The sequence below is a fragment of the Notamacropus eugenii genome, chromosome 5, assembly GCF_028372415.1.
Source record: "Notamacropus eugenii isolate mMacEug1 chromosome 5, mMacEug1.pri_v2, whole genome shotgun sequence".
Lineage (NCBI taxonomy): Eukaryota > Metazoa > Chordata > Mammalia > Diprotodontia > Macropodidae > Notamacropus > Notamacropus eugenii.
Genome location: NC_092876.1, coordinates 421,323,254 through 421,611,611, shown reverse-complemented (window position 1 = coordinate 421,611,611; position 288,358 = coordinate 421,323,254). Strand labels below are relative to the sequence as shown.

The 288,358-nt window shown below is 34.9% G+C and overlaps 2 protein-coding genes across 11 annotated transcripts; one reads left to right on the top strand and one right to left on the bottom strand.

Annotated features, from left to right (window-relative positions):
• The first annotated feature begins 72,068 nt into the window (after positions 1–72,068).
• ERG (ETS transcription factor ERG) lies at positions 72,069–208,074 on the top strand. Of its 3 annotated transcripts, none has more exons than XM_072614992.1 (10): positions 72,069–72,193; positions 136,713–136,930; positions 172,382–172,533; positions 189,293–189,496; positions 190,824–190,904; positions 192,868–192,939; positions 199,879–199,944; positions 200,599–200,655; positions 201,207–201,254; positions 206,256–208,074. In XM_072614992.1, the coding sequence occupies exons 1-10, from the start codon at positions 72,176–72,178 to the stop codon at positions 206,774–206,776; spliced, it is 1,437 nt and encodes a 478-aa protein (XP_072471093.1). In that variant the 5' UTR covers positions 72,069–72,175; the 3' UTR covers positions 206,777–208,074. The 3 variants fall into 3 exon arrangements, with proteins under 3 accessions (XP_072471093.1, XP_072471094.1, XP_072471091.1); XM_072614993.1 differs by lacking the exon at positions 72,069–72,193 and adding an exon at positions 72,433–72,562; XM_072614990.1 differs by lacking the exon at positions 72,069–72,193 and adding an exon at positions 119,971–120,122.
• A 37,684-nt stretch (positions 208,075–245,758) lies between these two features.
• On the bottom strand, positions 245,759–287,091 carry KCNJ15 (potassium inwardly rectifying channel subfamily J member 15). 8 transcript variants are annotated; one of them, XM_072614985.1, is made up of 4 exons: positions 286,766–287,091; positions 256,384–256,573; positions 255,594–255,664; positions 245,759–249,494 (listed from the first exon to the last, which is right to left on the bottom strand). In XM_072614985.1, the coding sequence occupies exon 4, from the start codon at positions 249,476–249,478 to the stop codon at positions 248,351–248,353; it is 1,128 nt and encodes a 375-aa protein (XP_072471086.1). In that variant the 5' UTR covers positions 249,479–249,494; positions 255,594–255,664; positions 256,384–256,573; positions 286,766–287,091; the 3' UTR covers positions 245,759–248,350. The 8 variants fall into 8 exon arrangements, 7 of the variants coding, with proteins under 7 accessions (XP_072471086.1, XP_072471087.1, XP_072471088.1 ...); XM_072614986.1 differs by lacking the exon at positions 256,384–256,573 and adding an exon at positions 255,344–255,460; XM_072614987.1 differs by lacking the exon at positions 256,384–256,573 and adding an exon at positions 254,795–254,983.
• Between the last annotated feature and the right edge of the window lie 1,267 nt (positions 287,092–288,358).

Genomic DNA, 288,358 nt, shown 5'->3' with positions numbered 1-288,358 from the left:
ATATATATATATATACATGTATGTGTGTGTGTGTATGTACAATCCCTCCACCTACCCAAATACTGAGAAAAGATTCAAGAGTCATAAATATTTTCTTTCCATGTAGAAATGTAAACAGTTCAGCTTTAGAAAGTCTTTCATGATTTTTCTTTCCTGTTTACCTTTTCATGCTTCTCTTGATTCTTGTGTTGGAAAGTCAAATTTTCTATACAGTTCTGGTCTTTTCATCAATATGAATGCTTCAAAGTCCCCTATATCATTGAATGACCATTTATTCCCTTGAAGTATTATACTCAGTTTTGCTGGGTAGGTGATTCTTGGTTTTAATCCCAGTTCCTTTGACTTCTGGAATATCCTATTCCCCCTTTGATCCCTTAATGTTGAAGCTACCAAATCCTGTGTTATCCTGATTGTATTTCCACAGTACTTGAATTGTTTCTTTCTAGCTGCTTGCAGTATTTTCCCCTTGATCTGGGAACTCTGAAATTTGGCCACAACATTCCTAGGAGTTTCTCTCTTCAGGTTCTAGAATATCAGTTTTTCTTGATAATTTCATGGAAGATAATGTCTAGGCTCTTTTTTTGATCATGGCTTTCAGGTAGTCACATAATTTTTAAATTGTTTCTCCTGGATCTATTTTCCAGGTCAGCTGTTTTTCCAATGAGATGTTTCACATTATCTTCTATTTTTTCAAACTTTTGGTTTTGTTTTTTAACTGCTTGGTTTATCTCACAGTCATTCATTTCCCTGAACTCAGTTTTCTCAACCAACTATTTTGTTCAGTGAGCTTTTGAAGCTTCTCCTCCATTTGAATAATTCTGCTTTTTAAAGCCTCCTTCTCCTCATTGGCTTTTTGGACCTCTTTTTCCAGTTGAGTTAGCCTCTTTTTAAAGGTGTTATTTTCCTCAGTATTTTTTTGGTTCTCCTTTAGCAAGCTGCTAACTCATTTTTCAAGCTTTTCTATTGCCTGAGCTTAGTTTAAGTTCCCTTTGGAGGCCCTAGAGTCAGGGGCCTTGACTTCCTCTGACAGTATGCCTTGTTCTTTCTCATCTGAAAGGTTGGGAGGAGATGCTTGTTCACCAAGAAAGTAACCTTGTGTGGTCTTATTTTTTCCCCTTTTTTGGGCATTTTCCCTGCCAGTTACTTGACTTCTGAGTTTCCTCTCCACAACTACCTTGCCTCTAGTTCTGCCAAGCCAGCACTGGGGGCTGAGATTCAGATGACCTGCTCCAATCCCCCAGGGGCTTTAGGCAAGGGCAGGGCTGCTATTCAGTGTGAGATTAAGATCAGCTGCTCAGGTCGGGGCAGGGCCCACATAGGGCTCAGTTCCCTCAACGGCTTTATGATAAGGCCTTCTACAATGGATGTGGGCTGCTTCCTGACTTGAGAGCCCCCATCTGCTGCTTCTTCCACTGTTGCCACCTGAGGAGGCCTGAGTTATGGGGACACCTTGCTTCCTTCTTGGTCAGCTGAAAAAATCCTTTCACTGACCTTTAACACCTGTGGGTTGAGGGATTTGTGCTGCCCTTCGAGATTCTGTCACTGAAGCCTGCTTGGTCCTCCTCCTCTGGGTGCCACATGGCCAAGGCTGGGCTGGTCTCTGCTCCGAGCTGGGTGCAGCAGACCTTTCCCATTGGTCTTTCAGGTCACTCTGGGCCAGAAATCTCCTCCATTCCTTTGTTCTGTGGCTTCTGCTGCTCTAGAATTTGTTGAGAGTCCTTCTTTACAGATATTTTATGGGCTGTGGGGGAAGAGCTAGTGTATGTGTGTGTTTCTACTCTGCTATCTTGGCTCCACCGACACATATTTTCTTTTAGTATTATTTTTTTTGTTTCTCTTCTTATAAGTTGTCCTTCATTTGTGTGTATTTGCATTCTCAATCTATTGTTTTCTTTTGTTTCTTTGCCACTGCAGATTCAAGTTTTTCTATTCTATTCATTTTTGCTTGGCAGTGTAAATTCTTCTCTTATAATTTTCATTTCTCTTTTCAATCACTCAGAAACTATGTTATTATTCCATGTTCTCAAATTCCACAGGCTTCTCTCTCTAATTAAGTGCTGGATCACTTTCCTTCATTTTACAGTATGTATTCACAGATGCATGAACTTGCTTACTAGATTTGGAGGCCATATTTCCTTCCGTTTCATTTTTCCTATTGATTTATCTGTTTATGTTCAAAGTCTTTGAGATTTCTACTTTCTGAAAACTTTGGTATTTTAAGTCTTCTCCTTTGTTTTCCTTATCCTTTGCTTCCTGACTCTTTAGCCTCTCTGGTTTCCTTGGAGTCTGAATCTCAATTAACTGACTGCCTCAATTGACTTTTGGATGGTCAAAAATAGTCCCAGCTGGATGTTGTGCTCTTTTCCTCAGGTTTGGTGGAGTGCTGCATAGCTTCTCACGTTGAGGATGTCTTATCCTCTTGAATTGTCCACTCCTTCTATTCCTAGTTCTCTGGCTTGACACTGGCCTGGGAAAGGGAGGATGGCTGCTGAGTGAGCTCAGGGTCTCTGAATATCAGTTCCTGAGTTTTGACTTGCTTTTATTGTTAACCTTCTTTTGGATTCCTGGTGTCCTAGACAATGGAAACAGCTGCTGTTGCTTTATTTTTGGTGCATAATTTCTCTTTTGGAGAAGTTTGAGAAATAATGGGGATTGGAGATAATGTCTAGTCTGTCATCTCATTGTTCATGTGACTTTAAAGTCCTTGCTTTCATTCTCATTGTCAACTGGGGTGAGAGGGGGAGAAGGTGGATTTTTGCTAACTAAAGAAAATGTAATTTTTTGAAAAAGAAAGAAAGCCTTCCCTCAAGGAACTTACAATTTAGCATGCATAAGATGCATGCATAAATGACTACAATAAAAACAGATTAAGATACATGTATTGTAAATAGAGTAAATTACTCTAACATTGACTCCAACTGAATTTGTCTCCAAAAACAAAACATGCTGTTTTTCTTCCTAACTCGCTTTTATCCCAGAGTTCTCTCTTTTTGTGGAAGGTGCCATCATCCATCTATTTTTTCCTACTTTTAAGCTTTCTAGTCACCTTGGCTTATGATCTTAGGGTCATTTTTCACTCGTTTTTTCCTCTCATGCCTCACATTCATTCAGTTACCTTGTCTCTGTCGATCCTTCTTTGCTAATAGCTCTCAAATTTTTCACCTTCTTTCAACTCATATGGCCAATATCATAGTTCAGGCCCTCTTACAGTTCTTGTTGAACTGTTGCAATAGTATCCTAATTGGTCTCCAATTTTTCTAGTCTTTCCCCTCTACATCATGTAGATGCTAAAATAATCTTCCTATTACACAGGTCTAAATGTCCCATTTACCTGTTCAAATCTCTTTCAATGGCTCCTTATTTCCCCCAGGATAAAGGCCATATACAATCTAGTTGCAAATATTTAGATAAAAATTAGATAAAACATTTATTAATTACTTATTATATGTCTCAGACGTTGTACTAAGCACTGGCAATACAAGTAAAAAAGAATGACAATCCTTGCTCTTAAGCTTCCATTCTAATCAGAAAAGATAACGTGTTAAAGGGACCTAGAAAGAGACAGGTAGATGGGGTAAAGTATCTGCAGGTAGCAGCAAAGTAGAAAAGTAGTATGGAAGTGAGCCAGATTAGAGGGGAACATGGCTATTATAGGTACCTCAAATAGAACTTTTGGAGAGGAACTCACCAGTTGGAGGAAGAGGCAGCTTGAGTGGAGATGTTGCCAGCTGCTGATACAGAAGTAGAAAACTAGGACTGACTGCTCCTGATTCACTTAAAGTTCTAGTCAAATTGGACTACTAGCTGTTTCTTGACCTTATCTTTGATCTTTTACTGCTTTGTGCATTCAGACTTGCTTTTTCCAATGCCAGGAATATATTTCTTTCATAAGCCCAACTGTTGGAATCATTTTGTTCCTTCAAGGCACTCATTTCATGTGGTTCATAAGTGCCACATAAATGCAAGACCGTGATACAGTACAAAGGAAGCTGAATTTGTAATCAGAGAACCTGGTTCATATGCTGGCTCTGCTTCTTTTTATTTATATGACCTATGGCCAATAATTTAACTTCTCCAGGTCTTGATTTTCTCATATGTGAGATGGGATTAGGCTGAATGATGCCTGTAATCTTCTAGCTCTAAATCTATGATTCTTTATGAAGAGAAGCCAAATGTGAGCTCTGTCTCCCCAAATTTTCTCAGGTAGCATTTTTGCCTCCTCCTTTGTCCCTATTACATTGTGCCTTGTAGCTTGCTTATCTGTGTGTTTATCATCTCCTTTTACCTCCCTTCCAGATTTTAAGCTCCTTTAGTAGGGAGATGATATGATTTTGCTGTTTTTCATTGTTGCATCCCAGTGAACAACAGAATACTTTTGCACACATAGTTAGCACTTATTAATTATCTATTGGAAGAGAGAACAGTTAGGGTTAAGTGAAAGGTGAAGTGTATGAAGCCACTTAGTTGCACATCAAGAGACTGAATCTGAGTAGCACCTTTAGGGTAAGACTCAGTGTCACAACAGTGCCAAGTGTATGCCAACCCCAGAATTTGGGGTAGAAGGAATAAAGTATCTTCCAGTACAGGGTAAATCAGGGTTCTCATCCTCAGCAGAAAATGGGGTCCAAGCATCATCCAGCACCCAAGGACCACATCCATGATGGAAATATGGGCCAGACCATTTTCCAGTGCAAAACAAACTAGGGTCTGAGCAATATTCAACATAGGCAAATCCAGGGACCCCACCGGTAGCAGAAGACAGGCCCAATTTAGAATCTAGGTAGCCTTGTTCAATACAATATCCAGGAAGCATGGGCCTAAACTATACTGGGAGACAAAGCCAGACAATTCCTGCGGAAGGCAGGGATTAATCTTAGCCACTGAACTGAGAATAAAGCAATATAAACCTATGCCACCCATAATTCTCTAATTCAGAAATTTAAGCTGCAGATTTGAATAAACAAAAGAAAACACTGAACACAATGATAAACTGTGGACAAAGAGGTAGCCAAGTAGTAAACCCAGAAGAAGAAAATAATTTCCCAATAAATTTCATTTATAGATTTATTATTTATATTTAGAGAAATATTTCAGAGAATTTTCAGAGAAATATATATTTCATTTATTCATATATTCATAGAAATATGGATTTATTATTTATATTCAGAGAAATAAATTCAGATTTATATTTAGAGAAATGAATATCCTTGCCTAAAGGACTATAAGAATACATAGAAGAAATGAAGCAAGAGATAACAAATGGAGTAGCTAGGGAGGAAAAAAATAAAATTGGGAGAATTAATGTCTTAAAATAGGTAATTGCACATCTTATCCCATAACTGAACTTCATTAAAGCTATAATGGTCAAATATAAAACAATGACTCTATGAGAAAACAAAAAATTAAAACAAAAAAATTTTTAAAAAGAGAAGAGAATGTAAAATAAATATTATCAAAAACAACTAACCTGGAAAAGTGGCCAAGGAGAAAGAATTTAACAATCACTAGACTTCAAGAAAATAATGACCTAAAAAAAATGCTTGGATATCATATTTTAAGAACTCATGAAAGAAAACTTGACAGATTTCTTAGAACTAACCAGCCAATAACCATTTATTAAAAGCCTCCTATGTGCCAGAAAGCAAGATTAAAATGGAAAGAATTCACCTGAAAGAAACCTGGCACTGCAAACTCCGAGGAATGTCACAGCTCAAATTCAGAAATGGTGAAAATAGACAAAAAGAAAGAGTTCAAGTGCAAAGGAGCCATGGACAGAATCACACAAAACTCACTAGCTGCACTATGGTAGAAGGGTTTGGAATTTGATTATTTCAAAAAGCAGATAAAGACTTTCAATAAACAATAATCTATCTGGAAAAGTTCAAAATAATGTTACAGAGGGAAAAGCAGATCTTTAATAAAATAAAGGATTTCCAATTATTACTGTTGAAAAGGGCAACTGAGTAGAAATTTTGAAATGGAATTTCAGAAGACAAAGGAAACATAGAAAGGTTCACACATTTGCTCAATTGGAAGACACTATGACATGTTAATAGGAGAAGAATAAATAGGTGTCTTCAAGGGTCATAGAGAAAGTTCAGTAGAAAGGCAGAAGACATAGGTTGTTCTGGATTGATTGTCTTAGGAGAAGAAGGAAATGAGAGAGAAGGGTAAATATAACAAAAAGGAAAAGAAGAAGTGGGGGGAAACCCATAATAAATGAGATGAAGAACATACAAACATGGAAGATGGACTGAGAGGAATAGGCATTGCATGAACCTTACTTTTATCAGAACCATACAAAGGAAGGTAGAGTACTCATGTACAAGCATGCACAGAGAGAAAGATAATGATATAGAAGTGTATTAAACTCAACAGGGAAGGAGTGAAGGTCTGGAAGAAAAAAGAATGGGATTTAAGAGACAAATTCCAGTGTTGGAGAAGAAAATCTGAAGGGAGATTAAAAAGAAATAAAGAATAAAAATTTGTGATCGGAGTAAAGTGTATGGGGGGAATTGGGGCAAAGAATTAGCAACATATCGAGTCATTTATAGAAATCACAAGTGCTAGGCAAACTACTATTTTTGCACTAGTTCCTCTTAATGAGGTGGAGTGTGGCAAAGAGTACAAGAAGACAGGATGGAGGGAAATATACAATGAACAATAATAATCATAAATATGCATTTGATGAACTCAGAAATAAAACAGAAATGGATAACTGAAGATTAGAAAGCAGAGTCCAACAAAACGTTGTTTTAACGAAACAATATAGACTCACATAGAGTTAAAATGAGGAGCTGGAGCATGCTTCAAGTGAATTGAAAAATAACAGCGGTAGTAATCATGATTTCACATAAGATATAGTAAAAATAGATACGATTAAAAAGATATAAGCAGGGAAATCACACATTAAGTACACTATAGACAATGAACAAATAAGATACTTAATATATAACAATACTTAACATGTATACACTAAATAGAATTACATATTAATACCAAAAGGGAAAGTTAATTAAATTGAAGGGACAAACAGTAAAACTAAAATAGTGGGAGACCTCAATATACTCCTTTTAGAGTTAGGGGGAAAATCTAACAAAAAGATAAACAAGGAAGAAGTTCTGGACCTAAATAGAACTTTAGAAGAATTAGTGAAGATAGTTTTCCAAAGAATACTAAATGTTAATATCTCAGTTGGGCATAGCACCTTCACAAAAACTGACAAATTTCAAATGACAAATTATAAAAATATTGGAGCACAAAAAACCCTCAAAAAATAAAAAAAGCACATCTCTATATGATAATAATGCGTTATGTTCCATAAAAATCCTTTGATGAAATATTTTAAAATGAATTGGATACCAAATAAAAATTCTATCACATGGATGAATCAAAGAACAATTTAAAATTCTATCAAAGAAAATAACAAGATAACATACAAAAACTTGTGGGATGCAACTAAAACAGTCCTTAGGGGAAAATGTGCGTCTCTAAAATGTTTTTATCAACATAAAAGAAAAAGCAAATCAGTGTAGTGAGCATATAAATAAAAGAAATCTCGTCAACCCTGTGAGGTAGATATTATTTTTATTCCATTATACATTTGAGCAAACCAAGGTTGAGAAAGGTTAAGTGATGATCTGGAGGTCACAAAGTTAGTAAGAGCAGACATGATGTGAACTTAGGTCTTTGTGTCTCTTAAGTCCAGCACTCTATCTACTACACCACCAGTGTGTAATAGTTTTAATATGCTGTGGCTGTATACCAACAGTTCATTTACTATTTTTGCATTAATGTTCATTAAGGATATTGGAATATATTTGTTTTGTCTCTTCCTGTATATAAAAATATCACATTCCTATTTTAGAAAGAGGTAGAAAAATTTCTCCTTTTTCCTATTTTCTCAAACAGTTCAAATGATATTAGAATTAGTTATTCTTTCACAGATTAAAAAAAGGCAAAATGACAATTTTTGGAGTAATTTTTGAACAAACAGTCACACTCATTTACATTTAGTAGAATCCATGAATTAGTCTAGCCATCCTGGAAAATAATTTGGCACTATCTTAAAAAAAAGTCATTAACTGTGCATACTATTTGATCCAGCAACACTATTAGGCCCATGCTAGGAAAGAGGAAAAAGACCCTTGTATACAATAATAAATCTAACAGCAATTTTGTTAGAGCAAATAACTGGAAATCAAAGGAGTATTATCTACTGAGGAATGGCTCACAAATTATGCTATAAAAATGTAATGACATATTTTCACACCATAAGAAATTATTAAACTGACAGTTTCATAGATATCTGGAACTAATGCAGAGCCAGTATATAGAATCAGCAGAAAAGTTTATACATGAATATCAACATTATAAAGAAAAATACCTTTGTAAGATTTGATAAAGCTGAGCAGTTTAATGAGCAATTATGATTCCAGAGGACTGATGATGAAGCTTTCTATCCACTACCCACATATGTAAAACACACAGACACACACATCCATTTGTTTCAAAGGATCGGTTTTTCTTTTCTCTATTTTTTCCCCAATAGAAGGAGGTGGAAGAGTCAAAAGTGATAGGTAAAATTAAAAAAAAGAAATAAAAAATGATAAAGAAAGAAAAGAGAGTCATTAAAGCAACTTTTAAAAAAAAACTATAGAGGAGAGAATAGAAGTCCAAGAAGAAATATAAATAAGCAGGACAGTTTTAAAGGGTATACACTGAACTTTTTATATGCTTTAAAAGAGAAGTAAGGTATGCACTTGCATTGTCCTATACAGTGAAAATGCTCATTTGAGTTATACTATGGAAATGGAAATGAGCATTTTCTTTGTTAAGTTCCTATTTGTTTTTAAATGGAGAAAAACACCAACTAAATGCTTTCAAGGAAAACCTACTTGTATTGTTTATGCCTAAAAATGCTTGTTTCTCTTTGAAACTCACTAGATGGAAATCATGATTCACCATTAGTCTTATATAGTTGTGGTTGCTCATTGTTTTCTTTGTGTTCTTGTCATTTATAAATAGTTCTGATTTCATTAACTTTATTTCATATAAATTCTCCCAGGTTTCTCTGAATCCTTCCTCTTCATTATTTCTCTTGACACAATAATATTCTGTCACTTTCATACTCTTTAATTTTTTTAACCATTCTTTAATTTATATGAACTCACTCTAGTTTTAATCCTTTACCTTAACAAAAACTGTTGCCTTAAATATTTTTTATGACCCTTTATCTGTCTTTGATCTTTTTATGGCATATGTCCCAGTAGTGTTTTGGCTGAACTAAAGGGTATGTGAAGCTTGTGCTTTGGGGTATCATTCCAAATTTCTTTCCAGAATAGTTAAGATCACTTCCTCACTCCACCAACAGTGGCTTAGTGCCTAGGATGTGCTGGTGAATGTTTAATAACCAGTTGTCTTAAAACACACAAAACACTCTAAAAATTACTCTGTGTTAGTATTTTCTCCATCATTTTCTTAAGTCTAGATAGTCAATTAAGCTTGATTTATTAATCAAATCTTAATTTGTAATGTTTGCTGATTTCTGGGGCACAAATGCTCACGTTGAAAATTTAACAATTGCCTACTCACAAGTAGGCTCTGGCACACTTCCAAAGTGTTTATGGCTAGGATTTGGATAAGCTGAGATGGATAATTTGGTATCCACAGGAAAGGCTAGCAAAAGAGAAGGCTGGGGTAAAAAGATAGGAATTCAATTATGAGGGACTTGGAATGTCCTTCTAAGGAATTTGAACATTTTTTGTAGACAGTTTTAGATAAGAAAAAGCAATTCTATAGAATATTTAATCTAGTTTCACTATGCATTAAGGTGGAACAAATGAGATAAACCATTTGAGAATCAGTTTCTATAATTCCGACATGAGATAATGAAAGTCTAACAGAGAGGTGAAAGAATTAGACAGTTTTGAATGTTGGATTTAGGAGCGAATATTTAAATTAAAACTATCAAGTCATCCATCCTCCATTTTTAACCAATGAGGTGATATTTTTTCTGTCTTCTGTTCAGCTGTTGTTATCAGACAATAAGTAGTCAATCGATAGTCAAAAAAATAGTCAAATCAAAAGTCAATCAGTAAGAATTAAGCACCTACTATTAAACACTTACTATATGCCAGGCATTATGCTGTGTGTTGGAATATTCAAACAAGGGCAAAAAGATAATGTCTGTTCTCAAGGAGCTCACAATCTAACGGGGAAGACAATATGCAAACAACCATGTCTAAATAAGTAACCACAGGATAAATGGGAAATATTAATAGAGGGAAGGCACTCAAATTAATAACAACTAGAAAAAGCTTCTTCTGGAAGTTTATCATCCAAAATGTTGCTGATGAGAAAGAGAAATAGAAATGGAAAATTCAATGCTTAAATTACATTTGTAGTAATAAATATTGATGTCAGTGTGGTATAATGGATAGGAGACCAACCTTAAAGTCAGGAATGCCTCATTCAAATCTTGACTCTGACTCATGTAGATACAATCCTGGGAAAGTCACTTAAACTGTCAACGCTTCAGGAAATACTCTAAGACGGTAAATTACAAGAAGACTATAGGCTAATGGCAGGAGCAGGAGGCAATGTGGTGAGGGCTCCAGGACATAAAGTTTAAGTCCTATGCAGTTTCATGAAGCACACAATGATTAAATAACTAGGCCAAGATCACCCTTCTAATAAATACCAGAGTTTAGTTTTGAATCCATGCTTTCTAAATTCAAGCCCAACACTAGCAACTGCCTCCTATTGCCTTTAATTTTAAGCTGTGGTTTGGGAAATGTATTTAGTTTCTTATGGTCTAGTTTCTGATAGAAAAATTCAACTTTCTAACTGAAAATTCTCATGACTGGTAATTGGTATGATTTTACTGCATTTGTAGAAAATCATGAGCTAAATTATTAGTTAGATTTGTAGTTTTTGCATACAAAATATATCTATAATTTTATTGATCAAAAAGAAATGATAAAACAAACTAATTTTAGGGACATAGGGGAATGCATTTAAAAATGTCTGAAAGAGCCTCATGTGTTAGACTTGTGGTCACATGAAAAATAGTATGAATAGAAAGTATCATTGCAATATGAACATAAAACAAATAAACAAATAACAAAATACCACACTTTTTAACCCAATTTCAGAGTGTCAAAGTCTATAGAGTAGGGTCCCTTTCCCTTTTATTTTAAGAAGAATTGAAATACATAGCAAAGTTTCACTGCAAAGTGACATATAGCCTATGTGATATTTTGGAGTACATAATATGTAGAAATAAGGCTTAATTATGTTTTAAATTTGATTTCTGAGAAACTCGTTGAATTTCATTTCCATCCAAAGCAGAACCTTTATTAAAAATGATCGCCTATTACATTTTCTAATATTAATTTGTTTATTTTAAACCTTATTGCCCCATGTTTTAGGTGATTTTTCCCCCTTATTATACACACATTTTGCTTTGATTGTCATTTGCAGATTTTAAGCTGACTTTGCACCTCTGGTAATAGTTAGTTGTTCTTTAGAAACAGGGCTTACTCTCAAAACCAAGCTAACCAAAATGTGTGTGTTTTTCTTTCAGCATCATTTAAAGTGGTGCAGTTAATTTAATGTTGTTATCATTAACTCAAAGTTAAGGAAGATGGGGATGTTTAACTTAATTGTCATATTGGTTTTTTCTCCAACTGAACGTAGCTACTGGTCTTTCATCACAGCATAATTTACAACTACTATTTGTCTGCTTTGCCATTCAGGAGAAATTTTTAAAAGGGACAATTTGATACTTTGTACAGTTTTGTATGCTTTCAAATTTTGGTCAAATGTTTTATTTTATATAGCTTACATGTGTGCTGTTTGATGCTATGGGAAAAAAATCAATAAATGGAATTCAGTTTTGATGCAAACAAAATTCCATTTTAACATTTAGTAATGTATGTTAGCTTCTACATTCTGTGTTTAGTCACCACTTATTCCCATTAGGAATATAAATTCATTTTATATACTATTGTATTTAAGAAGACTGAACAACATTAGGACTTCTTAAATAATTTACTTGAGGTTGTGTTCAGGAAATTGTGTAAATTTAAGAATGTGTAAAGCAAGCAATATAAACAGAACAAATCTGAAAGCATGGTGATGTAAGCCAAATGTGTTTAAAATCTTTGAGGAAAAGAATATCTCATTTCTGACAACCAAAGCCAATGGTGGCATAGCTATTCAGACTGACATTTTGCTTACATGAATACGCTTTTAAATTTGTTACATAATAAATAATATGCTTTGAGATACACAGGGTCTGAAGATTAAACATAGGGTAATAGACTGAGAAGTGCAATTCTCAATCGTAGATCAAATAAAGGGAAAGAGAAATTGCTGGACCACTTGATTTTGTCTTATGCTAGAAATTCTGTTTATACTTGAATAGCCATATTCTTATCCAACTTCTCAGTCTTTGTGGATGGGGATGTAGTGGAGTAAATGACTAAAACAGCATTTATCATTTTTATTTGGCTTTGCTAATATAAGAAAGAACTGTGACTGAGCAAATTGTTATAGACATATGAATGTGTGGGTGTATTCACTGAAACTAGAAGTGATACCTACAGCCTTCACCCTCGTAGTAACTTGACTATTGCTAAATATTTTTCTTAAAAAAATAATTTAAAGCTTCCATTTTTTTTTGTCATTTTCAGACCAATAGCAGGCTGATTCTAGCCTGTCAAAGATTAAGAAATTCAAAAGAAAGATGCCTCTCTCATGATCAGCTATGAAAATGAATATGTCTATACTCAGTACCTAAAAGAAAAATCAATGGACCTAATGGAAATCATTCTGGAAAGCCAAAAAGACTGTCATACATATATTTTGACTCTCTTTTTTCTGTCTCTAATCTCCCCTCCCCCATCCCTTTTTTTTTTTTTTTGCGTGGATGAATATATCCAGGATTGGTGGTGGACTCTGAGTGTTTTCTATATTCATATTTCTTGCATTCTTTTAACCTATTCACATGGGGAAAAGTAAAGGAAACTCAAAGGCTGGAGAGGAAGAGAGGGTTTTGCATAAATTGAAGTAAGACCATTTTGAGTGCTGTAAGTCAAATAGAAACTTTATAAGAACTAATGATTTTGAAAAATCATCTGCAATGCCACACATACTTTGATACTCTAAGGATATATGAGTTTGATCAAGCTCATCAGTGCCTTCATTGGTATATATTGTGACCCACCCATGTAAACCTTGTTAAATTCTATTGTAAATTCTTGGCTTTATTGTTAGGTTGGTTTTTTTTTGTTTCTTCATTTTTAGTATTCTGAGGAAAAATGTATTGTTCTTAATTATTGTCCATATGTTAGAAGTTGCTATTTGACAAGTTTTCAAAGTTATTTCTATAAACTATAATGTAATATCAGTTTCTGAAATAATGAGCAAAAAGAATCAATTTCCTTGTAAGTTATGGAAATGACTCTTGAATTTTCTTAGAATATGCCATGGAATAATGATATTTTTAATAATAATGATAATAGTGTATATGTGTATATATATACATATATACATATGTGTGTATTTACATAAAATATATAGCACTTCTTACTACGTGTCAGGAACTGTTCTGAGTGCTTTAAAATTAATATCTCATTTGATCTTCATAACACTTCTATTTTACAGATGAAGAAACTGAGGCACAGAGAGGTTAAGTTACTTTCCCAGGGCCACATAGCTAGTAAATGTCTGAGACTAGATTTGAAGTCCGGTCAGGTCTTTCTGACTCCTGGTCTAATACTCTATCCACTGGGCCATCTATCTGCCCTGGTGGTTTCATTTACAAAGTGTATGGAATAGGAATTAGTACTCTACATTGTATTGGGAGATAGAAGAAACAGAAATGGAGCTCAGAACTAGTTACATTGGAGGGGGCAAAAAGTGAAAGATAGAATACTATTTCATGTCCCCTGTTAGTGGAACATAAAAAGAACCAAATAATCAAAATAATATTTTTGTACTTTATTTAAGACTATCATTATATTTTATATACTAACAAAGCATATTACATTTTTTTCTTTGGAAAAATTTGATTTATAATATATTCTCCAACTGGAACTAGAACAACTTTATTCACGTACTTTTTAGATGGAAGGGAAATGTGCCCTGAGTTAAAACTTTGATTTGTAGACTTAAGAATTTTTGCTGTTTGTGAATTAGTACAACTTGCTGTTCTAGGCCGCTGACATAATATTTTTTACCTTGTGCTTAATTACTTACACTAAGAATTATTGGCTTCCTAAATAGAGAACAACATATATAATTACCTGTCCAATATACATAAACAGTTTAGAAAAAGTGAGGCTAGTGATTTTGCACAGCCCTCCCACACTTAAATCCAATTCACTTTCAAGTCATGGTATCACCTTCCTAAAGCCATGGTCCTCTTCAAGAATGAAATCAAACAAGAACACATAAGTGGTTACTTTAAGTTAGAAGTTCTTAACCTTTCTTTTTAGTGGTACCTTTTTTTGGTAACCCTTTTGACAGTCTTGTGAAGTCTTTTTTCAGAATAATGATTTTAAGTGCATAAAACAAAATATAAAGGGTTACAAAGGAAATTGACATTGAAATATAGCTCTTGAAAAAAGTTAATATATGCAAAATTAAGATTTTTGATGCACTTTTAAGCACAGTCTTGAGGGAACAGCTTTAAGAATTCTTAAGTAAATTCTATGTTGTTAAACAGTTTGGACCAATTATACAATTTATTTACTCTGCTTTTATTTTATGGGAAACATTTAATTTTGCCTTATATATTCTCAACTCATCACTGGTACACAAAGCATTTTAAGAAAGGATGTTACCATGCCATGGCAATCCAGTTACACTCAGGTAGAGAAATCCTAGGGATTTACTTCAGGTATAGAAATTAAATAATTTGCCCAGGATTGCACAGCATCAGGCAGGTAGGTGGTTGGTATTGTGGACAGAGTGTTAAATTTGGAGTCAGGAAGTTCCAAGTTCAAATCCATCTTCAGACACAGTAGCTGTGCAACTAGGCAAGACATTTAGCCTCTGTCTGCCTCAATTTCATCAATTGTAAAATGAGGGTAATAATAGCACCTATCTCATAGAGTTGTTATAAGGATGAAACATTTGTAAAGTATTTAGCACAATGCTTGGCAAATAATAAGCACAACATAATTTTAGCTATTATTATTATTAATAACACTTATTTTCAAGAGCTGTGAACATAAAATGAGATAATATATAAAGTGTTTTACAAGTTTTAAGGTGCTATGTAAATGCTAGCTATTATGGTCAGAAGCTGGATTAAAACTGTTCTTCTGGACTCTTCAGGCTATCTGCTATGCCATACTGGATACATAAGTTGAAAAAATTTTGACTATTCAAAGTTGAAATTCCTTATGATCTTTCACAACTCTACTGCAAACCACAAATAGGCAAAGAAGTAAAGAAATAGCAAAGTGAATTATTATACAATAGAATTTAACTATGATCTACTTTCAGAAATGATGACAGAAACAAGATAAAGGAAAGAAATTAAGGGCATAGAGGAGAAAAAATTATCCCCATTTGTTGATGGTCTGATGACATAGTTAGGATATCTTAGGGAATCAGCAAAGAAAATAATTGAGTCTTTGCTGGTCCTAGCTGCTGCTAGTTGTACCTTTCCCCCAAACTTTGTATTCAAAATGTATAAAAGCTCTATATACTAATATAGCTGGGACTGAAGTCTGCAATTTTTTATGGGAGCCCCATATGTGTTAGGGAGTCATCAGATTTTATTTCCTTCATTTTTAACTTCATGTCTTTTTATTGGGTTATTTTGGAACTCTATTTAGACTTCCCTTGCCTTAACTAGAGTTCATTTGGGAAATTTCAAGCTTGCTATGTCACCTGACCTCAGGATTCAGAGGAAATTTTTGTTTCAATTTCCAGTGCAATTGCCTTTGGGTGTATGGATCCCTAGAGAAATTAAGTTTATGTCCTTTGTGTGATAGGGACATGGAAACATTTTGTATGCATTTTCAAGTGGATTGCCTTATGTCCTGAGAGAGTCATAGAAGAATTTTTACCCAGGCCAGTTGGTTTATCACCCGAGGATGACGGGAGGTAATTTATAGTCAATCTAGTTTCCTAATCCTGTATGGAAAGCTCCACATGTTCTGTAAACTCAATCGCGAATAGAGTTTCTCTTAGAGGAAAGGTCCATTTTTTCCTTTTCCTTTTTTGTATTCTCCCATTTTGCCTGTTTTGTTTTATTTTAATTTTCTTTCCCTCCTCTTCTCTAAATGTTTGGGTCCAATTTTGTATTTAAATAGTGATTATACTTTCTAAAGACTGTACTAGATCTGTGCCACCTGGACTTGTTTTGATTCTAATGCATGGCACCCAGGAGACACTTAAAGGCCAATACTTGAATTTCCTCAGGATCCCAGAGAAATCTAGATTAGAGATATGGCCAAAAATGTATAAAATGTGCCATAGCCAATTTATTGAGGATTATGAATGATGAAGGGTGCAACAGTGGGCATCTACAATAGAGACAGTGGCCACCAACAGAAGGATAACAGGTTGGCCATTTTACCAACGGTCAAGTTCAAGGAGCAATTAGATGATGACTTAGTGCCAAGGGGAAATTCTGTTTAGAACTATAGTGTTATCCTCCCAACCAATTATTATCATTGTTCTAACTTAAGTTAAAGAATCCTATTCATTAGGTTAAATGAAGTTGTGATTTTTTCCATGGTTAACTCTGTTTTTCTCTATAGCAATCAACTACATGTTCCATAGCAGATATAAACTTAAACTAAAATGATCAACTACCCCCAGATTTCTGGGGTAGGTATTTGATATTGGGCCAATCACTAAATGTGAGAGTTGGAAGCCTAATCTCTAAAATTAGAGACAGGTTCCCCGTGGGTATAGGACAAGAAGGGGACATGTGTACTCTGTAGTCTAAACAACAGAATTTCTATGTGAGACTTTAATGTGTAGATGCTGTCTCTCCTATTAGAATGTAAGCTCTTTGAGTACAAGGATGGTTTCACTTTGTAACCACTTGCTTAGACAAGTATCTGTCATGAATATAAGCACTAAATTAATACTTCAGTTAAGTAGATAGTTACAAATATACCCATCGATTGGTGGACAAGTTTAAAAATTTGTGGTACATGAATGCAATAGGAAGATGCAATTGATTTGCAATTGATGCAAAACAGAAAGAAGAAAACATTATATGCAAAGATCCAACAATGCATATGGGAAAAAATACTAACATTAGAGTTGGGCAAAGGCATTAAAGTTTCATTCTGATGATGCCACTTCCCGTTTGCCTGTTTACAAAATCAACAACAGCCACAAAGAGCTCTAAGTGTGCTATCAAATGTTTGGGCAAGAAGGCTAGTCTTCCTTTTTTGTTTTTAATTTAAAAATTTTAAAAGATCTGATCTGTGATTCATTTTTTTTTTAGTCATTTTTCAATCATATATAACTCTTTGTGACACTATTTGAGGTTTTCTTGGGAAAGACACTGGAGTGGTTTGCCATTCCCTTCTCCAACTCACTTTGTAGATGAGAAACTGAGGCAAACAGGTTTAAGTGACTTACCCAGGATCACACAACTCATAAGTGTCTGAGACCAGATTTGAACTCAGGAAGATGAATCTTCCTGACTCCGGATCCAGAACTCTAGTCACTGTTCCACCTCCCTGCCGAATGCTAGTGTTTCAAAAGAAAATCTAGGTGCCTTCCTGCACATCCTTGTTGAATAGCCTTCTCCTGCTGACTTAATAAATATTTTATTTTATTAACTACTGAATGACCTATGAATGTCTCCTTTTGTGCTAATATGAAAATTAAACTTTCAAGAGACTGATGTGAATCAGGCCCCTATCTGAACAAATGCAAATCATTCAGGATCCGAACAGAATGCAATGATTCCCTCCTTAGCCTCTTTGATCTGGAAAATCAGTGTAAAACTTTCTGGCCCTCCCTTCATGCCAGAGAAGGTCTGATTTTTTTTCTTTAGCTTTTATGGGCTGTTTATAGGACCTTATTGTAAAATTTGGTTTAAGTGTTTGGTCATAGACTCTGTGTTGTCTGTTGGCTTTCAAGTATTACCTACAGCTTTTGCAAAACTCTCAAAATATTCCCATTTAATTTCTTAAGCCAACAGGCAATATATTGAAACTGTAATGGGGAAAGTCATGATGTGGAGGGAATAACTGTACTATTTTTGATGTGACAGACAAGTAGAGCATAGGAAGGGAAGCTTGGATTGATTGACTTTCGTGATTGTGGCAGTTCTTTTGGCAATATCTCTTAAAATTGTAGTTACTTATTGTGAGGTACCCTTGAACCCTGAGAGATCAGAAAGCAAACTGCTTGTAGCCTTTCAGCAAGGGTGGGGGGAGACTGATGATTAAGGACACACATGCTTTCTGTTCTTAAAGAACTTTTCCTTGAAGATTGTTTTAGTAAACTATCTTTTAGGATAATCAGTTGTATTGTCTCTAGACCTTCCAACCTGGTAATTTAAGCTTCTTCCAAATGCTACAGGAGATCTTCACAGAACTCAATTTACCTTATGGGAAGAATTAAATTTGGAGGGACTGAAAGTGGTTTTATTCTGTTAGGAATGAACAAATTCAGAAGAGTGGATTGTGTTCTGCCCTTGCTAGGTCTGGCTGCCTTTGTGTTCTTTTTAGTTGTCCTTACTTATTTGCCTTAGTGAGGCTTGCTGAAAGAAGGTCCCTTAGAACTTTAAGGGATTCATATATAGGGGTGAATGGGAAAAGAACTGTTTGGTTTTGAATGGCTTTTCTGAAATGACAATGTGGTTGAACAAGTAGCCCTCAGTCTTATAAACAGACACAGACAAACAATTGAGGGGTGGGAAGGATACAGTGACAGCCTGCAAACCAAGGCAGACCTCTGAAATTTTAGGATTATATAAGTACAGTGCTGAAAGGCCCTATTTGAGTTTTGTTTCTTTTTTAATTTGGCATTTAAAAGGGCAATTAGAATTTTACTATGTGGACTTTGTAATTTTTGGGGGGGTACAAACCATTGTGGGAGACATTTGAAAGGACAATACTTAATTGTCCCTGAGAAAATTAAGCCCAGAGAGCAATTGATGCTAATGACTCTTCTGAAATTGCAAATATGGACAAATGTGCCAATTGATTCCTAGTTAACTTGTTGAGGACAACAGCAATTTTAAAAGTTTCCACTTCCACTTGAACTATGACTCTCTCTCTATCTCTCTGTCTCTCTGTCTCTCTCTCTTTCTCTGTCTGTCTCTGTCTCTCTGTCTCTCTCTCTCTTTCTGTCTCTCTCTGACATTTTGTGTGGAGACTCTTGACCCAGTGGACAGTGGAACAGGAACAGCTTGTAACAGTAAATGTCAGGCCCACTGGTTATTTCTATGATTGGCTTCTCTACATCCATTCTAGGACAACACCCAGTGATCATTGCACAACACCTCAGGAAGGGCTTAGAGGACTTCCCATTGCTAGGAGTGAGCTTGCTTTCTGGAAGCAAGGGAAAGGTGAAAGTGACTACCTAGTCTCCACAGAAGAAGAGGATGATCCTTTCCAGAGGTCAAATATTTTTTATTCCTGTTTTCCCTCCCTTCTTGGGGGAACACTAACGAGGTAGTGGTACAAGGAAATTCTTTCTACCTCAAAATGAGAATTGTTAATTATACAGAAAGATTCACCATTTTCCTTGTACATCTGATGTTCCTGGAATTGTACCTGCTTATGGTCACCTCTTTATATTGAAAAAAGACATTGTTGACTTCATATGTGGCATCAACAATGACATGGTAGACATTTACTTCGAGGTAGGGATGGGGTAGGAAACAAAACCTGACATTTCTCATCTTTATATACAATCACTCCATTAAGGAGCCACAAAATTATTTGTTTTGTTTTTGTTGTGTTTCTATTTTACCTTTTTTTTTCTTCCTTTAATGATATCTAAAGTGACTTGGGACAGCTAGGTGCCAGTGGATAGAGTACCAGGCCAGAAATCAGGAAGATATACCTTCCTGAGTTTAAATCCAACTTCAAACATTTATTAGCTGTGTGACCCTGGGCAGGTCTCTCAACCTGTTTGTCTCAGTCCCTCATCTGTAAAATGAGCCAGAGAAGAAAATGGCAAACCACACAAATATCTTTGCCAAAACTCTGGATGGTGTTACAAAGAGGTAGACACAACTGAAATAATAAAATAACAAAGTGGCTTGTTGAATGCCAAAGTTAAAGGTACCCTAGCAATAGCTCTAAAGTGACAAGTGGTGGAAGGTCCTTTAGAATACCTTGCTACCAAGAGGTAGAGACTGATCAGGGAAATATCCTAACCTTTGCCCCCTTGCAATTTAGACCAGTTTTTCCTTGAAAATATTGATATGTTCTGGGAGACTAGGTTGGATAAGGATACTAAAGAGGCAACTGATATGAATTCCTGATCTTTTGAGTACAAACATCCATGAGGAGCATCATAGACCCTTTAGTGCTTAACAGACAAGGATGGGAAAGTTTTTGGTCAACTGAATTGATTCAAAGGTATTCTTACTGTATCTCCTTGAATAAAGGCTTTCTTTTCCCATAACAAAGTAAATTTCCTTTTGTTAATTATTTAATGACCTGTAAATATCTGATTTTGTTCTATTATTGAAGATAAACTATTAAGAAATTGCCTTGCCTAGACCCTGTCCAGAAGAGCAGTGAAGGAGACATTTATAGAAATTAAAGCTATACATACTTAAGTGATCCAACTATCTTGAGTGCAAGAGAGAGCAACAAGAGAGAAAAAGCAAAATTTTCTGATGGGTAAGAAAAAAAATGTACCATGATCAATCAGTTTTGTGTGCATAATATGACATACAATCATATTTGAGACTTATTTCTTACTCAGAAACATACTCATAATTTTTACAGTTATTAATAGTTCTTCATTTATAAAGATCAGTATTATAGATACCATAATCTTAAAATCAAAAGAATAGACAATGAATTGAAGTAATGAAGATAGATTGAATTGCATTTGGAAAACTGTGAAGTACTATTAATGTTCCCAAGTTTTTCTCTGAAATAAAGGTCCTTATTTCTAACATCAATATTTTTCTAGAGAGGAGAAGAATGGTGTAATGCATCAATGGCTGACCTTGGAATCAAGAAGAATCTATTTAAAATTATATCTCACAGGATTTATTTATTTATCGTGGGATGTATGAGATTCTGGGCAACCTACTTAAACTCTCAGTATCCCAGGCAATTCTCTTCATATATGAATTGTAGAAAAGTGGCTAATCTGCTTTTGGAGATGGAATTTTCTCACCAGGAAATACCCTATACTGACAAAATCGCAGGTCCACACCCACTTACTCTCTTCTCCCCCAAATCCATCTGATGATGCTGTGAGGCAGCGTTACCTATTTATTGACTTGAAAACTGTTTGAGGGTTCACAATGAAGGTCCAAAGAGTCTGTGCTTAAATGTCACTTTGAGCCGTAAATAATTGCTTGATTGTATTACAAATCTATTTTTTTCTGTGTGACAAGAATGTGCATATATGAAAGATTTTAGGTTCATTTCTGCAGCAATTTGAAATCACCACGATCATGTGCACAATTTTTGTGTTTCCTTAATGATTACAAGTTCTGACTACTTCTAAGTGCATCACGTTCTTGCAGTTTCTCAATTTGTTATCTAGTTGCTCCAACCCAACACAAGGGTTTGATATTCAAGCATAAACTGATTCCCAAGGATAGTCAGACAATATGTATATCCTCACTTGTGTTCTGTACTCTGTACCAGAGTTGCTTTCTTACTCTCATCTGTTACCTTGTAATTGTACCTCATTAACTATGTAATGTTATCAAGATGTTACAAATGTTTGTTTTATTACAGCACAAATGTCAACCTGTTTGAAAACCATGATCACTGGCCATGAACATTACAAGTCATCTTAAAATCATCATGGACCATCACAAATGTTCTACAGAAACATACCTTATATTGCCTCTTATTGCAGCATCAAGGCAGTTTTCCAATTTAAACTTATCTTCCACTCATGTTATTATTCTTCTATCTGGCGAATTTTCCAATGGACTGGTTGGCAACACTGGTCAATCATTCAATGGAGCTTCTGTGAGAGTATTAGCTGGTGTTCCAATGGTAGAAAAGAAGAAAGTCTTGTCTGAAGAGATGCTTTCCTTACACAGGTTAGTTTATATATAAACATTATTAAAATGAATATATGCAATTGAACTTTAAGTATATCCATCATTTAATACAGCCTGTAGAAACTAGCTGTTCCTTTTCATTGATTGGTTAGGTAGCTAAAAAAAAATCCAGTTCTCAGTAAGAGACCTTGTTGAAGACTCCTAATATTTTCCACCACATTTGCATGAATGAACATTTTCACTTTTTGGTAAATCCAAATACAGAAATAAACTCAGTGTGGGGCCAGATTGAAGACTATCTGTTTGGTGTTGAGCCAAACGTTGCAAAACTTGGTTCAAATGGACATTCCAGCACAAACTGATTCTCAAGAATAGTCAGACTTAGTAATAAGAAATAATACTGAATTGAAGTAATCCATACACTCATTTGTGTTCTCATGTTGAAATTTTAAAAAAGTCTAACTCTGAAATTAAATTTATATATGATTGTTTTATTATGTTAAACATCTTCTAAGATGTAAATCATTTCATTAAAATGCTGTTAATATTCAACAAAATTTGTAAAAGAAATTTAATCTGGAGTCTTGCAGATAATAGTGAGAGGTAGTGGTCTTATATTGTTTTTAATTGCTATAGAATATCTCACTTAAATATTCACAATTTTAATTTTATATTTCTTGTTTTTACAAATATGAGTAAAGTAAAACCTTATATTTTCTAATTATGATTATATAACCTAAAATTTAATTTAGAGTTTTCATTGTAGTTGTCATTGTAGTTATTATAAACACTTAATGAACACATTTAAAAGAATATTAAGATTAGCACAATTAAATTACCCTGGGGATTCACAACACTTTTTTGTTATTGTTGAATGGTTTTTACAAAACAAAAACCACTGGGGACCACTGCTATATAACTATGAATCATGAAAATACTATAGTATCTGAAAACTTAAAGTTTAATGTCATTCAGAAGGCAACAGAGTGTTACATGATGAGTTTGAGCAAGCTACAGCATATTACAAAGAATTCTGCAAGACAATTCTCACAAAGGATAAAGCTGATTATGTAATGATCACAAGAGATAACAGGGATAACTTGCATGAATGAATGAAAACCACTTATGTGCTAAATATATGCTAAGCGCTAAATATAGAAATGCAAAAGTGAGATGAGTGGTGGCAAATGAGAGGAGGAAATTACAATAGACTTAATTGACATGCCCTCTCCAAAGGTTATTGTAGTCTTGTTTTAATGACAATGTTCAGAGAAAAAAGTGAAAAGTGAGAAGTATGGTGGTGGTAATGTTACATGTTTGGCAGCAGGATGGAAAATGTCCCAGTGACAGATGAAGGGGATGCTGAGCCCAATAGTCTACCTCTTCCAAGAAGGAATGTTCCCTTGATATCCAAAAATCATCAAAAGATTTAGCACAAGACTTCTGGCACATTAGATGGATCCTTGTAGAAAAAGTGATTATAGGATGTGGATGAGAATCTCACAAAAATGAGAAAATACAGTTGAATAGTTCTAATCTATTCTATTGTATCCCAGATCCATTGAAGTACGAATCAAAGAATCCATGAGGGCAAGCAACATTGGTATGTTTTTATTATTTTGCTTCATGGCCTAGTACATTTGACTATATTTTCTAGTAATATATTTTTCATATTCAAACAGTAGAAATTTGGCTTGTGTAACGAGTTCTAAACTCAAATAATTAAACGGTTCTCTCATTCAAAGAAAGGTAAGTGCAAATCGAGGTACAAATGCACAGGTCTTATTTGTGATGTTCCTTTAAATAGTATTGTGTTTATGATCTATTCCATACACATGGAATATGAAAAAGTATAATATTTATGATTCTTAGTTTTCTATAGTATTTTAGAAAATGTCTGATTTGATCAAGAAGAGTTAAATGATGGAAGTACTCCCTATTTTATTTCAATTTGGCCCATTTTCTTTTTTCTGTCTTTTTTTCTCATTTATTGTCAGGGCTATTCCTGGGGGGAAAAATCTCAGCAAAACATAGAAGAAACTAAGTTTAGCTCTTATTATCAATGATTTAAAACTTAAATAGCAGAGATGAAGAGACAAAATTTTTGCTACACTGGGTTTCTAGGAACCCTTGCTGTTTTTCCTATGTTCAAAATGGACTATTTTGGTGATTAAATTTTGAAAGTCATGACCCCTAGAAGTTCAAAACTCGATTTGTAGACTGTGCATATCATCAATAAATTAGTAAAATGTTTGATTGACATAAAACAAATATAAATTAAAAAATGGAATTAAATAGTACAAGACAAGTGAGTTTATTTACAAGAATGTAAAATCTCCCACTCCTCCTAGGAATAATACATAGGATTGAAACCTTCCAGAGCACGCTTGCCAACATTGTGAGCAAACTATCTCCCACTTTACTGGTATATAAAGAACTATAATCATTGTCCTCTCAAGGTAGTACTGCAGTTTTATTATTTTGACTCAGTCTGCCCATGATAAATTAATGTTTTTCCAGTTTATTAGATCTGTCTTTACTTCTGCAAAGCTTGAATTCATATAGTTCCCAGATGAATCTTGGTAGAGAGACTCTACCAATGTATAATAGCTTCTATATTTATGTTGACCCCGATTGTATCATTGCCTTTTGGTGGAGGGGCTTGTATAGCACAATGAAACTCTGAGCTATGCCATGCAGGGTTAACCAAGATGGACAGGTCAAAGTAGAAAGTTCTGACAAAAGGTGATCCACTAGAGAAGGAAATGGTAAACCACTCTAGTATCTTGGCCAAGAAAACTCCATATTAAAATGACAAAAGATATGACATCAGAAAATGAGCTCTCCAGGTCTGAAGGTATCCAGCATGGTACTGAGGAAGAACAGAGGGCAGCAACAAACAGTTCCAGAAAGAATGAAGCAGCTGGGCCAAGTTCAAAAGGAAGTTTAGCTATTAATGTGTCTGGAGATTAAAGGAAAGTCTGATGCTGTAAAGATTAATGTTGCATAGGAACTTAAAATGTAAGATCAATGAACCAATGTAAGCTGGATGTTGTCAAACAGGAGTTGGGAAGGTTAAACATCAATATCTTGGATGTAAATGAACTTAAATGGATAGGAATGGGTGACTGTAATTCAGGTGTTCATTACATTTACTACTGTAAGCAATTCCACAAAAAATGGAATAGTTCTCATAGTCAATAAAAGGGAGAGAAAAGCAGTTCTGGGATATGATCTCAAAAATGACAGAACGATACCTGTTGAAATCCAAGACAAACTTATCAACATCAAAGCAATACAAGTCTCTGCTCCAATCACTGATGCCAAAGAAGCAAAGTTGCTCAGTTTTGTGAAGACCTACAATATCTTCTAGAGATAACACTAAAAATGCCATCTATCATAAGTGATTGGAATGTTAAAGTAGGAAATCAAAAGAATAACAGGCAAGTTTGGCCTTGGAGTACAAAATGAAGCAGGGCAGAGGCTGATAGAGTTTTTTCAAGATAACTTGCTGGTAATAGCAAACATTTATTTTCAACAACCCCAAAGGGGACTGTACATACGGACATCATCAGATGGTCAATCTCAAAATCAGATTGATCATATTTTTGCAGCCAAAGGTAGAGATGTTCTAGACAGTCAGTCACAATAAGATCTGGAACTCACTGTGTCTTAGATGATGAGCTTCTTTGCAAAATTCTGATTTAAATTGAAGAGATTGTGGAAAACTATTAGACTATACAGATATGACCTAAACAACATCCCTTATGAATATGAGATAGAAGTGACAGATTTAAGGGATTAAGTTTGGTAGGTAGAGTGCATGAAGAGCTATGGACAGAGGTTCGCAATATTGTATAGGAGGCAGCAACAAAATACATTCCAAAAGAAAAGAAGATCAAAAAAGTAAAATGGCTGTCTGATGGGAATTTGTAAATATGTCACAAAATGAAAGCAAAAGGGAAAGACATACCCAACTGAGTGTAGATTTCCAGAGACTAGCAAAGAGAGAAGAAGCTTTTCTTAAGCAATGTAAAGAAATAGAAGAAAACAATAGAATGCGAAAGACAACATATCTCTTCAAAATAATTAAAGACATGAAGGGAATGTTTCATGCAAAAATGGGCATGATAAAAGACAAAAAATGGTAGGGACCTAATAGAAGTAGAAGAGATTAAGAAGAGGTATCTTCACGAATCTAGAGCCAGACATCTTGAACTATGAAATCAAGTGGGCCCTAGGAAACTTTACTAACAATAAGACTAGTGAAGGTAGTGGAATTCCTGCTGAACTATTTAAAACCCTAAAAGAGGATGCTATTAAAGTGATGCACTCAATATGCTGTCACATTTGGAAAATACAACAGTGACCACTGGATGGAAAAAGGTCAATTTACATCCTAGTACTAAAGAAGGACAAGGCCCAGGGATGTTCAAATTACTGAACAACTGCATTCATTTAACATGTCAGAAAGATTGTGTTTAAAACTCTGTAAATTGGGCTTCAGCAATTTATAAACCAAGAATTATCAGAAGTACAGAATGGTTTTTGAATAGGTAGAGTAACTGGACACCAAATTGCCAACATTTGCTTGATTATGGAGAAAGGAAGAGAGTTCCAGAAAACCATTTAAGGCTTCATTGATTACCTTAAAGTCTTAAACTGTGTGGATCACAACCAAATGTGGCAAACCTTCAAAGATCACCTTACTTTTCTCCTGAGGAACATCTATATGGGTCAAGAAGCAGTTCAGTTAAAACTGACCATGGTGCAACTGATGGGCTTAAGACTGGAAAAGGAGTACAACAAGACTGTATATTGTAACCTTATTTATTTAACTTATGTGTAAAGGGCATCATATGAAATGCAAGGCTGGATGAATCAAAAGCTGGAATTAAGGTTGTTAGGGGAAATATCAACAGTCTCAGATATGTAGACAATACCACTCTGAGAGCAGAAAGTGAAGAAGAATTAAGAAGCCTCTAAGCTGGCTTGAAGTTTAACATTGAAAAAAACTAAGATAATGACAACTGGTTCCATCAACTCCTGGCAAAGAAAAGGAGAAGAAATGGAAGCAATGTGAGATTTTATGTTCTTGGGTTCCAAGATCATGGCAGACAGTGCCTGCAGACATGAAATTAAAAGATGCTTGCTCATTGGAAGAAAAGCTATGACAAATCTGGATAGCCTATAAAAGAGCAGAGGTTTCACTTTTCTGACAAAAGACCATGTAGTCAAAGCTATGGTTTGTAGCTCTGAGAGTTGGACAATCAGAAAAGCTGAGCACCACAGAATTCATGCTTTTGAATCTTGCAGAGAAGACCTTTGAAAGCAAGGAGATCAAATCAGTCAACACTTTAATTCAGGCTATTCATTGGAAGGTCAAATACTGAAGGTTAAATACTTTGGCCACATAAGGAGAAGACAGGACTCACTGGAAAAGACCCTGCTGTTGGGAAATATTGAAGTCAAAAGGAGAAGGAGCCAGCAGAAGATAAGATACATAGAAAGTGTAGTAGAATTGCATATATATAACCTGTATCAGATTGCTTATTATATCAGGGAGGGGGGAGGAGAAGGAGGGATGGATAGAACTTGAAACTCAAAACTTAAAAATAAAACAGCAGATGCTAAAAGTTTTTTTATATGTAATCAGGGAAAAATGAAATATTAAACATTATTAAATGAATTACTAATATTATTAAATATTATTTTAAAAAGCAATGAACATGAGCTTGGACAGACTTCAGGAGACAGTGGAAGACACTTGGTGTGCTATAGTCCATGGGGTCACAGAGTCAAACACAACTAAATGAATGAACAACAACAAAAATTTATTTTGAATGGAGTTTCTTTCTAGTCTATGCTACTATGTTATGCTGATGTTTTATATCTTGTAAATTTGCTAAAGTTATGAATTGCTTAATTAATTTTAGTTGGTTCTTTAAGGTTCTCTATCATCAGCAAAGATCTATCATTTTATCTCTCCTTCACTTATGCTTATTCCTCAAATTTTTTGTAATCTTGTTTTATTGTTATAGCTGATATTTCTAGTATTATGTTCAAAAGAAGTCATAACAATAAATAGGCATCATTGATTTACCCCTGAACTTACTGGAAAAGCCTCTAATATTTTTCTATTGCATGTAATGTTGCTTGGTGGATTTAAATAAACATTATTTATTACATGAAAGAAAAGTCTGTCCCTATGAAGGGTTCTAGATAAAAAAAAAATAAAAATAGATGTCAAATTTTTCCAAAAAATTCAACATATTGATATGGTCTCATAGTGTTTATTATTCATATCATTAATACAGTTCATTATATTTGTAGTCTCGGTGGACAAGATGGTTTTAGGGGAGCAGCAAACTTTGACTGTTTAGAGGAATGGCTTACACTCCTCTTCATCTCATGTCTTCTCCTTTTTTAAAAGTAATGGATGTTAATTGATTTATTAGCCAGATAATAATTGGAGAGTATAAGGGAAATTCTGTTACTGGTGGTGATTAATATTGGGAAGAATGTACCAGAATATTGGCTTGAGCATTAGAAAGACATTCTTACAGATTCTTAGAAGTACAATAGAATCCTGTAAGGAAGATATAAGCCTACTGCACTCTTAAAACATGATGTGTGGGTTGAAAGAATAAATTTAGAGTCTCTCAACAATACATGCAGGTTCATTTTGGAGGAAGGTCTTAGCAGATGCAGTATGGGAGTAGGATGAGGAAGAACCTCACATACAATGTGACATTTGATTTTCAATTTTTTAAAAGGTTTGATTTTTTTTCAAAGAATAAGTTGTTTTAAAAATAAATCTATTCCTCTCACTACCCTCCTTCCCTACAGAGAACATTTTTAAAAAAGATAAATCTCTCGACATGTAGTTACATAGTCTGGCAAAACAAAACAAATTCTCCTGTTGCGTGGCATATGAAATGAACCTTGAAGGAAACTAAGAATTGTAAGAAGTGGAATTGAGGAGCTAGTGTATCCAGGCTTAAAGGATGGCTAGTAAAAAAACCATGGAAAACGGGGACAGTGTCATGTGGAGAAAATAAGCATCTAATTTTGACTTGGTTATTGTATATGTGAAATGGAGTAATTCATATGATAAAGTTAGAAAGAGAGGTTGGGGTCAGATTGTGAAGGATTTTAAATGTCGAAGGAATTTATATTTAATTCTTGAATTAATATGAAGCTATTGGAGTTTATTGAATAGGGGAATGTCATGGTCCGAACTAAATGAGTACAATCATTTTAGTAGCTATGTGGAGAATGGATATGAAAGGGGAGAACCTTGAAGAAGGCAGACCAATGAAGTAGCTATTGTAATAGGCCATGCAACATGAATGAGGTCCTGAACTTGGGTAGTGACTCTTTGAGTGGAAGATGTGAGAGATTTTGTGGAGTTAAATCTAGGGGTGGAGGTTATAACTGTACCCTAGGTCACCTTCCTTCCACCTCACGGTCCTTTTTCAATGTACCATCAGTTTGTTATGTTTTTTTGGATTAGTATGGAAGAACTACTTATGTATTTGTGTAATCTTGAGCCGGAAAAAGGATTCTATATGCTTAGGATACATTATAAATTTCTTGTCATTATAGATTGAGTATGTAGATTCAACAGCAGTTGAAATGGTCTACAAGAATATCTTGAAGATTCCATTTTCTGTATGAAAACAGAGAAACGTATGATGAATTTAAGTGTAAAAATGTCATGGTGAAATATATAGATAATAAACTAAAGTTACATCAACTAGTAGAGGTTGATTTCAAAGTTTCCCCTCTTGGTGGTTTTGGATACATGTTGTTTGTTCTTCATTTCAAAGAGGAGCGATGACATCAGGGAATGATGTCTTGACTCATGTATGAGTTGGATTTAAGTAAATGAGTTTGTGCAAAGTTGTCAGCCTTTCTCTTCTGGAGTCATCAAAGTCCAGTGACAAGACAAAAGTCTAGATAACTTACAATGGCCTGCTTCACAGCATCTGCTTCTGCTGCCTTTGTGGCCATTGGAACAAATTGTTTTCATCTGCCCATTCCACCAATGGAAGTCTTTGCATGTTTGGGGTAGACACCTCCCCACCTCATTTTGAGGTCTATCTGTTGCTGTCAATTTGGTTTAGTCCATCTTCTGAGATAGCTTACCAGGGTCTAGTGGATGAATGTGCTACAGTTTCTTGGAGCCACAGGTGAGAATTTAATGCCAGGTAGATGCCAAAGGTAGAGAAGCTTCCCTAAAAAGTTCTTGGCAAACCCTCATACCAGAGGTACTAATTTTCCTTGAATACTCTATATCCTCCAATGAATACATAACTGATTATTGGATGTCAATATACAGGCAAATTCTAAACATTCACAATACTTGAAGAAAGAAAGAGCTGGAAAATTTCCACTAGAAGTCAGGGAATTTATTTTTAACAGTTGATTACATCCAGTGTTACCACTTATTCTTAAGTGCAGAGGCTCCTCCTTCCATGAGTAGACTCCATGAAGCTAGTCTAAAAGAAAAACCCATCATCTCCTGAGGCAACTCATTTCAGTTTTAGGTATCTCTAATTATTAGGAAGATTTTGTCTTTACATCAGTCTAAATAAACTTCTTTGCACTCCCATTGTACTTACTTCCATTCTGAGGAAAAGCAGGGACAGAAAAGTCTCATCCTTTTCATGTGTATGTTCAGTTTTTGCAATTGAAAAGAATTTGTCTTCTCTCATTTTTTCCCCTCTGAGGAGAGAGAGAGAGAGAGAGAGAGAGAGAGAGAGAGAGAGAGAGAGAGAGAGAGAGAGAGAGAGAGAGAGAAATATAACATAACAAATATGCATAGCCAAGCACAACAAATTCCCACACGTTGGCTTTGTCCAAAAGTCTATGTCCCATTATGTGTCTTGAGTCCATCCCCTTTCTGTCAAAAGATTAGTAGCAACATTCTTCAACATTGGTTCTCTGGAATCATGGTTAGTTATTGCATTGGTCTGAATTCTTAAGTCTTTCAGAACTGTTTATTTTTACAATATAGTGGTTATTATATGCATTCTTCTCCTGGTTTTACACCATGAAAAGAACTTCTATGAATATTTTTGTACATGCAAGTCCTTTTCTTCTTTCTTTAATCTCTGCAGTATAGGCCTTAGCAGTGACACCGTGGGATCAAAGGATGTACACAATTAATTCAACTTGCTATCCAGAATGTCTATTGTCAGTTCCCTTTCAAGATTATAACTCTTCACTGATGATAATCATTCCATCAACAAGCATTTATTAAATGCCTACTATTTGCAAATACTATGCAAAGCAGCGAAGAAATAAAGAAAGGCAAACAAATAAATAAATACCAGTCCTTGCTCTCAAGGAGCACTCAGTCTAAAGGGGAAGATAGCAGGCAAGCAACCATGTATAAGCAAGACATATAGGCTAAATTGGAGATTGTTTCATAGTGGAGGTACTAAAGAGGACTGGGGAAAGTCGTCTTGTGAAGGTGAAACTTCAGTTGAGATTTGAAGGAAGCCAGGGAGACCAGGAGGTGTAGAAATGAGAGTTGTAGGCGTTGGAACAGTCAATGAAAATTCCTATATTTAGGAGATGGAGTGTCTTTCTTTGAAGAGCTACAGGGAGACCAATGAAACTAGATTTTAGAGACTGTGGAGGGGAGTAAGATATAAGAAAAGTGGGTCAGATTATAAAGAACTTTATAAGTAAAATAGAGAAATTTATATTTATATTAATTATCTAGAGGTATTAGGAAGCCACTGGTGTTTATTGAATGGAAAAAGAAGGGTGACATGGTCAGACTTTAATTTTAGGAAGATCGATTTGATAGCTGAGTGACTGATGGATGAGAGTGGAGAGAGACTTGATGCAGGAGAAGGTTAGTGCAACATGTGTGAAACTCTGGAGGATCAGACAAGGATACATATACCCAAGGTGCAACAAAGGTAGAAATAATAGAATTTGACAACTGATTGGACCTGAGGGATGAGAGAGGATGAGGAGTCAAGGATGACACCTAAACTGAGAAGCTGGGTGAATTGGAGGATAATGGTACTCTTGCCAGTAATAGGGAAGTTAGAAAGAGGAGAACTTTGAAGATAAAAGAAAACAAGTTCTATTTTGTATACGTCAAATTTAACTTTGCCTACAGGACAGTCAGTTTGTGATGTACAATAGAAAATTGAAGATTAGTACAGGAGAGAAACTACAGCGGTACAAATGACTCTGAGAACCATTTATACGAAGATAATATTGAATCCATGGAAGTTTATGATGTCACTCAGCAAAATAATATAGATGGAGAAGAGAAAGAGACTTGAGGACATGGGCTGTTGATGGACATGACATCTAAGGAGACTGAGAAGAGGTGTTGTAGGCACTGTACTAGAAGACAGCTAACTGATGACAACTAATTTGCACTCTGCTACTCCTACCCTCTTAGTAGTATCAGAGAAGTCTTCTTTTCTCTAAGCTAAACATACCTAGTTCCTTCAGCTAATCCTCATATGATTTGAAATCCTTCGCTACCCTGAATACCCTCCTCCAAATGTTCTCCAACTTATTAACGTTGTTCTTAAAATATGGCACTCAGAGCTGAATGTAGCATTCTACTTGTAATTTGATCAGGACAGAGTATATAGGACTATTACTTTCTTATTCTTGGATTTCATGTTTTCTGTCATATAGCCCAAGATTGAATTAGCTTTTTTGGCTATTACATAATAGTTGAATCGTACTGAGCTTGCTATCCACTCAGATCTTTTTCAGACAACCTGCTGTCTAGTTATATCTTCCAGTCTTAAGATTATTTCAACTCATGTAAGACTTTGATATTTATCCCTGTTAATTTTCATCTTGTCTAACTAGATTGAGTATTCTAGTCTGTTTTGAATCCAATCTCCATCATTCATTCCAGGTACCTCTCTCAACACTGGATCATATTTTAAGAATGCCATCTGTGATGTTAGTCATTAAAAAAATGTCAAGCAGTGCAGGGTCAAACAGAGATCCCTGATACACTTCATTAGAGACCTCTTTACAAGTTTGCATAAAGTCATTAAATATTATTTTTTTCGGGACTGGTCATTCAACCAGTTCTGAATCCTCCCAATTGTACCATCATTTTGTTCACATCTTTCCCACATTTCCACAAGAATAACAAATGAGACTTTGTGAATACCTAAATAATTACTACAACATTCCTCTTATCAGATTAGTCATCTTGTCAAAAAAAGGGAATTAATCAGCAAATTTTTATTAAGCAGGCACTAAGGATACAAAAACAAAAATGAAATAGCTCTATAATATTAGGCTTTTGTATCGGATTGTGACCTGTTCCCAGACTCTTCCCCAATTCTTTCTATTTCTGTGGTCTATATCATATTCTGAATAAAATATTGCTTTTATTTCCATCTTTTAAAATTTTCATCCAAATATTTCTCCATCATTCTTCTTCTTCTACTAAGGGGGTAAAAATGCTCATAAAGAAGTAAATACACAATAAATAGACCTACATCTATGCACGCTAACACACATACAAAATGTACATGTTATTTTTCCCTTCTCCTCTATACCTTCACCTATCCTGTTTGTTTTGAATAAGTAACATCTTTTCAAAGCCATATTCTAATTGATAGGTCTCATCCCATGTTGTCTTTGAGGTTATCTATGTTATCTATGAAGTTAAATTCACCATCTTGCTTCAGGATCTCTATTTTATTTTTCTTATTATCCCTCCACCCCCTTTTGCATTCATGTATAGAAATCCAAGGCAATCAGTATTATTAGGTAGATATGGTACTGGTCATATAGCTTGAGAAGCCTTGTGAGGCTCTTTGTGGCCCTGGGAAATGTGTTATAGGGAGCCAGCACTCAGTACTTTCTAATTTTCAGATTAAAAAGTACTTGTTATAGTACCACTCTTTTTCTTTAGACTCTTATTGGATGGTTTCTCTGTAAGTACCTATAGATCTAGCTCATTACTTAGAGCAAAAACATCTACTCTTTTTAAAAAATGTGTTTATATGTACATTATCTGCATGTACTTATAATCTGTACCTCCCCATTGAACCAAAAGAAAAAAAAGCAAAACAAAAAAATCAATCGTAACATGCTTAGTCCAGCAAAACAAACTGTCAGATTGGCCGTACTTGAAAATATATGCCTCTCTCTGTATTTTAAGTTCATCAGTTCTGTGGCAGGAGATGAGTAGTATGTTCCACATTCAGTTTTTCTCATCTTGAAGTTTATGAATGCATTGATCAAAATTCTAAAGTCTCTTAAAGTTGTTTTATGTGCAGTGTTGTTGTTATCATATAAATTGTTCCCCTAGCACTGCTCATTTGAATCTACATTAGTTCATAGAGGTCTTCTAAGTTTCCTATGAAACTACTCAATTTGTCATTTCTTAATGGTATTTCAGTATATTTACATACTACAATTTGATTAGCCATACAATTGTTTCTTCCTTACAATGTCTTCCTTCCATTTGTTGGAAGAACTTCATATTTGTTTCTTATCTTTGTTTGGTAGATCCTTCTTCTTTCCCTTCTTCCTTTGTTTTATGAAAAAACTTCTTCTTTATCTCTGTCTCCTCTTCCTCTCTCCGACTCTCTTACTCATATATATATATACATATATACACATACACATATATGTGCATTTACTATATGTATGTAAAATTACATATATGCATGTATCTATCTATCTATCTATCTATTTATCTATATCTATCTATCTATATATCTACTTTCCTCCTCCCCTTTTATGTTTTGATCCCCCCTTTTAAAATGTAAGGTCTCTTTGAAAGTAGGAACCACTCTAGCACTTTGGTTTTTTTAACCCAGTGCTTAGCATGCACTGATAGACACATAGAAGCATTTAATTAGTGCTTTATCTAGCTAACTATTGCTCCAGCTAGCTAACTACCAACCACACCAGGGCATTTTGAAATAGAAAAAAAGAGTAAATATATTTATATAGAAATATGTAACATCCACTACATTATTATTGTTATTATTGCTTTTAGTATATGCTAAATTTAATATTATAACAGTGTAGCAATCCCTGGAGGGCCATTGGTATTCACTTGCAGGAATTGGAGTGGGTCACCAGAGAACAGCTGACTGGTCGTTTGATTGTCCTTCATTCCCGAAGAGGACCAAAATAAATCATTATGTTGGATGAAGGTACATCGTGTCTGACTGTGGCTGACCTGACCAATATGTGCTTGGAAGACTCTACCACATATATAGCACAAATAGTCCACATGAACATCAGGAGTGGAGTTGTCTCTAAATCTGGGCATCTCATGTTTCTTTTGAGCTCCTAGAGCACAGTATCTCCTTGGATGCAGGCATGCTATACTGGGTGGTCATGTGCCAGTGTTTCCCATGGCACACAGTCAATTCCAGACTTTTTCAATGAGATCTCACGAGTGTGACTGTATTGCTTCTTCTGATCTCCATGTGAGCACTTGCCTTGTATGAGTTGTCCCTAAAATAATCTTTTAGGAAAACATGCCTTTGGCATTCAAAAAATGTGGCCAGCTCATCAAAGTTGGGCTCTCTGCAGTAGAGTTTGAATGCTTGGCTTTTCAGCTTGAGAATGGACCTCTGTGTCAGATACCTTATCTTGTCAAGTGATCTTAAGAATCTTCCTAAGAAAATTCAAATGGAAGCAGTTCAGTTTCTTGGCATGGCACTGGTATACTATCAAGATTTTACAGGTATACAACAATGAAGTCAGTACAATGGCTCTATAGACCTTTTTGGTAGGCAGTCTAATACATCTTTTTTCCCACACTTTCCTTAGGAGCCTTCTAAATACTGAGCTAGCTCTGGCAATGTGTGCATCTACCTCCTCATCTATGTGTACATCTCTGGAAGGTATACTGCCAAGGTAAGTGAATTTCTCTACAGCATTTAAAACTTCTCCATTTGCCGTAACCAGTGGTTCCATGGATGGATGGTGTGGTGCTGACTGATGAAGAATCTTCATTTTCTTGGTGTTAATTGTTAGGTCAAAACAGGGAACTGATCTATGCTTTGTATTTCAACTTCAGAGAATATGAGTGCAAAATCATCTGTGAACAAAAGTCAAGCACCAACATTCCCTTCACCTTAGTCATGGCTTGTAGCGTTTTCAAGTTAAATAACTTACCATCAGTGCAATAGCTGGCCTTGTTAACCATTTTCATCCTCTTTGAAGATGTCTGATAACGTTGCTGAAAATATCATGTTAAAAAGCAAGGGAACAATCACACAGACTTGTTTCACTCCATTGGTGCCTGAGAAAGAACGAGAACATCATCCATTATCCAGAACCTGTACAAGCAGCTAGGTGGCATTGTGGATAGACACTGGCTGTTAAGTCAGAAAGACCTGAGTTCTAATCTGACCTCAGATACTTACTAGCTGTGTGACCCTGGGCAAAGTCACTTAACCCCAACTGCTTCTATAAACCTCTCAAAAACAGCAACAAAGAATAAATTGACAAACAATACTAAAGAACTTCTCTGGACAACCAAATTTTGCCATAATTTCTCACAGACCCTGAAAACTGATAGTATCAAAGACCTTGGTCAGATGAATGAACATTGTGTATAGATCTCAGTTCTGCTTGTGGCATTTCTCCTTGAGTTGTTGGGTGGCAAACAAACATTTTCCCTCCTTAGCCCTTTCTGAAGCCACCCTGGCTCCAAGGTAGATGACCATCAGCCTATTAAGGAGGACTCTGGCAATATTCTTGCTAACAATGACTAAGACTTAGACACTCCCTCCACCCACTGGCTCCCCTTCTCATGATTGTCATGGGGAGGACAATCTATTTCCTTTACCTTTAGGTAGGACAATGGAGACATCCTTGAACTCTCTGGGCATAACCTCCTCTTGCTATGTAATCTGGACAAATTCAGGCAGCTTTTGTCTGAGCAGTAGACCACTTGCCTTGTAAATTTCATCTGAAAGAGAATCTGTACCAGGCACTTTGCCACATGAGAGGAGCCTAATGGCATTCAAAACCTCTTCTTTTGGAATTCCGCTAGAGAGGGATTGACTTCAACCTGAGGTATTTGGTTAATAGTTTCAGCATTGATTGAATGGTCTGTCAAGAACATTATGGAAGCGTTCAGGCCATCTCTCTGGTATCATGTCCTTAACACTAATCAATGTGGCTATATCAGCACTGAGTAGCTGAGTTGTGCCACAGGCATTTGGCCCATAAATAGCCTTGAGAGCATCATAAAAGTGCTTAAGCTTCTTATTATCAGTGTAAAATTAAATTTCATCTGCCTTTTTACTGAGCCAAGAGTTCTGCATCTCTCTAAGATTTGTTTGCACTTTACTTTTGATGGAATTAAATGCTGTCTTCTTCTAAACAGATGAACTATCCTGCTGGTAAACCCTGTGGAAGTCTTGTTTTTTGTTTAGCATCTTCTGAATTTCCCCATCATTTCTGTCAAATCCATCTTGATGCTTGGGAGTGTTCTGGCCCAGATGAGTAAATACAAATCTCTGAAGGCTGCCCACTCTTTTCCTGCTCCACTGTTTCCAACTGAGCTTTCCCTCCAACTTAACAATGAACTATTCCTGCTGAGAAAACTGTACCCTTTCTAATCTGTTGACATTGAGTCCTCTGGTACTCATCTTGCCTTGGGGCTTCTGCTTATTTTGAAAGCCAATATTTAGCTTGGAGATGATCTATGATCAGTTCAACACTGTGCTACACATCATCTTAGCTACTCTCACATCCTGTCTGTCTCTTCTACTTACAATGACACAGTCTATTAAATGCCTGTGTTTGCTGTGAGGGTTCATCCATGAAGTTTTATTGCATTTGGGAAAACAGAAAACAGGGCTGTGGATGAGAAAGTCACGAGAAGCTCAAGTCATCAATAGTAATTGACCGTTGCTCTTTCTGACTCCATTTCTCCCAAGGACTCCTTGCCATGTCTGATAGTCTGTACCTACTCTTGCACTAAAATTATCCAGAATTATAAACTTGCTCTCTTTTAACATTGATGATGAGGGTCTCCAGGTGTTCCTAAATTTTTTCTTTGACCTCATCAGGTTCATCATGGTGGGAAGATACGCAATGATGATGGTAGCATGGCACTTTCCTGCAAGTGACAATCTTATTGTCATGAGCCTGTTCATTCCTTTAGGTAGGCATGCAAGTTTGTTGACGAGATCAATTTTGATTGTAAAATCTATGCCACCTTCACAGCACTCCCTTTTTTTGTGTCCATTTCAGAAAGACATGCATCCAGCTCTGACTTCTGTAAGTGGCCTTTATTTGCCAGCCTTGTTTCATTCTTTCTGTCTTTCATTCTTTCTGTCTTGGATCATTGTATTGATCAGAGTTGCTATTTGGATGTGACACCTGCTGAGTTCTGTTCCAACAAGAGCTGTTTGTCTTTCAGGTCTACTGGACTTTATGTTGTCCATAAGTGTGTGCACATTTCATGTACTAATGGTGAGTGGAATCATTTTTGCAAAAGTTTTGTACTTTTTTGGTATGTGTTTCAACTTCAGGTAGGATCCCCACTTGCTGTGGCAAGCAGGTCAGGGTTAGGTGAAGTAGACAATTTTTAGGACCCTTTTTTTTACAATAGAAATTGAGGAGTGCAGTCCTTAAAAAAGGCTGATCAGACACCGGCCTGCAGAAATCCCACTGCTTCTTCAGTCTAGTGAGAAGACAATTCTATGGCCTGGGCTGCCTGTGTGCAGGGTTGGGACTATAGCTCCTAGTGTATCCATACCTGCTGCTTCATCACTTGCCTGTTGCCACAGGACTTTGAGATAGGTAAAAATGGTAAAGCGGTATGAGTGATGCCTTTTGATTGGCACATAGATTTTATTTAAATGAGGCAGAGTTGAGCAAAGTCATTGGCTTCACCCTCTCTTCCAGAGTCATTGGGTTCCAGTGGTTAGACAAAGTCAAGGTTACGGGTGATGGTTCAGGATGCAGTGGATGACTTTGGTGTCTTCGATATCTAAGCAAACTCTAAGCATTCCATAGCATCTGCTTTCATGGACTTCATGGCCATTGGAAGAAACTATTTTCATCTGCCCACTCTGTTGAAGGAAGCCTTCACATGTTTGGGATAGACATCTGTCAAACTCACTGAAGGAGTTGAGACCCCTCAGTTACCCTCAATCTGGTTTAGCCTGTTTGCCAAAACTTCTTACTAGGGTATGGCCACTGTGCATGCTACAGGTTTTTGGAGCCACAGATATGAGTTGGGTGAATCAAGTAGACACCAAATGTAGAAAGTAGCCCTGAAAAGGGCTTGATAGCCCTTACATAGGAACTAGTTTTCCCTGAACATACTCTATATCCCAAACAGCTGAATACTGCTATTTTGAGAAGATAGGGTTAACTCTTAGGGGTTATATGACTCTACTGTCATTCATAAACTCCACACCATTAAAAATTGGGCAACTAAGCTTAATTATCCTTGTAGAAAAGTTATTTTCCAGGAAAGAAGTCAAGAAAGCCAATAGGCAGAGGTAAGAACATTCCAGTCATAGGGGACATCTAGAGAAAATGCCATAGCATGTTTCATATTTCATCATATTTCACCATGAATCTCCTGGAATTATGGAGGGTCCTTGCACTGATCATAATTTCCAAGTTTTTCAAAGTTGATTGTCTTTACGTCATTGTTATTGTATAAACTGCTCTTACAATAGTATTGCACCCATGCTATTTTCTTTATATTACTCTTTAGGTTTTCGTGACACTGATCTCTCCTGGTTGCCTTCCTACTTATCTGACTACTCCTCTATTTTCTTTGTTCACATTATGTCCACTAACACTACAGTTTTTCAAGGAGACTTCTTTTATCCCTCTATATTATTTCTTTTCTTTTAAAAAATTATTTGTTCATTATTTATTTTTAACATTTTTGTCTTACGAAATTTTGAGTTCAAAATTCTCTTCCTCCTTTCCACCCCTTCTCCATGTACTGAGAGGAAATATGATATTATTATAAATGTGAAATCATGCAAAACATGTTTCCATTTGGCCATATCACAAAGCAAAGCAAAAGAAAGAAAGAAAATTATTCAATTTTCAATGAGTTCAACAGTTTTTTCTCTGGAAGTGGACAGCATTTTTTCATCATGAGTTCTTTGGAACTGTCTTGGATCATTGTATTGATCAGAGTTGAAAAGTCTTTCACAGATGATCATCATTACAATAATGCTATGCATAATGATCTCTTAGTTCTTCTTAATGCACTATGCATCAGTTCATATATGCTTTACTCTATTTTTCTGACCCCCCCATCATATTTTATAGCACAACAGTATTCTATTACATTCATATAACACAACTTGTTCAACCATTTTCCAATTGATGAGCATCATATTAATTTGCAATACTTTGCAAAACTCTTTGCAAAAAAGAGCTACTATAAATATTTTTGTATATATCGGTCCTTTTCCTTTGATCCATTTAGGATATAGACTTCAGTGATCTTATTGGATCAAAGGGTTTGTACAGTTTTATGACCTTTGGTCATAGTTCCATATTGTTCTCTAAAATGGTTGGATCAGTTTACTACCCAACCAACAGTTTATTAATGTACCATTTTCTGTCATCTTCTCTAGCATTTGTCATTTTTGATACCTCAGAGGTGTTTTAGTTTGTATTTCTCGAATCAATAGTGATTTTAAAAAAATTATTTATTTTCAGTTTTCAACATTCACTTTCACAAAATTTCGAATTTCAAATTTTCTCCCTGTCTCCTCTTCCCCCCACACCAGGACAATGTGTATTCTGGTTACTCTTTCCTCCAATCTGCCCTCCCTTCTATCAAACCCCCTCACCATTCCTTTCCCTTGTATTTTCCTGTAAGGCAAGATAGATTTCTATACCCCATTGCCTATATGTTGTATTTTCTAGTTGCATGTGAAAACAATTTTTAACATTAGTTTTTAAAACTTTGAGTTCCAGCTTCTCTCCCTTCCTCCCTCCCCATCCACCCTCATTGAGAAGGCAAGCAATTTGATATAGGTTATACATATGTAGTCATTCAAAATACTTCCTTAACAGTCATGTTGCAAAAGACTACCTATATTTCCCTCTATCCTGTCCCATCCTCCATTTATTCTATTCTCTCCTTTGACCTGTCCTTCTACCAAAGTGTTTGCTTTTGATTACCCCTTTCCCCAATATGCCATCCCTTCTATTACCTCCTCTCTCTTATCCTCTTCCCTCCTGCTTTCCTATAGAACAAGATAAACTTGCATACATACATACATATATATAAATATAATTTTCTTCCCTCTATAATTCAATTCTGATAAAGTTCAAACATTGCCTGCTATACCATTATTTGCCCCCTACTATAAAAGCTCTTCCTTACATATCTTTTTTACATGAGAATTTTTTTCCCCATTCAGTCTCTGTCTTCCACCTTCCCTCAGTGCATCCCCCTTTCATTTATCTATCTATCTATCTATCTATCTATCTATCTATCTATCTATCTATCTATCTATCTATCTATCTATCTATCTATCTATCTTTGGAGATCATCTCAATATAATCAATTCATACACATGCCCTCTGTTTATGTAGATGCCTTCTTAGGAGTGACATGTATCATTTTCCTGTATAGGAATATAAACAATTTAGTTCCATTGAGTCCTTTATGATATCTCTTTCATGTTTATCTTTTTTATTATTCTCATGAGTCTTCTATTTGAATGTCAAATTTTCTGTTCAGCTCTGGTCTTTTTATCAGGAATGTTTAAATTCCTCTATTTTATTAAATATTCATTTCCCCTCTTAAAGCTTATACTCAGTTTTATTGGGGAGATTATTCTTGATTGTAGTCATAGCCCCTTTGACTTCTAGAAAATCATATTGAAAGCTCTCTGTTCTTTTAATGTGAATTGTTAAATATTGTGCCATCCTGATTGTGGCTCCATGATGTGTGAATTATTTCTTTTTGGCTAGTTGCAGTAATTGATTAATTTTCTCCTTGACCTGGGAGTTCTGAAATTTGAGTATAATGTTTTTGTGAGTTTTCATTTTGGAATCTCTTTGAAGAAGTAATTGGTTGATTCTTCACTTTCTATTTCACCTTCTGGATCTAAGATCTTGAAATATGATGTCTAGACTTTTTAAAAAACAAAATCCTGGCCTTCAGGTAGTTCAGTAATTCTTAAATTATCTCTGCTCTATCTATTTTCCACATCAGTTGTTTTTCCAATGTGATATTTCATGTTTTTTTCTGTTTTTCTATTCTTCTGACATTTTTTCCTTAATCTCATGGAGTAATGATTTTCTACTTGCCCAATTGTAATTTTTAAGTAATCATTTTCTTTAGTAAATTTTGTCCTCTTTTTCCATGTGCAATTTCAGCTTTTAAGGAATTCTTCAGTGATTTTTTTCTCTTTTTTCATTTGTTCTGCTTTTAAGCAGAATTTTTAAGCAAAATTTTGTGCATCTTTTACCATATGACCTATTCTGTTTTAAGGTATTATTTCTTTCAGTATTTTCGTCATGCCTTTTACCAAACAATTCTTTTTTCATAGTTTTCTTACATCACTCTCATTTCTTTTCTCATCTTTCCTCTATCATTCTTGTAGCTTTCTTTATTTCTTCCAGGAATTCTTGCTTGGTTTGCATACAATTCTCATTTATCTTTGAGGCTTTGCTTTTAGCTGTTTTTATATCATTTATATTTTTATATCATTTATATCAGTGTCTTCTAAGTTTACATCTTGGTCTTCCCTGACACATTAGTTGATTTTTATAGTGAATTTCTTTTGTTGCTGTTGTTTGCTCCTTTTCCCAGCCTATTTATTCATTTTGAACTTTATGTTAAAGTTGAGACTTTTTCATGCTGCTGTTTTTGGAGCTAGTGCTGGGATTCTGCAAGTTTTCAGTGCTTACAATGTGGTACAATCCTGGGAGAGGTATGGTCACTGCTCCCCTGGTGTACACTCTGGTCTTTACCCAGGAAGAACCCCTGTTCCCCTGTAGCCACAAGTATCAGTGCTTCTCTTGACCGTGGAACTGTAACCAGGTACCCTGCTGTCCTGCACCCATAAGTGTTAGTGCTCCTCTCTGCCCTGGAACATCTTATAGACAAGTAAATTGTCAATTATTTCCAGCTACACACAATTCCAGCAAAGGGTTTCCTCTAGTCTCTTTTTGTACTGATATGTGATTCCCTTATTATTTCTGGGCCAAACATTTCCAAAGGTACTACTGCTCAAGGCTATCTCAATGCCCATGTGGTGCCACACTCTGGATCTGCCCCCACTCCATTGTTATAGAGCTCTCTTAAGTTGTTTTAGGCTGGATAAATGTCCCTCTCTGACCTTTTATTGGCTCTACAACTACAAAATTTGATTTGAGATGTTATCTTAAAGTTGCTTGAAGATAGCTGTTGGAAGAGTTTGTTTGGGTCCCAGACTGTATTTCCCTAGGTTGGCTCTCCCACTATGTTATTTCACTTGATGCTTTCATCACCTCTCATGGTTTCAATGATCATCTCTGTGCAAATGACTCTCAGATCTACATTCTAGCCCTAACTTCTCTTCCAAACAACAGCTTCTCATTTGCAATTGACTTTTAGCCAAATTGAGCTAAAAATCATCATAATTTTGAACACTTGTAGACCTCTTACCTCTTTGAAGGGATTGGAGGTAGAGACAGGCATATTTCAGTATGAACATTTACACTTCAGAAATCAGCTAATGCTGAAAATCAGTTTTATTGTTTTGTTGATTATCTAGATGCAAAGTGATGGAGAGAATGTCAATGATGAGATTAAAAATAAACTTGCAGATCAAAAAACATAAGGAAGAATATAATTCCTTGAAAACTAGAGTTGGGAAAGGAGAAGCTAATGATGCTATATACACACCAAGAAATAATAAAACAAAATCAAAAGAATGAAAAAAAATAGAAGATAATGTGAAACATCTCATTAGAAAAACAAGTGATGTGGAGGACAGATCAAGGAGAGACAAAATAAGAATTGTTTGATTACCTGAAAGTTATAATCCAAAAAGGATCTTGATACAATATTATGAGATATTATTAAGGAAAACCATCCTGACATTTTAGAATAAGGAGGTAAAGTAGAAATAGAAAAAAATCCACTAATCTCCACCTGAGAGATCCCAGGATGAAAACTTACAGGAGTATCATAGTCAGGTTTCAAAGCTGCCAAGTTAAGGAGAAAATATTACAAGCAACAAGAAAAAAATAATTTAAATACTGCAGAGTCACAATTAGGATCACACAAGACCTAACGGCTTCTTTATTAAAAGACTGTAGATATTGGAACATTATATTTTGAAGAGCAAAAGAGCTGAGACTGTGGCCCAAAACAATTTACCTAGCAAAGCTGAATATAATCCTGAATGAAAAAAAAGTGGACATTTAACAAATTGAAAGACTTTCAGGTATTTGTGAAAAACAGATGAGAACTCAATGGAAAATTCAACATACAAGATTCAAGAGGAACATAAGGTAAATTATAAGGGACTCGATAAGGTCAAACCATTTCTTTTTATATGTGAAAATGGTGTCAGTACTCTTGAGACTGTCATCAGTACTTGGGTAGTTTGAAAGAACAACTGGGACTGAGTTAAGAAAGATAGGACAATTCTAAAAAATAAAACTGAAAAGGGGAAAGGTAAAAAAGGAACAATTATCTTATACAAGTGAGGTGTGAAAAGGAGAGCTAATATAGAGGAATCTTACTCTCATTAGAACTTGGTTAAAAAGGAACAACATCTAAAAGCGTATAAAAGTCTTCTAAATTTATAAAAAAATAAAAGAGTGAGGGGACAGGATAAGGGAGAGACTTTTAGAAGGGTGTGTAAATTAAGAATTAGGAAAGTGGGGTGAGAGGGTAAAGAATGGACTCTTACTGGTGTGGGTAGATTGAGGAATAGGATGGTAAGGGGAGAGGATAAGGGAGTAATTCTTAAAGAGAGTATGAATTAGAAAGGCAGTGGTTAGAAATTGAAAAAAAGAGAGGCCTAGAAGGATAATAGAGAGGAAAAATAGTTTGGAGGGAAACACCAACTAGTAATTATAACTTTGAATGTGAATGGGATGAACTCAGCCATAAAATGGAAAGGCAACACAATGGAATAAAAATCACAAACTGACAATATACTGTTTACAAGAAACTCGTTTAAAAACAAGAGATATAGAGGTTAAAAATAGAGTTAGAGTAAAATTTATTATGCTTCACCTGATGCAAAAAAAAAAAAGCTGCAGCAAACGATTTCAGAGAAAGCTAAAGCTAAAACAGATTTAATTAAAAGACATAAATTGGGAAACTACATTATGATAAAAGGCACCATGACAATGAAGCAATATTTATACTAAACCTATATGCATATTAAAACCTAAATTTTTAAAGGAAAAGTTTAATGAATTCCAGTTGCAGATAGATAGTAGTACTATAATAGTGGAGGACTTTAATCTTCCCCTGTCAGAATAAGATAAATCTAACTGAAAAATAAATAAGGAAAAAGATAAGGAAGTCAATAGAACTTTAGATAAGCTAGATATGATAGATATCTGGAGAAAACTGAATTGGAATCATAAGAAATAAATCTTTTTCTCAGCAATACATGGTGCCTTTACAAAGACTGACCATATATTAGGACATACACATTTTATACTTAAAAGCAGAAATATTAAGTGCATCCTTTTCAGATCACAATGCAATACAAATTATAATTAATAAAGGACCATGAAAACACAGAATAAAAACTAACAGGAGACTAAACAACCTAATTTTAAAGAATGAGTGGATTAAAAAATAAATCTTAGAAACAATCAATAAATTTAATTAAAGAGAAAGACAAAAATGAGAAAATGTATCAAAACCTATAGGATGCAGCAAAAGTAGTAATCAGAGGAAAATTTATGTCTCTGAATGCTTATATCAATAAAATAGAGAAAGACCAGACCAATGAACTGAGTATGCAATTAAGAAAAATCTAGAAAAACAACGAACTAAAAATCCCCAATTAAACACTAAATAGGAAATCCTCAAAATTAAAGGTGAGATTAATTAAATTGAGTAGAAGAAAACCATTTAATTAGTAAACAAAACTAGGAATTGGTTTTATGAAAAAAATCAATAAAATAAACTATTGGTTAATAAGATTTTTAAAAAGGGAGAAGAAAACCAAATTACTAGTATTAAAAATGAAAAGTAAATATGCCACCAATGACGAAGAAATTAAAGGAATTATAAGGAGCCATTTTGCCCAAGTATATACAAATAAATTTATCAATTTAAGTGAAATGGAGGAATATTTACAAAAATACAAGCCACCTAGATTACTAGCAGGAGAAATACAATATCTGAATAAATCTGTTTTAGAAAAACAAATTGAAATGGCCATAATGAGTTTCCTAAGAAAAAAGCACCAAGACTGGGTGGATTTTCAAGTGAATTTTTTCAAACATTTAAAGAGCAACTAATTCTAATATTAAATAAATTATTTTATTTAATAAAATGGGAACAATAGACAAAGAAGGGGTCCTGCCAAACTCCTTTTATGAAACAAATAGGATATTGATGCCTAAGCCAGGAAGAGAAAAAACAGAAAAAGAAAATTATAGACCAATTTCATCAATGAACTTGGATGCAAAAATCCTGAATAAAATACTAGTTAGGAGATTACAACAATATATTAAAAAAATGGTACATTGTGACCAAGTGGGATTTAGTTCTACCAGGAATACAGGGGTGGTTTAAGAAAAGAAAAACTGTTAGCATAATTACATCAATAATAAAAATTTTAAAGTCATATGCTCATATTAATAGATGCAGAAAAAGTTTTTGATGAAGTACAAGGATCATTCTTATTAAAAATACTTGAAAATACAAGTGTAATGGATTTTTCCTTAAAGTAATAAGAACCATTTACGGAAACTATTGTCAAGTATTATTTATAACGCAGATAAGCTACTAGCTTTCCCAGTAAGATCAGGTATGAAACAGCAATATTTTTCAACATTGTTTTGGAAATCCTAACAAAAACAATGAGAACAAAAATAAATAGAGGGACTCAGAATGGACAATCAGAAGCAAACTATCTCTTTTTGCAGACAATATGATAATATGATGGAAAATCTTAAACACAACTAAAAGGTTGTTGAAACAATTAATAATATTTAAAAAGTAGCAATATAAAAGTAAACCCTGCAAGAGAGATAGTGGGGGATACTCCATTTAAAAATAACAGTAGGCAGTATAAAATTCTTGGGAGTATAACTGCCAAAACAAATCCAGAAGCTATATAAATAAAATTATATAAAAAAATTTTCATACAAATAAAATCAGATTTAAACAATTGGAGAAATATTAATTGTTCATGGGTAGGCAGGGACAATATAATAAAATGACAATTTTACATAAATTAATTTCTTCAATGCTACCCTAATTAAATTACCAAAAATTATTTTGTTGAGTTAGAAAAATAATTAATGAAATTCATTTAGAAGAACAAACATTTGATAATATCAAAGGAACTAATTTAAAATTGTAAAGAAAAGAGGTTTAGCAGTACCAGATCTTAAACTATGTAATAAGGTAGTAGTTATCACAACTTAACTTGTACTGGCTAGGAAATAGAAAGGCTGATAAGTGGAACAGAGCAGGCATACAATTTGCAGCAGTAAATAAATATAGTAACCTCGAATTGGCAAGTATACAGACAAATTTTGGGGATAAGAATTCCTTATTTGGTAAAAAATTGTTTAGAAAGCAGTATGGCAGAAACTGGGCATAAACCAATATCTTACACCATTTATAGGATAAAGTCAAAATGGACATGTGACCTAAATACTAAGGGAGATGTTCCAAGAAAATGATAAGAACTTGGAACATATTATATATCAGACTTAGGAATAGGTGAATAATTTATGAATTAAGAGAGAGAACATTATTAGGTGTAAAATGTATACTTTCAACTGTGTTAAGTTGAAAAAAATTGTATAAATGAAAATAATGTAGCTAAGGTCAGAAGGAAAGCAGAAAATTAGGAAAAAATTTTTATAAACAGTTTTCCAGACAGAGACCTCATATCTCAAATATATAAAGAATTTTGTCAAATTTCTAAGAATATGAGTAATTTCCTAATTGATCAAAAGATAGGATGAAAGGATATGAACAAGACAGTTTTCCAATGAAGAAATCAAAGCAATTCATAGTCACATAAAAATTCTCTAAATCATGATTAATTAGAGAAATGCAAATTTAAAAAAACCCTTGAGATATCATTTTGTACCTACCAGATTAGCTAAAATGATAGACAAGGAAATCGACAAATATTGGAGGGAATATGGAGAAATTGGGACACTAATTCACTGTTGGTTGAACTGTGAACTAATCCAACCATTTTGGAGAGCAATCAGTTATTATGTCCATACAGGTAATAGAACTATGGATACTCTTTGACCCAGCAACATCACTATTTAAGTTTATTTTCCAATATGATTAGGGGAAAATAAAGACAATCTAAATGTTCTAAAATATTTATAGTAGCTCTCTTTATGGTGGCAAAGATTTGGAAATTGCACGGATGCCTGTCAATTGGGGAGTGGTTGAATAAGTTGTGGCATATAATTGTAATGGATACTATTCTGTTACAAAAAATGATGAACTCTGATTTTAGAAAAACATGGAAACACACCTACACACAAAACAATGAAGAGTGAAATAAGCAGAACCAAGAGAACATTGTATACAGTAACAGCTACATTGTTTTAAGAACACCTTTGAGTGGCTAAGTAATTTTGAATATTTATTCAAATTAATTACAAAGGCTGTAAGAAAGAAGATGTTATCTGGTTACAGAAAAAGAACTTACAAATAGAAGTTGTGTAGTATGGTTCTACAAATGTATGTGTGTGACACATGTATATGTATAGACACATACATATATTTGTATCTAATCATGGTCATCTCTAGGGTAGGTGAGGGAGGGAAAAAATATAAAAAGTACCCAGCAGAGAATAAAAGAAAATGTAGAAGAAAGCATGGAAAGTAGAGTAGCGTTGAAAATTAGTAGTATTTCTTATGTAGTTTTCTTTAAAGTGTGAATTGTAAATTCATTGTTTTATAGTGAATTTACTTTTTAGGTTGTGTTACGTGCATGAAAATATTCTTCTTTTGTCTTTATATTTCAAGTTCAAAATGAAAAAATAATTATGTGTGAATTCTCCTCGCCCCAGATACCAGACTGTCAAATTTACTAGCACATTCCTAAATGGAGATGGAGGTGGAGATGTCTTCTCATGTTGCTTCTTTTGGGCTATATTAATTCTTTCAATTTTGCAAAATTCACTTTTGGTTTTCTTTGCATTCTTTTTTGTATGTTTGTTATAGTCATTGAGTATATTGATTTCTTAGCTTTGCTTACTTCAATCTGCATCAATTCAAGTATATCTTTCATGTTTCTTTTGTACTCATCACGTTCATTATTTCCTACATTACACTAATATACCAATTCATAAATGTGCCATAATTTGTTCAGCCATTCCCCAATTGATAATTGTTTACTTAAATTCTTTGGTATCACAAAAATTGCTGCTACAAATATTTTGACTTTTTTTTATCAGTGTCCTACTTGGTCTATAAACCTTGTCATAGAATCTCTCAATAAAGGGTATGAACATTTTAATCACTTTCTTTGCATAATTTCAAATTGCTTTCTTAAATTGTTTTCCCGATTGAAAGATCCACCAATAGACTATTGAACTTTTCATAATTCCTCCAACATTGCTTATTCTCATCTTTTATCATCTTTGCCAGTTTTCAAGGTTTTATGTAAAACATCAGGGTTCTTTTGATTCACATTTCTTTCATATGGCTATTAAAAGTTTACAGTCCTTTTGAGAACTACTTTTTTCATATAAGGTAGCATGTTCCTTCATGAATCCTCTGTAATTGTGGTAGTTATGACATTAGTCAAAATTCTTTCAAACTTTTTGTCTTTATGATAGTTATTGTATAAATTGTTTTCTTTGTTCATCTCAATTCACTCCATCAGTTCATACAAATCTTTTCAGATTTCTCTGTAACCACCTCCTTTAACTTTTTTTAACAGTTCAATAGTATTCCAATACATAGATATTTTTGCACATATTCATGTGTATGTATATGTATTTTTTAAATCAAACCATTAAATATTAGTTTATTCTTTTAAATTATTTTATTTTATTTAAATTATTCTTTTAAGCAATAATGGATAGTTTTGTGAAAGAAGAAACAAAAATTTGTTAATAATAATACTGCTAAGACTTGAATGTAAAAAGACAATTTGAAAACCAGAGAGCTTCCTTAAACTGGTTTTTCTTTTCCTTTCTTTTTTCTCAATGGAAATAACAGTTAAAATTTAATATGGGAAAAAAGTAAAGTGAGGATTTATACATTTGTTGAATGAGTGTAGACATAAATTAGATTAAATATGTTTTGGAAAATGTTGTCAATACAAGCTTTTGCAGGCATATTTTAGATATTGAAGGTATATTTAATTTCTTGTTTTCATTCCAATCTGTCCTTTTGTTTATGTTATAATTTCTCAGTTGAATTAAGGAGGATATCAGTTTTCAACAGGTAAAATATTCATCTGATAAGTCATTTCAGAATCTAATTCAATAGTTCACATTTGCATTCAGATACTTTGATAAGATCTTCAGAAACTTAACCACACTAATTTGTACCACATGATCTTAAATTATAAATATAGATTCATATATACATGCATACATATATGTACAGATATGAAATTTTATATCTATATGGATATTCAAAGATATAATTTATTCCTGAAATTCTTCATTTGGCAAAGTGGGGAAGCAGCTTAGATCTCTGTGTATATCAGTGATTAAAAGAAATACTACTTGCTTAGAAGTTTTGGAATTACATAATTATTTCATTTGTCACTGAAAATATGGAAAGATTATGTTTTTCCTTGTTTCGCAACTGTCTCAGGTCTTAACTTTTGTTGAAGCAACTGAATTGATTAAAAGATATGGTTCAGACTCAATCGATCAATATTTAGGTAAATTGACTGTTTTCTATGAATCCAATCAAACCACCTTGAAGCAAGTTTATGAGCTTCTGCATATTTTAACACCATGTCCATAAATGTACAACCTGATTCTTTCTTTTAAAAATATTTTAGGATTTAGGAGTTGGACTGATTAGTATTTGAATACATTTTGAAGTCTGTGGGTATTGTTGGGGAGAACTTTCAGTCTTAAAGATAACTGAGACATTTTTCAACATGGTCAATGTGGGAATTTGTTTCACTTCACTACATAGTACAATGCATATATGTTGTGTTAAAATTTCCTTCCTTCCTTCCTTCCTTCCTTCCTTCCTTCCTTCCTTCCTTCCTTCCTTCCTTCCTTCCTTCCTTCCTTCCTTCCTTCCTTCCTTCCCTTTCTTCCTTCCTTCCTTCCTTCCTTCCTTCCTTCCTTCCTTCCTTCCTTCCTTCCTTCCTTCCTTCCTTCCTTCCTTCCTTCCTTCCTTTCCTTCTTTCTCTGTCTCTCTCCCTCCCTTCATCTCTTTCTCTCTCTCTGTACTGAGGAATATGAGAGGGTGAGGATATAAATATCTATTAAGTGAAAACAAAAAAAAAACCCCATGAAATTATGTTTTCTTATAAAAGATGCAACAGCAATAGATTTGAGTACCACAATTAAAGCCATAGAGTTAGTTTCTTGTTATTTGAGGAGGAAAGGAGACTATTTTATGTAGCAAACATTATTCTTGTAGTCATAAAATAACAAAATGTGAATGCTATATATGTTGTAGATATAATAACCTTCCTTCAGCTAAATTTAAATCATTATTTAATGTAACTATTCTCTAGAAATCAATTGGGAGACATGTTTCTCTCTTTCTCTCTTTCCAGTTAACACTGTATGGGTAACTACAACTTGCAATTAAAAGTATATGAACTTCAAGTGTTCAGCATATGATAAGTTTAATAATTTAAATATATTCTGAATAACACTTTATCCTTGTTTTTTTAATCAACAGGGAGTGAGGGACAAAATCAATTATTTCAGATTTTAAAATGTTTTCCAATACAATATTTTCTTGATTTTTCAAACAGATTCTTATAATTATGAGATTAAAATAAATGAAAACATACTTTAGGGGAAAGGTTTTGCATTGATTCCAGCAATGAAATGGTTAATGCATGAAGTTTTATTTTAAGTTCTTTGATTTGAAAATTGACCTTTGGGAGGCAGTGTGGCATAGAGGATGAAGTGCTAAGCTTGGAGTCAGGACGACTTAGGTTAAAATCGTAACTGCCAATTATTAGTTGTGTTATATAACTTCTCTAAGTTTCAGTTTCATTGTCTTAAAAAATGTGAATTATTTTTAAGGTCCCTTCTGTCTCTAAATCTATTATCCAATGAAATGTAAAGTGAAGGAAATTCTGAAGAAACTATGTTCTAATATCTTAAAAATTTTTTTACTCAGTTTTCATTTGCAAGCTATGAAGATTTATTGACAAATGAAATTGTGCCTATTACTAGTAAAGGTTTTCAGAGAAAGAAAAGAAAAACTGATTTGAAATAAAGCATTTGTTTCCCAGGAAATTATAATTTAAAATCCCAGATATTGGATTGTAGGTTGTGGAAATTCACAGAATTCCTATTTTGGGGTTATGAGAAATTAGTGTTGATTATCTATTATTGGAAATAGATTTTGCTTCTATTGTCTACCAATAAATCTAGTTTGGGGATATAATGCAACAAAACATATGTTCTGAAATCTCTTACCTTTTTGAGAGTAGGTTTTGTTCCTAGAAGAGGGAGTCCATAAATTGCATTAGAAGAGTGCATTTGATCTATTCCTATAAAGAATGGAAAGTTTTGTCTTCAGATCAGTGCTGCTGAAATGTTCCCTTAAATTTGTAAAGCCAAGGTGTTATTTTGTACCTCATGAAAGAAGGGTCAAACCTGTAGAGGATTTATGCACCATTTGTGTTCATTTTTCATTGAGTGCTCTCAACCTGAAGAATGTACTATTTTGTTTTTCTTCTTTGAAAAACGTACAGTCTGCTATTTAGAACAACTCTTTTTCTAACAAGTTCTGTCTTTAAATAGCTAGGAAATAAAAAATGAAGAATAAAGAAAAGTAAGACGAAGTAAAGTCATAAATTAAGGATTAGAAATTAGTAATCAGGTTTTTCCACTGGAAAAAGTCTGTTTAGAACAATTTTCAAAAGAGAGTTTAGGAATAACTTAAGGAATTCCAGAAGTTTACAATGGCAATATTAACTTTATTATGCTTTCCCATATACCACTTCAGTCTCTGAAGGGAGCAGGTTCATAATTTAGCTTAGTTTCCACTTGGTCCCACCAAGTTTCATGACATGGCTTTTCCCTCTCAATTTCTGTGGTTTGCATTCAGAAAGTTATTCCTGAAGGCTACTCCTTAGACCTCAAGGAATTAATGGTGGGCTGGCTTGGACAATGACTTTTGAATTCCTGTGATTCATCATACTGACCTTTCAAGTTTGGAGTCTTCATTCTCTTTACAATAAAAAAGAACAAATGTAGAAATCAAGGACAGAAGGCATTTATTATTATTATTTGCTTTTAGTGTTCTACAATCACTTCCATATATCTTAGATTTTTCCCCTCCCTCCCCCCTTCTTTCCTACCTCCCCACTGCCTCCCCCATATGACATACAGTTTTATATAGGTTCTACACATATATTCCTATTAAATACACTTTCACCTTAGTCATGTTGCATAGAAAAATTAAAATGAATGGGAGAAATCATAAAACAACCCCAAACATGATAGAAAAGAAAATGATCTGCTTCATTCTGCAATTGAATTCCATAGTTATTTCCCTGGATATGGAAGGCATTTTGCCTTAAGAGATCATTGGGAATTATTTAAGTCTTTGCATTGCAATGAAGTACTAAGTCTACCAGAAAAATTCCTCACTCACTGTGGTTGTTGCTGTGTACAGAGTTCTCCTGGTTCTGCTCCTTTCGCTCACCATCAGTTCATATAAGTTCATATAAGCCTCTCTGAAGTCTTCCTGGTTATGATTTCTTATAGCACAATAGTATTCCATTACATTCATCTACCACAATTTATTCAGCCATTCCCCAATTGATGGGCATCCTCTAGATTTCCAGTTTTTGACCACCACAAAGAGAGTTGTTATAAATATTTTTGCACATGTGAGATTCTTTCCCATTTTTATGATCTCTTTGGGATACAGTCCTAGAAGTGATATTGCTGGGTCAAAGGGTATGCAAATTTTTGTAGCCCTTTGAGCATAGTTCCAAACCACTCTCCAGAATGGTTGGATCAGCTCACAGCTCCACCAACAATGAATTAGTGTTCCAACTCTCCCACATCTTCTCCAGCATTTATCATCTTCCTGTTTTGTCATGTTAGCCAATCTGATAGGTGTGATGTGGTATCTCAGAGTTGTTTTGATTTGCATCTCTCTAATCCATACTGATTTAGAGCATTTTTTCATATGACTATAGATAGCTTTAATTTCTTCCTCTGAGAACAAGTAGGTTTTTTTGAGGCCACTTGGCCTCAAAGGCCTTTCTCCTTTCTTTGTTGTCTTCCACTGTTCTCTGTGTCAACAGAACAGTTAAGTGCATTGATGTTGCCGAGGAACAGTTCAGGTTATGTAACATAAATTTGAAGAAGATTCAGTCAGTTTTGTTTCTTTTTGCAGATTTTTTCAACAGCATGGAAGTAGGGATGAAAGTAGTTAGTGGGGTTGTCCTAGGATGAGCTTTAGAAGAGCAACATCAATGATAAGAGAGAAAAGAACTCAAGAGAAGACAGTGCAGAATTAAATTGGTCATATTGCTCATCATGTTAAGAAGAGTTCTTAATACTTTCAAAATTGTCTTTACAATGTTGTTTTTGTGGTGGTATAAATTATTTGCATGTTTCTTTTCATTGTAGTCTATATCAATTCATGCAAGTCTTCCTAGGTCTCATTAACTCCATCCCTTTTTTCATTTTTCAAGGGACAACAATATATTTATATGCCATAATTTGTTCAGTCATTCTCCAGTTGACAAGCACCAACTTTGTTAGCAATTCCTTGCTATAACACAAAGTGCTACTCTGTGTATTTTTGTACTTATAAGTCCTTTCCTTCTGTCTTTGGTCACTTTGTTATATAAGTCTGCTAGGAAGGTCTCATTATTTGACAAAAAATAGGACAGTGGTCTGTCAGCAATGAGGATAGTTCAGCAATTCATACTGTAAATCAAATTAAACTTCCAAAGTGTACATGTCCTAGAAATAAAAGGTCACACTACCAACAAATTACAGGAACAATGAAAAATAATTTGATCTATTGATAGGGGAAAAGTTGTTGACTAAACAAATAAAGATGATCACACAAAATAAAATGGATAATTTTGAATATATACAATTTTAGGTTTTTTGCCTAAACAAATCTAATGTAAAAATCAGAAGGGAAATGTGTAAGTAGTAAAAAATATCTGCATAACAAGTTTTTCTGAGAAAGGTCTTATTAATAAGATATATATGAGAATGAACTAAAATTTATAAACTAAGTCATTTCCCAAAGATAATTAGTCAAAAGAAATTAACAGGCACTTTTCAAAGGAAGAAATCTGAACTATCAACAATCATACTTTTAAAAAAGTTCTAATTTACTATTAATTAAAGAAATGCAAACTGAGGTTCTACTTCACAGTTATCATACTGGCAGAGATGGCAAAAGAGGAAAATGTCAAAAGTTGAAGGGACTGTGGTAAAACTATTGATGGAGCTGTGAATTCATCCAAATATTTTGGAAAGCAATTTGGAACTATTCCCAGAAAGTTACCAAGCTGTGCATAGCCTTTGATCCAGCTATACCATTATTAGCCTTATATTCTTAAAAAAAAATCAAAGAAATAGAAAAAGATCTTTTTGTACAAAAGTATTTATAGCAGCCTTTTTTATGGTAGCCAAAAATTGGAAGTAAAGGAAATACTCAACTATTGAGGAATGACTAATAGATATAAATGTACTGGAATATTATTGTACCATATGAAATTATTAAGTGGATAATCAGAGGAAAATGGAGTTTATGAATTAATACAGAGAAAAATGAGAATTTAAAGAACAATTTATTCAACAATGACAGCATTATAGAGAAAAAGTATTTTTGAGAGATTTATAACCCTGATCAACTCAATGATTAACCAAAAATCAAAAATGAAGATGAGATAGGTCATTCACCTTCTGACAGAGAGATAATTAACTTAAAATGCAGAAAGACATACATGACCAACACGGGAATTTGTTTTTCCAAATTTTATACCCCCCACATATTGAGGGTTTTGTCTTTTGTGTGTTTCATTAAAAAATTTGCTTATCGAGTAGGAAGGTATTGAGGTCAAATTAATTTTAAAATATGTGTTAATTGAAAAATTTTTAAAAATAAAAAATTTGAATGATCACTTGCTAAGTTTGATGTCATCATAAATATTGTTTTCATGTTTCTCTTTACTTCACTTTGCATAAGTTTATGCCTTCTAGTATCTTTTTTATATTTATCATGTTTCCCATTTCTTACAATGCATTAATATCATGTTCCATTCATTTAACACATTTTCAACCATTGTCCAATTGATAGATATATACTTTGCGGTTCTTTGCTGTTACAAAAAAAAGTGTGGCTAGGAATACTTTGGTGTATATGTACCTTTTTTGTTACTGACCTCATATCTAGCAATATAATTGCTGTACCCAAAGTTCTGGACATTTTAACCTCAGAATTGGTTTGTAAGTCCATCATGTCCAAAGCCTAATCTGAAAGTGAAATATTGATAAAATATTACATATTCAATTTATTACATATAAATTTTTGGTCTCTTCCCTCTATGCCTGTATTAATTCAGACACATGGTATGTGATCATGACAGTGAATTGAATGGAGAATAAATTGATTAGGAAAACAATCCTCCACTAGTCACCAGTAATTATTTCTCCAGAACATGCATATCAGTAGTTTCTAAAGATAGTTGTGGAATGACCAAATGATAGAATTTAATTTGTTTGATTTCATGATATAAACATTTTCCCACAAACAAAATCAATGCAGTTAAAATTAGAAAATCATTAACTAGGCAAAAAAGTCTTTGGAGTAAGTGTCTCTGATAAAGATCTGACATCTCAGACATAGAAGGAACTGCCATTTTCCAGATTCAAGTTATTAACTGAAAAATGTTGTAGTGGGAGCAGTATCCTTCCTCCATGCAATTAGAGTAGTTTTTTTTTCTCTTAAAAGACATTGAAACCAACCTTAAGATTTAATTGGCTGAGGGAATACTTGCTCTGTTGACATCACTTGTTCCTCTCCCAGTGAGAGCTCCAGGCATGTTATGATGTTGAACTAGGGGACACAGTGAACACAATTTATGCAAGGGACTTTCATTCAGATGAATCTGTTTGGGGTATCTTCAATGCATATCCTTGTTGAATAATCTCATGCTATGATTAAGCAAACCTCCCTTGGTTAATTGTTGAATAACATTTGGGTTCTTCATTTTGTTCTACTATCTAATATAAAGTACCAAGGGCTTGGTCTTTGATAGGCTCAGACAAATGCGTATTAAAGCAACTCTGAGTTTCTACTTAATACCTATGAGATTGTTAAAGATGCCAAAAAAGGAAAATGACAATTGCTACAGGGACTTGTGGAAAATAGACAAACTGGGGATACTGTTGGTGGAGTTTAAAATTGGTCTGGCCATTCTGGAAAGCATTTTGGAACTATGTTTCCTAAGTCAATAAGCTTTTCCTGCCCTTTTACTCAGAGATACAGCTACTAGGTATATGCCCCCAAAATATCAAAGAAAGATGAGAAGGATCTGTATTTACAAAGAACACTTTTTATCAACTCTTTTTTTTACAGCAAAGAACTAGAAACAATGGGGCACATGTCAATTGGGGAATGTCTAAACAATTTATTGCTTATGAATGCATATTATTGTTCTATAAAATGATGAAAGGAGCGATTTTAGGGAAACTTGGGAAGGTTCGTATGAACTAATACAGATTAAGATAAGCATAGAAATAGTAGAGCAATTTATATAATAACTAAAGCATTGTAATGAAAAGCAATTTAAAATTTTGAGAGTTAAGAAATTGACCAAGTGCTGTTTCAGAGGACCAATGCTTTAGCATGCTACCCATTTCCTTTGAGAAATGGATCCAAAGTTCTGAATGTGATATACATTTTTGGATGTGGCAAATGTGTGAATTGGTTCTGTTAGACTATGCTTATTTGTTTCAAGGATTGTCTTTATTTTAATTTCAAGAAATTCAAAGTGGGGATGGGAATCAGCGATAGTTTAACCACTATCACCACCACCACTGGCACCACCACCCACAAAAAAGGAAAGAAAAGAAGGATCATTGAAGCAATTTTTAAAACATACAGAAAAGAACAGGTGAGAGCTGAATGAAATGTAGCAAACAGGGCAACTTTGAAAGGAATACGTTGTTTACTATGTATACATGTTTGGGTACTTATATATTTAAAAGCAAGATTATATAGATTACATAATAGAAATTTGCTATTTCTCTCAGTCTATATGTTGTTAGCAAGAATTCTCACACTAGAAGGTCCTTACATAGAAGGAACAACAGATGGTATTAGCTCAGAGATATAAAATAGACCCACAGTTATGTGCCACTCAGAATTATACAGACCTCTGTAGTTGCACAGTCAATAGGTTTTGGACCCAGGTCATCTGGCTCTTTTCAATACATAAATATTCTAACATATGTGATGATTATGAACCTTACTCATCTTTATTATATTTTATAGCCTATTGTCTTACCTGCTTTTGCATCATTTTCTTTAATGATGTCATTAGTGAAGGAGAATGATATAATTATGAAATATATAATGAAAAGTGTTCTCTTAAAACTTACTAATGATATTTTAGTTGCCAAATCTAAAGACCTTTCCTCAATCCTCATTGTCCTCAATCTCTCTGTAGCTTTTGACATTATTGATCTCTCTCTCTTTTTTGGTTTTCAGGACATCAGTCTTTCCTGGTTTTCCTTCTACCTATCTGACCTTCATTGTTGCTTTCTTATATCCTCTTCCATATAATATCCTATTATGATAGGTGTCCCTTAGGGTTCTGTCCTAGGCCCTCTTCTCTTCTCCCTCAGTTCTACTTCACTGGGAGATCACATCAGCTCCCAAGGATTTAATTACCACCACTATGTGATTTCCTACTCTATTTTTGCCTCCTTTTGTATTCCCAGGGCTTAACACAGTGCCTGGCATATAGTAAATGCTTAATAAATGTTTATTGATTGATTTATTATTGTGCAATTCCACCAAAAATTATAGGCATTAGTGAAGAGTATATGCTGAGTGAGCACCTTGAGGATTAGTGATTAATTAGCCTTCTGTACTCTTTATTTCTTAAATTGTTAACTCATTTGGGTTCTTTGTGTCTTAGTCTGGGGAGACAACTGCAATTGCTTTATCTCTTACAAATAATCTTATTTTGGAAGGATTTGAGAGGTCATGAGGATAGTGGAAAATATCTAATACATTTTATTTAATTTCGTTTGTTTTCAAGATAAAAATCCACTTCTATTTCATTATGATTAATATTATTTTTACTATATGTAAACAAATATTAGTTTGATATATAATCAGTATAGTAATTTTTTTCTTGGTATGGAAAAATAACTACCAGAACATTGACTACTTCTTGAGAAGTCATCTTCTAGAAGAACCTCATGCAACCCATAAGGGTCAGACTAGCCCGGAAAGACAATTGGATCAAGTGATGCTAGGTCAACATGGTATTTCATCCTGGAAAGGATCTTAGAGATCTAGTCCAAATCTTTTTATTGTATGAATTAGGAAGCTGAGGCCTAGAAATGCAGAGTTAAAAAGCTAAGATTCAAATCCACTTTTTCTGACTTCAGATTGAATACTCTTCCCTACTCTGTTTCTTTCACATAAAAATTGGCATGATCCATGGAAGTTTATATAGTACTCTCCTAGTACTTTACTTATGCCAAGTACAGTTGATTCATCTCAAATCTAGAAAGGTGCAGAAGGAAAATGTCTTTGAAAAGAAATATGCCCCACATTCCATTTAATTAATAATAAATTCACCAACATATCAATAATATATCAGGCAACTATGAAACTTCTCAGAATTTTTATGAAACTGGAAGGCATGCATGGTCAAAGTAAAGTGAGGAGATTAGTTCAAGTACTGGCTAGAGGTCTAGTACTGGTTATTCTACTTGTATGACCTCAGAAAAGTCATTTCATCTCTCCAAGACTGAGGTTTGATAAACATAAGATTCTAAGTCTGAAATCCCAAGAAGATATAGCCCATTTTTATTTTTGGAATTTGCTCCTAATAAATTAGTGAGATTAAAAGACAAGGAATTCCACTGTTTTACAACAAATTCATGAACTTTTATTTTAAAATTTTCCATTTTGTTACTATGAACTTGATAAGCATCAACAAACATGAACATTTCCATACTCAAAGAACAGAAAAAGAGGCCCACTATGTGAAATTGTGAATCTCCAAAACATATAGCTTTAAACAGATATATATAGTATGTATATGAATTTCAGAGGTAACATGGTAGTTGCAATACTAATCTCTCTGGGTTTCACTCTCAATTTTTTTTGCTTTTATTTGTACTTTTCAATGATTCATCAATGTTCTTTTCTTTCTTTTTTGATATCATTATCATTAATCTCATTTCTCTTCAAAATCCTCCAATTCAACAAGGAACTAATAAATTTAAAAAATAACTTGCATTCCTTTTAGACATCTGGCGCCAGAAACATATATTTTTTTTCCAATGAAATAAATAGAATTTATTTCAAAAGTTCATTCCAGAATAATAATAGCTAACATTTTTATTGCATTTACTATGTGTCAGGTAGTGTGCTTAGCTCTTTCCAAATACTATCTCAATGACCCCACAACGAGACAAGGAGGTAGGTGCTATTATTATCCTCTTTTAGTAGATAAGGAAACAGAAGCAAATAGAGCTTAAGAGCCTTGCCCACAATCTTGCAGATAGTATTTGTCTGATGCCAGATTTGAACTCAGGTTTGCCTGACTTGGGAGGCAGTTTCGTGGTTCAGTGGATATAATGCTGTGCCTGAAGTCAGGAAGACCTGAGTTCAAATATGGCCTTATACACTTACTAACCGCATGACCCTGAGCAAGTCACTTACCAACTGTTTCGCTTAATCCACTGGAGAAGGAAATGGCAAACCACTCCAGTATCTTGTCAAGAAAACCACATGGACGACATTGGCATGTAATGGTCCGTGGGATCATGAAGAGTCAGACATGACTGAACAACAACTTCCTGACTTGAGGTGTAGCACTCTATTTAATGTGCAACCTACCTGGCACACTGTTTTATAATAAAACACTGTTGGATTTAATTTAATTTTCAATGAATTAAAAAAGATACCTCCATAGTTAGAGCATAGCAACAACTGAAAGGATCTTGGTGGTACATTTAACATCCTCTAGTAACAATGGAAGCATAAGTCAAAGATTATTCTAGTTTCCATCTAGGAAAAACCCCTAGCAGATACTTTATTGCTTCATAAAATCAATTCCTCCTAAGCATTTATCACTTGTGGTAGGGTTATTTTTCAATCTGTATGTGGACAAAAAATTTGTATTCATGCAACTTAACCAAAAAACCAGGTGAATATTTACTGCTTATTTTGACACATTATTTGTAATAAATTCCAAAGAAAATGTTTTCCTTTCTTCACTTGAAGTCTTCCAACACAATAAGTTCTAGGAGAAGTATAGTGTTAGGTGGTATTGCTCAGTAATTACCAAAAGGAGTCAAGATTGGTCACATTGAGAGTCCAAAGTTGGAAACGAAGAAGTCGAATAACTGATTAGCTAAAAGTAAGTGTAGCAGATAGAGGGCCAGAATTGTAGGTAAGAACACTTGGCCTCAGGTAGATCTGGCGCATATTAAAGGTTTCAACCGAATCTATTTAATTTGATAATGTGTCAGATAGCTGTTTAAGGTTATAAATTATGGTTGAATTGTTGATCTGCATCAGTACGGGGAAACCAATAAAATCAAATTTGTCTCTTCACTCATATCTTGTGCAGCAAACAAACATAAGTAAATATATGTATGCAATTCATTTAGGAGTATAAAGTCTTTCTAAACTTAGTTAATTCAAAATTACCTTTTTCTTAGTTTAATTTTGGATAGGCATTATTCATAGATTTATAAGCAGTACCTTGCTTTCTTATGTTGACGAGCAGAGCACACCTAAATTTTTTAAATTAATTTATTTTAAAATTCAGCTTTAATTAATTTTCAGTTCTGAATTGTTTTCCTTCTACCTTTCCTCTCGTCACTCCTCGAGAAGCAAAAGAAACAAAATTCATAAATATATATATATTCAGTCGAAACAAATTTTCACATTAGCAATGTTGTATGTGTAAATGCATACATACATACACACATGTGTATGCGTGCATACATACATACACACATGTGTATGCATGTATATATACTTCAGTCTGCACTCTGAGTCCATTAGCTCTTCATTTGGAGGTAGAGAGCATTTTTTATCATGAGTCCTCTCATGCTACTCCATTGTGTTTATCAGTTTCCAAATCTTTCAAAGTTAATTGTTTTTACAGTATCATTGTTATTGTATAAATTGTTCTGCTGGTTCTTCTCATTTCACTTTGTATTAGCTTACATATCTTCCCAGGTTACCATAACTAGTTCTACCATTCAGCACATCTTCAGCATCTTTGCCACTATGAAATGAGATTGTCTAAATATTTTTGTACCCATGGGTTCTTTTCTTCTTTCTTTACTTTCTTTAGCATATAGATTTACTAGTGATATCACTGAGTCAAAGAATATGCACAGTTTATTTGCTTTTGGGACCTAGTTTCAAATTGTATGACTGGATTTTAAAAATATATGAAGTACCATTGTTCAAAGCTGGCATAAATAGAACATATTGATTTGTTCATAAAAGTATATTTATAAAACCTTTGCTGTATTCAGTTTGGTAATTACATCCATTATCAAATTAGAAGAAATATGGATCTGTGAAAAGAAGTTAATATCCTGGGGATATCATTCATTTTGATTTCTTATTCAGCATACAGATATGTACAACTTCCTGAAAATGCTTATATGTATGATTAAATCATATATAATGTGTATACTCTGGCACATATTCCCAGAGCCAAGCTGGCTACATTTGCCTTCAGGTCCTAGGTTACCCTGAGGGATTGGGATAGTTTTCTCTCCACTGCCATAAATTTGATATCCTATCTCAATTCCATTTAACCACGTTTGATTAGATTTTACAAAGTGATATTTGTTTTAAAGATATAGCAAAAATGAACCTACCCCAGAACCTCAGGAACATACTCTCCCTTCACTACTTATGTCTCTGGGAGAGCAGGTTAGAAACTTAGCTCAGTTCCTACATTGGTCCTACCAAGTTCATTTCCACATATGGCATAACTCCTGAATGAGCCCACATCTTAGCTCCTGTTGACCTGAGGTCCAGAAGATAACATGTAAAAGTCATTCCTTGGTACACCAGTGCTATGCCGGCTATAAAATCGAACTTGATTTCTGACTTCCCTATTCTTGTGACTTGTTCTCATAGCTTTACAAAGCCCCTAAAGTCAGCATGATCTCTCACCAGACATCAGGAGCTAAGGAGTTACCAAATAAAACCAAAAAAGAAATATGTAGAAGAGGTAGCTGAAGTTAATAGAACTTTGTGAATCCCTCTGCAGTCAAACAAAGCTTCTCCTCTCCAATAGCCGTTGTTGGCCAGTTTCAAAATGTCTAGACATGCTCTATACTCTCTACAAGGAACTTTTCTTATGCATCATGCCCCCAAGACCAGATTTTCCAAACTCTCCAGATGGAGAGAATCCTTTCAAGGTGCTCTGTACATATTTCCAAGCCTTTATGTATAGTCTACAAAGTTTCAATACTGTTACAAATGAAACAATTCAATAATATCTTCAAAGTATTCTTCTGCCCTAAATACTGATTAAAGATATATTTAATTTTGGATAAACAGAGAAGTGAAGTTTTTTCAGTCAGTTATTTCTTAGTTGTGTCTGACTCTTCATGATACCATTGGAGTTTTCTTGCAAAAATACTAGAGTAGTTTGCTATTTTCTTCTCCAGATCATTTTACAGATGAGGAAACTGAAACAGACATAAGTTTAAGTGACTTGCTCAGGGTCACATAGTAAGTGTGTGAGGCTGGATTTGAACTCAGAAAGATGAGTCTTCCTGACTCCAGGCTCAGCACTCAATCCGTTGCATTATCTAGCTGCCTGAAGTGAAGATTAAGCTATATCAAAGATATGGGGGTAATATTTTTTTCTCAAAATACATTGAAATCATCCTTGATTGGCTCTGAGGATTATAGCCTCAGGATGTTGATACAATTTCTTGGTCACCTGAGTATGAAATAGACATGAAGTGCTTCAGGTGTTGTCAGATGCTTGGTAGGCAGATCACAATGGGGAACTCAGGCAAGGGAGCCTTGTTCAGCTGAATCAACTTCAGATATCTTTAATGCATGGTTTCCTTGAATGTACTCTCATTATGGCTATATAAATCTCCTTTTGTTAATTCTCAACTGGCCCATGAATGTCTTGTTTCATTCTTTTATCAAATATAAATTACCCAAAGATGGGCTTGAGTCGTATTTTCTCAGAACAAAATCAATATCTTATGAATTGTTTTTGTAGGATTAAGAAAATTACCTAACTTCCCATAAAAAAACTCTCTACCAATCTATACAATCTAAAGCTCATAAAGATTAAGTGATTTGTCATGGTTACACAGCTATTAAGTGTCAGAGATAGGATTTGAATACAAGTTTTTTCTGACTCCAAGTCCACAAAGCACTCTGGTTGGTTGACTGTCATCTGTTTTTCTTTAGGAGCGCCAAAATGACATCACTATGTCAGGGTCAAGGTACAATGCGCCTGACAGTGGCTGATCAGACCAATATAGCTTGGAAGGGTCTACCATGAGTCAGGCACAATAGTCCATATGAACATTTGGAGTGGAGCTGGTTCTAAATTTGTACATCTAATGTTTCCTTTGAGTTACTGCAATTTTGATTTTCTCATAGAGCACAGCACCTTCTCTGATATGGGCACACAATGTTGGATGGTCCTGTGCCAGTATCTCCCATGTCTCCCAATAGATTCCAAGGTTATTCAGAGAGACCTTGAGAATGCCCATCAGAGTTGTGCTGTCTGCAGTAGAGTTCAAATTCTTGGCAGTTGAGCTTGAAAAAGGACTTCTGTGTCTGATACCTCATCTTGCCAGGTGATCTTCAGAATCTTCCTAAGACAATTCAAATGGAAATGATTTAGTTTCCTGGCTTGGCAATGGTAGACTGCCAAGGTTTCATAGGTATACAACAATGAGATCAGCACAATGCCTCTGTAGACCTTCAGTTTGGTAGACTGTACAATGCCTCTTCTCTCTCCTATTTCTCTTTGGAACCTCCCAAATATGGAGGCATGTCAACAAGTGCATCAACTTCATCACTATAACCATGATATATACTTCCTGAAAAGTTAAAAATTATTATGTTGTTAAGAGAATTCTTGTTTACAATGAGAAAGTCAATATCAGCCCTAAAGAGTTAGTGTAATTTTCTACTGCATGTCAGCTCCAGCTGGCTAAAAAAATATGGTAATGCTCCCCAAAGATCCAAGCACATCCTTTTCTTAAGACTTTCATGAATGTCTTGTATTCCAAGTATTGTACATTCAAAGAGTTAATGTGTCATCTTGGAGACAATAAATAACATTTATGCTACTACTTAACCTTTAGAAAAATAATTTTTTATAAAGAGGTTTTCAGCCTTTCAGGTTTTTTCTATACTTTTAAAATATTCAGAAAATGTGTGTAAACAGAATGATGCTAGGCAAGTCAGTAGCAGACCTTAGGTATGACTGAATCAGCAGTGGTGGTGGTTCTCAGAACCCTCAGACCACAGACAGAAAGGTTGTGATACAACTGGTCAGAAGATTAGAGTGCCTTTGCTGGCACTGAGTTCAGGACTCTTGCATTGCCTATAGATGGTTCTGAATTAGTCTTAGGACAAGGAGGAGTACTAGCAGGAGTGGGAGCCCTGCATAGTTCTAGGATTGAAAAGAGTTTCTGTGGTCACTTACAGATTAGAGCTCAAGGCCATGAAAGCAGTAACCACTCCTCTCTTTGGATCATACTTCCTTGGAAGAACTGATAGCTTCTAACCTCAGAGTCAGCTCTGAAAACAGCAGTACAAAAACCCTGAAATTTGGGACAGTGCCCCTTCCACTCCAGAAGTGGAACCCAACTTTAACATATAGTTCAAAGCCAAGAAATAAGCTGGAAAATGAACAATGAAAACAAACCTGACCATAGAAAATTACTGTGATTAGAGGGAAGATTAAAATAGAAACTCAGAAGAAGACAGCAAAATCAAAGTAACTACATGTAGAGCCTGAAAGAAAAATGTGAATTTGTCTCAGGTTCCAGAAGAGCTCAAAAATTTTGTTAAAAACCAAATAAGAGAGGTAGAGGAAAATTGGGAAAAGAAATTAGAGTGGCAAAAGAAAATCATGAGAAAAGGGTCAACAGCTTAGAAAAGGAGGCAAAAAAAATACTGGAAACAAAATCAACTTAAAAATAGAACAGGCCAAATGGTAATAGAGACACAAAAATTTACTAAAGGGAAGACCTTCTTAAAAAACAGTTGGTCAAATGAAAAAAATAGATATAAAAATTCAATGAAGAAAAGAACTTAAAAAGTAGAATTGTCCAAGTGAGAAATGAGGTATGAAAGCTGACTGAAGAAAATCATGGCTTAAAAACTAGACTTGGACCGATTCCATGAGACACCAGGAAACAATAAAACAAAATCAAAATAATGAAAAAAATAGAAGAAAATGTGAAATATCTCACTGGAAAAACAACTGACCTGGAAAATATATTGAGGAGAGATCATTTAAGAATTATTAGACTATCTGAAAGCCATGATCCTAGACTTCATATATCAAGAAATCATCAAACTACCTTGATATGCTAGAAGCACAGGGTAAGATAGAAATGGAAAGAATCCATCAATTAACTCCTGAAAGAGAACCCCAAATGAAAACATCAAGGAATATTGTACAAAAATTCCAGAAAAATATTGTAAGCAGCCAGAAAATGTCAATTCTAATGTGGTGGAGCCAAAGGCAGGATAACACAAGATTTAGCAACTTCTACATTTAAGAATTGGAAGCCTTGGAATATGGTTTTCTGGAGGGCAAAGGAGTTAGGATTACAACCAAGAATCACCACCCAGCAAAACTGAGTATGATCCTTTAGAGGGAAAATGGATTTTTAATGAAATTGAGGATTTTCAAACATTCTTGATGAAAAGACCAGAGATAAATAAAATATTTGAACTTCAGATACAAGACTCAAGAGGAACATAAAAAGATAAACAAGAAAGAGAAATCACAAGGAACTTCCTATGACTAAATAATTTACATTCCTATGTGGGGAGATGATATTTGTAACTTAAAAGAACTTTCTCATTATTAGGACAGTTAGAAAGAGTATGCAGAGAATGCCCATAGAATATGATGGAATGATATCTAAAAAATAAAATTAGGGAGTTACAAAGGGGGATGCACTGGGAGAAGGGGGAAGGGAGAGGTAGAATGGGGGTAAATAACACGCAAAAGAGGAGCTTTTACAGTTGAGGGGAAGATGGAGGGGCAAATCTTGAACTTTCCTCTCATCTTGAACCTGGCTCAAAGAAGAATAACATCTGTGCTCAACTGGGAATAGAAATCTATTTTACCCTACAGGAGAGTAGAAAGGGAGGAGTATAAGAGAAGGAGGCTGCTGAGAGAAGGAAGGATGAATTGGGGGAGACACTGGTCAGAAGCAAAACACATCTGAGGAGGTAAAGGGTGAAAGGAGAAAGAGAGAGGATAAACAGGGGGGAAAAGTAGGATGGAGGGAAGTACACAAGTAGTGAATGTGAATGGGAAGAACTCACCCATAAAACAGAATTGGATAGCAATGTGGATTAAAAATCTGAATCATACAATATGTTGCTTACAACAAAGAGACTTGAAACAGAGAGATACACACAATTAAAAACAAAAGGAGACTGGAGCAGAATCTACTATGCTCTGTCTGAAGTAAAAAAAACCCAATAATTATAGCAATCATGCTCTTAGACAAAGCAAAAGAAAAAAATAGATCTAGTTCAAAGAGATAAGCAGGGAAAACGACATTTTGCTAAAAGGTACCATAGACAATGAAGTAATATAAATACTAAACATATGCTCCAAATGGCATAGCATCAGACTTCTTAAAGGAAAGTTGAAGAATTACAGTAGTAAATAAACAGCACAACTATACCAGTGGGGGACCTCAATTTTCTCCTCTCAGAACTAAATAAATCTAACCATAAAATAAATAAGAAATAAGTTAAGGAAGTGAATAGAATTTTAGAAAACTAAATATGATAGATCACTGGAGAAAACTGATTTGGGATAGAAATGCATTTAACTTTTTCTTAGCAGTGCAAAAATTGACCATGCATTAAATCATAAAACCTCACAATTTCTGTAGGAAAACAGAATATTAAATGCATCCTTATCAGATCATAATGTAATAAAAATTACATTCAATAGAAAGCCACGGAAGTACAAATTAAAAATTAATTGAAAGTAAAATAATCTAATCCTAAAGAACAAGTGGGTCAAAGAACAAATCATAGAAACAATAGTTGCATTAAAGAGAATAGCAACAGTAAGACAATGGCAAAACTTATGGGGCACTTAGGGGAAAATGTACCTCTAAAAGCTGACATCAAATATAGACACAGAGAAAGAGATGATCGATGAATTGAGCGTGGACTAAAACAATTAGAAAGAGAACAAATTAAAAGTCTGCAATTAAACACCAAGTTGGAGACCCTGATAATCAAAGGAGAGATCAATAAATTAAAAGTAAGAAAACCATTGAACCAATAAATAAAACTCAAAGTTAGTTTTATGATAAAACCAATAAAATAGATAAGCCATTGGTTAATTTAATTTAAAAGAAAGAAAGAAGAAAACCAAATTACCAGTATCAAAAATGAAAGGGATGAATTCACCACCAATGAAAAGGAAATTAAAGCAATTAATAGGAGTTATTTTGCTCAATTATATGCTAATAAATCTAACAATTTCAGTGAAATGGATGATTATTTACAAAACATAAATTGTCCAGATTAATAGAAAAAGAATATTGAATACTTCAATAACCCTATCTTACTTAGAAAAGGAAATTGAACAAGTCATCAATGAACTCCCTAAGAAAAAAATCCCTACAACCAGGTGGGTTCACAAGTGAATTCTACCAAATACTTAAAGAGCAATTAATTCCAATACTATATAAAATATTTGGGAAAATAGGCAAAAAAGGAGTCCTACCAAATTCCCTTTGTGACATAACTATAATGGGATGCTGACAACTAAACCAGGAAGAGTAAAAACAGAGAAAGAAACATATAGACCAATTTTCCTTGTGAATATTGTTGTAAAAATTTTAAGTAAAATACCAGCAAGAAAATTATAGAAATATATAAAAAAGATCATACACTATGACCAGGTGGGATTTATAGCAGAAATGCAAATTTAAAACAGGAATTGGTTCAGTATTAGGAAAACTATCAATATAATTGGCCACATCAAGAACAAATCCAGCAGAAATCAGACGATTGTCTCAATAGATGCAAAAAAGCTTTTGACAAAATACAACACTCATTCTTATTAAAAATACTAAAATGCATAGGAATAAATTAGGGTTTTTCTATTTTTAAATTTACAAATATTTTAAAGGAAACACATTTTTAGATTTTTCTTTGGTCTAGTGAAGAAAAATTTACATTGACTCAGAAAAAACTTACATGTAGATATTTAATTTTTCAGTACTTTACATTTGAACCAGGAAAAATGAAGAATTACAGCGCTCTATTAGACTAGAACAATTCAATAGAAGTAAAATTCTTGATGCTTTCTAGCACAGAGACAAAGAATATGTTAGGTTATGAAGAAATAGAGAGGAGTCAAACAGTTGTATGAGATCATGAAGAATTTTGTCTATTTTTCCTTATTTCTATATTTTCCTTATTATTGAACCATACTTTAAAAATTGTAGTCAAGTACAACCATAGTAGAGCTCTGTATGCTACAGTGCAATTTTAAACTATGACTTCTAATGAAAGAAGAGAAACTAAAGGACATTGGGTGGAAATTACCCATATAAAACAGCTCCATGTGTTTTGAAAACTTAAGGGAAATGAATTTCTAATCAGCTACTCATCTCACTCATTGTTTGGAGATGAAAGGAGAGGAAATCAACATTCCCACCAAATACAATTGCTATAAACTGGTCAGGTTTTGATTTTCACACAGAAAAGAAAAAAATTTATATAAGTCATCTTTCTTGGCCTGGCACAAAGGTGAAATCAGCTTTTTTTGGCTTGTTTTTTAAGGTAGACAAAAGATAAACGGTCTAGTTTACAAAAATGAGTCCTGTGATCTGTATTGAATTGTGTAGCCTTTATGGCTTCATCAACTTGGCTCCTTGATCAATTAGCTGAAACTCTTAGTTGACTTTGATTCAGGATTTGACTCTATTGTGTTCTCTTCTGTTACATATTTGGGCCACACCTTTTTACTTGTGTAACTTTCCTGTAGCCTGTCTAGGCAAAATGTTACTGCCAGAGTATGTCATTTCCTGAAAATGAGTAATAAAAGTTATGTAGGAAATTCTCTAAGTAATGTGCATGTCTGTATTCATTGTCTAAATGTTAGCAACTATTGTTATTGTTTTTGTTTTTATCAGAAGAAAGAAAAACAAAAAAATGTGACCCTGAACTTATGGATTGAGTTTTGAAAATTTCTTAATTAATCATTTCACATAATGTACAAGCAAAATCCCATGGGTTTCCAAGTTTCTTTGTCTTTGTGGCTTTTGCCAAGTGGCAATATTCCCAGTGGCACTGTGTGATTGTAGTGAACTGAAGACATTTTTGAGTATGTATGTTGATTTTTAGTAAAATGGATAAAAAAATACTTTCTCCCTCTTTTGTTTACTTTGATTCATAAAATTCTAGAATCTTTAAGTTTGTATACATTGAAGGAAAAAAGTAAAAGGGATAATTATGATGCTTTGGGGCTTAGACATTGACAAAAACCTTGAAAATATTAAAAAAACTATTAATAACTATCTCTTCTCTCTGTTAAATGAATTTTACCTGACAACCTCCTTTCATGAGAAAATCATAACACCAGGAAACCTTGATTTATCTGATTCCTTATTAATGATGATGTACAAGGTTTGACAAGACAGAGACTATCAATACCTAGTGACCCTGTTTGGTAGACATATTAAATAGGTGGGTCCCCAGGGACTAGCCTATGTGAAATTGCACAGTACTTGGCCCAGTTGGACCATCACCTGCATCCTGCTTCAGTGCAGAATGGTGCACGCAGTGCACAGCCAAACACACCTGCCCATGCAGCCAGTCACAAGCAATTGACACTTCTTTTTAATTAGGGAAAAAAAACAAATCTTGGCTGTATGTAGTCAAGAAAAACAACATTGTTTTTAGGGTCTCTTATCTCTCTGCTCCCAAATATCCTGTTTCTTCGAGTCATGTAGCCAGGACCAATAGAAACCTCTTCCTGCCATTGGCTGACTTCATTTCCCAGACTTAGCACAATCTCATCCGCTTTAAACAGCCCCATCAAAACTACTTTCTGGTCAGAGAGAAGCAATAATTATTATTATCAATAATTAACGATTAATAAACTTGAATGCACTATGGCCAGCACTATTAAGGTAAGGATGGGTACCTTTTGACTTGATAGGAACTTTTTTCTTGTTACTGTGCTTTTGATTTCCTTTATCAACATAGATAAGTTAGGATTGGGTAACACCCCCACTGCCACAATAGAGGACAACAAGATTTCCTTTGTACTGCCTAGTAAATTTCCTTTTTCCTACTCCAACCATCCGCAAGGTTTAAAAACTTCAAACTGAGAAAAAAAATAGGGTTTTTAAATTAACCACTCAGTACCATGGATTACTTTTGCAAAGCCCTATTTTGCGGCACCTTTGAATTTTCATTTTATTTAATGATCATTTTGTACGACTTGGATGTATATCTGACTAGAAGCTGAACTAACCTGGAAAGCAGTCACAGGCTGAGTAAAAACTGTTCTTACAAATGTTTAATTTTGGGATACTCTTTAATAACATTTTGATACTCAACAATGCAAAGCCTTTCAAATAGAATTGAAGGGGCATCTGGCAAACCACTCCTTTCCATGGAATCTACAGATGTTATTGACTTGATTTTGTGAGATCTGCATTCTGATGGTTACTCTGTATAGAATATACATATGTTCATGTACATATATGTGTAAAATGTTTGTGATTGAGTAGTACTTGTAAGAAAATAGACTATCTTAGTTCTTTGCTAGCAATGTATAAGTTTTATCTAGAGCAAAATATTTGTGAGGTTTCTAGAAATAATGGCTCCATAGCTGATTCTCTAACTGTGGATAAACTTCTGTATTTTCTTTGCATGTATTTCTATAGAGATAGCATGTAGATAACTGTAGTGATAGTTGTAAAGATCAAATTCTAAATGTGGCCTAATTGTTAGGAATCCCATTAATTTTATGTATCCCACAAATAAAAAAACACTAACTCTATTTGAATATTGTCATATATATATATTTTCAGAGACTCCCCATGCCATGGGGAAACTTGTACTCAACCACCAACAAAAAGCAACCAAATGAGACTCTAAATAATGGAGGAGATTGTGTTTATTACATGCTATTGACTTTGCTACAAAATGTTGAAATGAAATTTGTGTTTTTATTTAAGGTTCTGGTTAATGTTAAAACTCAGGCAAATGAAAAAGTTTGTCTAGAACTAGGTATGGAGAAAAAGAAAAAAATTCTCTTTACTTGGGTCTTATTGTAATATGTAAGAATGGTACTTATAAGCGCAATTTTTTTCTAACACTATTCCTGGATAATACCAGAAACATTCATTTTATTTTTTCTGCTACATTACGCTTTTAAAATATGTTTTGTTATGTTATGTTTCAGGGAGCATGATGGGACCCATGGTATTTAAAAATCCATGTACCACTGAGCTATGAACTTTCATTTTATTGAGACTTCTACCAGTTTAATTTAGATAGGTTAGGTACTGGAACTTCCATGTAACTAATTTGAAAAAGGCAAGGAATTTTTGAAAAAAAAGTTTCAGCATATTGTCATTTTTATTTTTCAAAGTCAGGAAAAGTTAAACTGTGCTCATTAAAATGTTGCCTTTTCTTTCCATTTACACAATGGATAATAGCTGTGTTTCATAGAATTAAAATAAATAAATAACATTTTAATATTTCAATGGTTCTGCAATTTCACTGAAGTGGGTACCCTCTCAAAGATGCTGTTTGCAACCTATCCATGCCTTCTTATCATGTAGAATTCTTGCTGATGTTCTATAAATCCTTTCTATATAGAATCTACCATATATATAATATTCTTTGGGAATCTTGAGATATATTGTATATGAATTGATGAATTATGAAGGAGAACTTGGCACAAAACTATCATTTTGTGCAAAGGTACAAAACTCTAGAATGCAACAGGGTATGTATCAAGTCTACTGATAGGTAGGTCTTTTATCTGAGCAAACAGCTTTGCAAAAAGGGTGATGCAAATGTATCACCTTTTTGTTACACTAGAATACATTTAAATATGTACTTTTTGAAGTTAAAATATTTTCAATATTGTTAATAAATTTGCTTTTTCTTACATTTTTACAGAATATGTTATTAATGTGCTAATCATAATGTGTTTATACATTATATATCTTTGTATGTTCATACATGTTCTAAATGAATGCTTAAAACCACCTCTTGGTGGTTTGAATGAATCAATACTTATCACATGGTCAAATAAAAGAATTCAATTCTGCAGATTGGTAGTTTTGATTCAAGTGTCTATTAGACATCCTGAGAAATGAAAAAAAAATATCTTAGACTGATACCTGCAGATTTATTTGGGTTAGTTAAAATTAGCTAGGGTTCAATTATGGATGTTTATTAAAATTGGGAATATAATCTCAATTATCTCAAGATAATATCTGATTTTAAATGCATTCTATTTATTTTTATATCATAGGAAATAGACCAATATTGCTTGATTAAGTATAATATTTATGATAGGTTTCAGTTTCTGTGCTTCAATGTAATATTTTGTAATTAATATATACTTTTGGGTACTCCCTGTTGAAGAACTAAGAATTGATATATCAAGCCCATTGTATGTAGTAATAATAATTCCTTCCCCCCCCATTGGTTGGCAATAAAATTCATACAAGAGAAGAAATGTAAGTTTTTAATTAAACTAAGTGCATTATTGTTCTTTTATATATGAATGTTCTTGGCTTTGAAGATTAGATTGAAAGGTATTTTTTTTTTAAGGTTGTAAACCACAAGAAATGATGATGCTTGTGAGTTTACTCTATTTCTGCAGTATCTGGTTATACTGAAAAAAGCTTTACATCAAACTCATTACAGATTTGCCTGCAAATTTCAGGGAACCTAAATACTTGATTTAAAATTAAGGGGCAAACATACAAATAACTTTATTGAGAGAAAACCTTATCTTTGAATTATAGTTCCAGCAAAGGTTTATTTCATGATCTAAAGATGTATGTACACTTTAATTACTTCATTTTAAACTGTAAATGTTGGCATTCTTGTCTCACAGAAATGTTTATAAAAAGATGCCAACATATATACATGTAGTATTTAAGAGAACAGTTAAATCCATCCTCATTAATTGAGGCTGCTGAAACTTACTGAAGAAACTAGATAGAAAGGGAACCATTACTCTTTCCAAATATTTTTCTAAAATATTTTTTATTTTATTTTCTAAAAATATTTTTACATGCTTCTTTGAAATAAGAGCACAAGTATCATGGACTTAGTTGGTGCTGAAAAATGCTTCTTCATTTTGTAAATTCTTAAGTATTTATTATTTTAAACGTGGAAAAATACCAACAAACATGAGCATTTTAATATACAAAAACATAAAAAGACTATATGAAACCACGAATCTTCATTACATATAGAATACGTATTTTGCGTTATGTAATAAACTCAGTCTAATAGTTCAAAAGCTGTCTTTCTTGTTTCTTTCCCTGTGAAACCCCTGTTCTCTTTTGTGAATTCTAAAAAACATTTTATTTGCACTCTATTGTTTTTCTTCTTAATCTAGAAAATGCTGAATAATGCATACACTCTTAGTAGAATAGAAAAAGAGGATTATATACGAAATTGCCGATTTCTATAACAAGCAATTTGATTTTCTATTTAAGTACAAAAGTTCAACCTTTCAAAGCTGCCTAACTTGTATGTGATTCTTTCTTGTCTTCTTGGAAAATTCTAGTGCTTAAAAACTCTCTTTGTCTCTCTCTGTCTCTCTGTCTCTCTCCCTCCCTCTCTCTCCCTCCCTTCTTTCTCTCTCTCTCTCTCTCTCTCTCTCTCTCTCTCTCTCTCTCTCTCTCTCTTTCTCTCTCTCTCTCTCCCTCTTCCTTTCCCTCTCCCTTTCCTTCTCTCCTCTTCTCTACATCTCCTCCCCTATCTTTATCCTCCCTCATCTTCTCTTCATCCTATTGATGGAAAAAAGAGAGAAAAACAAAGCGGTTGTAACAATTGTGTATAATTGTGCAAAATAAACTGCCCCATCGGCATCGGAAAATGCGTGTTGTATTCTGTATACTGAGTCAACCAACTGTCTGTCAGGAGGAGGGCAATGTGCATCATCATTCATCCTCTTGAATCACATTTGGTGATTGTTTCATTATAATTCTCAAGTCTTTTATATTCATTCTTTGTGTTGTTTTTATATAAATTGTTCTCACTTAACTGTATCAGTTCACATAGGTGAAGACCTTCCTAGGTTTCTCCTAAAGTGTGATAGCATTCCATTATATTAATAGACCATAATTTGTTTAGCCATTCTTTGATTGATGGATGCTTCATGAGTTTATAGTTCTTTGCTACTTCAAAAGATGCTGCTATAGACTTTTGGAGGAATTGTTCAGTTTCCTTTGATCTATTTTTTTGTCAAGTGATTCCTATCTATTTTTAGATTTTCTAGTGTTTTTAAAAAGGAAAAACATTTTAGAAGTTGTCAACATTTTTAACATCTATTCATACAATTGCAATTTTTATTATTTTCATTATCATTATTGTCTATTATGTTTATAATTTTCCTTATATTGAACCAAGCTTATATTTGTGGGATCAATCAATTCTTTTTTATATTTTTTCCATAAAACCTATTTGCTAATATATTATTTAACATTTTTGCATCACTCTTAGAGATACTGGTCTATAGTTATCTTTCTCCCTTTTAAGTCCTGATTTAGATATTAAGACCATGTTTATATAATAGAATTTCAAAGAATCACTTTTCCTATTTTGGCAAATAGCTTATTTAATAATTGTTCTGTGAATCTTTGATAGAATTCCCTCATAATTTCATTTGATCTGAATCTTTTTTTTCTTTGTGAGTTCAATTATGGTGTTTTCTGATACTGGGTTAAATAATATCATTTTTTCTTCCTTTATTTCAGGTGTTCTTTTAGTTCTTGTAGTCAAGACAAGTTTTTTTCTTCCTATGAAGGTCTATTTATAGTTGTGGAGTTACTTTCTTTTGAGTTTTTTCTCTTCTCTTGATCCATAAACATTCATTTTGTTTGGTATTTTCTTCTGCTTGTTAGCATTTTCCAGTCTCCACTTCTGACTTAGTACTTGATTTCAGTGCTAATGTGACTCCCATCCTGCACTCTTGAATGGGTGGCTGGTTCCTGTTTGGTTTTAAACTTGATTTCTGGACTTCTGCCATTGGCACCTAGCTTCTCTCATATGTATGTGCTCAAAGTACTGGAAGGTCTCAATGTTGTTATTCAAAACTGTGGTTCATGGGGATTCCTTGGAATTTCAAGGGAAATTTCAAGGGGAATTTCAAGGGAACTGTTCTAAGCTTTTAGCCTCTTCCCTTGAGCTCATTTTTGCTCTCCAGTCTGAATCCTTCTTCCAGTGTCCACAGATTCTGGTAATCTTTTTGTCAATTCTGTACTTGGTGAAAGAATTTTTCTGTTTCTGTTTGAATTTTTTGATTCTCAACCAAAAATTTGATGCATGGATGGACAGATGGATTAATGAGTGTTTTCTGACAATTGATATTAAGTAATAAGAAATGGTTTTTACTTATTTTTTGAGATTATAATTTGTTGATTTATGGTGTATACACATTTTATATTCAGATGGAAAAGAAATAAATACTAAAATGCAAGCTTAAAATGAAGAAAAATCATTTGCTGATAGGATTTTGGTGAAAATAAAAAAGGAATAGGAATTGATAGTTGCATAATAATTAACTTGATTATGAATTGTTCCACTGAATTTTATTTTTCTACAACTTATTGATCATAAAGGAAATATTAAATATAAAATCCTGTCTTCCAGATAGAGTTTTAATCTTATGTCCTTAGATGGAAAGGCATAATTTGTCTTTTTTTGAGTTAAAACCTTTTCCATACATAATTTATCACTGAGAATTACTTATTGATTTCCCTTTTAGATACTTTCTCAGTTTAATCCACCTGTAAACATATATACATTTGATTACTCTTTTTGGTCCATGTTTTAAGGGATTGTTGATTTGAAAACAAAAATGGGAATAACTTGGTTTCTGGAGGCCATAGATTTCTAAAAAAAGAGAGGAGCATTCTTTTTAAGAAGATGACTTCTCTGAGATATTTCTTTAACTATTTATAATTTTGATAATATTTGTGTAAAAGTTTTGAACATTTATTGACAAAACTAAAGAATTAGAAGAAGAAATTAAGATATTAATATTTTTGGAATCAACATTTCTGGATAGCCTAATGAAAGGTCTTAAATCTGAATATGGAATCCTATTCTGAGTTTCACTCGATGGGTACAAAAGCCAAAAGAAAACACAAACTTTTTGATACGAATATGTTGGAAGTTATTCTGGGTAGATATTGCCAAATTGATAGATATACTGACATGGGAATGAATAGCCAAATCAAAATCTTGAATGTTTGGATTCATGATTTCAACTATATATTTGTTAACTGTGTCACTTAAACATAGCAATATTGATTGAACAATGGGTACAAAATACTATGGGATTTAAAGAATAAGACATGACTCTTACCCTTACAGAATTTATTTTGTATTATGGGAGAGATTATGTATATAAAAAAACATAAGGAAAGTCTCTTATAAAAGTACAATTAGAGTGATATAAAATGGTCACTTCAGTGCTGAAAACTGGTTTCAGAACGTAAGAGATATGTCAGAGAATAAAGGCATTGAAAAAGAATTTAGGAGACTTTTCTTATCCTTCAGGTACATAGAGAACATTTGGCATGATTTTTAAAAATAATTTTTCATATGCCTGAAGATCATTGGTAAATCGGTACAAAAACAAATACAAAATGGCCTTAGTCTTTTATAATCCTCTTCCAGTTCTGCAGTAACTAAGGAAAAGTGATAAGAAACAGGAAGAAAATGATAAGAATCATACAACAGCTACCCTACTCAGCAAGAAATGCCTTTCTGCTATTTGTTATTAAACAAATGTTCCGATTCCTTATGAAAGATATTGGTTCTGGGTTTTCACATCAAAACAAAATGCCAATTGTTATTGACCTCCTAAACACACTTTTTTTTTTAGTAGATCTGCATATACATTTAGAAAACATATTTAGATCAATAATATATATAAATAGTGTGATTAACATAAAAAATGTTAATATATTTATATATTTACAATAATATAAATACATTGTAGAAATGTGTAAATTATATGGATAAGTATGTGTGCATGTTTTATAACATTCTGTTGATCTTAGGATGAAAGTTTCCTTAATGCAAAATTTTCCTTAAGGATACAGAAATAGTTAGTAACTGGGGAATCTGAATGTAGATTGCCTCCCGCAACCATCTTGTTTTTTTCTTTCAATAGTGTCAGTCATTAAACATTTATCAACTCCCTGCTACATGCCAAGCAATGTGCTAAGCACTAGGAATAAAAAAGAAAGGCAAAAACAGCCTCTTTGCTCAAGAAACTGACATTCTAATGAGGGATACAAAATGTAAAGACCTAGCTATATTTAAGTTACAAACATAGTAGATGGGGGCGAAGGTAATGGTAGCTAAAGGAGGCAAGGGACCTAGAAAGACAAATGTCTTTCATAAGAAACTAGGATTTGAACTTGGCCTTTGAAGGAATCAAGGAAACTAAGAAATGAAGGAGAGGGAGTAGAGTGTGGAGGGGACTAAGCATAAAAATGAGTTTAAAGTTTAAACTTTAAAATTTAAAGAACTTTAAATACCACACAGAGAAGTTATATTATTATAATAGGAGTCACTTTGACTCAGTGTGCATAGGGTAGATGAGGTCATACCTAAATAACTTTGACAGCTGAGTGGAAGATGGATTGGAGTGGAAAAAGACATAAAGAAGAATGACCTGTTAAAAGACTATTGGAATCAATAGTCCAGATGAGAGATGATCAGTCTATACTAGGGTTGTGGCTAAGTGAGTGGGGAGAAAGGAATATATCTGAGGATATTTTGGAGTTGGAAACAAGATTTGGCAATAGATCGAATGTGTTGGGGGAAGAGAAGGAGAATGGCACAGACTTATGGACCTGGATGACTTTTGACAGTCATAGAGAAGTTTAGAGGAGTGAGATGTCAAGTCAAGAAAAAAATTTATTAAGCATTTTTTGTGGTTGTTAACTCATTTTTTAGTCATATCTGATTTTTCATGATTTCATTTGGGGTTTTCTGGGCAAAGATACTGGAGTGATTTGTGACTTCCTTTTCCAGCATATTTTACAGGTTAGGAAACTGAAGCAAACAGGGTTAAGTGACTTGCCTAGGTTCACGCAGCTAGTAAGTACCTGAGGCCAAATTTGAACTCAGGTCTTTCTGACTCCAGGCCTAGCATTCTTGCCACCCAGCTGCCCTTTGGTATCTACTATGTGCCATACACTGTATTGTGTTAGGGATACAAAGAAAGGCTAATCCCTTTCCTTTCCCCTCAAAAAAACCCAGTCCCTACTCTCACATTCTAATGTGGGGAGATAATATGGAAACAACCATGTACAAACAAGATATATACAGCTAAATTGAGGGTGATCCCATATGAAGGGATGATGACTAAAGAGAAGGGAAAGGCTTCTTGTGGAGGGTGGGACTTTAGCTGAGACTTGAAGAAAGTCATGGAAGCAGAGATCAAGAGGGAGGGAGTTCTAAGAATGACAATAGCCAATAAAAATGCCCTGAGTTGAGACATTAAATGTCATTCATGAGTACCAGCAGGGTGGTCAGTGTTTGAACTCTGAGTATATAGAGGAGGGTAAGGAATAAGAAGGCTGGAAAAGTATGAAGAGTTAGGTTATGAAGGACTTTAGATGCTAAACAGAGGGATTCATATTTGATACTAAAGGTAAGAAAAAACTAATGGAGTTCATTGGATTTGAGGGGAGGGTGTGTGATTTGATCAAAAATGCACAGTAAGAAGTTCAGTTTCACAGTTGTGTGGAGGATAGACTAAAGAGGGGAGAAAATTGAAGTGGGGAACTTAAGTATAAGGCTATTATTGCAATAATCCAGAGATAAGGTGATGAGAGCCTGCACCAGGACTGTGACAGTCAGAGGGGAGAAGAGAAAGGATATAAGAGGAGTCAAAGATGATATTTAGGTTGCAAACATAGATGACTAGAAGGATGGTGGTACTCTTGACCAAAATAGAGAATTTAGGAAGAGGAGAGATTTTGGGGGAGTGGAGTAGATAATGAGTTCAGTTATGGACATCTTGAACTTAAGATGTCTACGAGATGTCTAGTTCAAGGTATCCAAAATGTGATTGGAGATGCAAAACTGGAGATTAGTAGAGAGTTTAGGACTGGACAACTGTATCTCAGAATCATCTGCATAATTGAATCCATGTGAACTGAGATCTGAAGAATTGGGGAGAAAAGGTAAAGAGTTCTGTTTTGAACATGAACTTGAGATGCTTCTGTTATATGTGTAGCTCATGAAGTAGAAGGAGGCTGGATATATAAATTCTTGATTCTTTTCATAGAGATGATAATTGAATTCATAGGAGCTGATAAGATTACCAGGTGAAAGAATATAAAGTAGAAAGAGAATATGGTGCCATTGCAGGGCATAGAAAGACATCAACACCAGCAAAAGTAGCTAAAAAGGAGTATTTGAACAGATAGAGCCAGGGGAGAGTAATGTCATGAAAACTTAGAAAGGAGGGACTGTCTTAAAGAAGGTGGTCAATACTGTCAAATGCTGCAGAGAAGTCAAGGAGGATGGTGACTGAGAAAGGGCCGTTCAGTTTGTCAATTAAGAGATCATTGGTAACTTTGTAGATGATGACTCTGTTAAAAGATGATGGCAAAAACCTTAAACAACTCAAAAGAAAAAATAGAGACAAATTGGTTATTTGCCTTTCTGCAGAGGGAAGGAAAGAAGGAAGCAGGGAGGTAGGGAAGAAAGAAAGGAATGAAAGGGAGGGGGGAAAAAAGGAAAAAAGGAAGGAAGAAAAAAAGGAGAAAGGAAGAAGAAAAGTTCATCTTCCTTCTCAAATTCAATCCAACATACATGTGTGTAATATTAGGTTTGACTGCTTTAAAATTTGGCAGGATTGATGATAATTTTTAAAATAACCTTCACATGATCTCATCATGCTGTCAAGCTAGACTCAATTTTAAAAACACTAATTAAATTAAACAAAAAAGCACTGTCTATTCAAATGTCTATCAAAGTGTCACTTATTTTTAATATTTTTAATAACCTCTGAATTACACAGATTGTCATTATCAGAAGACATGTTCCTTGCTAGTTTCCACAACTCTCTAAAATCTAAGACATCAAGTAATAGAACAATGAGAATATCCTTACTTATAAATTCTGGCATGTACAGATAGGGACTGGCCCATTTATTTATTTCTTTATTTTACATTAATTTCTAAAAATTTCCACTTTCCAATTCTCTCTGTCCCTGCAGCCCCTTTCCTACCCATCAAGAAGGCATACAATATTATACCCATATGGGAAGTCATGTAAAACATATTTTCATATTGGCCATTAACACCCCCCCCACCCCGACTAAAAAGCCTCCATCAAGAAGGCATACAATATTATACCCATATGGGAAGTCATGTAAAACATATTTTCATATTGGCCATTAACACCCCCCCCCCCCCCGACTAAAAAGCCTCCAAGAAAAAGAAAGTTAAAAAAGTTTCCTCAATGTACACTCAGAATTCATAAGTTCTTTCTCTGGAGGGTGAATAGTATTTTTCCTCAGGAGTCTTTTAGAATTGTAGTGGATCATTCTTGTTCATCTACTTAGCTTTTCACAACTGATTATCATTAAAATGTTGTTAAGGTGTACAATGATCTCCTGTTTCTGCTTGCTTCATTTTATAGCAGTTCATATACCAGGATTTCCTGCAACTATCACCTTCATTATTTTACAGCTCAATAGTATTCCATCAATTTCATGTAACATAACTTCACTGAGCCATCCCTCAACTGATAGAAATTATTTCAGTTTTTAAGTCTTTGCCACAAAGAAGAACAACTATAAAAATTTTTGTACTTATGGGTCCTTTTCCTTTTTCTTTGATTTCTCTGGGATATAGATCTAGTAGCAGTATTCCTGGTTGAAAAGGTATGCACATACCTTTAGACATAGCTCCAAATTGTTCTCCACAATGGTTGGGCCAGTCTACAATTCCACCAACAGTGCATTCAGCATCCCAAACACCCCCTCACAACATTTGTAATTCTCCTTTCCTGTCATGTTACCCAATCTAGCAGGTTTCATGTGGTACCTTAGAATTGTTTTAATTTTCATTTATCTAATTATTAATGGTTTAGAGCATTTTTTCCCATATGGCTTTGGTTTCTTCTTTTGACAATTGCCTGTTTATATTTTTTGTTGTTGCTGTTTAGTCGTCTCACCTTTCATGACCTTATTTGAGATTTTCTTGGCAAAGGTTCTTAAGTGGTTTGCCATTTCCTTCCCCAGATCGTTTTACATATGGAGAGATTGAGGCAGACAGGGTTAAGTGACTTTCCCAGGGTCACACAGCCAACAAGTGTTTTAGTCTAGATTTTAACTCACAAAGATGAGCCTTCCTTGCTCCTGGTCTGACACTTGATCCACTGTGCAACCTAAATGCCTTTGATTGTACATCAGTTGGGATGTGGCTCTTATTTCTATAATTTTGTCTCAGTTCTCTGTATATTTGAGAAATGAGACCTTTATCAGAGAAATTTGCTGTAAATATTCCCCCATTTCCTACTTTCTTTCTATTTTTGGTTGCTTGGTATTGATCCTCTCTCATGGTTTTCTTCGTCCCTTATTTAGCCATAAGTTCAAACTCTTATCCATAGATCAAACAGGCAATTTTTTCCCCATGCTCCTCTAATTTGCTTACAATGTCACCCTTTATGTCTAAATCATGTACCCATTTTTGACTTTATCTTGATATGATATGAGGTATTGGTCTATGTCTAGTGACTACAAGACTGCTTTACAATTTTCCCAAGTTTGTTAAGTAGTGAATTCTTGTCCTAACAGCAGGTATCTTTGGTTTATCAAAGAGGTTACTGCAGTCACTGATTTCTATAAATTTTATATTTAATCTCTTTCACTGACAAGCCCCTCTATTTTTTATCCAATACCAGATTGTTTTGATAATTGCCATTTTATAGTGCAGATTGAGATCTAGTGTTGCTAGGGCTTTCTTCACTCCCCCTCATCCCTATTTCCCTTGATATTCTTGACATATTGTTTTTATAGATGAATTTTGTCATTGTTAATATATTGGCTTCCCCATCAGTAATTAATATTTCTCCAGTTCTTTAGATCTGTCTTTATTTGTGTGAAAAGAATTTTGTAACTGTATTCATATAGTTCCTGTGTGTTTTGGTAGGTAAAGTAGAAAATATTTTATACTTTTTGCAGTTATTTTAAATGGAATTTCTTTTTCTATCTCTTCTTACTGTGTTTGTTGGTAATATATAGAAATGTTGATTTATATGAATTTGTTTTATATTTTGGAACTTTGCTAAAATTGTTAATTATTTTGATTAGTTTTTACTTGATTCTCTAGGGTTCTCTCATGTTATCTTCAAAAAGTGAGGGTTTTGTCTTTTCATTGCCTATTCATATTCAATTTCTTTTTCTTGCCTTATTTTTATAATTAGCATTTATAGTAGAATATTGAATAATAATGATGATATTTGACACCTTTGCTTCACCCATGATCTCATTTGGAAGGCTTCTAGTTTATTCCCATTGAAGATAATGCTTCCTCTTGGTTTTGGATAGATACTGAGGAAAGTTCCATTTATTCCTATGCTTTTTCATGTTTTTAATAGGAATGGATGCTATATTTTGTCATGAGCTTTTTTTCTATTGAAATACCATTTTTGTTGTTTTTGTTATTGACATGGTCAATTATGCTTATAGTTTTCCTTAAGTTGGGAATTGTTTCGTTTATACTTTCTGTACAACTGCTAATGTTAAAGAATGACCTAGGGCACTAAGAGGTTGACTTTCTCAAGCTCACATAACTTGGTAGGACTAGAATTTGCAATTCTGTCTTCAGAGTTGATTCCCTGTTCCTTAACATAGCCTACCTCTGATTGTTTGTATTATTCCTACAAATTAAAGATGACTCACCAATGAGTCAAAAAAGTCTTTGTTGGAGTAGTTCATCAGAATTTTCTAAATATTAATATTTTGTCTCTCAAGGTAATCTATATTTTTAAAGACAGTGTCCCAAATTAAAACAAACATATTAGGTTTCATCCTCTAGTTAAAACAATATGCCCTAAAGTTAGTAGTTATTTCTTAATCACCAAATCTCATGACCTTTTCTTAGTCTTCATCTTTCACCTACCAGTTTCATTTCACATCACTGATTGATTTCTCTTTATGGATTTTTGTGACATTACTAATACTTCTTCCATTCCCTACCTATTTGATTCCTCCTTTAAGTTTCCTTTGATGGTTCATCACCAATCTGACCCATCTTAATATCCCAAATCTATATATCAATCCCTGGTCTCTTCCATGAACTTCAGTCTCACATCATTAACTGATTATTAGATGTTTTCAACTTGATGTACCAGAAACATCTAAAAATCATGTTCAAAGTTTAATTCATTATCTTCATCTTCAAATCTACTTTTTTTTTAATTTAAAAAATGACCAGCCCTCTAGTCTTCAATGTTTGTAATATTCACCTTATTCTTACTCTCCCCCACTTCATATTCAATTACCTGTCAAAACATGTTAACATGCACTCATATATACACACATGATGTGCTTCATTAGAATGCAATCTCTTTGATAATGGAAAATGATTCATTTATTATATTGTATCCCTAGTACTTCACACACTGCCTTGCACAAAATAGAAACTTAATAAATACTTGTTGACCTTGTGTCCTTGATCTTTTGAGGTCATCCAAATGAAGTATATGCTGTATCCTTAGGTTTTTCTCAGTAAATCATTATGCCACCAGAAAATATAGTTTTATCTCCTCTTTGCCTGGATTTACACTTTTAATTTCATTTGTCTTATTGTGATTGCTAGTATTTTTGGAACCATGTCAAATAATAATGGAGAATGTGGGCATCCCTGCTTTATTCCTGTATATATTGGGGACAGCTTCTGTTACATTCCCATTTCTTATGACTATAGATAGATGTTTTTATGATGTTAAAAAGTCCCTCTATGTTTATATTTTGTAGATTTATAAAGCATAAGCTTATGTTGTACTTTGTCAAAGTTTTTTCTTCATTGATTGAAATAATTGTGGTTTTGGATACTTTTGTTTTTAATGTGATTAGGTAGATAGTTTTCCTAATGGTGAATCATCTTTGCATCTCAATTTGGTTGTAACAAATGATTTCTTGGATGAGCTATTTTAGTCTGTGAGGATTTTATTTAAACTTTTGAAATGTTATTCATTAATTATATCAAATATTATTACAACATAATGTAACATATAGGCATATAATCATATGCCTATAGTTCTTTGTTTAATCTATCCTTGGTTTAGATATTAAGAATATATTTGTCTCACAACAGGCTTCTAATAGAGACCTGTATAGTTTTGGAGAATAATTTGTGTGTCATTGGTACTAATTGTCTTTAAAAATTTAGATAGAATCTACCAGGAAGAGAAGTTTTTTGTTTGGTAGTTTGTTTGGCAGCTACTTTGGTGTTAGCTAGCACTATTTCTTTTTTCTGAGATTGGATTAATAAATGGGAAAGATCTTCCCATTTAAATTACCATCACATATAGTCACATATTACAGCTTGTTCAGTCATTCTCTAATTGATGGACATCCCCTCAATTTCCATTTTTTTTTTGCCACCACAAAAATATCAATTCAAAATATTTTTGTACATATATGTCCTTTCCCCTTTCTTTGATCTCTTTGGAATACTGACCTAGTAGTGGTATTGCTGAGTCAAAGGGTATGCACAGTTTTATAACCCTTTGGGCATAATTCCAATTTGTTCTTCAGATTGAGTGAATCAGTTCACAGCTCCACCATCTCCTTTAATTTTCAATTTCTCATCTTTTATACTTGTTTTGAATTGGTTTATTTGTAAACTTTCCAATTTTTAATGTATGTTTCATTCATTAATCCTCTCTTCTTCCATTTTTTTATTCTTTTAGGCATGTAATTTCCCCCTCAAATTGCTTTAGCTTCATCCCAGAAATTTATATTGTTTGTAATTTTCTTTCATATAATTGTTTCTACGATTTGTTATATGACTCATTAATGCCTTAAAATTTCATTCTTATGACTTCATTCAGGACTGTGTCTTTTGTTTGTACTTTTTGAACTGATTAATATTTTTTAATTTTTGCGACCCATAAATGATATATTTATCATCTAAATTTTTGCATTAATTTGCAGTATCTCTGGATTCTAATGCACAATTAAATTCTGTAAAAATTCCATATGGTGCTGATAAATATGTATATTCTTTGTTATTCCCATCTAGCAGATGTAATATCTTTTTTTGTTTGAGTTCTCCAAAAATTTGTTAAATTCCATGTCCAAAATTGAGAGGGGACATGAAAGTCTCTTGCTAATATCATATTTGGTGTTATCATTCAGTCATTTCACTCATCTCTGACCCTTCATGACCCCATTTGGGGTTTTCTTGGCCAAGATACTAGAGTGGTTTGCTATTTCCTACTCTAGCTCATTTTACAGATAAGAAATCTGAGCTAATCAGGGTTAAGTGACTTGCTCAGGGTAAAAGAACTAGTAAATGCCAGAGGCTGGATTTGAAATCAGGTCTTCCTGACTCCAGACTTGGTGCTCTATCCACTGAGCCACCTAGGAATATTACTATATCTTTTTTGCAGTTTAGTTAATTTTTCCTTTATGACTTTAGAAACTAAGATATTTGGAGAACATAAGTTAATATTAATTCTGGTCTGTTTTTTATTCTTCCTTTGAACATATCATTTTCTTTTTCTCCTTTAATGTAGTTTTATTTTGGGCTTTTCTTTGTCTGATACCATAACTTTAACTCCTACTTTTCTGGATTCACCTGATAATCCAGCCCTTCTTTTTTTATTCTGTGCATATTTTTGCTTTTGATCTGTCTCTTGTGAGCAACAGATTGTGGGGTTTTTTTTGTTTCTTACTAATCTGACTCCCTCTTTTGTAGTAGTAGATTGCTTAATTTGTCAAAGTTATGAGAGGTTTACATTTTGTTCCATTTGTCTCTACTGTTTTGTTTTGTTTTGTTTTTTTTTTACTGAATTAGGAATGTTGTTATTGTTGTTCCTTTTCCTCTGTAAAGACAGCATTTGTCTCTGCAGCTATTTTTGTTTAAAGTAATCTTTTCCTGCAGGATCTATTCCTTCACCTTCGCCACTCTGCCCCTATCTTGAATCCATTTTTCACATGTTTTTCCAGATTAGGAGTTTTATTCCCATTTCCTTTTATCTAATTATCTGATTTGTCACCTCTCACTCAACTAAAGTAGTCCACCTCCCACCCCACCCCACCTCCACCCCCACAAGTCTTTTTCATCTTCTTTTGTTTATTTACCAATGGGAACTTTGTGCAAACTTAATGACTAGATGGTTCAGTACATAGAGCACTAGACCTGAAGTTAGGAAGAAATGATTCAAAGTCCTGCCCCATAGGTTTACTACCTGTGGGATCCTGGGCAAGTTACTTAACTTCCAGGAGAACAACTCATGTGACTACCAAAATTATAATGTATGAGGAAACAACATTGAAAGAAGTCGCAATTCTGATCAAAGCAGAGACCAGTCTTTAGTATAAAAGATGTATAATGAAGTATGTCTCTCACCTGTTGCTGAAGAACTTCAGAGTTGAGACATACTTTTTTCAGACTTGGTCATTGTGTTGACTTGTTTTGCTTGAATATACATTTTTTAAATAAAAGAGAGCTTATATGTGATTGAGGGTTAGTAGGTGGTAATACTGTATTTTAAAAGAGCATCAATAAAGCTTCTTTTTAATGTAAAAATAATAATGGTACTCTTCATAGAAAAAGGGAAGTTGTGAGGAATGGAGAAGCTTTTCTGGAGGATAGTGTTGTGTTCTGCATTGGGTATGTTGAGTTTGATATGCCTGTAGGACATCCAGGTGGAAGTGATGAAAAGGTAAATTGGAAAGGCAGAAGTGAAACTCAGAAGAGATTGAAGGTTGGATGTGTGTCATTAGCATTGGTTAGTTAAAAACAACAGGGCTAGAATTCTCCAAAAGAGAGTGTAGAAAGAAAACAAAGAGGTCCTATGAGAAAACTCAGGGGATACACTCATGTCTAAGGGGTGGGCAATAGATTGGTGAATTTGCAAAGAAGACTGAAAAGAATCAGTCTGACAGTTAAGAGAATGAGGACAGAATAATGTTCTGAAATTTTTTGGGGGGCGGGGAAGGAGTGGGTGGTTAACAATATCAAATATTACAGAGAAGCCAAGAAGGACAAAGCCTGAGAAATAAGCAGTTATTAAAAGATAACTTTGTTCTATGCATGGAACTGACACTAAGGATACAAAGATAAAAATAAAATAGTCCCTGCCTTCAAGAAGCTAACATTCTGGGTGAATACAACATATACACAGAGAAGTAAATATATAATAATTTCAGGGGGCAGAGTATCAATAATTGTGAAAGTAAGAAAAGGCTTCCCAGAGGAGATATCATTTCACTTGAACTTTGAAGTAAGGACACTAAGAGAGAGGCAAGAAGAATGTATACTTTAGGCACTGATTATAGCCTGTGCAAAATAAGAAATGGAAGATGATATGTTAAAGTTGGGGAATAGCTAGTGGACCAATTTGACTGGAATGGAAAGATAGAGAGGATTAAGATGAGATACATTTGACAAGTGAGATGTTGATCAAATGGTGTCCTTCAAATACCACACCAAGGAGTTTTATTTTATTTTAGAGGAAAGAGAAAGTCCCTGAAAATTCTCAAGGACAACATTCTTGTGTTGTAAGACAATAGGTGTCATGAAGATAGTCTTATACCTGAGTTCTTTGTATTTTAGGTGCTATGGAAAACAGATAGAGAACTGAGAGCTACCACATCTTTTGGTTCATAGTAGATGGTGTTATCATTGTGTAGAACCAAGTTTGATTATAATTTTTATATTTAAAACTGAACACATGAAATATCTTGAAGGATCCTCTTATTCTAGTTCTCAAGGTCATTAATTTTTTCTTTTTAAACTCAATTTTGCAGTTACATGGCAATGAAATAAAATGTACCTATTTCCTACAAAATGAGCTTAATCATTCTATACTACATATATAGTATATATAGTCCTATACTAGCAGGTTAGGTTAGAGTCCTATACTAACAGGTTAGGTTCCAGGAAGAGTGTGGAGGTGGTACTACTTCCCTGTTCCAGCTTCTAGGAGTAAACTTAAAGAGTTCTGACATAGCCTCTAAGCCCCCATCCTGTATATGCTTCTCAGTATTAATAATGCAATAGAACCTTGTTAGCTATTAGAAAAGAAAATGTAGGAATAATAGACCTTCCCATAACACAAATAGCATGTAAACCAAGAGTCTGCATTATATTTAAAGAGATAAACTAGATCACTTTGGAAAGCAAGGATGTATACTATCTCCTTTATTATAATTTTAACGTTAGAAATCCTAGTTATAGCAATGACAAGAAGAAGAAACTGAGAAAAAAAGCAAAAAAACCCATAACTAATTTTTTGTAGATGACATGATGGTTTATTTACAGAAGTTTAGAAAGTCAATCAACATTAATTTAAACAAAATTGCAATACATAAAATAAATATACATTAATTAGCATTTAGTGTATGTTACCAATAAAATACAGTAGGAAGAGGGAATATGGTTTATTTTAAAATTAACCACAGCCTCTTTTCTCAAAAGTCAAACTGAATAAGTCTAATTCCTCATTTGTACAATAACCTAAATAATCGAAGAGAAATATTTTGTCCCCTAAGTCTTCTCTTCTCCACATAAAACATCAGTTCCTTCCTCATATATCATGAACATGAGGCCCTTCCTTAAAGGAATCTCACATCACATTAATATTTTTGCTGACCATATTTCACTGTTGACACACATTAAGATTTCTTCAAATTGTTTTCCAACTATACTTTTCCTACCTTGTCCTTAAAAAATGATTTTTGAATGCAAGTATAGATTTTTATATCTATCCCTATTAAATTTCACCTTATTTCATTTTTTTATCTTGTAAAAATCTTTTTGGATTTTCATTCTAACACTTGTATTAGTCATTCCTCCAAACTTTGTGACCTCTACTATGATTTTCATAGTGTATTGAATGGTGGTAATCACAATAACAGCCAACAGGTTTTTTTTGGGAGCCCATATCTGGGATTTCACTTATGGAGGGAGTGCTTGGTATGGAACTCACTTATCCAATGTAGAAAAATAACTTTGTAACTTAATTTTAAGGAGTTATTGGGGGAGGGGTACCGAGAGGTTAAGTGGCTTTTCCATGTTTCCATAGATAGTGTGCTTCAGAGACAGGCTAGGGATCCAGGCATTCCTCATTCCAAGACTAATCCTCTATACATAACAATACACTGCTTGTCTAGGAAGCATGTAAATAGTTCTTTAAGCTTCTAATCAATTTCATATAGATATATATGTAACATATGTAATCTATATATATGATGCATGACATGTATAGGATATATAATGTGTACATAATGCACACACACATATATATATAATCTAACTGAAATATATATGACATATTCTCTTCTCTGATCTTCAAAATATCTCTCAAAATATTACAGCTATTATTATTTCCATGAAGAAACCAAGTTCCAGACAACAATGCAAAATAAAACAATCATAGGATTTAGAGTTGGTAGGAACTTCAGGATCATAGATTTAGAGTTGGAAGTGTATTTAAATGGTATAGCATTCAACCACATTATTTTCTAGACAAAACGCAGGAGGATTATGCAGTTTACTTAAAGTCACACAATTAGTGAATTAAAGAGTCAAGGTTTGAACTCAAGTCTTCCAGCTCTACATCCAACAGTCTTTCCAATAGAGTAATTGGAGAATAAGTTTTTTGGGAATGAATAGATGAATGATAAATGAGCAGTTAAGTACAGTGCAAACATGGTTCAGAAGAGGGATGGAGGAATATTGATTTGAATTAGTCAGGAAAGGTTTCACTCAGGAAAGAAAATAGAGTCTATGCTTTGTCGGATTTAGCAAGATGGAGAGCTGAAATCAAGACATTTAAGGCAGAAAAATGGACTTGAGCCAAAAAGTTAAAAATTCATCAAGAATTGTTTAAAATGAGTATTTTAATTTGATTAGAGAAGAGGGTCAATGTAAGAGATACTGTAGTGGGACAACCTTAAGTGTGAATAATGAAATACTGTGCAAAGTGGTATTTTAGCAAAGCTAATTTGGCAGTAAAGACTAAGAAGAATGGAAAGGAAAGAGACTGGAGACCGGAAGATCAATTAAGTAGTCTAGATTTAAGAAGTTAAGGCATGATATCAGTAGTAATGGAAGAGTGCAGAATGTAACTGACAAAGATATGGCTGTTGGTATGTTCTTTTAAAATAATTAAATAATATTTTCTCCCCATAACATGCAAAAACCATTTTTAATTTTAATTTTTTCCTTAAAGTTTTGAATTCCAAATTCTAATTCCTTCCTCCTCTCCTCCCTCCCCAAGATGGTGAGTAATCTGATATGGATGATATACATTCAATCATGTAAAACATTTCCATCTTAGTCGTTTTGTGCAAAAACATTTGAAAAATGAATGAAATGAATGAAAAAAGATAAAGGTAGAATGTGTCAGCCTGTATTTGGATACCATCAGTTCTTCCTCTGGAAGGGGATAGCATTTTTCATCATGAATCCTTTGGAATTGTTCTGGATCATTGTATTGCTGAAAATATCAATACAATAGTTCTACATCAAACAATATTGCTCTTACCATGTACAATGTTCTCCAGGTTTGGCTCACTTCACTTTGCATCAGTTTGTGGAAGTCTTTCCAGGTTTTTCTGAAATAATCCTGCTTGTCATTTCTTATAGCATAATAAAATTTCATTTTAATTATATACCACAACTTGTTTAGCCATTCCCCAATTGATGGACATCCTTAATGTCCAAATCTTAGCTACCACAAAAAGAAGTTTTAAATATTTTTGTACAAATAGGTTCTTTTCTCTTTTAAAAATTTTATTTGGGATACAGACCTAACAGTGGCATTGCTGGATCAAAGGACATAAACTGTTCCAAATTGCTCTCCAGAATGGTTGAATCAGTTCTTAGCTCCACTAACAGTGCATTAGTATCTCAATTTTCCCACAGCCCCTCAAACATTTATTATTTTTCTTTTTTTGTCATATTAGCCAATCTGATAGGTATGAAGTGGTGCCTCAGAGTTTTTTAAATTTGCATCTATCTAATCAGTATTGATGTAGAACATTTTTTATATGATTATAGATGGCTTTGATTTCCGTCTGAAAAAATATCCTTTGACCATTTATCAATATGACTTATATTTTTATAAATTTGATTCAGTTCTCCATATATTTGAGAAATGAGACCTTTATCAAAGATAATTGCTATAAATTCCTCCCCCTCAAGTTTTCTGCTTTCCTTCTAATTTTGGTGGCATTGGTTGTGTTTGTGCAAAACCTTTTAAACTTTATATAGTCAAAATTATGCATCTTACATTTTGCAATGCTCTATAACTTGTTTGGTCCTAAAATCTTCCCTTATCCACAGATCTGAGAGGCAAACTCTTCCATGTTCTCCTACTTTGCTTTTGGTATAATCCTTTATGTGTAAATCATGTAACCGTTTTGACCTTGTTGTTTGGAGGGGAATTTGGGAAGTCCTCAGGGAATTCCTCCCTAACTGACATCTTGACACTGGAAGTCCAAATATAATCAGAAAATACTGACAATAAGATTGAGAAAGGTTAAATAAGGTATCAGAAAAAAAAAACTAGTCCTAGTTTTCCATGGAAATACACACACACACACACACACACACACACACACACGTATATACACACACAACCACAACCCATGGTGTAGTGGGAAAAGTAATAGATTGATACATTTACGACCAAAGCTGTCATCTTGTCCTTTTTACTAACTCAGTGTGTGGCCTTTATTAAGTCACTTCAGCTTTCTGGTTATTATTTTCTTCATTTTTAAAATCAAGGTTCTGAATTATATGAATTTTTTGTGTTTCCTCCTCTGACTGACAAATGCAGAACAGAAAAGAACTTTTGGGAAAGAGCTTTTAGTTCTAAAAATTAATGCTTTAACTTACAATTAATTTCATATTAAAACTCTCTTGCCTAGAAATCTGTATTTTTAGAGGTCTAGCTCCCTTTAGAAAAAAATATAGAAAATAAAACCACAAATTAGAAGATAGGAAGCTGCTATTGAAATCATTCCTATATGGCTCCTCCCATAATTTGGCTGGTTATCTTCGTAGGAAATGAACAGAGGAAGTATCTGTCTACAAACTCCTTATCATCAAGGTTACTGCTGTAGTAGCATTTCAGTGTTTGCCAAAGAAGTAAACATGTAAGCTAAAAAAAAATTATTTTCATCTTCAAGTAGCAATACTTCAAAAATTAAATCCAAATTAATTCAACAAATGTTAAGCAACCAATGAAACACTGGACTAGACATTAAAGAAATGAAGACACATATAAAACATTCCTTGCCATTAATGGGCATGCATTCTATTTAGGGGTTGGATTGACCTGAACTTTGAAGAAAGATAAGGATTCTGTATCCAGGTGGGAGGGAATACATTCTAAGCATTTTAGGTTGTGATAATGTACAGAAGTGGAAGACATAGTGTTAAATTGAGAGGATAGCAATTAAGTTATCTTGGTTGAAATGCAGACTGTCTGGAAGTATAGTAGAAAAATGACTAAAAAGTAAGCTGATTCCACATAGCTGAGGTGGGACAGGGCTGGAGATAGGAAGAAAGACTTGAATGTCAGGTAAAAAAGTTTTCATTTCACTCTAGATATGTTGAGGAGCCATTGAGTGCTTTTGAGCAGGGGAATTACAGATTGCAATGGGAAAATTAGTTTGGCAACTTTCTGAAAGCTGGTTTGGAGACATATAGTCAGACAATATAATATTAGCTATCACATCTATCACTTTGAAAAATCAGTTCCTTATGATCTAATTTGAGCCTCCTAGCAACTCTGTGAGTTTAAATTAATTGTGAGTACTAAATTAATTATGAGACTATGCTAATAGTTTAGGGGACAGATGGTTAGGATAGTGACCATGTGAGACAGGGGTGGGGGCAGTACCTGGTACATAGGAAGAATTTAGCAACTTTTATATATCCAGCTTGGGAAAATAAGTTAGATATTTTCTATAATCAGTTATGGGATATAGGTAAACTAATCTAGCATCATGAAGAATCTAGCATCATGTTTATAGGCCCTAATTTGAAGGTCATTTTCCAAAAATGGCGTGAGACTTTTGTCTAAACACATAAATGCAAACAGATATGTCATTGAGCTCTGGCTATGATTATGACTAGTATTTGTATGGAACCTTACTTGATTTGAATCTCACAATAAGCCTGTGAGAGAGCTGCCACATGTACTATTTTCCAAAATTTACAGATGAGGTAATTGTAGTTAAAATATCTCTCCATGGGTGCTCCACTAATAAATGTTAGAAGCAGGAACTGATCACAAGTTTTCTTGATGTAAAGTTCAGCCCTCTTTATAGTATATTATCTTTACAAGTAAAGGAGAGAAAGGGGCAGAGACTCCATTCTGGATTTTCAGAATGGTGTGTTCAAATTCTTGGAGCCTGAAAAGTAAAGGATTTGCCTGGAGAAGAAAATGGGTGATAGAAGGTCACACACACACACACACACACACACACACACACACACACACACACTCCCACACAAAGCTGGAATAGTAGATTAGCACAAGACCTTGAATGGCAAGAGTCTGTATTTTTATTAGGTAGGCAACAGGAAGTCACTGAAGATTTTTTTTTTTAGCAGGGGAGTGATATGGTAAGTGCTGTGTATTAAGAAAAATGTTTTGGCAGTTGTTGGAGAAAGAAAAAAAAAACTAGAGGAATGGAGACCAGAGCTTTACAATAGTTTAGAGGATAAATACCAAAAAAAAAAAAAAAATCAAACTTGTTATGATTGATGATCCTTTTGGGATTGGAAAGAAGGGAATGAATATGAGAGATATTACATAAAAAGAAGTGACAGTATTTGACAACCAGGTGGATGTGTGTGTTGAGGATGAGAAAAGAATTACTGATTGGGGATTAGAAAAAAGTAGAAATGTTTCTTTAAAGAAAAGCAATCCACTAATAAGTCACAGAAACACAATTTTGATAGATGTCACTGGACATATCTAATAACCTCCATAAAAACAAAAAATGAAAAACTTTAGGCAGATGTTATTTATCCCCTGAAGGAAGGAATATCCACAGTGTCTCTATTTTTAATTGAGTTTTTTATTTGAATTTCTCTTACTTCAGGGAGAGCCCAATTTTAATTAATAAAACTGTATACTTAAAATTTCAAGCGTAAAAATTCTATTAAAGAGTATGTACATTATGAAATGACTTTACAAAAATATTCATAGCAAGGTGACTTCAGGTAGTGAATATTACAAGTTTTTTAAAAAAATTATTTGATGTACACAAATTTGATTTACATGCAATTTTTCTAGAATGCCTCTTTTAAGTAAATAACACATATTTACCTATTGCTTCCAAGTCCACAAAGCACTTTTTTTGTTTCCTTCTCTTTTCACTTTTTATTATAAACTTAAAAAAATCAGTGAGAATTAACATTTCAATATACAAGGAAAAATAGAAGATTATATATGAAACCATAAATTTAATTATGTACAGTTTTAAATGTTCCATGATGAAACCAAATGATTCATAATGATACCAAACCTGTACTGCTTGGGAATATTCCCTTCTGAATTTCCTTCTCTTCTCTGTTTTGAATTTAAAAAAAAATTTCATTGACACTCCTTTCTTTGACAAATAATTTTCATCATAAAAATTCTGTGAGATGCATAGTGAATGCGTTATTACACTTATTGAATCTTAGAAATTGGTTATGTGACTTATACAAGGTCACAAAGCTAATAAATAGTAAAGATGGGACATATACTCAGTTTAGATTCCAAGTGCAGTGATTACCTGATTTACATATATCTATATATGTGCGTGTGTGTGTGTGTGTATACACACATATATAATATATACACACAAACACATATATGTATGTATATATGTACAGATACACACATAATATACATATATGTAGTATGTATATTATATATGTACAGACACATATACAATATACATATATGTAGTATGTATCTGCATTATATTCTATAAAATTTTGTAAAGGTTCTTAAGTTTTTTTGGGGTGGGTGGGAGACTAAAGGAGGAGGATTATATTAAGTTTTCTAAATTATTTAGTAAGCCCTTTAGTAAGAACCTTTTGCTTCATATGATAGATATTGTGTTATAAGTGGAAAGAGCAGCAAATTTGGACTTAGAGCACATAAAATATTTCATTTTTTCTGGCCGTGTGAGCTTGGGCAGGTCATTTAAGCTCTCTGAAACTTTCTTCCTCTAAAACAAAACAAAACAAAACAGAAAGGGAATTTTGACTGGATTTCCTCTAACCCTAAAGCCGTGCTACTCTTCCTAGCATAGTTAGTGCTCAGTATTTGTCATCTGATAAATATTATTGACCTGAGGATTTTTATTTACTTACTTTCATGGAGATCATATACAAACAGTTCATATTAAGTATGGACTAGTTAACTCAGTGCAAAGGAAAAGGTTGTTAGGTCTGTCCCCCAAGGGTCAAGTTACCGTTTACTATTTGAAAACAAAATACATTTTTGCTTTGGGGTCACAAACTCTGTCCCTAAAATAAATGCATGTCATTGGTCACTCAGAGATCTGAGGAAAGGTAAATACTTGACTTAAGGCAACAGTTGGATGGCAATCATGTAGAAGACAATATAAAGCATGCATTCCTCTGACAACTGATCTGTTTATGTATTAATTTGTATAAAATGATCACTTAAAATTCTTTTATGCTAACAGTGTGATTGAGATAGTTAAAAGTATTTTCTTTTTGAAAACCATTTTAATTCATTCAAAAAGAGCAGTCATGTAATGTAGCAGTAGTTCCTGTTACTGTTTCTTTGTTTTCCCCTGCAACCCCAGGAATTTGGCATCAGTATACATCTGCCAAAAGCATATAGTTCACATGGAATTAAACTCTGATTATTTAGTCTTTATGGGAAAGACTTCTGTCCGTTTGATGCTTAAAACGGTTAGACAGAGTCTGTCAGGTGAAGGTTAATTGTTCTTGAGTTAAAGCAGTTCTGTGCACAGATGGGTTATCAGGGCTGAACACTCGTTACAAGATTAATCTTATTTCCGACAAGACTTCCTTTTCCTTCAACTGATTTTTGCTTAGCCATTGGACCTGTCATCAGCCGTTAAATGAAGGGTGGATTACTTCTGGGATATTAATGCTTATGTTCAGTGAAACAATACTAAATATGTGTCCTATCAGAAGGACCATCTTTAGGACTATCTCCTAAAGATACATATTTCACTGTCCTACAGAGGACTGAGATTCATAAACAACTAGGACAAGCATTGGATGGCCAACCCTATCGAAAAGGCAATATAAACAGTTTCATCTCAGTTTCCCTTTTTTGCATATTCATGACTTTTAAAGTGCATCATGAAAATTCTTTTATCATAAAATCCTTCATTAATGTTTGAAAGCTCTAGTACTGTGAGCAAATCTTCTTTCTTACTGGCACATCACTGAAAGAATTGGTATTTTCATTTGTTGCCTTAGTGAGTGCAATTTGTATTCAATGTCACTAAAATAAAAGCAATGTCATAGGTAGTTTCCCCACTCAACTTCCTGGAGTATTTGCACTTAATCATATTTTTCAAAAAGCCAAATATTCAAATTCTGGGATATTGTGTCTATAGGCTTTTGCTATGTTACTCTATTATAGATATTAATTTTTTCTTAAACCATCCATTTCTTTAAGTGTGTCTTATGCAGCCATATTCAATTATTTTCAAGAAATCGGTCTAAGAAAATAGTTGAAAAGTGATATAAGTATGTAGCTAAAATATTTCCATTTCTGTCATCTCACAGTTTAATTCACTTATGCTAAAATGTTACTTCACAGAGTACACAGGTTTGGAGAAAGTAACAGAATTCAAGCAGACGCCAGTGAACTTTCTTTCAATCAGCCAATACTCAAGTCTGTTAGGATTTCAGATTTTTCCTTTCAATGTAGTGGGCATAAAGTAACTAAAGAAATATGAAATGCATCCTTGGCCAGATTTTTATGAAATTCCTATTGATAAGCAAGTCAGATGTGTAAAGAAAGATCTTATTAAACTTCCTAGATTGATTTCTCCTCCTCCTAGGTTTCTCCTCTAGAGAAAATTTTCCTTTGGACTCATTGCCTAATTCCATTTCACAGTTTAATGCATTCATATATACTGGTGGTACAATCTCTGTCTTGAGTTAGGCCTGTTCTATAATCTGATAGTATAGTTTTTGCATTGCTAGGTGCATCCCACTGCTCTGAGTCATAAAGGCACACCTTGCTTAGTGAGAAGTAGGAATAAATAGGAACAATGACTGAGATTAATATTTTCAATAGCTGAACCTTGGTTGCCATATTCTTTAATAGTTCAACCTTCATTAAAAAGGTGATGAAATTCCAACCCAAAGTCAACAAAAACACACACCCAAATGTAGCTATCCAGGGAAAATCTCTTATTTATGGACATAGCTGATTCATGCCTCAGATCATCTTTTCCACAGAGACATTGCCATGGAGACTTGGTGGAGGCAGAATTGTCTTTGCACTGGCAAGTTAGGATTACCCAGAGTTGCTCAATTTTATTGGACTTTAGACCTTGAAGGAACTTGGTTCTTGGAGAAGTTAAGCTATACAGAAAGACAGATGAGTCCATCATGCTCCATTTTTCTTCTGTCAGGCTTGACTAAGAATTTGGGATGGGTAAGCTGGCCTTCCTGACAACAAAAGCCAGAAACAGTGGAAATGATGCCAAAATGAAAGTAAGGTGCTAACCAGACCAAAAGTACAGAGAACTGACCAGTGACTTGTAGCTGCGGTGGTTGGTGAGAGTGATGTCCAGTCCATAGCTCATTGATCCCTCTACTTGTTTCCCTGGATTGCTGCCTGAGAAAACATCTATCTGACCATTTTTCTTCCTATTACCCTCTCTCAGAAGTGTAGAAGAGGAGAGAACAGGTTCCGTTCCCTGGCTCCAAGTATTTTGTTTTGATTCTTATTTGTTTTTAAGCAATTTAATAAATGTATTGAACTACATGGCTGTGATTTTATCCATGTCTATAAGCATATTTTTTTTTTATTGAAACAGGAAAAGCTACCCAAATTGAGAAAAGGTTTTCTCCAGTCAAACTAGGATGGAGGTGAGCCAATTAGAGAAAGAGCTTCAGCAGTTTTTGGCAATTTCTGAAGCTATTCAGAACATATCCTAGATTATCTTTTTGACCTAAAATAGACACTCAACAAAGAAATGAGCACGTAAGCAAAGAGGTATAGGGGGAGGCTGATTAAATTGAATCCAAGTTATCCTTTTTGACACATACTTAGCGTTGTCTGGCACAAGAAAACTCCCTGTTGATAAGTGTAAGGACCACTCTCCCCTTATGCAAGAATATGCATAATTATATATAATGAAATTTTATTGGGAAGCTTTAATACCCTGTGGGAGATCAGAAAAAGTCTCATGCATTCGCTGGCATTTGTGCTGATTTTCACATAATATATTTTGTCCTTCCAAAAACCCCTTTTTGTTAGTAATTATTGTCTCCATTTTAAGAATGAGAAAATTGAAAATCACAGAATATAAGTAGATTGCTCACGATCACATAGTTAACAAATGACAGATTAGAATCCATTTTTCATATGACCCCAAGGCCAGTGCTCACTCCACTGTACCATATTGTCTCTTATGGGAGATGAAACACAAAAAGCTGTTCTTACAGTGAACATATCTGAAGCAGGTAAGAGGAACAAAGATCTTCAAGGAAGCAAAGATACTCAGTCTTTGCTATTTAGTTTTACTTGAATATATACCTTGCATCTTTTATTTAAAAATATTCTTCAATTATTTGAATCTGAAGACATGGTCTGGACCTCTTCTTTCATCAGTATAAGAAATTCCTCATGAAGGAATTACTAATTCAGACCAGCAAGTGCTCTACAAAGTTGCCTGGGGCACACAACATCACAGTTATTACATGTCATAGGTGTGACCTCAATTTTAATCTCTCTGGCTCTTAGGGCAGCTCTTTAAAGCATGAGGATAGATAGGTTCAAGTTAAATAGTTATAAAGACCTGAGGAATGCTGAGGTAGCAGATGATGTTTTCTTAGCAAGTCAGGAATAAAGTTTAAAATGTTAGAATTTTCCTAATTAATAAGTCATTAATCTACCTTTCAAAAGGTATTCAGTTCCCAAAAACAAAAATCATGTCTCAAAGATTCAATTCTTGCCAATGTATGAGTCATTAAAAAATGACTTTCGGGTATGAGATTCATCGTTGCTCACTAATAAAAGTGTTCATGACTCAAGTTCCCAGAAGTCTCCATCACTCCATCCACCAAAGAACGTTCACCAGTTTTGTAGGCTTAAGAACAAACCTTTTACAGCAAACAGCAAATTCTTTAGTAGTAGGGATAAAAAGAAAGGTATTTATGTATGCATAGGCATTTTTCCTATTATGTACATTTCTACTGGTAATCAGTTAATTGAAAAGAGATGCATTTGGCTTAGGTCTTCCAAAGCACAGCAACCCTGCCCAAATCAGAACCAGATCCTTAATCAATTTTTCTCCCTGTCTTCTTTTATTACTGCCATCTTCACAATGGCTAGTAAACCAAAGGAGCACATAGACCCAAGATCTCCATGAGAAGCAATGCCTTCTGACCCCACCACCAATTTTGATACTAGGCTCACAGATATCATTCCTTTGTTTGTTAAAACCCTGGAGAATGTATATAAAAGGAGGGATTAAAAAGAAAAAAACTGAAAAAAGCACACAACAAAAAAACCCTCCAAAACAAAACAATGAATGAGATATGGAATGCATGAAGAAAAGAACGGAAATGTGGGATACCACTAATTAGCAGATTACTAGTGATGCTGAAAAATGTACAAGAGATTATGATAGAGGGAAAACCATAATTACTGATTGTAATCATGAATAAAATGTGATGAACTAACTAATAAAAATGTAACAGAGTAGCAGAACAGATTAAAGCAAAATCCAGAATTACATTGTTTATAAGAAAAAAGCTTAAAACATAAAGATTTACAGTGAGTTAAAAAAGAACAGAATTTACTATGACTCAATAAAATTTAAAAAAGCAAGGGTAGTAACAAGAGAAAGAAAAAATAAAATTTGACACAATTGAAAGAGATAAGAAACTACAGGTGATAGAAGGGAGGGCAAATGGGAGGAGGGGGTAAGTAGAAGTAAACACTTTTGAGGAGGGACAGGGTCAAAAGAGAGAGGAGAATAAATGGCAGGGCAGGATAGGATGGAGGGAATATTTAGTTAGTTTTTCACAACATGACTGTATGAAAGTGTTTTACATTGCCTTCTTAAAGGGGATGACTGGGGTGGGGGAAGGGAGAGAAGTTGGAATTCAAAGTTTTTAAAACGAATGTTAAAAATTGTTTTTACATGCAATTTACAGTCAATGGGGTATAGAAATCTAGATTGCCCTACAAGAAAATAGAGGGGAAGGGGATAAGAGAAGGGAGGGATGTGATAGAAGGAAGGGCAGATTGGGGGAAGGGGTAATCAGAATGCATGTTGTCTTGGGGTGGGAGGAGGGGAGAGAAGGGGAGAAAATTTGGAACTCAAAATCTTGTGGAAGGGAATGTTGAAAACTAAACATTAATTAATTAATAAAAAAAGAAGCTACATTACATTAGGCTACTCTGCCTTTTTTAAGGTTTGGTTTCTAGATTTCCCATATACCCAGTGACAACATTTCTTATATAAAGATTGGCTTCCAGAGGCCACATAATACCACCAGGATTTTCTCATATGTGCTTCAAGGTAACAATGTCTTTATGTCACTTAACCTCTGAGGAAAAGCTTTTGATCTGATATATATTTGTTCTAGTTCTGATTTGACTTGAATATCAGTCCCTTATCAGAGTTATTTGATACAGTGATTTTTTCCATTCAACTTTTTTCCTTATTGAAGTTACATTAATTTTATTCTGGTGAAAGTGTCAATTTTATGTAATAAAAAAACCTATTACCTTTTGTTTATTATTTATTTTAAAAATTTAATTTTGTTTATTTTTGGTCATATTGTAAGTGCCAACTTGTCTCCTTCCCTCCTTTTATTCCCAGCCTGCACTGAGAAGGTCACCATTTCACACACACATGTGATAGACATATATATATATACACACACACGTGCACAGATATGTGCGTGTGTGTATACATATATATGTAAGGCCATATTATGCAGACTTCTATTGATCAGTTCTTTCTCTGGAGGTGGATAGCATCTTCTTTAGCTCCTTTGTAGTTGATTTTAATATTAATGATAATCAGAATAGCTTAGCTGTTCAATTTTTCTTTGATCTATATTGCTGTAATGGTATCCAACATTCTTTTGGTACTGTTCATTTTACTCATTTCATGCAAGTCTTTCCATGTTTTTCTAAAATCAGCTTGCTGATCATTTCTTACAGCATAGCAGTAATCCATCACAATCATATACCACCACTTATTCAGCCATTTCCCAATTGATTGGCATAGCCTCAGTTTCCAGTTCTTTTTCACGACAAGGATAGCTGCTGTCAATGTTTTAGAACATATTGGTTCTTTCTCTTTCTCCCTGATCATCTTGGGAAACAGACCTAATAGTACTATTTCTGGAAAGGGGTATACATCATTTATAACTCTTTGAGCATAATTCCAGATTGCCCTCCAAAACGGGTGAATCAGTTCACAGTTTCACCAACAATGTATTAATGTCCCATTTTTTCATATCCCCTTCAGCATTTGGCATTTCCTACCTCTGTCATTTTAGCCCATCTGATATTTATGAGATGATATGTCAAAGTCATTTTAATTTGCATTTATCTAATCAAGAGTGATTTAGAGTACTTTTTCACACAAGTACATATAGCTTTGATTTCTTCACCCAAAAACTGCCTTCTCATAAACTTTGACCATTTATCAATTGGAAAATGACTCATATTCTTACAAATCTGACAAAATTCTCTAGCTATTTGAGATATGACCTTTATCTGAGAAACTGCCCATTAAAAATATTCCCCAATTTCTTACTTTCTTTCTGATTGTGGCTACATTGGTTTAATTTGTACAAAACCTTTCTCACGATGCCCTGTATCTCTTTTTTATTCATAAATTCTTCTCATATTCTTAAGTCTGATGGGTAATATACTCCATTTTCTAGGTCATATATCCATTTTCACCTTATCTTGGAAAATGGTGTAATCTGTACCTAATTTCTGCCAAACTTATTTCCAGTTTCCCCAACAATATATGTGTGTGTGTGTGTGTGTGTGTATGTACCAAATACTGAATTCTTTCTCCAAAAGCTTAATTTTTTTGCATTTGTCAAACACAAGGTTGTTATAATCATTTAGTACTATGCATTACATGTCTATTCTCTTCCACTGTTCCATCTTTCTATTTCTTAGCCAGTATTAGATAGTTTTGATAATTACTGCCTTGTAATTCAGTTCACGACCTGGTGCTGCTAGACTTCCTTCCTTTATATTTTTTTCATTAATTCCTTTACATTCTTGACCTTTCCAAATCAACTTTGTTACTTTTTTCTAGGTCAATGAAATAATTTTTGGTCATTTAATTGGAATAGCATTGAATACACAAAAGAGTTTAGTTAGAATTATCATTTTTCTTATATTGGTTCTATACCCTCACAAACAACTAATGTTTCTTCAACTATTTTATTCTGACTGTATTTGTATAAGAAGTGTTTTATAATTATGTTCATATGATTTCTGGGTTTCTATTGGCAGGTATACTCACAGATATTTTATGCTGTCTATGGTTAGTTTAAATGAGATGTCTCGTTCTACCTTTTCTTGCAGGGTTTTGTTGGTGATAAATAGAAATCTGATGATATTTGTGAGTTTATTTTATATCCTGCTATTTTGCTAAAATTATGTTTCAGCTGGTTTGTTAGTTAAATCTGTAGGATTTTCTAAGGATATCATCATATTGTCTGCAAAAAGAGAGGTTTGTTTTTTTTTTTTTACCACATTATCCATTCTGATTTCTTCAACTTCTTTTTCTTCTCTTATTGCTAGCATTTCTAATACAGTATTGAATAATATTGGTGATAATGGGCATACTTGTTTCACACCTGATCTCATTTGAAAGGCTTCTAGCTTATCCACAATACAAAAAATGCTTACTGATAGTTTTAGGTAGATACTTCTCATTTTAAGGAAAAAATCCATTTATACCCATGCTTTTGAATGTTTTTTTTTTTGTAAAAATAGGAATGATCATTGTATTTTTTCTAAAGCTTTTTCTGCATCCATTGATATAATCATATGATTTTTGTTACTTTGTTATTGATATAATTAATTGTGTTATGTGAAACAATTCCTGGTATAATTTCCAGTTGATCACAGTGTATATAGTCTTTGTGTTACCTATCACTTTTGCACTTTTCTCCACCACTCTTTGTCTCCCCCAATCCATAAATGCAAAAAAGTAACTTGATAAATTTTGTGAATGACATGACTTTTTATACAAGTTGCGTGCTTATTGAGATATACAATATAAAATATTGCACTAAACCAAACTGCTGCCAAACTGCTTTCCAGTTTTCCCAGTAATTAAGTAGTGTTCAATACTAAGCAATTTGTATTCTCAAATTTACTTTATCAATAACTTCAGTTTTTTCTTCCTCCATTTCTTCCTTATCTATTGTGATCCACTAATTCACTTTTCTTCTTTTAAAACAGTAGCAAATAGATTTGATGATTACTATTATGTAGTATAATTTGAGGTGTTAGAAGTGCTATATCCCTTTCATTTCTACTTTTTTTTATTGCTTCCCTTAGGATTCTAGATCTTCTTGTTCTTTCAAATGAATTTTAAAAATTACATCATCTAGTTCTTTAAACAATCTTCTTACTGATTTACTTCAAGCAGTATCATAATTATTATTATATTGGGATGGTTTAGGCCTGACCACTGAATACCTTTTTGAGTTGAGTGGTTCTTTATAGAAGGGTTTTTCCCTCCTATATTTATATAGATTGAAAGATTGACTCTAAGATATGGACTTTATACTTATTTTGAATGTCTTTCCTTTCTATTATTTCCTCTTGAATTATGTTATTTCCATATAAAATGATATTCATTTTTATGACTTTATTTTGTATTTTGCTACTCTACTGAAACATTTAACTGGTTTTTTTTGGTTGTTTCTTTAGAATTTTCTAAACAGACCATCATGTAGTAAGCAAATGTAAATTTTTTTGCCTTTATTGCCTATCACTATGCCCCAACTTTTTTCTCTTATCTATTGCTACTGCTAGCATTTCTGAAAATAAATCTAACGGTAGAGAAAACAGTTATCCTTGCTTTCCTTGTGTATTTTCAGGGAAAACTTCTAGTGTTTTTATTGCATATGGTATTAGCTTTTTATTTGAATATGTGTTTTTTATTATATTAAAATGTACTTTTATGCTTCTGATTGTAGGATTTGAGCATAAATAAAAGTTGTACTTTGTTAAAGGCTATTTATCTATGGAATAATTGTGTTTTAGGTGCTTTCTTTTTTTTTTTTTTTTTAATAAGATTAACTATGTTATTTGCTTTCCTGTGCTGGAACACTCATCTTCACGAGTTTCAATCTGACCTGAGACATTTACTAACTGTGTGACTCTGAGCAATTTACTTAAACCTATTTACCTCAGTTTCCTCGTCTGAAAAATGAATCAGAGAAGGAAATGGCAAACCACTTCAGTATTTTTGCCAAGAAAACGTCAGATAAAGAGTCAGACACAACTGAACAGCAGAAACATGGGCCACTTTTTCACATAAGACAAGGGTAAAGGAGAACTTAGTGGCAAAGGACGTGTAAGTTATTTGAGGTTAGGAGAAAGGGAAAAGAGAGTTCGTAATAAATAGTCTCAATTTTTTTCCTGTAAAATATGAGGCAAGGCTTTCAGTGGAGATGTTAGTGGGAGGAGGAATCATGGGAAATTTGTAGAAGGCTAAAATGGCTAGATAGAGCCATTGTAGAGAGTGAGACATATTGATCATAGCTTTAAAAGGCTTTCCTAGCTACAATAAATACCCACTTGGTGGGTCTTATTGTTTTTTGTTATATAAATTTGTAGTGGACCCTTTCCGAAAAGTGGAATGGTTTTCTTCACCTTTCTTCAGCAGCAAATATATAGGAGCAAAGGTGGTAGATGGTGAGAATAATACAAGACTGAAGCATTGGCGAGGCATAATTGGGGCCTGTGATAAGGGAAATAGAGATTCAAGAGAAGTGGGTAGATACTGTAGAATTGAACTGGTTTGCCAAGGGGTTAGGATGGAGAAAAGAGAAGAGAATGGCAGGTTCAGGAGAGATGGCCTGGGTATTTTGTCTCATAAAAGATGTTGGTGGTTTTTTGTTTCCTTCAGTTTTTGAGAAAATTTTTTTGTAGTATAATAGTAATTTTCTTGGAAAACTTTATCAAATTATCCCATAACTCCTCATGAGATAGAGGGCTTTTCCCCCTTTGATATTTTCTTTACTAGTAGTCCAATTTCCTTTTCTGAAATTGATTGTTTAGGATCTCTACGATAATGATCTACTAATCTGAGTATTTTATAGTTTTATATTTCATTTCTTTTAAATTATTGATTTTCTTGGTATATTGCTATACTAAGTAGCTGGGGCAGGGGTGATGACCTATGATAGAACTGAGGGTTCAAGGGATTGGAAGTCATATTGTGAACAGAGAACAGTATTTGAGGTTGAAAGGCAGAGGGAGAGGCGGAAAAACAATAAATATGATCAGATAAAGGAGTTTCAAAGTTCATGAACATAAAAATGGACATTTGTTTGTGACAGCAAGACCAAGAATATGACCATCTTTTTGTGTAAATGAGGTGGGATAGAGAAGCAGGTCATGGGAAATAAATAAGTTGAAGAATGGTGAGGCTGCAGTATTTGAGGGAGTATATCAGTATGTATTTTGAAGTCCCCTAGTATAAAGGCAAGAATTGTGGAGGAGAGAACTCTTGTGAGTCAAGCTCTGTGCCCTTTATTTCACTGCATCTCATTCTTAAATGTATTACTTCATGAGAAAAGCAATGTAAGATAGAAGCAACGCTTCTTGGTAGAAGCCAGGAGGCAGAGATGAGGAGTGAGAACCTGATTCCAAATTTTGCAGCTCAGTGATATGTCTCCTTCCCAAAAGCAGTGAATGCTATCTCATCTCCGAGTCTATGTCCTCCTCATTCTGGGTGACAACTACCTCTAGGAAATCAATCACATATCCATTCTAAAGGGGTACTGGCCATGGAGACAAAATATTCTCTCAAGAGAAATTGATCTTTCTTCCTCCCTCACTTAATAGTATTTTATTTTTCCAAATCACATGTACAGAGAGTTGTCAACATTCACTTTTATAAGATTTTGAGTTCTAAATTTTTTTCTCCCCCACCAAAGATGGCAAGCAATCTGACATAGGCTATACATGTACGATTATATTAAACATATTTCCACATTAATCATATTGTGAAAGAAGACAGAACAAAAGGGAAGAACCATGGGAAAGAAGCAAACAAATGCAAAAAGAAAATAGTATGCTTCAATCTGCATTCAGATTCTATAGTTCTTTCTCTGGTTGTGGATAGCATTTTCCATCATGAGTCTTTTGGAATTGTCTTAGATCATTGGATTGCTGAGAAGAGCTGTCTAACAAAGTTGGTCATCATACAATGTTACTGTTAGTGTATACAATGTTCTCTTGGCTCTGCTCACTTCACTCAGCCTCAGTTCATGTAAGTCTTTCCAAGTTTTTCTGAAATCTGCCTAAAAATTGATCTTTTGAAGCAAAAATTCCCCCTACACTAAACCTACTATGATGTCAAAAATTATCCTATACATACTACTGGATGAGACTTCTACTTCTAGTTCTCCAAACTCAGTATTTTGCATCTACTTTCCTCTCTCCTTAATTTCCTCTCTATATATTCAGTTTCCCATTGTGCAATTCTATCCATTTATATTTTTGACTTGCTTAGAGAGAATTCAAAGTAGCTTGTCCATGGTACTTTATTTCACCTTTTCCACCTCCATTTCTCCTGCTTCTTAAAATTCTGCTTACATTGTTATCCTTGGCTTCTTTCCTTTATATAATGATTCCTCTTTTTATTTTTCTCTTTTTTAGTCCAATAAATCTTTCTTTTTTAAAAAAAAAATTACCTTGAAACATGAAATATTTCTTTTCATCACATTATTTCCTTGATAGTTGTGATATATTTTAACAGCTAATATTTATATACCATCTACAGTGCCAGGCACCGTGCTAAGCCTTTTAAAAACATTATCTCATTTGATTCTCTCAAGAAGCCTAAGGATAGGTGCTATTATTGTCCACATTTTACAAATGAGGAAACTCAGAGTAAGTAATTTGTGTAGGGTCACACAACTGCTAAGTGTCTGAGGCTGGATCTGAACTCAGATCTTCCTGACTCTAGACCCAGAATTCTATCCACTGTACTACTTTTTTCTAAAGGTTGGATATTTTCATCATGCCATTAAATTTTTTTTTGTTTGCAGGAATGCATAAAATATTTCTATTTTGTTCAATGCCCATCTTTTTTAGTGCTTAGATTTAAATTTGCATTTTTTAATTCAACTTCATCTCTTACTTTTTAGTACATATTTTCATTCCCTTCTGAAATTTGAATTTGTTTTTGTTTATATTTAAAGATTTTTCAACTAACTATCTGCAAAATTTATTTTTTATCACTGGAATTGTTAAATTTGGCAATTACAAGTCAGGTCCAATGAAGTCACTCTTGCTAGCACCCCACCTTTTATTCCTTCCTTTCAATTCTAACAGCACAGATGTTTGTTCCATCTTTCAGGGTTGGGGAAGGAAAGAGGGGTGCTATGGAAGTCATTTCAGTCTATGGGGTTCCCTGGTAATGATTGGGCCCCATAAAAAGGCAGTAAACTCTCAGCCTACATGATTCCAACTCCGTAGGCTAGGTAAATACATGTTGATCTCTTCTTTTGAGATTGGGGAGAAGGGGTTAGCATGAGAATGTTTGGGTAGAGTCACTGCAGTACAGGCTGTCTCTATATGGGACCCTTCACAAACCTCAAGTTTTTGTTCTCATAGTGAGCATGTGGAGATTGATGGGGAAAAAACACTGAGAAAGTACTCTAAATGTTAACGTTCTCAAGTGTTAATGTATAAGAAATTTATCTTGGCATTATGCTATTGATTTGACTTCAGTTAATCTAGTGGGTTTTTCTTTTTGGTGGACTGGATGATTGAATTGTTTTGGAAAGTAACAAATCATCATTGGTCATATTACCCAGATTGGACAAGTATAAAATCCTTAATTTATGACAAAGAAAAATAGCTACTGAAAAATGCATACTTTAATCCATAAACCAAATTGATTGAATAGATGAAGGCAAGACTTTCAAATATCTTGGTTACCACCAGACATATTGAGCACAAAGCAATCAAGGCAAAGCCTTGACTGTGTACATTAAAGGATTTACTAGCATCCTAAAATCAATGCTCAATGTGAAGAACATATTCAAAACGATTTGTATCGATGCAGTATTTTTATTCATGTACGTTTTCTGTATTGTAAAGTGGACCATTAACAGATTTGGAAAATACTGAGACAAAAATTAGTGAAACAGAGAACCTATCATCCATCTATGAGTCTATGAAAAGATTGACACTTCCTCATTAAAAGGAGGAAGAGGATTGATAGCTATTACCAGACTGTATAATAACAGGTCAAAAACTTACAAATCATAATTTATTTTGTTTTTCAAGTAAGTCAAACCACTCATTAAGCTTTTAGATATTAGTAAATTTACACTTAGGAGAAAGTTAATAAGAACTACAATTATTTTTCAAGTAAGAACAGAACAAAATATTTTTCTTTTCAGAGGCACTGATTAACTTTGTACTGCTTCTGCTTTTAATAAAACATTACTTATTTTAATCTTGATTTCTTAATATATATTTCACCTTTCCTTCTTATCTGAAAATTTCCACAACTTCATTGTTCTGGGACTGAGGCATTTCTTTGCCTTGGTCAAAAGTTATGAGTGTTTGCTATGAAATTCCCTTGTTTTATACTGAACCTATGCTGGATTTAACTGGATTTAATTTTTTAAATTATCTGTAGTTGCTTGAGGTTATAGCAGATGTTTGTAGAGAAGAACTTCTCTCTTTCAGCTCATTAATTCCAAATGAAATCTTATGAATCAAATTGTCCTCCTTCCCAGACAATTCCATGTCTTTTCCCCAAACAGAAAGGATATAGTATTTATCTATCATAAGATACATGACGCAAGCGAGTCACTCTTCCTCTACTCTAACCTGTTCACACACAGATACACTTTGGGCCAAGCAGACATCACTTCATCAAGCTATGATAAAGGCTGATAACAGTGGCATGCCATTGTATTTTTTGAATGTAAACAAAAGTGGTTACTTTTGCCTAGAGGCTAAAAATTACTAAGATCCAAATATGTAATTAAAAGACTTTCCAATGTGACATCTATAAGAACTCAGGCAATAATATGTTGACAAAGAAGCTTAAAATACATGATTGAATCATATGGATTTGTTTATGGAAACAGAAAAACATGTTATAGCAATTTAGGATTAATGACCTGATTTACCAAAATTTACAGAAGTGTTATTCTTAAAGGAATCTGAACTTAATGATTAAAGAATTGTAGAAACTGTATAACATATCGCTTTAAACTAGAAAATTTTAACACCTATCAAATATCTAGCAAGATATGACATTATTTCAGAAGCTTATCTTCTTTCACAGAGTAACAGATGACAAATCTTCATATTATTTTACAAAAATAAACCCCAAAATATCCTGTCAAATTCAATCTTTGAACCATATTGTATAGTTTTGGATAAGTGTACCAGAATATTGACACAGACCAAACTGTTTCCCACGATCACTGAGACACAATATTTGACCCATAAAAACTTAAGAACAATGTTTTAGATGGATGTCACTGCAGCAGATATTCATAAACTTCAAGTTACAGGAAATGAAGATGTATCAAAATATAGAGAGCCAGCAAAAGATATCAAAATCATGTGCAGATAAGATCAGGAATAAATTATCCCTATCACCCTGCCTACTACTATCATGGATCCTTTCAGTGACCCTACAAAAAATGAGCTAACAGCATCATGCTTTTATTCAAATATAAAAAAGCATTTAATGTACTTGTTCTAGTACCATTTTTATCTGAATATCATTAAGCAAAATTGAAAGAGCAAAATAACAATAACAGAATGAAAGCAATAATGATAATTAATATTATTTAGAGCAAGGTGGGGAATCTGTGGCCTCAAGGCCACCTGTGGACAAATCAATTTGTTCTGTGAAGTTTGGATTCAGTTAAAGTGCTCCACTTGAGGACCTAGAGGTCCATGTGTGGCCTTCAAGGCCACGGGTTCCCTACCCCTGATTTAGAGCTTTAAGTTTTGCAAAGAGCTTTCTAAATATTATTTCCTTTGGCCAAAGGTTAATTTACTATGTCAGATAGAGTCATTTTATTTCAGTTCTGGTTTTGGTCATTAACTTATTTGCCCTTTCGCCATTTCATAAACATTTACTATATGCAGGGCACTCTGGTAGGTATTAGGGAGGAACTGGAAGGTAATTAGGACACTGTTTCTGTCCACATGGAGTTAATAGTATAACAGGGGGATATGGCACTTACAAATACCTAAAATTTGTACAATTGTTATATAGTACAGAATTTGATGAAAACATAAGAGAAGTGTATGTAAATTGAGGTGAAAGGAATGAAAATTTCCAAAAGAGATGCATAGCCTTGTTCTAGAAAATATGATAAGATATTGTTCCTTAAATAATTCCTAAATGCATGATTAAGCAACAGATAGGATGGGAGAGGAGGACAGAAGATAAGACCACTGCTGGTGGGATTAGAAATCACTATCATTTCCAAAACTAAGAATTATACAAATTCAATGACTTTGTCCTCTTCAGAACATAATTATCAAAGACACAGAACATATTTGCATCTCTATTCAGTTATTGAATGCCTATATAGAGTTTGTTTTCTAATCTTTCCCCAACTAACCCACCGGGGCTATAGGGAATGTCTATCACAAGTGGCAAGCATTGAGCCACATGAGTATCACCATTCTTTCTCCACTTCAACAAGGTCATTCTGAAGCAATCCTGAACAGCTACATCAAATGTGGTAGTCCAGTATTGTCCTAGTCAATCTAACATCTCAGGTTTAAAAATGGAAAGGAAATGAGACACTCTTAGAAGATCTGAAAATGAACCAAAAAAGTTATTCAATGTTCAGTCATGTCTCACTATTTGTGATGGAATTTGGGGTTTTCTTGGCAAAGATGCTGGAGTGGTTTGCCATTTCCTTCTCCAGCTCTTTTTACAGATGAGAAAACTAAGTCAAACAAGGTTCTGTGGTCACATGGTAAGTATCTGAGATTGGATTTGAACTCAGGTCTTCCTGACTAGAGCCAGTGCTGTACCTACTGTGCTACCTAACTGTATTAAGGGAAAGGATGTTTTGAGCAGATGGTCAATAAAGATGCAACACTGATTTATTTGAGCCCAACTTACCTAATTAGCCCTGTGTTGCTCAGAGTGGTCTATTAGGCAAGTTTGAAGGAACAGATAGAGTTCTTATTTTCCTCTATTTTTTGTACTTATGCCACATCAACAACCTGAATCATTAGTTCTCAAAAAAATTAAGTCTTAACTAGGGTTGGGAATTTATGATATTGTTCCCACACCAAAGGGTAGGGATAATGGCCCCCAAATTATGATATGTTTGCAAGTCTTAAAGCTCTGGAAGAGGAGGTACTGCTGTGTATAAGAAGAGAGGGTACATAGTAGTACGAAGGAGGTGGCATCTTGGATGCACCTTGAAGGAAGGCAATTTTGGCCTGACAATTAATAGTAAGAAAATAAAGTTTCTTTACCAATACCATGTCATTTCTATATAGAACCATCAATTACAGCAAATGGAGAAATTTTAAATGTTGTGGATAAGACAGTTACTTTGGCAATATGCTTTCCAGGGATATTCACACAGGTGATGCAGTTGACATACACATTGCCAGAGCTAGCTCAGTGTTTGGGAGGCTCCAAAGGAAAGTGTGGGAAAGAAGAGGTACTAGACTGCCTACCAAACAGAAGTCTACAGAACCACTGTGATGATCTTATTGTTTTATTCCTGTGAAACCTGCATAGTCTATCTGTGCCATGACAGGAAACCAAATTGCTTCTACTTAAACTGTCTTAGGAAGACTCTGAAGGTCACCTGTCAGGATAAAGTACTGAACAATGAGGTTCTTCCATGAGCTGAACTGCCAAGCATTTCCAATTCTACTGTACAGTGTGCAACTCCGATGGACTAGCCACATTATTGAAATGCCAAACATATGTATGCTCAAAATAATATTTTGTGGAGAACTCATATGGAGGTCAGAAGAAGTATACAAAAACACTCTTAAGATCTCTTGAAGAACTTTGGAATCAGTTGTGAGACATGGAAGACACTAGCATGGGACTACCCAGCATGATGTGTGCCCTCATCAAAGAAGATACTGTGCAATAGCTCAAAGGCAATGTGAGATGCACAAATTTAGAACCATCTCCACTCCAAATATTCATATAAACTATCTGTGCCTGACCCGTGATAGAGCCTTCTAAGCTACAGTTGGACACACTATACCTTGATCCAACATAGTGAAGTTATTTTGGTTCTTTTTGAGAATGAACAATAGCAAATAAACCAATCATGAAGAAAGGTAGTTGGAGACTATGCAGGGGTAATATATTTTAAAAGATGGAGATCTTAGGATGGGTAATGGCATGGTAAAAGGAACAGAGATGAATGAGGACAGGATGAGAATAAGATAGAAATATAGTGGAAAGGTATGGTGGTGTCTAAATTACCCAGGACAAACTAAAATAATTGAATGTATTGACTTACAGCACAGCAAGAGCCTCACATCCAGGAAGACACTTATGTCTAAAATGTACTGGCACTGTGACACTGAGCAAGTTTCTTAACCTCATTCTTTACGAATCTCATTAAGAATATAAACTTCAAAGAATATGTTAACCTGAATTGGTAGGGGGACTTTCCTTTTTTAGGAGTTCCTTCCACCAAAGAAAACACAAGTCCAGGCCCTATTTCTAAATGACAAAACAACATTTTTACATCTTAAAAAATTCAATATATAATCTGCACTCCATTTTTTAGTAATCTTTTACACATTTGGTATTGAGCTCATAAGATTTTGACATATTCCTTAATTCCTTATCATGAAACCACATTTTTATCACATTGAATATTAAGTGTACCTTTGATATCCATCAATGGTTTTCAACCATTATTCCAGTCTAGCTTTAATTATGTTGCATAAGGTTTCTTTCTTTTTCATTTTTGTCTTTTTAATTTATGGAATGAAACAAATATTTCCATATCATAGTACAATAAAAAGATGATTGCACATGAAAATGCAAGTCTACTATGCGTAACGTGCTATTCCTTTCAAATATACAATGAAATTGTCATGTAAATATCTTTTTGTCTTCCCTAGAGATAGCTACCATTAGATACATACATACACACACATACACGTAAAATCATTCTCTACATTTTTCTATTTATCAATTCTTTTTCTGGATGCAGATAGCATCTTTCTTCATTTGTTGTTTATAGTTAATTTAAGCATTTGTAATAGTTAAAATAATGTATTCACTAAAGTAATTCTTAAAACACTGTTATTATTGCTGCACACAATATCCTCTTGGCTCTGTTCATTTCAGTCTTCATTATTTTACTGAAGTCTTTCCATGTTTTTCTAAAATCATTGAGTTCATCATTTCTTATTGCACAGTAGTATTCCATTACAATCATATACCATAACTTGTTCAGTTGTTCCCCAATTGATGGGCATCCATGCAATTTCCAGTTCTTTGCCACCACAACTGTAAACCTTTGCTGTAAGCCTTTTAGAATATATAGTTCTTTTCCTTTTTTCCTAATTGTCTTTTGGAAACAGATCTAATAGAGGTATTGCTGGGTCAAAGGGTATAGGGAGTTTAATAACTCTTTGGTCATAATTCGAGATTGCTCTCCAAAATGGTGGGATCAGTTCACAATTCCGCTCACAATCTATCATTTGAATCAATCTTGTGGCTGTAAAGTTATATCTCAAGGTTGTTTTAATTTGCATTTCTCTAGTCAATAATGGTTTAGAATATTTTTTTCATATGACTATAAATTGTTTTGATTTCTTAATTGGAAAACTGCCTGTTCATATTGTTTGACCATTTATCAATTAGGGAATGACTCATATTCTTAAAAGTTTCACAAAGTTCTTTATATATTTTATATTTGAGATCTTTATTCCCCCAATTTTCTGCTTTCCCTCTGATGTTGGCTACATTTGTTTTATTTATATAAAAATCTTTTAATTTAATATAATTGAAATTATCCATTTACACCTAATTTTTCTATTTCTTGTTTATTCATAAATTGTTTTCCTCTCCATAAGTCTGATAAGTAACATGCTTCATTTTATTCAGATTTTCTTGTAAAATCTCTCTTTTTATCTAGGTCACATATTTTGATCTTATCTTGGTAAATGGTGTGAGATATTGGTCTATGCTCAGTTTCTGCCATGCTGCTTTCTAATTTTTCCATTAACTTTTATGAAATGTTGAAGTCTTATCCCAAAATCTTAAGTCTATACACTCATCAAATACAAAGCTAAGTTTATTTGCTGCTATAAATTGTATGTCTACTCTATTACATTGACCTATCTTTCAGTTTTTCACCAGTACCAGTATGTTAGCCATTTAATTTTGATAATTACTGCCTGAAAATATGGTTCAAGATCTGGTACTGCTAGACCTCCTTCTTTTATATTTTTCTTTGTTTCCACTAGTATTCTTGACTTTTCATTTTTCCAAATGAATTTTGTCAATTTTTATCATTCAGTAATTTTTTTTGGTAATTTAATTGAAATAACATTCAACATAGAAATTAGTTTGGGTAAAATTGTCTTTTTCATTATATTGGTTCTACCTACCCACAAACAATATTTCTCCAACTATTAAATCTGATTTTGTTTTGCTAAAAGTTTTTAAAAATAATTTTGTTTATATAGTTCTTGGGTTTGTTGTGGCAGGTGTACTCACAAGTATTTTATACTGTCTATAGTTATTTTAAATGAGGTATTTTTTTTTTTTTTACTATCTCTTTGTGCAGAGTTTTGCTTGTGACATATAGGAATGCTGATGATTTAAGTGGATTTACCTTTTTGTCCTGCTACTTTGCTAAAATTGTTAATTGTTTCAAGAAACTTTTTAGTTGAATCTTTGTGATTTTCCAAGTATATTTTCATATCATCTTCTAAATGAGATAACTTTATTACCTCATTCCATATTCTGATTATTCTATTTATTTTCTTCTCTTATTGCTATTGCTAGGATTTCCAATGCAATATTGAACAATATTAGAGACAGTGGGCACCTTTTTTTCACACCTGACCTTACTGGAAAGGCTTCTAGTTTATTGACATTATGAATAATGCTTGCTGATGATTCTAGATAAATGCTTTTCATCATAATGTATAATATTTGTAATATATTTTTGTAATCTTTTAGTTAGTATTTTATTTAGATTTTTGCATCCATATTCATTAATGAAATTGGTCTGTAATTTTCTTTTTCTGATTTTACTCTTCCTGGTTTTGGTGTCAGTGTCATATTTGTTTCACAAAAGAAATTTGATAGGATTCCTTCTTTACTTATTATTCCAAATAATTTATTTAATATTGGAATTAGTTGTCTTTAAATGCTTGATAGAATTCACTTGTAAATCCATCTGGTCTTCGTGTTTTTCTCTTAGGAAGTTCATTTATGGTCTGTTTAATTTCTTTTTCTAAAATAGAACTATTTAGATGTTCTATTTCATCTTCTGCTAATCAAGACAATTTATATTTTTCCATTTCATTTAAATAGTTAAATCTATTGGCATATAATTGGGCAACATAACTCTTTATAATTGCTTTAATTTCATCTTCTTTAATGGTATATTCATGCTTTTCATTTTTGATACTAGTGATTTGGTTTTCTTCTCTTTTTTTAAAAAATTAGCCAAATGTTTATCTATTTTATTTGTTTTTGCATAAAAACAACTTCTAGTTTTATTTATTAATTCAATAGTTTTCTTGCCTTCAATTTTATTAATCTCAATTTAATTTTTAGGACTTCCAATGTAGTGTTTAAATGGAGATATTTACTTTGTCCATTTTCTCAGTTTTTTATTGCATACTCAATTCATTAGTCTGTTCTTTATTTTATTGATGTAAGCATTTAGATATATCAATTTTCCTCTAATCACTGCTTTTCCTGTATTCCATAGGTTTTGATATGTTGTCTCATTATTGTCATTCTCTAATGAAAGTATCACTTGTTTCTATGATTTGTCTTTTAGCCCTCTTATTCTTTAAAATTAGGTTCTTACTTTTTAGTTTAGTTTAGTTAACAAATTTGTTTTTAACCTATGTTTCATTGGTCCTTTATTGCATTTAATTTTTATTACATTATGATCTGAAAATGATACTTTTAATATTTCTTCTTTTAACCATGAATTTTTTATGTATTGACATAGTCAATCTTTGTAAAGGTTCCATGAACCACTGAGAAAAAGGTATATTCTTGCATAGGTTTTCAACAAGGTTTAAATCAGGCAAGTTCTCAGCCCATTGAAGGATATTTATCTCCATCTCTTGTATAAATTTCTTACCCTTTAGTGTTATATCACATGGTACAAAATTTTGATCCATATACATTTGGGATTTTCTATAATTTCACAACAATTTTACTTTTCAGTATATGAATACCACAGTTAACTATTTGTTGGACAAGAATCATGATATGAGACTTTCAGGTAGGCTGGAAGTAAAAAAATCTTCAAAATGTTACATTAGGTGAATGTTTTCACAGTCTAATTATTATACTCAAATATTATAGCCTCATCTAGACTATATTCAAAAGTTTTTAGAATAGTCTTGAATAGAAAACGAGCTTCATGAGTTAAAATGAACTTTTCTAATCTTTAGTATTTCAGTATTTTTATTGTTTTACTCATGAAAAGTTTTTCCACTGTTTTTATACTGGTCTTCTTAATGATTTTTCAACTTTAAGAACCTATGCTACGGAGGAATCAATAATGAGCCCTCAAGCTTTTTCTTCTTTTCTGAATATTAATTAGGTTGTTTTATAGGATTAGTCATTTCTTGGCATCATTTCTTTTGGTTCATTTTGAACTTCGCTTTCCTTAGCACTTTTGTGGAACTTGCTCTGTCTTGTTGCAGGTTCTAATGATCCTTAAAATATGTGGACATAAGATTTAGATCTGAAATGGATCCTAGAGATCATCTCATTCAAGTACTTTATTTTACAGATGACACTTGCAGAGAAACTGGAATTTAAGCCCAGAGCCAAAAATGTAATTCTCTTCAGAATCACCTACAGAGAAGTGATAATTTAAGATGAAATTGCTAAGGGGAAGAGTTTGGAGAGGAAAGAGAAGAAGGGAAAAGAGATATCCATACTTAAAGGTCAGAAGACATACAGCTAGCAAATGAAATAGAGGAGGGTTTAGAGACTTAGGACTATGGTTATACAAGACAATAAAAGCCAAGGGACAGCAAGGGAAGTCAAGAATGAATGTGTGGTTTGCCATCTCAAAGTTTAAAAGCATCCCAAGCTGTATGAAAGTGGAAAGGAGGTCATTGAATTTAGTGATAAAGGTCATTGATGACTTTCAATAAAATAGAGTGGGCTGCAAAAGAGGACAACAAATCTCTTCCTAGAAACTTGAGAGTGAAGAGGGTAGAAGGAGACAGATAGGATGATATCTTCAAAGAACTGAAGGGTAAAAGAGTGTTTCTTTTTTGGCTATTTGGGGTTTTCTTTTCAGCAGTTATTTTTAAGCTTATACGAAATTAAAATAAAGACGGCAAATATTTGAAAAGCAGTTGATGTAGAGAACTGAAATTTGAGTTGAACAATTTAGATTGAATAATGACTCTGATTCCACTTGTGATATTTTGGGCAAATCACTCTTTGGGCAAGATCTTTCAGAGAGGTCTCTCTCCAGGCTGTTTCCTCATGTACAACATTCAGAGATTGGAGCAGATGATAAAACCACTTCCATTTAAGGTCCTGTCTATCTCTACCATCCTATGAAGTTTATCATTTTAAAGTTAATTATTTTTTCATTTTTTCTTTATTCTGAAAGCCACTATTTGATTGATTCCACAAAACTCATTGCTTTCTGGTACCTAAGTAACTGTAATTATGAAATGGAAATATGGAAGAAGAGAGCCTAAGTAAGAAAATTGTGTCATACTAGCAAGAAATGAGAAGAGGGCACCTAGATGGCACAGTGGATAGAGCACGGAGCTTGGAATCAGGGAGAATCATCTTCCTGAGTTCAAAATCTGGGCTCAGACACTTACTAAGTATATGACCCTGTGCAAGTCACTTAACCCTGTTTGCCTCAGTTTCCTCAGCTGTAAAAATGAGCTAGAGAAAGAAATGGCACTCCAGTTTCTTTGCTGAGAAAACCACAAAATGAACTCATGAAGAGTTGGACATGACTAGAATGAGGAACAATAAATTAAGCGAAGGGATTTTTTTTGTAAAACATGAAAGAAAAAGCTACATTTTCTAATCAATGCAGCCAAAGAACACTTACAGATTGGGCAGTTTGAGCTTATTACCTTTTGTAGCTACAAAACCTTAGAAATAAACTTTTAAGTACTGTGCTTAAGCTCTATCTTCTTCCTCTAGTAATTTGAAAATAAATTTAAAAAGCAATAAAATGTATTTCTTTCCAATTAACTTTTACAAAAAGGGGAAAATAATAAATCAATAAATGAGAACTAGTTTAATGGAATCCAGGTTTTGAATAATTGTATTCATATGAATTCATTCTGTTCCTCAAGAAAATTATATCCTGAAACATTAGAGTTCAGTTCACCTAGATGAAACTCATCAGTTTGTTCTGCTTCATCCATCAAAGAAATGGGAGTTCTTTACAAGGCAGAGGCTCAGCAGTAGGGGTGGATAGAACCAACTTAGGTCATTATCTTTAGAGGAAGTGACATCGACTGTGCTTCCAAGTAAAAGCCCCTAGAAATGTTTAGTATTGTGTTTTCTCATTCATTCACCATTTATTTTTGAGGAACAGACCAATCAAAACTAATATACTGAAATCCTTTCTCATAATTGTTGTTATTATCCAGATGTGTGTGTGCATGTGAGTGTGTGTGTGTGCATGTGAGCGTGTGTGTATATGGAACTTTCATTAGTAGAGAGAACTCCAATCAGTGAGGCAACTCATTATCGTAGAAAATTTTTTGGAGCACTGGGAGCTTAACTTGTCTGTTATCACAAAGCTAGTACATGATAGAAATGAGACTTGAACCTGGGTCTAGTTCTAACTAACTCCCAGGTTAGTCCTCTATCTGCTATAATCTGTTATCATCCTTCGAAAATAGATTATTTCCTCAGTCCTCACTTCTAACTTTTATTCTTTTCTGAAGTGAATAAATGCTATAATTCATGAAAGAATTATACTGATTGGCTGACTGAAATAGAAAAGTAACACTTAGTAGTTCAATCATCAAGCTTTTCCCTCAAAGAAATTCTATAGTGTAGAACAATTTGATTTGTAGATTACATTGCTTGTTGACTTGGTGATAGAACGACAGAGCTGGAGAAACCTAAGATAATAGTTCTTTATTTTACATTCTAAATATTCCATTTCAGAGATAAGATGTCAAAGAAATTCAATGAACATTCCAAATGAGCTTAATGAAATAGTGTATTTATAGTAATAAAGACCAGCATAACTGGAATTTGGAATTCTTGGTAATCCATTGTGTACTTCAAGCTTAATCCTTTATGTCGGGAAACTAATATGTTCACAGTACACAGCAATCTCAATTCTAAGTAGGTTATTTAAAGAATAAAATAAGTCTTAAATATAGCTTACTAAATATCATAACTCCTACAAGCCCCAAGGTAAGAGAATTCAGAGATGAAAACAGGAATATATACCAGGAAGAGTCAAAACTGTTGACTCCTTATTAGCCCATATCATTGAGGGGACCAAAAGAGTGTGTGATAAATTGAATACATAAAAAATCCATTAACATAATTTTAGAGAACTGGCTCCAAGCCATAAACCTTTTACGTGAGTTGCTAACAAGAGGGTTCATTTGAGTTTCGCCTTCTTCACCTTTTCTAGGGCATATTCTCATAGGTAGATGATTTTAACGTGTCTTGAAGGAGGCAGAAAAGTAAAAAGCCTATAAAATCTACAAATTATATAATACGTCCCCATTAATCAGGAATAATAGATTTAATTTAACAACCTTGCTCTCCACCATCTCCACAGTACTTACACTCTCCACATACAAACACATCCTCAAATTTTATTTTTTTATCAGGGTGTTTCTTGCCAGTAAAGGATAATTTGCTGTTATGCATCATTTGAAATGATATAAAGAAATGTTGGGGCTCCAGGGCATCCTAGACTTTTTTGGGGGAAGTCCCAAAACAAGGGTGTAAATCAGTTAGACTTCCTTATAAATGCAGACATAAAGTTTTTTGAAAGAGTTAGAAATTTGCCTTTGGAATATTTATAGTTATCCAATTCTTTTATGTGACTTGTTTGGATCCTCCCAAAATTTTTTCTTCAAAATCCTCTTGGCAGGATTGAAGGAGCTTTCTTTTACTCCTCTCCCTTACTCCATCTCACACCCCTACACTATCTCAGTATGTTCCAATGATGGATTATTCTATGGATATGAGTTGTTTTGAATTCACACATTGGTTTCTTGCAGTTTCTTTTTTAAAGAAGTTGGACATAGCACAGAAGTCATGGGAACAGCTAGTTGGAAATGAGTTTGTGAAAACAGGAAAAGAACACTATCTTATTACTACTGCAAAAACATATTTTGATATCATTTTAGTATACATTTGTCCAGAGCATTTGCAGTATAAAAAGGAAAAGAAATAAAATAATTTTGCTTTAATGTGTCTTTTAACATAAAATTATTGCATGCCATTTTTATTATATTTCATTTAATTAACATGCCATGGGCAACTAGGTGACACAGTGGATAGAATGCTGGGTCTGGAGTTAGGAAGACTCATCTTCATGAGTTGAAATCTGATCTCAGGCAGTTTACTAGCTGTGTCACCCTGGGCAAGTTACTTAACCCTCTTTGCTTCAGTTTCCTCATCTGTAAAATGGACTGGAGAAGAAAATAGAAAATTGTTCTAGTACCTTTGCCAAGAAAACCCCAAGTGGGGTCATGATTGGAAATGACTGAAAAAAAGCAACAGCAACAATTAACATGCCAGTCACCCGGGGTTCTGATAGATGGACTTTTGTCTTATCTTGTTCAGACTCTGGCTTTCACCTTACTTCCCTTCAATCTCTCAACCATTTCTGTATTCTCCACTATCTTCTCCTCTTTCCAGGACTCCTTCAGAATATAAGCTCTCTCTCTCTCTCTCTCTCTCTCTCTCTCTCTCTCTCTCTCTCTCTCTCTCTCTCTCTCTCGCTCTCTCTCTCTCTCTGTCTCTCTCTCTGTCTCTGTCTGTCTGTCTGTCTGTCTGTCTCTCTCTCTCTCTTTCTCTCTCTCTTTCTCTCTCTGTCTCTCTGTCTCATTGGTTGTACCCCTAGCACAACTTATGGGTGACCACATATAACTCTCATATATTTTTGAAAAAGGAAATTTCAACTCTCTCTTTCTCCCTACCGAGAGGCTTACAACAGTTATTGTTGCCTCACTCAAGTACAGGCAGAAAAGAAAGAATATAAAGATGAGTGTTTGCGTTCATTTGCATTCACACTTAGTTATGACTCAGAAGCCAACTAAAAAACCTTTCCTTTTCTATATGGTAAGTACAGCAGAAAGTAAAAAGGAACTGTACATGTTCTTATGTCCACATAAAGGATTATATCAGGACAAGTATCCCATGTATGCTTATAAAGACTGGGCTTTTATTGACCATTTCACCTACTACATTAAACAACTAATCCCGAATCAGTGTTAGAGGCTATTAAGATTTATGGATAATATAAATGATGGAAATTAAAACAGAGAAACTAAGATCCCTTTCCTTTGACAGCTACTTGGCCCTCTATTGCTGTGGGTAAGGGAAGGAAAAAGAAAATTAAGTCTTTTTTGGGGAGGGTGAAGATTTTTTTTGGTAACAAAGAGAATCTACTTCTCTCTAGGTAGAGAGAAGAACAGAAAGGAATTATTCTCTGGTCTGAAAACCTTCATCATTCCTATGAACAGGTCCCATTTCCTGCTCCTCCTGCTTGCACCTGGGTCAACAACATAGATCTGGACCCATCTATAGCCAGTGATCTTAACAATTCTAGGTCTTCTTCTCATGGCTTTCATCCTGCTTCAATGTGGCTATTCTGTATCACCTCTCCTGCTGAAGAAAGTATGATTTTCTTCTTTCATTCCCATCACCACATTGCAATAGATTCTCATCCTGTTCCCTAGAAGTGCATTAAAATTCAAGGTCAGAGACAAGACCACAGTAATTTGGGGAATTCTGGGTAAACACTTCAAATAAAGGTTTGCTACATTAGTTCTCCCAAGGCTTCCGTGTCAATGCTCCTATGGTCAGTATCAATCCTATATTATTCTAATATTAATAATGATGACAAATAAATAGTTCTTGAGTGCCTATCTTCACAATCCCTTGAGTTTTTCATGGAATATTAGGATGTCAAATTAAAAGAGATCTCAAAGTTTCTGTTTTAACCTTATACAATGAGTAGACTGTTGCACTTGGAGTTAGACAGACTTGAATTCAAATCTTGCCTCTGATTCCATGTGCATCTGTGTATTACTGATCATGTCACTTAACTTCTCTTAGCCTCCATTTTCTCATCTCGGAAATGAGGTTAATAATATCACCTACTTCAGGGAGCTTTTGTGAACATAAAATGAGTTAATGTAGGTAAAGCTTTCCATAATTTATGTCAGCCATCTAACAACCTATATATGAATAAAAATTCTATCTACAACAAACATGCTGAGTGTTCAACAAGCCTTTCTTTTACAATATACCTGTGAAGTTAAGTAGTTCAAGTGTTATATTATGATCTTCAGTTTATGAAGGAGGAAATAGAGGTTCAGCAAAGTAAAGTGACTTACTGTCATACAGACAGACACACTAAGTAAGAATGTGAATTCATGTCTTCTGATTTACAATTCAGTACTTTTTCTACCACCTAACTATAAGCTCTTGGTCAAGGGTTTAAATGATGTCCTTGACTTTAACACTGATTTCCTACAGGACCATGTGAAACTATTGTATAGGGGATACAGGCTGAAGCATGAAATTCCTCATGGAGAATGCCTCTCCAGCTAATCTAGTTTACAGCTCAAATTATTGAAAATGGTATGGGTGACTTATCTTTCTTTTAGACTATTAAACATCACCCTAGTCACTTCAGAAGTTGCCCTTAGGATCACTCTAAGTTACATATTGAGACATCATGAAGTTTCCTATGTTCATTCTCTAAATTCATTCCCTTCATGTATTTCAGCCAATTAAATACTTTCAAGTTAATCCTTCTGCTGAGATTTAATGTCACAAATATACAATCAAAGAAAGGAAAGTCCTAGGCTCTCTTCTTATGGGTTCCAGTGTCCTTTATCTACTAGATTTGTTCCATTTTACTTTCAACTAACTTGTTCTCCCTTTGAGAATTTCTGGCATTTATACAACTCTCTTTTTCCTTTGGATTTTTTCTCTCTCTTTTTGTTTGACTATGCCTTTGTTCAATAATGTGCTTTGTGCCATTATCAAAAGAATCTCAGTAAGAGCTAGGAGAAGATATACATCCTGCTGTAAGCTTAGAGAGGAGGATCCATCCCCTAACCAAACTCTTCTGGCCACTTCCTCCAGAATGAAAGCTAATTTATGGATTAGTGTAAAGGTGAAATCTACTTTTCTAAATGCAGAAGGACAGAAAGAAAACCTGATCTGAGCCTATATCATTTGCCATTGGTATAAAATATTTTCCCTTCCTTGTCCTAGAAGGAAACATATCTCTCATGATACAGGCTATTGCTGTGTCCACACTAGATCAAACAAATACCCATATGCCAGGGAAACTGGTAACTGAATAAATACTCAGTATAAAAAGACTGACATAAGTAATAGCCAGAGTCCTTTATGAAAAGGAAAAGATTTCCCATTTTATGCAATTGATTTCTTATTATCTAAAGTTGCTTTTTTTTTCCATCAAAGATTATATCTATTCATTCTTTAGTTAACAGTTCTCTTCCTAGCTCTAAGTTACTGGAAGTATTTCCTTCCATTATTATCTTTTTTAAAAATCTCATAACTTTTATCCTTAATATCCACTCGAATCTTCTTCACAGATCATTTTCTAATCATAGATGTCCTTTTATGCCACTGATACTGAAGTCACCAGCAAAGCATCTTTATATTTTCCTTTAGATCTCTACATTTTTGATATTTCTGTGAAAGTTAAGGACCATCAATTTTTTCTAAAAATATTTTTCTTACAATTATATGTAGAATCAATTTTAAATATTTTTTTTGCTTTTTTCATTTTGATTCCCAAATTCTATCTTTCCCTCCCTCCCTCCTCGACTCTCCTTCCTGAGATGGTAGGCAATCTGATATAGGTTAAACATGTAAAATCACGTAGAATATTTTCATATTAGTCATTTTCTGCAAGAAGACTTGAAAAGAAAGAAGAAAAGGACATATGTTCAGTGTTATATTATGATCTTCAGTTTATGAAGATCATAATATGTTCAGACAACATCTATTCTTTCTCTGGAGATAGGTAGCATTTTTTATCATAAGTCTTTTGGAATTGTGTTGGACCACTGTGTTGCTGAGAATAGCCAAGTCATTCGCAGTTCTTCAACATACAATACTGCTGTTACTGTACAATGATCTCTGGTTCTGCTCACTGCACTTTGTATCATTTCATGCAAGACTTTCTAGGTTTTTCTGAAATCACCCTGCTTGAAGGACCATTGATTCTTAAATGCTATCCTACTGAAACACTATCCTTAACAAGTTTTATCAGTTTGGAAATGTCCTGATGACACACTGTTTCTCTTGTGAGTAAACCAATCTTGCTAAGAAAGTAACTGCCTAGTACCTTCAAATTGACTACTAAGTGATTAATTTTTTAGCTGTTAGAGATGAAAATAGAAAGTAGATCTATTTATTTTTTTGCCACTTTCCACTTAGAAATCTCACTGTCTTGGCTGAAAATGGATAGAGAATGGTATGAATCACTCAGCTTTTAGAGTTTCTGTAAATATTTCTTGTTAGTAAGAGCAAGGGAGAGGCAGCAGATAGAGCATGGAACCTGGAGTCAGGAAGACCTGAGTTTAACCCAGGATCAGACACTTACTAGCTGTATGACCCTAGACAAGTCTCTTAAGGTCTACATCCCTCAATTTCCCCACCTGCAAAATAGAGGTAATAATGGCATCTAACTTCCAGGATTGTTGCAAAGTTAAAATGAGATGATATTTGCAAATTGCTTTGCAAACCTTAAAGTATTATTATGTAAGTGCTAAATATTATTTTTATTATGAATTTAAACACTGATACAATAAAAATCAGACTTTTGTCCAAAAAACCAAGGAGTTGATACATTATTAGAAAAACTGAATCTACTCAATATTGATATTTTGTTCTTAGTTAAAAGAAACCAGACAACGTTAGTGAAATAATAGTTAAATGAATGAACAACTCATTGGACAATTTGAAAGGGTAAATAAGGATATTAGTGGATTTGGTTTTGTCATATAAGCAAACACAATAAATATCATCAATGAGGCACTCAATTCGATTCAACAAGAATTTATTAAGTGCTTATTACATGTCAGATTCTGTGCTAAGAATTGGGAATAGAGAGATAAAAAAAAAAAAGATAGTTCCGGCTCTCAAGGAGCTTGTATCTTGCTTTGCAGTGTTCATGAGAAGCATAAGCAGAAATGTCATCTAAAACTTATACAATCAAATCTATTAAAGAAATTCTAAGAGTATTTTAGAAAAAATCCTCCTAATAAAAGTAATATATGTCTTGATTTATTATGACTTCAATGTGAAGGTTGACATAGAAGCAGGCAATGTCACCTATGGAAAATAACACTTGTGATTAAGAACTAAAATGATCAAAGATTTGGTCAATTGCTTAGAAATTCCCTGAATTCAAATGCTTTATTTTTCTTTTAGGAAGAGAATAAGGACTTAGCCATATAGAACATCAAAAAAAAAAAAAAAGAAATTACAAAAAGGTAAAATTAACTGTAATGTACAAAATGATTGCTTTGTAATATCAGAGTTATTTCAGGATTAATTGTCTGGGTGCAGTCTTATTATCACTTAGTTAGTGCATGGAAGAAAATCAGTGCCAATTTGAAAAGAAAGGATACAGATGGGAATAAGACATTGGAGGCAGTTGTACCAGTTCCATTACAACCTATTTAAAGAAGCTATTGAGACTGATCATGGAGAAAGAATTAAAAATGAACACACTTACTGAGTATCACTATTTCCTAGGGAAGTTTAACAAATGAAAGAGTCCAGAAACCACCTCAACCAGCAAATTCTTGAAAAGCATGGCAGGCAAAGGCAGAACTATTTTGAAATACAAACATATTTACACAACAGTTCAAGGTACATTGATACAATGAAAGAGAAAATGAGTCTACAGAAAGTTTTCATTGAACAAAATGGATCTCATTCAATATGATTTATAGATGAAATGGAAAGGAAAACAGACATGAAATAAAAGAGATTTTCCAGCATTTTAATAGAGATAAAGTCTCATATTTATGGCAAGGGAGCCACCACATTTGTACTCTACTACTTCTAACACTACATGAAGAAATAAAAATGGCACATAGAAATTTAGAAGAATAGTTAAACCAGACCAAATATGTACAGAAATACATTCTGAAGATAATACAATTTTGAAAACACTAAGGAATGGACTTTCAAGACATATAATCTCACTTTTCCCTCTCTCCTGCACACCTCATGATGGTGCTAATTTACAAAGGCACCAATTACAAGGACACTGGAGTTTGAGAGTGACTAAATAGGGAATGCAAGGGGAATAAGATCTTTGATTCTTTCATTTCTATTTGTGAGGTAAGGGAAAGTTCTTAGAAATCTCTCATTTTTCATTTAGAAAACTTAGATTGGGGTGCTCTTTCTGGGCACAACTGGCAGAAGGTGAAAAAAAAGCAAACTCTTTAATTGTCCAGGTAGCCTGAAAAGAGAATTAACGAAGCTCACACACCTCGTTCCTTCCTATCTTTCTGTTTCCCTTTCCGACCTTAAGACATGGATTAAAATTCTTGAAAATGAATTTTTCATGTAAGTTCCAGAGATTCCAGGAGATTAAGAGCTTTCCATTTTCTTCTTCTGGCCAGGTAGTGAAAGAGAAGAAACTTCTGCCTTGGATATACTCCAATCCTGAAATCCAAGAGAGAGAAAGCACAAGAAGAGGGCAAGCTAATTCATTCCCCATTGACTCTCATTTGACATTATATTGAAGGGAAACTGAGTTACAAGGAACAAAACAGAGAATTTTCTTGTGTCCTGTCAGGATTTATGTTTAGCTTCATGGAAGGTGCAGCTATATGGACTGGACAGGGCTCTCCCTGTCCTCGATGCAGGGAAACCAATTAAAAGGTTATTGTGATAATCCAAGTGAAAGGCAATGATGAACTGAATTAAGGTAGTGACTGTGTGTGTAAAGAGAAGGGGATGGAATTGAGAGATGTTATCTAGATATAATCAGTAAAATGTGGCAACTGTTAGATTTGTCTGGTGAGAGAAAGTGAGAAGTCAAGAGTAGTACTGAAGTTGCATATGGATATATGACTGTAAGAATGGCACTGCCCTTAACAGAAACTTCATCTGGCCACATGGTCTAAGACAGTAGTATTACATACCTATGTTATTTTGTGTTTTTATTTATTTTGCTAAGCATTTCTCAATTATATTTTAAACTAGTTTAGACTTCAGTCAGGAGTTTTACTGCAAACAGTCCACAAGCAATGAAATTGACACCTCTAGTCTAGTAAACCCAGAATCCAAAAAGAGTTTTAAAAAAAGCCCAGGAACTGACACCTACCATGATCTCATACAACACCTTCTCCCACACAGCCCATTGCACTACCAACAGCAAGGCTGCACAGTCAAACTAAGGTTCTAATACATGGGTTTGAAATCTAATTCTATATCCCTCCTTGCTCCCTTCCCACTTTCTAATGTTGGGGAGATCCAAGCTCCAGGCTACAAAAGCTTCTTGGGGTCCTACAGACAGCTGGAGACATGGTGTCAGCATTCTGTGCTGCAAAAGATCTCTGTAGTAAAGTGGAGGAAAAGAGAGAAAGGGAGAGAACACTTCTCTGGGCTTGAAATAGAGCTCAACCTCACAGACCACTTTACCCCTTAACTCAGAACCTCAGAGGCACAAACTACAGAAATCAACCTTGTACCACAGGCATAGCAAGTCTTTAAACTGTCAGTATCAATTCAGAGTAAGAGAACTAAGAAACAGAGGGAGAAGAATAAGACAGCAGTACAGAATATGCATGGTGAGGAGTGAGGGGTGAGTGAGGGGAGCTGGCCATTCAGTACTCCACCAAGCACGAGGAAAGAAGTCCAGCATTCATCTAGGGCCAATTCTGACTCACAAAAAGTTATGTATGGCAGAGACCTAAACTGGTGAATCATGAATTACCTAATGTAAGAGAAGGCTGAGATGCTTTGAGATTCAGTCGCTAAGGAAACTGTCATTGGAGAGAAGGGAGTCAGAAAGTGAGCAATAGAGGATAATAAAAGAGGGGGAGGGAGACTGAAATTATCAAAAATGCTCAAGAAGAAGAAAACTCAAAGACTTTGAACATAAATAAATCAACAGGGAAAACATTAACAGCAGAATCAAATGTGGTCTCCAGATCTAGTAAAAGTTCAGGCATCTGTAAGTAAATACTGAAAAACAAAGGAAAGCAATTTAACACTTAAAGAGGCATCAGACCTTCTGCAGTTTGAGGAGAACATGAAACCACAAAATACTATTCCAGAGTTGTTCAAAAGAGAAATGAGAATTGTCAGAGAAGAATTATGGTGACCCAGAAAAAATAATTGGAACAAAAAAAAACCCCTTGAATTTGTGATGGCAATTCTTACCAAAGAAACAAAATAGAGAGCAATAGATTTAGAATGCAAATACACAGAAATTAAGAAATTCTAGAAGAAGAGAAGCAAAAAAAAAAAACCCATTGAAAGGAAAATATACTCGTTATCCAAATGAAACACACTGATCTTAGAGAAAGGAAGTGTAGAGACTGTCTAAGGATGATTGCTCTCTTAGAAGAATGCAAAACAAAATCTAAGCATCGTAATGCAAGAAATAATACAAGACAATTACTATGAACATTTGTACACAGAAAATTAAAAACAAATTGGATGAATTCATAGATAGCCTCCAGAAAAAAACCAAGTCTGTAAACTCCAAGACACATAATAATTAAATTTAAGAATTCAATTCAGAAATAACAAGTTCTGCAAGTGACCAGAAGAAGTAATGAAATGATGAGTTCTGAAGGGCAATGGAGCTCAGGATGCAACTTAGAGTGACCTACCCTGAAAATCTGAGATTAATTATAAACGAAAAAAAGATGAACATTCAATAATAAAGAGGCATTTGAAAAAAATTTAGGGAAAAAACAGATCTAAATAGATGGTTTGTTTCTTAAATGCCTCAGACAACAGAAATGCAGGAGGAGTGAAGACATGAAGGAGCCATAGCTAGCAGCAACAAGAGCCTTGGTGGAGAGAAAAGTAAGAGACTTCTTTCTATATGTCCACAAGCGGAGGTGAAGGCAGTAGGTGGGTTGAGGTAACAGTGAAGAGAAGGGCCTAGAAAATTATGGACACAACCTGATGATACATGCCTACAAGTGAATCAGTGATTTTTGTGGGGATTACATTACAAAATGAGAGGGTACACAAAAGAGGGGAGGACAGCAGGGGACCAGAGTGGAGTGTCTAACATGTCTGGATCAAATTGAGGACCAATGAGGGGAAGGTGATCCTTATGTTTTCTCAAAAAGAGAAGACCCTTCAGGGGAATGAGTGAGGAGGAGGGGGAAATATCGAAAAGGAGGAAGAGGAAAGGAGGTTTTGTTTTGGTAGTTTGTGAGGGTTAAGCTGATACATGCTCCTTTGGGTGAAGAAAGTTGTTCTGTGAAAGAAGATGAAAACATTGTGCTGAATGTGGTATGGGAGATTTGGTGCTTGAAAAGACCCTTTGTCCTATTTTGGGAGGAGAGGAATTGAAACTCTTAGGGACAACTGGCACATTGGGAAGTGGGAGGCCATGGGCCCAGGGAGGAATTTTTAAAGTAAATGCAAAAAAGAAGGTAAACAGTAGGATAGTAGAAGTCAGTAGTGGGGTGCAGAATAAAAAACATGGTGATGATGGGAGAGGTCCCATCATGGAGCTATGTCCTGCCTATCACATTCAGGAGTTGGCTTTGTTCTGGAAGTGGGGCACAGTGGTAAAGGGAAATCACAATTGAGAAATGACTGAATAAGTTGTGATATATGATTGTGATGGAATAGTACTGTGCTGTAAGAAATGACCAGCTCAATGATTTTAGAAAAAAACATGGAAAGACTTGTATGAAATAATGAAAAGTAGAATGAGCACAAGCAAGTGAACATTGCACACAGCAATATAAGAATGACTTTGAACAAATAAGTTGTTTTGTCTACTATAAATTCCCAAATTAACTGTAAAAAGCATATGAAGAAATATGCTATCTCCATAAGAAAGATTTGATTAATAGAAGTATATATAAAATATGTATATGTGTGTGTGTGTTTGAGTTTAATGGCATCCATCTCTGGGAGGGGATGAGAGGGAAGGAAAAAAGAAATTTCCATGACAATTTTGTTTTGTATTTGAAAGGAATAGCAGTTGTGCATAGAAGATTTGCAGTTTCATGTACAATCATCTTTTTATTGTACTATGTTATGGAAATGCTAGTTTTATTACATAAATTAAAAATAAAATAAAAGATAAATGAAAAGGGAAATCTTTAGGGTAAGCTCCATAAGGTAGAGACAGAAGCTATTTGGATGGAACAATCTACTTTCAGAAGTTTAGATCCAACGAGGAACATGAAGAATGCAAAAAGATGAGATAAGGGATCATGAACTTGAGAAAGAAAGTAGACAGAGAATAAGGATAATGAAAAGAGTGAGTGAGAAATCCATTCTAGGAAGGGGAATAAAAAATGAAAATTTAAAAAAACAGATGAACAGAGGACTAGTTGGAAGGGAGAAGAGAGAATCTACATGACTAGAAGGGAGAGAGGAGGAGGGGATAATTAAATAACCAGATAAAATAAAAAAAGAAAAAGGAATCAATGAGCAAAACCCCAAAGAGGAAAGGTTGACAAATGAGAGGGAATGATCAGAGATGAAGAAAAAAGTCAGTGGAAACAATCCAACTAATAAAAGAGTAAGCTAAAGGAACTGAAGAAACATAGTACTGTATTTACAGTAGGAGGGGAAAATAATAATTTGAAAAAAGCCAATATTAGAGACAACTGGAAAAAATGTAAACCTAACTCTCATATCTCTAACTGTCAATTGATCAAACAGTCTAATGAAGTAAACGAGTGATAGATTGGATAAGAAAATTAAACCCTACAGTCTGCTGCCTACAGGAAATATATTTAGAAAAAAAAATATGTACACAAAAATTGAGGAGGATGAAAAATACTTTTTTTTTTTTACTATGCACCACATAAATAAACAAAGCAGAAGTTACAATTGTGTAGAACTATAGAAAGAGTCAAACTAGGAAGCTACATCATGCTCAAAGGAATCATAGATAGCCAACCAATATCAATAGTCAACTTTTATACTTTAAATGTATTTGTCTCTAAATTCATAAAAAAAAATTAACTAAAGTATAAAATGACATCGACCATAACACAACAATGACAGGAGGCTTCAATATCCCTTTCTCAGTTTTGGATAAGTCTAACAGAAAGATTAAATGAAAGGGAAAATATGAAACTGAACAAATTGCTGGAGAGACTAGAGCTAAAAGCTTATAGCACCTTCTAAATAAGATTGCAAAAGAATGTACATATTTCTTAACACCACATAGAAATTTTGTAAAAAACATTTCAGACAAATGTAAAAATGCACAAATAGTTAATCCATCCTTTACTGACAATAATGCAAATAGTTATTGGCTAAGGGACAATGAACAAAAGATATAGACTCAAATGGAGACTTAACAATGAAATACCAAATAATGAATGGATCAAAATAAATCATAGAAACAATAATCATATGAAGGAAAATTATAATGATGAGACAACATTGCAGGATTTCTAGGATACAGCTAAAGTAGTCCTTGGGGGGAAAAATCATATCCTTGCGAACATACATTAAGAAAATAGAAAAAAATCATTAGAAAAATTAGAAGAACAGGAAAACTAATGGACTGAATATACATGTAAATAATTTAGACTGAGTCAAATTTATGAAAATAAGAACCATTCCCCAGTTGATATATTATGAAAAGATATGACCACTTTTCAGATGAAGTAATCAAAACTAGCTATAGTTACACACACAAAAATACTCTATTTATTGGAGAAATGCAAATTAACACAATTCTTAGGTCCTACCTTATATCTATTAGACTGGCTAATAGAACAGAAAAAGTAAATGACAAATATTGGAGGGGATGTGGGAAAAATGAGAAATTAATGCATTGTTGGTTGAGTTGTGAAATAATTCAACCATTCTTTAGACTGCTTTAGAACTATGCCGAAAGGTTTATAAAACCATGCATACCTTTTGACCTAACAATACTACTACCAGGTCTGTATCCCAAAAGAGATAAAAAAGGAGAAGGACATATATGTACCAAAATATTTATAGTAGCTCTTTTCTGGGGACAAAGGATTAGAAATTGAGGGCATGCCCATGAGTTGGGGAATGATTGAACAAGTTGTATGTGATTATGATGGACTATTGCACTATAAGAAACAATGAGCATGATGCTCTCAGAAACACCTGGAAAGATTTGCATGAGCTGAGGCAAAGTGAAATGTATTGTGTATAAAGTAACAGCAATATTATGAGATGATCAGCTATGAATGACTTAGCTAGTCTCAGCAATACAGCATTCCAAGACAACTTTGAAGTACTTAGAATGAAATATGCTATCCATCCCAGAGAAAGAATTGCTTCTGAATACAGATTGAAGCATACTTTTATACTTCCTTCTTTTCTTGCATTTTTGGGTCTATTTTCTTTTACAACATGACTATTATGGAAGTGTTTTGTGTGTTTACACATGTATAACCTATATCAAATTGCTTGCCTTCTCAGTGGGGGTAGGGGATGATGAGGGAAGAAGGGAGAAAATTTGGAACCCAAAGTTTTAAAAACGAATGTTAAAAATTGTTTTTACATGTGATTGAGGAAAAATAAAGTACTAAATAAATTTAAAATAAATTTAGAAAACTTTGGTCCAGTTCTTTCATTCTTTAATTTTCATTCCTTTTGAAGAAGCTCTTGGGAACTTCTCCATAGTCTTCTTGGCATATAACTACAATGGATCCCAACCTTGCTTTGGGTTTAATCATGCTATTGCTTTGCTAATCTGTTTTAATACTGTACAACAGGTGGTTGAATGACAGGTTGCTTTAGTCAGACCACTATATATGAAGTTGAATATTCTATAGAGTCTTCTTGAGTTGAGATAAACATGGATATTATCTACTGATGTAGATGAAACTATTATGATTCAAGGTCTAGTTGAGCTTTTCCATGCTGACCCATTCTAAATCAATGCAACAGAGAAAATGAAGCAGAGAGAAGCTTTCTCTGCAGTTTGCCAAGTGATTGGCATACTGAATCCTTGAAAAAAGCTGTGGTTCACTTTATATATTATCATGGAAACTGACCACTTCGTATGATAAATTTCCGGTGCTAGAACTGCTGATGGAAGTTTTCTGAATAATAGTGTCTCTTTTGATTTTCAGGAAGCATTGTCAGTGGTGAGTGAAGATCAATCATTATTTGAGTGTGCCTACGGAGCTCCACATCTTGCTAAGACTGAGATGACGGCATCCTCCTCCAGCGAATATGGACAAACTTCCAAGATGAGTCCACGTATCCCTCAGCAGGAGTGGCTACCACAACCCCCATCCAGAGTTACTATAAAAATGGAATGTAACTCTAATCAAGTTAATGGGTCAAGGTAAGGGGATTGTGGATCTATTTCTCCTTTTTAAAGGCATAATTGGAAATAAATATGTCAGAAAGAATATGGCAATCATGCCTTTCTTCAAAGTCTCAGAAGGAAAATCCAACATTAATGTTGAATTACTTTGAGAAAATATGATTTATTTTGGTTTGGACAGAGGCAATAGAGTCTAGTAATATATGAAATGAAAGATTTCTCTCAACACATACAGAATTTTGAAGGATAATATGCCCAGATATAGGAGATTTTATCTTTGAATTTTTTGTTGTCTGGAAAATTATGCAGAAAATGATTTTATATATAGAGAAATTAACTAGTCAGATAAATTATATGTACAATGTACTAGTATATATTGTTTATTTAGACCTTTCTAAATATAAAATGAGATTTTACTGTGTTATTTCCTTATACTTGCAACAAAGCATGAATTTTTCCCAAAACAGCAAATATATTTATTGCAATCTGATCATTTTGTAAAGTATTATTGAATACAGAATTGTTCCAATTAACTAAATACTTTTATCTAAGCCTGATGAAATTTTAAGAGAGTGAAAGTGACTGAAATGATGCCATACTTCTGTTAGAAAAATAAAATACAAAGTATCAATGAGAAGCATGATTTTAAAATTGTTAATTCACTGATGGTTTATAAAGACATTTTCAAGGATATAATGATAAAGTTACTTTGAAACATAATAAGTGTCACAGATCATTGCTTCCCTTGTTGGTTCCCAAGTGATGCTGCTTCTGAAGATGTGTGGACTAATGAGGTTTCATGTACTTGTACTAGCAATTAATCAACAAACATTTTTTAGGTGACTACTATGCGCTAGGTATCGAGCTGACTTCTGGGTATACAAATACAATAAATGAAAGTGTCCTTATCCTAAAGAAGGTTACATTCCCAAAGTGGAGACATCAAGGATAATCATAGATACCTAAAGAATAAATATAAATAGAGTATCTTCAAGAAATAGTTAAATACAAGGCAGTTTTAGAGGGAGGCATGACCACGTGAAGGAATCAGGAAAGGATTGAAGTGTAATATGGTGATTTTGTTGCATCTTGAATGAAGTGGGAGAGATTCTATGAGGTAATGGTGGAGTGGAAGTGTATGCCAGTCAATACAAAATAATAGAGATGGTGATCAACTTTTGCATGTGAGAAATAGAGTTTAGCTAGACTACAGAGTGTATTAAGGGGAATAATATCAAATGAAATTGGAAAGATAGAACCAGGTTAAAAAAGATCTTATAAGGCAAACAGAGAAGTCTTCATTTTATCCTAAAGGTGATAATAAGTTATTGGAATCAATTGAGCACAGGAATGATATCATCAAATATGCATTTAAGGAGAATCATTTTTCCAGCTGTGAATAATATAGACTAGAATGGTGAAAAACTTAAGCATGGAGATCAGTTAGTAGGTTTTAGCAAAAATCTAGGTGAAGAATGATAAAGACATAAGTAAGGTGTTAACTGTGCAAGCAGAGAGAAGTTGTGCAAGAGAAGTTGTGGAAGCAAATAAAAATGTAAGATTTTGCAAATGATTGCATATTCAAGGTAAGGAAAAGTGTGGAATAGAAGATTAAACTATGCCATCTTTAAGAGAGAGGTAAAAATTTGATGGAGGGGAAGGTTGGGGTAGAAATACAATGAGTTATATTTCGGACATGTTCAGCTTGAGTTAGTTTTGGATATCCAGTTTGCAGGGCATAATAAACTATTGGTAATACAGAGTTGAAACTCAGTGGAGAGAATGAGGCTGGATACATAGATTTGGGAGTTATTGTAATAGAGATTCAATCTATGTGAGCTGGTGTCATGAGAGTGGAGAGAGAGAAGAATAAGAACTCTTGGCAGGGTAGAGAATACTCACAATGGAGATATAGCATATGGATGAGGAACTGGTAAAGCAGACTGACAAGGAACTCTTGGACAGGAGGAGAACCATGAAAGAGTAGCAGAAATCCTAGTGGAAAGAGTATCCAGTTGGAGAAGGTGGTCTATATTAGCCATTCAGGAAGAATAAGGAGTGAAAAAAAAAGAATCAAATTTGACAATTAGTTCAATTGTAACTATTAAAAGAGTAAAGTGAAACTATTACAAAGGGAGCTGGAAGATGTAAGATCTGTAACTAATATGAAACCAATTCACATCTCTGAACATTTTTTTCCATGTAGAATGCTATCTACTTACACTGTATATCACTGTGACTTCATATAGAATGGAAATCAGGAGAAAGCAAATCCATTTTGAAAAAAAATTCAAATGGTTTATTTAATGAAGTATCAAAGGGACCTTGAAACCAAACATCCCTTGACATGAACTCTAAGGTCAGTGTTACAGTGAAACTCGAGTTTACTAAAATTCTGAAGGGAAGTTTTGAAGGGAGTGTGAACAAAGCAGTTAAGGTTCCCTTAAATTATGAAAGAATTGCTTGTTTACATATATTCTCTTTGGACTCTTCTTTCTCTGTGAAGCACTGGGATATCATTTTATAAATGAGGAAAGGGAGTTCAGTGCCTCTTCCAGTTAAATAAAGAGAAAGAGGTGGGCCCAGCATTATAAGTCAGATCCTCTGACTTATGTGGAAAGTTTTAAGTAGATGAAATACCTGGAAGACTTTTCTGAAAAATTGATTTTTGTCTTTCTTTGACATTAACCAACCCTAAAATCTGGTATTAAAAACAGGAACATTTCCTCTGTTACTCAAAAACTAAATGGAGAATAAGGATGTAACAGGAAAGTAGAACTGAAGGTTAAACAGATGCAAAAGGTCATCTATCATACCCCTTACCTTAATTTTTTCATTCATTTTTTCTTTATCTATCTATCTATCTACCTATCTATCTACCTACCTACCTACCTACCTACCTACCTACCTACCTACCTACCTACCTACCTACCTACCTATCTATCTATCTATCTATCTATCTATCTATCTATCTATCTATCTATCTATCTATCTATCTATCTATCTATCTATCTATCTATCTACCTACCTACCTACCTACCTACCTATCTATCTATCTATCTATCTATCTATCTATCTATCTATCTATCTATCTATCTATCTATCTATCTAATCTACCTATTTGTTACTTTGTTGGTTTTATGAGGTAGCTGGTAAACACAATGCAAAAAGAACAAGGTCCCCTGAACCCCAGTCTACCCCTCTGTCCATTCCACTCTTATTGTAAGTGGAGGGACACAAACAGGGTACAAAGACTTCCAGGGGCTCACTTTACATAACTGAGGAAATGGGGGAGGGAAAAATAGGTAAGTCTATAAACATTTATTAAATGCCTACAATATGGCAGGTACTGTGCTAAACGTATATATAAAGGCGCATACAGTCCCTACTTTTAAGAAACTTACAATCTAATAGGAGAAACAAAGTATAAACAACTATGAACAATCAAGGTCTATAAAAGATAAATTGGAGGTAATCGACAAAGGAAAGGCATGAGCCTTAAGGGGCATCAGGAAAGGATTTCCATAGAAAGTGGGATTTTACCTAGGACTTAAAGGAAGCCAATGAAGTCAGGAAGCAGAGAAAGAGAGGGAAAGACTTTGCTATGAGGAGGGGAATATCTGAAGAGAATAATCTCTCAGTTACCCTCATCTTGGTGCCAACAAAATGTCCAAGAGTTGAAGTTCATATCCAACTAGTTTTCACAATCTTTTGTCCAGGAGAGGAAAGTCATGGGGAAAGTGGGAAGCTAGGAAGGAACAATGATCCCTACTACCTGGTCCCACTCAGTATCTAACACTATTTTTTTCACTAGAGTAAGACCCCAAGTTATACCATGAATGAAAGAGGAAAACCCTGAAAACTACTGCTCTCCAGGGGGAAAATATTCAGAAATATAGACCCCTAAATAAGATTGAGAAGTGTTAGGTAGAGGTGGTGGAAGTATCTGACACTAGCAGAAAGATAGCCCTTAACTAAAAATGTCTGCCCACATTCTACTCCTTTCCTCTTTTTAGTTGCTTCACACAACCACAAAGAAAAACGTTGTGTGGTGAGGTTTCGATCTCCCAGTGGAATCCCCTTAAACTACCATGGACAGGTTTAAAAGAAAATGAGAAATCCAGACGTCTTCCTGTCTACTAATCCCCTCTCTCTCCACCATCTGAGAGGAGAACTATAGCTAAAACTTTTAAAAGATATAAGGTCCAAGGTCATCAAGAGCATTTCCTGGTCTTATACAAACTATGCCCAATTCACCCGACATTCATCCACTAGTTATTCCTCAGATACAGTGTTCCTAGATCTCCTTGGTCTTGAAGGAGAAAGTTCAGGTTCAAAGAGCTGAAGTTTAAATGATCATTAGCCCATATACACCCTGTGCCAAGCCAGTACACTTTCAATATAATCCCTTCTGGCATGATGACTCATGCAAATTGGCATCCTGATCATCATTCAACTCTCTTCATTACACCCCACATGGACACACGAACCTTGAGGGGAAGGTATTAGTACCTCACAATCCCCTAGCTGTGGCGCTTGAACATGCCAGGCTATTAACATCTGGAATGCCCCCAACCTATCCGGTACTCAGTGGCAAATGAGTCTGAGTGAAGTTTTTAGGGGAAAATAGTCAATGAAGGAAAGTTGTCTTCCCTGTATCCTTCCCTTGGGAGCATGGAAGCTAGGATCAGGACCAGTCAAGGAACTGGGGTTATGCGGGGGGGGGGGGGGGTAGGGTACGTAGGGTAGAGAGCTCTTGACCAGGTCACTGGATTAGGCCCAAAGGGAACAACTTCCTGGAAAAAGTTCTGGAGAAGGAAACAGGGCTCTCCTTCCCTTCTCCTCTTCCTCCATTCCTTCCTTCCTTCCTTCCTTCCTTCCTTCCTTCCTTCCTTCCTTCCTTCCTTCCTTCCTTCCTTCCTTCCTTCCTTCCTTTCCTCCTTCCTTTCTCTCTCTCTCCCTCTCTCCCTTCCTTCCTTCCTTCCTTCCTTCCTTCCTTCCTTCCTTCCTTCCTTCCTTCCTTTCTTTCCTCCTTCCTTTCTCCCTCTCTCCCTTCCTTCCTTCCTGTCTTCCTTCCTTCCTATTTTTCTTCCTTCCACAAATGTCTCATTGGTAATGCTATAACACTATAAATCTTATGAAGCACATGCTCTGAGGTAACTATCCAAATTCCCACTCTCTGATAGGTTCTATCTGAGTACCTCTAAAGGTTATTATATTCCCTCAGGGTCCTGGGATTATTTCTGAAAGTTTAAGGGATGTCTTCTCTTATTCCATAGCTCATAAATCCCCAAAGGGTGCTTATGAAAGACGCATTTACTGATGTGGTATAGTAGGAGCAATTGGTACAAACGTCCCCCCCAAAATATGTGACACATTCTGTTGCAAGTACATACAGAGGCCTGGGGAAATTGGACTCAAATTAGACCACATGTGGCAAAGTGGGAACTCAGTTCCTGGTTTCTCAAAGTTCTTTTAGCCCCTTTGTGGAGAACTCAAGAAGTCCCCTTTAGGCTTATTTTAGTTTCTTTATGGAGCTATCAATTGATCTTCACACATCACATCCTGCAGATTTATTAAGGGTCTATTTTGTGATAAGCAGTATACTAAATACTGAAGATTGCTGGGAAAGATCTTACCTTAAAAAGGCCAAGGTCTCCCACTCATCCTGAGTCATCTCCAGTCATCCTGATCTATATCTTTCCACTGGACTTAGATGGCTCCGGAGGAGAAAGTGAGTCTGGTGACTTTGCAGAGCCCTCCCTCACTTAAATCCAATTCACTTGCAAGTCATGGCATCACTTCTCTGATTTTTGAGAATGAAAGACAAACGACAACAAATACTGAGGATACAAATCAAAACAAAGACAGTCCTTGCCCACAAGAAGTTTGAACTTTAATGGGGGAAGATAACATAAAAAAGGAAGCTGAAAAGCATGAAGGAGAAGTATGAGACTAAGATACCTGGCAAGAAGACATGATGAATTCTAAAGAAGACCAAAAATGTATGAAATGTCGAGAATGATGAGAATGAGGAGAAATGAGGAGAAAAACTGTACTGAGTAGTCTCTTTAAAGAGGGGTCCTGGAGCCCATAGCCCTACCCTCAAGTCAAATGGTCCCATGGTTGGGGCAAAAGGTAATGCTGAGATGTGATGTGGAAAACAGGCAGATTTAATCATACAGCATAATGAGATTTCCCAATGATGAGTTTCCTGGGAAAGAAAGATTTGGTGTAGAATTCCAAAGAAGTCCCAGTGAAGTGCAGCTGATGGGAAATGGTGAAGTTAATGTAGTCACAAGATTTAGTCACAGCTCTAATGTCGTAACAAGGGAGAACTTTGTTATCCTTTTATGAAGTATGAACACTTATATGATTGAGTCAGAAGAGAACATCATTTGGATGAATAAAACTTTGTAGCACTCTCACAGGGCTTTAAATAGCTAAGTCCCAAAGACGGTATGGTTCTTTGTGGGAGCTGAAATAAGTACCAGCAGTCAGGGAAGAATCCAGCTCTTCACCTCCTTCTTTTCCCCCCTCCCCCAAATCTAGCATCTCCCATGATTGTAGTAGTACATATGAATGCCCAGAGGGAGACACCACATTCAGCAGCTAGAGATTTAGTGTGGGATTTTAATGCAGAATTGAGGGAACAGAGGGAGACAGACACAGATACAAGAGGCAGTCCCTTGAAGCTAGAAACAGCTTCAAGGAATATGAGCCCTGGTTGTATATCTAAACATGGACTCACCAGCTGAGTAACACAGCCAGTAATGATAGAAAAGATTTTGAGACTTGTCAGTGCTGGAGCCTTGGTTGCATGTACTCTGTGTCGTCTTCTTCTCAGACACGGTGTATATTACCTGGAGAGTTTACCCCAGGTTTAAAGGGTGAAGTTATTTTAAAGTTACTATATTTTACAAAAGCATCTTAATAAAATGGTTGTTGGGGAACAATTTCTGACTCTACTGCAGGTTGACTATTAATAGGAAGAACACTAGTGGGAACTTGTAAGTGATAATAATAGAAGCTTGGACTCCCAGGGTACCCAGAATCTGAGGTTGGACTTTCTCCCTGGGATCCAATTGCAAACTTGTGACTGTCAAATCAGGGACAAATAGCCCAGAAGGAGTTATTACATTATAGATTTTATGACTGGTGGTAGTTGTAAGGCAAGTGACTAAAACCTTAATGTCTTTTCATTCAGAAAGGACTACCTGTATTTAAATTTGTGGATTTGTTTTGCTCTCTTAGATTAGATATGAGGGCCTTTACATGCTTCACTTTCTTTTGCAAAAAATTAATCTTTAACAGACGCTAACTTTCTTTAGCAATGATATCTTGAAACTGATCAATTTTTATAAAATGGGGAAAGAATTTTGTACATCGTTAATAAGAGTTATACAATTACTGCAAAGTACTTTACTATTATGAACTTGATTGGTTTTGATAGTAATTTTCTTCAAAGAAAAGTTCTTGTAGAAGGTTTTTCTAAGATCTAGTGAAAAAATACACACACGAAAAATCATATCTTCCAATTTAATGGCATTTTCTATACAGAATAAAATTTATTATTTGGGTATCTTTAACCCTTTTGGGTTCCTTAAAACCAAATGACTCTTAAGAATGAAAACTAACATGTAGAAAAGAAAGATGGGATGGAGGGGATTGTCAATTGCCTATCTTGGTGACCGTCATTATCAGTCAGTCAGTCAGTCAATAAGAATTTATTAAGTCAGTGCCAGGCAATGTGCTAACTGCTAGTTACTTTATAAAGAGATGCACATTAAGAAAGCAGTCTTTGTATGCTGAGTCTTAAAACTCACAAATAAGAAAGTGGCATGATTTGAGAAGTAGCTTGTTTCCCGACCAACCAGTATTCAACAACTTTAAGCATAATATTCTTACAAACATATGAAACGAAATACATTTGGCAAAAAGTAAACCATTGCCATTTGCCATGTTTTCCAAATAAATAATAAAATAAACAAGGGGGAAGGAAATATATTATAGGCCAACTGGGAAAGTGTTGTGGCTGTGGCTTGCATAGTACCATATCAGACTTTAAAATTCACTGCGTCTCTAATCTAATTTTATAACTTGTATATAATACGAATGGTCATTTCATAGTTGCAGCATACTGGAAGGAACATTGGAGGACCATTGAGTTTAAATCTCTCATTTTATTTTATTTTTTAAATTCAAAGATAAAGTTGTTAATGATTTAGAGCATTTTTTCATATGGCTATTGGTGGCTTGTTTTTTTCTCTGCAAACCTCCTATTCTTTTTCTTTGACCATTTATCAATTGAAGAATGATTTTTATAAATTTGAATCAGTTCCCTACATGTCTTAGAAATGAGAACTTTAACAGAGAAACTTGCTACAAAAATATTTCCCCAATTTCCTGCTTTTGGAAGCTTCTAATTTTAGCTGCATTTGGTTTTGTTTGTGCAAAAACTTTCAACACCCTTATTTAACAGAGGTTGACTTGCCCAACACCATCAAGGTAGAATTTCAACTCATGTTCTCTGACTCCAAATCCCTCATGGCCTTTTGCATACCACAGTGCTACTTCAAAAAGCCCACTGTAATATCAAAGATCTAGAGATCAGTGGACCTAGAAGGCCATGTTGCACACACTCCCTCCCATCAATTGACAGATGAGGAAACATAGCTAGGGAAATTGATTTGCCCATGATCACATGGATGGTAGCATTAAAGATAGAATTTGAACTCAGATCTTGTCTTTAATTTAGCCTGTCTACATTTTGTTTGTAAATAGTTGTTTGAATATTGATCCCTCTGAAAGACTATGAGCTCCTTGAGTTTCAGAACTTATTTATTTGTTTGTTTCTTTCTACCATTTATCATAGTCCTTGGAACATAGTAGGCACAAACACTTGCTGACTTGATTTAAGTTGACTGTGTTATGTTGTCTCCAATCAGCAGACAGCTTTCCTTCACTTCAGTTTCATGCCCAAGAAGTACTCAAGTGTTTGCATTAAAGGAGAAATAAAAATTTTATTCAAATTTAAATGAGTTTTTCTCCATTTTTGAATAAAAAGAGTATTGCTAGTATTTCTAGCCTGCTCAGCCAAGAGCCAAATGTTGGCTGACAGTTTGATAGGATGTTCATTAGGTTCAAAGCAGCTGTGGGCAGTCAAGTAGTCAGTGCAAAGGTACACACAACAACACAGTGATTTCTAGTAGTACCTGGCTATCATTGATTGAAATTGAGGACTATTTTATATCATTCCATGAATGAGTTTTACTTCAAGCCTATAGAACCCCAGAGAAGTCACATATATCATTTCTTTCATCTTTTCAACTTGTGGAAAAATGATGACTTTGTACACTTTTGATCCTTGGCCGGGTTGTATATAGCACACTTGGGAGGCTTGATCACAAATGAAATACCTATATACAATACTACAATTCACAAGATTCCTTCTCCCCAGGTCTCCCTGGCTATTATAGGACTTTAACTATTTATGGTTTGATTAAACAATTATACTATGTGAGAGCCTTCCTCCTATAGTGTCAGGAAGACAAAGATTCAAATTCTGCCTCTGATATGAGTTGTGGCCAATGTCCAATAACAATTAAGTCTAAGTTACTGATGAGTTGATCATGTACATAGATGAGGAAAATTTTGTCACTGCAAGCTCCCTAAACTGATAATATTACAAAATTACAAGTTTGTACCAAAAACATTATGCAATGTTTTGCAAGAGCAAAAATGAGACAAAAGATGATTCTCCATCTTTAATACACTCAATTTTTTGTTCATTTATTTATTAATCATAAATTAATCATTTATTCATTAATCATTAATTATTAACCATAATTAATTAATTAATTTTTGTTCATTTATTGATTAATTGTAATTCTACAATACACAGGGCCTTTTTCAGTTGTGTCTGATACTTTGTAACCCTATTTAGGATTTTCTTGGAACAAAGTAAATACTGGGGTAGTTTGCCATTTACTTCTTCAGCTGATTTTAAAGATGAGGAAGCTGAGACAAACAAGGTTAAGTGACTTGCCCAGGGTCACATAGCTAGTAAGTGTCTGAGGCCTGATTTGAACTCAGGAAGAGGAGTCTCCTTGACTCCAGACCTGGAACTCTATGCATTGAGGCACCTAGATGTCTTACAGCATCTATTCTAGCAAAACATTATTTTTCACTTCATTTTCAACATCTGTACTGTTAGGCAGGTGGGGATCCTATTGCTGATATCCAAATAAGACTTAAGGAGGGCCTGAGGAGGATATGTGATTCAGGATTCAAAAGATATGAATGCAAAAATTACACAGATTTGGCAACTATGGGTGGAAATGCAGGCTGAAAGAGAGTGAGGGGTCAGGATGACTGAGGCTGTGATCCTGAGTAATTAGAAAGGTGACCCTGAGTAATTAGAAAGATAATGGTGTCTTTGAGAGAGTATGGGGAAAGTTTTGGAAGAAGCGTGGGTTTTGAGGAAAACACAGTTCAGTTTTGGACATGATGAATTTGAAATGTCTAAGAAGTTCAATTTGAAATGTTTCCTGTGTATTCCTTACCTTAAATACTAGCTTGTTCAGCATGGGGCAACTAGGTGGTGCAATGGATAGAGCACCAGTGCAGGAGTCAGGAGGTTCCAATCTCACCTCAGTCACTTGACACTCACTAGCTGTGTGACCTTGGGCAAGTCACTTAACCTCAATTGCCTCATCCTGGGTCATCTCCAATCATCCTGATGAATATCTGGTCACTGGATGGCTCTGGAGGAGAAGTGAGGCTGGTGACCTGCACAGCCCTCCCTCACTCAAAACAAAGTCAAGTGCAATTCATGTCATCATTTCTCTGATGGCAATGAAGGACGAACACACACACACACACACACACACACACACACACACACACACACATTGGAGAGCATAAAGTAACTTCATCAGGGCTGAGATAATATTTTACCTAATTACTGTCTTCTTAATCACCTTATATTTTATACACAGTAAGTGCTTTATGAAAAGATAGAAATTAAGTTTTTCACTCTGCTTTTGCACTGAGTACGTCTATTTACCTGTTGCTATTACATTTTCTTCAAGTGTTGAATGATGAAGAGATCTGTAGTCTAAGAAGTGAGAAGGTGTTCATTAGTCATTAATTAAAATGAAAAATATTGGAAGGCACTTTGTGTCTACCAAAATGTGCAGACTATCAAGTCATGTTATATATTACCCTGCAACTCTCTGGAGATTTTAGGTAGTAAGTTTAATTGCCTAATATAACCGTAAAATTGCTTTAATGTGTTAAATTTTCTTCATTTTTAATACAGGTCTACATATTAAAAGCTGTTGAATGTTTATTTACAATTGCTTTATCTCTGTAACTTTCTCCATTGTAGTATGAGAAGTAATTTCTTTGAATATTTGTATAGAATCTTTGTTAATGAAAAGTTGCAATTTTATAAAAATGACTATTTATTTTACCAAGAAAGATCACAAATACCTCTACGGCTTGGTAGAGAGTCTTTGCAGGTTGTTCCCCCTTCCCTTCAAAAAAAAAAAAGATCACATACTGTCTAGCTTTCTGATAATGAACCTTTCTGAATATAGCTCAACTGGTCCTTGAATGACAGAGATACAACCAGTTGCTGAATACATTAATGAAGGCTTTCAACTTTGGTATGACCTGCCAGGCTTTTGCCCTTCGGCCATACAAAAGCTAAGGTCCCTGTCCACATCATAATGAGCTGTCAAAGGATGCCTTCAGTGGAAACTATAGAATCTTATAAATTTTTTTTAATTTAAATTTATTTATTTGTTTCCAACATTCATTTTGGGTTCCAAATTTTCTCCCCATTTCTCCCCTCCCCCCACCCCAAAACGCTGAGCATTCCAATTACCCCTATCACCAATCTGTCCTCCCTTCTAGCATCCCTCCCTTCCCTTATCCCTATCTTCTCTTTTGTCCTGAAGGGAAAGATAAATTTCTATACCCCATTACCTGTATTTCTTATTTCCTAATTTCAAGAACAATACTCAACAGTTGTTCCTAAAACTTTGAGTTCCAGCTTCTCTTCATCCCTCCCTCCCCACCCTTTCCCTTTGGAAGGCAAGCAATTCAATACAGGCCATAACTGTGTAGTTTTGCAAGTGACTTCCATAATAGTTGTGTTGTGTAAGACTAACTATATTTCCTTCCATTCTATGCTGCCCCCCGTTTCTTCTATTCTCTCTTTTGATCCTCTCACTCCCCAAGATTGCTCCCTTCTCCCACTGCCTTCCCTTCCATTATCCCCCCCCACCCTGCTTATCCCCTTCTCTCCCACTATCCTGTATTGTAAGATAGGTTTTCATACCAAAATGAGTGTGCATTTTATTCCTTCCTTTAGTTAAATGTGATAAGAGTAAACTTCATGTTTTTTTCTCTCATCTCCCCACTTTTTCCCTCCATTGAAAAGTCTTTTACTAGCCTCTTTTATGAGAGATAATTTGTCCCATTCTATTTCGCCCTTTCTCCTCCCAATATATTTCTCTCTCACTGCTTAATTTCATTATTTTAAGATATGATCCCATCCTATTCAATTCACCCTGTGCTCTCTATCTCTCTGTCTCTTTCTGTGTGTGTGTGTGTGTGTGTATGTGTAATCCCACCAACTACCCAGATGCTGAAGAAAGTTTCAAGAGTTACAAATATTGTCTTTCCATGTAGGAATATAAACAGTTCAACTTTAGTAAATCCCTTATTATTTCTCTTTGCTGTTTACCTTTTCATGCTTCTCTTCATTCCTGTGTTTGAAAGTTGAGTTTTCTTTTCAGCTCTGATCTTTTCATCAAGAATGCTTGAAAGTCCTCTATTTCATTGAAAGACCATTTTTTTCCCCCAGAAGTATTATACTCAATTTTGATTGGTAGGTGATTCTTGGTTTTAGTCCTAGTTCCTTTGACTTCTGGAATACCCTATTCCACACCCTTTGATCCCTTAATGTAGAAGCTGCTAGATCTTGTGTTATCCTGATTGTATTTCCACAATACTTGAATTGTTTCTTTCTGGCTGCTTGCAATACTTTCTCCTTGACCAGGGAACTCTGGAATTTGGCCACAATGTTCCTAGGAGTTTCTCTTTTAGGATCTCTTTCAGGAGGGGATTGGTGGATTCCTTGAATACTTATTTTGCCCCCTGCTTCTAGAAGTTTTCCTTGATAATTTCATGAAAGATGATGTCTAAGCTCTTTTTTTTGATCAAGGCTTTTGGGTAGTCCCATAATTTTTAAATTGTCTCTCCTGGATCTATTTTCCAGGTCAGTTGTTTATCCAATGAGATATTTCACATTATCTTCCATTTTTTCATTCTTTTGGTTTTGTTTTGTGATTTCTTGGTTTCTCATAAAGTCATTAGCCTCCATCTGTTCCATTCTAATTTTTCAAGAACCATTTTCTTCAGTGAGCTTTTGAACCTCCTTTTCCATTTGGCTAATTATGCTTTTGAAAGCATTCTTCTTCTCATTGGCTTCTTTTGCCAGTTGAGTTAACCTATTTTTCAAGATGTTATTTTCTTCAGCATTTTTTGGGGTCTCCTTTAACAAGGTGTTGACCCACTTTTCAGGCTTTTCTTGCATCTCTCTCATTTTTCTTCCCGATTTTTCCTCCACCTCTCTTATTTGATTTTCAAAATTCTTTTTGAACTCTTCCATGGCCTAAGCCCATTGAATATTTATTTTGGTTGTTTGGGATACAGAAGCCTTGACTTTCATGTCTTTCCCTGATGGTAAGCATTTTTTTCCCTCATCTGAAAAGATGGGAGAAGATATCTGTTCACCAAGAAAGTAACCTTCTATAGTCTTATTTTTTCCCCCTTTTTTGGGAATTTTTCCCAACCAGTTACTTGACTTTTGGGTCCTTTGTCAAGAGTAGGATATACTCTGGGAATCTGTAAGATTTCAGTTCCTCCGATGTGGCACAATGAAGTGTGTAGTGGTCTGGACACAGAGAGGGATTTTTGTGCCCAGAATCTTAGCAGTTACCTCCCCACAGCCACCTGGCTTCCAGTTCCCAAGTCAGCATTGGGGGCTGATTTTCAGATAAGTTGAATGGGCAGGGCCAGCATTCAGTGTGAGACAAAGACCAGCTCACCCAGGGCCTCTACACAGGGCAGAGGCAAGAATCAGCTTCTCAGTGCCCCCAAGGTTTTTTGTGCTCCAACAATTGAGCAGGTCCATATGGGCTGCTGTGCAGCCTCAGTGGCTGCTGCCTGCTGCCTGAGCTATGGGAAGGCCCTTCTCCCTTCTTAGGCAGCTGAAAAAACCCTGTCGCTGACCTTTGGTGCCTGTGGGTTGAGGGATCTTTGAACCCGCTGCTGCTGGGACTGGGGATTCTGTGCCTGAAGATTCCGCCCCTGTTTGCAAGCCATGTGCTGAGGGGCCAAGGCTGGGCTGGGCTCTGTGCTCCACTCCACATACGGTGCAACCCATGTTTCCCGTGGACCTTTCAGGTCACCCTGGGCTGGAAATCTCCCCCACCCTGTTGTTCTCTACTTCTGCTGCTCCAAAATTTGTTGAGAGTCCTTCTCTACAGGTATTTTATGGGATTTGGGGGGAGACCCTGCATATCTGTGTCTTTCTACTCTGCCATCTTGGCTCTGCCCCTCTGAATCTTATAAATTTTTAAAGGTGAAAGTAATCCACCACAGTAGTCAAAACTCCTGAAATCCATTTGCTGATAAATAATATTTTACTTTTTCATTAAGAGATTAGTTTAAAATTTCTCCCCAAAGTTTGCTTCATTGATATGTAGGATCAGCAGGAAACTCTGGGTAGTTGAGGGTAACCAAGAGTTTTCATACTCATTGGGGAGTTAAGGGGGTGTCTACCCCAAGCATGTGAAGACTTCCTGTGGTGGAATGGGTGGATAAGAGCAATGTGTTCCAAAGGCCATGAAGGCAGCTGAAACAGGCAATGTGGAACACATAGAGCTTGGTTAGACACTGAAGACATCAAGGTCATCCACTGCATCCTGAGTCATCACCAGTCATCTTGATTCTGTCCTGCCACTGGACTATGATGACTCTGGAGGAGAGAGTGAGGCTGACCACTCATGCAACTCTGGCTCACTTAAATCCAATGTACACGCGAATCAAAAGACATCACCCATATCATTTTATACTGCAAAGTCCTGTGGCAACAGGCAAGTGATGAAGCAGCAGGTGTGGATACATTGGGAGCTGTAGTCACAACCCTTCACAGAGGTGACCCAGGTCACAGAGTCATTTCTCTCTGGAAGAAGCAATGGGACTTGGCAGTCTTCTGGGCGTTTGAGCAGCCTTTTAAGAATCACACTGCTCACCTGCTGGTGTGAGGAAGGGGATTAGAAAAGATGCCCTAAACATTGTCTTCTTACCCAACTCTAGCCTAATTACTGTGGAGGTGGGGAATCCCACTATGTGGTTGAAACACAAAAAAATGTACAAAATGTACAAAAACATCTGCAAAGATGATTCCACACACCATCAGCACATGGAACACATGCACACTAATAGAAAGCACAAAATCCAGTAGACCTGAAAGACAAACTACTCTTGCTGTAAGAGAACTCAACAAGCATTGCATCCAAGTGGCAACCCTTAGTGAAACAAGATTGGCAAATGAAGGTCAGCTTCCTGAAGTTGGAGCTAGATACACATTTTTCCAGAGTGGGCAGAGTGAAGGGGAGCACTGTGAAGCTGGCATGGGTTTTGCAATCAAAACTAATCTAATCAGCAAGCTGGTATGCCTGCCAAAATGAATGAATAACAGGCTCATGACAATGTAATTGCCACTAGCAGGAAAATGTCATGCCACTATCATCAGTGCCTATGCTCCCACCATGAGAAACCCTGATGAATTCAAAGAAAAATTTTATGAAGACCTAGAGACCCTTATCATCAATGTGCCAAAAGAGGACAAACATAATTCTGAGTGACTTTAATGCTGGAGTAGGCTCAGATTACCAGACTTGGTAGGAAGTCTTAAGGGAGGAATGGAGTTGGAAACAATAACAGTGATCATTTATTGCTGAAGACTTGTGCATCACATGACCTCATCACCAAGTCTGTTTTCTGTTTATCTAAATGCAATAAAACTTCATGGATGCACCCTCACAGCAAGCATTGGCATCTAATAGACTATATGATTGTAAGAAGAGACAGACAAGACGTGAGAGTGACAAAGGCAATATGTGGTGCAAAGTGCTGGACTGATCATAGACTTATCCTTTCCAAGCTAACTCTTCCCAGTCATCAAAAGTGCCATCCCCAAGGCACAATGGCTACCAGAAGAATTAATATCAACAAATTAGAGCTCTTCTCTGAACACAAACAGTTTGTTGCTAACTTGGAGGGAAAGTTTAGCCAACACAGTTGGCAACAGTGGAGTTGGAGTTGGAGTGGAGTCCAAATGGAGTTGGCAGCTGTCAGAGATTTGATGTACAGCACTACATTTGCTCATCTGGGTCAGAACACTCGCAAACACCAAGACTGTTGTGATGAAAATGATGGGAAAATTCAGAAGCTACTAAAAATGAGAACTCCACAGGATATACCAGCAGGATAACTCATCCACCTCTAAGAAGGCAGCATTTAATACCATCAAAAGAAAAGTACAAGCAAAGCTTAGAGAGATGCAAGATTCCTGGCTCAGTAGAAAGGTGGATGAAATTCAGTTTTATGCTGATAGTAACAATCCAAAGTACTTTTATGACTCCCTGAAAGCTATTTATGGACCAAAAATCTGTTGTGCATAACAACTACTCAGTGCTGATGGAGCCACATTGATTAGTGATAAGGACATGATCCTAGAGAGATGGACTGAACAGACCATGATCAATCAATGCTGAGGCCATTGACTATTTACCTCAGGTTGAAGTCAATCCCTCATTAGGTGAACTTACAACTGAAGAAGAGGTTTTGAGTGCCATAAGGCTCCTTTCATGTGGCAAAGCACCTGGTGCTGATTCTATTTCAGCTGAGATTTACAAGGTAGGGAGACCATTGCTCATACAAAAGCTGACTGAAATTTTCCAGGTTATATGGCAAGAGGAGGTTATCCTCTAGGAGTTCAAGGATGCCTCCATTGTACATCTCTATAAAGGTAAACGGAATAGATTGTCTTGCAACAATCACAGGAGGGTTTCACTCTTAGTTGTTGCGGGCAAGATTCTCTGCTAGAATCCTCCTTAATAGGCTGATCCCTCTCATGGAAGATGGTCATCTACCTGAGAGCCAGTGTGACTTCAGAAAGGGCTGAGGAGCAGTTGATATGGTGTTTGCTGCCCAACAACTCCAGGAGAAATTCCAGGAGCAGAACAGAGGTTTGTACACAACGTTTGTAGATCTGACCAAGGCCTTTGACACTGTTAATCATGAGGGCTTATGGAAAATTATGTCAAAATTTGGTTGGTCAGAGAAGTTCATCAGCATTGTATTTCAATTTCATGATGGCATGTTTGCCAGGTTCTGGATAGTGGGCAATGCTCTTGTGTTTCCTGGTCACCAACGGAGTGAAACAGGGCTGTGGGCTTACTCCTATGCTTTTTACCATTATGTTTTCAGTCAGATTGCCAAATGCTTTAAATGAGAATGAACATGGCATCAAGGTCAATTACCATACTGATGGTAAGTTCTTCAATTTGAAAAAGCTACAAGTCAAGACCAAAGTGGAGGGAGTGTTGGTGCATGATTTTCTGTTTGCCTGTGATTGTGCACTCAACACAGCCTCTAAAGTTGAGATGCAACAAAGTATGGATCAATTCTCTGCTGCCTGTGCTCATTTTGACTTAATAATTAACACCAAGAAAACACAGGTGCTCCATCAGCCACTACCACACCATACCTACATGGAACCATTGGTTACAAGAAATGGAGAAGTTTTGAATGGTGTGAATAAGTTCACTTACCTTGGTAGTATACTTTCCAGGGATGTACACATTGACAATGAGGTTGATGCACGTATTGCTAGAGCTAGCTCAGTGTTTGGGGGACTCTGAAGGAAAGTTTGGGAGAGAAGAGGTATTAGACTGATTGTCAGACTGAAGGTCTACAGAGCCATTGTGCTGACCTCATTGTTGTATGCCTGTGAAACATGGACAGTCTACTAGCGCCATGCCAGGAAACTGAATCAATTTCATTTGAACTGTCTTAGGAAGATTCTGAGGATCACCTGGCAGGATAAGTTACCAGACATTGAAGTTCTAGCTGGAGTTGAACTGCCAAGCATTCAAACCATGCTTCAGACTACGCGCAACTCCAGTGGGCTGGCCATGTTGTTCAAATGCAAAATGTAAGCTTTCCAAAAAGATTATTTTATGGAGAACTCACATGGGGCAGATGATCACATGGTGATCAGAAGAAGTGATACAAGGGCACTCTCAAGGTCTCTCTCAAGAAATTTGGATTTGACTGTGCAACATGGTAGACACTGGCACAGGACCACTCAGCATGGTGTGCGCACATCAGAAAGGGTGCTGTGCTCTATGAACAAAGCAGAATTGAGATAGCACAAAGTGAACATAGAATGTGCAAATTTGTGGTATCCCTCCAAGTAGGACTATCTGTGCCCAACCTGCGGTAGAGCTTTCCGAGCTCATATTGGTCTGATCAGCTGCAGTGAGATACACTGAAATTTCACTTTATCATAGTGATATCATTTTGATCCTTTTTGAGAACAAAGGACAGCAACCATTTTCACTAATTTTTCACTTGATTACTGACATTATTTCATTGGGCCAAAGAACTAAAGTATGAAGTGACTGTTTAAATGACTTGCTGAAGTAGTAATCTCCTTTTCAACTTATAGTTTCATTTTCAACTCATTATAGTCTACGATAACAAGCTATATCTTTTTGGACAATAAGTTGCTCTCTTCTCTTGAATAGTCATTTAGAGTTACCATTTTCTTTTATAGTGTCAGAGAAATCCTGTGTTGTCAAATAGCAATATACGTGTTTTCTTCTCTAAGTAAACGTATTTGTGTGTGTATACTATATTAACTAGTGTCAGACTAGGAAATTCAGTGAATGGGATAATCAGAATTTGACTTGTAAAGTAAAATAATTTTGGTTCATTAGATTTTGAGTTTGTTATGAAAAACATTTGAAAGGCTCCAGTGAATTTCATGCTTTGCTCTATTGAACAATTTAAATTACATACAAAGCAGAAAGACCTCACCAGTTAACATTCAAGTACTGCATCTTTAGCTTATATTCAGTTGTTAACTATGATGTACATAGGTTTCTAACTCTAGTAATACAAAAATCTGATTTCATCCATATGGGTGTCACTAAAAATATAGATCAAAGTCCTTCTATCACTCTGTGAATTGTCTTTGAGATTATCTGTGGATGAAAAGTTAAATATCCTGCTTTTAACATAGTATCTCTCCAAACTTATTAAAACTGGTTCTTAGAGAGCAACCTTCATCCAAGTCCATCACTGGGCTCTTGTTGAAACTTAAATGGAAAAAAGATAATATTTAGAGGCAGAGGTTCTAGACCCTGCCATTCCCTAGATAATTAACCTCGAGTTTGTCACTTACCCCTCAGAGCATTAGTTTTTTCACATGTAAAAATCAACAAGTTGAAAAACATGATCTCCAAAGTCTCTTACATTTTTAAATCCTATGATCCTTGTGAAACTTTCCTAATTTTGTAGAATCTACCAGATTATGCTCTGCTGACTCAGCCTTGGAGAACTCAGTGTCAACTCCCCATCATGACATGGAATAAAAATCAGACTTAAGTGGAGTTTTCTTATTATGCCATAACAATAAGTTAGAATGAAAGTTTCCAAATTTCAGTCAGAACAGTCTTTGGTAACCCCCTGCTGAGGAAGAAAGAGACTTATTCATGAATGAATGAAACACTGACGTTCTCCGTTTGGTAATGAAAGATTAATTCTATAAGGGAATTGGCAATGACCTATTTAATTAATTCTTCCATTTTTATTTTAGAGAGGAAGGAAAAGTGAATATAAGATTGGAAAGAAGTTCAAATCTTAGGTGCAGAAGAATATTTAGCAAAGCTAAAAATAGCATTTGGCCTGAAGTTACATATTTTAAGATTTATGTTGGCACCTGGAGAGAAATATAAATCATTGCTGAGCTTGCTCCTGCTCAGGGGACAGCATCTGAAATAACTTTTCCGCTACCTCTAGTCTAGAATTCTGGTGACTCAGAAATAAAACAGAGCAGAAATTCTGTGTACAATTGATTTCTTGTTTTGAGTCCTTAGAAGGAAAAAAGTCACTTTTACTCTAAACTTCTTACATGTGTGTGGCTGCATTTTCTCCTCTCTCCTATCCTAAATGTTTTTTATTAATCCTGAACCTTAGCTTGTAGAATTCTCATGAAGGAACACTACTGAATTGATTATTAATTTGTCCCTTGTGCTGAAGTTAAGGTTGGAGACCCACCTCATCTCCCCTGTCATTGACAAGAGCAGTCTGTTTAAACTAATTTTACCTCAGAATGACTTATTTACAGTATTATTCTCATAAGGTGGCTAACTAGGCACTGCTTAGCTAAAGCCACAGAGACCAGCTCTGAGCAGCAAATTCTACCCTTTATTTTGCATCCTGGTTTACTGAAAGTTGTGTTCTGGTGGGAATCTGACTTTTTGCTAGAGTTATGCTACCTAGTTCTCACACTGAAATGCTCAACATTCACATTGGCTTTCCAAGAAAAGTTCTTAATTATAATAATGTTACTTTTGGCATAGGTCTAGGAGATTCTCAAAGAAGTAGAGAAAGTAAAAAAAAAATACTTAATGTACAAATATGAATGAAGTCTAGAACAATTTTGCTGACATACAGAAAAGGATTTTTGAAACATAGAAAAATCATAGAATGTGTAAGGATGAGACTCCATTGATTTTCCTTCTCTAAGAAGCCCAGATCAACCAAAGAGAACTGGATGTGAACAGGTTGGCAACCTTCTTGAATTAGTCACAGGCATTGTATGAAGGTTATTTCCTGTACCCTGAAGAACTTCTGTTTAAAAAGAAGAAAAAAAGTTATATCAAAACCATCAAGATAATGTGTGGTCCTTGAAGGTAGAAAGAGTGAGAATGTAAGAACTGAGCCAGAAAGATCCAGCAGCCTAGGGCCAATTAATGAAAGGAGAAAAAAGGATAGTACTAAGCTTCATCAGAGAATGGACATCCTGAGAAGGGTTGTCCACCCTGCAGAAATCTATAAATTTAGATCTGTCTCTTGACAGCCTTTTCCTTATTGGAACTGCCATATAACATTTTATATCTAGATCTAGCTCTAGGATCTGAAATAACTTTATAGTCATCCAGAATCCTAGTAATTCAGAAATAAAACAGAGCAAAACCTCTTTTTATAATAGTCCTAAGTGGCACAGTGAACAGAGTACTGGCCTAGAGTCAGGAAGACCTTAGTTTAATTCTGGCCTCTGACACTTATTAGCTGTGTCACCCTGGACAAGTCACTTAATCCTATTTGCCTCAGTTTCCCCATCTGCAAAATAAGCTGGAGAAGGAAATGGCAAACCACTTCTGTGTCTTTGCTAAGAAAACCTCAAATGGGGTCACAAAGAGTCAGACATGGCAGAAATGACTCAATCACAACAAAAATCAAGCAGAACCCAGAAAATAATTTGTATAGTTTAAAATATTGTAAAAGAAGGCAATTTTGAAAGACAAGAACTCTGATAAATGCAATGATGAGCCGTGAAGACTGATAATGAAACCTGCTTCTCATCTCTTAGGAGAGGCTATTATAATCTAAAGATGCATTTAGAATAAATGGGGGGCAGGATAGGATGGAGGGAAATATAGTTGGTCTTACACCGCATGACTATTGTGGAAGTCTTTTGCAAAACTACACTTATACAGTCTATATTGAATTGCCTGCCTTCTCCGTGGAGATGGGTGGGGAGGGAGGAAGGGAGAGAAGATGGAATTCAAAGTATTAGGAATGAATATTGAGAATTGTTTTTGCATACAACTGGGAAATAAGAAATAAAAGTAATGGGGTATAGAAACCTATCTTACCCTACAAGAAAAGAGAGAAGAAGAGGATAAGGGAAGGGAGGGGTGTGATAGAAGGAAGGGCAGATTGAGGGAAGGGGTAATCAGAATGCAGGCAGCTAGGTGGTGCAGTGGATAGAACACCAGTACAGAACTCAGGAGGACCTGAGTTCAAATCTCACTTCAGACACTTGTCACTCACTAGTTGTATGACCTTGGGCAAGTCACTTAACCCCAATTGCCTCATCCTGGGTCATCTCCAGTCATCCTGATGAATATCTGGCCACTGGATTTAGATGGCTCTGGAGGAGAAGTGAGGCTGGTGACCTGCACAGCCCTCCCTCACTCAAAACAAAGTCAAGTGCAAGTCATGTCATCATTTCTCTGATAGCATGGTCTTCTTTGGCAATGAAGGATGAACACACACACACACACACACACACACACACACAATGAGAATGCAAGGCATTATAATGAGTGGGGGAAGGGGAGAGAAGGGGAGAAAATTTGGAACTCAAAATTTTGTGGAAATGAATGCGGAAAACTAAAAATAAATAAATAAACATTGAAAAAAAAGATGCATGAGACATTTTTCCCCTCCTGGATTACAGCCTTGTCATGTTAGAGGGGAATGCACAACTCAGTGAAACTATGAACTATGCCATGCTGGATTTCTCAAGATAGACAAGCATCACATGTACCTCAAGCTTATCTCAGTTGGATAAAGTTGTGGATCACACACAAACATACAGATACATATAGTAGAAACGTATTAAATGAAGCAGTGAAACATGTACAGACAAAGGAGAAAGAGTAGTTTAAGAGGGAGGATAAAATTCGGGAATAGTCAAAATGAACTTCTGTTTTGGAGGGTGGATCATAAAAAAGGATAGATAGACAACATTTTTATGTGCTTATTGTGTCCCAGGCATCTGCTAAAAATTGAAGATACAAAACCAAGAAATTAAGACAGGCCTTACTTTCAGTGATCTCAAAAAGATAAAACACAGAGGAGTCTGGAAGGGTGAGGGAGGAGAGAATCCATTTAGGGTAAAGTCAGTGTGTAGTTGGAGTAGACCAGATAGTGAGCTGGAAGTTAAGTGAACAGCATGGCTGGTGCTTCTCGTGAACTGGCATTTCCTGTTAGAAACTCACCAATTATCCCACAGACCTCAGAGTGGAATTGTCTTCAGTGGGGAAACCAATTGGTGCTGAAGTTGAGATCAAGAGATTAAAAGGAAAAGGGGGAAAGATAAGAATCAGTGATGTGGATCTGGGCTTAGAGAGGTGGCAGAGATTTCTTCAGTTACACATCACAAGGGTTGATCACATTCTTTCTCTTTCACTACCTTCTTGTTTATAAATAAGGTGATGGAAGTAAAGAAACAAAAATTATAAGTGGTAACAATGGAAGGAAATCAGCAACTACAGCCTTGTACATGAATGGGTTCAACAAAAAGGAAAAAGTAGAATTCAACACAATGTTGTTTACAAGAAACACATTTTAAAGAGAGTTAACAGAGGGTTTAATACAGAGTTAAAAAGGTGAACTGGAACAGGCTTTATTATGATTCAGAAGAAACTAAAAATCAGAGGTAAAAGTCATTATCTCAAACAAGGCAAAATCAAAAAGAGATGACACTAAAAGAGGTAAGGCAAACTATATATTTCAAGGTGCTGCAGGTAAAGAAATAATGTTACTATTTAATATAAAAGTACCAAATAGCAAAAACTGAAATTCTTAAATAAAAAATTCATTGAATTATAGGGAAAAACAGATAGTATAATATAATAGGTTGAGACCTCAGTGTATCTCCAGACAAGTCAAACAAAAAGATAAGGAAGAAACAAGTGATATACCTGAATTGAATTGTTTAGAAATATGTCTTGACAGATATCTGCCAACTGCTGAATGGAAAGCATTTTTATAAAAATTGACCAAGATCTATAGCATAAAATCTCATAATTAGGAGCTAGAAAGCAAAAATATGAAATATATTCTTTATTGACCACATGAGAATAAAATTATAATCAATAAAGGAGCTTTTAAGAAAATTCAAGCTTAAGTGAGGACTAGTTTTATTCTAAAAAATTAGTTAGTCAAGGAACAAATAATAGAAACTAGATACTTTTGTCAAAGAAATTGACAACAATGACTCAATATAGCAAAATTTTAGGAATGCAGGCAAAGTCCACTGGGAATATTTAATATCTCTAAATACATTCTTTAACAAAAGAAAGGAACAGTAAATTGGGTACAGCATTCAACAAGCAAAAAGCCCACAAATGAAACAAATAAAATCCAACTGAGCACTAAAAATAAAAATTTTAAAAATAGAAGAGATTAATAAAACTGAAAGCAAAAAAGATAATTAGCATTATTATATTTTTATTAAAAAGCTGATAAAAAAGAAAAGTCTTCATGTACTATATTTTCTTAAAGAGAGTAGGAAACCTAATTGATGAAATCAAAAATAAGACTGAAAAATTTACAATTGGAGGTGAAATAAAGAAAAGTTTTAGAAACCATTTTTTCCTATCATATGCCAACAAAACAGATAAATTAAATGAAATGGATGAATGTTTATAAATATATAAGATACCCAGATAAGCATACCAAGAAACAAAGAATTCAAACCATCTAATTTCAGAAAAATAAATTGAAGAAGCAAAAAGTGAATTAGCACAGAAATAAAACTCAACATCAAATAGATTTACATTCTATCAAATTTTATCAAACATTCAAATAATAATTTTAAAATTACGACAAAATTGTTTGCAAAAATAGGCTAAGTGTCTTATAAACTTCCTTTCATGATATCTAAGCAAGATCTGGATAACTAAATAGGCAAGAGACAAAGTGATGAAAGAATAGACCATATTAACAACAAAAAATAAAAATCAAATTTTTATACCAATAGATTAAAAAAAAAGTTCTCGACAAAATATAGCATTCATTCCTGCTTTTAAAATTAAGGAAAGATATTATGGGTAACTATTTCATCAAAACTTAGAAATACATGACTCTACTAAGAGTTAAAATTCACTTTTAGACACTCCACCATCACCCAACCCACAGGTAGGTGGCAAAGGGAGTGCTAGGCCTGGGCTCATCTTCCTGAGTTCAGATCTGGCCTCAGATACTTACTAGTTGTGTGATCCTGGGCAAGTCACTTAATCCTGTTTGACCCAGTGTCATCTAAAATGTTAATTTTAAAGTGATGGGATAGATTAAGCAGAGACAAAAGGGAAAATACTTTGCATTTTTGAGGGATAGCAATTAATCTATTATTAAAGGTTATATGATGCCAAAATGCAGAAATTCTTGAATGTCAGGTAAAAGAATTCATTTAAGGAATTCCTTAAGTCTCATGATTGGGACTATGCATAAAAAAGATTAGATTGTCAGTGATATGAAGAATGAAGTAAAGAGAGTGAGTAGGTTTAAAAAGACTTGTTAAAATGCTACTGTAAGAGACCAGGCTGCTGGTGAGAATATACATGAAGGAGATTGCTAACACAGAGAGATATAAGATATATAATCCACAGTTTGAAGGGCCAGTTTTGTGGGACTGTACCCGTCATTGGTAGAGATTGATTACTCAATACCCCACCAATATTTAAGAGAGCAGATAGATATAATTCTAGCATGGTATCCCCTTCTTTCTGAAGAAAGTAGAATGGCCAGCTCTTGCCCCAACATCCTGCTTTTCTTCCTTCCTCCTCAAAGTTTTTGGAGAGATAGACTCCGGATATCTAATCTTGCCTCTCTAGAGGCTCTAGATAGACTCTCGTGGACCTATATGGACAAAGAAATGGTACATAGAACTAAAAGGATTTGGTAATTGTTTGGATATGAGAGGTGAGGGAGGAAAAAAAGGTCAAAGATGATATCAACAACTCAACTGTAGGCTATTGATTGAATGGATAGTAATAGAATCATTAAGAAGGAAGCATGAGATGTGGGTTTAGAGGTCAAAAAAGGTTAGGTCTGAAGGCAAATTGTAAAATCATCTACATAGAAGCGATAGCTGAAGCTATGGGAATGAGCTTAGCGTAAAATAATGAAATAGCAACAAACACAGTAACATTTGGAACACTCCTGACTTAAGGAGCTAAGAATAGGACAAGAAGTTGGAAAAAGACACAGAAAAATAGTTAAAGAGGTAGGAGAGCTGAGAAAGTGTTATGTTTGGAAAGACAAGAAGAGAGTATTCAGAAGAAAGAAATGGCCCCTTTGACCCTCTAGGTCCTCAAGTGCAATCAGACTTCACAGGACAAATCCCCTTAATAAAAGGGTTGTTCCATAAAATTTGGGCTCAGTCAAAAGGCTGCACCCAAGGACCTAGAAGGCTACATGTGGCATTGAGGCTGAAGGTTCCTTACTCCTGATTTAGAAATATGACTGCTGAGTACATGAAATGAAGTATCTTTAACCCTAAAATTTTATACCTCTATAAAAAGTCTGAGGTTTGGCAAAATGTGTTTTCACTTAACACTTGGACTTCAGCAAAATCCCCAATTCACTTTTTTCTTAGATTTTTCTTGCTCTTTAATTTAAAAAATTCCAAAGAATTTCCAGAGAAAATACTATATGTTCCTGATTTCTTTATACTTAATTCTCACAAGACTGTTTGAAATAAAGTATTTTATGCCCATTAAATAATGTAGAATAATTTTATTTTATATTTGTACCCAATTCTCCCTTGAATACAATCAAGATACTTATAGCTAATGACATCTAGGTAACTTAGTGTACAAAATATCAGACTTGAAGTTCAGGAAGACCTGAATTCATAATCCCATTTCAGACACTTAGTAGCTGGGCAAGTTACAATCCTTGATTTATTCTTTTGCAATATCAGGATGACAATAATAGCACCCAAGTCAATGGGTTATTGTGAGGTCAAATGAAATGTATATAAAGCTCTTTGCAAACCTTCAAACAATATATAAATGCGAGCTATTATTTAAATGTAGCCTTCTCATCATATAAAATTAAGATTTTCTTTATCCCTTGATCTTCTCGTACTTATAACCATGATTCAATTTCCCAGAAACTTAGCAACCACAATGGTAAGTGTGCTCCTATAATGGTTGCCTTAGTGCAGAGGTTCCCAAATGGGCAATACTGTCCCATGGTGGGGGGGGGGGGGTGTGCTGAAACAATTGCCTCAGATGCAATTGAGAGGTGTTGAATAATAATAAGGTGTGGTGGAAGCAGAAGAAAAGAGAAGAAAATTTTGAAAAAGTATTAGTACATATTTCATTTGCTGTGTATCAGAGTTAAAGTTGTAGTTATTACATCATTTTTCCAAATAAACGTACAAAATGGAAGTTATAATGGATCAGTGGTCAAGTCCTCCAATACATCTTAAGAACTAAGTGTTGACTGGAGAGTGTGTAGTGCACTGTCAGGAAATCCAGCATGCCTAGGCAAGAATATGTGCGGGTAGTGACTTGTTTGCAATATGATGCTATATGGTTACATGATACAATATTAGGTCATCAAAATTTCAATGCAGGAAAACCCTACAGATTTACAATAAATTATTAAATTTAAAATGTGTTATTCAAAAATTTTATATTTTTTTTGAAATGACACAAATTTTAAAAAAAGTTGAAGGGTTGAAGAAAGTAGATTTCCAGGGGGACACTGAATAGAATTTTTTGAAAAAGGGGTGGTAGACCAAATAAATTTGGGAACCTCTGCCTTAGTAGTATGCAGGAGGATCATAGAAGGCAGAGTGAAAAAATTGCTATGAGGTTGGTCATATGATTCCATATGTTTTTGGGCCATCCTTTCCTATGCTCCTTTTTAGCATGGTACAAATAGCACATATAAAATTCATGGGATCATAGATTAAGAGTAGGAGAGTTAAGGAAGTAATTCCTCCAAAACACCAAATCTAAATACTAATCTCCTCCATTAAAGAGGAGAATCAGAATCATTATATTTTGTTCACCATAGATCAAAATAAAAAATAAGAAAAATGAGTTTGAGTCTAGAATTGGAACCTCCAGTAGCTTTAGATATAGGAAGTGGACCTGTGATTTCAATGATATAGAGAAATACAGATGAGGAAAGTGCCTCCATAATCGTAGGTTGGAACCTTCTGTGCAATTTATAGCCTTAGAGAGTTATCTAGGTCCCTGAAAAGTTAAATTATTTGCCAAGCCAGTAAATATCCAAGGCATGACTTGAACACAAATCTTCCTGGTTTTGAGGCCAGTTCTCTATCCATCTTAAATTCACTGAAGTATTTATAAAAAATATTTTTAAAAAAATAAAAAATTTTTATTTATTTTTCAGTTCTTAACATGCACTTCCACAAGAATTTGAATTTAAAATTTTTTCCCCATCTCTCCCCACCCCCTACCCCAGGACAGCATGCACCTCATCCACCCCTTCCACCAGTCTGTCCTCCCTTCTATTATCCACCCTTCTTCCATTCCCCTTCCCCTCTATTTTCCTGTAGGGCAAAATAGATTTCTATACTCCATCGCCTGTACAGATTAATTTCCGGTTGCATGCTAAAACAGTTTTTAACACATTCTTAAAAACTTTGAGTTCCACATTCTCTCCCTCCTTCTCCACCCACCCGCACTGAGAAAAGAACCAATTCAATATAGGTCATACATGTGTAACAACGCAAAGCACTTCCATAATAGTTATATTATAAAAGACTAACCACATTTCCCTCTGTCCTATCCTGCCCTTCATTTATTCCATTCTCTCCCTTGACCTGTCCTCCCACAATAATGTTTGATTTTGATTATCCCTTTCCCCAATTTGCTTTCCCTTCTATTATCTTCCCTCTCCTCTCCTCTTCCTCCTTGCCTTTCTGCAGGGTAAAATAGATTTCCATATCCAATTGAATGTGTGTTACTCCCTCCTTAAGCCAAATCGCAGGAGAGTAAGGCTCAATTATTTCCTTTCATCTCCCTTCTTCCCCTCTACTGTAAAAGTTCTTTCTTCTCTCTTTTATGTGAGATGATTTGCTGTGTTCTACCTTTCCCTTTCTCTTACTCCGAGTATATTCCATTCAACAGTACTTCTTATATTTTTTATGTATTATCCCTTCATATTTGGCTCACCCTATGCCCTCTGTCTACACACACACACATACACACACACACACACACACACCCATGTACATATACATCCCTACACACATATAATATACACATACATACATACTCATACACACCTACATGTGTGTATACATATGTATGTATATATATATATATTCCCTCTAACTACCCTAACAGTGAAAAAGGTCTCACGAGTTACAAATAATACCTTTCCATGTAGGAATGTAAACAGTTCAATTTTAATGAGCTCTTTAAGGCTTCTCTTTCCTGTTTATCTTTTCATGTGTCTCTTGATTGTTGTATTTGAAAGTCAAATTTTCTATTCAGCTCTGTTCTTTTCAACAAGAGTACTTGGAAAATTCCATTTTTTTCCCCTGAAGTATTATACTCAGTTTTTCTGAGTAAGTGATTCTTGGTTTTAATCCTATCTCCTTTGACCTCTGAAATATCATATTCCAAGCCCTTTGATCCCTTAGTGTAGAAGCTGCTAAATCCTGTGTTATCCTGATTGTATTTTCCACCATATTGGAATTGTTTCTGGCTGCTTGTAATATTTTCTGCTTGACCTGGGAATTCTGGAATTTGGCTACAATATTCCTAGGAGTTTTCCTTTTGGGATCTTTTTCAGGAGGTGATTGGTAAATTCTTTCCATTTCTATTTTACCTTCTTGGTCTAGAATATCAGGGCAGTTTTCCTTGATAATTTCTTGGAAGATGATATGTAGGCTCTTTTTTTGATCATGGTTTTCAGATAGGCCAATAATTTTTAAATTGTCTCTCCTGGATCTATTTTCCAGGTCAGTTGTTTTTCCAATGAGATATTTCACATTGTCTTCTATTTTTTCATTCTTTTGGTTTTCTTTTGTAATTTCTTGATTTCTCATAAAGTCATTAGCTTCCATCTGTTCCATTCTAATTTTTAAAGAACTATTTTCTTCAATGAGCTTTTGAACCTCCTTTTCCATTTGGTTAATTCTGGTTTTTAAAGCATTTTTCTCCTCATTTGTTTTTTGGACCTTTTTTGCCATTTGGTTTAGTCTAATTTTAAAAATTTTATTTTTTTCAGTATTTTTTTGGGTTTCCTTTAGCAAATTGTTAACTTGCTTTTCATGATTTTCTTGCATTGCTCTCATTTATTTTCCCAATTTTCCCTGCCCCTTGCTTATTTGATTTCCAAAATCCTTTTTGAGCTCTTCCATGACCTGAGACAATTGCATATTTTTTGGAGGTTTTAGATGCAGCAGCCTTGGCTTTTATGCCTTCCTCTAATGGCAGTCCCTTTTTTGGGAATTTTCTCAGCCAGTTACTTGACTTTTCAGTTCTTTGTCAAGTGGAGGCTATACTCTAGAGACCTGTAAGTTCTTAGGTCCTCCTTAGTTTCCTCCTCTCCTGGCTGGGCTCTGGTCTGTGAGCAACCACAAGCATTCTCATCTGCCCAAGATCTGTGAATAGGATTCTCTCCCCACAGTCACCACCAGTCCCACCACACCAGCTCTCTTTCTCACCCCAGGATAGCCATTCAGGGCTGAGATCCAGATCAGCTGCTTGATTCTCCCAGGGTCTTTAGGGCTCCAAATATGGATGCTGCTGCTGCAGTAACTACCACCACCCTACGGCCATGGCCAGATGGCACTCCCCTCTCACTCAGGTGAAAAAGCTTTCTTACTGACTTTGAAGCTGTCTTTGCCATTTTTTGGGTTGAGAAATCTGGGAACTGCAGCTGCTACCCATGATTCCACACCCTGAAGCTCGCTCCAGTCTTGTCAGGGCCATGGGGCCAAGGCTGGGCTGTGCACTGCTCTGAGCCCAGTGCTATAGAACTTTCCTGTTGGCCTTCCAGGCTGTCTTGGGCTGGAAATCTCTTTCATTCTGTCGTTTTGTGGCTTCTGCAGCTCTAGGATTTGTTTAGAGTCACTTTTTACAGGTATTTTATGGGCTATGGGGGAGAGTTTCTGCAGAACTGTCCTACTACTCCACCATCTTGGCTCCACCAGTCCCTGAAGAACTTTTTAGCAACTTACAAGATGTCTTGCTAAACGTTTATCAGCAAAAATAAAGTCTGACTAAAAATAAAACCTCCTTTCTAAGGCTCAGATGTTTTACCCCTAATAAAAGATTATCTCTACAAGCAATTAATGACAGATGACAATTTTATTCTAGAAACACTAACAAATAAAAATATTAGAAATTCATCACTACAAAGGTATTAATTTTCCTAATGCAAAAATTTTTGGAGTTGAGATTTTTTTGTCATAGATCCTTATCATCTGAAAGCAGAACATATGGTTCAGATTGCCTAAAAGTGCTACAACATGGCATAGAAGATTGTGTATAATAAAAAGTTTCTTCTCAAGAAATTTTTCCTGCTACTTGGTAACTGCAAACACCATCTATATTAGTAGAGCACTTTGGTGGCTACAAGGGCATTGTCATGGAGACTATATATGCTTCAGCTGTTAAATAATGATGGGAATAATGACAGTTTTCTCATTATGAAAGCTTAAATCTCTGATTATTTAAGGCATTCTTTCTAAAAAAAAACATTCTGTTTCTAGGCTCTGTGTGTATAGTTCATTAGTCTTTAGAGTATTGTGTGAGATTATGACCACCCTTAAACCAGCCAATAATGAATAACTGGGATGGAAATAATTCCATCCTTTAAAATAAGCATTTTTAGGCCCTGCCCCATGGCATAATGATCATTACACTGTGAACCAGGCAGACCATATCAGTTTGTAAGCAGCCTCCAAGGTCATCCATACCAGGCAAACTGAGTACTATTACCCTGGTAGTTTACTAAACATATTTGGAGGCACCTTGAACAGCCTACTGGGTAATATAAATGACTGGATTAAAGGAATGAAACTGAATTGCCATCAAAGGTAGCATAAGATATCCTTTCCACATTTTTAGGATACCAGGTTCGGTGAAAAATCCAAAGCATCACATCCAAGATAAATGTCCCTTCTTAGTTTCACTGACCAGTATTGGCATTTACCGCCCATCGTCACATCAAGTCTGTTGGATAAAGCCTTAGCACATTTAGATTACAAAATATAGTTGGAAATTAAAAGCATCAGACACATACCTGAGGGTAGAATGATGGTGTCGCAGTGGATTCACAGTTCAACTTCCTGAGTGAACTGTGGAAGAAATCACTGCTCAGCCTGTGATTTCTTGAATCAAAGAAACACCTACCTCCATCAGCTTCACATTTTTCATGGTGATGACTTTTCTTGCCTTGGCAAAAAGACTTATTTGTTGTTGTTGAGTCTTTGCAGTTGCGTCTGACTTTTGTGACTCTATTTGGGGTTTTCTCGGCAAAGATAATGGAATGGTTTGTTATTTCCTTCTCTGGCTCATTTTATAGAGGAGAAAACTGAGACAAACATGGTTAAATGATTTGCCCATGATCACACAGCTAGTAAGTGTCTAAGGTCAGATTTGAACTCAGGAAGACGAGTCTTCCAGACTTCACCAATGGCACCTATCTACTTTTCTACCTGCTGCCCTCAAAAGGCTGATAAGAATCACTTACATCTATAAGTGCTGTTTTTCTGGAAGATTACGACAGTATTCATTACAGTTATGAGCTGCAAAGGATAGTGACCTTGCTGCTTCTGATTCTTTCAGTTGGAAAACAGATCTATGATTTCAATTAGAAGCAGCAGACATTAAAGGAATGGAAATATGCCTCAAACTATGATATAAGAAGAGATGAAAAAATAAAAATGTCTCCCAATTCAGGTTGTAATCTGTATAAGCATGTAACAACCATACCCTGTGGTCACCCGTACTTTAAGGGGTGTATTACAGAGTGATATAACAGCAGACAAAATGTCTTTTATATAGAGAAAAGTTTCATCTATCAAAATATTTGCCTAAGGCTCTATCATTAGCAACCCCAGGACAAAAACCACAAGAGAAGAAAAGAAAGTTCAAGATCATTTCTTGGACCAAAAGCAAAGTTCATTCTAATTTATCCAGAATCAAGATGTGAATTAACTTGCCCTGAAATTATAAAGTTGCCAAGGATGTTTTACTGTTTTGTTTTTGAAATCATGGCACTGCTATATCTAGTGCTCACATATTGGTGAGTTTTTTTTTAAAGCCAGCTAAACCTAAAATAATAGCTATGACTTTGAGATATTCAGATATCCTAAGCAAGGTCACCAGATATATATGCAAACATTGAGACACAGACACAAAGGTTAGGTCCATTTTACTCAGGAATGCATCCTAAATCTTAAATGATGTTGCTAAATAAATATGTCTTCCTTTCTAATTAAACTGAGATAATTTCATTGACTAATTTTGAAAAGTTGTACCCTAATTAACTTCCCTTTCTCAACTATGGTGCTACGTAGAAATAATTTCCTAAATTTTTTTTTATTCAAAAAGGGGTTCCTTATGTTTATTGAAAAGCAAAATTTTAGGTTAATAACAAATTGGAGACAGAAAAAAGGCAAAGAGAGTCTTTGCTCTCAGGGAACTAGCTCAATGTGCTATCAGAGAGACAACATGCAAAATTCTGTGTTTCCAGACAAGTTGTATAGTGGACAAATTGGAGATAATCTCAAAGGTAAAGCATTAGTATTGAAGGCAATTGAGGAAGGCTTTTTTTGTGGATGGTGGAATTTTAACTGAGATTTGAAGGAAGCCAGAGAAGTCTGAAAGTGGAAATGGGGAGGATGAGAATCCAAAGCATAAAAGAAAGACAGTGAAAGGGTATGGAGTCCAGAGATTATGTACAAAGAAAGAAAAGGAGGCCAGTGTCACTGCATCATAGACCGGTGGAAGGGAATAACATGTAAGAAGATTGAAAATATAAGAAAAGGAAGGTTATTAAGGTCTTTAAAAGTTAAGCAGATAACTTTATATTTGACCCTGGTAACAGAGAGCTGCCGGCATTTATAGAATGGAGTGATGTGATCACTGCACCTTATTTTGATAGCTGAGTTGACAGTGAACTCAAAGAGAGACTGTAGCAGGGAGACCAATATGAAATTTATTGTAATCATCTAATCATGAAGTGATAAAGGCCTGTACCACGATGGTGGTATTGTTAAAGGACAGAAGGGGATGTATATGAAAAATGTTGTGGAAGTAGAATCTACAGGACTTGGCAATAGATTTATATTACAGATGAGGGCAGAGAGTAAACAGTCAAGAATGTTTTCTAGTTGCAAGCCTGGGTGACTAGCATAATGGTGTTGCCTTCAAAAGTAATAGAGAAGGTAGGAAGAGGGGATAGCCAAATTTAAGACGGCTAAAGGATATTCAGTTTGAGATGTTCAAAAGGTAGTTGAAGATGTGTGAATTTAAGTCAGGAGAGAGATTAGAGCTGGAAAAAGAGATCTGAGAACACCTGCAGAAAAATCATAATTGAATCCATGGGAGCTATTACCCAGGTGTCCAAGGTTTGATGGTAAAGATCAGCCTTTTAAGAAGGATTTCCTTAAAACATTTAAATAATTTGTACCAGCTATCTAAATAGTTTCAACCTGCAAATTGAAAGTCTAAAGGTGTAAGAAAAGCTTTATGTTCTTCATTTGCTACTTTTCCTATTTATGTGGGATGTTAAAAATTTTTAGCATTTTTTTCAAAATGTTCAGATCTTAACATTTTTCTCACAGAGGGACCAGTTAGCAACATAAAGAGAGATTCAAGTGAGTTCTTTTCTACAAATGAATGTAATTATCTTAAACAAAAGTCTCATAATTTGCTTTCTGTGGTGCTTTTAGATGTCTGGATTTGTGTAATTGCAATGTTAAGGTTGCTTTCAAGAGTTTTGTTTTTTTTTTAAATGTTGGACCTTGTTGCAGATCAACCTCTAGAAGAGTGAGTTTTTCCCAACTTGTCTACTTCTTGAGATATTTTCTGGTCCTATTGCCATAAAATAATGTGAATACTTCAACTGGCATATCAAAAGAGTATATTATACTAGTATTAAAATAAATGAATCTTTTATATTGGGATTCTATTATTAAATCTTAGCATATGTATACTTTGACATTTATTTAATCGGATTATGAGAATAAGTAATTCTGTCGCTCCTCATTCTGCCCCAAATTCATCAGTTGCTGTAGTGGGAGTTTTGAAATCACAGTTTCAAAAAGGAGTTATTTGAGAAAATAGATGCCATGACACTTTGCTCACTTCACAGCTTATTTAAGAATTAAGTTAACATTATTACTATTAATAAAGTTATTCTTCTAGATTCTAATTCACGGTTCCTTTTTCTTTACATTTTTCCTATTTCTCCTCTATTATCCTCCCACATATTTTACCGGCTTCCATGTGACTTTAGGGGATCCCTTTCAAGTATCATATTGATTGAAGAAAATGCCTTGTATTTCTCTAGGAACTCTCCTGATGACTGCAGTGTTACAAAGGGTGGGAAGATGGTCAACAGCCAGGATAATGTTGGAATGAATTATGGCAACTTTTTGGAGGAGAAGCATATTCTATCAACCAACATGACAACAAATGAACGAAGGGTTATTGTACCTGCAGGTCAGAAGTTTATAAATTTTACTTTGGGATTTATCATAATGTGATATACTAGAGGGACCATTTAACTTATGGTTTTGTCAGTCTGAATCATCACAATGCTATTTATTAGTTTTGAGACATGGAGTTCATTCTCTCTCATTCCTCATTTCTTTATATGTAAAATAGATATAAGAATAAGACAATTTAGCTCAAAGGTTTGTCATGGAAAGACTTTTGTAAACTTTAAGATGTAGTATAAATCTGAGAAAATTGTAATACAAATAAAAATAACAATTGTAATGAAGATAAAGGTTGAGCTGAGTAATGAAGGATCAATTCTTCAAGGTTCAGCTCAAATCAGAGTCCTTTCCCAGCCCCCTCATATTCTAACGACTTCCTTTTTCAGATTACCTTCATCTGTTCTGTATGCATCTTTTATCAGCCTAGATATTTACATGTAATCTCCTAATACAGTGTTTGCTCCTTAAAGTCAGGCACTGTTTTTTTCACACCACACCCCCTTTTTTGTATTCCCAGCACCACACTTTAAAATGTTTATTTGCTGACTGACTTCAGTCTCGATGGATATTAATTTGTTAAAGTCACTCAGATTTTGAAAAACACCAACAACTAAGAACATTACTGTCTCCATTTCCATTGGAAAGTATCTACTTAATTATAGTCTTTTCATCAAGATTCCTTGAAATCTCTTAAAGGTACTCTTCCCTCCCATCAAATACAATTATACTCATTTTTGCCAGGTAGATTTATTTTAGTCTTTGTCTACTGAAGTATCATATTTCAATTTTTTTTCTCTCCTTTATAGTAGCATCTATTATGCCTTGAGTGATTCTGACTGTGACTCATTGGCATTTGCAATCAAAATTTGAAGGAAAGCAGAAAGCTAGAAAAACATTTATAGCAATTTTCTCTGGTAAAAGCCTCATTTCTCATCTATATAGGGAATTGAACTAAATTTATAAAAATGAGTGCTATTTCCCAATTGACAAATGATATGAACAGGCAGTTTTCAGAATAATAAATCATAAGTATTAATAGTGACAGGGAAAAATGTTCTAAATATCTATTAATTAGAGAAATACAAATTAAAACAATTCAGAGGTACCACCTCATACCTATCAAATTGGAAAAGGAAAATGATAAATGCTATAGAGACTGTGGAAAAATAGGTACACTTCTTGTTGCTGTTTAATTTTTCTTTTCAAAGAGGACCAATAGACATCACAGTCCAGAGTGATGTCTTAACTTGTGAGTGAACTAAATTTAAGTGAGACAGAGTTGCACAGTCATCAGCTGCACCTTCTTTTTGAGTCATCAAAGTCCAGTGGCAAGACAAAAGTTAGGATGATTGGTCATGGTTGACCTTGGTGTCTGACCAGTTCCTAAATGTTCCACATTGCCTACTTCAACCACCTTCGTGTACACTGGAACAAATTGTTCTTATCTGCCCATTCCATTGGGGGAAGTCTTCACATGCTTGGGGTAGACACTCCCCCACCCCCAAACTCACCGATGGATTTGTATCCTGTTGGTTACCCCTCAACTTATTTAAGCCTGCTTGCTGGGAGGATTTATTGGGGTATAGCCACTGCACATGCTACAGCTCCTTAGAGTCATAAGTGAAAGTTGAGTGCCTGGTGAACTCCAAAGGTGTTATACCTGGGGTATATGGTACACTGATACACTGTTGACGGAGTTGTGAACTGGTTCATTCTGGAGAACAGTTTGGAGCTATGCGGAAAGGGCTATAAAACTATGACCCTTTGACCCTAGGTCATATCCCAATGAGATAAAAGAAAATGGAAAAAAGACATATTTATATAAAATAGCTTTTTTGTGGTGACAAAGAACTGAAAATTGAGGGGATTGCCTTCAATTGGGGAATGGCTGAACACAGTATGGTATATAATTTTGATGGAATACTATTATACTATAAGAAATGATGAGTAGGATACTTTCAGATAAACCTGGGAAGACTTATAGGACTTGGTGCAGAGTGAAGTGAGCAGAGCCAGGAGTATATTATTCACTGTAACAGTGATACTGTAATGATGATTGGTTGTTAAAGACTTAGCTACTCTCATCAAGATAATTACCTAAAAAAATTCCAAAAGATTCATCATAAAAATGTTATTTACCTCCAGATACAAAACTGATGGACTCTAAGTATATATTAAAACTTTTTTTTACTGTCCTTATTTTTTTGCTTTTTTTTGCAACCTGGATAGTACAAAAATATTTTTTGCATGATTTCACATGTGCAATCATATTGCTCATCTTCTCAATGGGTAGGGTAGGATTGGGAGAGAGGATGTGAATTTGGAACTCAACATTTTTTAAAATGAATAATAGAAATGAAATTTAAAAAGCAAAAAATAATAATTAGTGCCCATGCTACACAAATCATTCTCAGAAATTGAGAAACTACCCTATCAGAATCATTTTACAAAACAAATGTATTCCTAAAACCTAAACCATGGAAGAATAAAATCAGGTGAACTATAAACCAATATCATTAATGAATATGAATTCAAAGATTTTACATTAAATCCTGTCATATCGGTTACAATAACTTAGCCAAGAATTTTTTTCTAACCAACTTGAACCCACAACAATCATATAAACATAGTTCAACATTAGGAAAAACAATTACATAATCAAGTGTTTAAAAACAAAACACGCAGAAATATGATTATTTCAATAGATATAGGAAAAGCCTTTAACAAAGTACAATGCTCATTTGTAATAAAAAAAAATATAAAGTGTAGACCTACAGGAGTATTTTTAACATCAAAAAAAAGTCTAGCTAAAGCAAAAAGCATGCATTGTATACAATGGGTGAGTCTTCCGACAAATATGTTATATATCAAAGACATTCATTCTTCCCGCTATTATGTGATATGTCTTTGGAAATAATAACAATTGTAATAAAACAAGAGAAAGAAATTAAAGACATAAGAGGAAAGAACAATACCTATTTGCTGATGATATGATGCTTTACTTTGAAAACTTATGAATTAGCAAAGATATCACTTGAGAAAATTAATAGATTCAACAAAATCGCAGGCTACAAAAAAGCCCTAAGAAGTCAACTGAATTTCTATATAACAAAAACAAAATCCAAGAGTGACTAATAGGAAGGGAACTCCCATTCCAAATGACTAAATAAAATCAGGAGGATTAATCTATGACAGCACGTAAAATATTTGAATAGTTCAAAGTGCTCCTAAAAGTAATAAATAACAGGTTAAATAGCTGGATAAATATTCAATGTTCATGGCTGGGTCATGCCAACATAAATTAAAAAATCCCCCCAGCGATTTAGCAATACTACCAAAGTTAATTTACACTTTTATTCCCATTCCAATCAAATGATCAAAGGTATACTTTTTAGAACCTGATAAATAACAATAAAAATTCATTAAAAAACAAAAAGATCAAGAGTATCAATGGAAATTATGAAAAGAGCTAAGGTTGAATGGAAATAACACTTTTCATACTTTTAACTATATCATAAAGCAATAGTAATCTAAACTGTTTATTGGCTTAAAAAATACAAAGATCAGTAAAACAGACTAGAAAAGGGATAATCTAAAACTGTACACAACACAATTCTTCAATTTCATGCACTATTTTCTTTTTCTGTTTTATTAAGTATATAAATGGGCTCATTTTCACTTGCTTTTTTTTTTGTTAAGTTCAGAGTAGTAATAAAATAAAATAATTGTATTAGTATGCTTGTCATCCAACATTCCCTCCAGCAACCAAAATTTTTTTCCTCCAATCATATTTTCAATTTTATGGATGTGTGATAGAACCTAAGAGTTGTTTTCATTTGCATTCAATTTGTCATTAGTGATTTGTAACTTTTTATTTAAAAAAATGGTTATTGACAGCCCACTTTTCTTTTCCTGAAACTTATTGTTTGTGACCTTTGACCACTTAATCTATTTAGTAATGGTTTTTTTTTCTTTTGTATTCGAAGCAATTTCCCTATGTATCTTGGGTTTCAGACCTCTACCAGAAAATTTTGCTGCAAAGTTTTTTCTCAATGAACTGTTGCACGGATTTTTAGTGATCTTTTAAGTTTTTGTAGTTATAGTCTGTTTTGTCTACTTTAATTCTTTATATGTCTGGTGCGATGAAATATCATTCCCATATCTTTAGTTGTGAATGATTTTTCCTTCTCTGCTCCTCTGATTGGTTAAAATGTGATCTTTTAGATTTAGGTTATGTATTCATTTGGAGTTTATTTTGATGTATAATGTGAAATATTGGCCTAAATCTAATTTCTGTCAGATCACTTTCCTATTTTTCCAGCAATTTTTTCAAGTAATAAATCCTTATCCTTAACATATAGAGCCTTTGGGTCCATCAAATGATGTTAAGTTCATTTGCTTATGGCTTTTGTGTATCTCAGTGTGTTCACTGAGACAAATCAACTTTTTCTCTTTTTTTAACCAGTAGTAAATAGTTTTGAAGGCTAGCTCTTTTTTGTATAGTTTGAGATGTAGTGCTTTGAAGCCTCCTTTCTTTCTACTTAAAACAATTTTCACTTGAGATTTCTTTACCTTTTATTCCTGAAGGTAAAATGTGTATTTATATTATATATATATATGTGCATACATATATGTATGGATATATATATGCATATATATGCGTATGTGTATATGTATGTATATATACACACATAGTAACCCTTTGATATTTGGATTGGTATGACAAATTAACTTAAGCAGTTTTCTTATTTTTATTGGCATGGCCCAACCGTGAACAAATAATATTTCTGCTTGGTAAACCAATTCAATTTAAAACTCTTCTTTACTCTTGAGTACTCATCATTTCACCAATTTTGTCCTGCCAGTGCTAAGTCTTGGAATACTCCAACCATTATCTGCCTTCACTCTTAAACACATGTTGAGGAATAAAAATAGAGGGAATCATGCAACCTCAACTGGGCTAGGCAACCCTTCTTATATCACCTCTCTATATGACTCTCCAAAGCAGTTCTTCCAGACCTTTTCATCCCTCCTCAAACTTCCCAAGGTTCTCCTTTTCCCCACCCTCTTATCTGTGAATTGTATGCTCTATTTCATAAAAAAAATTATAACCACCATAAGCTTCCTTGCTCCCCTGCCTCTTTTCATATCACTCAGATACCTGTCTCTTCCTTCACTTCTAACCCTTATGATGGGGTGGCCTTACTCCTTAGCAAGGCTAAGTCCTCAACTTCTTCAATGAATCCCATTTCATCCCATCAATTTCAATAAATTGCCCCATCTGTCATCTCCATTCTATCACTTATCATTGATTTCTCCCTTTCTTCTGGCTGCTTTTTTAATGTCTACAAACATGCACATATCTCTTCCATCCTCAGAAATCCCTGACTTGATCCTATCATCAGCTTCTATCTTAATCCATTTTAAATTTTTTGCTGATGATTAGAGAATCTATTTTTCCTGCCCTAATCTCTTTGCTAACCTTTAACTGCCTTTCAGACATTCTGAACAGGGTGTCCAGTAGACATCTTAAACTCAGTGTGTTCAAAATTGAGCTTATTTTCTTTTCCCCTTATTTCCCTCTCTCCCATAAGAACTTGCTTATTATTGTAGAGAACAATACCTGATCCCTTTGGCATATAATGTAGGTATCATACTTGACTCCTCATTATCTCTCATATCTAATCTATTACCAAGTTTTGTCAATTTCAATTCTGCAACATCTCTCAAATAGGTGCTCTTCTCTCCTCTGGCACTGCCACCACTCTGGTGCAGGTCCTCATCACCTCATTACTGCACTTTTAAAATAGCATACTAATTAGCATGCCCCACTGTAATCCATCCTTCCATTCAGGTTCCAAAGTGATTTTACTAAAATTCAGGTCCAACCACATCACATCCATATTCAATAAATTTTAGTGGCTATCACCTCCAGGATCAAATACAAAATCTTCTGGTGTCATAGCGCATTCCTACCTTTCTAATCTTCTTATGTCTTACCCTCATATTCTCTGATCCAGTGATACTGGTTTTCTTCCTGTTCTACAAACAAGACACTTTATCAGTTCCAGGAATTTTCTTTGACTATCCCTAATAAGGGAATACTCCCTCATTCCTGGAATGTTCTTGCTCATTTCTGCCTCTTGGCTTCTCTGACTTCCTTTAATGGCTTACTAAAATCTTATCCTCTTCAGAAGGGCTTATCAACCTTTCTTAATTCTAGGGAGTTCTCCCTTATTTATTTCCTATTTATCCTGTATTTAGCTCTTTTTTTTTTAATGCATATTTGCTTGCTTATCGTCTCCCTCATTAGATTGTCAGTTCCTTGAGGGCAAGGAGCTTGTGTTGCCTCTTTTTGTATCCCCAGAGCTTAGCACAGTGATTGGTATAACAAGTACTTAACAAATGTTTATTAAGTTACTACTGTTGTAGCAGAGTTTTCTCTATTCTCTATTTATTAGTATTGTAATAGAATTTTCAATTTTGATGTCCTGAAATAAACAAATTTTTTGTTTGATCATGCTTTTCTTGGAGTACAATGATTCTTAAATGATCTCACTTCAGCTTCTTTTCCATGTCATTTTAATTGTAAACACATTTTCTCCTTTTTTCCAGTCTTTTGATTTTATTCCATTGTTTCTTGTTTTCTCATGAGGTCATTAAAGAGTCGTTAAGTTCTGTTGGCTTCAGTCAAACTTCCAGGAAGTCTTTTACTTGGCTCATATTTGCCACCTTCTGCTCCAAATTGGTTATACTTCCAAATCTTTTCCCCAGAGTTCTCATTTGATTTAAAATTTCTTTTTCAAAAATTTCTTAACAAATTTCTCAGGTACTCCTGTAGTTGTCAAGCCATTTCTTTTTCTCTCTGAGGCCATGGTCATAGTTTTTGTAAAGTTACTTTATTCTGAATATGCCACTTGACCCTTAATATTTCTTCATAGTATTCAGCCTATTTTTCTACTTCAGTAAGGGTCCAGTTGTAACTGAAGAGTAAACTGTTAAAGCACACAGTATTCACAGCTGCTCACCTCTCCTGACTCTATTAGTAGCAACATGAGTTGAGGATACACATGATGGGAGTCATGCAGAACTGGAGTTTGATCTGTGAAGGATTCGAGAGTAGATAACAAGGTAGAATTGAATTTGTTCATTCGTGATCAAGACGTGATAGGGAAGAAAGTGAAATTACATGAGGGGTGCTGAGTGATGGAGAAATTAGAAGGTGAAGAATAGATTTGGGGGAGGTGAGGCATAGCAGCACATGGTAGCATAACATTATCAGATAGATGAATGTTCGGGTTTTTTTTTTATTAAGAAAGTAGAATACTGGTGGGTAATCATGAGATCTAGGGTATGGTCATTCCTTTGTGTGACTGAGCAACCTCCAGAGGAGGATGGAGTAGGTGTGAATGGAGTAGGTAGAATGAAAGAGATGGTAATAGAGATGACTCAAAGACATTAAAGATAACTCAGAGTTAGGGAACTTGAGGGAGGGCTAAAATGGGCATTGAAATGCTCTAGTATAAGAACAAAAGTTCAGAAGCAAGACAGTGACCCAGGCGCTAAACTGTATGAGAAAGAAGGAAGAATAATCGGGAGCTAGTACACAACAGCAATTATGATTTAAATGGAACAGAAAATTTTAATCAAGCATACAAAGATGGAGAGATTGCTGAATAATATAGTAAAAAGAAAATTTGATTACGGCAATGAGAAACAGGCCTGGACCTGTGTGTTGGGGAGTGCAAGTCATTATACAACTAGTGTTTAGGGAGATAGTCAGGGGTGCAGTATGATCTGAGGAAATCCAAATCTAATAAAATCAAGTTGACAGAGGGATTATGAAGTAAAGGATTCAGGATAAAGGGAAGTTTATGCACTACAGAATGGGAATTCCAGAGAAAGCAGCAAAAACAAGGGCAAGATTTGAATGGGGCATATTTAAGATAAGATCAAGGAAAACTGGAATGAGCAGTGAGAGTTAGAGGTAGTTTGCTTTCATGTGGCCAATTATTGAAGAATACAGAAATCAGGACAGTAATAGCTATTGGTAGTTTCTTGTTGTCTTTTAGTTCTGTCTGACTATTCACGACCTATGTAGGATTTTCTTAGCAAAGATATTGGAGTGGTTTGCCATGTCCTTCTCCATCTCATTTTACAGATGAGGAAACTGAGGCAAACTGAGTTAAATGACTTGTACAGGGTAGCACAACTAGTGTCTGAGGCCAGATTTAAACTCAGATCTTCCTGACTCTAGACCTGGTGCTCTGTCCACTGTGTCACTTAGCTGCCTGGGCAGGCTCTTAGATACTGGATGATCAGAAGGTAGCTGACAATCTCAAAGATTGCTAGGAGAAGAGTAGAGGTATTGTGTCTTATGCACTCTCATCTGTTCCTCCAATATAACTATAAGGAGATGAGGATTCAGCACTGCAATAGTCAGATATTTTTCCATCATTGGTAGAGGGTAGGGGGTCAAACTTTTAGTTGGGTCACAGTATCTGGCACAATACCTAATACATAATGAGAATGAATTGATGCCCACATGCATACTTGAATGAATATAAAAATGTGCCAGGAGAAGGTTAACTTTTTCCCAATCCATGGGTATTGAAGAAATAATTCTTTATGATGGTCACTCTCTTTCTTTGTTGCTTAACATCTCTACAGTTATTCAGTTTATGTAAGAGTGTGTGCTGTGGCTGATTTTGCAAGTCGCAGTTCTTTCAGTTATTTGCCAAGTTTCACCTGCACATACAAATGCACAAAAATCTTTATTGCATAATTTTAGTTCCCCAATGATGCCATGAAGATATTGAAATCAGTGCCATCCTCCTCCTCCTCACAACATTCACCTTTATAAGCAGATAAGTTTCTTCAGAGCAAGGAATATTTCTGTCTTACTGTCTATCTCTAGTGTATAGCACAGTAGTTGGATACTTAAAAAATGATTGTTAATTGACAGATTGTTAAGTGTTATACCTAGGAGTAACTCTTGCTATAGCATATGGATAAAGCAAAAGAGAACACTGAAACAAATTATGAATAAGAAAATTAGATAGGTAAACATGGAATAGTATTGGTGATTTCATCAGTGCTGTAAACTTAAGTCCTAGCTATTACTTTATTGAGAAATACCAGAGATCTGGTTGAGGCATATAATGATTCAGTGTGGCCAGAATTATAATATCATAGATCTAGGTCTAAAGGAAACTTAGTCTAGTCTAGTCTGACTCCTCACTTTACAGTTGAGGAAACTAGGATGAGAAAGGTTAAGTGACTTGACCAAGGACACACAATTAGGAAGGATCACAGGAAGGACTTAAATCTGTTTCTTCTAGTCTCCAAGCCCAATACTCTGTCTACTACCTCAAGATGCCTTTATTGAATTTAAGTATTTCAATACTCTTCCAGTCAAAGGCAAGTTCACATTTGACACAAAAGGCATATCGTTTAGGGTGAAATTAGAATATTTGTGGAACTTACGTGCTTAGTAAATTAGTTTATTTTTACTTTGATCTTTTAATAATTTAGATATGTGATTTCTACTCTAGGTTTAGTACCAAATTCAGAATGTCTCTAGTTTCCTAAGGACCACTATGAAATTCTCAAATGGATTCAGAACAAAATGAATTTTTAGCATACTCTAACTTTACCAATGAGTATTTAACATGTAGCACTACAAAAAGGTGCAATCAGATTACAAAGAACTTTGTAATTTCTTTTGGCTTCTTCACTGAAATATGGTCAGATGTGTAGATTTATGGAGTATATCCACTGTAGAAGCCATGCAAAAAGGCAATCAAAAAACTGAACTAAAACACAAAATATTTAAAACTGAATGTGTTGAATGGGTATATGAAGTTTTATTAAATAGTGGAGCCTCTTATTGAGTAAATGAAAGAAATTAAATTTGCTGCTTTCAGAGATTGAACTTTTCTTTCTTGCCATTTCCCCTCTCCCAATTATGCCTTCTGTAAATCAGGGGAAAATCCATATATAGCCTATATCCAGTTCATAGTAGCCATCATATAGACATAGACAAAAAAAACTTGAGCACAATTTGAACTATCTGAATTCTCGGTGTTTTAAATTCTTTTCTATTGTTTTAGAAAAAAATCTGAATTCACAATTTGAGAATGAAACCAACATTTTAGAGAGAGTTTCAGAGTAATCTGCCATGACATGTGGCATTTAATTTGTGCTGCAAGTGTACTGTATCTTGTAAAACCTTCTCTCAGTCAAAATTTTTATTTTCACAGGGACCTAACAGCTTGTTTGTCAGTGTGCTAACAAAGAGGAAGGCAGAGACCTCAACCACCTTTCTTACAATTTAGCTAAAGTTACAAAATGATGTGAAAATTGCAATAGACTCTCCATTTTCATAGGTCATGGCATTTTGAAACATTCTTTTCTTTTGACAGTATTTATTTTAGTTCCCAAAATGAAATATAACAGCATATTACTGTAACTTTGTAACTTGACATTTTTTATCCTGAATGTGTGTGGGTGTTTTAACATATATTGTGAGCACATGAAATTGTGTGTGTGTGTGTGTGTGTGTGTGTGTGTGTGTGTGTGTGTGTAACAAGATCAAGTTATAGATCAACCACAGTCGTAGATTTGGTGAACAGATGCTAATTATCTACCTTTTTTTCTTGCCCCCACCAAATCAAACTAGAGATGCATGCACTTCACTTTCATTAGGCACTTCTTTGAGTAGAATTCAGGAAATTCAGCTCAATTCAGCAGGTTCTACTACTATTAGGAAATAAGACACACAACCATAAGTAGACCAAATAGATAGGAAAAAGTAAAGTCTGACATACAATTAAGTAGCCAAATTAGGGCTAGAGGCAAATGATAATGGAAAGGGAGTTGGCTTCTGAAAGCCCAAGAATCTAATCACACAGACTAAGTTGTGGATAAAGTGGTGTTAAATCAGCTGTGGAAATCCAGCTGCACCTTGTTATGGTGTGACAGCACATGCCAAAAAATAAGTTGAATTAGAATGGAGCAATAAAATTCACCAATGATTGGTCATGTCTTTGGAAACCCTTAAAAGACAGTAGAAAGGTCTAAAAGGAGGTAAATTTCAGTGACAGATAATTATCACTTCCTTTTTGTGATTGGATACTGGGCTTTCAGAGACCAACTCCCTTACACTGTAAAAGAGATCTGAGGACTGTGTTGTCAGCACAGGCTGCAGTGTTCAAGGAAGGTCTGCTATTAATGTCATGCGTAAGATTTACTAATATGTCTCTGGTGTGTCTAGATGAGTGGTGGGGAATCTGTGGTCTTGAGGTCACATAGAGCCCTCTAGGTCCTCTGATATGGTCTTTTGACTGAGTCAAATCAGAACAAATCCTTTTATTCCCCATTCTTGGTCTAGAACATGGAGAGTTTTGAGACTAAGCTCAAAGCAATCAATTTAATCTGTAGGGCATTTGTTAAATTTCTACCATGTACGGGAAATGGGTAAATTCTTTATCTTTAAGGAGCTGACCTGATAATGGAATAATAAATGTGTATGGGAATGCTTTTAAATTGAAAACATAATCATAGAACAACTAGTATTATTGTTACTGTCATGTTTATTATAATGACCTTTCTTAAAATAATAACTTTTAATTTTCATTGCTGCTTAAAAAGAAACACAAATTCCTAACACAAAAATGAAATCCAATGTGAAGTTAAAGCCATTGAGAAGTCATAGAATCACAGGATCTCAGAGACCCGTTAGTCCAATCTCTCCAACACCCACTTTGTAGATAAGGAAAAGGAGGCAAAGAAGTTGTGTCTTTCCCAACGATACATGTGTGGGGAAGCATCAAAAGTTGAATTTGAACCTGGATCCTTTCACTTAAAAGTCAGTGTTCTTGAATTCTTTTTGAGACTGTAGCATTTAAGAAAGACAAAAAATAAGGAAAGGGAAAATGAGGAAAGTCTGTTTAGTTGTGGCAGAGCATCTCCTCTACCCAGTTGCTCCTTCACTACGCTGAGATTGCTTTCCCTGTTAAGCCAGGGTTTGGGGAAATCTTGTTCAAAGCATTCCACTGCTCAGACTCTATGGTAGAGTTAAAACATTTCACAACTGTAGAAATTATGAACTATCATCCTTCAAATCAGAAGAACATTGTACTATCAAGTTGGAATGTTAATTCTTTAACTATCTCTTCAATTATATGAAAGTCTATGAAGCTCACACTGAAGTCCATGCAGAAAACATATACTTTTCTTAAGGCTGAAATATTTTTCTTGCGTTATTCATAAGTGACTTACACAGTTTTATTGAAACTTCCTCACCTCCAAAAAGTTGATGTTTCTTTTCTTTTCTTTTTTTAGTTTTTTAATTTATTTATTTAACTTTTAACATTCATTATCACAAAATTTTGGGTTCCAAATTTTCTCCCCATTTCTCCCCTCCCCCATCCCAAAATGCCAAGCATTCTAATTGCCCCTATCACCAATCTGCCCTGGCTTCTAACATCCGTCCCTTCCCTTGTCCCCATCTTCTCTTTTGTCCTGTAGGGCCAGATAACTTTCTATATCCCATTAGCTGTATTTCATATTTCCTAGTAGCAAGAACAATACTCGACAGTTGTTTCTAAAACTTTGACTTCCAACTTCTCTTCATCCCTCCCTCCCCACCCATTCCCTTTGGGAAGGTAAGCAATTCAATATAGTCCATATCTGTGTAGTTTTGCAAATGACTTCCATAGTAGTCATGTTGTGTAAGACTAACTATATTTCCCTCCATCCTATCCTGTCCCCCATTGCTTCTATTCTCTCTTTGGATCCTGTCCCTCCCCAAGAGTGTGGACTTTAAATTGTTCCCTCCTCTCACTGCCCTCCCTTCCATCATCCCCCACCCCCTGCTTATCCCCTTATCCCCCACTTTCCTGAATTGTAAGATAGGTTTTCATACCAAAATGAGTGTGCATTTTATTCCTTCCTTTAGTTGAATGTGATGAGAATAAGCTTCATGTTTTTTTCTCACCTCCCCTCTTTTTCCCTCCACTGAAATGTCTTTTGCTTGCATCTTTTATGAGAGATAATTTGCCCCACTCCATTTCTCCCTTCTCCTCCCAATATATTTCTCACCACTTAATTTCATTTTTTTAAGATATGATCCCATCCTATTCAATTCACTCTGTGCTCTCTGTCTCTGTGTGTGTGTGTGTGTGTGTGTGTGTGTGTGTGTGTATGTGATCCCACCAACTACCCAGATACTGAAAAGTTTCAAGAGTTACAAATATTGTCTTTCCATGTAGGAATGTAAATAGTTCAACTTTAGTAAGTCCCTTATGACTTCTCTTTGCTATTTACCTTTTCATGCTTCTCTTCATTCTTGTGTTTGAAGGTCAAATTTTCTTTTCAGCTCTGGTCTTTTCATCAAGAATACTTGAAAGTCCTCGATTTCATTGAAAGACCATTTTTCCCCCTGAAGTATTATACTCAGTTTTGCTGGGTAGGTGATTCTTGGTTTTAGTCCTAGTTCCTCTGACTTCTCCAATATCCTATTCCATGCCCTTTGATCCCTTAATGTAGAAGCTGCTACATCTTGTGTTATCCTGATTGTAGTTCTACAATACTTGAATTGTTTCTTTCTAGCTGCTTGCAATATTTTCTCCTTGACCAGGGAACTCTGAAATTTGGCCACAATGTTCCTAGGAGTTTTTCTTTTTGGATCTCTTTCCAGTGGTGATTGGTGGGTTCCTTGAATACTTATTTTGCTCTCTGGTTCTAGAATCTCAGGGCAGTTTTCCTTGATAATTTCATGAAAGATAATGTCTAGGCTCTTTTTTTGATCATGGCTTTCGGATAGTCCCATAATTTTAAAATTGTCTCTCCTGGATCTATTTTCCAGGTCAGTTGTTTTTCCAATGAGATATTTCACATTATCTTCCATTTTTTCATTCTTTTGGTTTTGTTTTGTGATTTCTTGGTTTCTCTTAAAGTCATTAGCCTCCATCTGTTCCATTCTAATTTTTCAAGAACTATTTTCTTCAGTGAGCTTTTGAATCTCCTTTTCCATTTGGCTAATTCTGCTTTTTAAAGCATTCTTCTGCTCATTGGCTTTTTGAACCTCTTTTGCCAATTGAGTTAACCTATTTTTCAGGGTGTTATTTTCTTCAGCATTTTTTTCGATCTCCTTTAGCAAGGTGCTGACCTGCTTTTCGTGCTTTTCTTGCATCTCTCTCATTTCTCTTCCCAGTTTTTCCTCCACCTCTCTAACTTGATTTTCAAATTCCTTTTTGAGCTCTTCCATGGCCTGAGCCCACTGAATATTTATTTTGTATGTTTGGGATACAGAAGCCTTGACTTCTATGTCTTTCCCTGATGGTAAGCATTGTTCTTCCTCATCTGAAAGGATGGGAGGAGATATCTGTTCACCAAGAAAGTAACCTTCTAAGGTCTTGTTTTTTTCCCCCTTTTTGGGCATTTTCCCAAACAGTTACCTGACTTTTGCGTCCTTTGTCAAGAGTAGGGTGTACTCTGGGAATCTGTGAGATCTCAGTTCCTCCGAGGTGACATGACAAGCGTGTACTGGTCTGGATGCAAAAGGGATTTTTATGCCCAGAATCTTAGCATTTACCTCTCCTCAGCCACATGGCCTCCAGTTCCCAAGTCAGCACTGGAGGGTGGTTTTCAGACAAGCTGGATGGGCAGGGCCTCCATTCAGTGTGAGACAACGACCAACTTGGCCAGAGCCTCTACCCAGGGCTGAGGTAAGACTCAGCTCTTCAGTGCCCCCAGGGGTTTTTACGCTCCAACAATGGAGGTTCCTTATGCGCTGCTGTGCTGCCTCTGTGGTCTCTGCCTGCTGCCTGAGCTATGGGAAGGAACTTCTCCCTTCCTGGCCAGCTGATAAAACCCTGTCACTGACCTTTGTTGCCTGTAGATTGAGGGATCTAAGGACCTGCTGCTGGGACTGGAGATTCCACCCCTTAGGTGTCCTCCTCCCAGAGTCTTGTCACGCTGGGCAGCCAAGGCTGGGCTGGGCTCTGTGCTTGGCTCCACATCCAGTGCAACTGGCATTTCCCTGGGCCTTTCAGGTCACCATGGGCTGGAAATCTCCTCCACTCTGTTGTTCTCCACTTCTGCTGCTCCAAAATTTGTTGAGGGTCTGTCTCTACAGGTATTTTATGGGCTGTGGGGAGAGACACTGCGTAAGTGTGTGTTTCTAGTCTGCCATCTTGACTCTGCCTCCAAAAGTTGATGTTTCTAAAAAACAATTTGAATATTTTTTCAACCTCATTCATTGCGTCATTGGAACATATGCATTTTAATTGTAATCTTTGCTCATTCCTTGTTTTCTTCTCAATTCAAGTAGCCAATGACTTATTAAGATACCTTCTAGCAAATCTTTTAGTGCTTTTAGTACTTTCTTGTTGTCTTTTAAAGTAATACTGAATGTGGTCAAAGTAGGGATTTTGCGGCCACTGCTAAACATGTCAGAGAATGCCCAGTCATTTGCATGCAGTCATGCATGATCTCAAGATGATCTTCCTTGACATAGCAATTGATCAGTAAAAATACAACTTTGTCAGCTCTTTACCAAGAGAAATCTCCTGAAGGAGAGGATTCCCTTTGTACTAGCCCCAGTACAAACTAAAAGATCACTTCTTAAAGCAGTGTTACATTCACTTAAGGTTACAGTACTGAATGATATGTCTCATTCAGCACAGAGGTGTATATAGCAATTGAGTAGCACTTATATGACATCTCCTAATAGTCCATGTGTCTCTATTAGATAATTACCTCTTATTCTCTAAAATATGGGAAGCAAATGCCTGAGGTATTCTACTCTCCTTTTTTTGGAGAAAGAGAATTATTACTGGTGACAGTTCAATATTTGAAGAGATGTGTGATCTCATTGATACATCTACATTTTCTCATTCTATGTAATTCTTGCATATGTTATTAAAAGTATGTCTTATCCACAGAGGACATATTTAATATCCTGGTGGATTTCTTTTAGTTCTACCATTATAGGACTCAGTCTGTCCATCTGTTGTCCCTCACAATACTGTCAAGACCTGCACATTTCTTAGATGATAACCCTTGTGCCTTTTTATTTGCGGGGCACGGAATTCATCTTTGCAAATATGCTGCAACCTACTTATGACCATCCTTTGTCTTTCTATTGCACTTAGGGTTATCATAATTTTTAATCTTTTAGGAGACTGCAATACCCTAGGATGCAATATAGCATTTCTGGGAAAACAGTGGCATGAGAAAGATGGACTTTTGTTTTAAGAAAGAGCTAGAAACACTGAAAGTTTTCTTTATGTTCAATTCTGAGTCTAACTTATTGGAAATGAGTGGAGAATTTAAGTGCTTACTGTGTGCGAAGTACTATGCTAATAATAACATTACTAATAATAATGAAAACTAGTATTTATTTAGCACTTACTATGTGCCAGGCACTGTGCTAAGCACTTTACAAATATTATCTTATTAGATCTTTGCAATAACCCTGGGAAGTAGATGTTTTTTATTATTTTCAGATGTCTCTGAGAGTACTTAGCAGCAACTCATGCACAGTAGACACTCAATGAGTATTTATCAGGTAGTTGATTAATTGATAAAAGTTAAAGCTAATAAAAAATAGAGTTCTAACTATAATATTGGAATAGTGGAAACAGAATGTGGAGTTAATGGTTATGAAAGGTGAGTGATTGTTAATGTGGAAAGCCTAGGACTTAAGTTCAAATAACTATTGCTCACAATATTTACTTTGCTGAACCTTTCAGATCCTACATTATGGAGTACAGACCATGTCCGGCAATGGCTAGAATGGGCAGTGAAAGAATATGGTCTTCCAGATGTTGACATATTGCTATTCCAGAACATAGATGGGAAGGATCTGTGTAAGATGACCAAAGATGATTTCCAAAGACTCACTCCAAGTTATAATGCTGATATCCTTCTCTCACATCTTCACTACCTCAGAGAGAGTAAGACAACTTTCTTTCATGGGACAAAACTTCAAAAAAAATTCATGATTGACATTATCTTTTTGATTTAACCTATTTCTAATTTCTGATTTGACAACTATCTGCTTGAAATGCTACTATCTTGGGTCAGAAAAATAATATTTAGAAAACACTACCATGAGAAGATAACAGTGACAGAGATAGGATCGTATATTTAAAATTTGGAAAGACCTTACAGGAGATTTAGTATTTACATTTCACAGATGAATAACTAAGGCCAAAGACTTTAAGTGAATCATCTATGATGACAAAGGTAGTAAGTGGCAGAGGCAGTCTTTGAACCAAGATTCTCTGATCTTTCGACCCTCCTTCTCACCACCCACTACTTCCTTTTAGTGGAATTAATTCCATTGCCCAAGAAACTCAAATGGATGAAGTTGCTCTTCATCATAGAGCTGGAAGAGATGTTAGAGATACAAGGCAACCTTCTTATTTTACAGATGAGGAAAATGAGTCCCATAAAGGTGAAGTGACTTGTCTAAAGTCACCCTGCTGGTAAGTGATAGAACTAGATCTAGAATCTAGGTTTTGTCACTACAGACATAGGGCTCCTTTTCTTATACTGCTGTACTACCACATAGTTCCAAGTTGACTAAAAATCAGAATAGAAGCCATATGTAAGGAAAAGGTTCATATGTGGTTAGAAGCTGCATATTTTTCTACTCAATAGGTAAATGGTACTCCCATTTGGCCCAAATCTGAAGCACAAATTATTGGCAGAATCAAAAATCACGGAATTTAAATTTACTTAAATGACAAGTGAAAAAAAGGATATTATTAATCAAATTAGTGATCCAAAGATGAATACACTGAGACTTTTGATTTTAAAAATAAAAAACAGATTTAACGGGAAAAAAATAACTTGATAGTGCAGGATCATTGTTTCTCCATAATTACTTTGCCTGTGATCCTATTTGTTTATTCCTTGAATTAAGATAGTTTTAACATACTAATAGGCACAATGGATAAGAGCACTGGACTGGGAGTCAGAAAGACCATAGTTCAAATCTCAGACACTTGCTAGCTATGTGACCTTGGGTAAGTCATTTAACCACTGCCTGCATGCAAAAAACTAGAGAAGGAAGTAGCAAACCATTCCAGTATATTAACCAAGAATACCAAGGACAGTCATTCCACAGGGCTGCAAACATGACTAAATAACATCCACAACATATTAACAAGAAATAGGACATGTCCCCAAAACTAACATCCAAATGCAAAGAAAAAATCAAGTTTTGAAAGCTAATTCTCATTTTTTTTTTTATTTTGGTGTTGTTTTGTCTTATAGCTCCTCTTCCACATTTGACTTCGGATGATGTTGATAAAGCCTTGCAAAATTCTCCACGGTTAATGCATGCTAGAAATACAGGTAATGCTGGTCTTGTTTCCATCTCTCAAAGATATCCTAATTGTTTTTGAGCACAGGACTCTAGTTGACTGCTTTAAAAAAAAAGAGGAAATACTCTGTGTAGCAGAGACAGCACTTTGGGGGTTATACTTTTCCATGTTGAATGGAGGACAGATTGTTTTCCAATGATAGAGACTCTATACATATAATGGAATGAAGAAAAAGTCCTTTAAACTTTCTAAGTGCCTGCCAGGGGTGGGGGAGAGTTGGGGGGAAGAAGGGAGATACAATGAGAGTCTTGATCAAAAGGTCAGTTTAACTAGAAATGTAGAATTATTCTTGGATCAAAAATGCTGAATAATGATCAAGGTATATGTAGTCTTATTCTATGTGTTGATCTATAGAGAATGAAAAGCATATCAATCATCTAAAATTCACTTTTAGAAATCAGTTGCCACTTCCCTTTTCCCATATCCTCTGTATCCTAAAAGGATCATTAGATGGATTAAACTGGTATTTTATTTTCCCTTTTAACTTCTCCCAACTTCAGATCATATGAATAATATGAATGAGAATTTTAAAAATTATATCATTTTAAGAGAAGTTTTGATATTACTGAACAATTCATCTCTGACCAAGCGCACAACATATTGTTGACATACTATGATCTTATATTTCTGAGTCTAGCAAAATTCCAATGAAATTTTTTAATCATGCTTCATGTTAGCTAATTCTTTATCCTTCATTTTATGCCTATGTGCAACTTTAGTACATTGTTCTTTCGTGTATATGCATACATATATGTGTGTGTACATTTGTACACACACATATATAAATATATATATAAAAGAAGTTTGTTAATGAGATTACCTGCTAAACTCACTAAACTATCTAAAGCTGGTTATTCTGTGAATGGAATATATGAGAGCTGATAGGATATAAGTAATCATAGAAATCAACAAGCAAACAAAAATATGATGTTTACATGAAAATCTATAATGCCTGCAACATATACATGAATAAATACACATTTGTATTTGTATATACATATATGTCTTGAAACCTACTTCAATTTGTTTCTTTGATCATTAGGGTAAAGAAAAAGTCAGCATTTAGAAGCTAACCTTTTTGGTTTTATTTGAATTTTGATTTTTTGCTTTGTTTCCAGGACCTTACATGCTATGCTTCTATGGAATGAAAAATAGAAATCTATTATATGATGAAATAATATGTTAAGTCTATATTTTCTCTTGAGCCTATGAATGGCTAGAAATCATAAATACACAAGAAATGACCATTTTCCTCAGAGAGAGAGAGAGAGAGAGAGAGAGAGAGAGAGAGAGAGAGAGAGAGGAAGAGAGATCTATGGGGTCCCTAAACCTTTCTTTTTTCTATATGGTTTCATAGTTTTAAGTTTTCTTTAAAGCTTTTGTAAGGTAAGTGACAATTTCAAGTTATCTGTGATTTCATAATATTGAATATTCCTAAATATGGAAACTTATGAAGGAGCCAGATCTAAAAATCTTGACAAACAAAATTTTAGCCTGGATGCATTGGATCCTAAGTTATTTTGTTTGCTTTGCAGAATCCAGCAAGCAGAAGAAAGAGAAAAAACCCATGGTGTCCACATTTGGATGGAAACTTTAATTTTTAATACACTTATATAAAATGTTTGTTTTTCTTTTAAAATAATTATCAAGATCACTGTATAATGTTTTACAAGTGTTTGCATACCTTGGAAAAGTTTCTACCAATTCCATTTATGGATAATGGCTATGTCAGAAAATTTTAAAGTCAAAACAAAAAGCACTTTATAAATAATGTAACACATGTAAATTTCAGAACTTCTTCCTTTTGGAATCTATTCATGGTTCACGGAGATGTACATTTATCCTTGTCTATTTTGGCAGTTTAAAGTAGATCTGACCTTGATAATGAAAAAAAAAAGAACATCTTATGTTTTATCTTTCTTTTTTGCCTGCAGGAGGGGCCACTTTTATTTTTCCAAACACTTCAGTATATCCTGAATCCACACAAAGAATTGCATCTAGACCAGGTATGAAAATTTCAACTGTATGACCTCTTCTTTTAGGATATTGTTTTATATTCATGGGACATATCATGCATTTGAAAGATCTATGATGCCTATAGTCATAAACAGACAGTCTATTCTTGTTGATTTTTAGACTAAATCCAAGTAACAAATATCATTCGAAGATAGGCTAAAAACCTACTTCAAATCACCATAAGAATAATAGAAAATTACTTCAATATATGTAACATTTAGCAATCTATTTTAATGAGAGAGAAGAAGAGACAGAGATGCATCTAATAAGCGTTTATTATCTGCCAGGCACTGCAGTAAGCACTGGAAACACAAACACAATCAATCAGAATAAAAGCTATCCTCTCTGAATTAAGGAACCATGGAGGCTTTATTCTAGGCAAGAAAAGATGAAAGCTCATCTTTCCATTACTGACTTCCCAAAGATGAAGTCCAAGGTGAGGGTGGGGGTGAGAAAGACTTAGGGAGGTGAAGGGAAGGAAAGGATGGTGTCAATGAGCAAGATTTAGAGATGATCTAAGCTGGATCATGGAGAACCTGATTTCCAAATCAATTAATGATTTTTAAAGAAAATATATGTAGTTGACAACATATTAATGATTCATTAAGAATTATATACTGGGAAACAATCAATAGGAAGTGGATTTAATATCACCAATGCTTTCATTTGTGACTGAAATACACTATTATCAGTACAGTATTGTCATGAGGGGCAGCTAGACTGTGCAGTGGATAGAGCACCAGTTCAAGAGTCAGAAGGACCTGAGTTCAAATCTCACCTCAGACACTTGACACTCACTAGTTGTGTGACCTTGAGCAAGTCACTTACCCCCAATTTCCTCATCCTGGGTCATCTCCAGTCATCCTGATGAATATCTGGTCACTGGATTCAGATGGCTCTGGAGGAGAAGTGAGGCCGGTGTCCTGCACAGCCCTCCCTCACTCAAAACAAAGTCGAGTGCAAGTCATGTCATTATTTCTCTGATGGCATGGTCTTCTTCGGCAACAAAGGACAAACACACACATTGTCGTGAAGAATAATAAATGCCAAAAAAAAAATGATGGAATGCTAACTTTATACAACTCCCAAACATTATTCCTATCTTTTCTCTCTTTGCTCAAATCTCTTTTCCACATGAGATAATTTAAAACAAAGAAGACAATCTGGAAGATGAAGACCATACCTTGTCTTTTCCTCAAGCAGGTCTTTTGTCTAGGCTAAAAATCATCAGTGACTTTTTTAACCGGTACTCATATGGCATGCTCTTGAGGCCCGTTACCATACTAGTTTCCCTTCTCTTGAACACTCTCCAGTTTATCAGTTTCTTCCCTAAGCTGTGGAACCTAAAAGACAGTATTCTAAATATAGTCTGACATTTTCATATCTGATCATACATTGTACGTCCCAGTGATTCTGAACCACTGTATGTCATCATCCAAACTCCATTCCCATCCCTTACCTCCTGATTCCTTATTCCCATTCTCCTCAGCCCTAACACCCTCAATTTCCATGTCTCATGGAGATGTACATTTATCCTTGTCTATTGTGGTTGTTTAAAGTAGATCTGACCTTGATAATGAAAAAAATCATATGTTTTATTTTTCTTTTGCTGTAGGAGGGGCCACTTTTATTTTTTCCAAACGCTTCACTGAACCTGAATCCACACAAAGAATTACATCTAGACCAATTCTACTATACTTACCAACTCATTATCTTAATCTCCATAATTACTTTTCTCATACTTCCCATATCTTCTACCTTCCTCACTCCCTCCATTGAGAGCTTTTCCTTATATTTTACACCCACCTTATATATTCCACCCACCTTTTTCACTGTGCCCTCTGGAATACCTATGCTTCAGGCAACAAACTTCCCTTTATTCTAAATCATTTCATCTTCCACTCCTTCTGTCTACTAACAATCACTAAAACCTGCTCCCCTGATTTCACAACCTATTTGGCCACCCCTTCAGTACTGGCTGTTATCTTCATTCATTCCCTTTGGCTCATTGATCAAGAGAGTAGAGATTCAGTTCTATGCATTTCCATTTCTAGATTCTCCCCCTACCTCTCAGTAACTTCTCTGCCTTTGAGGTCCATACCACTCACATCTTCTGATGCTGAGTTGTTTCAGTCATGTCTGTTACCCTATTGGGTGTTTTCTTGGCAAAGATACCGGAGTGGTTTGCAATTTCTTTCTCCAGCTCGTTTTACAGATGAGAAACTGAGACAAAGAGGAATAAGTGACTTGCCCAGTCACTTAACTAGGGCTAGTAGGAAGTGTAAGAGACTAAATTTGAACTAACTCCAGGTCCTCCTGACTCCAGGGTTTGAACAGAATTTTATTTACCCAGTCTCTAACCTGGGAATGATGAAACAGAGCAGACCAGAGACAAAGAGCCTGCAATCAAGTATCAGTTTAATCAATTAGTTTCATTGCTATTACTATTATTTCTAAAAGTATGTCAAATAATAGAGGGGAGAGGCATCCTGCCTTTATCTCTCTTTATATTGATAAAGTTTTGTATTTTTCCATTGCAGACATTGCTACATGTTGTATAGGGGAGATTTGTAATGGGGTGGATTGAGGGATGAGGAAGCTTATATATTTGCAATGAAATATCTGTTTTGTCTAAACAAAATCTAATAAATTAAAAATATGTAAGTTCTAATTTAATTGTATGGTCATTCTTTGAACTAAGTGAGTATGTTATTCCCTCTTTGAGCCAGTTCTGATGAAAGGTTCAAGCACTGTCCTCTACTTTCCCCATCTTCATTTCCTCTGTATTAGCTCTTTTGAGTCTCAGTTGTATGAGATAACTTACCACATTCTATCTCCCTCTTCAACCAGTACAATTTTCTTTCTCAAACCTTACTTTTTTCTTATATCATTCCATCATAGTCAATTCACATTCACACTGTCCATCTATGTATACTCCTCTCAATTGCCCCATAGTAATAAAGTTCTTAAGAGTTTCAAGTATCATCCTGTAAAGTGGGAATATGAACAGTTTAACCTTATTGAATCTCCTATGTTTTCTTTTTCCTATTTACCTTTTTATGTTTCCCTTGAGACTTGTATTTGAAAATCAAAATTTTTGTTTAGTTCTGGTCTTTAAGTTAGCAATGCTTGTAAGTCCTCTATTTCATTTAATATCCATTACTCCAACCCATTTACCAAGCTAAGTCTTTTTTCCTGATTCTCTTGCAATACTCTCATTACTTTTTGTAATTATTTTTTTACTTATTTCCTTTTTAAAATCATTTTTGAGCTCTTCTAGAGTTCCTTTGGGAGCTGAGAGCAATTCACATTTTCCTTTGAGGCTTTGAATATAGTTCTTTTGACATTATTGTTTTCTAAGTTTGTTCCTTGCTCCTCTGTCACTATAGTAACTTTCTATGGTCAGATTATTACTATTAGTTATTTTTTTTGCTAATTTTCCTGCATCTTTTATGACTTTTAAAGTTGAGTTCTGCTTCTAGATAGAGAGAACACAGTTTCAAGCTTCTTGTGCCAGGATTTGGGGACTTGTTGCCAGCTTGCACAGTTTGAGATTTGATACTGCTAGGTCACTTTTCCTTCACGTTTTTTTTCATTGATTCCCTTGATATTTTTGCCCCATTGTTCTTCCAGATGAATTTTATCATTTTTTCTACCTATATAAAATATTTTTTGTAGTTTTACTAGTATGACACTGAATAAGTAAATTAATTTAGGTAGAATTCTCAATTTTTATTACCTTGAGCAATTAATGTTTACCCATGAGTAATTAATATTTCTCGAATTGCTTAGATCTACCTTTGTGTATAAAGTAATTTTTAAATTTTGTTCGTATAGTTCCTAAATTTACATTGGCAGGAAGATTCCCAACTAATTTATATTGTCTGCAATTACTTTAACTGAAATTTATCTTTCTTCCTCTTCCTGCTGGATTTTCTTGGGAAGATATAGAAATATTGATGATTTATGTGGGTTTATTTTGTATTCTGATACTTTGATGAACTTGTTAATTGTTTCAACTAGTTTTTTAGCTGATTCTCTAAGCATAGCTTCATATTGTCTCTAAAGAGTGATAGTTTTGAGACCTCATGCTTATTCTAATTCCTTCAAGTTTTTTCTTCTCTTATTGGTGTAGGTAGCATTTCTAGTATGATATTGATTAATAGAGGCTATCCTTGTTTCACACATAATTTTATTGGGAAAGCTTCTACTTTATCCCCATTACAGATAATGCTTGCTGATGGTTTTAGATAGATACTACTTATTATTTTAATGAAAGTTCCACTGATTCTGAGTTTTGTAGTATTTTAAATAGAATTGATGTTGTATTGTGTCAAAAGTTTTTTCTGCATCTATTGAGATAATCATATGATATTTATTGGTTTTGTTATTAATATGGTCAATTATGTTGATTGTCTTAATATTGAATTTGAACTAGGCATGCATTTCTTATATAAATCCCACCTGTTCTTAATGTATTATCATTGTGATATGTTGCTGTAATCACCTTACTAATATTTTATTAAAATTCTTTGTGTCAATATATATTAGGGAAATTTTTCTATAGCTTTCTTTCTCTCATTTTTGCTTCTCCTGGTTTAGATATCAGTACCATATTTGTGTCACAAAAGGAATTTTATAGAACTCTTTCTTTGCCCAATTTCCCAAATAATTTACATAGTACTGGAATTAATTGTTCTATCAATGGTCAGCAGGATACACTTGTGAGTCTATCTGAGGATTTTTTTCTTAGGAAGTTGTTTATTTTTGGCTTGTTCACTTTCTTTTTCTAAGATAAGGTTATTTAAGTATTTTATTTCCTCATTTGTTAATCTAGGTGGTTTATATTTTTTAAAAATATTCATCAGTTTCACTTAGATTGTCAGTTTCCCTGCAATAGCTCCTAAAATTACTTTAATTGCCTCATTTTTTGATACTTTTAATTGGTTTTCTTCTTTTTTTAATCAAATTAACCAATAGCTTATAATTTTTCCCCATAAAATCAATTCTTAGTTTTATTTATTAGTGCAGTGATTTTCTTACTTTCAATTTTGTTAATCTCTCTTGTCATTTTTAGGATTTTCACTTTGATGTTTGATTGAGGATTTTTAATTTGTTCTTTTTCTAGTATTTTTAGTTGCTTTCCAAATTCATTGACATGTTCTTTCTCTCTTTTATTGATGTATGCATTTAGAGATATAAATTTTCCCTTTAGTACTTCCATGAATTTTGGTATGTTGTTATTTTTTCATGAAATTATTGATTGATTTTATTATTTATTCTTTTATCCAGTCATTCTTTAGGATTATGTTGTTTAGTTTCCAATTAATTTTTATGTATATTTCCCTATCCCTTTATCAATGTAATTTTTTAACCATTATAGTCTGAAAAGGATACATTTAACATTTAGGCTTTCTGGTCCTCTACTCCTTGATCTCACCCTGTCCTTATCCACTCAGGTTCCAAGTATTGTGGATTTGAACTTTGTAACATCTCCTATATATGCTCCCTTCTCTATTTCAACACTACCACAGACACTTGACACTCGCTAATTGTGTGACCTTGGTCAAGTCACATAACCCCAACTGTCTCATCCTGGGTCATCTCCAGTCATCCTGATGAATATCTGGTCACTGGATTCATATGACTCTGGAGGAGAAGTGAGACTGGTGACCTGCACAGGCCTCCCTCACTCAAAACAAAGTGAAATCAAGTCATGTCATTATTTTTCTGATGGCATGGTCTTCTTTGGCAACAAAGGACAAACACACCACCACCCTTATGTAGGCCTTCATCATTACATGCTTAAACTATTTTGATAACTTGCTGGTGGACCTTCTTGCACAAGTCTCTGCCACTCCAGTCAATCCTCTACTTAGGTGTCAAAGTAATCTTCCTAAAATGAAGATCTGACCATTTCACCTCTTTGCTCAAAAATTCTAATAACTCCCTATCACCTCTAGGATGAAACATGAAGTCCTTTGCTGAGTGTTCAAAATCTTTCATAACCTGTACCTACCTTTCCAACTTTCTTACCTTACACCTTTTCCACACCCATGTGTATTCTGCAGTGCAAGGATACAAGTCTACTTTCTGTTTCTCACACAAGATACTCCATCCCCTGACTCAGGGCCTTTTTACTTGCTGTCCCAAATACTGAAATTTCTGGAATTCCTTCAAGTTTTGGCTAAAAGTCTCACCTTCTGTGAAAGAAACCTCTCCTGACACCCTTAATGCTTATGCTTTTCTCTCTTGATTATTTCCTACTTACGTGTATCTTGTTTGTATATAGTTCTTTGCATGTTGTACCACCATTAGATTGTAAGCTCCTGAAAAGCCTACTTTTATCTTTCCTTGTGCCTGCAACACTTAACACAGTGTCTGGTCCATAGTAGAAACATAATAAATGCTTCTTGACTAATTGAGTATAGCAAATGAAAAGATAACTAAAAGGAAACCAAACTTGAGGTAGTCTAAAAACCACTGAAGGCCCTTTTGAGAGAAAACATACCTCCATCCACATGTTAGAGATATAGGGAACTTCTAGGGCTTCTAGAACATAAAATACAGATGCGATCACTGTATCTGATGCTTTTACTAAATTGTTTTTCTATGTTACAAGGAAGGGTGCAACCAAAGTGAAAATGGAAATGTTTCTTTCTAGAAATAACTTATAAAAATAAAAGTTTTCAATAGAATACATAATTTTAAATGAATTGGGTGAGAACACTAGAGTTGTTATCCCTAATTCTTGTAACCATCAATAAAATTCTAAACATTTTACCTCATAAGTATAGCTCAAGAAGAAATGTGACATTCACAAATTACTAAATTTTTGCATGATATTTGTTCCAATAAGTAAAACTATAGTACATATTTTTAAAATGTCTACATTTTTAATATTGGTGATAATTTATTGGTCTTTATAGATTTACCATATGAAGCAGCTAGGAGATCAAACTGGACAAGTCATAGTCACCCTACACAGTCAAAAGGTATGGATTTTTCCCCCTCTCACATGGATTTGAATCTTTGTACTTCAAGTCCGTAGCATCATTTAAATAACTAGAGATTCTCTAAGTTTATATGTTTTAGAATCTCCTTCCTAGTTCCTCTCTATTACTTTCTACAATTTCTCTATTTTAATATCAGTGTAGATAGATTAAAAAATTTATTATGTGTCAGGAACTCTGCTCAGCACTGGGGACAAAATTAAAAGCAAGTGAGACACTCTACTCTCAAGGACTTTATATTTTAATATAAATACTACATAGAGAGGTGATGGAAAAGAATAGGGAGGGGACACCCCTAAGTAGAATGCGGAAGACTAGGAGACAGCAATGGAACCTGAAGAAAGTCAAGGCAAGAGAAAGGCATTTAATGGATGAAATCCCTTCCAAAGTGAGGAGCTTGGAATTTGAGGAGGCTGGAATTTTCCAGTGGCAACATGACAATAAAGAAAATCTTTGTCATAGATTTATTTCTATATTTCTCCCTACTTTCTTTAGTGTCATGTGAGAATAGCTCAGTATCTTAATATTCACAACTCTGGTTTTGATCACTTGAATTTAGTGGAGGAATGTATCACAAGAAAGTCTGGATGTGGCTCTCAGGCATAAAATAAAGATAATTATCTTTTTTTTCTCCAGTTACTCAGCCATCTTCTTCAACAGTTCCCAAAACAGAAGACCAGCGTCCCCAATTAGGTATGTTTTAGTTTCTTAGAAGTTATTATCTGATTATCTTTGAAAAAGTAGGCAACTTTATGGGAGGACTAACTTTTATATCTATTTGATGAAAATTATTTCCATAAATTGCAGATAGTTCATTAAGCCTACTTTTGTGTTGTGAACTAAATAAATATTTTAGATACACAGAACAAGCAATAAATTACTAGGAACACATCCAAGCTTCCTGAAAGTTGTATAATCCTAAATAACTTGTGAATAGTTTTAAATCTTTAACTGCACCAGAATTTTGTACTGCAATTCTATGACACCAGAAACAAATTTTAAAAAAGAAAAATAATGGATACTTTAAAAATCTCTAATTTCTATAGAACTTTGCAAGGCATCATAGTTTAATGACTAGACCTTGACAATGAACCACGACATATTTATCTTTGTACCTTCCCTATTATCTGTCACAGTGATCTGTAACCAGTAGGTGCATAATACTTGTTTACTAACTGAACCATTCATTAAAAAGACATGTTTATGTCATATCATTTGTTTTCTTCTTTTCATTTTTGATATAGATCCATATCAGATTCTTGGACCAACAAGTAGCCGTCTTGCAAATCCTGGTAAGATACTAGTGCTATTTTTATCTCTCAACATAAGAATCAGAATTTAAGTGTTGGAAGGGACTTCAGAAGCAAACAAATACCCATTATAACATCCTCAAGAAGTGGTTGTCCAGCCTCTCTTTGAAGAGAGGCTTTAAGCCTTTCCCCCCCTTTAAGGAGGGGAGAAATAGCTTATCTTGAGGCTGTCCATAGCACATGCACACAGTTTGAATTGTTAAGGAAGTATTTCTAGTTGGTGAGTCCAAATTTGCCTCTTTGAAATTTTTACATTTTTGACTCTGCCCTCTGAAACCAAATGAAACAAGTCTAATTGTTCATTCACATGACAGCTCTTTGAAAGACAGCTATTGTCACTCCCTGATTATATCTTCCCCCTTCCATTATTCTGGAATGACCCAGAATAATCATATGCAGATCTTTCTTTCAATCCTTATTCGGGGACTGAAGGTTCACTCCTATCCTGTTGCTCTCCTCTCAATGTCCTTCACTTTAGCTAGATATGATATAAAAGATTTTCAAGTATTCCTGGTGAAAAGACTAGAGCGAAACAGAAAATTTTCCATTCCTATTGGAATCACAAGAAATCATAAGAGATTAAAAAATGTTAAACTGCTTGCATATATATATATATATATATGCCATTTTTTGGTTGAGTCTTTTTCAGTCATGTTCAACATTTCATGATTCCATTTGGGTTTTTCTTAGCAAAGATACTAGAGTGGTTTGCCATTTCTTTCTCCAACTCATTTTTATAAATGAGGAAACTGAAGCAAACAGGGTAAAGTGACTTGCCCAGGATCACACAGCTAATAAGTGTCTGAGGTCAGATTTGAATTCAGAAAGATGAGTCTTCCTGACTCCAGGCCCAGCACTCTATACCGTGTGCTATGTAGTTGCCCCTTATTGTTGTAACAATAAGACAAGAAAAATAAATTGGAGGAACAAAAATAAGAAACAAGGAAAGAAGATATTCACCTTTTGCAAATGACATGATGTGTTACTTAGAAAACGCAAGAGAATCAACTAAAAATTACTTGAAACAATACCTGTAACAAAGTTTCAGAATACAAAATAAAGTCACACAAACCATCAACATTTCTGTTTATGACCAATAAAATCCAGCAGGAAGAAAGAGAAATTCTACTTAAAATAATTTTAGATAGTATGAAATGTTTGAGCTCTACTTACCAAGGTACACACAGAAACTATATGGATACAATTACAAAGCACTTTTCATATGAACAAAAATAGATCTAAGTCACTGGAGAAATACTAATTGCTTACTAAATACTAAATACTAATTGCTCATGGGCATGCAAGCTAATATAACAAAAAGACAATCCTACCTCATTCGGCATCATACCAATCAAAGTATCAAAAAATTGCTTTATAGAATTAGCAAAAATAAAAACAAAATTCATCTGGAGGAATAAAAGATAAAAAAAAATGTCAAGGGGATCAATTAAAAATGGGAAGGAAGGGGACCTAGCATTACCAGACATCAAGCTATATTACAAGCCTATAATTTGAATTGAATTGTCTTTAAAATAATCTGGTGCTGGTTAAGAAAACGAGAAGTTGATCAGTAGAACATGGAAGGCACACAATATACAGAAGTAAATAGTGTTAGATAAATTCAAAGATCCCAACTATGAGAGGAAAAACTTCTTATCTGATTAAAAAAAATGTTTTTGGGAAAACTAGAAAGTAGTTTAGCACAAACTAGACACTGAACAAGATCTCTCAGAATATACCAAGATAAGTTCAAAATGGGCACATGATTTAGATATAAAGAGTGATATCATAAGCAGATTAATGAAGCAAGAAACAAATGACTTGTTTGATCCATTGACAGGGGAAGAGCTTATGATCAAATGAGAGATAGTTAAATGAGAAGTAAAACAGATAAAATTTTGATTACATAAAACTCAAAAGTTTTTGCATAAATAAAACTAATGCAGGAAATGGGGAGGAAGATCTTTGTAGCAAGTTTCTTCAATAAAGATTTCAGTTTTAAATATATTGGGATCTGAGTCAAATGGCAAGAATGAGATCCATTTCTCAAAGGATGAATGATCAAAAGGAATGAATAGGCAGTTTTTAGATGAAGAAGCCCAAGATATCAATAGTCACATAAAAATGCTGTAAATCACTAATAATTAGAAAAGGGCACATTGAAATAATTCTGAAGTACCACTTTATAACCATCAGATTGGCTAAGATGACAAAAAAGGAACATGAAAATTGATGAACTGGATATGGGAACACAAGTATTTTTATGCACTGTTGGAGCTGTGAACTAGTCCAACAACTGTGAAAAGTAATTTAGAACTGTGCTCAAAAGGCAATTAAACTGTGCATATCCTTTGAACCAACGCTAATGAAACTAGGGTTATACCTCAAGGAGATCAAAGAAAGAGGGAAAGGACCCACTACAGAAGAATATTTACAGCAATTCCTTTTGTGGTGGTGAAGAATTACAAACTGGTGGATTGCCCAACAATTGGGGAATGACTGAAAAATTAATGGCATATGAATGTGATGGAATATTATTCTGCTGTAAGAAATGATGAAGGTTTCAGAGAAACCTACGAAGACTTGTGTGAACTGATATAAGTAAACTCAATAGAAGCAGGAGATCAATCTACATAGTTATAGTAATATTGTAAAGATAGCCAACTTTGAAAGACTTGGTAACTCTGATCTACATAATCAAAAAAACCATAATTCCAAAAGACTCATGATGAAACATGCTGTGCCATTAGATAGACAATTGATTAACTCAGAGGGCATATTGAACATATTCTTTTCATCTTTCTTTTTCTTGCCTTTTTTGTGGGGGTTGTGAACGTACTGTCTAATGCAGAAATTTGTAATAAATTTTGTTTTCTTTGCCTTTTATGGTGTAAGGAAGATGTTAGGGAGAAGGAGAGATTTTGGAACTAAAACTGAGTAAAAAGTCTCTGCTTAAAAAGAGAAAGAAAAAAGAAAGTACAACATTCAAATAAAATTGTTAAACCTTGAACATAATTGCATAGTAGCAATTAAATGGGAAGTCGTTAAATAATCAAGGAAACTACAGCTATATAGATCTGAGTAAGGCCTCCTCCCTTTAGATGTTCATTTATAGTTGAATTTTTAATTGCATTTACCATCTTGCTCTGGGCAGCTAGGTGGCACAGTGGATAGAATGTTGTGCTTGTAGCCAAGAAGACTAATCTTCCTGAGTTCAAATCTGGCCTCAGACACTTACTGGTTGTGTAACCCTGGACAAGTCATTTAAAACTGTTTGCCTGACTTTCCTCATCTGTAAAATGAGCTGGGGAAGGAAATGACAAACCACTCCAGTATCTTTGCTGAGGAAACCCCCAAATCATCAAGAGTTGGATACAACAGTAAAACTACTGAAAAATAAATCTCTGTTCTCTATCACTGTCTCTCTTTGCTTATGAATACTCCTGGCAATAATTCATTGTTTCACAGCCTTTGGGATGGGGGTCGGGAATTTGGACCTTTAAAAATAGTATAACACAATCAGCATTGCAAGAAAAGAGAAAAATATTTTTTATTATCATATATTTGGTTAAATACTAGGAAAGGTGATATGGTTTGGAAAAAAATATTTTTTTCTAAAGTTCCTTATTTTAACTAGTTTGTTTTTGGTTCTAGGGAAAGTTTTGATTTCTGAGATCTAACAAAGTATCATATTAGAATATATTTCATTAGAATTTTTGTTGTTCATATATGTTTATTAGAATCATATTTTAATTTACTGGCGTTAAATTTTATTTGCAAACTTTAGGAGTTTGATTTCTTAAATCAGACTTTCATTATTTTACTTTGATTACATTGGATACAATAAAAATAGAATTATGTAATTATTGCTATTTACATTTTTAATTCTGTCTTACAAAAATAGAAAACAATGAGATATCGAAAACATTAAGTCTTTACAAATATATTTTTAAGTGCACTTCCAATCAGTTAAACATTTGCTTTCTATGATTCAATTATGGTGCTAAATGTAATATAATTACAAAGAACGAAACAAAATAATAAGTAAATATGTAAGCATATACAAAATAGCTTTAAAGAGAAAAAACATATAGATAGTTAGGGAATGAGGGCCCTGGCAATTAAGGAGGATTAAGAAAGATTTCACATAGAAGATTGCACTTGAGCCGTATATTGAAGGAAGAGATACATTGTATTATTCAAAGTACTTTTCATGTATAGGGGAACGAATAAAGCAGGGCACAGAGAAAGAGATGCAATGTTGTATGTGGGGAACATAGAGAAGGCCAGTTTGGCTAATTTCCTAAGTACAGGATCAGGAGTAATATATGATGAGGCTAGAAAGATAGATTGGGAACTGGCTGCAAAGCTAGACAGAGTAATTTATATTTGATCCTTGAGGATAAAGGGAGACACTGTATCTTATTTAGTAGAATAGTGACATGGGCAGATCTGCACTTTTGGTTGTCAGTTCTATGAATGATAGACTAGAATATGAAGAGGTCTGAGATAGGAAAACCAATTAAGAAGATATTGCAATACTCTAATAAGGAGGTGATGAGAGCCTGAATTAACCTGGTTTCTGTATGAGTAGAGAGATAAGATCAGATATGAGATATGTTGTGGAAAGGGAACCTGAAAAAGTTGAGAACTGATTGACTATGTAAGGTGGAATGAGGCAACAAGGATGACGCCAAGATTATGAATGTGAAAGATTGAAAAATAATGGTGCTTCCAGCATAATTAGCAAAGTTAAGGAGAAAATTGGGTTTGGGGAGAAAATTAAGTTCTATTTTAGTCAAAACTTTGGTCAACACTCTGAACATTACCTAATAAGGAGTTCTCTCAGCTTCATGAGAAGTTTGAAGGAAACAGATCAGCATGAATGTAAAAAAAAAAAAAGGAGCCAATGAGAGAGAATGTTTTTATTTCTTTGTGTGACTAATTCTCACTGATTCCTCCCCACCCCCACCCCCCCTCCAGGAAGTGGACAGATACAGCTTTGGCAGTTCCTTCTGGAGCTTCTATCTGACAGCTCAAATTCCAACTGCATCACTTGGGAAGGCACCAATGGAGAATTCAAGATGACAGACCCTGATGAAGTTGCCCGTCGCTGGGGAGAACGCAAAAGCAAACCCAACATGAACTATGATAAGCTTAGTCGCGCCTTGCGTTACTACTATGACAAAAATATTATGACTAAAGTTCATGGCAAGCGATATGCTTATAAATTTGACTTCCATGGAATTGCTCAGGCGTTGCAGCCCCACCCTCCGGAGTCTTCCTTGTACAAGTATCCTTCAGACCTCCCTTACATGGGCTCCTATCACACTCATCCTCAGAAGATGAACTTCGTTGCTCCTCATCCACCTGCTTTGCCTGTGACATCTTCCAGTTTCTTCTCTGCCCCTAACCCATACTGGAATTCATCAACTGGAAGTATCTATCCCAATACCAGGCTTCCAGCCAGTCATATGCCTTCCCATTTGGGGACTTACTACTAAAGGAAAAAATGACACTCCTCTACATTATAAAATTTCCCATAGAATTTTTGTAAAGTTTGCTAGAGAAAACATGAATCAAAAGTGGAATGCAAGGAATGGAAAAGGTTGACTATATTTCAGGTTGGGGGTGAGAGTGAAAGATGGAGAAAGAGATCAGATAGTCCTTTAGGGATAGGAATTAATAAAATTAATACTCAAAAAGGCAAAAATTATGTTAAAATGTAATATGGATCAATCATGAAAGACAAAATAAGTTGAAGCATGAAGTGATCATGAACAAGAGAAATGTGGCTTTAATAAGTGTATAAGCTTCAGTGTAAAGTTTGGTATCCACATGCTAACTGGGACTATACTACAATATTAGAATAATACAATATTGATCTAACATACAATATATGAATTCATTTTTAAAACTCTGCCTGTATTTAAAATAGAAGAATATATACATATATTGTGTGTATATATATGAATTTATACACATACTTACACACAGATTTAGACTGGTTTATTGTGGAAGCCAATGTGTGGAATACAATGGCACTTGCTATTTTGATTAAAATCAAAATGAAGGGCTATCAGCTATTTCAAACTGTGAAGACTCCTCATCATTTCAGATTCTTATGATCCAAAGAGTAGGACTGAGAATGTGTATAAAAGACAAGTGTATGATTGTAGAACAAGAACCTGCATCTGCAACAGGACATTAGTGAGAAGCAGAAGAAGAAAGCGACACAGAATGAGAAAGAAACTACTTAACCAAGTAGAAACTGAAAATGTTAACATTGGACCTTGGGGAATGATTTGTTAGGATATGAGGTAAAATATTATCAGTGTTATGCCATCCCTAGTATACCGAGAGGACACTGCTAATCTTGAAGGGAAAAGTAGTGTAAAATTCAGAAATCAGATTGCACATCACTTTTTTAAAGTTTTTTTTAAACTGGAATTATCTGATATTTAGAAGAAACAGTCAGGACCTCACCATTATCTTGGGGCATAAGGTAAGAGACAGCCTTGGTGATTGTCATTATCAGAAATCACATAGATGTTTTGGTTAAGTGGGCATCACTTTTCCTTTTTCAGTCACAAATGCTGTGCGTTTGTAAGAATGAAGTATATGTCAGTGGGTTTTTTCCTCTTTATTACATAATAATTATATAACTTATGCATTTATACACTACGAGTTGATCTCGGCCAACCAAAGACAAACACACACACACAAACACACACACACATGCACATGTCTACACACATGCATGTATGCGCGCGCACACACACACACAATGGATAATTAGAAATACTGTGGCCTTGAATTTTAACTCAGTATGCTTAATGTTTACAATATGAAGTTATTAATACTTAGAATGCAGAGTGTACATAATAAAATGAGCTTGGCCTAGCTTGATGATTCTTATTTATATAGCTGTCTGCATTTTTGGTCACCAGCTTGCTTCGTCATCATAATTGGTTAAAAATGTTAATCTTCATTTTTGTCCCTTAAGAAAGTGAGAGATAAATAGGACTCAAATGCTTTTTGACTGAAATTATATCACAGTTCAATCCTTACAATCATTTTATGCCACATAGTTGTGAGAATTTCGACCAAATTCTTCCTATCTGTTCCCATGCTGCTAGCATGTTAATATCTCCTCTCTGGAGCAGTAGGACCAAACATTATATCTGGTGGATTGCTCTTGCATAATAATTTCTACTCATCTACAAAATGGAAAGAGACGTCTGAAACTGAGGAACGATTTTTGAAGCAAAAATTTCTATTCTGTCTCCATCACAAATCACCACATGATTCTTAATATAATCATGAAGTGTTAATCGAACCATGAAAAACCTACTGCACTTGAAGAAATTATATCATTACTGGTAAATAAAATGTGTAACAAAAAACTCGATATTCCTCAGTTTACAACTAGGGGGCAACATCTTAATGTGTTATTTGAGTTTTTTCATTGATTAAAATAAGCTGATTAACTCCATTTTTTATACCACAGGAATTTAGGAACCAGGGTTCAGGGTTTAAAAACCTCTAACTTAATATTTATTAGTATCTGTGCTCAGTAGACACTGTTTTCAAGATCGAGTGTGCCAGTGGACTTACGGTCACATCAATGTAAGTATTTCTACATTGTGTCTGCTGGTCCTCTTCCATGTCCTCTCTTATATTTACCATAGGGTATCAGCCCCTATGTCATGTAGGGAGAGAGGGGAAGGTGGACAGCAAGACTTGGGAGATCTCTGAGTTCTCTAGTAAATTCAGCTTACCTTGACTGGGGTGGAGAGCAAACACTGAACACAAAACATAATTGGGCTATTTCACAGGAGTTCCAGAGCCATTCACTAGTTTTATGTGGCTTTTGCAATAAGGACAACTTAGTTGTCAGACCTCTATGCTGTGCCATCTTGGCAATAATTCCTGAAGATTATATAGGATCACGTTACTTGAGTTCCAGACTCTGTCAGCATTGTTCATATAGCAAATCGCCTCCACCATTATATTCTTATTGAAAATAACTCTAGCTTGTATCTTGTGTAATTAAAAAAAAACTAGCAGCAAAGGATATGAAAACTGTACTACTGAAAAAGGTTGATCGCTTACTATGTTAGAAGCTCAAGTCAGATGTGCCTACATTCTGCATATAATTGTAAATTGTACTCTCCTGATAATTCAACACGAATGTTTCAAGACGATTTTATAAGCAAAACAATAAAAACAAAATAAGATTAAATTCAATTTTATAAATGTTTTAAGTTTACTGCCCACATACCCCCACCCAAGTTTTCTGCAAAGTTTGATGTAAATATGAGAAATGATGCAGCATTTTTGAAGATCTTGATGATGGATGTCCTCAATAAATAACCCTTTAATCCTACTTTTAAAATAATACTTTCACCTATTTATGTCATATTCAAGCTTCTAATTGTTTCTCATTCTTTTATTTCTCACTCCAAATTTCCTTGGAATTGATTTAAGATTCTTATATAATCACTGAAACCTTAAAAAAAAAATTTTCCTATTGTTTTTTTCCAGAAACATTTGTTTGTGTTGGTTTCCTGGAAAATTGATCCTTGCTGGAAAGATTAGTCTTTTGCTATCTTAAATAGTGTTTTCACTTCTCCATCTAATCAGATCCCTATTTATTCTAAAATTTCATTGAACATTAAATTTTTCCTTGCCTAATTGTAGGACAGATAAAGTATTTCAGTTTATGATAGAGTGATTTGGAAAGGATCTTTTTCTAAGCTGCTAGCACGTTTCTATTTAATTTGATAGTACCTGTCATCTTGAAGTATGTTGACTAAAATGAAGCTTTCTTTTCTTATCTAAAAAATAACATATGAAATATGATCATATACCTTTCCTTTGCTTGTCCTGTTGTCAGCAAAACTTCCACTTAAATTGTGGATGACCTTACCAGAAAATTATCAGGATGTATAGGAAACAAAATGTGATAACCTAAAACTTTTTTACTTATGATTTGAAATTGTAACCTTGGGAAAAAGAGATTCCACAATCTATTTCTCTAACCATATCTAAATAGCAGCCACTCTTATGACTGTCTTTTGGCACCTCTGAAAGCTTTCACTTTACTCTTTCACCTAACTATCCATGATGACCTGATACTTGGGGTTCTGCTGTAAGAAGGAAAAATATTACTAGTAAAATTATCCCTTAAGTCCTGAAAATAATAGAGTATTGTTTTTAAAAAATCTGGTTTTCCAGCCATCTGCACCATTAAAATGAAGTCCTAAGAACTCATAGAAAGTGGCTAAACATTTTGAACTACTCAAATGTAAGTTTAAAATTCTTTTTTAAAATGCTATTCTAAAACATCTAGTCCAAATAATTTAAAAGTAACCTGATAAAGAATTCACCAAACAAGTAATTGAAAATTCATAGTTATTTACATTACAAAGGAAGAAAATGTTATATTGTATTCTTTCTTTCATGTGATACGCAGCTATTTATATATCAGCTGCAAGACTACATATATTATATGATAAGCATTTTAGGTGATGATAGTGAGGAAATATGTAATTGCTACATAAAAATGGTACAGCAGGAGAAAGGTGCTATTACATTACCTTGGGAACTATAAACTTGTGAAAATATTTATCACAAAACACTGTAGCTGGCAGTTGGTCAAGGAAATACTCATTCAAAAACTATCTTCTTTTCGGATTCAAAATCATTTATTAAGTATATATTATTTGCAAGCTGCAATCAGCAATTCACTGAGCTGGAAGCATTGTATGAGAAGTATGGTCTCTACTCAAGGAATTTGCAGCCAAGTTGAGGAAATGTGCACACCTGCACTTTCATAAAGCTTTTGTCAATTTTTCATGCTATCCAACATTTAAATGGATTAAGAATTGGTTGAATTACAGGAACCTAGAGTGATAGTTACTGAACTGATACTCAATTCTGAGGGATATGTCTGACCAGTGGATCTATCCTTGTTCCTATTCTGTGCAAAAGTTTGTCTCAGTGACTTGGATTAAGGTATATGTGTATAGTATCTTTTTCAAATTTATAAATGCTATAAATCTACAAGGTATGGTTTAAAAAGAACAAATTCAGATTGGCCAAATATCTGAGAAGATAAAAATAAATAGGCATAAACAGAAATGAGTGTACTTGGATTTAAAAAAATAATTTGTCAATGTGCAAAATTCTCTAACATAAATGGGGATAACTAATTAAAAAGATTGTTGCTCGTAATTTGTTTATGTAAACATAAAAATGATGATACTTGCAAGTTAATTTGCTTTTTGGTTTTATATCAATCAAATTACTGAAAAGATACTTTGTAGAATTGAACAAAATTATTTTGGAAGAAAAAATGTAGAATTTCAAGGGAAATATTAAAAAAAGCATGAAAGAAGAGAACGTGACAATACAAAACTTAACCTACATTACAAAATAGTAGCAATCAAAATTATTGAATATTTGGTATAGCTGGAGCCAAGATGGCAGAGTAAGGGAAAGAAATACATTGAAATCCTTCTCAAAATTTGTCCAGATAGATGTAGAAACTATACCAGATCCAAGCCTGATGGATAAATTCAAGAAAAAAGTCATAATGAGCCATTTTTTTCCAATCTAGATCTACATAGGAAGACCAGTAGGAAAGAATGTAGACACTGGGAACTCTTGGCTATCTAGGAGTTTGTAGCATGGAGCACTGAAGAAGCTGTTCATCACCGCAAGATGATGTCATGTACTTTTTTACCAGGGCACTGCAATCTTATGCAAGTGCAGAACAGGTGCTAACCGATATTTTAGTCATTCACAACTCAATTTCAGGTCACAAAAACAGGAAAGATTAAGGAATAGACCTGTGCCAGGGGTGGCCTTCTGGAGTAAGGTCTTTGTATACTGAGAGAGAAGCAGGTTCATAAGCAAGCAGCAGCTATGTAGCTCAAAGTTCAGGAACAAATTAAGTTCTCTATTTCAATTTCTAACCCACTCTAAAACCTGTAGTAGATCATTAGGGTAGTCACCCCAGGTCAAAGAGGAACCTGTAATTTTGTCACTCTGTAGCAGCAGAACTTCCCACGTGTCTAACAGTGCTCACTCCAGTAGAAGTCTACCATGGCTCAGATCCAAAACCAAGTCAGCAACTTTCGGAAAACACAGCAGGGTGAGTGGGAGGTGAGACAAGTGAGGGGAAGAGTCAGAGTTCAGACTTTGTCCTGGAACTGACCACTTGGGGAAAACTGATAAGTTACTTCAGCCTGAGCTGTCCCTGAGATACTAGAACACTATAACACTCAGTACCCAAAGATTTTTTTAAAATGTTAAAAGCAAACTGCTGATATCTCTTTGAAACAGAGGGCAAAACAGAAATAGAATCTTTCAGTAACCTTCTCAAATAAATCCTAAAATGAACATTCCAAGGCCAAAGAAAAAAATACTGTGAGCAGCCAGAAAGAAAGAATTTGATTACCAAGGAGCCACAATTAGGATCACACACACTACCATGGAGTGGGAAGTTTAGAATACAGTATTCTATAGTATTCTACATGGCAAAAGATATATAATCTTACAACCAAGAATAATTTACCTAGCAAAAACTAGGTAAGTCCGAGTGCAGCCAGATCTATTGGGATTTATTACATTCACCAGGTAGGTAATCCCTCAGTTTGCCATTTGATCTACTGCCAAATTAAATCTCATTATTCCAAGGGGTATGTTTCGATATTTTCTTTCTAATGAATACAATTACAACCTCCTCATTAATTAATTACCTTGAGTCTTCACTACCGTTCCTAAATATTTCTTATATAATAAATGGTAGAAACTTCCATTTCTAATAGAAACTACTCATTTCTCTATATAGTAAATTCTTTAATCTCATCTGATTAAATAAATATGGAAATAACTGGACATGTAATTTATTAACAAACAAAACCATTAATAAATGTATAGAAAATTATTTACAATAATTTGATGATAAGAAAGTTCACATTCAGAGTTGCCTCAAACCTTCATTGTAAAGCAGACAATTTCTCTTCTGCAAGCAGAATTTCAACATTAATTCACTTCCAATATTGATTAATATCTTTGGAGAATTCACTTCATGTAGCTGTTCAAAATGCATTGAATTTAGCCCTTTTCTGAAGAACTAATAGGCTCACAACATTCCTTTTGTTTTCTTTTCCATTTTCTTCAGTAAATACAGAAAATAATATTGCCAAATTGTGAATCTACCAATATTCATAAAATTCTCAATTCTCTTTTAAAATGTTACCCAATCATTAAATGAGTTGGAAGTTCTAAAATTAAAAAAAATAAAGATCTCCACTTTTCCCTGTCTTATCTACAAGTTCTCACAAATCCTCAAAGATCAAAATTAATCCATATATATATATTGTCTCTGACTGTACAGGAAGAAGCGTCTCATAACAAGACATTTTCAACTACAAATTTAACTGCCAATTTCATACCGGTTTTTTCATCAGTGTTATATTTGGCCATGCATACATTCTCCATACTACCAAGACTAGAGTCTCTGTGATACAGCTTAGTGAAACAGGTGGTATGAAGAGATTCAACACCCATGAATTCTCTACTAATTGAGGAATCATTTGGCCATGGCAACCCATGAAACAATGAGAAATGATTTTTAAAAAGCTCCTTAATCTTACACATGCAACTTCTGCAGAAATAACAGCAAAGCAAGAGAAGAGTTTAAACATCAATAAAATTGTAGATATACTAAATGTTAGGCAAATGTCCAATAAGGAGCAAATAGATATGCTATTAGAAGAAGCAATGCATATTGATATTTTTCTGTATACATTAATTGAGAATACATGAGGAACTTGAAGGATGGTTCCCAGATTCCCCTCTCTCGGAGAAGCAAATAAAGAAATGTCAGATTTTTTTCATGTTTTGCTTAAAGCCAAATATAATATGAGAATATATTATGTATGTAATATATTAATATAAGAAATATCATTTCAGGAAAGTCTTGGTCATTTCACCTTGGTGTCCTTTTTTTGCAAGGCAATTTGGATTGAGAGACTACCCCATGAGTTGCAAAGCTAGTAAGTGTCAAGCATCTCAGGCCAGATTTGAACTTGTATCTTTACGAATTCTGGGCTGGTGCTTTATCCACTATGCTTTTTTAATGAGGAAAAGGAAAAAGGATTAAAAGGAATTAAGGAAAAAAAGAGAGGGAGAAAAAAAGAAAGACAAAGGAAAGATGAAGGAAAGTAAGGGAGGAGATAAGCATTTATTAAGTGCTTACTGTGTACCAGGTTCTGTGCTAAATGTTTTACAAATATTATCTCACATTATTCTGACAACTCTGTGAGGTAAGTGCTATCATTATTCCCATATTATAGTTGAGGAAACTAAGGTAGAGAGAGGTTGAGAGATTTCCCCAGAGTTAATAAGTTATTGCATATATGAGGTCAGATTCTAACTCAAGGCCTGCTACTTTATCTACTGTTCCTGCAGGTAGCTAGAGAACTTCTAGATGAAGAATCAGGTCAATACTTTCTCTGCAGCTTATACTTTTTTAGAGAACTGCCTAGAAAGGTTAGTGACTTACTTATGGTCAGAGAATGTACCTGAACTTAGTTCTTCCTATCTCTGATGACAACTCTACAATACTCCAGGCTTCCACTCTACCTAAAATTCTAATCTGACCTATTGAAAAAAGTTAATGATTGTTGCTTGGTAAAGGAAAAGATATTGACATGGATTGATATCATTTCTTTCAGAAGTTTAATCATTATAAAGGAAATGACACAATAGGAGAAGAAGGAAGAAGTCAGAAATTACCTTAGTAACTGAGCACAATCTCTTTGCCAAGTGAAAAGACATGCCATACAAGTGATCCACCTGCTTAGAATGTGAATTCTTTTGTAAGGCATTATGTAGGAATTCACTATTTCCAAACGAGATTTATACTGGGGATGTAAGGATGATTCAAAATGAAGAATCAATTATCATACTAATCACATATAATGGTAAGACTTAAAGTTTCACTGAGGCTTTGGAGTGTCTATCTGCATTTGAAAGATCAGAAGCATAGTTAGGCAAAAAGAAGAGACTATGGCCCTGCCTCCTGGTTTAGTCTGCACATTTTACCTATCTCCTTACATACACAGGAGAATGTGGGAGAGGTGGTTTTTCAAATGGAGAAGGTTTAAAAATTAAGGAACTCTAAAACTCAGCACTCTTTGCTAGTTATTAGACAAATAACTGTTATCTGATTAATAGTTTATCCTCCAAGAATTAAAATTAGGAGCTATAGAGAACGCTTACGTTATCTAAGAAGAGATCTCTGAGAGAGACAGACAAGTCCCTGAATGAGGAATATGCATCCAAAGAAGGGATTAAATACAGATATTATTTAGGTTAGATAATCTTGGCCTTTGCACTTGGCAAGGAGTATTTTTAAAAAATATTTTTTTCTCCCCAATCACATGTAAAAAACAATTTTTAACATTTTTTTTTTTACATTTTGAGTTCTAAATTCTATCCCTCCCTCTCCACTCCTTGAAATGGTAAGCTATCTGATACAGGTTATACTTGTGCAATCAGGCAAAACATTGCCATATTAGTCATTTTGTGTAAGAAGATTTGAACAACAACAAAAAAAGAAACTGAAAAATAGTATGCTTCATTCTGAATTCAGACATTCTTTCTGAATAGCATTTTTCACCATGAGTCCTTTGGAACTGTATTGAATCAGTGTATTGCTGAGAATAAGCCATTTCACAGTTCTTAATAGTGTTATAGTATTGCTGTTGAAATGTATAATGTTCTCTTGGTTCTGCCCACTTCACTTTGTATCAGTTCATGCAGTCTTTCCAGGCTTTTAAAAAAATCATCCAGCTCATCATTTCTTAGAATACAATAATATACCATTACAATTACATACCACAACTTGTTCAGCATTTTCCCAATTGATGAATATCTCCCCAATTTCCAGTTCTTAGTCACCACAAAAAGAGTTGCTATATTTTTGTACAAATAGGTTCTTTTCTCTAATCAGTGGTGATTTAGAGCATTTTTCATATGATGTGATAGCTTTGATTACTTTGAAAACTGCCTGTTTATATTCTTTGACCATTTATGGATTAGAGAATACCTTGTATCTTTATAAGTTTGACACAGTTCTCTATGTATTTGAGAAATGAGGCCTTTATCAGCTTTTTAATACAATTTGAGATTTGATATTGGTAGGTTACTCCCTTCACAATTTTTTCATTAATTCCCTTGATATTTTTAAGCTTTTGTCCTTCCAGATGAATCTTGTTAACATTTTTTTTACTTTGCAAAATAATTTTTGGTAGTTTAATTGGTATGAAACTGAATAAATAAATGACTTTAGACAGAAATGTCATTTTGATTATAATGGCTCTGCCTATCCATGAGCAATTAATATTTTTCCAATTGTTTAGATCTGACTTTATTTGTGTGAAAAGTGTTTTGTAATTGTGTTCAAATAGTTCCTAGGTTTGTCTAGGAAGATAGACTCCCAAGTATTTTATACTGTCTACAATTATTTTTTCTTTTTTATTACTGAAACTTAAATATGCAATAATAAAAGAAAAATAAACATTATAAACTTAAATACTGAAACTTAAATACAAAAGAAAAAAATTTATCATGTGCACAACAAAACATAATAGAGGATTCAAAATGTAGCAATAAAATTCCATTTCAAGAAAACCTATTTATTAAATAATGTGTTTTGTATTGAGAACTGTCCATTTTTTCTTAATTCTCTTTTTCAGTTTCTTTGTTCTTTGCTGTATACTTTTTACTTCATTCTTTCCCTCCTTCTTCTTTCTCCTCCACAGAATGCTACAATTAAATGTGGATATATGTAAATATAGATATATAGATACATATATACATATATACACATACATACGTATATACATACACATACATATGTAGACATATTTCCCTAAAAATTCTACTTCTGATCTTTCTTTTTATGTTTGTATGTATCTCTTATTTCCTATCCCTCCTAACTCCTTTACTTTCCTTTTACCTTTATCTTGCCCTCTTATTACATAACCTACCCCCTCCAAGGATCCCTCCCTTATCCTCCCACTCACATAAAACTAAACACCTTTTTCTATACCCTCCCCTTTGACCTATTCTCTCACTCTCACCTATACCCTCACTCTGCCCTCTAAAGTTCCCTCCTTTACTATCTCAAGGATCCTTCCCTTCCCTTCCCATTCCCATTAATCTAAACACCCTTCTGTATCCCCCTTTAACCGATTCTCTCACCCTCACCTCTAGAGATCCTTCCTTCAGTCTCTCCCTCCTTACTATCCTCTTAGCATTTTATATCTTTCTGAAATTAGAAGATTTTTGTATTCTTCTAGATATATTATGTATTGTTTCTCTTGAACAATAAGGAGCCTTCCTCCTCCATCTAATTCCTCTGTGTCAGTTCTTCTTCTTGCACCTCATTTGTATAAAACAATTTCTCTTTTCAGTTGTTCCCAAATGGTTTTATTTTTAAAGTCATATAATACTCAGATCTACACCAATCTTTCTTATGAACTACCCAATTACCAATAACAATCTTAAAAGTTATTAAAAAGTATCATACATAAAAAATTTTATGTACATAAAAGGTAAACAGTATGTCCTTATTAACTCTGTTGTAATTGGTCATTGGTGTGTACCTTAATAATTCTCTTGGCTCTTCTATATCAAATCTAAGTTCAGGTTTGTTGTGCTTTTTTAAAATAAAGTCCTGAAAGTCTGACAGTTCATCAAATGTTCACTTTTCTTCCATTCAGAATTATGCATAGTTTTGTTGGGTATGATGTCTATAACTATTTTAAATAGAATCTCTCTATTTCTTGCTGTTGGACTTTGGTGGTAATGTGTAGGAATGTTGATGGTTTATGTGGGCTTATTTTGTACTCTGCAATTTTGTTAAAGTTCAACTTGTTTTTTAGTTGATTCTGTAAAATTCCCTACCATCAAAAATTCTGTACCATCATATGATCTGAAAAGAGTAAGAGTTTTGTTTTCTCATTTCCTATTCTAATTCCTTCAAGTTCTTTTTCTTCTCAATGTTAAAGCTAATATTTTTAATGTAATATTGCATAACAGTGGTGATAATGGATATCCTTGCTTCAGCTCTGATTTTATTGATAAGGCTTCTAGCTTGTCCATATTACAGATAATGGTTGCTGATGGTTTTAGATAAATATTATTTATCTTTTTAAGGTAAGTTACATTTATTCCTATGTTCTCTAGTGTTTTTAATAAGAATGGATGTTGCATTTTGGGGAAAACTTTTTCATTTCTTTTTTTATTAATATAGTCAGATACACTGATAATTTTGCTAATATTAAAGAAACCCTTCATTCTGGGTATAAATCTCATTTGGTCATCGTATGTGATCCTTATGATATATTGCTGTAATCTCCTTGCAAGCATTTTATTTAACATTTTTGCACCAATAATTGTTAGGGAAATTGGTCTGTAGTTTTTTTTTTCCTGATTTCATTCTTTCTGGTTTAGATATCAGCACCACATTTTGTGTCATAAAAGGAATTTGGGAGAATTCCTTTTTGTTTATTTTCCCAAATAGTTTCTGTGCTATTGGAATTAACAGTTATTCAATATTTGTTAGAATTATCTTGTGAATCTGTCTGGTCCTGGGAATTTTTTCTTAGGGACTTGATGGCTTGTTCAACTTCTTTTTCTAAGATGAGGTTACGTAAGTATTCAACTTCCTCTTCAGTTAATTTGGAACATTTATATTTTTAAAATATTCATTCATTTTGCTTGGATTGTCAGATTTATTGACATGAAACTTGGCAAAGTATTTCCCAACAATGGCTTTCCTTTTCTCTTCATTGGTGGTGAATTCACCTCCTTCATTTTTGATACCAGCAATTTTTTTTCTTTCCTTTTTTAAATCAAATTAACCAATAACTTATCTATTTTATTGCTATTTTTCATAAAACCAACTTCTAGTGTTATTTCTGGTGCAAGGGTTTTCAATTTTATTAATCTCTCCTTTGATTCTCAGATTTTCAAATTTGGTGTTTGGGGATTTTTAATATGTTCTTTTTCTAGCTTTTTAATTTCATTCCCAAGTCATTAGTCTGCTCTCTATTTTATTTACATAAGTGTTTGGAAATATAAATTTTCCCCTAGGTACTGCTTTCTCTGGATCCCATAAATTTTGTATATTCTCTCATTGTTGTCATCCTCTTTGATGACATTATTGATTATTTCTATATTCTGTTCTTTTACTTATTTTTAAAGATTCAATTATTATTTCTATTTAATTTTTAATCTTTCCATTGTTCTTTATTAAATGTAATTTTTATTGCATTATGATCTGAAAAGGATATATTTAATATCCTTGCTTTTCTAAATTTGCTTTTGAGGTTTTTATGCCCTAATACATGATCAAATTTTGTGTAGGTGCCATGTACTCCTTAGAAAAAGTATATTCCTTTCTATTTCCATTCAATTTTCTCCAGAGAGCTATCACATCTAACTTTCATAGAATTCTATTCATTTCCTTGATGTCTTTTTTCTTTGTTTTATGTTTATATTTTTCTAGTTCTGAAAGGAAAGTTGAAGTCCTCCACTACTATAGTGTTATTGTCTATTCCCTTCTATAATTAATTTTTCACCTTTAAAAATTTAAATGCTATACCATTTGGCATGTATGTAGTTAGTATTGATCACTTCATAGTCTATGATATCTTTTAGCAATATGTAATTTCCTATCTTTTCTCTTTTAATTAGATCAATTTTTGCTTTTTTGCTTTTTCTGAGATCATGATTGCTGCCCCTACTTTAAAAAAAATCGATTGAAACATAATAAATTCTGTTCTAGCCCCTTATCTTTCTCTGTGTGTGTGTCTCTCTGCTTCAAATGTGTTTGTTGAAAACAACATATTTTAGGATTCTGATTTTTTTTCCATTCTGCTATCTGTTTCCATTTCATGGGTGAGTTCATTCCATTCACATTTATAGTTATGATAACTGTGTATTTCCCTCCATCCTCTTATACTTTCTTTATCCTTCACTCTTACTTTTCATCCTATTCCTTCCCATGTTTTACTTCTGATCACTGCCTCCCCCAATCTATCCTACTTTCTATCAGTTTCTCCTTTTCTCTTATCCTCATCCTCTTTTACTTCCCTATAGCGTTAGATGGATTTCTATATCCAACTGAGTGTGTATGTTATACCCTCTTTGAGGAAATTCTTATCAGAGTAGAGTTCAAGCATCTTGGCGGGTAGTACTGAAAATTTTTCATTGAGGAGATGAGGGACTTTGAAGCCAAGGTGCTAAGGGAGGTAGACAGAAGAATCTAAAAAAGTTTGTTTGTTTTTTCTTTGCTGCTCTAAGGAAAGGGTTTCTGCTTTTTTTCTAGGAAAACTATTTAAGCTAGAAGAATATGATAGTGCTCTTGTTTTGAGGAAGAGATAGTCAAGCATTTCCATGGATCTATAATTTGTAAGCAATGAGCAGAGTCTAGCAAAGCAACATTCACCACATATGTAGGCAAACTGTATCCATTGAGTACTGTCCAGTTGAGCTTTATCTGGCAGAGCAGCAACAGAGATTATATGTCCATATGGGAACATCCCCAGTCAGAGAAAAATTATATAATTTCTAGAAGATATAAGTGACCTTTCAGTATCAGAGACATTTGTTGTCATCTGCACATTTGCTTGTGACTGTGTTTTTTGAATATGTAACTCTAGACATATGTTCCCAGTGTGTTTCTATTCTCCCTGCTATGTGTGTGAGAAAATATTTCCTAGGTTTATGGTGGAAATATTTTCATGCTACTTATTTTACTATGTCTGGATTGTGGGGGGGGGGGGGGGGGAAGTGGGAGAGGAAGCACAAGGAGCTCTACACGTCTACAATAAAAACCATGTGACTATTTCAATTATTTCGGAATAAGCACTTGACAAAACATAATGGTTTTTTTAATCTCAAAAGCAAAGCAACATAGGTATGGAAGGATTCTTGTTTAATGTGATGAAAGTTATTTATCAAAAAACAAAGAACTGCCATTATTTCCAATGGGGAAATACTAAAAGAACAAAAAGGAAAACAGTAGAAACTAGAAACAATAAAATTTCAAATGAGGTGAAAACCAAGAATGATCCCTTTCCTTGATATTATTTGACATAGTTCTAGAAATGCTAAATATAGAAACAATGGAATAAAATTGAAGTATTTGCAAGTGATAGGATAATATACCTTAAACATCAGGAAATTAATGAAGAAATGAACTACAATAGTTAATAGTTTTAATCAAGTAACAGGATTTTTAAAGCCTACCAAAATCTTCAGTGATTTTCTATATTACTAGCAAAACTTGGCAAAAGGAAATAGACAATTCTATTCAAAATGTAACTATATCAACTGACCCAGAGTGCAGGGGGACATATAAATATATCTGCAAAACACTTTATATTAACAATATTTCTGCTTCCAGCTTTTGTGAGGGATGATTGTGGGGGGAAGATAAGAACAGAAAAGGATTTGAGCTGAATGATGTAATAATGTAGTGATTCTGAGGGAGATGTATTAGTGAAATGGGTCCAGTGGTTGAAATTGAGGGGGGAACAAATTTGAAAAAAAATTTAAAATAGTCTACAAATCTAGATTCAACTTCTGGATTGACAGAAGGACAGGATTAAGGCAACTGGGAATATAAAAAGATCAAGGAGGATGAAATACTTGAAGAGAGAAGAAAGCTTTTAAGAAGAAAAATTAACAAGATAAAACAGGGTAATTAAGAAAATGTAAGTGGAACATTTAGAGGGTAAAGAAAATTGATAGAGTGGATTAGGCAATGAAATATATTGGTGAAAGGGATAGGAGGTTGGTACAGTGATGAAGGTAAGAGATGGGGTTGTGGAACTGTTTTTGACACTAGTGAAAAAATGTTGAATGAGATTGATAGATCATTGAGATTTGAAATTTGACTTTAAGAATTTTAATCAGGTGCTTGGGGTTAAGATATAAATATATGTAATTTCAAAAAATGAATGTGAAAAACCTCTATTATTATGAAAAGTAATAAAAGTTGTTGAGGACTTGAGTATGTGATGTTTATTTTTTCTTTCTCAACCAAGTGATAATTATTGTATCTATTGTAAGTGTAAGCTGAATTTTCTGCTGGAGGAGATGAAAAAAGACTGGAAAACGTTTCTGAATAGTCCAGGTTATTAGAGAGGATGAAGTGTTCTTAAAAGAAAAAGAAGTGAGACTTCAGTAGAGAAAAAAGGGAGTCTAGGGTAGAAGAAAGGAGACTTGACTTTTGTCAAGATAATAAAGTGGAAATGTTACATGAAGGGAAAAGGGAAGAAAAAGATGGCTGTACACTTTGAGTTCAAGAACATAGTCAAGAATCTTCAGGAAAGAGTCTGAGTTGGAAACTTCATTTCTCCCCAAAATGGTGGAGTATAGGCAAGGAATCAATCATTTAATGAGGGTCAGAGGAAGAAGAGAGAGCAATAGTTAATTATTCCTTGCTCAGGTACACTAAAGCAGCTATTTATTGATAAAAGTGGAAATGTTTATGATCATCTGCATCATCATCTCCAGTTCTTCTTGGTTACTTAGAGATGAAGCATTTGTGTATTGACTTTCAAGGCCATGTATTCAAGATATGTTGTTTGTCCTTTATTTTTGAAGAAGACCAATGCATTATGGGGTAATGACTTGCACATAATTTGGATTTGTGAGGCAGAGTTGCACAAAGTCATCAACCTCACTCTCTCTTCCAGATACACTGAAGTTCAATGAGAAGACAAAAGTTGGGGTGACTGGCACTGACCTGGGATGTGGTGAATGCCCTGGCATCTTCAATGTCTGACCAAGATCTAAGCTCTCCACAGTGCCTGCTTCAGCTGCCTGCATGGCATTGGAATAAATTGTGCTCATCAACCCATTCTGCCAGGGGGAAGTCTTCACATCCTTGGGATATCACCCTAACTCATTGACAGGTTTGAAGTCTGTGGTTATCCTCAACCTGGTTTAACCTGCTTATTAAGATGGTTTTATAGGGGTATAGCCACTATACATGCTACAGCTTCTTGGAGCCACAGGTGAATGTTGGGTGACCGGTTGGGCACCAATGGGTGATAAGCATCCCTGAAAAGGGCTCAGTAAGTCCTCAGAACAGAGATGTTAGTCCTTCCTCAACACCCCATCTACCCCATTCAAGATATAACTTCCAGAAAAATTTTAAATATTTATTAAAATGGATAATAGTTTCTAGTCATTCACAATGGCACCAATTATACTGTCTGAAAGAACCTAAAAAAGTATGGCTAATAAATTTAGTCTTGGATGAGAAACAGAAGATACAGACTGTTTCCCTTATTGTTGCCCATTAAAAAGAAATGACTGCAGAAGAAAAAATTTGATTATAAAAGTAAATAGATGAGTAAGATATTTAAAAATGGAGTTTAGAATTCTGGGCAATGTCAAAAATGTAAAAGATGATAAACTCCTGATCAAAAGTAGATTACACCTAACAAAATTTTGTAAGAATGTATTTTTTAGTAAAAAAAAAAAATGAACTAGTAAAACTAGGAGCTGGTTTTAAAAAAAGAAAAGCAATGAAATGTATAAACCATTGGCTAATTTAACTTAAAAAAAAAAGAAAACCAAATCACCATCAAAAATAAAAAGGGTGACTATAACACCAAAGAAGATGAAATTAAAGCAATCATTGGGAGTTATTTTACCCAATTATATGCCAGTAAAACTGACAATCTAAGTGAGATAGGTGAATAGTTATAAAAATGTAAACTGACCAGATTAACAGAAGAGTAAATAGAATGCTTAAATAACCCTGTCTTAGAAAAAGCAATTGAATAAGCCATCAATGACCTCCCTACGAAAATATCCCAAAGACTGATGGATTTACATGTGAATTCTGCCAAATGTTTAAGGAATAATTAACCATAATACTATATGAACTACTTGAAAAAAATAGATAAAACGGAGTCATACCAAATTCCTTGTATGACACATAAATGGTTTTGCTACCTAAAACAGCGGAGAAAAACGGATAAAGAAAACTTCAGGCCAATTTCTGAAATGAATATCAATACCAAAATTCTAAATAAAATGCCAGCAAGGAGATTACAGAAATATGTAAAAAAAAAACCATTGTACAACCAGTTGAAATTTATACCAGGAATGCAGGACACTGCATTATTATTAAGATTATTAAGAAATTTTATTATTTTTATTAAGAAATATTAAGAAATTAATATTAAGAAAACTGCCATCATAATTTATCAAAGCAATTATAAAAACAACAAAAATCATGCTATTATATCAGTAGATTCAGAAAAACTTTTGACAAAATGTAACATTCCTTCTTATTAATAATAGTAGAAAGCATAGGAATCGATGGAACCTTTCTTAAAACATTAAGTAATATCTATTTAAACAGCAAGCATTATCTATAATGCGGAAAAACTTAAAGCAATTCCAATAAGATTAGATATGAAACAAGGATGTCTTTTATTACCACTATTATTCAATATTGTGCTAGAAATGCTAATGAGAGCAATAAGAGAAGAAAAAGAAAATGAAGGAGTTAAAGTAGGAAAGGAAACAAAACTGTCATTCATAACAAATGATACAATGATCTACTTAGAGAATTTTAGAGAATCAACTAAAAAACTGGTTGAAACAATAACTTTAGCAATCTTGCCCAATATAAAACAAAATCATAAGCATTTCTATTACCAAGAAAGTCCAGCATCAAGAATTAGACACAGAAATTCCATTTAAAATAATGGCAGACAATATAGACCTGCCAAGATAAACCCAGGGACTATGTGAACACAGCTACAAAATACTTTTCACACAAAGAATGACAGATCTAAACTACTGGAGAAAATACTAATTGCTCATGAGTAGGTCAAACAATTGAACAAAAATGACAATTTAAAACTAGGCATATACCAACATCTTGCACCTTATATCAAGTCAAAGTGGATGAGTGATTAAGATATAAAGGGTGATATCATAAGTAAAGTGGGGGAGCATGGAAAATCATACCTCTCAAATCCATAGATAAAGAGAAAGTTTATGACCAAATGAGATAGAAGAGATTCCAAGAAGGAAAAAGGATAATTTTGATTACATGAAATTGAAAAGCCTTTGTGCAAACAAAACTACTGCAGTCAAAAATTTGAAGGAAAACATGAAGCTGGGGGAGGGGAGATTTTGCAAAAATTTGTAAATTTGTAAAATTTGTAAATGTGTGTGTGTGCGTGTGTGTGTGTGTGTGTGTGTGTGTGTGTGTGTGTGTGTCCTTTTCCTCTTTGATCTCTTTGGGGAAATTTGTAAATAATTGTAAATTTGTAAAAATAAGAGCCATTCTCCAGTTGATAATTGTCAAAGGATGTAAACAAGCATCTTTTAAAAAGAAATTAAAGCTATCTATAGTCAAAACAAAAAATGCTCTAAATCACCACTGACTAGAGAAATGCAAATTAAAACAACTCTGAGATACTACTTCATGCCTATCAGATTGGCTAACATGACAGAAAAAAGTGCAAATACTGGAAAAGATGTGGAAAAATAGGGACACTGATATACTGTCAGTGGGAGGTGTGAATCAGTCCCACCATTCTGGAGTGCAATTTAGAACTATTTCAAAGGGCAACAAAATTTTGCATACTCTTTGACCCAGCAGTACCACTGCCTGGCCTGTATCCCAAAGAGGTCATAAGGGAAAGGACCTATTTGTATCAAAATATTTATAGTACCTCTTTTTGTGGTGGTTAAGAGTTTGAAATTGAAGGAATGTCCACCAATTGGGAAATGGCTGAATGACTGTGATAGAATACTATTGTGTTATAAGAAATGATGAGCAGGATGGTCTCAGAAAAACCTGGGAAGACTTATGTGAACTGATGCAAAATAAAGTAAGCAGAATTGAGAAATCATTATATCCAGTAATAGCAATATTTTTTGGATGATCACCTGTGAAAGACTTGGTTACTTCAATCAAGACAATACTCTTAGACACAGTTCTAAAAGAACCCATGATGAAAAATGTCATCCATCTCCATAAAGAGACCTGGTGAACTCTGAATCATGTTGAAGCATACTTTTTAAACTTCAGTTTTCTGCATTTCTGTCTGTTTTCATTAGCATCATAACTAATATGGAAATATGTTTTACATAACCCTACATGTATAATTCATCTCAACTTGCTTTCTCAAGGAAGTGTGTTGATAGAGAGGGAGGAAGAGAATTTGGAACTCAAAAATTTTAAATGAATGTTAAGTTTTTTCCCTATAATTGGGAAAATATTTGATGAAATTAATAAAATATTTTCAAAAATAAAAATTTAATCACTGACAATTAGAGAAATGCAAATGAAAAGAACTCTGACATACCTCCTCTTACCCATCAGATTGGCAAAGTTGATATAGAAGGAGAATCACAAACGCTAGAGGGCATGTTAGTAGAATTGAAAACTGATCCAACCATTCTGAAAAACAATCTAGAACAATGGTCCTGAAATTAATAAATTGTGAGCCAATAAGATGACTACTGTCTATTCCACAAAAAAATCAGAGAGGAAAAGGATGCAGGCATGCGTGCACGTGTGCACACACACGCAGTGACTTTTTGTGGAGAAAAAAATGGAAAATTAGCAGGGATGGGATACCCATCAATTGAGTAATACCTGAACAAGTAATGACATCTAAATGTGATGGAAAAAAATTAAGCTGGAAGAAATTGTGAAGGGAATGACTTCAGAAAAACCTGGGAAGATTTGTATGAACTGATCCAGAGCAGGAGAACAATGTATACAATAATGATATCATAAGGCAAATAACTTTGAAAGACTTAGGAACTCTGATCACCATAATAAAGGATATAAATTCCAGGGAACTTATGATGAAACATGCTATCCACATCCGCATAAAGAGGTGATACACTCAGAGTGCAGACTAAGGCATAGATATATGTACCTCCAACCCCAAATTTATTGTGTGTGTACACATACATACATTTGTAATTACATATCTTATATTTGGATGTGGCTAAAGCAAGAATTTGTTTTGCTTGACTATACATGTTAGTAACAGGTTTTCTTTTTCTTGATTTCTCAGTGGGAGAAATGGGAGGAAGATAATTCGCAGATGAAAATTAAGTATGAAAGTAAAACTTCTTTTAAAAATAATTTTACCCAAAGTTATCTAGCTAATAGATGTCTTGGGTAATCATTTAATGGTGATACAAAATCACAGTTTTTCTGATTGAGATTAAAACTATTTACAGTCAGAGTTACAACTAGGGATATTTTCTCTTAGGGAAAAACATAGCTGATGTGGCAGCAAGAGAAGGAATCTTATCCAAGGTTACAGTAGTAATGACAATGGGATATAATAATTTGTATTCTAGTGCTTTTGACAATAGTGATATGGATTTGTTGTCAAAGGATTTGGGTTGAATTGTTAGGAAGTTCTTCCTTACTTCTAACCTAAATCTTCCTCTCTGAAGCTTCCACTCATTGTTCCTAGTTCTGCTCTCTGGAGTCAAGAAGAGTAAATTCTAATCCTTCTTCCATGTGGTCGCCCTTCAAAGTCTTGAAGTCCTGTCTTTTCCACTTACTAGCTACGTTACTCTTTCCAAATCATTTCAATTCTCTGAGTCTCAGTAGCAAGAAATCCAAACTGGAGAGCAGATCAGGGAAAGACAGAAAGTGGTGCAGTTGTCCTGGAAAAGGAATGTTACCGTAAAGGGATGTTACAGTTATGGGAATTTGGGAGTGGTTGCCTGAGGGTGACATTTATACTGTATGGCTGTGTATCTGGCAAAGAAATTCAAAGCTTCAGGAACAGCTCCTCCCAAAGAGAAAGTCTGTGCCCCACCCAATGTCGGCTCTGTGGGGCAAAACCTGCCCTGTGTTATTTACTGACTGCATTGCTTTGTGATAACTGTTGAAGGTTACTTTCAGGTCTGTGGAAAGTTTTTGCCTGTTTTACCATTTGTGGCCAGAATACTAAGTGAATAACCTTTGTCATAACGTTTCACAACTTCTGATCCTTAGGAGAGGCAGTGTGGAGGAACTAAGAGAAACAATTAAGTGGTTACGTTTGTTTGTTGTTTTTGAAGCCAGTGGATTTTTGTTTTAATTCTGTGGAAACCCACAATCCAACTTTGATTGGACAGAGATTCAGATTAGTTCTTGTTTTATTTAAACTAGCTTTCTTTCTTTGCTCTTCATCTGAAAGGTGATCCACAATGTCCAAAGTGACTTTGATTTCAGACAATTTAAACATGTTTTTGACAGGACAACTAATGGATTTGCTTTTCTAAAAGATTAAACCAGACAAGTTCATCAGGAACTTCCTCTGCTTGAAATCACTTTTTCATTCCCTTTCGTTCCTGTTAATCAGGGCTCCTAATCTTAAAAGGCATTGATAATTTCTTAACTTTCTGCGGGATCTATGCTTATAAATTTTATTTTAGACACATTAAATGAATCAAAATTCCTTACAGTGAAAAAGCATTTGGCTTAAAAGGCAGAACAGAGTGCTATTTAGCAACTATCAGTTTTTTCCTACCTCTCTTATCTATATCTCTCTGAATCCAGAGCACGCTAGACTGCATGGAGCTTGTGTCTGATAAATACCTCATAGCTGCCAACATGTTGTTACCACTCAACAAACAAATAAACACTTGGTTCATTGACCTTCTCCTGACTTCATTATGTTTGACAGGAGAGGAAATTTTATGGAAAAATTCTAGAAATCTTGTGAGAAATAGCTAGGTGGCCCAATGGAAAGAGCACTGGACCAGAAGTAATGAAGTCCTGAATGTAAATTCAGCCTCAGATATTAAATAGGTATCTGATCCTTGACCCTGAGCAAGTCACTTAACTGTTAGCTGCTTTAGTTTCCTTAACTGTAAAATGTGAATAATTACACCTATCTCAAAGAGTAGTTGTGAAGATCAAATGAGATAACCGTAAAGAAATTTGCTTGGTCCCTGGCACACAGTAGGTATTTCATAACACTTATTCCTTCCTTCTTCCCTCTGGAGAAACGGAATGATGATAGTTTCAATGAACATAATACTTGGTCAGTTTCATGAATGAATAAAAAAGTTTCTGTCCCAATTTAAGCCTAGTCTATTTAATCACCACTCCCACACCCCATTAAAAACAGAGAGAATGAAAGTGGGGGAAACCCTTTTAACAAATGAATATAGTCAAGCAAAATGAAACCATACAGTAGTCCTATCCAAAAATATTTCTCTACATTGTTTCCGTCCTCTCTCAGTCAAGAGGTGTTTTATCTATGCTTTATCATAGATCCTCTGGAAACATGGTTGGTCATCAAATTGATTAGAATTCTTAAGTCTTTCAAAGTTGTTTTCCTTTACAATATTGACGTCCTTATATAAATTGCTCTCTCTTTTCTGCTTGCTTCTTTCTCTGTCAGTTTATACAACTCAGGTTTCTGAAATTTTATTTGTAGCAATAATATTCCATTACATTTATATTACAATTTGTTAGCAATGTCACAATTGTCTACGAGTCAGTCTAAGGCACCCTCTTATATTCTAGGGTCCTCCCCGTCTTTTCAACATTCCCATCAGGATGAGTAAGTTTCCTTTCCTTGTGCTTAATATTTTAATTGATAGTTCCTACTCACTTTTGGTATTTTTTTAATATCAAAAATGCCTAAAATACTTCTATTATATTAAAAATCCATTATTCCATTGTGGATACAGTGCTGAAGCTAAAATTAGAAAGACCTGAGTTAAAATCCAGTGTCAGGTATTTGCTAGTTCTGTGACCCTGAGAAAGTTACTTAAACTGGCTACCTCAATTCTCTTAATTGTAAAATTGGGATAATGATAACACCTCACAAGATTTTTGTGATGATCAAATGATGTAATATGTATAAAGAATGCAGTACAGTGCCTGGAACATTGAAATAAATGCTAGTTCTTTGCCCTGCCTCCTTCCAACAAAGACATTACAAGTGATAGTCAACTCTGGAAAGGATACTCTACCTGTAAACAGGGCTATCTGCGGTAGACAGTTTTTAGTGGCCAAAAGTTGGCACGCAGAGATCAGAAGTGGGAAATTGAGTATTCTTGCCTTTTCGCTTTTCATGACACCGTTCTGTCTTGGTTTTCCTCCTACTTGTCTAGAAAACTTTCTTCTTAGTCTCCTTTGTTTTATCCTTCAGCAAAGTTTATGGTCATACCCACTCACTCTGGTATTTCTAAGACTTTGTCCTTGACTTTCTTCTCTTCTTCTGCTCTATTACTTACTGATCTCCTTCATTCCCATGGATCTGTTTATCATCTCTATGCAGATAATTCTCAGATCACATAGTAGATGATTGACAAATATTTGTTCTTTTTCATCTCTACTCCCCACTCCACCCTTTGGAAGTCTATATATTTGGTTTGGAGAATGTTTTATTCCAAGATCTTCTCTTATTTGTAGTAGAACCTGCTAGGTCTTATGTGATTCTGACTTGATGGTGAAATACTTCTTTCTGAATTTGCTTTAGATATTGGCAGTTTTAATTTATTATTTCTTGAAATATATTGCAGGAATCTTTTTTCTTAAATTATATCTCTATGAACTGTTTTCTAGGATGTTTTTTTTTTAATATTGCTTATCTTCTATTTTTTCTTATTTTGCAAACTTTTAATTTTGCTCTGATAGCTCTTACTGTCTCACTGTTTTTGTTTCTTTTCTGATTTTCAGGAAGTTCATTTCTTGGGTAAGCTTTATCATTTTCTCTTCTAAACTCTTTATTCTCCTTCCAGTCCTTTACCCCAGAGCTTTGTTCCATTAAAAAAAAAAATCTTTTACTTCATTTTTTTCAACAGTCATGTAATCCTTTTACAATGTATTTTTTTTTCTTTTCAGTCTTTGATTACAGGTATTTTGGAGTTATTTACTCCTTCTTGGGAAGGGGACGGATATGCAGAATCAATCTTTTAATTTTCTTTGATTTGCTTTAGTTCCTGAAGTGGGACTTTGTACAAGGGTAGAATTCTTCCCTTTGCTGAACTTTTTGTGTAGTTGTCCCTGCTTAGTCACCAGGATTCCTGAATTGTCCTCCACTCCTAGGTGTGTCCCCTGCCTGATCATTAAGGCACTGGATCTTCAGGGTTCTCTTTAATATCTCAGGACAGGGAATTAGGGGCTTCAGATGCTCAGAAACCTCTGTGTTTTAGTCTGAACACTGCAGCAGTTTACTGGTCAAGAGTTTCTGTCTGGTACCACCTTCTGGGGCTTTCTGATCAACCTTGAGCTTTGATATGTTAATGTCATTAAAAAAAAGAGTCTTCATGGGCATATGGCTCTCTGGTCAATTTATGACCATTCTGGGAAGCTAATCTGTGGAAATGCTAGTTTTGTAGGTAGTTCTCATTCCTATTGTCCTCTGGCAATTTGCTGACCTCTTGTGCAGTTCTGGAGTGCAAGTCACTAGTTTTTCATTGAATTTCTTCAACACTATTTAGTCTGTTGCTAATTTCATTGTTTTGTTGGAATAGTAATTGGGAGCTGGGTGATCTACTTCCCATTTAGGCAGCCATATTGACTAAAAATCTTCTTACTAATATTTGCTGTGTCACAGAAGATAAGGGAATTAGTTCAGAACTGAATTGGGAAATGCCACTATTGTTTCAATATTCACAAAAGGAAAGGGAAAGAAGTCTGTAAATTATAGAACAGTGAGTTTGACTTTGATTGTAAGAAAATTCATTATAGGTCTGGATTACTTAACACCTAGAATTGGAAGTGATCACCAAAATAATCTAGCATAGCTTCATGAAGAAAAACTTATAACCTAAAAAGAATAGATTATGGAAGCTTAAACTTATTTCCTTTATTCTTTATAGAGTTATTAAGCTAGTAGATCTGGACAATTCTATAAAAAAGAATTTATATGCATTTTAGAAAAGCATTTGTCAAGGTATCACATAGTTTTCCTGTGGAAAAGATGAAGGAATGAGAATAGATCCATATGTAGAGCAGATGTTCCAGAATCATGTGGTGATAAGCAAATAATAACCCCTGAATATGATTCCCATATTTCTCTTCTCAAAAAATCTACCAAATTCATGTCAGGACCTAGCATAAACTATGGATAGCTTTACTTGTGGGGCATGACATCCTGACTGCTAAGTCAATTCACTACTGGGCTGGGTCAAGCAGATTATTATATAGCCTCCACAACAGACACTTCACCTGTCTTGGCTGCTATGGTTATTGGAAAAAATCTGTTACTGCCTAAAATTTGTGAACTTCTTGAGAAGATTGAAGTTGATTCTGCATCATCTTTTATTGATTCTATTTAGAATTAATTGATTTTATCCACTTACCTTATGGATCTTTGTCTCTGAACTTAGTTCAGAAGTTCTGCAGGCTTCTAATGAGTTAAATGCAATGCTATATTCTTGCCTCAAGGAATTTTGTTATCCTTGAGAGATATGAGTGGCCACGAGGATGTCTGGTTTCCATTTAAGGATATCTAGTTTGCTATTCAAAGAAGTCTGGGCCACTTTGCAGGGGAGCTCAAACACTTCTCAATCACAAGAGGGAAGGAGTGGGCTCTTGCAAACCTATTATTTCCAACTCCAATCCATCATTGTGTCCCATGCCTCAGCTCTGTAACCAATCATGTTAATTTCACCACTTTTGATGTTGAGCTCTTGTAACCAATCATAAATTGTTCTTTGTCTATAAAGTCCTGTTCTTTGTCCTGTACTCCCCAGTACTTAGGAAAGAGAACTGATCCCCTCATTCGGGATCTTAACTTGTTGGGGAAGCTGAGATCCTACAATTTGAGATTTGATACAGGTATGTCATCTTCCTTCACATTTTTTTCATTGATTCCTTTAATATTCTTGACATTTTATTCTGTCAGCTGAATATTATTGTTATGTTTTCTAGCTCTATAAGATATTGTTTGGTAGTCTGGATAATAAATAGATTAATTTAGGTAGCATGGTCATTTTTATTATATTGGCTCATCCTACCCATGAGCAATTAATTGTTTTCCAATTTTTAGATGACTTCATATTTTGTAAATTGTGTTTTGTAATTGTGTTCATATAGTTCCTGAATTTGTTTAGGTAGGTAAAATTTGCTTTCATACTAAGTCTTTTCCTTTCACTCTTTCCATCTTCTGAATCTTATTGAAACTTGCCTCCCTTCTGGTGACATGGCCTCCCTGGCTGCCCTTTGCAGGAATGGCTGTACCCTCACTAATTTCCCTCTTTCACTGGTTGAAGTGGGGGACTTGGACTATTCCTTGCTCCCAAAAGCCACTTCCATGGTCTCCCTTTATCATCTTCAGCCATTAATCTCTCCTTTATTACTCATTCAAAAGTCTAGAAGGTACTATCTACTGCTTTCCGGGACACTTTCTAAAATGCTCAGTGCCTGGCTCACAGTTTTTCTCCTTCCCAATTCTTGCCTTACAATAGAGGATTTCAGCATATATATTAATATTCCTTCAAGCATTGTAACCTCACAGTTCCTCAATTTACTAATTTCATGTAACTTACTCTTTCACTTCACCTCATTCACACATAAAAATTGCCATACCCTTGAACTTGTCATCATTCACAAATGTTCTATTGTCATATTAATGAACTCTGATCACAATCTGTTGTCAGCCCATCTCTTCTTTTGCCTTATTGCCTGAAAATATTGTTCTTTGTTCATACTATGAACTCCAATCCCTCACTTCCTTAGATCTCTCCCACACCATTACCTTAACACTATCTACACTCTTCTCTTTCTCCCATCTTGCCCCCTTGGCTTGCAGTTCAATTCCACATTCTCTGCTTGAATCTCTTGGTCTTCCAAACCTAAGATTTGAATCAATCTCACCGTACTTTGTCTTCACTTTAATACATGTGCTGAAGAGTGAAGCTAGAGAAACTCAGGAAATTGTGCTACCTGGATGCACTACAATTTCTGTCACATAACCTCATTACTGCAAGGCAATTCTTTTACACTTCCCTAATTAACTCAGTATCCCATTCACAACAGCAACTCTTCCAATCCATTTCTTCCCCCTTCAAATTTTCCATGACTCCACTCCTCTCCCCCCATCATTTAAGAACCTTCCCTCCTCATAGTTTACTGAAAGAAGTGATCATTCTCTGAGAGCTCCCTTTTCTCCCTCTTCATATCATATGACCCAGATGCCTTCTGTCATCGTCTTCTTCACTCATGTCTTACAGGAGGAGATAACCATTTTGAAGCCCTCTATTACCCAAAATATCTCATTTCATTTTGTCTTCTCCAATAGATTGCTCCAGCTATCATTCCAACTCTCGTGTATCTTCATTCACTATCTATTATCTGCTTTCTCATTTCCTACAAATGCCCACATTTCTCCCAGCATCAAAAAAAACCCTTCTTGCTTCGTCCATCTGTCTGTCTCTGCTATCTATCTAGCCTCCTTTTTTTTGTGGCTTAACTTGAGAACACCATTTACAATACTTGCCTCCACTTCCTTTCCTGCTCACTCTCTTCTTAACTACTGTTTTTCTTTGTACTTGCATTTTAATTTTTTCATTCATTAAAAATCTGCCTTCTCTCCTTCCCTCCTCCACCCTAGACATTAAGAAGATAAGAAAAAGAAAACCTCTGTTACAAGAATATGTAGTCAAGCAAAATAAATTTTCACATTGGCCATGTACAAAAATCCTTATGTCTCATTACGCACTCTGAGTCTCCTTTCTGAGTCTCTCATCTTGCTGTCATGAAGTGGGTACTATGTTTTATCACTAGCCCTCAGGAATTTTGGTTGGTTATTAGATTGATTGATCAATCATTAATTTTTCAAAATTATTTGTTTTTACCATATTGTTATCATTGTACAAATTATTCAGCAATTTATATACCATAAATAAATCAGTCTTTCCTCAGTTTATAAATATCCCCTCAGATTTGTAGTCTTTGTCACCACAAAAAGGGCTGTAAATATTTTTGAGCATCCTTAGTTTTTGAAGATCCTTTGTTTTGCTTAAGACTAAGCCTTCCTTTAATCTACCTTCTGTATACTTTTCCCTTCTTCTCTCACTTCCCTCCTATTTCCCTGTTCAGTGTATTTATGTTGTATAAATTGTGTATCTATCCTTCCCTCCTTATCTGTGCACCCAACTTGTATGAGATTAATTTCCATAACCTTCCTTCCTTCTTCCCCACTCTTTCCATTTTTCTTCTGAGATAGTCAAACATAACAGAACCATTTCCAAACCTTGCATAATAAGATTCCCCCATCACTGCTGAGAATGGTAGAGTTCCAAGGGGACAGACATATCACCTCTCCTCATTAGAACATAGGTAGTTTATCCTTGTTTGGCCTTTTATCACTGTTCATTTTTATGTTTTTCTAGTTTCTACAGTTTTGGTCTTCTTACCCCAAATTCTTGCAAGTCCACTCATTAACAATTCATTTTCCCCTGAAGAATTATATTCTGTTTGCTGCTTAAGTTATTCTGGACTGTAAACCCATATTCTTTACCTTCTGGAATGTTATATTCTGAGCTCTCTGCACCTCAAAAGAGGTGGCTGCTAAATCATGTGTTACCCTGACTGCGAGTCCTCAGGACTTTAATTCTTTCTTTCTGGCTACTTTACAGTATTTTTTTCTTTGATCCTGAAACTCTGCATCTGCCTGCAGTTTTCCCAGGAGTTTTCATTTTGGGATTTTTTTTCCATGTGAACAATGGATTCTTTATATCTATTTTACACTTTAGTTATAAAAGATTTGGGCAGTTTTCTTTTAAGATTACTTTTTTTTTGTCTCTTTAGCAGGTTTATTATTTTTTAATGATTTATTATTTTATTTTCCCCTAATTACACGTAAATTTTTAAACATTCTTTTAAAAAATTTTTAAATTCTAAATTCTCTCCTTCCCCTCCTCTCCTCACCTCTTCATTGAGAAAGCAAACAATTTTATGTAGGTTGTACATGTATAGTTATATAAATCATATTTCCATGTTAGTTATCTTGTGGAAGAAAACACAGACCAAAAAAAAAACTTAAGAAAAATAAAATAAGTGAAAAGTATATGTTGATGTACATTCAGGCTCCAGAGTTCTTGCTCTGGAGACGGAGAGCAGTTTTTCTTTATAAGTTCTTTGAAATTGTCTTGGATCATTGTATTGCTGAGAATAGCTCAGCCGAGTTGTATTGTGAGTAACATCCACAGTAATTCACCATAAATTGTTGCTGTTACTGTGTTTAATGTTCTCTTGGCTCTGCTCATTTCACCTTGCATCATTTCTGTAAGTCTTTCAAGATTTTTCTAAGAACATCCTGCTCATCATTTCTTATAATGGAACAATAGTTTTCCATCGTAGTCATATACAACAACTTGTTCAGTTATTCCCCCATTGAGTAACATTCCCTAAATTTCCAATTCTTTGCCACCATTAAAAGAACTGCTATAAATATTTTTGTACATTTTGTCCTTTTCCTTTTGTTGTTTTTTTATGTCTTTGGAATATAAACTTAGTAGTGGCATTGCTGGGTCAAAGGGCATATGTGGTTTTATAGCCCTTTCTACATAATTCCAAATTGCTCTCCAGAATGATTGAATCAGTATACAACTTCAACAATAAGTGTATCAGTGTTCCACATCCATTCAGCATTTATAATTTTTCTTCTCTCATATGTCTCATATGTTTCAGTCTGATAAGTGTGAATAAAAACTGTTTCATGTCTCTTTTATGTGACATTATTTATGTGATTCTATCACTCTTTGTGTCCTTCTCCCAGTGCATTCCTCTTTCTCCTTAATTTTACTTTTTTGAATAATAATCCCTTCATATTCAACTCACCCTCATGACTTTTGTCTGTGTATACTCCTTCTGACTGCTCTAATGATGAGAAAGATTTTAGGAATTGTAAATGTCATTTTCCCATGTAGGAATGAAAACAGTTAAATATTAGTGAAACCCTTCTGATTTTTTTTTCCTGTTTACCTTTTATGCTTCTCTTGAGTGTAGTATTTGAAGTCAAAAATTCTACTTAGCCCTGGTCTTTTCATCAGGAATGCTTGAAAGTCTTCAATTTCATTGAATATTCATTTCCCCCATCCTCCAAAGGATTATACTCAGTTTTGCAGGGTAGATGATTCTTGTTTGTAACCCTACCTCTGTTGTCTCCTAAAATATCATATTAAAATCCCTCTAATCCTTTAATGTCAAAACTATTAAATCTTGTGGTATTCTGACTGTGGTTCCACAATATCTGAATTGTTTCTTTCTGGCTGCTTACAATATCTTCTCTTTGACCTGGGAGCTCTGGAATTTGGCTACTGGATCTATTTTCTAGGTCACTTGTTTTTCCAATGAGATATTTCACATTTTCTTCTCTTTTTTCATTCTTTTGATTTTGTTTAATTGTTTATTAATGTCTCATAAAGTCATTCACTTCTATTTGTGTAATTATAATTTTTTTAGGAATTACTTTCTTTAGTGAGATTTTTGGATCTCCTTTTCCATTTGGAAAATTCTACATTTGAAGGAGTTCTTCTCTTCAGTGAATTTTTGTATAACTTTTTCCATTTGGCTAATTCTACCTTTCAAGGCATTCTTCTTCTCATTGAATTTTGTACCCCTTTTTACCATTTGGTTTATTCTGTTTTTTAAGATATTATTTCCTGCAGTATTTTTTTCTTTACTAAGCTGTTAACTTTGTTTCATGATTTTCTTGCATCACTCTTCCTTCTCTTCTCAATTTCCCCCTAACTCTCTTACTTGACTTTTAAAATCTTTTTTGACCTCTTCTATGGCCTGAGACCAATTTATGTTTCTTTGAGGTTTTGGATATAGCAGTTTTGACTCTGTGGTCTTCTGAGTGTGTATTTTGATTTTTTTGTCAACATGGAAGTTTTTTGTAGTCAGTGGGGTTTTTTTCTGATGTTTCCTTATTTTCCAGTCTATTTCTTGATTTTTAACTATATACTAAAGTGGAGATCTGCTTCTGGGGTGGAGGGCAAACTTTCCCAAGCTTCAGGATTTTTGTGCTGCTGTTTTCAAAGCAAGTTCTGGCCTCTGGAGGCTTTCTGTTCTTCAAAGATGGTATGATCTAGGCATAGATGTGTTTACACTTTTCCTGGATGGTGCTCAGCTCTGTGAGTGACTACAAGCACACTTTTCTTTTTGCCCTGCAACTGAGACCAGGGTCCCAGTTCCTTTGTGGTCACAAGCTCTGATGTGTTAGTGCTCTTCCTCTTTCTGAGATTTAAACCCAAGAATGTGACCCAGATCCAACTTTGGGTAATGCCGCAGAGTCCTGCCCCAGTTGCCAGCCAAGTGACTCCTTTAATCTCCTTCTGTTCAGTTTTTTTACTCTCTGTGGGCTGAGAGCTCCAGAAAAAGTCACTGCTGGTGCTAATTCAGTTGCCCTCAAGGTCTGTTTCTGATTTTCTGGGGCTCAGTCTGAACTGGTACAGCCTACAATGGACTATGCTCTACTCTCATTCTAGAATGACAGATCTTTCCTCTTTACCTTCTAAGTTGTCTTGGGCTGGAAAATTGTTTAACCCCTTCTTTTTGTGGGCTCTGCTGTTCCAGTATTTGTTTTTGAGGCATTATTTTAAAGGCATTTGGAGGGAAATTTGAGAAAGCTCAGGTGATTCCCTGCCTTTCCTCTACTATCTTCCCTCTGCTCTTTAGATTCCTTGAAATGTAGTTTCTAGGCTCTTCTTTTTTCGCGCATGATGTTCAGATAACAAAGTCATTCTTAATTTTTTTAAATCTCCAACCTGTTTTCCAGATCAGTTGTTTTTGCTATGGGCTAATGTGCATTTTCTATTATTTTTCAGGTTTTTGACTTCAAATTAATATTTCTTCTTGTTTTGTTGAGTCATTAGCTTCCAATGATCTACTCTGGCAATTTTTTGCCTGGCCAAAGTTTTGTATCTTTCTGCCAAGCAAGTAATTCTCTTTCTTATTGTTTCTTCTATACTTCTCATTTCATTTATAAAATCATATTATCTCCTTTTTAAAGTCTTCTTTAATCTCTTCTAGGAGTTCCTGATAAATTCGTACTTGAACTGTTTTTATTCCAGACTTTTCTTGTAGATCTTTTGGAATTATTCATTTTTCAAATGGGTTTGTGTCATAAGTATCCCAGTCAATAGCTTTTTTATGATGTGATTCTTTTCATTGTTTGCTGATTCTTTTTTTTTTTATTTAACTTTTAACATTCATTTTCACAAAATTTTGGGTTACAAATTTTCTCCCCTTTTATCCCCTACCCCGCCCAAACCCAAGCATTCTAATTGTCCCTGTGACCAATCTGCTCTCTCTTCTATCATCCCTCTCTGCCCTTGTCTCCATCTTCTCTTTTGTCCTGTAGGGCCAGATAGCTTTCTTTACCCCTTTACCTGTATTTCTTATTTCCTAGTGGTAAGAACATTACAGTTGATCCTAACACTTTGAGTTCCAACTTCTTTAGCTCCCTCCCTCTCCACCCCTTCCCTTTGGAAGGCAAGCAATTCAATATAGGCCAAATCTGTGTAGTTTTGCAAATGACTTCCATAATAGTTGTGTTGTATAGGACTGACTATATTTCCCTCCATCCTATCCTGTCCCCCATGACTTCTATTCTCTTTTGATCCTATCCCTCCCCATGAGTGTCGACCTCGAATTGCATTCTCCTCCCCATGCCCTCCCTTCTATCATCCCCCCCACCCTGCTTGTCCCCTTGTCCCCCACTTTCCTGTATTGTGAGATAGGTTTTCCTACCAAAATGAGTGTGCATTTTATTCTTTCCTTTAGTGGAATGTGATGAGAGTAGACTTCATGTTTTTCTCTCACCTCCCCTCTTTATCCCTCCACTAATGAGTCTTTTGCTTGCCTCTTTTATGAGAGATAATTTGCCCCATTCAATTCCTCCCTTTCTCCTCCCAATATATTTCTCTCTCACTGCTTGATTTCATTTTTTTTTTAAGATATGATCCCATCCTCTTCAATTCACTCTGTGCACTCTGTCTCTATGTATGTGTGCGTGTGTGCATGTGTGTGTGTGTACTCCCACCCAGTACCCAGATACTGAAATGTTTCAAGAGTTACAAATATTGTCTTTCCATGTAGGAATGTAAACAGTTCAACTTTAGTAAGTCCCTTATGACTTCTCTTTGCTGTTCACCTTTTCATGGTTCTCTTTATTCTTGTGTTTGAAAGTCAAATTTTCTTTTCAGCTCTGGTCTTTTCATCAAGAATACTTGAAAATCCTCTATTTCATTGAAAGACCATTTTTTACCCTCAAGTATTATACTCAGTTTTGCTGGGTAGGTGATTCTTGGTTTTAGTCCTAGTTCCTTTGACTTCTGGAATATCCTATTCCATGCCCTTCGATCCCTTAATGTAGAGGCTGCTAGATCTGCTGTTATCCTGATTGTATTTCCACAATACTTGAATTGTTTCTTTCTAGCTGCTTGCAATATTTTCTCCTTGACCTGGGAACTCTGGAATTTGGCCACAATGTTCCTAGGAGTTTCTCTTTTTGGATCTCTTTCATGCGGTGTTCTGTGGATTCCTTGAATATTTATTTTGCCCTCTGGTTCTAGAATCTCAGGGCAGTTTTCCTTGATAATTTCATGAAAGATGATGTCTAGGCTCTTCTTTTGATCATGGCTTTCAGGTAGTCCCAAAACTTTTAAATTGTCTCTCCTGAATCTATTATCCAGGTCAGTTGTTTTTCCAATGAGATATTTCACATTATCTTCCATTTTTCCACTCCTCTCTTTGTTCTGTGATATCATGCTTTCTCACAAAGTCCTTAGCCTCCATCTGTGCCATTCTAGTTTTGAAAGAACTATTTTCTTCAGTGAGCTTTTGAATCTCCTTTTCCATTTGGCTAATTCTGCTTTTGAAAGCATTCTTCTCCTCATTGGCTTTTTGAACCTCTTTTGCCAATTGAGTTAGGCTAGTTTACAAGGTGTTAATTTCTTCAACATTTTTTTGGTTCTCCTTTAGCAGGGAGCTGATCTGCTTTTCATGCTTTTCTTTCATCTCTCTCATTTCTCTTCCCAGTTTTTCCTCCACCTCTCTAACTTGACTTTCAAAATTTTTTTTGAGCTCTTCCATGGCCTGAGCCCATTGGGTGGGCTGGGACACAGAAGCCTTGATTTTTGTGTCTTTGCCTGATGGTAAGCATTGTTCTTCCTCATCAGAAAGGAAGGGAGGAAATGTCTGTTCTCCAAAAAAGTAGCCTTCAATAGTCTTATTTCTTTTCCCTTTTCTGGGCATTTTCCCAGCCAGTGACTTGACCTCTGAATATTCTCCTCACACCCACCTCGCCTCCTAGTCCTCCCAGCCAGCGTTTGGGGACTGAGATTCAAATGATGCTTCCAGCCTTAGGGCTTTTGGCGGGAGCAGGGCTGCTATTCAGTGTGAGAATTAAGTTCAGGTGCTGAGGTTGAGGCAGGGCCGCCTCTCAGGCTCAATTCCCTCAGGGGTTTATGCACAGACCTTCCACAATGGATCCAGGCTCCTGCCCCCTTGGGGAGCCCCAGTTTGCAGCCGCCTCTCAGCTTCTACCTCCCGGAGGGGCCCGAATCATGGGGGCACCCCACCCCCCTCTCGACCCGCCAAAGAGACTCTCTCACTGACCTCTGTTACCTGTGGGCAGAGGGACTTGTGCAGCCGCTGGAGATCCCGTCCCTGAAGCCTGCTCGGGTCTGTTTCTCTTGGTGCCGTGGCTGCAGCAGGTCTGGGCTGGGCTGGGCTCCGTGTCTGCAGCACGACGGACTTTTTACGAGAGGTTTGCAGGTCCCTCTGTGGGTGGAGGGACCTGCGTGGCCGCTGGAGATCCCATCCCCGAAGCCCGCTCGGATCTTTTCCTCTCGGTGCCGCGGCCGCTGCAGAGCTGCCCTCAGCTCCCAGTCCCGGCGCCCAGTCCGCAGCACGAAGGACCCCCCGCGAGAGGTTTGCAGGTCCCTCCGGAACAGAAATCTCCCTTGCTCCAATATTCCGTGGCCTCTGGGTGCAGAATTCACCGTGATTTACTCCCCTGTAGCCATTCTGTGGGTTGTGGGTTCGGAGCTATGTGTATGTGCGTCTTTCTACTCCGCCATCTTGGCTCCGCCCCCCCTTGTTTGCTGATTCTTTTAGCTTACCTCCTGATTTCAAACAATGTTAGTTAGATCCAGGATCTGAAAACTTTTGGAGGAAAAGCCAGGATTTGTCTTGTTGCTGCTTTCTTGGAGTATTTCGTTGTTTCAGGTTCTTAGGGACAGCTCAGACTGAAGATCTGCAAGTTTTCTGTGCTTCCAAAGTGGTCCGATTCAGGCAAAGTGTGCTACCTCCTTGGTCTGTACCCTTTAAGTCTCTTTCCTTGGTTTTAATCTGAGCACAGTAGATTTCCGGACTCAGCCATTATGAGCCAGTTGGGAAACTCTCATGAATCTGAGGCAAAGAACTACAGGCTCTTCTTTGTTCCAGGGTTGCTACTCTGGGATTCAGACTGGGCAAGAAGATGAACCTGAGACCTTGATCCATTCTATGAGTCAGTATCACACTTCTGCTATTGTTTGTGAATTTATTCCTCTCAGTCTAGGGCCTGTTTCTGCTCCCTACGCAAAAATAAGAATGCTGGGCAAAGGTCCACCTTCAAGCTATAACTTGGAAGTGGATAAAAATGACAAACTTCCAGCTAGTACCTATTCTCCTACTCTGCAATACCCCAGTGTGGATCTGGGACCCCTTCATACCCTAGTCTACAGACTATCCCTGGGCACTGCAGTGTTTTGCATACTCTTGGATGGACCCAGGTCTCAATGTCAATTGACTTCTCAGTCAGTATCCTGTAGTCTGTATGCTATATTGACCTGGGTTATAAATGTGACTTACTGGGACTTTTCTTGAATTTCCCTATTGTGACTTGGTCTGGTGCATTTTCTAGGTCTGTTTCCAGGAGATTTTTTGGTTGTGTTTTACACAAAGTGTGTGTGGAGAGGGTTCAATGTGCACTTTCCATGTATTCCCATATTTTGGTTCCACCCCACTTCTTAATTATCTTCAGTCTAGTTTCCATCTGACCTCCTCATTCAAACAAAATTGTTCTCTTCAAAGTTATTAATGATTCTTAATTGCCAGATCTAATGGCCTTTCCTCAGTCTTCATCTCTCTTCACCTCTCTTCAACCTTTAACACTGTTGATTCCTTTTTACTTTGATACTGTATTTTTTCTAGGATGTGTGTGTGTGTGTGTGTGTGTGTGTGTGTGTGTGTGTGTGTGTGTGTATGTATGGTTGATAAATCTTTCCTGGTTTTCTTCCCCTGAACTTTCTTCAGTGTGGATCATCATCCAGGTCATGTCTGCTAACTGAAGGTGTTCTTGGACCCTCTTCTCTCTATATGCTCTTTCACTTAGTCATCTCATCACCTCTATTCTAATGACCCTCATATTTGCTTATCAGTCCTAAACTTTCTGTTTACCCCAGTTTCTCATCTTCAGCTGCTTTTTGGAAACCTTAAAGGTCCTGTAGACATCTTATACTCAACATGTCTAAAACTGACCTCATTATTTTTCCCCCAAATCTTTACCATTTCATAACTTTCCTATAAGTGTTGAAGGTACCACCATTCTCCTAGTGACCTACATTCACAATCCAAGTGTCATCCTCCCCTCCCCATTCTTACAAAACACATTTTCATGTAAGTTATTCTGTGAAAGAACATACACACATACACTCCAAGAAATATAAAGAAAAGGTATCTTTGATCTTCATTCTGGTTCTACCAGTTCTTTCTCTGGAGCTGGATAGCACCTTTCATCATACAGAATTTTCTTGCATCATGGTACTGCTGAAAATTGCTAAGTTATTCATGATGAGTCATCATATAATATTGTTGTTACTGCATACATTGTTCTCCTGGTTCTGCTCATTTCACTTTGCATCAGTTCATGTAAGTCTTTTCAGATTTTTATGAGAGCATCCTGCTCATCATTTCTTAAAGCATGTTAGTATTCCATAACAATTATATACAATAGCTTATTTAGCCAATCCCCAATTAATGGATATTCCTTCAATTTCCAGTTCTTTGCCACCACTCAAAAAGGTGCTATAAATATTTGTATACACAATGATCCTTTTCCTTTTTGTTTTTTATCTCTTTGGGATACAGACCTAGTAGTGGTATTGCTAGATCAAAGGGTATGCATGGGTGCCCTTTGGGCACAGTTCCAAATTGCTCTCCAGAATGGTTGAATCAGTATACAATTTCACCAATAGTACATTAGTATTTTAATTTTCCCACATCCCTTCTAACCTTTATCATTTTCCTTTTCTGCCATATTAACCCATCTGATAAGCATGACTTGTTTTGGAGAAGCTTGAGGGAGAGCTCAGATGAGTTCCTGTCTTTATTCTGCCATCTTGACTCAGCCTCCCCTACAATCTAACCAAGTCTTTTGATGTCTGTGGCATATCTTACAGATACCATTTTCTATCCTCTAATGCTGCCACCACTTTGTTGCAGGACTTTGTTACCCTACATCTAGGTCATTATAATAGCCTGATGGTTGATCTCCCTATCACAAGTCTCTCACCTCAGTCCATTCTCCACTCAGATGTTAAACTAGTTTTCCTGAAGTGTAAATGTGTCCATATCACTCCCATGCTCAATAAACTCCAATGGTTCTCGATAACTTGCAAGATGAAATATAAAATCCTCTGTTTAGCATTCAAAGCACTTCAGAACTTTCTCCATCTCTCTCCCCCTTTCTTATTTTCTTACATCTTTTACCCACCCACCCACTCTGTGATCCAATGATATTTGAACTGCTTGATGTTACTCAAACAAGATACTCCTTTCCCAGACTCTAGGAATTTTCACTTGCTGTCTCACATGCCTGGAATACTCTCTTCCCTCATCTCCACATCTTAGCTTCCCTGGTTTCCTTCAAATCCTAGATAAAATTTCACCTTCTACAGGAAGCCTTTCCAGATCCCACTTAAGTCTAGTGACTTCCCTCTGCTGATTATTTCCAATTTTTTGTTTATACATCTTGTCCATACATAGTTGTTTGCACATAGTCTTCCCCCGGTAAGTCTGTGATCTCCTTGAGAGCAGAGAGTAACTTTTTGCTTTACTTTGTATCTGTAGCATTTACCATAGTAGGTTCTTATAAGGGTTGATTGACTGGCTGACTAAATTAACTGTTTAGAATTGTAATAAGAAATTACTCAGTTGTTTCAATTTTTCAGCTGCTATTTTAATCAAAATCTCTTTTAGTCATTCTTTGACTATAAAACAGTCATTCTCCACAGTGACAGAAGCATTGTGGTAAAATCATCTAAAATTATTATTTTAATACCTTTCAACAAACACCGTCTGATTCATTTTGAAGTGTCTCAAGGCTTCTTAAAACACAATTTGAGGAAGAAAATAGAAATGATATGTATCAATCATATCACGAGTCTGAAAATTAGTTTTAATGAGTTCATTCATGAAACAATTTGAGATCATTGAGTGAAAGAAGCTACATTTGTACATTTTATTACTGAAATAAGGCACTTTTTATAGATTGCAGTCATTCTACTATCCTTCTGAGGTTTTCAAGAAGGAACAAAGTGATTTTTTTCCAGTTTCCAATAAGAAAGTTTTATACACCAGAAAATTTCAAAATGCCAAAGCTTGGTAAAAGTATGCTTAGCATGAATCTTCTACCATTAGAAAACTTCAAATATAAAAAAATTAGTTCACTTCCTGTATACTTGAGCCAGATCATAGTTTTATAGATAAGCACTATAATTGGATGTATCTATTCAGACTACAATCAGAAATAAATTAAACATTATACATTTTATATTGGTAACATCACAATTTATTGCTCTAATTAATTTTTAGATTTTCTGTGAACTTGTTCTGTATCAAATTAATCAAATATAACAATCCCTACTTAAATCAAAGGTCACTAAAGGAACATGTCAGAAGAATCTTATGAAAATCTTATTTAAAAGTATTCCTATGAACTACATATTGAACTTCTTGACTTATATTCAGATTTGCTTTACTACAAATCTTTATTATTTCAATAGATTTGTTTTCTCAGCAGTGTGGGCAATGTTTCTCAACGAAGTATATAGCCCTATTTCTATATCTCTTTGCTGTGTTTTGGTGGGCACTTTCTGGATTTCTTGATGCTGATTAGTTACCAGAAAAAATATGGATTTTCCATTGATTTTCATCCTCTTCTACATAATGATCTCCATTTTTTTCAGTCATGCATTTCTATGAAAATATACTTTACAATGATAGTAATAATGAAAACAACAATATTAATAATAGCCTACATTTATATAGCACTTAAAGGTTTACACGGTTCTTCACAATTGTTATCATAATTTATCCTCACAAAAATTCTGGGAAGTAGGTACTATTATTGTTCCCATTTTATAGATGACAAAAATGAGGCAGATAGGTTAAGAGTTGCCCATGGTCACACAGCTAGTAAATATCTGCAAATGGATTTGAATTCATCTTCCTGCCTCTAGATCCTGTGCTCACCCACTGTGCCACCTAGCTCTTCATTGGTAAGATATTGTAGTCTATTTTGCCAGTTATATACTTGGAGTGAACCATAAATTGAATTCTTCAGAGACTATTATATTCTATAACTTGAAACCAGAATATTGTCAGAAGAATACTGATATTAGAAATATGTCTTTATTTCAGAAACATGCTTGGAGTCACTAAAAACACTAAGATTTCCCAAAGGTAATTCAGTTTTTCTCTTCCTTTTCAGTTACAGGTGAAATTAATTATTCATCTGCATGTTTGTCTAAGAGGTATGCCATGAAAGATTAGGCCTATGGGATTTCCATCCAGTCACAACTTATGGTGTCAAAAATATATAGTTTTCAACTGCTTTGCTTTCCTAATGCAAACTCATGAGTGTTTATGGATCTCATTTCAGAGGCTCTGCAGTGATCTGCGCTTGATGAACTCAGCATATCATCTACAAACATGAGCTTCTACGGGACCTTACCAACTATGAATCCCTCTTTCTTTTGGAATCTATATGGGATGTCTTCCATAATAGTAATGAATACTTTTGGAGAATATGTCCTAGATGATTCTAAATCTAGATGTTAATAATGAAAGGATCATTGAACAAAGTTCTCTTCATTGATATAGTTTTCAAAGAATTTTTTATGATTATGATACACATTGGAGAAAACTTTAAAGCAAACTTGTATTCAAGGGAATCAAATGGAAACCAAAAGAATTCAATTAAAAAAGGAATTGCTATCAATGTACATATGAACATTATTTTCTTACAGATTATAACACATTAAGTATATTAGTGGTAAAAAGTAAATGATCATAAGAAATTAATGATTTTAAAATCTCTCTTAAATTGTAGCCAACTAGCAATACATAAACACATCCATACACATAATTTTCTCTGCTCCAAAATCAACAAACAAGATTTGAAATTATGACTACATGATTTTCCTCTATTTTTTCATTCTTTGAACCAAATAAATACCTTGTATTTGTTTGGTGTTGTATATATCTTGCTAATTATCTTTATAAAGTTCTGTTTCCTTTCAATATTTATTCCATTCATCTCTATCAAAATTCTGGAAGGAGAGAAGTTCTTAGAACTATACTTGACCAAGTTCTTCCAATTCATTGTTAGAAAAAAAATTTGAGAGATTTTAAACAAAGTATGCACCCCGGGAATTTTTCAAGAAGAAACATATTTGATTTCACCAGATATAAAGAAAGAATCAGTTTTTTTCCTAACTTACAGCTTTTTTTTTTTTTAGGTCACTGTCAAATATCAATAATTAGTAGCCTCAAAGAAGGTAGAATGATTTAATTCAATAAACATTTAGTAAGTACCTGCTATCTGCATGACACTATATGAGAGGCTGGAGCCACAAAGACAAAAGTGATAGTTTCTACTCCCCAAGAACTTACATTCTACAGATTCCTACCCTTTTATAATTTGGAGAATTAGTCTGCAAAGTTAAAATTTTAGATTCCAAGGTAATCAGGCATTATTCTGTTGTAACAAAATTGTTCTGAGTTCCCTTTCTCTTTGCTCTTCTTCCCTGTATTTCATTTCAAGTTTTTGTTTTTCTGGGTCTATACAATAAAATGTACAATCTGAACTTCTTCGGATTTCTTCAAACTGACTAAAATCAGCCACATACTTTCCATTTTTGGAGAGAGATACCACAGGAACAAATTCAAAACCCCAGTAGATCTCTTCTGGGATATAAGATGTTCGACTCTGGCAGACAGCACTAGTGGACTCCACTGTGGCATTGAGGAGGACCACCAATTCAAACTCCTTTTCTTTCAGATTTTGTGATGTCAGATCTCTCAGAGGACTTGTCTCATCCAGTACATGATAAAATGTCATAGGTAGAATGAGGAAGGGACTTTCAGAAGAGGAATCCACGTGAAACTTGACAGTTGCTTGGTTGAGTAGTATCATTTCCCCTTCTTTGGTAAGGTGAGTCTTGAGAAGCTTGCCAGAAAGCTGGCATTGGATCAACAGACTTTTCCTCATGTTGGCCACTTGAATCACCAGGCATAGCTTCCCATTATGCTTGGTAATGACAGCACAATGGCTAAACTTAATGGTCTCAGCCCGTTTTTTAGGTCTTGCAATTTTGGCCAGGAAAGTGCCAGTAATAAAGATTTCAATTAAGGTTGTTATAACCAGTTGAGTAACCAGCAAAAAAATAGCATGAGGACACTCTTCAGTGATGAAACGGGCACCATATCCAATAGTAGTCTGGGACTCAAGAGAAAAGAGAAATGCTCCAGTTAAGGAGTTGACTTTCATAATGCAGGCTGTTTGATTTGGGGAATGTTCACTCTGTTCCAAGTCCCCGTGAATGAATGCAATCACGTAGTAAATGACTCCAAACAGGAACCAGGTCACCACAAAAGTGGCAGCAAATAGGGAGAGTTTGTATCTCCACTTCATGTCTATAACTGTTGTCCATAAGTCTTGAAGGTAAAGTAAGTAGATACCATCAACTTTGTCAATCCTCACGTTGCTGTGTCCATTTTTTGACATGACCCTAGGTCTCTTTGTCTTGAGTTCAGAATTAGTTGTGTGATTCACAAGAGGTGTGCTTGACATGTTGATGTGAATGGCTTCCATTCCACTTTGCTATCTCCTAAGAAAATACAATGATTCAGTAACTTAAAATCACATATTAATAGCACTTCTATGTCTAAAAATGTGCTGATCAGTAGTACGTAGGTATACTTGCAGGCTTTATTTTGTGAAAAGTAATTATTGTAGAAAAATAATATAGAGAATGTTAAAGTAAATTAAATTTGGTAAACATACTGTCATGCATATATTATCTTGCATATACTTATACTTTTAGGTCTGCTATGACAACATTCATGATGATGCTTAATTTCTCTGAAAAGAAAAGTAAAACCAGACTGAAAGTAAAATTAAATTTCCCCTTCATGCTCTTAAGAACATCATACAGAAGAGAATTATGTGATATGTGAAAAGGATTCACCACAATTATGTAAGTTAAAAGTAAACTGCTCAAACCTAGTGTATCTCTAATTTCTAGCCAATCTCTAATTTCTCTAATTTCTAGTCCACAAGACTCTCCTTACAGGTAGGGAGAAGACAAACCCAAAGCCACATAATTGCATGGAGGGAGGAGTTTCCACTTTGGAAATTAGAGACATTCTTCTTTTTTTTCTTTGAGAAAAGGCATGGATGTTCCAAACTTTCTCCTAGACTAACTCCAGATACATGAAGAAAGACAGAAAGACATAGGAAATCAGTAATGTATTGAGGAATTAGCTTTCTCTACTTGCCTGTAGCTTTGCTGGCTAGAAAACCTAGGCTATATGAATATTTTCTGAGAGATATCAATTGTGTTTCACTTATCTAAGCATAAATTAGAATTCTTGGCCAATCTTGCATCCCTGTGAAAAGGAGACAACAAAAGAAAAAAATAAAACTGGTGGTGACAAGTTCTCTATTTTGAATTCATCAATGTCACTTATTCCAGGAGAAAGAGTCAACATAACATTTTAGGCACAACGTCTTCTCCATATAAAGAGGTTACATTTGACATAGTCTCTCTTTAAGAATATGAAAATAATAAATATCTCGTTTCAAATACTCACTGAAAATTGAGAGAGATCTTGAAATTCCAGCAGACCTTACCTACATATTCTAGAAAAAGAACTGAGAAAGTAGCATATGGCATTATATGGCTTTTTATATGTATCTGTTTGGTGAATTTTTTAAGTTGGTAATTTTGTAAGTTGACTCTGTATTCTCTGAAGACACAGCTGGGAGATGAGAGGATGTATTTCAAGGCTTAACAAAATTCTACTTTGTTATGAAGAATTTCCATCTCATGGTTCTATGATTTATATTATATTTCTTAGTCATATGTATTCCACTTTCAATAGAATTTTAAATAAATATTTACCATTAATTTTTTAAAATGCCTTCTAGATAAATCCCTTAAAAAATACCTATTCAGGATAGTGAGAATTTGGCAAATGTTTTCATTTTCCCATTAAGATAATAAGGCTTTTTAAAAATTAAATAACAACCAAAATTAACCGTTTTTTTCTCAGAATTTTATACTTGTAGGTCATTATCCCTTTTTTTATATTACTGACATTCTTAATACAAGATGTGACCATGCGAGTCAATATATTCATGGCACAGCATTTTTCAGCAACCAAAATGAAAAAAAAAATTCCACAAAGCCTGAAAGTCTAGAAAGTAAAAGCCACATAGACATGAAACTAATGATGTTTAGACAAATTCAAAGCAATGGAACTGTCAGAGGAAAATGCATTTGGGGTACCATTAATTGCAAGTAATTTTTTGAAAGGGAAATAAAATGGACATATGATGAAAGACACTATCTCCTTTCAGAGAAAGAAGTGATAAATAGAAGTATGTATAGAATAATTTTATGCACACATATGTGTGTATATATACATATATGCATATGTCTGTGTTTGCATACACATACACACACCTATTTGAGTCTAATAGGGTGGTGGTGAGGCAGGGAAGAAAAAAGAAATTACATTATAATTTTGCTGTATAATTGAAAGGAATGACAAATTGTACCTAGTAGATTTGCAACTTCATGTACAATTATCTTTTTTATTGTACTATACAATGGAAAGGTTTGTTTTATTGTCTACATTAAAAAAGAAAGGGAAATTGCTGAGAAAAGGTGTATTTAATCATTATACAAATAATCTATTTTAATACTTAATTTAAATATTAAGTATGAAATTTAATCAAACTATATAAATGCTGAAACTTATGTTTTAATGTCTGACCCACATCCATATGCCCTGTGAGTATAAATGGAGCTTTTGGCAGCTCATGATTTTCCACCAGGTTCTGTAACTCTCTAACCTTGTTTATATAAATAAAGCATCGGGCTTCTTTTTCTAAAGATATTTTTTAAAGGGGCAATAGGATAGAAATCAAAAAATACTAGTTTTTTTTCTTGGTTTTACAAAAGCTATTGTGAGCCATTAACCTCACTGTTATTAAATTATCCATATATCTGGAAAATGAAATAAAGAACTGTAGTTCCTAAATACTTTATGAGCATTGTGCATATCAATGAATTATTTTAGTGAGCTTTGATCATCTTGGGTATATTGCACAATACTTGAATTTATTATTTAATCTAAATATTTAATGATTCCTTTCCTTTTCATAGATTCATGCATTTCACACTCTGAGATGTACATATTCATAGTCAAATATCATTGGATTCAGGGAATTTCTATAAAGTTATGTGCTATTCTGATCACAATTTATGAAAGATTTAAATTTAAAGTTGTCATCGACATACAGGATCACTATTAGTCTTTACACTTGTTTCTATGGCTTCTGCATTTCTGTTGGGAAGAGGAAATAAAATTGGGCTTTTGCTGATCCCTATTTTTCTTGCTTCATCTACAAACCAATGTCCAAATTCCATTAGCATGATTGCCTACCTGGTCTTCCCACTTAATTATGCCTAAATATAGCCATTTATCAGATCAGTTCCTCCCCTTCAAAGATAAGGTATTTTCTCATCTCCTTTCATCCAATCTGATCACTACACTTTTTCATCGAAAAAGTTTACTATTACAACTAACATAATAAATAGAAATTGTGAAATTGGTCTTAGCTGTAGAAACTTTCTTATCATGGATTGTTCACTACTCTGGAATATTAGGCCATATACTTTGCTAGTTTTGAAGTAATTGTTTTCTTTCTCCTTCTAGCTACTCTCCACAGTGGATAGTGTTGAGCCTGGAATCAGGAAGATGTGAGTTTAAATTTAGTCTCAGATATTTACTAGCTGTGTGACCTTGGGCAAGTCATCTTCATTTGTGTTTGCCTTGGTTTCTTCAACTTTAAAACTGGGATAATAACAGCATTGTTGTAAGGATGAAATGAGGTAATATTTGTCAAGTGCTTAGCATAGTGCTTGGCACATAGTAGGTGCTACAAATAGGCTTACTTCCTTTTCTTCCCTACCGCCCTTCCCAATATGCCCCATTGTGAATCCATGAAAGAATTATGAGACCAGATAAGAAAGAAAATAAGAAGTATAAAGTGTGGTTTTATAGGAGAAGGATTTAGAAATTATTTATAGTTTATAGAAAAGAATTCTCAGTCATACGAGTTTTTAGATTGAAGTGACCTTAGACATTATTACCCTAATGTAGGCATGAAGAAACTGAGGACCAATGAGGTAAAAAGATTTTCTTAAGAGCAACAGAGATTCATTTAGCATTCATTTCAATAAAAATAATTTATTAAGTGTTTCACATATGCAAAGCACCGTGCTAGGTGCTGGGTATGCACAAAAACTCAAATGAACTATGATTTCATCAACGGTGGTAATGTCTGGTGTTGGAACTTCCTCCACCAACACAGATTACAGCCTGACTATGTGATAGTATATGAATCTTAGGGACTTGCTCAAGAATTATATTAGGATTAAGTGACTTGCCCAGACTCAGTTAGTGAATTTCAAAAGTAGGATTTTTTTTTGCCTAATTCCAAGTCCAGCACTTGATCCATTAAATTATACTACACACACAGAGATAAAATTGAAAAGTAACCTTTGCTTTAAGAAGTTTACATTTTTATGGTATCTATACCATGTTATAACTGTAATAATAATATTTATATAGCACTTACTATGTTCCAGGCATCATACCAAGCACTTCACAATTATTATCTCAGACTCTGGTCTTCCTCACTCAAGGAAAACAAATACGTAAATATAACCAGCAACTAGAAAAACCAGGGAAGATTTTCCCCTAGTAAACGAATCATAAACTAAGCTTTAAAGGAAATCAATAATTCAAAGAGTGGAGGGGTAAAAATTATATTTCAGGTGAGCTTTGTAAAATCATATAGATGGGAGATGGATGAATTTCGAGGATAGTAAGTGGGACAGGTTCTCTATAATGTAAAGTGTTAGAAAGGAAATGTAGGGCATATATTTTGCCCATGTAGCATGTGTGTACACCTGTGTGGATTTGTCTAATTTGAATCCCAGGTAGGCATGGATAGATATTTGTGGAATCACAACCACCTGTTTCCAAAGGAGACTTGAATTCCTGCCTAGAAAAGAATAGAAGAAGGGGCCAGAAGGCTGGCTGCTCTCTTCTTCTCAGAGACCAGAATTATATTTTATCTACAGCTATTACTAATCTAGGGGAAATTATTTTGGGGTTCAAACTTTCTGGTCATTATCCTTTAAAGAGAAAGGGGTACACCTTATAGCCAAAGAACTGATTCCTTCCCACTGTTAGTTATATAAAAGACATCTTAGTTCAAGTGATCTCACCAAAAGGAAATACCCCAATGTCTGTAGAGAAGCAAACTGGAAATCAGGAATATATCAAGGTACTCTACACCTCTGTTACTTCCCAATCTCCCCGCCCCCCAATGTTCTTCCCAAAAAGAGTCCAGTGTCAAGGAGGTTCTCTCTTGAAACAGGAAAAAGAAAGTGACTTCTCCTAAGCTCTTTCAATAACTCTACCTCTCCTGAAGGCATCCAGAGTAATTGCTCACTCCCCCATTGAGAAGAGTCATTTATAGAAATGCACCAGGTTTGAAAATCAGGTTACAGAAATAATGTGAGAGAAGTCTCAAAGGTGTAGAATCCTAATGCTGAAAACATGCATTCTCTCACCAACCAAAAATTGTGTTTTGTAAAGAGGGAGAAAGGAGAAAAGAGATCCAAAAAAAAAAGAAAGAAGTTAAGGACCTGACTAGATTTTTTTTTAAAGAAGAGTTAGATATAATAGATCTCCAGAAGTTGCTAAATGAAAATAGAAAGAAGTTTATGTCAAGATATGATGCAGCTACACCAGAATAAAACCATCTAATGGTCATTGGATATAAAGGTTTTACTTTTAGAGTACAAATAGCGAAGTTAAAGCTTACATGTGCCTTTTAACATCATCAGGTGATAAGCCTCTCCATATCTGGCTAGGCTGAGCCTTGGGAAAAAAGACTTCTTTCTGTTACTTGAGACATACTTGAAGTCTTTGTAGCCTAAGAGCTTATACTAAGAAACAAGAGTCACTTCCATTCTACAGGAGGGTTTTGAATAGGACTTTGTAATCATCAAAACTGTAAGAAAAATGAAAAAAAAAAGAACATATACCACAATTCATTCTTTTTTTTTAAAGTTTACATTTCTTATGTAGGCCCTTTTTCTTCTTTTTAGTATATAGAAATACTTACATTTGTTGATGATTGTCAAGTTCATAATAAATGCAAATTCAATTTTAAAAAATATGTGGCACACAAATGAAACAATGGAATCAAGGGCTATTTAAACAAGTAACTGGTAATGAAAAGTGAGCAATGGAAAAAGAACTCACATTGACATCAATTACAACAATTTTATAATGTAATTATTAATGAAGATCAATTTTCACATCAAGAAGACCAAAAGAGTTCAAAATAAGTTAGTCAGGAAATATCTACCTTACTTGCCAATCAAGGAGAGATGATGGCCAAAGGAATCCCAGTTTGACATATAAAGTCAAGTATACGAAGTAAGAAGATAGCTGATTGAATACAGCCTCATAAAGTAGAGAGCAGCTGTGGAGGGTAAAACCAATTTAAAGAAAGCTTGACGCAAGATCCAAATTATCCTCATGACATTTAATGATAAAAATAGGAAAAGCATAATGAACATAAGATAAAAGGAAAATATCTACAAAGATTTTCATACCACATTGTTTGCACCATCAAATTCAGTGAAGTCACTTCATGTTGGACTCTAACGTCTCAGTCCCAGGAATGCTAATAGGGAACATAGAAATGGCATTAAATAGAAATACATGAGAATGACAACTAGGTTGGACCAAGTAAATACAGAAGTTATTTGTGTTGGAGGTGCCACAATTGTGAAGGCATTTAGGGACCAATTCACAAAGGATAATGAGGAGGAGGGGTTAAAACACCAATTTTTCCCCCAAAATGACTATTATGAGAACATACTGTCTGGGGATGTTATGAGGCTCAAATGGATATAAAACACTTTGCAAACCTTAAAACTATATGAATGCTAATGCACTCATGCTGAATTCAAGTAATGTTCATAAGAACAATGCAAGGATGTGCTGGTAAATGTCTAACAACTGGACTCTCCAAGAAAAAAAAGAGTTATACACACATTTAAATCAATTGACATTATTAATACTTTCTTAAGTCTACACAACTGACAAATCAATAAATAAAACCCTAATGCTACTGTCAATTTCCAAGAAGTAGATTCTCACAATGAAAATTAAATAATTGTTTTTTGCAAGTTGGTTAGACCTGGAACCAGCACACCTTTACAACTTTTCTATTTTATTCTTCTAATCAAGATCTTTATGGGGCCTACAAATTAAGTGTTTCCTTAATCAAAGCATTAGAAGAGAACAAGCAAACTTTTGCAAATGTTAATTTACAATAGACCATATCTTGACCATTTTGTAATTGAAAGATGTAGAGAAAACAATATCTTCTATGCTTACTCTCTGTTGATTATGGAAAATCATTTGTTTCAGTGGAGCAAAACTGCTTCTTGAAAGTTTTCTTCAACAGGGTGTCCAAAATTCACATGGAATATGGTTGAATGCACACACAAAGTCTCTCTATTAGTAGGCCACATGGAGAGCCTGGGGATTTTGCTTCTATATGAGTCATGATAACATGCAACAAGCCCTGGAGAAATAATAGAACATGTGTACATATTTTATAACTTTCTGTTTGGCTGACTGTTGTGAAGACAAGGCTCTTTGATGGGCTGAGAAGACATGCAGAAAGGCCTGAATCAGCCTTGACCTCTTTGATAACTGTGCTGTTGGTTTGAATTCATCACTCATGGCATCTGGTAAGAGACATTTCTATGAGGGGAGAGGTTTGGGCTTTCTCTGCCACCAAGGCTATGTGGCCCCTTAAATACACACTTGGGTAAGTTTTTGCCTTTGTATTTGCTCTTTTCCAGGTAGAGGGAGAGTGGCATCTAAGTGTCTAAGATTTGCAGTCAGATAAGCATTGATGAGTCAAAAGGAAAGGATTAAGGAAGGAATAACCCTTTAGAGTTACCTTGAGGACCCACGCCATTAGTGGTTGAGAAGAAGACTCAGGTGTTTGAGGAAAGCATTTGTACTTTTGTTCTTGTTATAAATTTAAAATAAATGTCTTCCAGTATTTAGCACAGTGTGTGGCACATAGTAGGTTGTTAAAAAAAAATAAATGTTTATTGATTCATGATATTCCTTGATGTTAAATAGTTAAATGGAACTAGGGAGCTAGTCACAGCCACTTAACAGTATGGGGAAAAGGGGAGCAGCCAGTGGGGTTAAAACCAACGTCAGTGGAGAAGAGAGACAACTCCCAACCCTCAAGGGTAGCCTAGGGCCTTGAGGAGGCTATTTAACAGGTCTTGCTCTGGGAGAGTAAGACCAGAGAAAACTTGATACATATACATCAAAATCATTCAACAGAAATTGTAATGAATAACCCTGAAGCAACAGAAACAGTTCTATTTAGCCGCTTTCTGTTAAGAAATAGCAAATAAACATGAAATAGTTATGTGCTTGTCACAGTTGTTCATCATTGTGATGGAGGAGATCCAGTTCATATTTAAGAGGAGTTCTTTGTGGATTGTGATCCATAAATTATTGTACTAATTGTACAAATTATTGTACTAATTGCACAAATTATTGTACTAATTAAAGATAATATTGCACTAATTGAATCAAAATTTGAAACACTGCCAAGCTCCTTGAAAGATCTGTAATCTATCAAAACTTTGTTTGGATAAAGACCAAGTAGATGAAAGAAGTCTATTATTCAGATTATATCATGCATCAGGAAGGTTAAACTATAGAATTTGCCCAGCAGTAATGTGTACATAACATATGTGTGTATTGTATGTGTGTTGTGTTTTGTGTGTGTGTGTGTGTGTGTGTGTGTGTGTGTGTGTAGCTGGGGCTGAAAGTAAAAATGGACAAAGATTTAAATTCAGAATTAAATTTAAAAAGCATAGTAGGCTAGATTGCCTTCCAGAAATTACAAAGCTGCTTTAATAATCAAAAGGTTTCTTTTTCCCCCTAGAATCAATGGCCCATCTTTTTAAAAACAACTTTATACCAATGTTTCTATATTATTGTCATACATGGATTATAATAATCTCTCAAGAATTGAAAATGCACATCATACAGAAGGCAATAGAGAAACATGCTGGGTGAGGAAGCTGAAACATATTACCGATGAAGAAACCTGAATAGGAACAAGTATAAAAAATATCACTGGGAAGATGTGATAGGAAGAAAACAAGGTTTGGTCATTTAGCAAAAAAGAGTGATTACAAGTAAATAAGATTAATGCTCCAATGATGCCTTAATGATGTCAAGACAAAGCAAGGATAGAATCTAGTATGTTGGATTTACCACCTGAGGTGAACTTGTAATTGCAAAGTTATTCTGAGGCTTCCTGCTCAGGAGACTGGGAAGTATAAAACATTATCCACTGCAATGAATATGGATAAGAGTCACACAGGATATGCAAGAATGGCTTGATTATGATCTTCATTGTTTGAGAAAACATCTAAATTGATGAGGTTATAAATCTATCTGTTATTTTATATGTATCTATTACATGTTAATTATTGTTGCAATAATATTTTGTTTTAACATTTAAATATTAATATTTAATTTTAAACATTTACAAAAAGTTTTGAATTCCAAATTCTATCTTTCCCTCTTTCTTTTCCTCCCTATTTGAGACAGTAGGGAATCCAATATAGGTTATACATGTGCAATCATGTAAGATACTTTCATATTAGTCATTTTGTACAAGAAGATTCAAATAAAAAAAAGAACGAAAAGATTTATGTGAGGTCTACTCTTTGCCAAGCACAAATATTATCTCATTTGATCCTCACAACAATCCTGGGATTATCCCCATTTTATAACAGAGGAAACAGGCAAAGGTTAAATAACTTGCCCAAGGTCATGCAGCTATTAAGTATCCTAGCTCGGATTTCAATTCAGGTCTTTCTAGACCTAGCTGAATTATTGTGGTTCATTCCTTTATATTAATTGGAGTAAAAGAAACTGTAAAAAAATTTATATACAAGTAATACAATTTTTTTACCTCATAAGAAAAGGCTAATAGTAGAGTAGACAAAAAACAAAATAGACTTGTACACAAATATGGAAAAGGTGAAAGTAAACAAAACAACTTTGTAGCCTTCAGGTGTATGTAACAAAGAGAAAGGAGTCCTCCCTGTTTAAAATGTGATATTTACATGAAACAAACTACTCCAGTGTTTGAATCATGCACATAACTAATCTAAATGTACTCTCTTAAGCACATAAGTTTTCACAACTTTTGTTAGTTTAATGGTAGCAGAGACAGATGGGGAAAACATTTTTCATTGAGCAATTTCCCTGTTATGATCTTGGTGGGCTTTTTTCATTAAAAAATCAGAAATAAGCTATATATAGTGTACAATTAGAAAGTTGATCATTCAACACAATCTAAAAAGCTCATCCTTTTACTAAAACAGTTAAAATATAGATATAAAAGTTGTTGGCAGAAATTTCTTTCGTCGGAAAATATATGTACATATCTTTCTAATATATTCACAAATCACAGGCAGTACAGTGGAAACTGTTTATCAACATGAGCAAAAGCATTTGAACTTAGAATAGTGACTGGTTTATTGTAGGTGCTTAATAAATGCTGGTTCTGGTTGCTGTCCTCCATGCTAGAAGAGGACCAAAGTTACATCATTATGTTGAGGTCAAGGTAAGTTGTACCTGACTATGGCTGATCAGTCCAATGCAAACTTGGAAGACTCCATTCCACAGGTCTAACAGACAGTCCACCTGAACATTTCGAGTGAAGAGGTCTCTAAATATGTGGATCTCATATCTTTTGAGCTACTCCAGTTCTGTTTTGCTCATAGTGCACAGCATCTTCTTTGAGCACATCATACTGTGTGGTTCTCTGTCAACATCTCCCATGTCTCACAATTGATTGCAAAATTTTTCAGAGAGATCTTGAGAGTGTCTTTGTGTCACTCTTGATCTCCATGTGAGTGCTTGTCTTGTGTGAGTTCTCTGTAAAATAGTCTTTTAGACAAATATATATTTGGCATTCAAATAATGTGGCTAGCCCATCAGAGTTGTGTTCTTTGTAATAAAGTTTGAGTGCTTGGCAGTTCAGCTCAAGAAAGGACGTCAGTGTCTGGTCCCTTATCTTGAGAGGTGATCTTCAGAATCTTCATAAGACAGTTCAAATAGTACTGGTAGATTGTCCAGGTTTCACAGACATAACACAGTGAGATCAACTATATAATTCTACAGACCTTCAATTTGGTATGAAGCCTAATAACTCTTCCATGCTTTCCTTAGGAGCCTCCCAAACACCAAACTAGCTCTGGCAATGCATGCACCAATCTCATCATAAGGGTGCTTCAGTAGAAAGCATACTGACAAGTTAAGTGAACTTATTCACAGCATTCAAAATTTCTCCATTTGCTGTAACAAGGTGGTCCCACATATGAATGGTGTGGTACTGGCTGGTGACAAACCTGTTTTATTGGTGTTCATTATCAAGACAAAATTAGCACAAGCAGCAGAGAATCATTCCAGCCACAATGGCTGTATTGAGTACACAATCATCTGTGAAGAAAAAGTTGTATACTAATTCTCTTTCCACTTTAGTCTTGGCTTATCTCCTTTTCTTTTTTTAATTTATTTATTTAATTTTAGTTTTCAACATTCATTTTCACAAGATTTTGAGTTCCAAATGTACTCCCCATCTCTCCCCTCCCTTCATCTCAAGATACTATGCATCCTGATTACCACTTCTCCCAATCTGCCCTCCCTTCTATCATCCCCCACACTCTACTTATCCCCTTTTCCCCTACTTTACTGTGGGGGTAGGATAGATTTTCATACCAAATTGAGTGTGCATGCTATTCCCTCCTTAAGCTAAATGTGATGAGAGTAAGCTTCACTTCTTCCCTCTCACCTCTCTCCTTTTCCACTCCACTAAAAAAGCTTTTTTTCTTGCTTCTTTTATGAGAGATAATTTGTGTCATTCCATTTCTCCCTTTCTTCTCCCAATATATTCCTCTCTCACCCATTAATTTTATTTTTTTAGATATCATCCCTTCCTACTCAACTCACCCTGTGCCCTCTGTCTATATGTATATAATCCCTCCAATTACCTAAATATTGAGAAAAATCTCAGGGTAACAAATATTATCTTTCCATATAGGGATGTAAACAGTTCAACTTTTGTAAGTAAGTCCCTTATGATTTCTCTTTCCTGTTTACCTTTTCATACTTCTCTTGATTCTTGTGTTTGAAAGTCAAATTTTCTATTCAGCTCTGGTCTTCTCATCAAGAATGCTTGAAAGTCCTCTATTTCATTGAATGACCATTTGTTCCCCTGAAGTATTATACTCAGTTTTGCTGGGCAGGTGATTCCTTGTTTTAATCCTAGTTCCATTGACTTTTGGAATATCATATTCCAAGCCCTTCTGATTCCTTAGTGTAGAAGCTACTAGATCTTGTTATCCTGATGGTATATTCACAATATTCGAATTGTTCCTTTCTGACTGCTTGCAATGTTTTCTCCTTGACCTGGGAACTCTGGAATTTGGCTGCAGTATCCTTAGGAGTTTCTCTTTTCAGGTCTCTTTCAGGCGGTGATTGGTGGATTCCTTCAATATTTATTTTACCCTCTGGTTCTAGAATATCAGGGCAGTTTTCTTTGATAATTTCATGAAAGATGATATCTAGGCTCTTTTTTGGATCATGGCTTTCAGGTAGTCCCATAATTTTTAAAATGTCTCTTCTGGATCTATTTTTCAAGTCAGTTGTTTTTCCAATGAGATATTTCACATTGTCTTCTATTTTTTTCATTTTTTTGGTTTTCTTTTGTAATTTCTTGGTTTCTCATAAAGTCATTAGCCTCCATCTGCTGTATTCTAATTTTTAAAGAACTATTTTCTTCAGTGAGCTTTTGAAAGTCCTTTTCCGTTTGGGTAATTTTGCCTTTTAAAGCATTCTTCTCCTTATTGGCTTTTTGAACTCTTTTGTCATTTGGGTTAGTATATTTTTAAAGGTGTTATTTTCTTCAGCATTTTTTGGGGTCTCCTTAAGCAAGTTGTTGACTTGCTTTCCATGATTCTCTTGCATTGCTCTCATTTCTCTTCCCAGTTTTTCTGCTACCTCTCTTACTTGATTTTCAAAATTCTTTTTGAGCTCTTCCATGGCCTGAGACCACTGCACAATTTTTTTGGAGGTTTTGGGTGTAGAAACCTTGAGTTTTATGTCTTTCTCTGATGGTATGCTTTGTTCTTTGTCATCCAAAAGGATGGAAGATAATATCTTTTCACCAAGAAATTAGCCCTCTATAGTCTTTCCCCCCCATTTTTGTTCATTTTCTCAGCCAGTTAATTGACTTTTGAGTCCTTTGTCAAGTGGAGGGTATACTGTAGGGACCTGTAAGTTCTTAGTTCCTCCAAGGTGGCACAATCAAGGGAGAAGAATTTACTCTTCTCCTTGTCTGTGCTCTGGTCTGGGCTCAACCACAAGTTTTTCTGTCCAGGATCTGTGAGTAGGATTCCCTCTCCAGGGCCTCCACCAGCTTCATCAGCCAGTGCTAATCCTCACTCCAGGGCTGCCACACAGAACTGAGACCCAGATCAGCAGCTCAATTACCCCAGGGTCTTCAGGCTGAGAGCTCCAAAAATGGACACTGCTGCCACAGTAGCTGCCATTGCCTTCGGGCTGGGACTAGGGCCAGATCCTCCTTCCTTTTCACCCAAGTGAAAGAGCTTTCTCACTGACCTTTGAAGCTGTCTTTGGCTTTGTGGGTTGAGTAATCTGGGAACCACAGCTGCTCCCCATGATTCCACATCCTGAAGCCTGTGCCAGTCCTGTCCATGCCATGCAACATGGCCAAGGGTGGGCTGCACTACACTCTGAGCCCAGCATGATAGATCTTTTCTGTTGGCCTTCCAGGCTGTCTTGGACTGGAAATCTCTTTCATTCTGTCGTTTTGTGGCTTCTGCTGCTCTAGGATTTGTTTAGAGTAATTTTTTACAGATATTTTATGGACTATAGGGGTAGAACTAGAGCAGGTCTGTCCTTCTCCTCCACCATCTTGGCTCTGCCCCCTGGCTTATATCCTTTTCAAGTTAAATCACTTGCTATCAGTGTGATAGTTGACCTCAATGCCATTTTTGTCTTTATTGAAGGCATATGACAACATTGTTGAAAACATCATGCTAAAAAAGCAAAGGAGAAAGCACAAAGCCCTGCTTCACTCCACTGGTGGCTGGAAAAGTACTAAGGCATGGTGCTTTATCCAAAACCCATGCAAGCATGCCAACATGTAACTGGCATGCTCATGAACTTCTCTGGGCAACTAAGTTTCGCCATGATGATGAACAAACCTTCATGACTGACAGTGTCAAAGTCTTTAGTCAGATCAATGAACATTGTGTACAGACCTCTGTTCTTCTCCTGGCATTTCTCTGGGAGTTATTGGGCACCAAACACCATATAAACCATTCCTCAGCCCTTTCTGAAGTCACAATGACTCTTGGGTGGGTGACTGTCTTCCAGGTGGAGGATCAGTTTATTAAGGAGGACTCTGGCAAGAAGTCCTTCTTCAGTTTTGGCTTCAGTTGGCTAGAGAGGAATTGACTTCAACTTGAGGTACAGGGTCAATGGCCTTAGCATTGATTGATGATGATCTGTTGAGAAGTTAATGGAAGTGTTCAGCCTATCTCTTTAGGATCATCAGTGCTGAGTACTTGAGATTCCCCAGAGGTCTTTGACCCATAAGTAGGCATCAGAATATCATAAAAGAGCTTTGGATTGTTACTATCAGCATAAAACTGAATTACATCTACCTTTTTCCTGTGCCAAGAATCATGCATGTCTCTGAACTTCCCTTGTATTTTAGTTTTGATGGAGTTAAATGCTGCCTTCTTAGAGATGGATGAACTATCCAGCTTGTAAACCCTGTAGAGCTCTTGTTTTTCATTTATCAGCTTCTAAATTTATCCATCATTTTTTGTCAAACCAATTTTGATGTTTGCAAATGTTTTGGCCCAGATGGGTAATATCAGTGCTATACACCAAATCTGCTCATTTTTTTCTGTTCTACTGTTCCCAACTACATCTTGGCTCAGCTTTTTTTCCAGGTCAACAACAAACTGTTCACTCACAGAAGCACTGTAATTTGCTAACAGTAAATATTTTGGTAGTTGTCCTACCTTGGCACTGCAGCTCATTTAACTTGGAGATAAGTCTATGATTGGTCCAGCAATCTGTGCCACACATTGGCATTGTCACTCTCACCTCCTGCCTATCTCTTTTCCTTACAATGATATGGTCTATTAAGTATAAATGTTTGCTGTAAGGGTGCATCCGCAAAGTTTACTGCATTTAGGTAAACGGAAGACAGTGTTGGTGAGGAGAATGTCAGGAGACATATAAACATTCAGTAGTATATTCAATAAATCATTGCTGTTTCTGATGCCATTTCTCTCAAGGACTTCCTTCCATGTCTGATAATATGTGCCTACTCTGGCATTAAGCCAACCACAATTACAAGCTTGTCCTCTTTTAACACATTGATGATGAGGACCTCCAGGTCCTCATAAGACTGTTCTTTGACTTCATCATGGTGAGAACCTATGCACTAATGATGGTGGTGTAGCGCTTTCCTGCCAGTGGCAATTGCATTGTCATGAAACTGATATTCACTCTTTTTAGGAGGCATGCAAGTTTGTTGACTAGATTAGTTTTGATTTTGAAACCTACAACAGCCTCAGGGTGCTCCCCATCACTGAAGCCACTACAGAAAAACGTATCCAGCTCCAACTTTGGTAAGGTGTCCTTCATTTGCCAACTTTGTTTCATTCCAGAATACTGGGTGTGATAACTGCTGAATTCTCTTGTAACAAGAGCTGTTCATCTTTCAAGTCTACTGGACTTTTTGTTGATTATAAGTGTGTATACATTTCACATTGCAATGGTGAGTGGTATCATCTTAAAAATTTTTGCGCAGTTTTTTGTGTTTTGACCTCAGTGTGGGGTCCAGTTAGATTAGGTGAAACAGAGAGTTTTAGGGCATGTTTTCTAGCCCCTCACTTACACCGGGAGGTGAGCAGTGCAGTCCTTAAGAAAAGACTCCTCAGACACTGAGGGGGCTGCCAAATCCCACTGTTGCTTCAGTCTAGTGAGAAGACAAACCTATGCCCTGGATGCAGGCTTGTGACTATGGTTCCCAGTGTATCCACACCTATTGCTTTCTTATTTGCCTCTTGCCACCGGACTCTGATATAGGAAAAAATGGTAAAATGATATGATTCTTTTGACTCATGCATAAATTTGATTTCAGTGAGGCAGAGTTGGGCAAAGTCATTGACCTTGCTCTCTCTTCCAGAGTCATCAAAGTCCAGTGGCAAGACAAAAGTCAATATAGCTGATGTTGGCTCAGAATGCAGTGGATGACCTTGGCATCTTCAATGTCTGACCAAGTTCTAAACTCTCCATAACACCTGCTTCTGCTACCTTCATGGCCCTCTGGAACAAATTGTTCACATCTGCCTTTCATGCAGGAGGAAGTCTTCACATGGTTGGGGTGGACATTTCCCTAACTCACCAATGGGTTCGAGGCCCCTTGGTTACCCTCATCCTGGGTTAGCCCATCTACCAAAACAGTTTAACAGGGTGTAGTCACTGCACATATTACAGCTTCTTGGAACCACAGAAGAGAGTTGGGTGGCAGGTGGACCCCAAAGGAAGAAAGCAGTCCTGAAAAAGTCTTAGTAGCTCTCACATCAGTAGTATTAGTCTTCCCTGAACATTTGTATACCCCAATTAATAAATGATAGCTTATTTTTGACTGAGATAATTAGACTGTAAAAATCTTGAGTTATAATGACCTATGTAGAAAATCTTTACAGTATATGGTCTCCCATTCTAAGGGCTCATTTGAAGAACTTTACATGTAATGGACCAATAGATGCTATTATCTTTATTATTGATAATAAATAATTTGATAAGTGCTTGAACTATTTCCCAAATTCTATAAAATGACTCTCCAACAATCTAAACATCATTGATTTAGACGCAAAGAATTTACAGTAAGCTCAGAGTACCTGATTTTATTTTCTCAATATTTTATGTAAGGGCAGGACAGTTTATCATGGAATGTGATGGAACGGATTATCAACCACTGTTGTATCAGTGATACCCTTATGAAAGAGACAAAGACTAAGGGACATTAAATATTTAGAAAAAAGCATCTCCAGGGAAAATGGTCTTTGATTCTTTTCCATGGGAATGCTTAAATGAAAGAAGAGAGGAAGAAAGAAGAGAGCAATAGTCTGTTGGAAATTATTCTGAGATTTCTTGGTTAGGAGAATGGTCAGTACCCATATGGCATGGTTGCAGAAAAACCAAGCACTGGAGAAAGATATGGGGAGGGGGGAGTTCAGTATTTTAGACATCACCTAGTCTAGTCTAATTCTATCTTTGTTTTGAAAATGAGGAATCTGAAGACCAAGTACGAGATAAGGATCTTCACCATTTAAACTGTATTATAGGGCTTCTCAGATGAGCATGTCTATCTTTTTTCAAGATGGGATAATCCTTCTTTATTTCATTGGGTATCATGTGACCTTTTGTTGTTCCTTTTCAGAGCTTTAACCTTAGATGCATTACTAGTGCACTTTAATTGCTATATATATATATAGCATATTACTATATCTAGTAATATGTTACTAGATATAGTAATATATATAATTGCTAATCATTATAATGATGATAAATCCTTCTTTAAAGTCCTATCCAAATTTTGCATTTCATTAGAACTTCATCCTAACCAATTTGCTTCTGTAACTAAAAATTTGTCGTCTTCATTATATCAATCAATCATTTACAAACCATTTATTAAACACATAATGGTGCAGAAATCCAAAGAATAAAATAATCCCTGCTCTGGAGGAATTTGCATTTTAATGTGGAAACAAGTATGTACATAAGTATTTAGAGAATAAATTTGAGATAAATGGAAATACATACAAGTATTTAGAGAGGGAAGACACTGGCATTTGTAGGCTCGGGGAAGGTTTCATGTAGAAAGAAATGCTTCAGTAATGTCTTGAAGATAGGGATTCTACAAGGTCAAGATAAGGAGGAAGTACAAGCCACACATGGGGAATAGCCAGAGCAAAGGTACAAAGATACAATTTAAACTGCCATGTGCAAGAAAGATAGAAGATATATCTATCCATATGTGTGTATATTCATGTACATATACACATGTACACATACACATATACATATATATACACACACACACATACACATATATATATGTATTAGAAAGACAGAGTGGGGCTAGGTAGTTGATGGCTTTAAAAGCTTAACATAAAAGTTTTTATTTGATTCTAAAGGTAAAATGGAGTCACTAGAGTTAGCTGAGCAGGGGAAGTTACACGGTCACATCTGAGTCTTAAAAAATCACTTTTGCAGTTATATGCATGTAGATATGTGAAAGCAGATGTGTGGAGTAGGGAGAGATTAGAATCATTTGGGAGGGTGTTGCAATATACTAGATGAGAGGTGATGAAGGCCTGAGTTAAAGTGATTAAAGTGGTAGCTCTGAGTAGAAAGAATGGATTGGATGTGAAAGATGTGAAAATAGAAATAGCAAGATTTGGCAGTTGGATGAATATGTGGTATGAAGGAAGGCAAGGAATCACAGATAATACTGAGGTTAGGAACCGGAGAGACTAGAAAAAAGGTGGTAACTTTGATTAAGAAGTTAAGAAGAGAAGTAAGTCTTTTGAGGGGAAGTGAAGTTCTGGTTTGGGATATTTTTAATTTGAGATATTGGCAGATCCAGTTTGGACTGACCAGTAGAGTTGTTGATGTCAGACTGGATATTGAGTCATCACAGATAATAATGGTAGTTAAAGCAACGTGAGATTAAGGAGAGAGAGACAGAGAGAGACAGAGACAGAGAGACAGAGAAGAGAAGGAGGAGGAGGAGGAGGAGGAGGAGGAGGAGGAGGAGGAGGAGGAGAAGAAGAAGAAGAAGAAGAAGAAGAAGAAGAAGAAGAAGAAGAAGAAGAAGAAGAAGAAGGAGAAGGAGAAGGAGAAGGAGAAGGAGAAGGAAGGAGAAGAAAAGACGAGAGAAGAGAGGAGAGAATCCAAGGGAGAGTTTTAGGGAATAACCATAATTCAGCTGTATGATACGGCTGATGAATTAGCAAAGGAGAGCCATGAGCAAATAATATGATAAAATACAAGAGGAGAGAGTATTCAGGAACAGAAAGTGGTTGATAACGTCAAATGTAGCAGAGAGATCAAATAGCTTGATGACAGAGAATATGATTGGATTTGACAACTCAAATCATTGATAACATATTCATTATTACAGTTTATATAGCTTTACATTCTGAAATGGGGAAACAACCAAACACCTACCATCTGTAAATGAGTCATGCCTTACTTCTTACTTCTTATCCTTTTTTTTAAAGAGTGCATTGACAACATGCTTGGCAAAGACAAGTTTAAACAGATACCAGATTCACTGTGAGCTCTACTTTCTTTTTTCCACCTCAAAGAATTTGAGCTTTATGATGAGAACATAAATTGAAGGCATTATTAGGTAATTATTTTTGTAAGGGGAGTAGTTGGTTCCAAGATCTTCATTTGTAAGAAACCTGACTGACAAAATAAAAACTGCTGCTGCAAGGGACAAACCTAGCTTATATGATTTCTTTATATTATCTTAATTTCCTACAGATTAATAATGTGTAGACAATGGATAGATATTAGCTTTGATTTGTTTCCTCCAGTGTGCAAAGGACTCTTGTAAAAAGCCTTCACAATGAATCTTGAAAGACGACAGAACTATGAAGAAAGGGTGAACAGTATTACATTTCCCAAAACAATGTTTTCTCTCCTCCAGGGTTTATCTTTTCCAGCCTTTGTGTTTAGGAAAGCTGGTTTCTTCCACTTACTTATCTCACTTAAATGTTCTTGCCTAGACAGGTTCAAAAGTAGTCAAATGAAGAACATGGTTTTAAACAGCAACAGTTAGGTCAGGAAAAGCAGACAGTTTGGATTTCTCTCTTAAGGTACAGCTGTGCTCTGAAATGAGAGCAGGGGTGAAAGAACCTATCATTGCAAAAGGAATTACTTTTAAGCAGGGAATAGATTTAACATTCTAATTGTAGGTGAAGGAAAAGAAGCAAGCAAACATTATCTAAAAATAAATTAACTTTTGCTTTCTTAGATGAGTACTAGCTATAAAGGAACATCATTTGTTTTTAAAAATGTACTATTAAACCATCTTGCAAAATTCCAAACTGACTTGGACAAAAAAGTCAGAGCTTCATATTTCTTACATTTTCAAGATTTTATTCAGCCACATTTGACCTACCACTCTTTGAAGAAAAGTCTCATTTTCAATTAACTATGCTAAATGAAAAGATGAAATAGTTTGCAACTGTGACATCATAAAATAGCTACAAATTACTTCATGCATGTGATTACATCTAAGAGTTTTGGCTTTACTACTAAGCTTCTCTTTGTTTGGAATGAATTTTGAATATGTTTTAAAATCACTAATTTTTTCCGATTAAATAACCCTGAATTCCCAATTCACCTTCTAATTTTTTTATTATGAACCAACATTAATAAATGTGAACATTTCAATATACCTAGTTGTTCAACAGTTTTCTATTTTGTCTTCAGAAAAAGAACTGATAACAAGCACTAAATGGTATCATAAAGAGTGAAATAGGGGTATACTAATCAGATTGGATTAAATATATAGCGATCCATGCTGCAGGTGATACAAATGTGAGGGAAATGAGGGAACTATATACAAACTATCTGAAGGAAAGGAATATAGCAGAGGTCCTTTTAAAAAGTTCTTGGGTTTTTTTAATACTCCCAAAAGGTGACTTAAAGAACCTCAATAACGATTGAACTATATAGCTACTTTCATATCTTTCCAGCACTTTTATGATGGCTATCTAAACATGAATTAAGGACATCTTCAATAAAGGTATTAATTGGGATTAGAAGTGATTAGTTGGGAAAACAGACTTTCACCAGTAACATTGAACCATGAACAACATCTTAAACCATCTCACAAGCATATGGGGTCTAATATAATATCCCATTAAGCATAGTTTCTTGACTAGGAAAAAGCATTTGACTTGACAAAATAATCATGACCTTACAGATTTTGATATATTAAGGCATTGCCTATAGATACATCAAGATTATTCAGGATTCCTTGATAAATTTAGCAATAGAAAAAAAGCCCTATTCAATAACCCTGTGATCACAAAAAAAATCAATGAGATATAAAACAGAAACATGAATGCTCATCAAAATTATTGGCCCCTATGATACAGGAGATTCAGTGCAGAGTCCAATTTGAGGAGGGATTCCAAATTTCCATTTGAGTATTTCAGAGTTCTACTACTATACTTGTATGTTTAGCCCTCACTGTGCTCTCCTCTGACTTTCCTTTTGCTCTCTGCTGTTTATTTTTTAAATGTTTCATTGATGCTCTTGGTTTCATTATTAGTATCAGAACTCATCATTGCCCTCTGACTAGTTAGATCTTCCCAAAAAATCCATTTAGGGAGGGCAACCAGAGTCCCGCTCTCTTCATTTCCCTCCCTGCAACTCTTTTTGTGACTTCTTTATCATATCTCAAAGAACTTAAACATTCATTAAGGCATCATCAGCCTTGGTACTCACACCTCATAAGTACTGTGCTCCTGGGATACCTGTGATTGGAGAGGAAAGAGCTCTTCTCCAAAACGATATTTAAATAGGTCTGCCAAGCCAGCCATCTCTTACCTGACCCACTCCTTTTGGAAATCTCCATCATGCCTTCAAGTTAGGTACCTTAGCCTGTCTCTTTTGAGCCTCCTCTCAAATATTGTTTTCCCTCATTAAATGGTAAGCTCCTTGAGAGCAGGGGTTATCCTTCTTTCAATTATTTGTGTATCCAGCATTTAGAACAGTTCCTAACACATAGCAAGTGTTTAGTATGTTTATTCATGGACACCCACCCCATTTTGTTTTATATTGCTCCTCTTTTCACTGATCAAACTGATTTATTAATAGTTTCCTATACTTAATTTTCCATCTCCTATAGGTGGTATCCTATATTTGGAAAACATTTCTTTCTCACCTATATTTTTTTTGGTGGTGGTGGTGGTGGGATAACCAGGGGCACTGTTTAAAAAATTACTGAGACACAGAGGGGATAGTGAACCAAGAAAGTTTAGAAACCTCTGGATTAGCCTAAGACCCACCCAAGGAAAATACTTTTTATTCCATTAAGAGGAAAGTTCCCTCTTATTCAAAAGAGAATCTTTTATTCCAAAGAGATTTTTAATTTTAATTTCTAAGGAGAACCCTATTGATTCTTTCTAGGAAATGGTTAATTTCTAGGAAATTAACAATTATTCTGAAATGTTAATACTAAAACTGGATTTAAATATATTATGATCTTTCTCAAAATTGCTATGAAATACCTTCCGGGAGTGAAAGGCCATGGAGGAGCTATGGATTTCTCTCTAAGAAATAACTTGAATTTTTGTTGTTCAGTCATTTCAGCTGTGTCTGACTTTTCATGATCCAACGTGGGGTTATCTTGGCAAAGATACTGGAGTGGTTTCCCATTTCTTTCTCCAACTCATTTTATAGATGAGGAAACTGAGGTAAACAGTGTTAAGTGACTTGCCCAGGGTCACACAGCTAATACGTGTTGGAGGCCAGATTTGAACTCAGATTTTCCTGACTTCAGGCCTGTGGTTCTATCCACTGTGCCACCTATCTGTCACTGTGATTTGGATATGTTAAATAAAATGTTTCTGGCAGAATTGTAATGAAGACATACAGTCTACAGTATATATATATATATTCTTTGACATTAATTCATAGATTGTAACTGAGAACACACTGATTAGGAAATTATAGTAAATAATTAAGCCAACTTGTAAATTTGTTGGTGAAAACACATTATTAAAGATGCTAAGTGTACAGATACTATAAGAGAAAATTTTAAAAATTACAATCAATTCATAAACCTAAGTTTAATTTAGGGCAACCGATATGGAACTTTTATTTATGCTTTCACATTGTGCACAACAGAATTACTTAACTATACTTCAATTCTGAAGTAAAACTTTCAATTTAATGAATACATATTTATATAGCACTGAAATTTCAAAAACATTTATTATCTTAATGTCATTAGTATTACTGGTATTTTAAAAGAAAGAAGAACTGAAACTCAAAAACATTAAGTGCTGAAGTTGGAATAAGAACCCAAGAGTTGCCTGACTCAAATTCCAACATGCTTTATACCATACCATGGGGATTGAGATGTCTGAAGAACAACTTTAGGTAAATCCTCATTAATAACTATAGGCATATTCTGTAGCTACATTTATGTTATCACTAAAAATATGTACTAATGGTTATCACACTCCCTCCCCCTTTGCCTCTTAACCAAAAAATAATTGGAGTTCTTGTAACTGAAATACTTCTAGCAGGTAATCATTGTTGCTGAATACTTAAAGATTTACACTGCTTGAATAATAATTAGCTTATGTTACTAGCCAAAAGCAGTTATTGTTTAGGTTTTTGTTCCATTACTTTATTTCCTGTGCCATTTCATTTGTTTAATACAGCATTGGTGGCCACCTAATTAGGTTGGAAGATATTTCAGGGGAAAACCTAAGTTCCCTAGGCTAGGTGGCTCAGTGGATAGAACTCTGAGCCTATTGTCAGAAAGACCTGAATTCAAAGTAAAACTCAGACCCTTGCTGTGTGACCCATAAACTTCCATGTTCAAAAATCCTGAAGTACCTTATATCACCATAATATAATGGCTTTCTATCTCTCCTTCTGTGTTTGCATCTGCCTTCTCTTACCAAACCTTTCTCATGGTCCATACCATGACCTCCAATCACTTGATCCCTAAAGTCTTTCCCAGGTCACCTTCCCTGAATTTGGCATTCTTTTCCCATTTTGAGCCTTTAGTGTACCAGTTCAACTCTACACTGTACTGTTTCCTTAGTCCCATTCCTCCTTTTCATATTACTAATTATTCTTTCTCAAGGGTCAGCCTTGGTTCATTCCCATCATCCACTGCTTTCTTTTATACATATGCTGCTAGAAAGGGGGAGAAAATCACACAACAGTCCTGATCCAGTACAAATTTACATTATACAACTTCAACAGGGCCCTCACTGTTGTTGTTCAGTCATTCAGTCATGTCTGACTCTTTGTGACCCCATGGACTTCACCATGGTAGACCCTTCTGTCCTCCACTATCTCTTAAAGTCTGTTCAAGTTCATGTTTGTTGTTTCCATGACACTCTCTATCCATCTCATCCTTTGCCATCCCCTTTTCCTTTTGATTTAAATCTTTCCTAATATCAGGGTCTTTTCCAACGAGTTCCATCTCATTATGTGGCCAAAGTATTTAAGCTTGAACTGTAGTATTTGGCCTTCTGGTGAATAGCCCAGATTAAATTTTTTTAAGTATAGACTATTTTGATCTCCTTGCTGTCTAAGGGACTCTGAAAAGTTTTCTCTAGCACGATTCTGCAGAGCTCAGCTTTCCTTGTAGTCCAACTTTCACAGCCACACATTGCTGCTGGAGAAAGCATAGCTTTGACTGTACAATCTTTGCAAGGTGATGTCTTTACTTTTTAGTATGCTGTTCAAATTTGCCATAGACTTCTTTCTAAGCAACAAGTGTCTTCAACTCACTAACTCACCATTCACAGCATTTCTTCCAAAATTTTCATTCCCACTCAAACTCCTATAGTTCCCTCTTCCTCCACAATTTCAGCTGAAAACCTTGCCACACATTTTGCTTTAAAAATTTATACCATTCTCTTTATCTCCCTCTTCTCTCCTTTTCAGCTTCAGTCACTCAGATCTCTTTGGCCACTATATCCTCCTTCGTCCTGTCTCGTATGAAATAGTGATCTTACTAATTATCTGTACAACTATTTCCATTCCATTCCATATTCACCAACAGATGACACCCCCAGTCATCCCCACTCATCATTATCAGTGTCTACTGACTTCCTCTCTACTGCCTACAAGCATACCCATGTCCTTCCTTCTCCTGCTCAAAAAAAGAAAAAAAGAAAAAGAAAAAGGAAACACTAATTGGATAGTTCTATCTCCACTATCATCTTTTATCCATTCTTTTTTGTCACTAAACTCCTTAAAATGGTTGTCTTCGATAGGTACCTCCATTTTTTCTTGTCTCATTCTCTTAATCTGGTTTCAAAATTTATCTGTCTTTTTTTAAACTTATGGCCTAAATGGAATATACAAGACTGAAATATATAAAAGTATTTCTATAATTGACATAAGTACAGTCCTAATTATGGTTCATGTTTGTTCTCTGAGACCTGAACCTTTGCTTGAGTATTACAAAGACTAAATTTTTACCTGTGTAATTTCTGTATTGTCATATATTTTGACAGCGGTTACCTACTACATTGAGTCAGAAGATATACTCACATAACAGTTCTAATCATTTGATTTTGAAGCAGTATGCTAATAACTATAGTCTCTTGTATAGAATTATTACAGCTAATCAACTTCCTGTGAAATTATATATTTTCTAACCTTTATTTCTATATATTATAGATTGTCCCTATATGCAGTTTAGGAAAACAAATAAGAGACCAAAGTCATTCTTGGGGAATCAACTCCTACATAGATGTCCTGTCTAAATACTGATAATGTTCTCTTCCTCTTCTCTCTACCCCCCTGCAAAAAGATAAACAGTTTTGTCCCTTTCAACTGTTAGTCTGCCATCCTTTAGCAAATGCCACCCTCCAACCACACCATGGCTTCCAATCATCCAACCCCTCCATTCACTTTTGTGAGTGAGCAGTATTTGTGTTTGTTTGCTTTATTTAATAAAGCATCAACTGTCAATATTGTATATATTTAGTGTCCTGGTAAATCCAAATGATTTTCTCCCCCTATATTCTGGTCAGCCAAAGGAAATGGATGAGAAGAGAACTTTTCTGCCAAAAGCTTTAATGATTTGAAAAAGATATAGTCTCAGCTATACAGCTTGTACAAATTGGGGATACAGAAGGAGTAAGAGCGAAGATTCTTTCCCCATTTGCAAAAGATTGTGGCAATGAAAACAGAGGCAAAGTTTTTGACTAAAGTGTAACGTTTAATGTGGATTTGCAAATTATGGCAAGAATGTGGTTGGAATATTTTACATATACTGACATATCCACATGGTTGAGGGATAGAAAGCAGGTTCTTAGAACTATTAAAAGTAGACACAGTGAGATTTGTATACAAAGAGCACTCAGATGCTTCTATACTCTCTCATTTCCTTAGAGTGAAAATGTTTATTTCCTCTTAGTGTAAGGGAAGAAAGTGATTCTGCTCACTAGAGAACAGTGTCTCCTGAAGAGAGTTGAAACTTCTAAAAATTTATCACTAGTGATTCCAAAATGAAAAGTGGGGGCCAATTTTCATCACCATTATACCTGGTTTGGACTTTGGTGGGGATAAGTTGAGGGGGATGGGAATAAGGAAGTAATGTTTAGATGATTAACTTACAAGGGTTTAAATAACTGGAAATGAAGAATATGACAACGTTTGTGGTTTTCAGGGCTTTGATCAGTCCTTGGGAGGAAAAAAGGGGGTGAACATTTAAATCAATTAGAGACAAATCAGTAGCGTATAAAAGTTTTCAAAATATAACTACCCAATAGTAAGTATATGGAGAGAGTGATTTTTCTCGAAAAGTCAGAAAATAATAAGATCTTTGCTGGCTATTAAAATTTTCCTCATAGGTCAAAATAAAAGGCAATAATTTAATAAAGCATTGCAATTAGTTAAGAATTAGAAAATTACTATACCCATAGAACTCTAGTGAACTCCATTTTGATATATGCTTGTTTCTTTCTCAGGAAGTTAAAGTTAATTTTTACTTGTCTCACAATTTATAAGCTTGATGTCACAAAATCTCACATTCTTCTGCATGAGGAAAAGTAACTGGAATCATGCAGCAAGATTTTAGACTGAACACATTTAAATTTGGATTTATATTGGGTTCTAGAAATTGGGGAAATTTTCATTCACTTCACATTGTTCTGTACTATAAAGTGCAATGCTGTTGCCTCATCTTTGTAGCTATGTAAACAAAAGGAATAAGGACTCTATAATAATATTTTCCAACATAGAATCATAAAATTGAAAGGCCAATGGAATGGAGGATTCAAATGAATTAATGTCATTTTATTGCGAATGTTTTGATTTGTTTCATTATGTAAATCTATGATATTTTGTTAGTATTGTGCTGATAACCTTTTGGGGGAAGGAGTCATTGTATAGAAGTAATGCTGATTTGTGGAATGATACCTATAGTATAATGCATTTATAGCATTAGGGTGTTAGCTCCTCTTATCTAATTGCTGTGATTTTTACACTTGGACTCATTAGAGACCTCTGGCTGGAAAGCAGACTGACCTTCTGGTTAAAGATTTTCAAGCATTCAAGATGGATATACACTGGTTTGTTGAAATTAACATGGTACCATATTGCCTCACTGTCTATGAGAAGCTTTGTGTGAACTTGTCAGACCCTGGGTATTTTCAGCCCTAGTAAGATCAAAAAACATTACCAGCTCAGTGAAAGAAACTACAAGAAAGCATATTTAAATGGAAGCCTTGTAAATTCTACTCTTAGAATAGTGATGATTAAAACACTGTCTTATAAAAGAACTAAGATACCAACCTCAAAACAAAAATGCACAGACCAAAGGAGTTATCATTTAAAAGTCTGTCTCTGTGGTAGAGAAATATAGGGATTGTCTGATTACTTAGACAAGTTGTAACTCAGCTGGTTTGGGTCAACTTTGAATCAACAAACCTTAAAATTTTCTCTTTTGGCCTTGGGGGTTGACGTGTAATATCTTACTTACCACAGCTATGCTAACTGAAACTTCCTACTTTATTTCTTTAAAAAACTCTAAAAAAAGTTCTAAAATAAATTTATAAAATAGCACTAATAACTTAGAATGGGATTATTTTCTTAAACTCCAGTGATTGATTTTTGTATTATTGTTAGATTGGAAGAAAAAAAACCTAAAAGCCTTTGGAAAGGCCCTGAACATACCATATGTATTCAGAATAAATGTGCTTTCTTTTCCAAATTATAATTTGTTTTTACCTTATTGATTTTACTGCTAACACAAGAAATAAATATGTCTTGCTCTAAGCTGTAAGTAGTAAAACCTGTTGGGACTACAATTTTGTTTGTCTGAATAGTAAATTCAGATATAACTTTGAATTAATGTTACAGCAGTGCTCCACCACTGAAGGGGAAATGGGAGGAGCCTTGTGGTATCCCACAGGTTTTCAATCTCCAAATATTAAGGTATGCAGGTAAACAAAGTGAACTGAGAAGCTTGAAGAGATAGTTTTATAAGGATAATGACAAGATCACTTTGACTCAATTCCCTTTCTAAATAGGAAAATTTCCCATTTCTGATCATGAGCCCAACCCTTTGAATGTGGAACCTTGCTGCATTCAGAAAAGAATTAAAATCAAATAGAGTTGAGGAAGTTTAGACCTATTAGATCCATGATAGGTCAATCTGGGACTTTGGCTTAGGCAGGATGAAATGGTTGTAATGTTGTTACAACTATGCCCCTCCTCACTTCATAACAAATTTCTCTAACCTTGGCAGGTGAACTTAAAGATTTTGTCATCTTATTTCTTGAAACTTTGTGTTATAAAAGGTTCTTCTACCCTTCAGTTGCATTTTTGCATGGTCTGCCTTTTTTATCTCACCCTGGTTTCCCTAGATACCTGTACTGGCCTCCAAATATCATGAGAACTTTACCATCAGAACAATCGATCTTCAGTGTCCTTTATGATATTTTGATAACATACAGGACACTTTGATGTCCCAGAGCCTGTGATATCAAGTCATGACCATTACTAGGTCATGCAGCTCTTGGGTACTTTTTGACCTCTGGTTATTTCTTCCCTTTTGTAGGCTATGTTCCCAGGTCATGTGCCGAAGTCAAACTGAGGGCCTACATGCTTATTTGCCTCTGCTGGCACTAGCTTTACTGATGACTCCCTTTTCTACTTAAGTAATCACAGTACAGTTTGGTATTGGATTCCTGGACCATAATTCAAGTTGGTGTCAATATCAGGGTTTTGCTGGAGTAGTTATGTGGGAGCTAGAGTGTCTACCTCCCCTTAATTAGTTTACGTTAGTTGAAGTTTGAATCCTGGATTTTACATATTTTTCAAAATTTACTTATTGTGGACATGTCTCCTCCAGTTCCCCACTCACAAAATGGAATCTCCTGGAAAGTAGACTTCTTTTTTCTCTTTGCATCAACAGTACCTATTACCTAGGGTCTAAAACATCTGAGTCTTTAGATATCAAAAAAACATTTCTCTTCATTTTCTGAGAGCAGCCCTGCTTGGTTTCCATTCTAGCAATAATGTGCCTCTGCATTACTCGATGATCTAAAATCGTCACTGGACAGACTGACTTTGCTATCAACAATTTTATCCCTTTCAGTTGCCTCTCCCATATTTAGAGGGTAGAATCCCTAGAGTACTCAGGACTTTTTGAGATAAATTCTTCATTTTCCACCAGTGGCTTTGCTTGGTTTTAATTCTAGGATTATTAAGGGCCATAGCCTCCCGTCTACCTTCTCAGTTTTCTTTTGTGTATTTTCTTTCCCAATCAGACTGTAATATCTTTGAGGGGAAACTGGCTTTTGCCTCTTTTGGTATCCCCAGTGTTCAGCACAGTGCCTAGTACAAAGTCGGTGTTTAATAAGTGTTAATTGATTGATAGCTATGTGACCTTGGGCACATCACTTAACCTATTAGCCTCAGTCACCTTGTCTGTACAATGGAGATAATCGTAGCACCTACCTCCCATGGTTATTGTGAGGATCAAAGGAGAGAAGAAATATAAAGTACTTAATCACAGTACGTGGCACATTCAGGACTGGTCTCTGGCTCACCTGTGAGATTTCTGTCCCCATTCCCATTGCTGCCATTGCCATTGATCCAGTGCTGAGATCAAAATTTCCCTTAACCATTTGGCACCTAGGTCACTATTTTGTTCTTGTTATTATACAGTTGTTTCAGTGATGTCCAATTCTTCATGGCCCCATTTGGGTTTTTCTTGACAAAGATGCTGGAGTGCTTTGCTATTTCTTTCTTCAACTCATTCCAAAGATGAGGAACTAAGGCAAACATGATTAAGTGACTTATCCAGTGTCACATAGCTAGCAAGTTTCTGAGGCCAGATTTGAATTCAGGAAGATGAGTCTTCCTGATTCTAAGTCCACTTAGCTGCTCCCACTTAGGTTACTGTTAGATTTGTTAATTAAGTCACGATCACATTCATTTTTATTTAGAGCAAAAATCTACAAATCTGAATGTGAGACTGAGTTTTATAGACAGCAGCTCTTTGGGTAGAGTCTTAAATGGACATCCTGAATTTTTGGTGTAGGAAACCCACGTTGTATATCAGATTGAGATCTTGAACACAGAATTTCCAGACTCTATAGTCAGGGCTCTACCAAATATGGCACAATGGCTCTCAGTAATAACTGAGAACATATTGAAAATCATAAAATGGTTGAGATATTTAAGATTTTTTGCATTTGGTAGGGATATACTATAGTATTCTCATGACATCTCTATACTATTTTAAAGCTAAAGCTACATGTATATATACATATATATATGCTACATACATAGTCTAGCCTATCCATATTTTGTCATATTTTAGAAATAGAAGAGTACTAGAGTACATTTCAACTTATTTCTAATATGAGCTAAATGATGTGATGTTTCAAGTATTTGATCATTTATTTTAAGTCAGGAATAGAGAGGAGAAAGAAAGAGTATATACCATGCCAACAGAAGAGACTAGCTCATGAGATACACATGGAAGAGTGGATAACTTTCAAATCTGTCTTTAAGGATTAGGAATGTAATTTGGAAGGAAATATTGAAGGAACTGAAATTACATACGTTAGTAGGTATGATTTAGGTGTAGCACAAATGACTTCTACAAGTATTGAAAGACTGAAGTGAGGAAAAACATTATTTGGTCTGACAGAAAAAAACTTAGTGGTCGTGAAATATTAAGAAGGAGAAATTAAAAGTGATAATGAAACTGAAGTTTTTGAAAACAAAGTTGAGTTCAATAACCAGAGACAGACAACCTAACTAAAGTAGATATTTTTTTTAAAAGCAAGAATATTTACGAGTTGTCTGAGTATATAATATGACCTTCATATTTCTATTACTGTATTCCATTTCAGTCTTCAGTTTTGGAAACTAACTACTGGAAAGGAGTTTATTTCTACTCAGTTGGTTTCCATATGTAAAGTACTAAAGTATTGTGTACACATAAAAGAAATAGAGCTCTAATAGTATCTGATCCTTTTTTAAAAAGATAATTCCCATGGTACAGTAGACCTCTTTCAATTCTATCTGAGAGATGATTGAATGAACTTTAAAACTAATCCTCTGCATTGGGCTCTAAGAAAATTCTGTAGACCACCTCACTCATGGTCTCTCCATTTGCACAACACATACCTTGAGGCTAAATTAATTTTTTTTTAAAAAACTATTGCTTAGAGGAAAATTACAAATAACTCTCATTTTTCCATTTTCCTAAGCCTGTAGCAGAAGTTATAGGGGAAAAAATCTTCTATTTCACTATATGAATTGCACTACTATGATTTTGACTGCTTCATTTTATATGGTCTAAATTTGACTCTCTATAATGTAATGGGAATAAAAACATAGATCATCCCAGTTCTTATCTTCTGCATCTCTTTCCCTTATGCTACCTTTTGTATTACTTCTATTTAATTTCTTCCTACAAAAAACTAACCTAAAAGTTTGGTTAAAGGAAACACTGAACTTCATACTGTAGTGCCACAGGTTTTCACCCCAAACCTAATTGTGCAAAGAATTCACTTCCTCTACACCTACACCTCAAAATTCATCACTCCCATTGCCTGTGTCTCAAAAACTATTTTTACACTAATAAATCCATAAGCATTAAAATATGCTATTTTATTTCCTTTAAATACCTTTGCTGGATCTTGATAGCCAGAGTTGCATACCACAGGAATTTAGAATTGGAAACAGAGGAAGAGGTCTGATTAAAAGTTCCATGGGAATTTATTAGTCTCAGTAAGTCAGGCTTGGTAGCTGTTTGAGTTAAGGAGATTGTTGGTTTAAATTCTTGGCTACATCCCAGCAAATGAGACCAAGTTGTCCGTTTGATGGGGTAGAGTATCCTCAACTCATGACTTTCTCCCTGAAGCTCTAGTAAAAATTTGGAATACTACTAAAGGGCTATAATAGATAGAGGAATTAAAGTCTCCCTCAGAAATTCCCTTACTGTGCAAATTTAGGCAAGACATTCAATTTCTCTAGGATTTCATTTTTTTCCTCTGTAAAATGAAAGAGTTGAGTCAATTGGTCTCTGAAGTCCTTTCAAGCTCTTAAATCTATCATTCTGCATTCCTAGAAATTAGAATCCCAGACTGGTAAATATCTACTTTACCTCTCAGAGATCTGCCAGTTTCACGTTCTCCAGTAACTGACATTATAGGAGTCTCTAATGGTCACTGTTGCCTGGGGTGCAACAGCAGTCCTGGACAGTTAACATAACATGATTGAAAGCAAACTGGTCCAGCTCATTTGGCAACTGGAGACAAAATTCTTAGTTTATAAGAACTATTCAATGAAATATGAAGGGCAGCTAATGTAGCTGGTAACAGAACACCAAAAAAGTCCCTGCTAATGGAGACAGGGACAAGTGTAGATAAGCCTTTAACCAGAAATATGGTCTCAAACCCACATGTTTCTCTGGATCACTTTGGTAGGGACAGTTTTATCAGTCATGCATTCCACACAAAACCCACTCTTTGTTCCTTTTAAGGTGGCTAAAATGAGAAGTTATATGTAATTGGCCTTATTAAGATGGATTTCCATTGCAAAAAGCTCCCCAATGGGCCCTGCAAGGGAGGGAGTGAAATTCCTAATGGAAATAGGTTCAAAAGATTAGATCTATCTATATGTACACACACTGTAACACCAGCCAGCCTCAGGGGCAATTAGATGGCAGACCACCACATAATGGCTTTAGGCTTTAGCTATAGGTCTCCCTCTCTCACATAGCTACATAATTATGGGCTGATCAAATAGTGAGATTGGTGGAGATTGAGAAAATAGTAGAAAGGACAAATAAAACTGTCAGGGAAATTAGGTGCTCTGGAGATGGAGGAAGGAGGTAATAAGTCCATTTTTCTTTAGGTGAGCAAGAGGAAATGACTTCCCCTCCTGGAGGCTTTGGTTATGGCTTCTTAAACATGAGTTGATAAGAAATCCCTATTGGGCTTCTAATAAAATCATGCTATGAAATTCAGCCCAGGCAGCCAGTATGGATAGAACGAAAGTGATACATTTGAAATTTCATTCAAGGTCTTTCAGGTATTAGTGCCTTTTACAAATAAATTGTGGCTGTGTTAAAAACTAAGTCCTCCAGTCCAGACCCTTTCCTCATTCACTAGTCAAATGGGTCTCATCTATAAGGAACTCACTCTCAAGTAATGCCTTTTTGCATAGTTTACCAGTAGGCTCCATCCACTGTGAAAGAAGAATATAAGTGGACTTCAGCAGCTACTAATTCAGTAATAAAAGAAAACATAGGGAATCAGGGGCATAGGCAAATACCCCCAATGAGTTGAGCTGTAGGCCATGTGGCTACTATATGAGAGAGCCCTAATGGGTGGGGCAGAGATGATTTTCATCTATATTGTTTGTAGAGGTGGTACCCAAGTGGTCTGGGTCCTGAAGAGGACAGAAACAGACAACCAGAGCTTATATTTTATGAAGTCAGGACCAATGAGAGAATTTGATGAAGCCTCCCACTGCATACAGGTTTTTATGTGCCATATCAGTATCCATCAATGGCATTCTGGATCTAATTAACTAGGTTGGAGTCCTCATAACAAAAGAAGGAAGTGAATCCATTATGAATCTGGATTTTGGAAGAGGGATTCCAGGTTGTTCAGAGCATGGGACCCTGTAATCTCCCTAAGGATGAGGAAGATTTTCCTCCCCAATAGGAGCACCCACCTAACCCAAGTGACTCCCAACCTGTCCCCAAATGGTAAAATGGTACATTCACATCTCAATGCAAGAGGTTTGCCTTTGCTAATCAACACCCTACACGATCATACCTAATTGCCAAGCCCAGATGTCCACCTTCTCACAAGCCATGGGAACCATCAATACCAAACAAACCAAATCAACTAACAAAGGGCAAGGAAAAATTTTTAATTTTTAATTTTTTTTTTAAAAAAAATTTTAAACCAATCCAACAATATCTTAGATCCAGTCTCCAATAAGATTTGTCTGACAAGAATGGACTGCATTTGGTTACAGATCTTCAAAGAGCATAGGATTCCATTGATAGATGCTGACATAAACACCTGTATGCAGTGGGAGGCTTTAGCAAAGTTCTTCTATTGATCCTGATCTCATAAGGTATATAGATCCCTCGATTCTTTTTCCAGGATCCTAAAATCAACAAGTTTAGGATTATCTAGTAACAGCCCTAAAATGATCTAAGTGGTAAAAATTCCACTAGAAGATCTTAAGATCTTTGGTAAGAGATAGAAAGATAGTGTGAAAAATATCCTAGCCATTTCCCCATGCAAGTTAAGCTAGATTTTTCCTCTGGAAAGTGAAAAAAAACTGTCCCTGAAATTTGATTGGCACAGGGACATAAAATTTAATTTGCTCTGCCCTTACCATATCATCCTGGTAGTCTCTGGCTCAATTGAGGTAGTTTCCTACTCACTTAGAGATTCAAAAATGAACACATCCACAGACAATTGAGAATCTTCAAAAATGGTGAACATTTTAAGACCACATGAATTATCGCACTCTTTCCAAATGTAAGTGCATTTCAATATAGCAGCTAGTATTAATACATTCCTTAAATGTACTCAGAACTCTGTACAAATGTCTCATTTTATCTTTACAAAAAGTGTGGGAGGTAGGTGTCATTAAGAACTCCATTTTACAGATGAGGAAACTGAGAATGAGAAAGATTTAATAACTTTCAAAGGATCATAGTAAGGGTCTGAGGTCAGATTTGAACTCAGATTTTCCTGATTCCAGGTCTAGCACTCTATCAAAGGTTTATATGGTGGGGAATGATTTTACCGAAGCTAATGTTTGAAGTATTCCTGCTGATTATCCTTTCTAAGCTATAGCTAACTAAATAAGCCTTATTTTGGTAGCTGTTGAATGACCTACAAGTTTCTCATTTTGTTCCAAAACAGAAACTCAACTAATAGGAAACCTGTCTAAGGCTTACTCCACTTATCAAATCATTACTCTTTAATTCTTATAAATGAATGGGATAGAACAACAGGAAAAGAACTTTCAAATGTTTGGCTTTTTTTTTTTACTTAATTTGGAAAACATTACTATTTGATGCTATACTGTGTTGGTTCTCCTTGCACAAATATTCTTGTTGATGAGCAGGAAGGAATCAAAAGGAAAACAAAATTTTAAAAGAGAGCAATTAACATGAAATCTTTCAATGTTCAAAAGACATGTAAGTTGCACTCTTAAATGTTTAGCTCATGTTTCCTCTATGTTAGCCCTGTCTGACATTAGCTTTAAAAACTAGATACCCCTATCTCATCCGGGCTAGAAAACTTCAGGCTATTACTCATACCTCTATTTCACTGTTGATTCCCTTGGGAAATCTTGACCTGCATTATTTCAGATATGAGTTAGTTCATTTGTCTTTAGACAACCTGTTAGTCCCCAACTGAGTGGGGGAAGAGAGAGACCACCCATTCCACATTACTGACAAACTTAGGTATGGAAATCTGATAGGCATAGCCACTGAAGTTGAGAATTCTGGAGCTCAAGAGATCTGCTGGTGTTGTGCTCCACAAAAGCTGGAATTAAAGACATAACACCTGACAATGCCTACCTATTCTTAAAGAAAATCATCAATACCAGTTAGGAATGTCAGAGGAGAGAAGTAGGGAATATTTTTTCAATAAAATGGCCACAAGTTTTTGTTTCTTTCAGTGGGAAAAAAGGGATGGAATGAAGTCTTTTTAGAATCATTATTTTACATAAGCAATCCAAGGCTGTGGTCACACAGCACAGTGGGGAAAATCTCTAAAATCTAAGCATTAAATACAGTGGAGAAGAAAAAAGGCCATTAACTTCTGGATGACAACTTTAAAATAAAATAAATAGTTGGTTGCTTTCTCTTTTTTATTAGATTTTTCTAGATTTCAGTCTACTATAATCATTGTGGTATTGGCTAGACCATGCTTAAACTTCCATGTCTAGGAATTTCTTTTCAAATTTAGGAGTCACAGCTATTTTGTCTTTATTTTTACTGGTGGAATTCGATGAGGTTTAAAATCTCATGGGCACTCAATTTTCATATGTAATGCCAATTATAAATAGCACAATTTATCTGGCATCTGAACCAGTTTTTTTTAATTCTTAAAGTTATCAGCAATCAAATAAAATTAATTCATCTTCTTCCTTACTCTTCTTCCCCCTTTTCAAGTATGTGGTTGTTGATTGTTTTATACATGCATGCATACAAACATATATATACACATATATACACACACACACACCTATTCATATATATTTTAAATCAAAAGGATAGCTTTAACAATTTTTGTATTTTTTTCTAAGATTCTCTAAGTAATAGAAAATGTATTTTTTAAGTAAAATGAAAAAGTAGGGCAAAAGGAATCTCGAGGTCTGAACTTAGAGGAGGTCCCAAACAGGAGGTAACTTTGATCTTAAATGTACAATAAATCAAGAACATACTAATTTTTATTTTTTGTAAATTTCACAACCTGTACAAGTTGAGGAAAGGTGTAAAAAAAAGGGTTGGAATAGATCTAAGGGAAATGTTTCTCAGGGGGAGAAAGAAATAAATAAGGATATGTATTAGAATGCCTTTAGGCAAAATATGAAGGAAAGCAGATGTAGTAAATATAACTAAATTTCATGGGGAAACTTCAGCTAGTGTAGATTTACTTTCAGAGACTAAACCTAAACGAATAAAGGTACCTTCTATGGATCAGAAACAGTTCAAAATGTCCTCCAAGTCAGAATTGTTTACATTCCTTATACCTAGCACAGAAAACTTACATAATCTCTTCTTACAAGGCTAAGCAACCAATTTTAAAATGCCCTGATCAAGTTTTCCCTAGTAGTAACTTAAACTTCTTTTTTTCCACCAATAAAAGAAAAGTAACTGACAGAAAGTTATTGGGGGGAAAAGCTTTAAACAGTAACATAAAATCAAGGAGAAAACATAACTGAAAAATTCTGAAATAAAGGAAACCCATATAAAGAGAAGCTATAAGAATGTTTCTCCCAAGAGCTAAAAATCTCTAACACACAGCAAAACATGACATCTGGATATTGTTTCTCAGTAGATAAAAAAAAAATTATTTTTCCCTACGCCAGCCTTAAATATTAACCCATTTTTCTACAAGTAAAAAGTACTTCTTAAATTCTTTCTGACAAGCTTGAATTACTGAATTTCACTCTGGAATTCCTGAAGCCGTTTTTAAAAAATCAAAATTTAAGACTTGAACTTTAGAAAGAGTGTTGCTGTGGTGGCTTTCACATAGCTCCCAGATCATTACACACTCCAGTGTTTTAATAAGTATGTACCTCTTACCTGCAAAGATCAATATATGCAGACTTCTTTTTAGATGTTGTCATAACAGAACAAGGAATTAACAGCCAACTCGGGGTCCTTCAGGAAAATAGAAAAATGAAAATGGTTCTTGTTCACTGTCACTGAAAAAAAAGTTGGTTGGATTTTGAATAACAATTACCTGAATGAACTAGAGAGAGAAGGAGAGAGTGAGAGAGGAGAGGGCGACGGTAGGAAAGGAATCTGAGAAAGAGTCAATGATGTCAGCAGAATTTCTTAAGGAAATCTACAGACCAGCAAATGATTTGCAGCAATAAACACCCAGTTCACTGCTATGCAAATATCTGCCTAAGAGGAAACTGATGTACTTTTAAAGAAGGCCAGTTAATCTTTGAAGAAACTTTAGCCTGTCAGATCAAAGTCTGGTTTTAAGACCCCATAGTCAAAATAAAGTGGAATGCTTTTTACATAACAACTACCTCCCATTTATTCCAAGCTACATCTCTATTTCCTTTCCCCCTTTTAGTAATCAGTTTTTATCTTTGACTTCTCAAAAGGGGAGAAAATGGAATCTAAATGAAATTCTAACTCAACTCTCTGAACTCAATATAATAACTATTATCATGAATAAATAATCAGATAAAAACTAAAATCACCATCAAACACTGTGACCCACAACATTAACTTTTCCTTTGTATTTCTTCCACTTGTCACAAAACCTAAAAAGGATTAGAACAGATCAAAGGGAAAAGTTATTCAGGGGGGAAAAAGGAAATAAATGTAGATATATATTAAAATGTCCAAAGTTTCAAAGTCTTATATAAGAAAGATCCTAACCTATAGAAGGAAATTATTGGAACGACAATTTCAGAGGACTATTGATGAAACATGTTGCACACCTCCTAACAAGAAAGGTGGAGAATAAAACGTACATTTTTGGATACTGAATTATGCTTTATTTCATACAGGGGAAAGGTTTTGGGGGAGGTACCAGTGATAATAATGCTCCCCCCCAAAGTGTCATTGAAATATTTTTTAAATGTACAATAGAACTAAAGGAAGTTCAAAAGGGAGATAAACTGGCAGAATAGTTTTGAAACTAACTGATTGATTTCATTATATGCTTTTAAAAAAGCTGTATGTAATAAAGATTTGTGGTTGCATATGGAGGTACGTGAGCAGCAAGCATTTATTGCCAGACACTGTGCTAAGTACTGGAAATAGAAATACAAAGAAAAAAGCAATCCTTGCCTATAAGGAACTGCTCACATTCTAATGGGGAAAGACAAAACATAAAATAGAGCTAAAAAGAAGAGAGAAGTAAAGGGTTACCTACTTGGGCATCATAGCAAGGTCTTTAGCATGGCTGCTCTAGGCCTTCTCTCTTAAAGGAACTCAGAGGGAGATGGAGGGATACTGCAGGATGAGATAATATCAGGAACTGAGGGAAATTTCAGGAATTTCCAGACTTTTTTGCTGTTCTTGTGTGTGGAAATGTTAATGTTTTTGAATTTGTCAAAATCAAAATGAATACATATGTATATGATTAGAAGTATTTTAAGAAATTATTAGGAGTATTTTCTTAAAGTAAATATTAAAGGGAAGATACTGTAA

What these genes read in the sequence shown, in the direction of transcription:
- ERG (XM_072614990.1), top strand. Translation starts at nt 120,054, where the DNA reads ATGAAATTGCTAAGGGGAAGAGTTTGGAGAGGAAAGAGAAGAAGGGAA. An exon ending in TCTTCACTACCTCAGAGAGA is followed by an intron (nt 189,497 to 190,823) that starts GTAAGACAACTT and finishes TTTGTCTTATAG; the next exon opens with CTCCTCTTCCACATTTGACT. An exon ending in TCACCCTACACAGTCAAAAG is followed by an intron (nt 199,945 to 200,598) that starts GTATGGATTTTT and finishes TTTTTTCTCCAG; the next exon opens with TTACTCAGCCATCTTCTTCA.
- KCNJ15 (XM_072614985.1), bottom strand. Translation starts at nt 249,478, where the DNA reads ATGGAAGCCATTCACATCAACATGTCAAGCACACCTCTTGTGAATCAC.